Here is a 278,668-nt window from a genome sequence, read left to right on the forward strand (position 1 = left end):
ATCTTTGCTATGAAACATAAAGATGATATATCAACTATCAAAAACTTTAAGAAAACTATTTCCTTTTTGAACTCTAAATCCTCTTCTTCAAATACCATACCCTCCTATGAGTTCCAACTAACCAGTGCCTAGGACTGAAAGCACCATCTAATGCCTTCCAATATTGCTAAAACATAATCATCCATTTTAGTCCTGTAATTCTTTCAGGCCATTCAATCTCATACATTAATTCTCTCCTCAATGTATAAACAGTTAAACACAAAGCAATCAGCACAAAGTACACTCATATTGAAGCAATATTAGAAACTCATAAAATGCAGTATGCACAGAGTGAACTGAAGAGTAACTGAATCAAATTGTGCAACTTACACGAACCAAAAGCCTCTCTAAATCAAGGTGACAAATATACCAACAAAAGGTACAATGTGGTCAATAGGGTATGTCTCCCTGAGGTAGATCCCAGTTATCTTCGTCCTCATCACTCTTCTTCTGTACAGGGACTTCCTGCCCCCTGTTCTGCATAAGCGGAGGCCTCGAAAAGGTACGCCTGCTCATAACAGACATAAGCTCATTCAACAATCATTCTCAAGGCAGAGAACTAACTAACTAACCCGATTCACATTACAACTCTGTGATTCGCAAATCACCTACAACAATGGGAATGCACTATACCTACTTGAAAACACGTTTTACATTTGATTCATAACGAAACTAAACTTACGCATTTGTTCTTAATCTAGATTCTAGAGTATGCATATAAAGTTCAAATCTTGTTCTTCTCAATCTTAACTGTCGATTAAATTATGTAACTTTCGAAACCCAACAATCCCAACACATAAACAGCAAACCATTTGGGTTCCATTATGCAAGTAGTAAAATCAGTTCAAACAGAGTGAAGGCTCGGACCTTCTTTTGTTGCGCTTAGCAGCATCGCGAGTCCTGCGCTTCTTCTCATCCTGAGTGTTCTCGAAGTACCTCCTCCTCTTAACCTCCTGGATGACGCCAGCTCGCATCACCTCTCGCCGGAACCGGTTGAGCAGGCGCTCCTCGGACTCGCCCTCGTCGACGATGACTTGGACATTGTAAGCCGACTTGAAGAAGAGAGTGTTGGCATAAGCCAGAGAGGGGTTCATGACGGACTCCAATTCCGAAGAGGAAGAAGAGAAAGAGGGACCAGGTTGGGCGACAAGAGGGACGAAGGCGTCTCTGGCCTTCTGGGTTTGGGAGAGATGGAGATGGGGTGGTGGGGGTTTGGCTTGTGATGGGGGCTTTGAGGGTGTGAGGAAGGAGAGGAAGTTGCAGAGAGAGGATGAGGCAGCCATGGATTCAATTGAGTTTGGTGAAAATCGTGGACCTTCTGAGTTTTGGTGTTATCTATTGTTCCTAGCTAGTAAGATAGCATTATGTTTATACATTTGGGCCCTTTTAGTCCATTGTGAACCACTACGGGATGACAAGAGAACCCAAAACCATGACAAGGTCCTCAATCAAGGTCCAACCATGTGGTGTCACCCAAGAACTGTCCCAAGAACTATCCACATAATTCTCCAAAAAAAAAAAAAATTCAGATGCTATTTCATACCCAAGATCGTGGACTATAGCACTTTTTTTTTTTTATACAAAAAATGCATATTCTTATTTTCTCACGATAATGGTCTCACTCTCAAATCATGATTTTAAAACATTAAAGGAATTGACGGAACTCAAAAATTCCTACCTAATCATTTTTAATGATTTTCCAAAATCTGAAAACAAGTAAGTACTTATAAAAAAAAATCGACTCAAGATTTAAGTGTTCCGTTAAAAATCATGTTTTACAAACGGTGAGGTTATGGCACAAGAGAATTTTAAGAATAAAAAATGTTGACTAGATTTGGCGTGTTTCGGCATACTACGAGCAAGTGACGAGTATGAGACCACGGCTTTATTAAAAGTCAAGTAGAAAAAAAGGATAAAGCACTTCATCCACACCTAATACATTGGCGTGTTATTAGAAGTCATACGAAACACGTGATCCGTCGTCTCTACTAAAGACTTTTCAATAAAAATGGTGACCAAACTTTTGTCTCAAAATTCGATACTATGAATCTGGTCAGATACCTGATTGCAAGTTATCTTTCTGTTTTAGTAGAAACTACTATTCAGAATATCTCGAAGCTGCCATACAAGAGCTTTAAACCCCTCGAATGAAAAGCCTGGCCAGCTAGCTAGTGATACGCAGTAAATATAATGGTGTATAGAAGAGACTGTAGTTTGTTCAAGCCGACGCCTTTGCATAGCATGGGAATGATTTAATATATTGTACGGTTCGTTGCATTTGAAATTTACTCAAATAAATGATTATTACTTTATCTATCTAATCCATTTCCTTTTTTTTTTTTTCAATTAAAGTATAGAGACACTATAAATCACTTGACGTTAGTTCTTAATTATTCTCATTAATTTTCTAATCATTGCCTGATTGGCATATATATCCATGGGATTGTGGAGGCCACGTTATCTTGTATTGGTGCTCTCAGCAGAAGGCCAAATCTAACTGTTGCATTTTAAAAAACTGACATATATAAATTTCATTCGCAGTAGTAGTACGAGCTAGTCTCATGCGCCGAGGTAAGTGCTGAGGTATCATGTGTTTTCTGCATGTATGGTATGATCAAACCTTAAAAGCATATATATATATATGTTATATTTGAAACCACTACGACGCCTGCCTCCCTAAGTTTTGGTAAACCAGTCGTTTTAATCTTTGATTTAATGCCTACTAGAAGATACTATATTGCTAAATATATACAAAACCAATCACAGGAGGGGTTAGTGTAGTGTAGTGTCACAGGAGGAGTTTGATTTAATCAGAACTCGGTTTACTGGGTATATATATGCCTTTCCTTTTCGATCGTTAATATTATATCCCGAGGGCTGAAATCTGATTTGGCTTCCTGCTGCACCCGATAGCTTTCTTGTTTTTCTTGTAGTTTAAGAAAAAGGAAATGGTAAACCTATGCGATTATGACTGGGAAGCTTGATTATAATAATGCTAAGTATAAAGTTAAGTTAGAGATGAAAGGCAATTAATCCATCACACTAATCAGTGGAGAGAAAACACAAGAACTTTGATTAAAGAATTCGTTTGGGGCTAGAAAAGAACACTGAAAACTTTGATAAAAGAGGAAGTATTGATAATATCCCATGAGGATCTGCCCGCGGATCGATCCAAGAACTAAGAGTATCATGATTCATGAGTGAAGGCAATCATTTTCATTCGATTTATGTTACATGTTTATATTGATGTTCATTTTTTTCTTAAGAACGTAACTATGTAGAAAGTGTTTGATGAATTATTTTAAAGAAATTAAAAATATTTGATAAATAAAACAAACAAACTCGCGGACATCTTTATTTAGAATTAAAGATATCCAGGTTTAGAGCGTGGTAACTTCTCTAAAACTGGTGGTCATTAAACTAGTAAATAGGAACTAGTTAATTAGCTTTATCGATATTCTTGGTCAGCACAATCCGACTAGGACCGATGTAATGGCCATAGAAATAGCTACCATATTCAAGTGTTGCTCTTCTTGATCGTAGCTAATTGCAAATCTTAAATTATTATTTTGTTGCTGTTGCTCATTGATCTACGATCTAGACCAACTCTCAAGTACCCCCAAATATTATTATACAACTACAGCTGATAATAAAAAAAACTAGCTAGAAGAATGATTATGGAGAGCGCATCAGCATCATACGTATGGATACGACTAGTCCTTCCCGTGGTAAACTATGTTAATGAACAGTTACTTGGGATAATTAAAGGCAACCTTTTGGTTTCAAATCATACATACTTGGGTAAATATTGTTCTAAACTCGAGGTTTTTACTTTTCAGTTCATTTCAGTAAAGGATATATATAATAATTTCCTGGGCATTTCAAAACACAGCCCCTAATGGGGCGATGACTAATACAAAATCACTAGCCGTCTTCTTCTTGTCTCATTTTGTGGATATATTATACAGATAGTGTTCTAGAGCACGTATATATGATTACCAAAGAAAAATAGTTAATAATTATGTTGAGAAACTAATATTAAGAAAACCCACTTTGTCAGTCAAAATGGGTGTGAAATAACGTAAATATCCTTAAACTATAGTTTAATTTAAAATAGTCTTCAATATATGAGGGATATTTTGATAAAAAATAAAATATAAATGAAGATAAAAATTTAGAAAAAGTAGGAAATGATAACTTCACATCCCACATTCTACATATAACTTCTCAATCCCACTATCTACATATATAACTGTCCACATCTTACAGATAGTAATTTTTTTTCCCCTATGAAAAATAAACATAAAAATAAAAACAAAAACTATTTAACATATGCATCGCATGTGTCAATAAAAACTAGTTATCTTTTAAGGTTTCACCCCTAATATATGGGGCGATGACTAATACAAAATCACTAGCCGTCTTCTTTTTGTCTCATTTTGTGGATATATTATACAGATAGTGTTATAGAGCACATATATATGATTACCAAAGAAAAAGAGCTAATAATTATGTTGAGAAACTAACTATCTTTTAAGGTTTCACTAAAAACAAATCTTCTACAATGTGTATGGCATGATCTAATTCTTTTTTCTTTTTTTTTTGAAGAAAAAAGGAAAATTTCAAGGAAAAGCCCCTAGGCAATCAAAGTTGAGCAAATCTAGATTAAGGGCCGAAGACGCAGCAGCAAGGACTCACTTGAACCAAATCATCAGAGTAGGAAGGTTGTGGCCACAAGAGATAATAGCATATGCCAAGAAATTAACTTCCCAAAAGATATGAGAGAAGGAGATGGACTCAAAGGAAAAAGCTATCATTCTGATATCTCGGACGAGAGACTTGAGCTTCTAAGGAATTTCACAGATGCCCTTAATGCAACTAATAACAAGAAAGGAGTCACCTTCAACAAGGACATGCTTGTAGTTAAACCGAAGGGCAGCTTGAAGGCTATTCTTAAACGCCGAGCACTTAGATAAAGGGACACTTGAGCGGCCAAGATCTAAATCGTTAATTTTTTATTGACGTAATATGTAAATGTAAAACTAGTTAGCCTGCAGAGATGAGACTCCGACCACACTAACAATGCAAAACAATTCACTCGTCATGACCACTGACCAATGCAATTTTATGTATGTATAATGATGTATATCAATTTGGAAAGAACACAAGAACTTTGTAAATATGTACACATGATTGAGTCACCAAATTTCCATCCTTAATATATATTACTTTTTTCTTTGAAAGAGATTGAACAATTAAGTGTATATTGGGTTTTTTTTTTTTTTTGAAATAAGGGCTGGTGCAGCTGCTCTCAAGCTTTCATTGATGAAACCGATAAATACAGGGAGGAACATAATGCCTAAATCCCATATTACATGACACCTCAAGAAGACGTCTCGAATAATAACAGGAGGCTCCACAACTACAATGTATTCGAACATGCAGCTGATAGCAAAGAGCATCATATGGACGACTCCATTTGCTTTACAATATTGGTGGCAAATTGGAAAGTTAAAGCAGTGCCATAGAGCCAATAAAACAGCTTTCCCAATATGCTGACGACTGGAAACTCCGCCGACACGACGTTTCATCCTATTAGTAAGAGGTTGCACCTAATTCAAGATCTGCCGCCTCGCTAAGGCAGACAGGGCATACTGAGTATGCAACCTGGTACGAAGCCCACATGTCTGTGCCAAAAATTGACAGGGATTTATTGTAGAGGAACTACACCTAAACCTGATACATGAAATCAAAACTAAATAATACCTACTATAAGCCCACCAACAAGGGCCCAAGGATGGAAGACAGGTCCACCGCCCTGGAGAAGCCCACGATCCATGCCTGGCCCACGACCCATGTCCCTGATTACATGCATTTCCATGCATGTAATTATATCTAAAACACTATAAATAAGTTAATTCTCAAGTCAATTATTATGTAGTTAATCCATTTTTATTTATTTTGAAGGAAATAAACGGAGTTACAGAAATCGTGAGAAAATAGTGCGAAATTGGAGCAAATTGAGGTTTTCGATAAGGAGACGAAATTGACGATGTCTGTCAACCATAGTCAATGCCAGTAAAGGAGGAGAATCCCAATATGCCGGAGTGCCGTAGAATATATAAAAATTGAAGTTAGAAAAAGAAATGCAGCTTAATCAATTAAGATAACTAATCACGGGATTAATTACTTAATTAATTAAGCAATAGCACTAGCACAACTTAATTAAACAATAACCATAGGAATTATGACATAACGTGTGTGCATGCCTTGTCTCTTCTTCTTTGCTACTGATCACACACAAAAGCTCTACACGTGGCTCACTCCTATTCTTTGGGCTTTTATATTCTCAAATCCCATTGATTCCTTTCTCTCCTACAAACGAATCAGCCACCATTTTTCCTCTCCAGCTCTCACATGCTGCCAGCTGCCTTCCTCTTATCCCCTTCCAATCTTCTCTCTTCAAACACACACAGCTCATATATATATATATATAAGGGAAAATTTCACAAACAGTACACCAAGTAAAGGCCACTAATAATTCTTATACATAAAGTTCCAAACCAATCATTTCGGTACACGAAATCTGAAGATCGACCCACTATCAGTACACGACGTCATTGACGCCGTTAATTTGACACCAAAATGTCTATTATGCTCTCAGTTCTTTTTTTTTAATAATTTTGTTTCTGTTCTTTTTTTTTTCCTTCGTTTTTATCTCTTTCTTCTTCCTTCTTCTGGCTCCACTAAACCCACCTCTTTTTTCATGTGAGAAGAAGCCCGAGCTCACCCACTTCAGCATCCACTCTCTCCTCCTCCAACGGCGGCGGCGGCAACACCACCATGCCCACAAACAAGATCCCTGCAATATCTACTTCTCCCCAGACGCCGGAAAATCGCCGTACAAGCTACCGCCGATGGCATCGAATCTGCATGCCTTCGTTCTCCAACCTTCAGCTCGAATTGAACCAGACCACCACTAGGGCTATGATCAGCACCCCCTTGTTCACCACCCCCTTGTTCACCAAAACCCAATCGCCTCGACTTCTATCTTCGACCAGAGCTACCTCCCTCGCCGCCTCGGGCGCATGAGCACCTCAACGCCGCCATGTAAGATCATCGACGACCTCTCCTTGTTTCGGTAAGATGATCTCAAAGCCCTCTTGGTTAATTGATCAAGTTTTAGTCCAGATTGGAATGGGTTGTTAATTTTGAGTTCTTTGGTTGGTGTTCTTGAGTGCTGAACTTGGAAGAAACGATGGAATTTAGCTTCGAATGAGAGCTTTTGGTCTTGTTGTTGTTAAGTTTTTAAGGGAAAAATGAAGAACTAATAAATGCAGCAAGTTGCGGCGCGCGATTTTCAGTATTGTGGTATCGAAACGGACCTCTTCGACGAGGTTGGCTTTTTGGATTTGGGTGTGAGGAGCGAGCAAGCGAGAGAGAGAGAGAGAGGAGAACTGTTTTTCCTTCTTTTCTTTTTTTTACCAAAAAAAATGAATTAGAGTGTGAGAGTACCAAATTACCCTTTTCTGTAAGGTAATATTTAACAGCGTCATTGACGTCGTGTCTACATAGTGGGTCGGGCTCGAAAGTCCATGTACCAAAATGTTCAGTTTGGAACTTTATGTATGGAAATTATTAGTGGCCTTTACTTGATGTACTGTCTGTAAAATTTTCCCTATATATAATTATCCATATGCCCTTCTTTTGAGAAGAACAGAGAGACCTAGCCTACAAAGGAGTCGCACCACCAAAACAGAGGCAGCCCTTTGGGTTGCTCTCTTTCCCATCCTCTTCCACCATTTTCCACATTTTGTTTTAGTTTTAGTTTAGAGAATTGAAGGATTACTCACCCAAAACTTCAAGGATTCATCAAAGGCTTCTCCTTTACAAGATTCAAGACTTGGGTAATTGTGGGAGTTGTAATTCAAGACTAGTCATGCTAGCTTTTTAGCTATTTGTGACTATTTTTGTTTTCTCCTACTGTTTGTACCCACATTTTCATGGCCACTCGGACGTAGCTAATGTGCATAGTTATTGAACGATGTCTAATTACAATAAGCCGCTCAACAAGTATTTGGCCTGGTAGCTAGAAATGGTGGCCGATGAATAATTGGGCACTTCGTCTGATCCAAATCGAGTCAGACAAAGCTAGACTTTTAGTTATCGGCTGGCCCGTAGTCATCAATTTGAAGAAGAGATTTATTATCTAAAAGCCCATCGGCCAAGTGTTCAAGTCATTCTAGTCAGTTTCCAACTCGAACTCAACTTAGGAAGATAATAGTCGATTGACAGAGAAGGCCGGTAAGTGATAAAGATGAAATTTGATCAAGTTAGTAGTTCAATCGAATTGAAGTTCGTTAGCCGATGAGGAGAGTTCAATCCAAGATAGTCTACTTCAAGATTAATTACAGCCGTTGACGATGACCATCAGAGCCAAAGCAAGATAGAGTCCAGTGTCAAGTCAGCCGACAATAAGTATTGGAGCCAAATCAAGATAGAGTCACTAAGCCAAGAGGAGGCCGAATTCCACTCAACTTAAAAGAGTCAAGAGATCAGTTCAAGTCACAAAGCAGCCAATATAAATAAAAGCATCGACAAAAGACATTACACACAACTACAGAAACTCAAGCCATCAAGCTTTTCTTATTTTCGTCTTACCTTTTGCTTAGGTAGAATCTTCGTCTGTTTCCTTAGTTTATTTGCTCTGCTAGCTACAATCTCAGTTGCTTTACTTTCCTTGTAGCCCAGTATCGATTTTGAATTGTTCTCTTTGTTTTCTTTCAAACAACAGTTAATAATTTTCAGCCATTCAAGATTTCATTTTTATTGTTATTATATTTTATTTGCTCCTTATTGTCTTTATGCTTTACTTATTTGGTCATGCTATTTACTGTTTGTAGTCGCATAGTAGCTATTAATCTTGAAGATTTCATTCTTACGAGTTCACTTTTATCGTTACTTGTTATTATTTGGATCCAATTGACCTAAGCCCTGTGACCAGATAGTTCATATTTACTCATACTCTCATGACCACATCTAACTCATCCGACCTTCAGCCACCAAGTCCTTAATCTAGAGGCATCGAACCATAGCCGAGAATAAGTTCATTCATCGGCTAACAATTGCTTGATAAGTCAGATCTACATCCACTACACCTACAATTGCACACTTGGCCTTCTGGCTGTGTGCTGGCACGCTCCGCATTCTATTCATTGAGAATGACATTTGTTCCTTGATCCCTCAAATGTATAGGCCGAGGTGATTTTCAGAGGCAACACATACACTTCTCTACTATTTAAATTTTGTAATTTTGATGTCTATGATTATGGGTTGTGAGTAATTTCCTTGTTGTGGATTAGGGTTGTGTGCCCTATCCCAAATTTTGTGTAAAGGATGTTTAATTTAATGTAATGATGCAATTCTCATATGATGAATGCTTATATATATATTTGTTGGGTTAAAATGCATGTCTAGGAGCCTAGTCAACTCTAGGGTGTGTATTTTGAGCATGTCTAGGATGGAGTTAGAGGCTTGATCCCCTCTAATTCCTAAGCTAGAAACCTTCAATTTCGTATTCGAGAGGTTATAAGTATGGTGATTTACACCCGTTGTGTAATTGTGCGGGCGAGTCGCTTAGTAGTCTAATGGGTGTTGCTATTTGAACCTAGCAAATTTCTTAGTGTACCCAGCATTTTAAATATTACCATATATTTCCAATTTTACCCCTGTTTAGATAAACCCAGCAAACATTATATCCATCTCCATCTTCAAGGATGAGACCTGATAGAAAGAGTACTGATATGGAAGGAGGAGATTGCGAGGAGCATTCCCTTGATCAAAGCAGAGAAGCTCGAGAAGATTTGATGTGGGCTATCGGATCCGATTACATTCAAAAATTGCAGAAATTCCAATTAGTCAATTATTTGATTACATCTCACCCGTATCAATACAAGGAGCTTTGATCATCTTAAAACAGACTATTGTAGAAGAAATGAAGAACCTCAATTCAGGTAATTGAAGAAATGAAGAAAACCATTTCAGGTAGGGGAAAAGAAGAACTAAATTGGCTAAAGTCTCCCAATTAAAGAATTGACATTGTAGATGACTATGCAATCAATCACAAAACTTCAATTGAAACTCAAAGGCTCAAAGCAACGATAAGCAGGTATCGGGCCCAGATCCCACTTCAGCTCCTAAATGGGGATGTTGTTTCTGCTCACAATAATGAAACATGTTGTCATTGCCATTTCTCTTCTTATTCTTCATAGGATGCCTCGAATCTGACTCCAAGAGAAGGATTTATGTATGCTGGGTTTATTATAATGAGGGCAAAATTGGAAAATATAGAATTATTTTTAAATGTTGGGTCTATTAAAAAATTTGCTGGGTTCAAATAGAAACGCCCTAGTCTAATTCCTCCATCTTTAGGCCTCTTGATGTGAATTAGGGACCCTTGAACCGGCTCTAATTCATGTCAAGTGAGTTTCTACGACTCTTGAACCGGAGTCGAAATACCATGAAAGAGAATTTTGGTCCTTGAGCCTTGAACTGCCTCCAATACGACTACCGCCAAAGTAGGAGATTTGCATTTACACTAAATTAGCTTCCGACACATGAGATTTGGGTGAAGGAGCCTCCCTAACACCCGACCTTCTCATTTTTATTGTTTCCATTTCATTTTTACTTTTATTGCTTTACATTTCATTATTTTTGTTAAGTTAAAATCAACTCCCAAACATTGAACTATTCCACTCATTTGTGCATATCCACCACTAGGTTCTTAAGTTTGATTAGGCTTTGGTTGCTAAGGCTTGGTGCCTTAGATTAGTATTTTTATTCACTCTATTTTCCTTTATTTGCTTAGTAACTTATGTTCCGACTATCCAAGGATTGTGGGTTAGCTATTAATCCCCGTTGTACGATAATTTTGGGCTTAATACTTCCCTATCTTGACATGATTCGTACGCTTGCGAGAGTATATGCATAAAGTCAGTCCCTTTCAGAATTGAAGCACCGCAGCCAACGATCCTTGATGCCGTCGAATCTCTGCCAGAACCCAAGGCAGGACCACGCCAAGGTCGATCCTCACTGCCGTCGAAGGACACAGACGTCCAAGCATCGTTGTTGAATCTGTCATAAACGGCAGCATGGGCAACAACCCTTCAAAGACCACAGGCAACGGTGGATATGTTGACCCAAGTCAGTCGTGGTAGCAGATTGGTCATCGATTGCAGCAGTTGCAGACTTATAATTCCAATCAATTTCGTTGTCCCGACCTGTCCCCTGCTCCGGACCTTCACTGGCAGGCTGAGACATACTACCTACCCGTTTGACGACGACATCTTGAAGACGTGCCACCAGACGGAACATTGGAACACGACGGTTCTTTGCTTCTTCGAAACTGTTTTTCGTCTTCTCCAAATAAGCAAGAGGTTCTAAAAATCAGCCTGGGCACTTGGCGTGACCTTTCCGTTCCTATTACAGGCTGGGCGATCCTTCTGGGAGTTCGGCTCCTCGGCGGTCGCCTAGGGGCTATTAGGCGATCTCTGGGTGCTCTCCCTTTTTTTTTTTTTTTCTAAATCATGGGACAAAACAACATTCAGATTTCAACTTCGTTCAAAATCTCATACTCATCTCTCTCTCTCTCTCTCTCTCTCTCTCCCTCTCCGTCCCAGAAAACGAAATTGAAGAAGAGAAAACAAAAGTAGAAGAAGAAAGGTAGAATGAATCTTAGAAAACGAAATTAAAGAAGAGAAAAAGTAGAAGAAGAAAGGTATCATCTTTGAGGAGGTCGACTTGATTAGACTTCATGGTACCGGCTATCAACTCGGTGAGAGAGAAAGCCAGGCAGAGATACAGCCACAGAGAGAGAGGGGGGAGAGAGAGAGTTCTAAACTTCTAATACGGTGGAGATAATGTCTGTTTGTTTTTTTGGATAAAAGATAATGTTAATTTCAAATATAAAAGTACTTGAAATTTTTGTGTTTAAGATAATGTTAGTTTCAAATACAAAAGAAATACGTTAAGTTATATTTTGAGGACATAATATAAAAGGAAAAGAAGGTTTTAAAAGAAAAAAAAACAGATAAACACTTGTTTATTTATATAACTATATGTTATAAAAATAAAAATTCAATTTAAAAAAAACCGCCTAGGCCCCTGGGCGCTAAGATTTGGGCAACCACCCGACTAGCGCTTAGCGTTTTTTAGAACCTTGCGAATAAGGCGGAGCACTTCTAGAATTCAGGTTACATGCTAGAGAATGATTTTTTTTCCCCCTAGCGCCTAGCATTTTTTAGAACCTTGTGAATAAGGCGGAGCACTTCTAGAATTCAGGTTACATGCTAGAGAATGGTTTTTTTTTTTCCTTTCTTTTCAATTACAAAGAATAGTTTCTTTTAGATATCAAAACCCTAAGAGAGTATTTCTCTCAACTTAGTCTTCTACGGCGCCCTAGCTTCTTGCTATCGTTTCCTCCTCTCCATGGCCTCTATAGATGCTGTAATAGCAAGTTTTGCTGCTTCTCTTGCTCTCACTTCGGGTGGTAGCACCCCAGATCTGGGAAAGATTGGCGGTGGTCCTGTGCGCAGGTCCTCCCAATCTTTTCTACTTGGCAAACCTTTGACTCGGAAGCCGGTGGATCCCAAAGCTTTCAAAGCTCACTTTCATCGTACTTGGATGGTGGACAAGGAATTTAGGGTTCAGGAATGACATATTCTTGTTCTCTTTTGAATAGGTGTGTGATAGCAATAAGGTGCTTCGAGGTGGGGTTTGGTGTTTTGATTGAGCCCCAGTTTGTTTTGAAGAGTATGATGGCATCAAGCCTCTTCATAAAATCCATTTTAAGTATGTTTGTGTTTGGGTTAGGGTTTCAGAGATCCCTCCTTTGTATGAAGAACCTGAGAACTTCACTCTTATCGGTAATCTTTTGAGTGGTTTCTTAGATTACGATAAGAAGGAATTCAAGAAGGGATTGATTCGGATCTTGGTTACTCATGATATCTCCAAACCAGTCTTACTTGAGCGTAAAGTTTTCTTGGATGTTGGTGTCAAATCTGTGCTACAGTTTCAATTTGAGCATATGAAAGGGAGATGTTCACAATGTGGTCTGATCACACATGTTGGGATTTCGTGTGAGGAGCCGAACACTACAATTTCGGCACCTAGGGTTTTAAGCTTTCCGAGACCCTCGACCTCAGGAGGTTCATTTTCCTTCTCAGCTCAGAATAAACGTGATGTCTTCACTACTTCCTCCTTCATTCCCAGGAAGAAGAAGCCCTTTATTCACTGAGTGGAGTGACACGTTCCCACCTCTGCTTCGCCTACGAGGCCTCCCACTGTCTCGGCTTCGGATGCAAGCATTGATGAGAATGTTGTCTCAGTGGTGGAACACAGCCTAGAACAGAATCAGAGCTTGGGGATGGTGTCTGTTGGTGTGCCTGATCCTAGAATTGTTGAAGTTGCAGGTGTGATGCCGGTGGCGAAACAGGATGTGTTGGCTTCTAAGAAAAGGGATCTTAGTGGTGGCTGCAATCCCTCTCCAAATAAGTTCAAGACCATTTTAGGTGATAAGATCCTAAACTTGCCGGCTGATGCACTGGGATTAATCGAAGATGATAATGATGCGTCTGTTGTCACTCTGAAGAAGAAGATGGGTAGACCGCTTGGAAGTAAGAACAAGAGCCAACGTGCCAGCAAGAAGCCTGGTGTTGCCCCCTTGAGACTCACCTATCCTGCAGTTGGGGGTTCAGTTTCTAGCCCTAGAGATAAGGGCAAAGGAAAGCTTTAGGCTTTCCTGGTCTTCTTGCCTACTACCTGAAATTTGGTCTTCTTCTACTTTCTTCTTAGTTTTCTCTAGTTGTACACCAATTGAGGTCTCTATGCTACTAGGTTTACTATATAAAGAGAGGTTAGTATTGAGGATTTGATTTCTTGTTGTTTATGCTCAATAAGTGAGCGCATGTGTTAACAGTGAAGGTCACCTTTCTTTTGATTGGTGGCTTGTGCCATTTAGTTTTTTGGTATGAGACAGCATCTGATGTACGTGCCTTCTGGAAATGGATAAGTAATGAAATTATCTATTTTCTCAAAAAAAAAAAAAAAGGTTTCAACAATACTAGGGAAAACATATCTCACACATCCACTACCAACTTAATCAAAAAAACAAAACATTAGCAGCATATAGCAGAAAAGAATCCTTCAATAGATAACCTATTCCAAGACTACGGACATAATTCTAGTCACAATTGCATTTGCCACAAATTTTTTCTTTTGATTTTAATGTGTTTTGAGAGTTAATTCGTGAGATTCTAACAATAATGACCGATGTTATGCAATGATATTTAGAATATGAAACATTTACATCAAATAAATTAGGAAAAAGAATTTAAAATAACACATTTTAAAATAAATTCCATGTACCAAACAAAAGGCCAAATTCCACCAATATAATCGGTTCATAGCTGTACGTATTATAAGTATTTGAAGACATTAAACACCATTTGTTTTTTTGCTAAATATCGATTTCTTCCAAGTTCTTCCTTCTTGTGTACTTGGATTTGTCATTAGTGCCCTGTATCCATAATTATTCACTAAGGACTCCATTATAGAGCAACAAAAACGGAAACCAAATTCAAATCCTTGGTAAATCCTAAGATAAACGACAGCTAACTCACCTGAATTTGGCCATTTCCGCAATTTAGAAAACTCCAACTTGTTACATATACACAGGAGGAATCTATCTTTTCAAAAAAAAAAATACAGAAGGAATCTGTTCATCAACTTTGACACCCTCAACGACGCGTCGCTGGAAACAATGCATTCTGTGGTAGGAGCGTGTCCCCACGCCCTTTCAGTTGGGGTGGACCTAGAAAACCCTAGCATGCACAATATTTTATTTTCTAATCTTAAAAATTGGAAACTGACTCTGCTGGCTTTCCTAATCACCAAGAACAGAAATAGAAAAAAGGAAGCAAAAGAATAAGGAAATGCTGGTAATGGTGGTGGTGGTGCGAGTGTGGCTATACCTTTCATGGTGATGAATGATGATATTATAATTAATAAATATATATTTGTACTGTGTGGTAATATTATATTTTAGGGTATTATACTCTTTTACTTCAAGTCGAACTATTTCATTCCTGCCACATGTGCACTACTACTGTTCTGCTGCTGCTGCTGCTGCTGCTGCTGCTTCTGCTTCTACATTAATATGGTAGCTCCTCTTGTAATCTCATCATCAATCTACTCTGGGCCTTAATGGCCTCTCTTCCTTTCCTCTACCTTCTCTCTTCTCCTCCTTTGCTTCAAGTTCTTATTGGTTTTCAACTATTACCATCTCCCATCCCTAAGTTCAAGCCTTAGTTATTAAAAAAAAAGTTCAAGCCTAAAGCCTTTTTTAGACTTTGGCAGACAACCTTATTCTTCTTTGACTTCTTCTTCTCCTTCTCATCCTCCTCCTCCTCCTCCTCCTTAATTTTTGCTCTATTCTATAACCGGGGTCTTTACTTCTTTGCTTTGACTTTGACAATTTGACTCCCTGCTGGTATTCACTCTCTGTCTCTTTGTCTCTATGTTACGGTATTTCATTGACTAGGTTCTCTCGGCATTTATGGAATTCACTGTTTTTTTCCATTCTTGCTCAATTTCAGGCACCATTATTTTATAGATTGTCCTTTGAAAATTGACTGTGATACTGTTTTCGACTTACATGTTCATCTGGGTGATTATGTACCATACATGTAAGATTATCTTCTTTAGCTTTTGATATTTACCTCTGCAGAAGTTTCGTTTCTCGAGTTTCTTCTCATATAGGTAACTACTCTAGTTTTTGTTTGTATAATGACGGTCTAAGTTCTGAACTTTGATGATTCGAAGCATAAAAGTGATTGATTTGTCTCATTTTCCTAGCCGTGAAATTTCTTGGACTAGCTAAGCTAGCTCATAGAATCAGATTCCTTCCTTGAGAAAACTCTTGTCAAATTTTATTCTAAGGAAGTCCTTGTCAACCCATTAATCGCATTGTTGTCGTCTCTCTGTCTCTGTTTCTGATTTAATTATTCATTCATTCATTGCTGATGATTGATCATTTCTTGGATTTTGTCTGTTGCAGTTTTCTGAAATCAGTGTCTGAAGTTTTGAAGCTTTTTCTGATCAACAATGTCCAAAGAAAGCAGGGATTCTAACCTGGGTGATTTTGGGCTAGGTTATCATACCAGCCCTCCAGAAAAGGTTAGGAGAAGATCAAGCATGAGCAGCAGCTTTGATGGAGATTCATTTTCGTCCAAGGAGCTCATGCAGCTTGATTGTGCCTTAACCTTATCACTGGGTACTAATATAGTGCCTAAACCGAAGGATGCAGATTATTGTTACTCAATCCCTCCCCTCATTGAAGAGGTGGAGGCGTTGATCTTGGCCCGGGCTCCCAGGTCTGAGTACTGGAAGTTCTTCTTGGTGAACAAGCGCTTCTTGGCACTTTTGAAGAGTGGAGAGCTGTACAAGATCAGGAGTGAACTCGGGCTCAAAGAGCTGTCTATTTTCGTGTCCCCTTGCGGGGAGAGAAAATGGTGGGAATTCGACAGGCAGTTCAAGTCCTGCAGGAAGCTCCCTATCTTACCCGCGGATGAAACTTTCATCCGCGGTGATAGGGAATCGCTTTGTGCAGGGACTCATCTGCTAGTCTCTGGCAGAGAAATTGAGGGGCTTGTTGTGTGGAGGTATGATATGGAAGCAAACATTTGGTCAAGGGGTCCTTCCATGATCAATCCAAGGTGCTTGTTTGCTTCTGCTACATGTGGTTCCTATGGATATGTAGCCGGTGGGTTTGGAATGGTAGCAACAGGTTGGGAAGTTATGGATTTCGCCGAGAGATACATTCCGCAGACCAAATCCTGGGAGCCTCTTCCAAATATGATAAAAAAGAGAAGGTATTGCTCTGGCTGTTACATGGACAACAAGTTTTATGTGATTGGCGGGAGAGACCCTGATGGAAGAGGTCTCAGTTGCGCAGAAGCCTTTGATATGGAGAAGAAGACATGGGAACTGATCCCAGACATGTTAGAAGTAGATGATGCTCAAGACCAAGCTTTGAATAACCAATCCCCGCCTCTCGTTGCGGTTGTGAACAACGAGCTCTACTCACTCGAAACCCGCACAAACGAGCTCAAGGTGCATATGAAGAGAAGCAAATCATGGAAGAAGTTGGGAACTGTTCCGGTGAGAGCTGATACTACTCTAGGATGGGGAATAGCTTTTAAGTCGCTGGGGAATGAGTTACTTGTCATACAATCTTCACAATATGGTCCTTCTCTGCTATACACTTGCTGCCCTAATCCAAATGCTGAGGAGTTGCAGTGGGAAGCTCTTGAACATGGCAAAAACCCTACCTGCTTCATCGTCAATTGTTCTGTCATGGCAGCTTGAACTCGAACGTCGCTTACTATCTTAGGAGTGATTTCTATCTTGCCCTTTGGCAAGTGTTACTTAAATAAGGCTCGTCATGACTACAAGCCATTTGTGTTTGTTTGAGTAGCTCTTCTTTGCCGGTGTGTTTCCTCTTATTTTGCAGTGTTATCGTTATATTACTGTTAGGTCTGCCTCCAAGTTCTAATGGAGCTTTCTTTAGAACTACGCGCATCATGAAAGTAAGCAATCATTCAGTTGCTTGATGTTTGGTTCATGTAACTGAACAAATTAGGGGAACACAAAAGTACCACCAAGATATAAAGAAAGCTGATGACGAAAGGGTGTACGAATTAGTATCACGTAATGAGTATAGCATCATATACTGCTAAACTTTGCAAGCATTCGAATGGTGGTGGGTGGTGACATATAAAGCATGTTGATTTTTCTAAAAAGGCCGTCTTTTTGTGAAGGGAACTAAACAGATGGAAACTGCAATAAGCATTGAGGAAGAGGAGAGAATATCTTCAAGCCATCTAACATGTGTCAAAACTCTATTTACCCTTTCCGAGAGGCAAGGAAAATCAAAAGGAACCCTCTACTGGCAGCTAAAGCAAAGTTATCCTAGGCCCAAGCAATAATGAAAAGGCAATTGAGCTGTATTGCCATTGCCTTTCTTAAGCAAAAGATTAGGTAAATTTCAGTCAAGAAACAGGTCATACCACTGCATCATACCCAAATCTTTGCTGGTTTTTCAAGAAAACAATGCCTCCCATTTTATTGCCAGCAACGGCTACCACCGTTATATACTAATTACCGGTTGTGCTGTAAGCTTATGTGGGAGAGTGGAATTTATAACAAAGATGCATCAAAAGAACAAAAACCCCAGACTAGGATTCAAAATTTGAAAAACATTCTACGCAGGAACCGTAAAGGCTAAGAGTTTCATCCACACATGACATGAAACGAAAAGTTGATAAACAATATTCGGTGACAAAATTCTTGATCAATAAATATCTGAAAACTGAGATATTCTAGGAAATACCAAGTGGATAATATAGCAAATGACTTCTAAACTCTTTGGACCAAACATCTCAAGAAGATGCACCGCTGTGTAGGGCTTGACCTTTCCTTGATTTCCGGGGAGCCAATTGAGTGTCAGGCTGCAAGACAAGAGCAATTAGCAGATAGTTCATATGAGATAAACAATTGACATAATGTCCAACAAATTGCAGAAAGTTCTATTCTCATTTTCAAGGAGCAGTGATAACTAGAGATTCTTTTAAATTTGAATAACATGACTTCAGTAAATCTAATTTTATCTAACCGTACATAGTTGATCAAGCTCCATGTCCAAATATCGGCAAAAGGAAGATGCTCAAGTTTATGAATACAGTAACTGACTAGCATATGGACTCTTTGCTTAAAGCTTACTAAAGCCTTGAAAGAACAAGTTTCATTTAGTCGAAATGATGGTAATGATAAAAGTCTCATCTGACGACTTCTCAAATAGTAACACCATTTAAAAACATGACGGGATTTATGTACTAATCTAAAAAATGCCAGAAACAAACAGCAACTTTCAGTTCAAATTTTGCTTTTCCTTTATATTTGACCCTTAGTAACTGAACATTAAATTTGTAGATTACCTCTTTTTTCACTGCCTCTTCTTTCTCTGACAAAGTCAACTCAATATGGCAAGGAGATGACATATAAGCTGCAAAGTAACGACGAATTTTATGTAGAAGTTAATTAAGAGTCCGTCAATCATACAAAATAATTCCCACTGCTAAAGAAAATGACAGGGGAAAAGAAAACTCACGGTTGATTCTCCCATGAGCACGATATGTGCGACGCCTTTGTTTCATAGCCTGGTTGACCTGAATGTGAGAGACATAAAGCGAATCCACATCGAGCCCTTTCACCTACATAACATAACAAGGGCAAGTATCAGTTTGTGCTAAGTAAACAGAAGCATTTAGCAAAGAAGCGAAAACCAGCAAGGAGAGACATTTACCTCAGCATTGCTCTCGGCATTCTTGAGCAAATCGAGAACAAACTTGGCAGACTTAACGGGCCAGCGTCCTTGACCATTTGAATGGCGGTTCTTTGCCTGAGCAGTTCGACCAACACCACGGCAAAACCGGCGAAAGGGAATGGCTTGCTTGTGAGCTAAAACATCTTCCAAGTAACTCTTCGCCTTCGCCAATCGCAACTTCCTGATGGCCTGGGCGGTCTCTCTCGTGTTCTAACAAAATTATTAGCGAATACAAACTATCAGCAATCAAACAAATCTAACTTCTAACCACACCACAACCCAATTTCATTACAGTTCGCAACTAAAAATCTATCTTCCAACAAATGAATTTTCAAATGTAAATGCAAAACCCACCAAAAGAAAGTTCATATTTTCAGAAAGCATACCTTGAAATGAACTCTCAGATCCGAGCCTCTGGCCTTGCAGGCTGAGACAAAATGCCCAAACAATCATTAACAAAAACTTAATCAAGAACAACACTAAATTTCAATTATGCAATCAGCTCATTAAAGACTTTAAAAAAAAAAAAAAAAAAAAAAAAAACTCTTACACTTGGTGGGATTATCAGGCTCCTTGGAGTACTTCACCTACACCATCACAGTTAAAAACTACAATTCAGATTAACTGATCCAGGTTAAATATTCAAGACGAAAGCTTGCATAAGTACGTGAGCAAGATCTACCATTTTCAGTTGCTCGGCGGCAGAAGAAGAGCTTCTTCTACGTTTAGGGAAGTCCGAAATGGAGCGAAACTCGGAACAATTTTTAGGGTTTTAGTGCTCAAAAGCGAGAAGAAGCCTGGGCTGGGCTTTTGGGCTTTGAGAAAGGCCCAGTGCTGTAACAAAGAAAAAAGAAAAAAAAAGAAACGGACTTTTCGTATTATATGAGAAGGAAAAAGTAGGAGAAGAAAAAACAGGGAGCGAAATAAAAAAAACAGAGCAGAAAGAGCTGCTAGCTGACTGGTATCAGGTGGAGGGCAACCAAAACGAGCGCTTTGGGTCTGGACTGTTTCTACTGCACTGTAAGTAAGACTTGCTTTTGATTCGTTTCAGTTTCCTCAGCGGTGTGTAATTAATTGGCAATTTCTGGTTAGTATTACGATGTATAGATTCTGGGTGAAATTTGCTCTTCTTGTCTATTATTGCTATTCATTTCCCTAAAGCATACATCTTGGATCAATTATAGGCAAAACCCTCATCTAGAGTTACTGGTTTTGGTAGTTTATTGAGGCATTAGTGTTTGTTTTGAAATTTAGGGTTTTGTGGAGTGAACAGTGCTGTCCTGTGAAATTTGGGGATATTACGGATTTGGGTCTTTGGGCTTCTGCTCTGCTAGTTGCAAATGCCTATTTGAGGTTTAGTTTTGAGTAATCTACATTTGCTGGGTTTAAGCTCACAGTGAGAGTGGCTTCATTTCATTTCCTTAGCGGTCTTTGTAATTAATCAGCAATTTTTTGTTAGTATTACCATGTATAAATTCTTGGGTCAAATTCCTATTCTTGTCATTTGGCTATACTGAAAGCATGCATCTTGGATCAATTATAGACAAAATCCTCATCTAGAATTACTGGTTTTGGTACTTTATCGTGGCATTAGGGTTTGATTAGTGTTTGTTTTGAATTTAGGGTTTTGTGGAGTGAACAGTTCTCTCCTGCAAAATTTGGGGATTTTACGGATTTGGGTCTATGGGCTTCTGCTCTGCTAGTTGGAAATGGCTATTTGAGGTTTCGTTTTGACTATTCAACATCTGCTGGGTTTAAGGTCACAGTGAGAGTGGGAGAGTTTGTCTACTCTGGTTTGAGGAACAGCTTTGTGAGGCTGTGTGTGGAAAATTATTACTCAGGTTTCAGAGTTTTTGTCTAGTTAGTGGCAGCAATGTCTATGAACAATAATAACCCACCTAAGAATCTTGGAGCGTCTTCGTCGCCCTTTAGAAATTCCGGGATGGTCGCCCCATCTATGTCTGCAAACCCTTCGTTTCCGCAATCACAGGCTCAAGCACAACTTGGGGCTGGTTTTCAAGCACAATTTCAGCTCTCTCAAGCCCAGGCGATTGCGCAAGCTCAGTCAAAAGCTCAAGCACATGCACATGCACATGCGCAAGCACAGGCTCAAGCTCAAGCACATCATGCCCAGGCTCAGGCTCAAGCGGCTCACGCCCAATTCCAGGCTCAGTTACAGGCTCAGGCGATGTCCCTTAACCAGAACCAAGCAGGTTCCATGGGGAATTCACCCTCATATTCCACACCCGGAAGTGGAAGTGTGAAGCGCTTCCCTCAAAAACCTCCAGTGCGCCCTCCTGGTCTTTCTCCTCCAAACATGATCTCACCGATTAGAACCATGGACCTCTCAGCTGCTAATCGTAAAAAGAAGCAGAAGCTTCCCGACAAACAGCTACAGGACAAAGTAGCCACCATATTGCCTGAATCTGCTCTATACACCCAGCTTCTTGAGTTTGAGGCTCGTGTTGATGCTGCGCTTACAAGAAAGAAAGTTGACATCCAAGAGGCTCTGAAAAGCCCCCCTTCCATTCAGAAAACACTTCGCATTTATGTTTTTAACACTTTTGCCAATCAGGTTCGCTCAATTCCACAGAAGCCAAATGCTGAGCCCCCTACTTGGACGCTTAAGATAGTTGGAAGGATCTTGGAAGATGGGATTGACCCCGATCAGCCTGGAGTGGTCCAGAAATCAAATCCCTTTTACCCAAAGTTTTCATCTTTCTTCAAGAGAGTGACCATTTCTTTGGACCAGAGGCTGTATCCTGATAATCATATCATTAACTGGGAACATGCAAGGTCAGCTGCACCACAGGAGGGATTTGAGGTAAAGAGAAAAGGGGACAAAGAATTTACTGTGAATATACGCTTGGAAATGAATTATGCGCCTGAGAAGTTTAAGCTTTCACAACCTCTGATGGAAGTTCTTGGTATTGAGGTGGAAACTCGTCCAAGGATAATAGCTTCAATCTGGCACTATGTGAAGGCTAGGAAATTGCAGAACCCAAATGACCCCTCTTTCTTTAACTGTGATCCACCTCTTCAAAAAGTATTCGGAGAGGAAAAGATGAAATTCACTATGGTGTCCCAGAAGATATCTCAGCACTTGTTTCCCCCACAACCTATACATTTGGAGCACAAGATGAGGCTTTCTGGGAATAGTCCAGCTGGAACAGCATGTTATGATGTGTTGGTAGATGTACCTTTTCCAATTCAAAGGGAATTATCTACTCTATTGGCCAATTCGGAGAAAAACAAAGAAATTGACGCCTGTGATGAAGCGATATGTGGAGCTATCAGAAAAATCCACGAGCATCGTCGCAGGCGGGCTTTTTTCCTTGGATTTAGTCAATCACCTGTTGAATTCATCAATGCACTGATTGAATCTCAAAGCAAGGATTTAAAGCTTGTAGCTGGAGTAGCAAGCCGTAGTGCTGAGAAAGAGCGCCGGTCAGATTTCTTCCATCAACCATGGTAAGTTCTTCATCTTTTTGTCATAGTTGATCCTTGTGTTAAAAAAGCTATTATCACCTTGCTTTGGTATGCACATTAGTAGATTCATACAGATTAATATTTGCTGATCATGATTGACTGGATGTCAACCAAATTTTTTGTCCTAATTAATTAAAAAGGTAAGTAATCTTTTATTCACTCTGTCAAATGTACTTCATTGCTCCTTCTAAGGTAAAGCCATTGCTGGTTATGTTTGTGCTATATAATGCTCCAGAAGGGGTTTTATGTATTTTGTTAGATCAGTTGTCTAATTGACTTACCCCCCTTGGATTCCTGCCAGTTATTATTATGTCGCATTATTGATATGACCCGGTAAAAGTTTGTATGTTCTTTTCTGTATTTTAATTATGCCATTTATTGGTCGAAGTCTCAAAAATCACATTCAACTGGTTCGTGACCTTGAGTTGTATAACTATAATCATGTGAGCACCTGTTTACTTCAAAGAATACTAGGGTGAACTGCTTATCAAATTTTGCTTGGGTGGATACTTGCAGGGTTGAAGATGCTGTTATCCGCTATTTGAATCGGAAGCCAGTTGCAGGAAGTGATCATCCTGGAAGCACATGAGGCGACTGTTCAGCGTTCTTGTGCATGTGGTGCAATGCTTGGTATTCTTTAGCAGCAGCTAGACTGTCCAGAATATGTAGGAGATTATACAATTGGCTTTTCTTTGTAGGGTCGGCGGGATGCTGCTGCACATTATATAGGGTGTTTACTGTTTAACCATCAATTTTCCATGTACTTGATCTACTGCTGATTGCGCTTAATGTGATGTAATTTATGCTTTAGAATATTTGCTGCTTTAGAATCCATTTTACTTTCTTGTTGAATTGACATGTCTAAGTGTCTGCAAATGACTATCTGGATGTGAAATCAAATTGGCATTGGAGGGTATTTGCTGCAAAATTCTGTTTGGTCACATATCCTACCCTAGTTGATAATCATCTCATGTAGAGACACCAACTATTGAGACAGGATTATTAATGGAATTGCACCGAAGTTGGCTGAGCTGCAAATTCTTTATATTTGTGTTTGTTGTTGTATTTTGTTTCAGAGTTTTATTTTCAGTGGTGCGAGTTAATCATATTATGACTGGGAACCAACTTTCGGATTTTTTTCTACACAAAAAAAAAAAAAAGAGTCTAAAATCATTGTTTTCACTTCGGACTATTACAGAGTTTTTTAGTCAAAACTTTCTTGTCAAAATCTTTCCAAACTCAAATCATGATTTTTAAGCAATCATATAATTGACAGATCTAAAAGACCTGATTTTTTTTTTAATGATATTTCTAATTTAAAAAATTGAGAGAATTATATATATATACAGATTAGGATTTATGATCACTTTTCTATCGTGATTGGCTCATAACTCGTAGCAACTCTTAAAAATTATATTTTTACAAACAGAGGAGATTAAGACACACAAGAATTTCAAAAATAAATGATATTGACATGTTTCGCCGTGCCACGAGTGCCCCACATCACACCTCTAATATTTCCAATTTGAACTAGTGACCATTTGGGGATTATTTGGAAGCCAAATGGGCCAAAACTGAAATTAAAGCAATACAAAGGACCAAAAGTTGATTTATAACACATTACCTAAACACTCCTAAACCAAGATAAAAAGTTAAAAACCCGACCTCAGAATTTTTCGAGGACCTAGAGAGAAAAAGAGAGAGCGCGAAATGGCGGGAAAGGAGGAACCGAACTCCGGCGAAGAGGTCTGCTGGAGAAAGCAAGTCGGCGATAACGTAAACCGCCTTCAGTCCCTTCTCTTCGGAGCCGAACTCGCCGCCGAGAGAAATGACTTCTCCTCCGCTCAGATATTCTCTCTTCGTCTCCTCGGCTTTCTCGACTCACAGTCTCACTCTCAGCTCGACGGCGCTTTCGTCGGCCCTATTCGCCGCGAAGTCGTCTCCAAGCTCGGAGAGGCCCGCCTTGCCCTCACTTCTGATTCCGATCGGTACGGCTATCTCTATTTCCCTCTCGGAGCTTCGATTTTACTTCGAACCCTAGCTGTCTGTGTTTTCAATCCTCCATTTCAAACTTGATTTCTTGTTTTATAATGTGCTAGAGATTGAACATAATGTTAATTTGTTGAAGAAGTTATGGAGTAGTTGAATCAATTTTAGTTTTAATTACTGGATTGTGAGTTCATATTGAGGGCTTAAATCTGGTTATGGAATTTGCAATTTCTGTGAGTGTAGATTCGTATCGAATCGCCATTACATATGCAGGTTGAGATTTGTCGTTGAGATGTTAATCATTTGAACACCATCTGCATACAGCAAAGCTTTCGAGCAAGCGAAAAAAGATCCTGGTTTTGTTTTCAGCACAAAGGGAGATATTGACATTGGGAGGATTAAACAGTCAAAGTACTTTCAGGCTCTTCTTCAGCAGCCTAACAATGGAAAGGTTGTGAATGATTTGGTATGACTTCCCCCTGATTATGCATATAGAAAACATTTTTCGTTAATGTTATTGTGTGGTAGTATGCTTATTAGGATTTGGTGTGGTAACCAAAGTTAACTGTATGTCTTAGGGAGATCAACTGGAGAGGCGGGACAAATTGGCTAGCAAGTTATCAAAAGCTATGACACAAACTAAGTTGGCATCATTGTACAAAAACAACATTGGGACGGCAAGTAAGGACACATCCCGTAGTTCTTGGGCTCCTAAAAGTAACAGCTCTGAGGACTGCACTATTGTGGAAAAGCGTCACTCTCATCACAACCGTAACAGCAGTCATACTACCTCATCTTTTCAAAAAGTTGAAGAGGAAGAAAGAGCTCATGGGTATCCCTTAGGCCCTAAACGTGTACACAGGGAATTTAATAGCCCCATTATTGATAATATGAAGTCCCCATCAGCCAATGAAGATGCTAATGCCGATGTTTCTGGCAATGGATTTGTAACTGCCAAAGCCAAATTGGTATCTATCATATTTTTGCTAAACCTTCCTCTTTTGTTATAGGCATCTTTTAGAAGTGTTCTTTTGAATTAACTCCTTTCTGTCCATTTTTCTATGTTATTGGTATACGAATAATTGATTCATACTTTTGGCATATGAATCGTAGAGGGTAGGAACTTATCACCAGCTAATTGAAGTTGAAGCATTTCCATAGTTCATACATATTAATGATGTGGTTGTGGAACTTACTTGCCTATATTGAGACTCCGGCTGCCTTTCTCTTTAAGTTTTTGTATTTCCTTTTCTTTGCACTTTATCCACATGTAGCAATTTTGATCAGAATCTTCTTTGTTGACTAGGAAATGGATGTGAGGCAAAGGCGAGGGTTAGCTGCATCATCAAATACTTCTGTCTCTCCTCAAAGTGATAACAGTGTTGCTAATAGGGGTTTTAGCACGAGATCATATGGTGTTTCACGTCGAGGTGTCCGCGGTAATTTTATTCCTCCTGTCAGATCTAATGGGGGCAATGTTGGGAATATGACTTCAAAAATTGGTGGAAAGTCGGATGATGCATTAGATGACTCAACTAGGAGCTGGTGAGTGGTGTAACCTGATGCTGAATGCTGTTTGAAACTCTCTTACCCTATATTTGGATGATGAATTCCTAATTTATTCTTTTGTCTTTTTCAGTATGGAAATGCTCAGCGGTCCTGATGGGGAGCTCCCAGAAAAATTAAGGAACTTGGAACCTCGTCTTATTGAACATGTCAGTAATGAGATTATGGACAAGGATCCAAATGTTCGATGGAATGATATTGGTGAGATAAAGCTCCAACTGTCTTCTGCATTTACAATTCTATACATATAGCTAAAGCTGTTCTAATCCTGATTAGACGGTTGCTAATGTTTTAGCTGGCTTGGATCATGCTAAAAAGTGTGTGACGGAGATGGTTATATGGCCCCTGTTACGTCCCGACATTTTCAAAGGATGTCGTTCTCCTGGAAAGGGTCTTCTTCTCTTCGGTCCACCAGTAAGTATTGAATCTAAGGAGGGGCAGTAAAAGTATTTCTGGCAAATGAACTATCTAATACCTGCACCTGTTTCAGGGAACAGGCAAAACAATGATTGGGAAAGCCATAGCTGGAGAGGCAAAAGCAACGTTCTTCTACATCTCTGCCAGTTCATTGACGAGCAAATGGGTAAACGTTGATCTGTTTGCCTTGATTGTTAATTATTGTCTGCCATATCGTTTCTTTATTTTTTTTTTCATCTAATTTGAATTATGTCGACCAATGTGGAACTACAGATCAAAGTCTATGATCATTGTAGTTTGTGAATTTGATCCTGATTTTCCTGCAAATGTTTAAATTATGGAGAAAGATGGTATTTATTGTACTGCTTCTTCTCAAGTCCCAACTTGTTAACCAGTTTTCTCTAATGTATATGTATGTATATTTATATCCTCAAAAACATACTTAGATTTGTATGCTTAACTGGTAACTGCAGATTGGTGAGGGTGAAAAGTTAGTTCGGGCCCTTTTTGGAGTAGCCAGTTGTCGGCAGCCAGCTGTAATTTTTGTTGACGAAATCGACTCACTTCTCTCACAGGTAAGACTTGCTCTAGCTCTTGTAGTTAAACTGGACATGGTATAAGCTGTCAGTATGTATGCTTTACAGGAAAAAATAAATCTCAGGGTATTGTATATTGGTTAACTGAATGAGCACCACAGTATCTCAGTCTATAAGTCCTTATACCTTGTTTCAAATGCATTGAGCTGAGTTACGTCTGTGTGTTTGCAGCGTAAGTCAGAAGGTGAACATGAATCAAGTAGGCGACTCAAAACACAGTTTCTTATTGAAATGGAAGGCTTTGACAGTGGCAGTGAGCAAATTCTTCTAATAGGTGATTTGCTAGACCCCTTTAATCTCAGTTATCCTCTAATTTTAATGTTTTCTGTTTTATCATTTCTAGTTCAAGTTCTTTATCCTTTGATTCACTATCTTAACTCTGATTTCATTCTATCTTACAAATGTACATACATTTTCTAGGGGCAACAAATCGACCCCAAGAGCTTGATGAAGCAGCACGTAGGCGACTTACTAAGAGACTTTACATTCCGTTGCCTGCATCAGGTGCCAACTTAGCATGTTTGTTTTGACCCACATTGTTGCTATTGATTATGCGGCTAACCTGCTATTGATGTATTGAAGAAGCGAGAGCCTGGATAGTGGAGAATCTCCTGGAGAAGGATGGTCTATTCAAACTTTCAAGGGAAGATATTGATAACATATGCAAATTAACAGAAGGTACTGACCTCCTCCATTCAGTTGAGATCCAAAACCATTATAATTATCTATTGCATTTTCACAATCCGGAGTTTGTCACATTGTTTTGCAGGGTACTCAGGATCAGACATGAAAAACTTAGTGAAGGATGCCTCTATGGGTCCTCTAAGAGAAGCTCTGAGACAAGGCATAGAAATAACAAATCTTAAGAAGGAGGATATGCGCCCGGTAACTTTTCAGGTAAAAAACTAGACTTACACAGCTCACTCAGCCTCCTTGTTATTTGTCCTGCATAATTATAATTTGGTTTTGTTTTATAGGATTTTGAGAGTGCATTACATGAGGTGAGGCCCTCTGTTTCCTTGAATGAGCTTGGTACCTATGATGATTGGAACAAGCAATTTGGAAGTTTGTCCCTTTAGGAATCAATCCGTTTTGTATATTGGTGAAACAAAACAGGCATAATATGGACAATAATAGCAGTCTTTGTTTTTTCTTTCACCAAAAACAAAAAATAGGCTAATATATAGCACTCTCTTAATAGAAACTTGGACCTATCCAACCGCACTAGATTCTCACCATTTCCTCAATAGGAAAGTGGCCCATAATAAGGGAAACGCGGTGGTGAATGGTTGATAAAATTCACATGCTAGTATTTTTATGCTCATTTGTTTGCTTCCACTAAAGAAAGGACAGTGAGTCATGAGCATGTGAATTTTATCTTTCCAAACTCGAATCTACAAGATTATTAATCTTTAAACAAAACTTTGGCCATTTCCAAAAAAAAAAAAAAAAACTTTGCCCTTGATAAGTGTTTGCTCGAGCAGCTCATGATTTAAAATAATGTTTGACATTTGTGTTATTTGTGTCGGGATTGCTTTTAGGACCTTTCTAAGATATTTCTAGTGCTCATTTTATGTCACAATATACTGACATGTGAGATTACATATGTCGATTATCTCACATGTCGATTTTTCCTTAAAATGTGTGGTTATTCTTGCTCATAGTAGGCTCGTGATTTATCCGAACTTTCTTAACGTTTAAATGAGTGGCATTTGCTTAAGTAGGACTTCGGCAATTTCTTGTCGGATACCTAAGAAAAAAAGATGATGCAGATTGATTATGATTAGCGTACTAAAGACAAGATACGTACAGAATTTTGTATATGATTTTTGTACATAATCATATTCTTGTGCTACACTAGAAATGAGGCATGTAAATAATAGCATGTTACACTGTCCAACAACTGTTAAACTATTCAGAACCATTGACTCTCCTAGTTTAATCAGTTTCCCAGTCCTCATCTCAGTTAGTCCCTCTCTTGCGGACCAGAACCTTCAACCCGCCGGCCATGTGGGCCGTCAGGCGTGGCACGAAAACCGGCTCGTCGGAGTAGACCGGTCTGATTTCGAACCGTCTGAGAATGGAAGCCATCACATATTTCATCTGAGTAAAAGCCATTTCCTTCCCAAGACAAACCCTTGGACCTGCTTGAAAAATCGGCAACTTGTATGGGCATACCTTTTTCAGCTCTGATCTCGTCTCCTTGTCCGGTTCGAGAAACCACCGGTCTGGCTTGAATTCCAGCCGGTCCTTCCCCCACAGCGACTCCATTCTTCCCATTCCGTAGGGAAAATAGGTCACTCTATCTCCGGCCCGGACATGAGTGCCATCCGGCAATAAGTCATGAACTTTGGCATGTTTTGAGTCCCAAGCCACAGGTGGAAAGAGCCTCATGGATTCGAAAAGGCATGCCTTTAGTAATCTGAAATCCAATGACTCGAAATCCATCGTTCTTTGATTGTCTTCAATCTCTTTCACCAAATCTTCCTCTACAGTTTGATGGCGGGAAATCAACCAGAAGAGCCACGTCATGGCTGCTGAAGTTGTGTCCCTCCCGGCCATTATAAAGCTTATTACCATGTCCCTTGTCACCTCGTCTTCATGTCCCGCCATTATTAACCGAGTTAGCAGATCTTGATCTTTATCTATACTAGTCCCGGAACTTTGATCATGATCAAGTTTCTGCCTCCTCGTCTCTATTATGTTCATGACATAGACATGTACTTCTTCCACCGCAGCTTTAAGTTTCTGCTCCGAACCAATCCCAAGCCACCTCTTGATCTTCCATATTATGAACACAGGGGCAGCCCCACGCATTGCACAGATCTCCGACGCCGTGTCGAAAGCCCTTGCGAGTTGTGGAACAGGCAAAGAGGGATCCAAAGAGCACCTCTCAACCCCCAAAAAGACCTTGCAAATCACATTGAACGCGAATCTCCTCAGCAACTCCTGCAAGTCTACTACTTCTCCTTTCATAGCTAGTGACTCCATCAATGGCAATAAGCCCTTTTCGACTTCTTCCTCCAAGCTGTTCATGATGTACTCACGCAAAGACTTCGTGCCGAACTCGTGGCTGGCTAACTTGCGCTGCGTGAGCCAAAGCTCGCCATCCACATTGAATATTCCACATCCAAGAAAGTCTCCAAGGATTTCAGTGAAGGGTTTGCCTTTTGGGAAGTTGTTGAAGTTGGTTTTCAGCATGTATTCGACATTTTCCGGGTTGGCTGTGACTATGGTACGTCGAGCGCCGAGCCGGCTCACGACGATGGTGCTGGTGGCCGAGTCCGCAAGGAGCTCGGTGTACCAGTCCAGTAGCCGGAAGCGGTTCTTGTAAAATGAGACTAAGCAACCAATGAGAGGATGGCTTGGAGGGCCGGAAAGCTCATAGGCTTCTCGCCGGAATTTACCAAAAATCACTTGCACCAGGAAGTAGAGAATCATTGAGAGGAAGACAAAGAATAGAGGTTGTGTGAAGAGCGACATGAATAATGCTTCCATCTTAACATGAATTGAAATATGGGCAGAAGAGGGTGTTGGAAAGTCTGCTTTATTTGCTTTCAGCAAGTTGAGGCATACCTTCTTATAAGGTGTGAATTAGTAATTCTTTATTTCATTTGCTACAGTTTACAGTGTGTGAATTGGATATTTTTCTATTTGGTTGTTTTAAATTCGTACGTATAAAATATGCATCTCAATAATAAAATTAAAGCCTTGTACACACTACACAGTCGTCGGTGCACGTAAAACCAATCATGGACGAATTATTATATCCAGTTTTTCTGTGTTCTTCGAATCAGCTTGGTGAATATAATCTTATGAAATACTATGATTGTTTCTCTAGTTTGATTTTAAGAGTTTCCGTTGGGACAACCTCTCCCTCTCCTATAAAGGTATTTTCCGAATTAAAAGCGGTTGTTCTTATTAAAATTTCACAATTGAGATCCAGACAATCAGACAGTTGGTAGTTTATGATGCCTGACCTACTCCCTCAAGTGTAAGCTCATGTTTAATGCATTGGATGCCTACTATTTACATTTCAATTCAATTGATGTTGATCTGAGGATTCTTGAAGCGAAAATGTGACGCATATCAACATATTTGTCCACTCCACCCAAGTCAAGCACTTTGGCCCTCAAATTAATCATCAAACAGAAGGTGTGGTTTGTGTGTTAGATCATCAATAACATTTGTCTTTTTTACATGCATCCATGTCATGCAAAGCAAAATGGTGTCTAGAAAAGTTAAAAATGATTCATCCTTGTCATTTTGGTGAAGATCGTATAGTTAATACAATCAACATTTAAAGATGATAATTAATTTTTCTATTATGTAGAATCACATCAGTGTTAGATAAATTTTTTTATTTGCATTAAAATAACGCTAAAAGTATCTTTAGCAATGCTATCTATTTTTGAATCAAATTTTAACCAAACTAGCTCAAAAGTCATTTTGGCTAGTCACTTTAAAAATACGTCTGCATCAGTGCTCTCTATTTTACGTAGTTTTAAATTTCTATTATTTTTTAAATGAAAATCAAATAGTTTAAACGTATTTATACATTACATTAAGTAACTCAAAATGAATGTTTTAAATTATAAAGTGTCTCATCTTGCTCTTTATATTTAAGTGTGAGATAGCTAATTTAGGAGTCTGATGCAGCTGGTAAAATAGATAAAAAGCTAAACATGCTCTCTAAAATAACTAAGAAATCAAAATAGAGAGTTTACTAAAAATGCTCTAATAGCCGAGCACAGAGCGTTGAATGCTTCCCTAATACTGTACAAACATATCAAATCAACAGTCACCCCAAAATATGGTGCACGTTTTGTCCGTTGCAAATTCGATCCCGGAAATGTCGAAGACCTTGCTGTCGAAGCTAGAATAATATCCCCAAAGTACAGTGTATATCTGTAATAATGAGACGGAGGAGATCCAACAGCTGGGGCTTTCGCATCAAGTTATGAACAACTTCACGATGGGGTTAAGTTGAAAGCTGCAACACCTTTATCCAGCCAAGATTAGAGCTATGAATATATGCAGACAATAATAATGGAGAGCGTGTGGACCAGAAAATGAAAGAGATGAATATGTCGGCATCTTAGCTCTTGCCTATCTAGTTGGATATATCACATCCAAATCCACCTCTTATCTCCCCAATTAGACATGTGTCTCTAGCCACAAACGAAGATTTAAACGTGTATTTCTTATTTTCTGACAGAGACAAACACGTCTCTTTGGTTGGAGCCATCCTCCCAATTTGTTCTGAGCTTTGAACACCCGAGTGAATTCCAATTCAACAACTATTTGTTTATTGTCACCGAAAAACAACTATTTGTTTATATTTTGTATTTCAAGTTTTCAACCGAAAATAAAAACGAAATGAAGAAAATGTTAGGTTTAAAAAAAAATTAAAATAGATGATTATGCGATATTAGTACTTCGTTAGCTGTCTTTGCACAGAACGTCTACCCTCCCCATAAGAGGAAGGGACCACTACATCCGGAAACCCACCGCGCGTCCCTCTAATAAAGTTTATTGAATAAAAATGAAAAAAAATACAATGGGGGAGAGGGGGACATAGACCAAAACCCCTCCGAAAAACAAAAAAGAACAACCCGAAACAAAAACTTGTGAGCTACTAAGGACACCCAAAAATAAGAACCAACAAAAATAGTCATTTGGAAGCCAAAAAGCAACAAACCAGAAATCAATGACAGAGGCCAATGCATTTGCAAAGGTGACTTCAATTACTGAAGTGCATAGCAAACCAAGCTGCTTTATCAACTCCATGTTGCCACTGATCATTCAAAAACTGAAGCAGTAGTTGGGAAAACCCGTTAAATCACGGGAATAAGCTGCAATTGCGCAAGGAGGACACGAATCCCACCAATGATCCCCTACATTATCCACACCAAAATTTGCTAAGCAATCAGCGACATTATTATCTTCCCGAAAAAATATGTGAAACTTTTACATTCATAGTAGCAAGAGTAGCTCAACAATTAAACCAATCAGTAGTAAAACGCCATGGCACATCCACATTAAGTGATGAAAGAAAGTGAATCACTAAGGTAGAATCACTTTCAATCCAAATTGAATGCCAACCTTTCTGTGAGGCCAGTTAAATGACATGAATGACTGCACGCAACTCAGCTTCCAAAGCAGTAGTGACACCAAGCTTGCCCGCAAAACAACCAAGCACCCAACCTAAATGATCTCGGAAAATACCCCCAAAACCTGCCGAACCAGGAGAGCCACGAGCTGCACCATCTGTGTTGATCTTGATTTGATGAATAGAGGGAGCATGCCACATAACTTCAACAATTTTTAGTGCTTTAGAAGGTCGGCCACTAATACCAATCCGATGCAAAATACAAAGCTCAGTAACTGTATTCTTCATAGTACCGGTACTCAAAAAATTAATCTCATGGAGTTGCATCCGAATAGAATGAAATAATGAACTCATAAAAAAATTGAATCCTGAAAACGGAGAGCATTCCAAATAGCATAAAAACCAACTCCAATCGTTCCCCACCACAACACAGATAACTGAGAGCTATAACCATGATGTACCATATAAGAAAAGAAAGAGAAAACATCATTGAAAGTACTACAAACCTGAAACAAATCCAAAAGACTTCTCCAAATAGTAGTTGCAAAAGAACAATGGAAGAAGAGGTGCGCTGCAGTATCAACACTAAGATGATAGAGGGAGCAGATTGATGACAAATGGTGACCTCGACGTTGTCGAATATCATTAGTAAGCAGCTTTCCATGTAAGTATTTCCATAAAATTACCGAGTTCCTAGGACGAAAACCAGAATTCCAAACAAAATGAGCCCATGGAACATGGTTAGGATGTGAGCGCTTCAGATCATATGCAAGACCAACAGTTAGCCTACCATCCTTTGTAGATTTCCAAACCAACCTGTCCTCCATACCATCCTTACAAGGGAGAACAACCCTGACAATTTCATCCCAAATAGGTGCACAAATTAATTGCAAATTAGTGGGACAAGCCCAGCTACCATTATCAATGAACTCAGAAAGATTCTTGTGAAGTGCTTTAGCTACTATAGTCGGAATACTCAAATGATCAATAATAGAAGAACCCAACCAACTATGGTGCCAGAAGTCAAGCTTTGAATCATAACCAATAGTCCACTGCGAACCATTTCAAATATCATGAAAGAGAGGACGAAAACCGGGCCAAATGGAAGAATGCTTATAGTAAGTGCATGGTTGCCCCAATCCATTGAAAAACTATGGTGTAAAAATATCGAAGCCATGGAAGAAGAAGTTAAAACATCCCAAAATTTCTTCAAGAGAAATGCTTTATTAAGAATCGAGAAATTCTTGAGACCAAGCTCTCCTTCATTGATAGGAGAACAACATTTCATCCATGCAACAGTAGAATAACCACTAGTAAGCACATTCCCTGTCCAAACAAAGTTCTTTACCCACCGCCGTAAATTTGATAACACTGTCTGAGGCCAAGCATAAATAAAAAAACTATGAGATAGCATGCTGTTAATCACTGAATTAACAAGAACTACCCGACCAGCCATAGAAAGAGAGCTTCCACGCCATTGTGAGAACCGACTTTTTAACCTATCAGCAAGCCCTTGAAAGTAATGCCGCTTTGGGCGACCAGCGAAAATAGGAACCCCCAAATAAGTGAAGGGAAGCTTACCAATTGGTATGTCTAAAATGTTAGGTCATTAAAGCATGAGAGAGGAGAAAGTCTTGGATACAGGTAATATGTCGGATCTATTGATTAAATAATTAATAAAAATTATTATAAAATTGTTGAAGGAAAACCTAATTTGTGTTTAGCCCAAACTCTAGGTTACTTGACCTAGTGGTAATAGGATTTAATTAGAAGGATATAGAATCCTAATCAATGTAGAATTCCTTTCCTTGTATGATTGAGATTCTATGCATTGTAATCCTCTATATAAAGAGACCCCTATTATCAATGAGAATACACATAAATTTTCTCCCAAATTTAGTTTCTCTACAACACGTTATCAGCACGAGCCCTAACCCTGAAACCCTATAATCGTAGCCTTCAAATCCCAGAAACCTCCGCAGCTACAGTAACGTGCTACAGTACCCCCCCCCCCCCCCCCCCCCCCGCTACTGTACTTTCGCGACACCTTTCCGGCGACTTTTCTGAACAACTTTTCGGTTAGCTACAGTACTTCCGGCTGCTACAGTACTTCCAGCGACTTTTCGGTGACATTTTTCCCCGGCCATATTTTAAGGTAAACTTTTCTAAAAGTTCCTGTTTTTGAAGTTTTTCCTTCAATTTCTTTTTCTTTTCTCGGGGACTTCCAAAATCCCTTCTTCTACCCCCCTTTCTTCTTCATAGGGGAGACCAATAGCCGAACTGTGGGGGTTCGTGCTCACTCCAAGCTTGGAGCTTGTAGAGTCCTCCAAACTTAGAGTTTGTTGAGAAGTTATGATCGACCACAAACACATCATTGTTTCGATCTAATCCAATATCTCTTGGAATCTAATTTCTTGGAAGCGACTACGCTCGGAAATTCCTAATTTCTTGGAAGCGATTACGCTCAGAAATTTCATATGTTTTCGTGGTAGCCTATTTCACTCCAAAACTAACCCTAATTTCTTGTTCTCTTTCAGGATGAGTAACCTGAACAAATTGGACTTTGCTCCATTAGGAACAACTGGCTTTAGATATCACAGGTGGGTTCGTGATATCCGCCAGCATCTCAAGGCTGATAGAATCCTGGATATGATTCTCGAGCCTAGCCAGGACGTGCTAACTGTTGAGCAAGCTCAAGCTTTGGAAGCAAATAGAGCAGCCTTAGAGGCAAATAAGGTGAAGCCATCATCCTAATGACTCGTCATATGGATGATTCGCTCCAGTACGAGTATATGAATGAAGAAGACCCCAGAAGGCTGTGGGTCTCACTCGAATAAAGATTTGGCAACGTCCGTGACTCCTTGCTTCCTGACCTAGAAGTGAGATGGCATAGCCTCCGCTTCTGTGATTTCAAGTCAGTTCTTGACTATAACTCGGAAGCACTTCGCATTAAATCCTTAATGGAATTCTGTGGTAAAAAGATCACAGATGCGATGTTGATTGAGAAGACTCTCTCTACCTTCCCCGTCTCTGCATTGATGGTTGCTAAGAACTATCGAATCGATGTATATGCAAGACGGATCACAAGGTTTCATGAGCTCATTGGAGCTATAAATGTCGCTGAAAAGCATGACAATATCCTTGTGAATAACTATAATTGGAGATCCGTGGAAACAGAGCATATTCCGGAATCCAATTATAGTCGCACCTCTAAGAGAGGGCGCCAAGAGCAAAACCCTAATCTTAGGTATACTTCTGGACATTCTGATCCATATAATTGCTCTACTTGGGAAGGTAACCGCCAAAATAGGCGAACACGGAACCGAAGAGGTAAACGTGGAAAGAGAGAGGGAGGCAATGCCTCTGGCCATGTTGGTGGCGCCACAAACACTAAGAGCCATCTAAATGACGCTTTCAAAGCGCCTCAATCAATGGAGTTCGAGCAAAGAGATGTATGTTCTCGATGTGGAGTGTCTGAGCATTGGGCACACATTTGTAGAGCTCGTGAAGAACTGGTCACCGCCTACAAAGCATATTGTGAAGCAAGAGAACCTCACTATGTGGAACAAGAAGATCAAGAAGATGATCTAGAGTGAAGGGTTGAAGACTACAAATCTGGCTGGGATCAATAGATCGCCAATTCTGTTTAAGTCTTTATTTTCAAGAGATGTAGGCGATTGCCATATTCCTTTTTATTGGATTAGATTTTCTTTAATCATAGAAACAATGATGTATTTCGTTGGCTTATGAATACAATTTCGAGTTCTTTTCATTATGACTCAATTTTGATTCTGAGCATATGACTTTGTGACTACGATGGCTAGGCCATCAGTATTAATTCAAGGACATGGAATAGCCCAAGTTCCACTTGCCAAATGGCACCTTGATTACAGTTGTCACAAAAACTCTCTACGCTCTTAGGGCAAATAGTACCCTATGAATAGCCAACGAATTCCATGCGAAAATGCATGTAGAGAACGGAAATGAGTTCCTTTGCATTACCTCTAATGATTGCGAACAAAGACGCATCTTAGAGAAGTTTATGTGTCTCTCTAGTGGACTTTATGTCACTATTCGAGCTATTAAATCCAATAAAGTTATGAGAGAAGATCTCTTGGATTTAGACACATATTGGCTTTGTCAGGACATGACAGATATGATGATCCGTCTACAAAAGACTTCACATGGACATCATTTCTTTTGAGCAACATGAAGCAAGATGCCGCCATAAAAGGCGCCAACCATGGGCATAACGCCATGGTTGTTCCTCCTAGTGGCCATGACGCCATACATGCTAATTTCCATGGCTCCCACGCCATGATGGGAGATGTAGTCACACATTTTGCTTCTAATAGCGTTACAGACGCTTAGGCCTAACCAAAATCCTCATTGGTTGCTTCGAAGGCCTCTCGCTCGTTTTACAAAGCCCATTCCTTAGGGAAATTAGGACTGAGACCGTCCTATGCAAAGGATATGACAATACTCATTATGTTCTTACAAAGAATCCATAGGGATTTTGTGGATTGATTCAACCAACTTGCGGACGCTTAAATATTTCATGATGTTGGTTGACACGCTAACACGCCGGTCACGTGTTGTGTCATTGTCCACCTATAAATGCTACTTATGCTACACTCCTAGCACATATCATGTGACAACGGGCTCACTCCCCGAATCATCCTATTCAGTCAATTGGATTTGACTATGCTAGAGAGTTTACATCGAAAGACTTTCGATGGATATTGCAATGGGTTTGATGTTAGACATCACATTCCCATTTACACACCCAATTGGTCTCGCGGACACGACTACGATGGTAGTCCGAACATTGGTAATGCGCACCAATCTTCTTACATCCGCTTGGGGTGATGCAATATTGCATGCAGCTATGCTAATTCGTCTACGACCTATCGCCACTCAATGTACCTATGCGTTACAGCTAGTGACTGGGTACACGTATTTTGTACTTACGCACATTTGAGTGAGCCATTTCTGTGCCACTTGCACCGCCACAGCGCTCTATGATGGGTCCTTACAGACGAATGGGCAACTACGTTGGATTTGCGTTTCCAATAATCGTCCGCCACTTAAATGCCCTTGCTAGGCGATCTCCTTACCGCTAGATTTGCGGATGTCACTTTGATGAGACAGTCTTCCCGTCGTTAGGGGGAGATAAGAACACGTATGTTCAGCAGGAACGACAGGAATTGTCGTAGTCTGTCCCCACTATGTCTCATCTTGATCCCTGTTAAAGTGACGAGATCACACAATTATGCTGCAAACATGCCTGCAAGGAAGGACGTCCCTACGAGAGGACGTAAGCGCCACCCTACACGGAGGTAGGCATGGCGCCAATGCCAAATAGAGTGGCACTCTGGCGTTACAGGCCCTGGCCCCAGCTAGGATGCGTGGGAGGCTCGTGGGTTCGAAGGATACTTTGGCACATTCCAATCCTTTAATCATCAAGACTCAAAATCCGTCTCATGAGTATCTTCCGGGTTATGGTTATCGTTGGGGGACGCCTCAACGTCAAACCCTATTCCTGAGAATATAGAGCTCTATGAAACTTAAACTAGTGTACATGAGACGTGGGATAGAAACTCCATCAGAATTGATGATGTAGTTGCGTATTTTGTTGCGCATGAGTTTTTGAGTTAGATGATATCGAACCACGCTCCGTTGATGAATGAATGCCAACGTAGAGAGTTTTTGGCCTAAATGGAAAGATGCGATCCAGGTTAAGATGGATTCTCTAACGAAGAGGAAGGTTTTCGAGCTAGAGATGCCAACACCTCCTAACATAGAACCTGTTGACTAATGGGTCTTCGTTAGAACGCGTGATGAGAAAAAGAGATGGCAATCTCGCCTTATGGCGCAAGGCTTCTCACAAAACGCCCTGGAATCGACTACGATGAGACATATTCTCTCGTAATGGATGTCATTGCACTCCACTACCCTGTCAGTTTGGTAGTTTCCGAATAACTGAACATGCAGCTTACAAATATGGTCACTACGTATCTCTATAGGGATCTAGATACGGAATATACATGAAGGTTCATGGTGAACTTCATTTACCCAAATCAAGTGGCTCTAGACCATGGAGCGCGTTTACAATAAGGTTGAAACGCTCACTAAAGTGACTACTTGATTGGGAAGGGATATGCCCACGCGTTTCTATGACAAGTTTCAGATTCTATCGTGGTTCATGTTGGACATGATCTTCATTAGAAGCCCTTAAAGAGTTAAGGGAAACCGCTGAACACTTGAAATCTGAGTTTGAGATGAAGGATTTTGGGAGAACACGATTATGTCTCGGTTTGGAACTTGAGCATCGTGTCGATAGATGCTTAGGCATTTTGACAAGGTCAAGCCTCCAAGCACCCCATGATCGTCTGTAGTCTTGATCCTGAAAAGGATCCTCTTCGTTCGAAGGATGATGACGAAGATGCGTTAGGGGCAGAAATGCCCTAGTTAAGTACAATAGGCGCATTATTGTACTTAGCTCAATGCACAAGACCAGACATCTCATTTACCATGAACTTGTTAGTTAGATATAGCTCTGCGCCAACGCGACGCCATTGGATTGGTGTAAAAGATATCTTTCGATACTTGAGATGTATGAATGATATGGGCTTGTTCTATCCCTACAAAGAGATGATGGATTCGGACCCATCACACACCAGGTACGCCGCCAACGCTGGCCTGCGTTTTCTATCCCCATCCCAAAACGACATGTGTTTTGGAAGGTTTTGCTGATGTTGGGTATCTCTCTGACCCACACAAAGGTCGCTCCCAAACTGGTTAAGTGTTCACCATGGGAAAAGACCGTGATATCTTGGAGGTCTACAAAACAGACCGTAGTCGCTATATCTTCGAACAATGCAGAGATCATTGCTCTTCACGAAGTGGTTCGTGAATGTATATGGATTGGATCCATAATTACGCATGTTCGAACAATTGTGGTTTGAAGTCTACCACAGATGAGCCTACGAGCATTTAGGATAATGCTACTTGTTTTGAACAAATGAGGCAAGGCTACATCAAAAGCGACAACACCAAGCATAATCAGCAACAACAGACACTCCTCGAGATCAAAGTGAACTAGGTTCGATCTGAGGACAATGTGGCAGACTTGTTTACTAAGTCATTGCCCAAATCCACGTTCGAGAAACATGTGGCAAGAATTGACTTGCCAAAATTATCTGAACTCCCATGATCGTAGTCATCAGGGGGAGGTGCAGACATCAGGGGGAGATGTCTACATGTTCGTCTCGAATCGTGAAGGGTGTGTTGTGCTCTTTTTCCCCTTCGACCGAGGTTATTTTTGTCCCACTGGGTTTTTGTTACTCGGCAAGGTTTTTAATGAGGCAACGAGAGAAGCACCGCGTTTGGGCAACACAAGGGGGAGTGTTGAAGGAAAACCTAATTTGTGTTTAGCCCAAACTCTAGGTTAGTTGACCTAGTGGTAATAGGATTTAATTAGAAGGATATAGAATCCTAATCAATGTAGAATTCCTTTCCTTGTATGATTGAGATTCTATGCATTGTAATCCTCTATATAAAGAGGCCCCTATTATCAATGAGAATACACAGAAATTTTCTCCCAAATTTAGTTTCTCTACAACAAAAATGTAGCACATGATACGATTTTCTGGATTAAATTTTTTTCTCCATAAAATATTTTATTGTAAGAATGAGCTGCGTAAATGATTTTTTTTTTAGAATGGCGTAAACGATATCTTGTATGGCTAAACTCTTTTAAAGATGGATGTTTCTATTCATACTTCTAAAATTGGCATTTGAATCTCCTTGTATATAAGACCTCTAACTTACTTTTCAAATACTCAATTTTCTAAGTACACCTCCCCCCCCCCCCCCCCCCCAAAATTTTCCCTAAATGCCATTAACCCTTATAATCATCAAATTTAGGGTTCTTCAACAAAAACATTGCCGGGTGAGTTCCACTCCCATGCTTTAACTACCAAACAATAAAGAACTTTTCTTAAGAGTCTAACACAATTAAGGAGAGCTATTGCTAGCTATTGATTATAGCAATGGATTCATACCTAGGTTTTTGAAAGTCTCTACTTTGAGTAATAGGAAGATGATCGCATCTCATATTAAAACTGAGGTTTAACCTCAGGAAGGGGTAATCATAATTCATTTCAACGAGAAAGTACCCATTGTTATACTGTTTCTTTCAAAAGTCTGAACAAAGGTGTTGCATGAGGTTGAAAACACGCCATTCATCTTGATTAGGATTCTAACATGACGATAAAAAATGATGAAAAAAATGCAGATGAAAACTTAAGAACATGAGCATGCACAATGACATGCTAATGAAAAGACTAAAGATCTGGATAAAGACCAATGGCCACAACCAAGCTACCATACAATAGATACGTACAATTTTGAACATCACTTTTACTATATTGTCTGCGTATGATTTTAGGTAGGTTTTCAAAATATGATTCAAGAATAAAAAAAAATGAATATAATTACGATAATATTTGAAGTTGTCATATGTGAAATCCAAATGAGGAAAAAGAATAGATTTTTCTTCATCTTCTTCTTCTTTTTTTTGCCGGGTAAAATGAAACATGAATACATAGCTCGGTTTGTCAAAGATGGTGGAGAGGTAAGAAGAGAATTTATATTTATTATTATCATTTTTCCATGTTGCGTCTTTATTTGTCATTTTATGTGAGTTGACAAAATTAATCATTACTTCAAAAAAGTATGAGATCCAAATGCTAATTTTAGAGATATGAATAGAAGATCTCTTTAAAGATATATCCTTCTCCCATGTGTTTTGGGAAGCTATTTTCTTTAACGATGCTATCACCTTAGTTGGTCATAGTCTTCTCTCTCTGGATGTTTGGGTCCATAAACCGAACCCTGCCTCACCGACCCTTAGTCTAGATTTTCTTAATTATGGTTGCCCAATACATTTTTCTTTGTAATTTCCTTTTTCTCCTAAAAAAAAGTGTTATACAGCTAAAAATTTTGTAAAATGGAGTTTTTACTGTAAATAAAAACAAACTTGAGCTATTGTAAAATGACTAAAAAAAAAACAAAAAACATATTATGATTTTCATGCAACCGAACAATCATCTCTATTCAGCTAGTCATTATCCAAGTGTTCTAACAGGTGTCTCTTGATATGGATGACAATCTGCTCCGCATATGTGGATGACGATCTCCTCCACAAAATAGGAATCTTTGCTTCTTTTGTAGCCGACAACACCTTATGGGCTCTTCCCGCCTTTTAAACAATTCATCATGAAATCACCTTCACCGGAATATTCCACCGACCCACATCCACAAATACACTGTTGAGTCCATGATTCTCTGTTTGGTCCCGGATGAAATGTGAATAATTGAGACTTAGTTTATGACTTTATGTCTAATCATGTGCATGAACATGAATGAATGGATTAATCTATACAGTGGTATAGCTAGAAGTTTCATTTAGGAGAGTCAAAACATAAATAGTTATTATATTGAAAAAAAATAGTTTGATAACATTATTGCTCTATTTAAAATCTTTAAATAGTTGATTTATAGCTTTATAAATTATCTTATTAAATTGATTTATTGGAGAATATTAATTGTGATTTCCTCTATATTAATAGAAATTGAAAAAGAAATGTATTAAACATTAAAACCGGAAAGTAAAAAGCTTAAAATTATGCATTTAAGAGTGTCATTATAGTATTATATTATAGGGTTATGCATTTAAGAGTGTCGTTATAGTATTATATTATAGGGTGCAGCTATTTCCGACCTATCATTTTCTTTGTTCACCCTACTTACTCATTACACCCTACATTTTAATTTTAATTATTAAATTTAGTTATGTAATCCATTTCTATGTTCAAGAATATCCTTACATGACATATCCAATTAAAAGAGATTTTTTTTAATGAAAATATGGCATTTAATTTATACTAATAAAAAAACTATAATATATTAAAGATTCCTTACAAAATCATAATCTAATTTACTTCCTTTTTTTTTTCTTTCTGCTTCAATGTTTATCTATTTCAAGCTATGTCAAAAGATTAGTTAGTTAACAACTATGAGCAATGAAGAAGATATTGAGATTTTTCTTTCGTGTTTTAAATTTTTTCGTTCAATGTTCACAAAAAGTATTGCAAAGATTTTGATGTAATTAACACTAATGATTTTGTGAATTAAATAACCAATTCATGATAAAGAGGGTAACAATAAGACAAAAAATATTTGGGTGGAGAAGATTTTCAATGTTATCTAATAAGAAATTAAGTAATCTTTCTATTTAATTCATTGGTTATTTATTTATTTTTCCTTACAGATTTAGATTTTATAAAATTAATGTACTTAAAAAAATAATGTACTTAGTAGTTATTTTACACTTGAATAGTATAGTCTTTCAATAATTCATATGTTTGTAGAGTGAATTAACAAAATCCGTAGGAATTTATAAATGATGGAATCTTTAACTCCATCAATCTAAAATTTCATCAATTGCAATTTCTTTTGTTTGGTTGCATGTATTTAGGATTTGAAATGTATAATAAATTTAAAAAGTTTAAAACAAATAAAAAGATAAAATAGAAAAAAGTCCTGTTTTGGAAATAAAAATTGAATACTACAAAGGAATTCGTAAATGACACCTATTTTGGTGGAAATTGAAGTGAGGAATTTAAATAACGAATTCTTTCGTTTTTTTTCCACAGATAAATTTAAAATTTCCAATATGATAATGCCAAACGAGAGAATTGGCTTTTAAGAATTATGAATTCCTCACTTTCAATTAAATTCCATCATTTTTTCCCTCATTCAAACACACTCTAAGGGGGGTGTATTGTATATGGAATTAGTGGAAGTTTTAAAGAAATCTATGGAATTTAAAAGTCTGGGTGTATTCAATATAGACTTTTAATAGTCCATGAAAGTCTTGAGGTATTCAATTAGGATTTTTAAAGACTTCATGAATTCCACCAAAATCTAGGGGTATTCAATTAGGACTTTTAAAAATGAATAAAAGTACAGAGGTATTCAAAATATCATTCATACTTATGGAATTACAAAATCATGGATAATCATAGACTTTGTAGTGTTAACTATACATAACAAACTCCAATAATTTTCCAGCCTCCAGACCAAAGATTTCAAAAAGTCTATCAAAGTTTCCTCTTCAAAAAAAAAAAAAAGGTCTATCAAAGTTATTATCTCTACGCACGAAGAAGTTTGTCCTTCATCATCTCTCTTTCTTAATTTTTTGTCTTTTCTCTAATTTTTTATGATATCAAATTTTTTTGATACCCAACATGTTCATTGTAGTTGTTGAATGTGATTTTTGTTTTTTTTTTCAATTGTGATACTTTGAACCCTAATAGCAATAAAAATGATTTATGAAACCCTAAAACTCAAATATTGTGGTCTAACCCTAAGACCTTGAACCATACTAAATTTTATCTTATTAATTAATTATTCTCATTAATTTGAATTTATATTATGGTTAAAAAAAAGGTTGAACAATTGAATTTCAATTGATTGATTATAGATCAAGACATTGATCAATATTGCTACAATATATGTTAATCGACGAAAACGAAATTGATGAGAATAATTAACCATAAACATCAAGTGATCTATATTGTATATTTATGTTGTTGGGAGATTAGGAATGAGAACAAACTCGCTAAACAGACTAACAATCATTTATTTGAGTCCATTTCTATTAGAAGATAGTGGAGCATTGAAGAGACAACAAGTTATTATTTTGTTTTGTGTTTGGGCTGCATTTGTTTTTTTTTTTTATATATATTATGTACATCCTAGGAAATCTGTAAAAGTCATTCATAATAAAGTATATAGATTTTCATGAATCAATAAAAGTCTGTTGCTAAAATCAATGGTTTTAAGAAATTCATAACAGTCTATCGACTTTTTAAAGAGTCTGTGGACTTTTCAAAAAGTCTGTCATTTAAAAAAAGTTTGTACAAATTCAAATACAATACACCCCCCTAAGAAAATAGTAGGATGACAATAGACGCACCTTATATTATATTTTTACATAGAGAGTTCAATTAATCAAAATATGAGAACCCTTCTCGCCCCCCTCTCTCTACGAGAATCCACCGAAGTCAGGGTCGTGGGCTCGTGGCCATAAGAAATCATTCCCACAAAGACTAAGCACCAATGGTTAATATCCTTCTGATTTTGGAAGTGAGCCAAGTTGGCTCACGGTTCACATTTTGGTGAAGAAAGAGGGAATCTAGCTATAAGAGCCAAAGATATCTCGGGCATTGTTTTCTTTTATGGTTGCAGACTTGCAGATAGTAACAAGAACCGTACTGTTGTTTAGTGGTGGTTTCAAATCACACTCGCCCACAGGAGGAGTCAGAACATGTGCTAATCAATCAGGTAAGGTTAACTTATATTAGTAGGACGTTATGGCAGACATGTAAAGCCAGAGAGAAAAACAAAAAAGAAGAAGAAGAATGCAGACAGGACAGGACAGGCTTAGGTGCTCGAAAGTACTGGAAGAGAGCGATGGGGGAATGAGAGTGGTTCATCCAAACTTTGCTGCAATTGGATGTAATATTGTCTCATATATTTCAGATGCGAATTTTATTATTGATGGAGAAAATGCTTTTCTTCCTTGGTGATCATAACTGCTCAATAATTAAATTGACTCATTCCTCAAAAAAAAAAAAATAATAATAATTAAATTGACTCCTTGCTTTGTTCTATAGGATCGTACCTCTATGTCCTTGACTTCTAAGGAGACAGGAATCTAAACTTGGTGGATGAATTATAGCCATGCGATCAGAGCGTGATTAATGGCTGGTGGCCTAACGATCACCATGGCTGTAGATGATCGTTCTCAGCTTGGTTTACCCAAGTCTGGGGAAAAAAAAAAGACTCCTTGCTTTGTTCACACACTTGAGTCTTATCTCTCTTTACTCCGAAAGAAAGGTTATAACGAGGGCCAATTCTTAGGTGCGGGTAGCCGCACCACGTGTACGGTGCGGCTGCCCAATCAAATCTCAGAAATTTTTCCTTTTGTTCCGAAATTGTCCCTGATTTTTAAATGTGAAATACCCAAAATACCCCCCTGCTAGGGGTATGATTGGCCTGCCGCACCACGTGGCGGTGCGGCTGCCCCACGCAAGAATCACTCTATAACGAGACCTTCCAAGACTTTAAGTTGAAACCTTTCGCAACACTTGTCTTTTTTATTTCAAGAAAAGAACAGCAAAGACAAAAAAAAAGAGGAAACCTTTAGGAGTGACTGAAAATGACTCAAAACACAAAAGACTTCTTTAGTATTGCTCTTTGTACTTGTTCCCTGTCTAGATGACCGAAATAATCTTACTTTTCGAAAACGTTTTCAGAGATCCTTTGCCAATTATGTTCCAGCATGCTTTGTTTTCTAACTACAAAAATTATAATCCTACTTCTATTGGGAAAAAAATCCATTAAAGAAGTGATTTAATGGCATCCCTCTAAAAGGAAGTATATTAAGATTAATTTTGATGGATCAGTTCAAATGAATTGTTATAGACTTATAGTGCTGGTGGCTTTATCTTCACGAATGAAAATGGAGACCCCATTTTAGCTGCCTCTAAAAACTTGGGAAGCTCTGATGTTCTCACTACGTACTAAAGCTCTAGCCCTAAGAGTTGGACTGCATGCTGTTGTGATTCATGATTTTAAGAACCTAGAGGTTAAAAGTGATTCGAAAGTGTTGCTAGCATCCATTAATCCCCCTTGGAGGATCAAATTCACTGTCCAAGACATTAAGTCCTTAGCAAGGAAGCTGAATTCAGTTACTTTCAAGTATATCAAAAGAGAAGTAAATTTTTTAGCGGATGCTATTGAGGATATGCCACAACTGTTCGGCTTAACTATGGAGAAGCTCACTTCCTCTCTCTGCTGCAGATGCACTCCTTCCATTTTGATAATCTAGCTTAAGACATGATACAGTTGCACACGATATGATAACACGACATGAACACAAATGAAATTAGAAGGTTGTGGTTTGAGGTTTATTGATTTGGTTCCATATAAAGTTACCACGATAAGAACACAAATTTTAATGGTTCAGTATAGTGTTAATCAGTTAATACCATAAGAATCATTAGCATAAGAGTATTCTTGTAAATTTTGAGTTTCTCTATCTAATATACATTAGAAATCCCGATCCATCTCTTTAATTCATTCATTCATTGGATCCCCTTTCTCAATCTTCATGACAACAAGTCAACAACTTCAACTATCAACTTAAAAATATATATATATATATATATATATATATGTATATATTTATTGATCCGTGCTTCTTATGTTGCACTGAGTTTATAAGATATTGTAATTAAAATTTAGTTATTTTCTCAACGGGTTTTAATAGATTTAAACGGTTAACACGAAATCAAATTATTCGATTTTTATTTTGGAGGATAAAATGTTAGCTTAACGGTTTGTTATTATGTTTCACTATTAATATATGAAACAATCTTATACGACACGACCGTAACCTAGCAGACCAAGTTGAATTAGAGGGTTTTCATTGTAATTGTATTTCTCAAAAAAAACAACCTATTTCTCAAACAAGATTTCGGGGCTGATTTTGTGCAATGGGAAAGCTATTTTTAAAGTCACAAGGTATAATAGCAACTTAAACATAATCACCAACTAAATATTCGAGGCGAATACTCTTCAACAACCCTCTTAAAAGTCTTAACATCCTTAGCACACTAATAAACATTTTATTACTCGCACATGGAAAATACAAGGGCGCTAGTCAATGTATTCCAAAGAGAAAGCAGCAGCAGCAGCCATCAGATTACAACTTTCAGGTATTTAACGCATTATTTTTCTTTAGTCTTTCTCGAGTTGTTTTGGTCTACAAATTTGAGTGGCCAACTCGAACTTGTACTCTATGCCATGAAGTGTTCAGTATCCCTCTCAAGTTCCAAATGTCCTCCACTTTTTCAGGTTGTACATTTGCTGCTGAATCCACCTGCACATCAAAGATGTCGAGGACCATGAGACTTGTATGCTCAATTCACTGATTCAGTGTAAATGACTAAAATTTTATACACATTATGTATGCAGGTAAAAAGAAAATTCTGTCATTGAATGGGTATAGAATACAGCAGATATGATCAAAGGATATACAGTATTGAGTCATAACATGTCGATGAAGCAGGTATCAAGGATAAGAAGTTTCACAAGTTCAAACACGTGGTCAGAACTTGAATCTTCTAGTGCTAGAAGTCTACCAAAAGGTCATGCACAGTTTTTTGGCAACTCAACCAGAAAAACCAGTAGTTTTGCAGACCAATGCACAAGCATGTGTCAGAATTTTGAAACATGTGATTAATATCTATTGTATAGGTTCACGGATGTAAAAAATGTACCTTCATATTCATATGAATTACATTCAGGCATATATAATAAATAGCCATCCAAGGAAGTCAGCTTTTGGTTTGTCAATAATATATAATTAAGAAGTCAAGCACAAGCACATAAGCTTACCAAGGAAGGAAAATTAAATAATCAAGCATCTCGTAGAATGGTGCATGATACACGATATAGGAGGGGTAAAACAGTGGTGCATGATACACGATATAGGTGCATGATACACGATATAGGAGGGGTAAAACAGTGGTGCATGATACACGATATAGGAGGGGTAAAATAGTTAAATAACATAGGAGAATGCTTCTAAACACTGCTCCTATGGTTGTACTAATTCTTTAAACCAGCATTCATATTGACTGGGTTATGGGTCATACAGGTTGTGTCATTAGATCCCCCGGTAGCCAATGATAAATTCAAAATTACAAAAATCTTCACCACAAACTTTAGGTAAAGTTAGTTGAAAACAAGGGCCTTGTGGGTGAAAGGTCTTCTGAGCCAAGAGTCCAACCACTGGTCACACTGGCCAAACCCTTCAAATGATAAGGGTTTTACAGAAATGGGTTAGTTGATAGTCCAGGTGTATCTATAAAGTTGAGTCCAAACATTATGAACTTTGTAAGCTACAACTGTAACTTCTGATATGGGCTATTTTAGATGGTATGCGTCCTATTCACAAAATTGATGTCGAGGATTAGATATGAATTGGTGCATGTAAACTTCCTAATTCTAGGAAATTGTATCATTGTAAATAATATGTTATCAGAATCAACGAAACATACTGCTTTTGCAACAATTTGAGTGCTCTGTTGGACATCAACCAAGGCCTCAAAAAGTACCCATGCCCATTTATCACTGCATGTGGCCTCTGCAATATATGGGATGCCAGTTTTCTGATGTCTAGATGCTTCTACCCAGGTATTGCCACCATCAACAGACACATCAACTCTCTCAATGCCACGACCACCTCCTGATGCTGCATAACCACTGACTTTTACCTGTACAACCCATATTCAGAAAGGATTAAAACCAACAAGACCATTGCATGTGAAACTCAGTTCCCCACCATATCAGGTACTGTGGCAGCAAATAAATAGTCTTGAACATGATCAAGAAGGGAAGTGTGCAATGCATGAGGACTACGAAAAAAACAACCAATTACCATGGTTGCAGGATAAAAGAATGAAGGGGAAAACTGAGAATTTTGAACCTCCACAGTTTTGCAGGCAGTTAAAAAAGCTGTTTAGCAATATAAGTAATCAAATACCTATGCTATGAGAAGGTAAAGACACTTGAGAGCTTTGACCTTTACCATGCATGCTGAAAGAGAGTTATTGAATTGGAATATGAAGCTAAAACAGCAGCAATTCAGATCTCTGTATATGCCATAATGTAAAGTAAACAATAGACATATTCAATTGCATAAAGAGATGGAAAATATTGCAGTTTGCAAACAGAACCAACCTTTCCAGGCTTTATTGCATTCACATCCTCTAAAGAACAAATTACACACTGTCAATCAGCAATATCCTATGTCAGCCAAATAAAACAGTGTAATTGAGAAAATTCATGGCAATTCCGCAAAACGTGAGATCGGCTTTCCATACCTGGACAGGAAAATCCATTTGTGGCCTCCTGGTGGACCAATTAATGTTATCCCAGTTTACTGAAGGTGGAAACATTTTGTAGTCCTTTTGCATAAAGAAGCCCTGCAAGGTTGTCAGGTAAGTTTGAATCATACAAATATCTGCGATATGATAGAAAAAAGATTACTATGAATAATAAACCGAGGAATCCATTTCCAACCTGACATTCCTCTGCAATGACATTAATAGAATCAAGCCATTTAACAGAACGGGCACCTATAACACCAGGTACAACTACACGCAATGGATACCCATGATCCCTGTTTAGGGTCTTCACATGATAAGAGAATATAAAACAAAACCAATGTGAGACTGATATACTGATGCCATGTGCCAAAAAATTGATCACTAGAGGATCTACCAGGCAGAAATTAAAAGGAGATAAAGTAAAAAATTACAAGGCCGACCAAAATGCAACAGGTTCATAACCAAATACTTATGCAATAAACCAGAAACATGTGATTGATAAGCAATGCTGAACAAATGGCATAACTGTAGGATTCAACTTACCTCTCCATTCATCTCATAAGCAAGTAAAACGTCTGCTTCTGGGCTTGTGGCCTGAATCAATGGAATTGATGCCTTGTAGGGGCCTCCATTCTCCTCCTATAAGATGTAATCATTGCTCTAACTATTAGAATGAAAAAATGATTTCCTTTTGCTAACGTAAAATCTCTTTATCTACCGGAAAACATCTCAAAACCAAAGAAATGACTTCAGATATTAAGTATCCAAGCTTGTACCTTACACCTATCAACGCTTACAAACTCGACATGTTTTCCACCAGATTTAGTTGCACCTGTCAACTTTGATATTCCCACAAGTTCAAGCACATCAGCCAATTTCGCACCACCCCATACAGCTGTAATGAGCTTGAAGAAAATTTATAACAGTTAACACCTATACTAGCGAAAAGTTCTCTGACAAGACAAATGATAGATAACAGATATTCATGCAGATATAATCTAGTTGGGAAATCAAAGACCACCGTTACATAAATGCTTAATGCTAAGTTTGTGAGAAAAAAAAAAAAGAGAACAGTAAAAATTCGTTGTGGAAACAATGAAAGAGCAACAAACCATTTCCTATCGCAGAAACATCCCACCCTACTCCCTTAACAGTCCGAGTTTGGCTCATAGCTGTCCTCCTATTACCTGCACACTGATTAATCCACACCAATAAAATCCCACGGCAGTCAAATAACACAATAAATTTCTTTGAAACCAAATGCATAACAGTAAGATACCTGCAATGTAGCAGTGACATTATACTTTGGAAGCGCCCTGTGATCACACAAGAACTCAATTCTTTTACACTAAGCACATATTGATTAACAAAAATCACATAAACTATTGCACACAACTCACCTGATATCATTCAAAAACAGCTGCTTCGGATTTTCGATCAATCCGGTTATGGAAACAGAGTAGCTAAAATTTGCAGAACAAGTTAGTAACACTGAATAGGGAAGATTTTGAAAGCTGTTGATTGATTAGGTTTAAGGATTTAGAGACCTGTGGACGTCATCGACTACTGGAATAGGACCGTGGTTTCTCTTGTAGAAGAACTCCACCGGAGTGACGTAAGCGGCGCCGAGAGCTGAGCGCGGTGGCTCGGCATTGAAAGGCTCCTGTGATTTGATTCAAAGATTGAATTTCAGGAACGATTTTTTCAGAGATAAGAATCAAAGAGACTGAACTGAAGAAGAAGAAGAAGAAGGATGAGAGAGAAGACTGACCTTGGCATTGATTTTGAGGCTCGGATGTCGAGGCGGCTCCCGCGAGTAATCTGAAGGACCAGTGACGCCGGGCATTTTCGACTTTTCCGACGAGTTTTCCGATTGCCAAAGGGAGGGATAAAAGAGTAGTGAATTTGTGATGGAGTGAGCAACTAAAGCTCTTTGGGGCTAACGAGTGACAGGTGGCGGTGGCGTTTTATAGGTCACTACTTGTTTGGACTGTTGCGGGTGGCGGAGGTCCGAATTGAGTCTCAAATAGTCCAAAAACCCGAATTTTATAATGGCGGGGAACCGGGTTTGAAACCGGAGGCGCCCTCTGTTTCCCAGATTATAATGCAATTGTATATATTAATATATTATCGCTGCAAATGCCTTCATCATACTTCTGGTAATGGAGAGAGGTGAGGGTTATCAAAACTTCTACTCTCTAGCGTACATGATTTATTGATAGCACAAAGTCGGACCATCAACCGTCTTCACACACCATCGGATCATGCGTGTATGCCTAGAAGTTTCGGAGTATTATATGGTCTATGCTTACGGATGGTAGTTATCAAAACACTAGACAGCATGTCGTGTTCAACTACAAGTTGATGTCGTGTTATCGACTAAAATGTACACTAGGCTCTTGGCTTTGGCATTGATGGAGGATTGGGAAAATGGAAAAGAGGTGATGGTTAATGTGTTGAAGCATAATGTCATGAACGAAGGCGGTGTTTAGAAAGGAGAAGGAAAGCTATGGTGGAACTGGAAGATGAGAACATGTGGAGGCCTTGTGTAGATCATTTATTTAATTTTTTAACAAAATTGAAAATCGTTAAGACGTTCATAATCGTGATTTATCAGTTGTAAACATGAATAGTTCATGTTTGACAAATTTGGTTCGTCTATTTATTTGATCTAGTTCGGTACCTTAACAATTAGCAATTTGGATAAAAAAATTTGGAAGTGATCTACTCATGCATACGTAAACATCAAACGATTGATTTGCCATAATGTAATTGAAAAGCCATGGTGGAATTGGAAGATGAGAACCTGTGGAGGCCATGTGTAGATCATTTATGTAATTTTTCAACAAAATTGAAAATCGTTAAAAACGTTCATAATCATGATTTATCAGTTATGAACATGAACAGTTTAATTATGTTTGACAAATTTGGTTCGTCAATTGATTTGATCTAGTTCGGTACCTTAACAATTAGCAATTTGGATGAAATTTTTTAGAAATGATCTACTCATGCATACATAAACATCTAACGATTAATTTAATCGAAAAACTATGGTGGAACTGGAAGGTGAGAACCTGTGGAGGCCATGTGTAGATCATTTATGTAATTTTTCAACCAAATTGAAAATCGTTAAGACGTTCATAATCGTGATTTATCAGTTATGAACATAAACGGTTCATGTTTGACAATTTAGGTTTGTCAATTGATTTGATCTAGTTCGGTATCTTAACAATTAGCAATTTGGATGAAAATTTTCAGAAGTAATCTACTCATGCATACATAAACATCTAACGATTGATTTTCTGTAATATAATCAAAAAACCAAACCGTTGATTAGAAAGTTCTCAGAAGTACTACTTTGCATAATTGGAAGAAACAACAAAATCTACTTGCAATTTAACATAAGACACTCTGAGAGTATTACACCAAATGCACACAGATTTTATATCATGTTGTAAAGCATAATCTCCCATAAAGTGAATAACCTGACTCGGAGTCACGATGACAGATGTGCCAATATTCTCATTGAACGTGGGTTCTACTGCAATCATAGCTGCAACACCAAGAAAACAATGGATAAAAGAGGATTCTTAATGAGCTGGAGCAAAATTAATAGGAAACCAAAGGAGGTAGAGCAAAATGTTTGACCTGGGTGCTAGGAATGGTGGAGGCGATGCTTTGCTCTAATTCCACCAGATATTCTACGGGAATTAGGGTTTTAGTTATACTTTCAGGAGCAGGCAGAAAGAGCTTGTGATGAGGGATGACATAACCAAGTAGATACACTGCCCAATGAATTTCATTTGTTCTGTCCCCAGAACAAATGTAATTCACATCAGGCGGCGCAACAGCATTGCTAATCATTTTTTGAATTGTTTTATTTCTTGCCATCACAACTCTTCCTCCCCCAAATTTTTCATTCACTACCTTCCGGACAATTTTGAGTCCATCAGGCTGATCGGCAGCAAAGCTAATCATTTTTCGAATTGTTTTATTTCTTGCCATCACAACTATTCCTCCCCCAGATCTTTCATTCACCACTTTCCAGATAATTTTTAGTTCATCCTTATCCACCCTATATGAATTAACCAATACCACACAAGTGCATGGATCCCAGAAACCCTGAATAACGTATTGTAGTTCCCTCTCGTCCAGGTCCACTAGATATTCTACGGGAATTAGGGTTTTAGTTATAATTTCTGGAGCAGGCAGAAAGAGCTTGTAATGAGGGATGACATAACTGAGTAGATACATTGCCTTGACAGACACAAATCAAAGTAACAAGCTGAGCATTAGATATTCTACGGGAATACTTTCTGGAGCAGGCAGAAAGAGCTTGTGATGTGCGAGTGTCACCATACTGGACAAATATAAGTCCAAATTCACCCTAGAAAAATAAATACAATCATTCGCAGAAAAAAAAATTAAACAATCAAAATTCTGAAAATAAAAATAGAATACATACAGATACATAATAGAGTAGTCGCCAAATATTGCAATGAATTTCATCGTCCCTAGGAAAAATAATTTCATTGTTCCTAAGAAAAATGTAATTCACATCAGGCGGCGCAGCAACAAAGCCAATCATTTTTCGAATTATTTTATTTATTGTCATCACATCTCTAACTCCCCCAGATCTTTCATTCACTACCTTCCGGATAATTTTAGAGCAAGTTCACCCGTTGGGTCACTAGGTCACCCACTATTCACTGCTTTTTAGTGTTAATTTCACCCTCTGGGTCACGAGCACAGTGTATTTCGTGCCCTGGGTCACCATGTACAGTGTTCTGGGTCACCATGGTGACCTGCACAGTGGATTTTGTGCCCTGGGTCACGGGCATAGTGTATTTCTTGACCCAGAGAATGAAAATATATACTAAAAAGCAATGAATAGTAGGTGACCCAGTGACCCAACGGGTAAACTTACTCTTAAAAGTCCATTAGGCGGCGTGGCAGCAAAGCTAATCATTTTTTGAATTGTTTTATTTCTTGCCATCACAACTCTTCCTTTCCCGGATCTTTCATTCACTACCTTCCGGATAATTTTAGGTTCATCCTTATCCACCTTATACGGATTAAACAACATCAACAAAGTGCATGGATCCCAGAAACCTTGAATAACATATTGTAGTTCCCTCCCATCCAGGCCTCTAAGTCTCTAAATAATTTGGATTAGTGTCAATAGAACAGGCAGGGATTTGGATTAGTGTCAATAGAAAAGGCAGGGGTGAGTCTTCATAGGCCACAAGCCAATTTCAGTACATCAAAATGCTGCAAGCACTTCTCATACCAGTCGAGCTATGCATGCGACAGATCGTTCTGATACCGATATCATTCCATTGTGGAGGACATGCGAAAGAATATTATGAATGTGAATACACTATACAACAAAAGGAATATACTATACAAAATGAGTTCATCAGGGAAGTACCAAGTATTATAAACAACCTAATTCTATGTTCACTGTAAGAGGAGTATTACTATCACTTATACAAACTACATCTCTTATACTGCAAAGGATTGACAAGCCAAAGTACTCAACTTACAACTTATGACTCCATCTGCATTCTCAATCTGCAGACTTTAGTTACAGCAAGACTGTGCATACGACGCTAAGCAAAAATGCTCTTTATTTCCCAAGCTCCCTGCTGGCTGCTGCTATTTGAGGCTTCATAAATGAAACATAAAAGGAGTTTTACTAGATCTTTGTAACTCTATGAAAACATTAATGAAAAGGTAAAAGGATTTTCCACATTCTAGTAATTAGACCAAGGAGCTTCACTTAAAAACTAAGTGGAGAAAAGAGGTGACACTTTTCCACTCTGCTTTGGATCTTACTCTATCTTCCAGGTGTTGTTAAAATTTTTGATCCAGCAGTGATCTGTGTTGCTCGTTTTAGAAGAGTTCTGTACTCTTGACTTCTTGACCATGTATCAATTTCACGAGCTCGTAGTACTGGCAAAGGATGTGAAAGTTGCCTCGTTTGTGCATTTCTGCACGTTATAAGTTAAACCAATGAATTCTAAGATGTCCATTACCAACCTTTGGTGTTACGTACATGTGTTGTTTCTTACCTTATATACCAGCCTACAGGGCTTGAAGAAGCTTTGTCATAAGAGCGAGCTTGTTCCAAAAATGCATCCACATTTAGTTGATCAGCCATAGATGGGCATCCACCAGCTAGTTTCATCAACACAGAGACGACCACCTCTTGTGGGCACATCAAATGGGTATCAGGCAATCAACATAACTGATGTGAAATAGCAAGCATAGGTAAGCTATAGCTTCTGGAAGTTGTTTACCTTTGGGTCTTGAGCAACAAGAAGGGCTGCACGATCACAGGTTAGCTCTGCTGCTCGAAGCCAACGAAATAACTGCTCTTCTAAACTCTGAGCAATCATGCCACCAAGCCCTATGAATAACAAAAATATTCAAACATACAGTAGTCTGACTATTAATTTCCGGAACCTATCAAAGTGACCCTATTAAGTAACTCTCCATCAATGCATTCTAGGCATCAGGCAGACTATTTAAAGAGGGCATCATTAGACCTATAGATATCGTCGGGAAGACTGTTGGGCAATGCAAACCGTTATGGTCAACTATGACTATGAGTCTATGACAACAAACATACCATGGGCTTCAAACTCAATTAACACTGAAATATAACTGAAGTAGCCAAATTACTTCAAATAAGCTTACAAGTATCAAACACCTACCAGGTATGGTATAAGCTCCAAGGGTAAGGATATTTGCAAATGTAAGCCACACACCATGGTCGCATTTCAAATGACCCAACTCATGAGCCAAAACAGCCTAGTTTTAAGATAAACAACAGAAGTTAGTCATTTGAAAGAGAACACTGCTACAAAATCTAACAAGCATAAAATCAGTTTCACACAATATTACGAATGAAGTTGCATATTAGAGTGAACTTCCAAAAACAAAATTGATCACCAGAAAATCTTGGCTGGGAAGTTACAAAATATGGATAACAATTCAGGATGTAAGGTAAACTATAAGATCAAAGAGATTAACGACCTGCAACTCTTCTCGTGTCAAAAGCTCCACTAGACTAGTATGGATAACAACAAATGGCTTTTTACCACTTATTGCTAAAGTGTATGCATTTGGTACAGGACTTTGACGAACATATAAATCAGGAGCATCAATGTTGAGTATGTCCGCGGCTTCAACCATCAATTTATGTAGATCAGAAAGCTGATAAAACAAAAACAATTCAAAGAGTTACATTAGCAGATAGGGTCAAGTATAATACTCCATCTAGACTTCCAATAACAGAAGCTGAGAGAACGTATTGTGCTTAGCCACCTAATTAACACAGATACTATTAGAATTCACTCAATTTAGATAATGAAACAATTGAATGTGAACATAACAGTTAGTTTTGATGTTCCAATCATAGGTAAAACGTCTTCTTATCAAATCGAATGTAATAAACAATATCCGGTGGATAATCAAGAAACAAGCTTTCCACTCGCAACTCTCGCACTATACAATATTCTTCGAAACGATCCAACCATATTCAAAAGATGTTCCATTATATTGTGGTCTACTATACTCTGGACCTCTGCAATTGACTAACCTGATTTTCCGAAACAAGAAGGGACGTTCCGATATTCTCAAGAAGCATCACTTGCTCCGTAACAGATCCTGCAATAGTAATCTAAATCAAATTGAGAAAAATAAAGTCTTTGACACAATAAGCACATTCTTGTACAAGTTCAATCCATCACAAATTAGAGAGTCCTCTTACCTAGTAGAACCTTTCCAACTTCAGTTAGTCCTGGAATCGCTCTCAAAATCAACGTATTCTGCATAATAACCACACCAAAAGCTAATTCACATCTAGCTAATCAACCTAATTCTACTCAAAACCAAACAGTAACAACAGAAATTAACCGAAGTGAACAAAAATAACGGCACCTGTTTATCGAGAGGGTGGCGGAAGTCATCGGCGTCGAGGTTGTGGAAGACGACGGAGGAAGCTCTGCAACTCACGGCGAACCTGACGCAGCGAAATTTGCTGACGGTGGCGAATTGAAAGGTAGGTGAAGCAAGCCTGAAGTGATCTGAAGCTGTGGAGATGAAGCTGAGAGAGGTAGGGTTGTGGTTGAGGGAGAGAGAAGATAGGGGAACGGAAGCCATGGAAATGGAGTGACGGAGTTACAGAGCAGAGAGGCGTGTGATTTTGGGTTTAAAGCCGTTAAGCGTTTGTACGTTTGTGTCCACAGCCGTTCTTATGGTAGACGTTTGGCGCCATTTCGCTTTCCGTTGACCGGCGAACGTGATTTTAGCGGCCCAAAAGGCAAAAGGTATGGGCCCGATGTTAAACAATTGGGAATTGGGAATTGGGCCGGATGTTAAACAATGAAGGGGTGGTTTTTGGTTCAGCCCAAGTGAGCATGACAAATTTTAACGACCAGGTTGGGCTCGGGTTTGAAGTTATAAATTCTCAAGCCCGCCCCACCAGGCCCAAACTCAACCTACACCGTTTGACTGCAGGAGACAAGCTAAACGGCGTCGTCCTCTTTCTTATATGTATACCTCATCAATCATCGTCCACTTTCCTTCATCTCTGAGTCTGTGACCAACAGTGGTAGAGACGCTGCAAATTTGTCAGTCCCCGATAGACTAAAAACCATGTTAGTTCCCTTACCAGAGCTGAGCTTTAGATATGCTTCAATCCAAAATTTGCAACAGTATAGGGGCTCAGTTAACTTTACACGATTTTTCTTTCTGTGAATTTTTGGTTTTGTTTTGCGTATAAAATTCTCTGAAACAATGGAGTTTAATTAGAATTACCCATTTTTTTGTGTTGAAATTTACAAAAGGAGGAAATCGGTGAATCGTCAGTCGACGCCGGATGTTGAGGAGAATCAAGAAGACAAGGAGCCCAGTTTCCAAGAGCTCATCAACATCGAGGTTTGTTTTCGATAAATTCTTTTGAACTCAAAAAGTCTGAGATTATTTACCGTGTTTGTGGTTGAAATTACTCAGTTGATTGAGAGCGGTGAAAAGGAGCGGTTAATGGAGCTACTGAGGGAGAGGCTAATTGAGTGTGGGTGGAAGGATGAAATGAAAGCTCTTTGCAGGTAAATTTTTTTTTTCCCTGAATTTACTACTGTTCCAAATTTACTCTCTTTATGCCTTAAGCCTTAATTCGTAGACCCTATCTCATATTTTGAATCATAATCAGTGAGAATGTTAAGGATATTTATTATCAATTAGGATCTTGTGATCAATTTATATCAGCCAAGTAAGCACATTTGTTGTTGTTTGTTGAGTAATATAGATGGGGAGATATAATGGCTCGAGGAAATCATTATCTTGTCTGTGAAAGAAATAGGAATGCTGTTACTTAAGTACAGGCTCGCAAATTCCATAGGGGAGGGGTGAGTTGCACATGCTTTCTGTTTATGTGATGGTGGAAAGTCATGTGAATCCATAGGCGGTAAACTTGCCTCTGTCAAGTTAAGAAGAAACGATCCCCTGTAGTTCATATAACGACTATTTAGTCCCATATAGAGGTAGAGGCATGTGAGTGATGTGACATTCATTGCGATACATAGCTGTCGTCCACCGAGTGACTTTCTAGATCCTGCTTTACATACCTAGCATCCCTTCCCCGGTAAACTTGTCTTTGCTAGTCATACCTGTAGCCAGATCGTATTGGCAGAAAATTGCAAGAAAAGGACATGTAAAGCATTTATGCGCTCCCCAATAGTCCCAATTTTAGCAAATGCAGGATTACAAAACTGGAGAAACTTATCTACTTATGAGAAGGAAATAACAACTTTTTTCGTATTGCCAGTAAATGGCCGAAATACTAATTGCTCAGTACATCATTTTGCTGGTCACCCGACTCTAAAGCATTTTTGGATGCTTGAGCAACTGCCCCAACCCAACAAAAATAGCTAAGAAACAGCTATAGATGTATGATTATATATTATATATGTCACCAAAGTGTTTTAGTCTTTAAGCATTGCACTTGAAGGCCAGGACAGGTTTTCAGCCATGCACTATGCAGATAACTTATTTGTCAACCGTTTGTGCATTTCTTGAACAATATAATCTTTTGCTGGTAATCTACAATATTTGGCATCGTGAATTCCAGATAATTTGTTAGTCCAGTTCTTTAACTTTTTCCTTTGAGTAATTTGATTAATACAAGTAAATAGTGAAAATTTGTTTGTGTATTTTGAACTTATTTTCATGCAATCAACAATGTGTTTATCTGCTTTTATCATAGCTGGTTTGTGGGCATCTTTTCATCCATGTGTTCTTGATAATGGTAGGTCATTCATAAAGAAAAAAGGAAGGAACAATGTTACTGTGGATGACCTTGTACATGTAATCACCCCAAAGGGCAGAGGTAAGCCTTTGTTTTTTCTTTTCTCAACTTTTCCTTTTAATGGTCTGCAAGGTAGAAATTATTCAGTTTTGCACAAAACACCTACTCTTTCTTTTAACTTTCGTGTGTGGATTGCAAACAGATATCAGCTAGGAAAACATGTAATTCTTCTCTTAAAAATGCTCTATGCATATTGTGTTTCTTATACGTAATACAAAGTTGGTATAGACTTGTAGATGGTGCTATAATCATGTGAGCAAAAAGCATGGAGGTTAGAGATTAGGGTGAGAGGACTTGGGCGTCTCTTCAAAAGGCAATGGTGTGGACTAGGGAGCTCGAGAGGTATTTCTGTTGGATTTGTAATGATGTAGAGTGGGTGGTGTAAGTCACCAGCGTATTTGGCAGTCAGAACTTTGGTTTCTGTCTGAACCAGGGAATGTGGCTTTTGGAACTGTGGTGATTATGCGGCTGCACTCTTGTCGACCTGATACTAGGTCAACAAAACTATATATGGCGGTCGTAGAGCTAACAAAAGTCACTTAAATTGGGTTTCATCTCACCATGTATTTGACCTCTCAGGTGGCACTGGTATCATCGTCTAGGGTAAAATAATTGTTGGAATCACTAAAACTAGAATTATCCCCTTTGCTAAATGAATACTACCAGTGTGACTAGGCTTCAAATGGCTAAATGTTACATTCAGAATAATTTCCAGTCGAGTAATTTCCCCATTGATATCAAATGTCGAGTAATTTTCAATCATATGGATTTGAAATGCCTCACTGTAGACATTAGTTATTTCCTTTTGCAACGTATTAACAATTGTATATCTGTATCAATGCAGCCTCCATTCCTGATTCCGTAAAGGCAGAGCTGTTGCAAAGGATTCGTACGTTCCTGATGTCGGCAGCTCTTTAAAGTACCATTCATGGTCTTGTAATTGTGAAATTTTAAGAACATGATGAAGCTTTTCTGAATCAAACTCATTGGGAAACCAGTTCAGAATTGGAGAACTGCCAGAATATGTTCAATTGCTTGGAGGTTGGAGGCAACTGTTATTTCTGGGAAGTAAAGCTTCAGGCTTAAGAATTGTATCATTGGCATCATAGAAAGCAACCTAATATACATTCCCTGTAGGCTTTCATCGTGGTTTGTGATAATATACATTCTAGTACTATGCGGATCTACTGATGTGTTTTTCTTGCTCTCTTGGATTTTAGCACAACAACCCTTGATTTTCTGATTTATCTAAAATTGGTCCTTGGTCCTTTCTGTTTAGGAATGTTTGGTATGAATTGTTCCTATAGTATACACCTAAAGTATACGTTGTACTTATTCCCTGTCACCGTAAATCAAGGAATTTAGTCAACGTTTAGATTGGGAGAAAAAAATAAATTGGGGGTTGACATAATCTCTCCCAAACTCATGCCTATTAAGCATGAAAAGAGATTTTTTTTTTTCTCGTAATTAACTAAAAAGTAAATAACCTAATTGTGATTTTTCCCATGCTAATTGGTGATGATGATCGTTTTTTAAGCCCATAATTTTCCGTGGTGATCAATCAATTAATAATTTCACTAGCGAAAAATAATAATAATTTATTAGTAATTGAAATTAAAAAGGAAAAGACTGAGCCATTATAAATGCACTTTCCTTATAAATAAGTCAATATTTCCAATATATATTAGGGTTAGGTTCTCATTCTATATACGTAGGATTCTACAAGGTTAGTTCTTCCATTCTATATACGTAGGATTCTACAAGGTTAGTTCTTCCAAACCAGTATCTTTGTTCTAACTTTGTTCTTGCCTTTTTCTTCTCATATTTTTGCGGTACTCTAGTTCGTTCTTCTTTTGTAGGATTCTACCTCCTCCTTTTTCTTTTGTGTTGTTCTTCTTCTTCTCTGTCGTTGTATCTTTCCTTCTCTGCTCACCTTTGTGGCTTGATGAATTTTTATTATCGACCAAAAAACACATAGTTCGTTCTTGTTGTATAGGATTTTCTATTTGTCTAGTTAACTGTAAGAGCAGAAAAGATCTAACGCTAACGCACGCAAATATGTATGTGATTCTCTTGTCGTCCAAGAGGATCCGTGTACTCCGTCGATATTACAATAATTCAAAAGATTATCTCATGAAGTATTTCTTAGATATTAGCTTTGTTTTTTTTCGATTAGGAGTAAACAAAAACCTCAAAACCAATTAGTTGAAGGCATGAGTTCCAGACAGGAGGAAGGGAGTTGCATCCACCAGAAATTTAGATTTTAGCTTTGTTGGGGTTTGTGGTTAATTATGGAAAGAATTTATGTTGATTAGTCAACAATAAGACTACCATTATTTCTTTTACTGCATATGAATGAGTTCGTTCAGTACGTGCTGAAACCACACACAAGACCCATATGTGCAGTCCTTTTTGGATCCTACGGCTTAGTGTGAATAAAAAAATTTGCGCATATAGGACTTAAAAGAGATATAGAGCCTTGTCCTCCTTTTTGATACTTTGTGTAAAAAACTAAAAACTTTGCGCATATAGGCCTTGAGGTAAAAGAATTTATGTTGATATACTTGAGAAGCAACATGCATCAGACTATAGGATGATTCATGCTGCATGATTGTCCATTTTTTTATATTTTAATTCGCCAATAATTCATTAATGTTAGTTTTGGTTCGATCACTTATGCAATATCTTCTATGTATGTTTTCTCAGATCATGGGTCGAAGTAATACAAAGTTGCCTTTGGAACTAATAAAGAATGAGAAGTCTCGCAATGTCACTTTTCGAAAGAGGAAGAAGGGATTGATGAAGAAGACGTATGAATTGAACAAGCTTTGTGATGTGCAGTGTTCTGTTATCATTTATGAGAACAAAAACGGCCAACTGGTCCGGCCGGATACCTATCCTGAAAACCCTGAAGAGGTCAAGCAAATTATTGATAGATTTGTCTCCAAATCAGCCAAAGTAAGGAAAGTTGAAAACTTGGCTGATTTTTTCAGCAAACAAATCATGCAAGTGAAGAAAGAGACTGCCAAATTGCGCCAAAAGAACAATGAAGCTCGGTTTCCTTCATGGGATGACAGGTTAGATGACTTCTCATTAGATCAATTGCTTGCTCTTTTGAAAAAACTGGAGCACAAAATCGAAGACGTGCACAAGCATTATGATAAGCAATATGCTATTGATGACAGTATACTACAACAAACGGTGTGTGCTTCTTTATTCTTGTCTTTTAACTTGTTTATTTGATTTATTATTGTAGAAATTTCATGGTACTCGAACATAACATACTATGAATTTTTTTTCACTTTCAACGGAATTGATCTAAATTTAGAGTACGTAACATGAAACATACTAACTGATAGTTTTTAAATTTATATTGATTTGCAGGCCTTGTTTCCGAACAACAACGTAGACTATTCACAGATGGTTGCATTGAACCAATACCCTACTAGTGGTTCGATGATGTACACAAGTGATAGGGCTTTGCCTGAAGAACAAACTAATCTCCAAGGCTTGTTTCAGAACAACCTAATCAATTATCACCAGAATTACAATTACTGTTCTATCACGATGAACAACAGAAACGGTAAGACATACTGACGAATTTAAGACTAAACTCTGCATTCATTTTGATCATAAACTTAACTGGTATGTGGCTAACAACAACATGTAGGCATGCCATGGCAGAACTACAACATTCAGAGTGCTCCATCAGCATCAAACGGATCAAATTACGACGAACAAAGTACATCTATGAAGTGTGAAAATCGTCTGCAATACGGAAACATCGATGAAAATTTGACATTATGTAATCACGTCCCACCACAACAGACTGTGTATCCAATGTCCGCAAGTTATTTGTTTGATAATGCAAACCAATTCTTGCATCTCAAAGGCTAGTGGGGACGACGACGACGAATATCAGCACACTATTGGGAAACCACTAGTAGACGTACATCACCTCAACGAAATCGAATAACCTAAGAGATTTGTTGTCTTTAGAGCTTTAATTCTTTTGCTAGCTAGGGTTGCAAATTTAATTTAATTATATATTTGAGATTCAATATGATGTACGTACTGATGTTGCTTGATGTTTATGGTTTCGAATGGACCCTTTTTAAGTTTTAATAACTTTATAAACGTTTTGGACTTCTGGTGTTGCTTTTGCTTGATGTTAATATGTGCTCAACCCGTCAGGCTCAAATGCTCTTAAACGTGGATGAGTGCTATTTTGGTCAGCCTAACCATTCTTTCGGATCAAAAGCTTCATCATCTCAAGCTTATGATGGGAAAGCTTGAGAGTAATGTCTGAGAAACAATTTGTATATTTAAGACATCTAATCTTTTAATAAGTATGAGATGACCTTCGGGCTTTCTGGCATTAGGCATATTCCTAATTCCATTTGATGTTGATTTCACACCTCATACACATAACATTGCAACCAATCTCACCAACTATACATTTATATTCTATACCGGCCTATTCATTTTAATTAAGCTGGATTACAAGTAGATCTATTTAAACAACGTTTTGTCTGCAGCTCACAAGACATAACAGGGAGGGTCTTATTGATATCATTATTTGATATGTAAATATAATATTACCGGTTCTTGATCGATAATCATATATATTTTGTTTGAATTAATAATATTATTACGACAAGTTTAGTGGACATCTGACATATTCTTCTTCTAATTAAGGGACTAAGCATACAGACACCATGGCTAATTAGCTAGCTTACAAAGAAAGTTATAAGCCAGCGAATTAACTTAGGCTGCGCTCTATCACAAAGAACAATAAATAATATACCAAAAAGACTTAGGGTTAGTCAGTTCCCTCCGAGTGTTAGCTCAGCTATTAACTTTGATCTGTTTGGCGGGGGTTGTTCTAGATAGGACTGTCAACAGTCAGGTTGGGTTGGTGTCGGGTCAATGTATTTGTTGTGTCGCAAGATATAAACTCAAACCCAACTTATTTAATAATCTTTCAAAAATTTAAATCCAAATCCAACCTATTTATTAAACGGGTTACTCGTTTTCAACCCGCTTAACTCATTTAATAAATAGGTCATGTCTTGTTAGACAAAATGACTAATTTAATCGTTAACAATAGGACCCATTTAACTAAAAAAATGCATAAATTGATTAAATTTTTAGTCTCTACAAGACGAAAAATATAAATAATTATATATAATTCATAAATAATTAAATCCAATAATTAAAAAATGAAATATTTCAAACTGTCTAATCCTATGATCAAATACTCCGAATGTCCAAAATTTCAAGAAGAAACATACCACAATTGGGTTATACGGGTTCACTTTGTGTTTGCAGGTTGACCCGTGACCGACCCATTTATTAAATGGGTCATAGCGGGTTGACCTACAGCCGACCCGCGTTATTTCGTGCTGGTTTCGAGTCATGTTATTAGGTCGTGTCGGAATTGACAGCCCTAGTTCTAGAGGAGCCTCCCTTAGTCTTTTTGTATTAAAAAACAAAGACTTAGGGTTTTAACTTATTTATTAATATTGTTCAATACTTACTGTTGATCAAACAAATGACATGACTTGATATATTATTTGTCATTTATTAGCGTGTAGAATTACAATAACATAAGAACTCAAGAGTTTGAGTGTCAAACCAAAACCGGAGTGTTAAGATCTAAGTTTCAAGAGGTAAATAATGGGGATGTGGATAATATGTCAAATCTTATCACTTGCCACCTAAGATCTCATAAGAGTTGTTGACAAATTACAGCTTATACAAACTCAGTGACAGAGAGACGATAGCGGAGAAAGATTCGTTCTACCCCTTCATCAATCTGACTTATGGAGTCAATATTTGTTAGGTGAAGTTGAATGAATGTTACGAGAATTATCTGAAAACTGAAAAATTGACTAGCTAGTAAATAATAATCAATGAATCCGAAAATTGTCAACTTTCTGAAACTCTGAGTCTCACCACTTTAGTACTAATTTTGTAAAATAAAAATATCTTACATGTTTTTCAAATAAATTAACGCCGCAAACTAATGACATGAAAATGAAGCCATTAACAAATTGTAGAACTCTAATAAGAGCACCACAAACACGTGAAAACAGATAAAGCATTAACCGACGCTCTTCCTCCTCTACTTAAATTTCATGTGAACTTCTCAACTTTAAGATCCATAAAGGTTATTCAAATCTGTGACATATTCTCCCTTTGAATTCCACGCGAAAAAAAAAAACTTCCCAAACCTAAATTTTCGGTTCCATCATAAACCAGTCACGACCCCGAAGTGGCAACAGATGTGATTTCCCCAAACACGGAAGGGCATTTCGGGTAAAACGCCACGTACAAATACAAATAAATATCCAACTCTCCTCCTTCTCTGTCGTGTCTTCCGGTTTCACAGGGCAAAGCAGATAAAAGGTGAGTGCCCATCTGATCCCCAAATCTAGGGTTCCTCTAACTTCTTCAACACTGCTCTCTCTCCAACCAAATCATAGTGATTTGGGGCCTTGTTTTCGCTTCTGGAGCTACATATTCAGCTCCTGCTCGTGTTATCTGTATCTAATTTCTTTGCTAGGTACTAGGGTAAATTTTTGAAATTTGTGCCTTGTCGGTGTTTAATTTTGGTTGCTCGGCCGTTTTTCCTGTGTTGATTTGTAATGCCTGGGTTGGATCTCTGGTTTTGTGGTCTTAGTGTGTAGGCACAGCTTTCTGGGTTTTTGGGTAAGTTTTCGCAGCTGATTACGTAGTTCAAATTCTTTGGCCTTTTCGGTTTAAGGAATTTCTTCTTTCACTTGTTTGAGGAAGAAATTTTTTTTAATTTTTGTGTGTTTGATGGAAATCAAATGTATATAGTAGATTTTGAGAATTTGCTCAGTTTTCCTCCATTCTGTGAAGAAAATTGATTTTAGCGGAAGGAAAGAGAATTGGAATTTTGAGATTTGGTATGGAATTTTGACATGTTTTTAGATGCATTTTCCATTTTCTGAACTATTCTTGAAAACTTTTGGGTCAACTATAAACTCAATTATTGGAAAGACAGCTGTGTTCTTCTTTTCCTATTATGTTTGATTAGTATATGGTTAGGTGAGTAGCGTTAGCATTAATACACGGTATTATGCTGGTGCCTGGTGGAGTCTGAACATTGGGTGGTTGTCTTTCTGGGAAGATTTTACTGTTCTTAAATGGAAATGATGGTATCCTCTTACGAGGTACATCTTTTAGAATTGTGTTTCGGGGATGATTTTAAACGTCTTAAACAACAACCTTGTTGAAGAATGTACTTTTCTATTGATCGACAGTCATGTCTGTGTTGGTAGCAGGACTCCTATTCTCTTGTGCACGGATGAGATGATGTCGTGAAAGAGAATAACTATTTTGTTTTCAATCAAGGGGGAATGGTGTATTCTGGTCTTGATTTAAGTGGTGTTGGTGTTAATTGAGTTCAGCATCAAAGTAATAGATCTTAATGGGATCTTTTTATGCAATACCTTACTCAGTTATGGATCTTACCCACTTGTCTGGTCTAAATTTTTGGAATCTGCCTCTGATGCTCTATAACCAAGTTTCTTCTTGACGTTTGGTCTGTTATTTTGATCTATGTGCTTATAGAATCTCATGTACATGCTTTGTCTGATTGTGGTTATGTAACCTATGCTTCAAGTTTTTGGGTTTCACCGAATTCTGTTCTCTAAACTCTCCGGTTTGTTTTGACGTTTGTGAACACTTTTTATGGTTTTTATGTAGGATCTGACCATCGAAGCAGGTTTGCAAGATGGAGAGCATCCATACCTATTGGCAGTTGGGTGATGAGCTTCGTGGACAGTCGAAAGTTGCAGAGGATCACAAATGGTTAATGGTTGCTTCCAAATTGGCTGAGCAAACAAGGTCAAAGGGCGAGCGCATGAATAACCTTGATCTTTCAAAGGGCCCAACTGAAACAAGAGCAAGGGACAAATTTGGGTTCCAGGAAGATAACAAATTTGAAAGCCTTAACTTTAACATGTTGAACTTGGACTCGAAAGTAAATGAAAATGTGAGCAAGAGTTCCTTTAGGAATGGGATTTACAACATGAATGCAGTGTACCAGAAAAACAGTGCAAGCTTTGTGGGGAACATGACTGGTAACAAGTACAATGGCAATCACCTCAGCAACAAGGAAACCAACAACAGCGGTAATAACAACAACAACAACAACGAAACTGGGAATGTTGTTGAGAAAAGGTTCAAGACCTTGCCTGCAACTGAGACACTTCCCCGAAATGAGGTGCTTGGAGGTTACATCTTTGTATGCAACAATGACACAATGCAGGAAGATTTGAAGCGACAACTATTCGGTAATTATTATTTTCTTATCTCCTATACCGATCTCTTTCTTTTTTGTGTTTCCAAGCTGATATACTTTTAGGGATCTAAGATCTAGGTGAACCGAGCAGGACATTTTGCTGACATCATTTGTATAATGCATTTGCAGTCATTTAAAAGATTAGTTTATGTAAAGGGATGAATTTGTAAGTTCATGTTAGGGCTTAATAGGAATATCAAAAGGTTTATAATGATTAAAAAAAATAAAAAATTCTAGGAGTGTTTTATCAATAGATGAAATGATAAATGATGGTCCTTATACATTTTCCATCCAACCATGCAACTTGCCCTTGCTTCTAGAGTTCACTGGTTTTATCAGGTTGCCTTTGTTTGATATGTTCACTTAGTACCAATAAAATAGATGCAGACTGCGCTCTTAAATTATAGTAACTTTATATTCTTTTTTCCTTTTGGTAATACTATCAAGGAGTTTGTGTATATGTTGATCATTGTATCCATTTTGTAGGTTTACCTCCAAGGTACAGGGACTCTGTTCGGGCGATTACACCTGGCTTACCTCTGTTTCTCTACAACTATACAACCCACCAACTGCATGGCATTTTTGAGGTTCGTAGATAGTTTGGGCAACAAGACCACGCTTGCCGTTGTTTCTGTACTATTTCTATATGATATTCATATTTTAGTTGCAATGCCATTGGCAGCAGAATGTATACTCAGACAATCTATTATCTAAAAAGCTATTGTCTTTCCCTTGTTCCATTGGTTTTGTACAGGCATCAAGCTTTGGCGGTTCAAACATTGATCCAACTGCTTGGGAAGACAAGAAATGTAAAGGCGAGTCAAGGTTTCCTGCGCAGGTAGTTACTAGATTTGGATTGATATAGTGAAATGAAAGCGTTAATTTGATGTTTGGCATTTATCAAACATATTATTGATGACTATTTGTACTTTGTTGTAAATATTAGGTAAGGATCTGTGTTAGAAAAATCTGCAAGGCTCTGGAAGAAGATTCCTTCAGGCCAGTCTTGCATCACTATGATGGTCCAAAGTTCCGTCTTGAGTTGTCAGTTCCTGAGGTATGGTGGTAAAGTTGTTGGTTAGCATTGCCTTCCTTTAATTCAATTCTACTGGCTTTGATATGAATCTATTTTGTTACTTGTGCAGACCCTGGATCTATTGGACCTATGTGAGCAAGCCGGCTCTGCAGCATAAGCTAAATGTTGGCCAGCAATATGTGGATGTAGCAGGTTCTGTGGTGTATGTCAGCTGTGTGCTTTTTGACAGATTTTCCATGTAGCGCAAGCTTGGGGGTGAAGTCTGGTTTTTTTTATTTTGTGGAGTTAAGTAGTAGCGTGAGTGAGCCTGCTGAATAAGTGAGTGTCTCTGGAGATGCTTATTTAAGTAGTTGTACAACCTTTGTTAGCTTTTGATGATGATGAAGACAAATAGGCCGGATGTAAAAGAGAATGTCAGCTGTGTAATGTAATGATGCGTCTCTAATTTGTGCCCTATGAACTGGAGTCTGGGATGTAATCTGTCATTGGTTTGGTAAAAATGGGAGAGAATCTACCATATAATTGTGTACTGGATATGATGTCTTTGCGCTCTGATATGGCTTGCGTTTGAGATTTCTATCGATGAGCATATGTAAAATGCTTATGCTGTAATTTTGCTTCAAAGGCTGTTCTGGGATTGAAACTTATAAGTTATAGCCTTGATTGTTCCTTGGCGTGAGCTTGGCCAGCATTGCCTCCATAAGAGGTGCAGTCGTGTCTCCATTTGCACGTATACACGCGTAGTTATGCCTCAACAATTCAACTTCTTTCATTTGCTTTTTGAGATAGAATTCAGGTAAGGATTAAATTCAGTTTGCTCCCTCAAATTTTATAGTAAACATCAATTTGGTCTCTGATATTTTTTTTTAATCACAAAGATCTTTGCAATTTTAATTTTCATCACCCCAGTTTAAATTTGAAAATTGAATTCAATCATGACGTCAGAAGCTGACTTAGCACCGATAACATGACTCACAAGAAGAGCAAAACATACATTTTAACAATAAAAAGATTTAAAAAAAACTCGACAACTCGAAGATCCTCTCCCCTCTCCACCCTTAAGCTTTCAAAATTAGTCAATTTACTACCCTTCCAATCAAATTTGCTAGGCTTTCAAAATTAGTCATTTGCTATGTTAGGTTTTCAAAATTAATCAATGTTTAGACGAATAAATGGACAAATTAATATGACGAAAAGATAGCAAATCGCTTAATTTTTAAAGATGGTTGGTAAAAATAATACTTGAGGAAACAAATTGACTAATTCTGAAAACATAGAGCATCAAATAGCCATAACAAAAGTGGGAGGCCTATCCTAGCTGGTACCCATAAGATTGGTGTCACATCAGTTCCTACTGCTGAGGGCTGTGCTCTTAAAGATGGTCTCATCCAGGCTCTTTGTCATAACATCAAAAGAATTCATGTTGAGGGTGACTCACTCCTCATCATCAACTGTATTAATCGAGTTTGTGCCACACCTTGGAGAATCAGATCATTGATCTCTGACATTGTCTGGCTTGCTGCGAAATTTGAGGTCATTTCCTTCTCCCATATATTCCGCGAGGCCAATTTCGTTGCTGATGCCATCACTTCGACGAGTCATAATCTTACTAATCCCAAAATTTAGGTCGGCTCCATTCCAGATGCAGCCTCCTCCGCCCTACTTTTTAGATTCTATTAACCTTGGTTGTCAAAGGGGTTTCTTATTGTAATTCCTTTTCACCTCAAAAAAAAAAAAAAATAGCCATTATAACGTACCATAAATGTAAAAGAATAAAAGGGGAAAATAAGGTGAGGCCTTTAGCACGCGGTTTATTTCACACCAAGGCCGTCACAGCTATTTTACTGCGCTCTGCTCTCTCTGTCTCTCACGCTCTATTCCTCTCTTCTTCAAGCTCTGTGTCCCTCGGTACAGAGCAGAAACCAAAACCCTAAGGAAACCTCGACCGCCATGGATTTGCAGCACAACGACTTCGATCGGATCCTCTTCTTCGAGCACGCTCGTAAGACCGCCGAAGCTACTCACGCTAAGAACCCTTCCGATGCTGATGTTCGTATCTATCTATCTATCTATCTCTGCCTTTTCTCCATCAAAAAATTATTACCTCCTAATCACTAACTTACTTTGATTCATTCTTGTTTGCGAAGAAAAACTAGAATAAAAATTTGTACTTTTGAATGTTTGATTACTTATTTACTTAATTTTTAACTGCAGAACTTGACAAGGTGGGCTGGAGCTCTATTGGAGTTATCTCAATTTCAGAATGTGCAAGAGTCCAAAATTATGATCCAAGGTAAATATATATGAATGACTTAGTACTGTAAGTCTGTAACTAATGATAGGCATGAGCAGATGGTCGTGAATTTGTTCGATGTGTTCTTATGTGTGGCTGTGACTTTGAGAGGAATATGTTTTTTTATTGTTGATTTGTCTATTTGTTTGTGTAATAGCATTTGAATTTCGAAGGCATTTTTGTTTGGTTTGAGTGATTTGCAAGTTATTGAATCGGCAGATGCAATTTCGAAGCTGGAGGAGGTGTTGGTGCTTAAACCTAAGAAACATGATGCTCTTTGGTGCCTGGGAAATGCACATACTTCTCATGCGTTTTTGACACCGGATGAGGAAGAGGCAAAGGAATATTTTGACACTGCGGCTGAGTACTTCAAGAAAGCTGTTGCTGAGGTAATTCTCAGATAAATTGAGTATGGAAATTTTTGCTGTGCCTTCCATTGTATAGTTACTGATTTTTTTTATTTGTGTTTTGCTTGTGTAGGAACCGGGAAATGATCTCTATCGGAAATCTTTGGAAGTGTCTGCTAAGGTGATTGTCTGCTTGATCTTGTGAAAATGCTTGTTTTTTCTGTTCAAATCATGTGTTGGCATCCTTAACTGTGGTAATGTTGGGGACTTGCATACAGTACTTCAAGTCGTTTTAATTTGCAAGCAACAGGACTTTAAAAAGATACCTTTTGCAGAGTCTATCATACATTGTTTAGCATATTTGAGAAGTGATGGAAGGGTTGTTAACTTCGGAGATTGTTGTAAATCTATCCTTGGAGACTTGTTCTTCCTTTTCCATAGATATTGTTGTAGATATCTCTCTCTCTGAAGCCTAACATGTTTTTTGGTATGTTGGACTTGTAATGTAATGATATGTCCTGTGTTTATTGCACAAATTCTTATTCTGTTTTCTTTCTGGCTGCATATGATTAATCTTTAAAGTATCCATCTTAGTGGCTTGTAGCAGATCTTAATATCAGGTTTCTGCTGTAAGGAAATGATAGTAATCAGTGTCCTGTCATGGAATTCGGTTTATCTTTGAATTAATCAGCCATGACGGTTCTGCTAGTTTAGGGAATGCATGTGCCTGTATACTCCACAATTATCTCTTGTCTAGTATAGTTTCATTTGTTTCCTGGAGAATTCAGTTATACTTGATTGAAGTATCATTTATATATTACTCAACGAATTACCTGTATGTTATACTTATTGTGTGAGCTTGTTATGCTAAATAAATTTATATCCATTTATAAAGTTGTCGATTCTTGTGCTTATAGGCCCCGGAATTGCACGTGGAAATCCATAGGCATGGTTTGGGTCAGCAGGTGACGGGGGCTGCTGATGGGCCTTCTACTTCCTCTGGTACAATGGTGAGTTTTTAGTTTGTAATATCCTGAAACCCCTTTTATGTGCTGAGTTCATGGAATCGAATGTGCATAATTGTGCATGTGTGTACTGAGTTTATGGAATCAAGCCTGCAGTAGAGATGTCATCCAGTAGTTAGTTAATTGATTTTGATGAAATATGTTTCTACTTCAGTGCATTTACAGCATACTTTTTAAGTATATACGGCAGTCCTTGTATTGCTATCATTGTTTATTTCTTGATCTGTTAATGAAACATTTCTTCCTCTCCATTCTTCCTTCTACAGGCTGCAAAGAAAAAGAAGAGCAGCGATCTTAAGTATGACATATTTGGTTGGATAATCCTTGCTGTCGGAATTTTTGCTTGGGTAGGATTTGGGAAATCTAATGTACCTCCCCCGCCTCAGCAGTGAGCATAGCAATCTTGGTTGGTCACAATCTGATTCTCTGGCACTCTGGAAGGCGCTTTGGAGATTTGTCATTCATCACCCCATAGAGCTGCATGTGAAATTGACTCATATGTTGCTGACCATCCATCAGTTAACTTTTACCTTGGAAATATTCGCCAATGTAACTTTTAGATGATAGTTTTGACTTTTCTCTAGAAAAATATATTGGAGGTTGGGCAGCTTGTTTTCTAGACGTTGGTTTGTCTTTGCCGAGTCAATTCTTTGGTCTCAATTCGAATGCTCCTCACAAGCTCAGTATATTTGCTCTAATTCGCTTTAGTCCTTGCACTGCTAGTGTTTTGTGTTGTTGTTATGGCTGATTGCTCATCTTTCCCTTGTACTCATTTCGGTGTATCATGAGTACGAGTACTTACTGTCCAGTAACCTCCACTACAAGTTTGCTGTGAATGCCAATTAACAATTTTACAATTAATTAAGGGGAGGAGTTTCGCTTATTTTGCAATTTACACTTTACATTTCTTTCTTGGTGAGTTAAATTTTATATTTTCGTAAAAATTTCAATAAAAAAAAGAAGAAGAAAGAGTGGTGTTTTTTTAAGTAACGGTTTTTATTGATGCCATTATAGTGTCTCCTCCCTTGGCGCCTTCCTACCCTGGTAAAAGATATTCTTATTAATCTCCTCCCTTGGCGCCTTCGTACCCATGTAAAAGATATTATGAGCTAGTTTTGAAGTGATTTATTTCATCTATATTCCTCGAGAAGTAAATTTTGTTGCCGATGCTATCGCTAATATTGGTCATAGCTCTGATACTCCTATCACTTGATCAAATAAACTATCGCTTACTTCGTTGTCTGTCTTTAATTGATAAGTTTAAGTCCGATTGTATTAGGAGTTTTAATTTGTAATTTAATTTCTCACCTTCAAAAATAAAATAAAGAAGACGCTTACTTCGTTGTCGGTCTTTAATTGATAAGTTTAGGTCCGATTGTTTTAGGAGTTTCAATTTGTAATTTAATTTCTCACCGTCAAAAATAAAGAAGAAAGTGGTCCTATATTGTCATTTATCCACGTGGCGGTCATATCTATTTGGCAGATTGTGGCGCCACTGTAAAAACCTAGAAAGCTCTTTCATTTCTTTATTTGAGAGAAAATGGCAATGGCTTCTCGTCCAAAACTCTACGCCGGCGACTTAGCTTCATCTTTCAGCTTCTCCCGGTCTTTGCCAAACCCTAAGCTTTTCCCCTCTCCACGTGTCTACTTCGCCGCTCCGAAAAGCCGGCGGTTCCAAGTGTTGGCTTTCGCCGTCAAGCGGAGCCCTAAGCGTCTCAAATACTCCACTCCTCGCTTCACCAAGGTCCTCCCTCTCACTCACTCACTCACTCTCTCTCACTATTTGAAGTTAAAATCAAACTGGAATTGATTTGATTATATTAGGAGGATGAGTTACTGTATGTCGGAGTTGATCCATCAGGAGTTGATAGCTGGAAATTGGAGCCGGTCATTGATCTTCTGAAACAAGGAGCGGTTGGGGTCATTCCTACTGACACTGTGTGAGTCATAAACCCTAGCCTGGGTTTTATTCTACATTCTCCCAAGTTATTGCGCATTTGGTTTTGATTATTTTTCTGCATAATTGTGAATGTTTTAGGTATGCAATAGTCTGTGACCCGAGAAACCACTCAGCCATTGATCGTCTTCGTAGGTAGAAATAATGCTCTTGTTTCCTGCTGTTGTTTGATTAATTGCTGTATTGATTTACTGTTAAATGCAATATGTCTCATGTGGTTAGTGTTGTCGTATTGCAGAATCAAGAAAATCGAGTCTACAAAGGCGAGTATAGCAGCTTCCTTTCACTCATTACTTAAATATGCTTGATTAGTTCTGTTAGTTACGATTTCTGATTGCCGATTGGGGTTTTGATTTATCTTCTTTTGACTTGCTGGTGCAGCCCCTCACCATCTTGTGTCACTCGTTCCATGACATTGATCGATTTACAACAGGCTTCCCTCGTGGTGATTCCAAAGGTCATGCAAATATCTTCCGAGCTGTTAAGCAATGCTTACCTGGGCCTGTAAGTTTGTTATTTCCATGTCTTATTATTGCTTGTAGCTATAGGATTACAACATGACACTACTGTTGATAGACAGTTATTGCATATGAAGAGATGTCAGTGAAGACACTCATGTTACAGTGCACTAGGTTCCTCAAATTTAGCCTATAATTGAGCTTTTTTATGTTACAGTATACCTTCATCCTAACTGCAACCAAAGAACTACCTAAGCAGTGTATAGGGTTTGGGACGGCAATTGCCAAATACAAATCTAGGAAAAATGTGGGTGTTCGTATGCCTGCTGATGCCATCTGTCAAGCGATACTGGAGAAGATGGATACACCATTGATTTCCACAAGGTATGGCTGGTTTGTGCACTTATTTCTCCTTTATATTTTCCCTTTACATATAATATGAACAACTCCTGGAGAGTTTTGGCATGAATCAACTGAAAGTAACTCTTAAAGAGTTTTGGCACAAGTGACTCTAAGCAATATACAAGAGCTGCTCCTCTTCATTACTTGTGCAAATAACTTTTTTTCTCCACTCTAATTTCTATGATATGGCACTGAATGCTTATCTGTTGTCCAGTTGCAAGTGCCCGAAGGAAAATGAGTGGATTTTGGATCCAGTTGTTATAGCTGATACATATGGACCAGAGGTGTGGTTTGTCACATGGAGATTTTTATTGTTCATTTTTTGTTTTTGTATTTTGTATTCTGTTGTCATGGGTTAATCTCTTTCTTATAGCTCTTGAGTTGTGTTTTGAATTCATTGCAGGGCCTTGATTTTGTCATTGATGGTGGGTTAAGAGTGGCTGATCCATCAACTGTGGTTGACATGACAGTGTTTCCTCCCAAGATCATACGACAAGGAAAGGTGATAGATCATCCATGAATTACAATCTGAATGAGTTATTTCCTGCTCAAACACTGCCAGTCTACTACTCCAGGAATACTGATTATTTGTTTTTACTTTTACCATCAGTTGTTCTTGTAGCATTATCTTGATGCCAAAGAGAAATGCTTAATATTGAAATATGATTTGTGTCCTTTTACCATCTGTTGTGAGAACCATTCATATTTGGTCCATATTTTGTGTGGTTATCTGCCTGAGCAATTCCAGTCGTAGAACTCTTTGTATAAGTAGGGCTGTTCTGCAAATTACTTTTGACAAGTGTCTTTCTAAACTATAAATGCTCGGTAGTCTTGTATTAATTTTCTGATCATATCTACTTTCAGGGACCTCAATTACACTGGATGGTGGCTGAAGATGACAATGAAGATGAATATGAAGATGACAATGAACCTGCTGAGACAGTGGAAAGCTCATCTCCTCAACCACTCAGAAGATAATCATTGTTGCTAAATCCTGTGGACAACTAAGATTAGGATATATCAGATTTCTTCGCACTGGGGTTGCACCTTTTGATGCTCCTTGAGGATGACCTGTATGTTCTGTAATTTTTGTAACTAAGTGATGCAGGGAATACTTAAAACAGTGTGACTGATATAGAAAAAAGAGCCAACATTTTTTTGTTTTTTAGTTTTTGCCCTTTTGGTCAGGCTAACAGTGCCCTTTTGGTCAGGCTAACAGTGCAAGCCACTTGTCTGCACTGGCCTTTTAGCCAATGAGATTTGTAAGTAGGTCCGTCCGACCCTTCTCAGATAAATACAATGATATTCAGCTGAACTGTTGAAGGCTTGAAGCGCAATATATTTTTAATTCTTTTAGTTTTATTTTTATACAACAATTAGTTGATTGTGAGTTCTCTCGCTTATAAAATAGAGATTAATGCTACTAAATGAAATGGTCCTCCGTCGTGAAAGACTAACTGACTATTGGAATGTTGGTCTAATCATGCGGGGTCAAACCGGTTAAGGCCATGAATTTCCCATTTTTGGCTTTATTGGTCCATGTTGTATAGCAAGCTCATTGAGGCCTTTAACCGAAAAAGAAAACTGACAGGTAGTGGTAGGTTGGTGAGTGGTGGTTAATGGTGTCTGTGAATTTCATTAAAGCAGCAGTTATGAGGGTGTGATGAACAAGGCCTCTGGTAGTTGCATGAGCTTTTCTTCTGTACATAGTCTTTTGAATTTAAAGCCGTAAATGACAAATAAACACACTTCAAACATTACTACAGCCACTGCCTTTGGGACCTTGTGCCTTCCAGCAACCACACTCTTCTTTTATTTTGCTCCTCCCGTCCTAGATTTAGGACTTAAATGTGATTTTCATTCATGGCCGTCGTTGCCAGGGGTTTGTTCATCAGGTTTCTTCAGCTCTATCTGTATGCTTTCATTATAGGGTACATTCAAATCTTAGCGGAGTCAACCGTACTCATTCGCTTCGATAGAGCTCCACCGGCACGGCCAAGGTACTCTTACGCTGTTTTCCGGTACTCAGTTGTTACACTGAATGGCTCAGATGCATGCAAAGAAAGAATCTGTTTCATTCACTGTCAGGTGCGTATTGTTCATTCTTCATTTAAGGTTCGTGATTTAGCTGATCATAAGAACTTCACGATTTTTTAGTTGATTAGCTGTTTATTTAAGATAAATGTAGTGTATCCGCACGAGCTACTTCTTTCATTCACAGTGACTGTATCTGTTTATGAACAGCTTGATGCCCAAACTCTGAGTCCATGTCCAGCTAAGGACATAGTATTCAGAAACTTGACAGTCAACAGTGACCATGAATTTCTTGTCAGTGTCACAACTTCGGATGGACAAAGAAACTCATCAGCTCATTCTTGGTTCATTGGTCAGTATTTATATCTGCCAAGTAATTCTGAGGTTCCTTATCTATAGCTACTTGCTAGGCCTTGTCTTTGTAAAACACTCTTGTATGAGCTCAAATTATTTCAATTAGTATCCCTAAAACCTTCTCTTGATACACCATTGTCTTGTAATTGATCTGATAGATACAATACCGCCAACTGCAACAATTTTTAGCAGAAAGAATTATACAAGCGCTGAAAGAATAGCCATTGATATCACTTTCAGTGAAGCTTGCACCGGGAAGGGTGGCTTTAGGTGTGTAAACTCATCAAGCTGTGATGTAAGTGGACTTCTTACTTATGCTTAACCAATTCATGAAGTTGTCATTTCAAGAATATTCATGTTATTAGCATGGAAAATTGTAGACAAAAGGTAACCTTCATGCTTTCTTTGTAGGTTATAATACATGGTCCAGCCCATGTACATGCATCTTCCTTGCGCATGATTAAACCTGGCATTAGTTACAGTCTAGATGTAATTCTCTCCTTTACAAGTATGAATGGTCGCGTTGTCATCAGAATGGCAGATAAATTTTGTACAGATCAGGCTGGAAATAGCTTCACAAGGACAAATGGTTCCACTATAATCATTCACGTTGGTAAGACATAACTTACAAACTTACTTCAATCATGATATATATGTTAATTGACTCCTCTGACAGTGATGACATCTGTAATGGATGTCTTAGATAGAAGGCCAGTGCTAGCAGATTTGTGGACCTCCGTTCCTGCCTATGAGTTAGTGATGAATGGAGTCCCAAGAACTGTCCTTGCAACTAACAAATTGGAGTATGTGCAAATATTTTTGGGCTTCAGTATTCCCATTATAAACACAACAGAGCAGGTCCTAAATGCAATGATTGTCAATTCGGGTAAATTAATACCTATTCATCGCAGAAATCAAGGAAGCCGCCAGTTTAATTTCCAAGTAAGCAGAACTTACAGCTGTGGTCTGAATAGTAAATAACATTAGCTGTTGAAGGGTTTTAGGTAGAACCAGTTTCTGTATCCACCACTGTTAATTTGTGTGTGTGTGCGTGCGTGCTTGTCTAAATCATTTCACAAATATGTTTAAAATTTTTACTTTGTAGATCAGGAATATATCTAGAACTGAAATCATTGTGATTGAATTACAAGCTGGACTATTAATCGGCAGGACAGGCACTCCTGTCTCACCGGTTCCCTCAATTACATTCCTTTATGGTATGACATTCTACAGTTTATAAGCTGAAGTTGGTTCAGGGAGTCTTTTGGAAGCTTTGTGGAGCTAATTGCTTTCCTTTTCTCTCAGATTCTGTGGAGACCGGTGTAGGGCTGAGTACTGGTTCTCCAAATGTTACTAAGGACCACAGCATAAATGTAGTAGTTGAGTTTACAAAGCCGGTTTTTGGCTTTGAGGCCTCAATGGTGAATGTGGTCGGGGGTAGAATAACAAGGCAGGTGCATATTGTTACTCTTGAAACTTCTGATATTACAACATGCCTATTGCCAAAACTCCCAAAAGTAATGTGCAATGTTTCTAATTTCCTTTTGCAGGTTTAGGGCACTTTCAAGAGCTCTTTACTCCTTGAATGTACAAGCAATCACTGAGCATATGGTGTCAATTTCTGTTCCTGCAGGGAAGGTATATGATATATCAGGAAATCTTAACATGGCATCTAACCAACTTGAAGTGAAACACTGTACGTCTCATTTCTTCTCTTATTTGGTTCTCTACATCTATTCATTCCCCACATTTATTTTCTTTTAATTTAATCAGTGATGATTCATTAGTTTTTGGTCCCTGGCCAATTTGAAACTTGCCAGAGAGTTTGGCATGCAAGACTATACTCTCACTACAGTATCTACTATAAGATATCAATGAAGCTTAATAATTGACAGACTTTAGCAAAAGGATATATATTGTCACACACACATGCGCACACACAGATTCACATGTCTTCTCTGCTTGACCCTCTAGTCTGTGCAGACTCAACCCCTGCAATATCAATGGCATTGCAGTCATTTGTTAGTGCTGGTATATTAGCAACATCACTAGCAGCTGCTATTCTCTCAATTTCAACTGCACATCTTGGAGCAGTGGGAATTGCTTCTGAGAGAATCAATGTTGTTGTCTCCGATTCCTCAATGAATCTACATGTAAGATTCAAATTGTTTAATAGAAGCAAATATCCAAGTGGAAAGCTTTCTTCATGTCTTGTTTTCACCCCATCTTGTAAACTCCTTTGAAATTAGTCCAATGTATTATCTGCTTGGTCTTAAAATAGGGTCTGGTCGGACACCTTCAAGTTTTTGTCCTCTCAGACTGGTTATCAGTTAATCAACCAATTGAATATTTCGAGACAACCAAAGGTCTTTGGTGGCTCATACCTCGTCAAAAGCTTCCATGGAAGAAGGATAGTGGTTCAGTTTTGCACCACCATGTCTACTTGGCTGAAGAGAATCTTCAGAGGAAATCTATTGCCTCATCTGTAGGAGGGTCTTCACATAAAGGGGTCAACGTTCAAGTTGACTTGTATCTAGCCAATTCTTCATATATGTGCAATGAAGTACCAGTGCCCATCAAGATGGGTCCCAAGTCTGGCTGGCTTCTTGAGCAGCATAACATGCATATGACTCCTTATGGATTACCCCTTCATTCTAATGAATATTTCATGTATTTCTTGGTGAGTATCTATTTAATGCATGCTGAAACTTTTTCTCTTCAATGTAAACCTATCTACGTATGGCTAATTATTTGTCTTACAGAGAGGAGAGCCATTGTCTGCTAGCAATGTCATCAAGGGAATGGAGAATTACCTAGGGTAGCTTCACAATTACCTTTAATGCTTTGATTTTAGTATGATTTTTCAAGTACCTAGAAGTACCAAAATTCAATAGATAAGCTAATGTTATTATGCCCAACTACTTTTAACAGGTGGGAAGACCTACTGATGAACTTGTTTTGGCTTGGTATTGGAGGAGGCACTTTAGTTATCATCCATTTATTGATATTAGTTTTCCTAAGATGGAGAACTGGAACACCAGCTCATGGTTTACTGTCAGTTCCCAGATTCGAGCTCTTTCTTCTAATTCTCATGCTACCTTGTATCTCTCAGTCCTCAACTTTTGTTATAAAAGGTAAGGATTTAAGTTTTGTTCTTTTTTAACTTGGTTGTTTTGGTGATCCCTCTAGGAACTTTTGAACTGAAGACTAACTCTATATTTACAGGTGGTACAACAGGAGGAATCATTACTGGAGCTTTGTTGCTGGCTATCCCAGCAGCTTTTATAATATCAGTGTGCCTTTTTAATTTAATTGCAATCTTCTCTGCCAGTTATGTTCAGTACAAGGAAGTCAAGCATGTAGCTAGAAAAGAACCGTGGTCTACAAGGATTTGGTATTATTTTACAGGGAGTCCTAGTGCTGGAAAGTGGTTTTATAAGGAAGGGATTCCTTCATCTTTCCTTCCACGTTTCGGGATTCTCTTTGAAAGTTTGAAGGGTCCTCCATTATTTGTGTTTGTTGATCAAAATGAACCAAACAGCGTATCCAAGTGGACCGGAAGTGGCAATAGTGGTATTGGGAGGATGCGACCAGTCAGCTTGGATGGCAGCATTGAGGAAATTAAGATTCCTATAAGGGTCTTGGGATGTGCTAGATCTTCCTACATTATTGTTGATCTTTCAAGACGGGTCTGCTTGGGGATCATATGTGGAGCTTACTCATCAAGGAAATCAAACCTAAGCCTCTTTGCACTGACCATTACGCTGGTACAGTTCATTTATCTATTTACTATCAAACTGTTTGAGGACAAGTATGAAATGATAAACAGAGAGAGAGAGTAATGTTTCTGTGAGGATATAGATTCAAGTGTGTTTATTCATCTCACACAAAGAGGTATTTATAGGAAAATATTACAAGTGTGAAAGCTCAAAGAGTAACTCAATTTGATAACCTCTACATTCACAGCTGCAGCCTTCTATGGTGGCTGTGATGATGATAAAATGCCATGCTTGTTGCCCTTTGGCATAAAGCTTGTCACACAAGTCACAATACCTACATTATACACTCAAGTACCTATTTGTATACATGATATAGACATTTATACTATGACTCATGTTTTGTACATGTGAATCATATATACTACAACACTCCCCTTGGATATTTCATGTCAAATAGTATTGTTTAGGTCGTGCGCTTCGAAATTGCCTCGTTAAAAACCTTGCCAAGTAATAAAACCCTGTGGGAAAAAACAACCTTGGTCGAAGGAGAAAAAGAGCACAACGCGCGTTTGAGTGTGGAGTATGTAACTGGATACTCCCCCTGATTTAGACTCCCCCTGAAGATCGTGGGAGTTCGGATAGCCTTCTCAATCCGATACTCTTCACATGTTTCTCGAAAGGGGATTTTGGTAACGACTTAGTAAATAAGTCCGCTACATTTTCCTCTGATCGGATTTGATTTACTTCAATTTTCAGAAGTGTTTGTTGTTGCTGATTGTAGAAGAATTTTGGCGATATATGCTTGGTATTGTCCCCCTTGATGAAACCTAATTTCATTTGCTCAATACAAGCTGCATTATCTTCGTAAATGCATGTAGGTTCTTCTGTGGTGGACTTCAAACCACAGGTTCCTCGAATGTGTCTATTTACAGACCTTAGCCATATGCATTCACGCACAGCTTCATGTAGAGCAATAATCTCTGCATGATTTGAGGAAGTAGCAACAAGGGTCTGTTTCGTGGATCTCCAAGATATCGCGGTGCTTCCCATGGTAAAGACATAACCTGTTTGGGAGCGACCTTTGTGAGGGTCAGAGAGATACCCTGCATCAGCAAAGCCCATCAAAACATCATTATCATTTTGATGGAGGGGAGGAGGAGAACGTCGGCCACCATGGAAAGTGTCGCCGGCGTTCATATTGCGGAAGGTGGCTTTTTGCCATGTGGGATCTAATCCCATACTTCCGTCCTTTCTTTTCTCCCTGTAGGGATAAAACAAGCCCATATCAATCGTACCTTTTAAGTATCGAAAGATTGTCTTTATACCAATCCAATGGCGGCGTGTTGGCGAGGAACTATGTCGAGCCAACAAGTTCACTGCGAATGAGATATCCGGTCTTGTGCATTGAGCTAAGTACAATAATGCACCTATTGCACTTAGATATGGCACTTCAGCCTCTAATAAGCCTTCGTCCTCATCCTTTGGACGAAATGGATCTTTTCTGGGCTCAAGGCTACGGCTGATCATGGGAGTACTCACAGGCTTTGCTTTATCTTCATTAAAGCGCCTTAGTAATTTTTGAGTATATGCTGACTGATGGATCATAATCCCATCACTACGGTGCTCGAGTTCTATTCCGAGACAAAACCGTGTTTTCCCAAGATCTTTCATCTCAAACTCGGATTTCAAATATTTAGCAGTTTCTTTTAACTCATTTAGAGTTCCAATTAGATTCATGTCATCGACATATACTGCTATAATTGCAATTCCGGAACTTGTTCTTTTAATGAACACGCATGGGCATATTTCATTGTTAATATATCCCTTCCTAATCAAGTAGTCACTTAGACGGTTATACCACATCCGTCCGGATTGTTTCAATCCATATAGTGAGCGTCTCAATCTTATTGAAAACGCGCTCCGTGGTTTAGAGCCATTTGATTTGGGTAATTGAAGTCCATCTGGAACCTTCATATATATCTCTGAATCTAGATCCCCATAGAGATATGCTGTAACCACATCCATAAGCTGCATGTCAAGTTTTTCGGAAACTACCAAACTGACAAGGTAGCGGAACGTTATAACGTCCATTACGGGAGAATATGTCTCCTCGTAGTCGATTCCAGGGCGTTGTGAGAAACCTTGTGCCACAAGGCGGGCTTTGTATCTAACAACCTCATTTTTCTCATTACGCTTTCTAACAAAGACCCATTTATGGCCAACAGGTTTTATATTTGGTGGTGTCAGCATTATAGACCCAAATACCTGTCTCTTTGTTAGTGAATCCAATTCAGTCTGGATCGCATCTTTCCATTTAGACCAATCTGCTCTTCGTTGACATTCTTCAACGGAGCGAGGTTCGATATCATCGTATTCTATAATTCCTTTTGCAATATGATATGCAAAAGCATCATTAATAGTCATAGAATTTCTATCCATCACCCCATGTATACTAGTGTAATTCATGGAGATCTCTCTATTCTCTGGAATTGGTTCTTTTATTGGAGCGTCCTCCAATGATGTCTCTTTGACATAACCATAATCCGGAATATTTTCATGAGAGGGATTAATTGTATCGATGATTAATGGATTATTTTGTGCCAAACTCGCTTTCTTTCTTGGGCGAGAATCCATCGAACCAATGGGCCTCCCGCGCTTCCTGGCGGGAGCCATGGGTCTAGCCACTACATCACCCATATAGGGGACGTTGGCGCCATTCTCATGTATTCTTGAGATGGCATCATGTCCTCTAGTGTTAGGGACATCAATCCTTGCAGGCACATTTGCAGCAGGTATATGTGATCTTGTCACTTTAGCGATATCAGAAAACGCATCAGGCATTGATTCTGCTACGTTCTGAAGATCGAGAATCCTCCGCACTTCTATTTCAGATTGTGCTGTTCGGGGATCAAGATGAGACAGAGTGGGGACAAACCACGACAATTCCTGTCTTTTCTGTTGAACATTACTGTTCATGTCTCCCCCTAATGATGGGAAGACTGTCTCATCAAAGTGACAATCCGCAAATCTAGCGGTAAATAGATCGCCTGTCAAGGGTTCTATATAGCGGATAATGGTGGGAGAGTCATATCCAGTATAAAGACCTAATCGTCTTTGAGGACCCATTTTGGTGCGCTGTGGCGGCGCAATTGGCACATAGACTGCACACCCGAATATTCGTAAGTGTGAGACATCGGGCTCATACCCAGTGACCATCTGGGAAGCAGAAAATGGTTGGGTGGCAGTGGGCCTCAGACGAATAAGCACAGCTGCGTGCAATATTGCATAGCCCCAAGCAGAAATAGGGAGATTGGTGCGCATAACCAATGCTCGAGCAACCATTTGAAGTCTTTTAATGGCAGCTTCTGCGAGACCATTTTGGGTGTGTACATGAGGTACAGGGTGTTCAACCTCGATCCCAATGGACATGCAATAATCATCAAAAGTTTTTGATGTAAACTCTCCAGCATTGTCAAGACGAATTGACTTAATAGGATGATCAGGGTGGTGAGCCCTTAATTTAATGATCTGTGCTAGGAGTTTAGCAAATGCAGCATTTCTCGTGGATAATAGCATGACATGTGACCAGCGTGTCGATGCATCAACCAACACCATAAAATATCTAAATGGTCCGCAAGTTGGTTGAATAGGTCCACAAATATCACCTTGTATTCTTTGCAAGAATGGTATATTTTCTTTAGAGTCCTTTGCATAGGATGGTCTTGATCCTACCTTTGCTAAAGAGCAAGCCTTACAAAACGAATGATATGAAGTAGTTCTTTCGACCAATCTTTGGTTCGTACTTCTTTTCGTTTTGAAGAATGGATGTCCGTGTGAAGTTTTTAATATACGGAGCATCATATCACGACCTGGGTGACCCAAGCGGTCGTGCCAAAGTCTATATGTGTCAGAATCCCATAAATTTTCATTCATGACATGGTTGGATTCAATTACTCTGATAGTGGTTGCATATAATCCACTAGAGCGACACATAAGTTTCTCTAATACTCGTGTATTTCCGTAGTTATTAGAGGTAATGCAAAGGAACTCTTGTCCATTCTCACAATGTGTTTCCACATGAAGATCATTGGCTCTTATATCTTTAAAACTCAATAGGGTTCTTCCAGCCCTAGGAGCATATAGAGCTTCGATGATATTAATATTCGTGCCATTTGGCAACAAAAATTGAGCTGGTCCTCGACCATGAATCAATTGTGATGATCCTGCCATCGTAGTTATTGAAGATCGACTAGGCTTCATCCATAAAAATAATTGCCTGTGTCGTAATATAGTATGTGTGGTGCCACTATCAAGAAGGCATTCCATTTCTCCGGAAAACATACTGAAAAAGGAGTAAAGTTCGGAATATTAACACATGTCCATGACATTGAATGCGATACTTTATTAATAAGGAAAATAACCAATGATTACATCAAGGTTTCCAAAGTCTATTCCAAAGTACAATCAAACTTTATACAAATTGTAATTGCTCATTCCGTTTGGTAATTCCAATGAAATATGACCAGGGAAGTAGAGAGATGTTGGTGGAGCGAGGCTCGCTTAAATACCATGGTCTCAATTACTTTCCTAGACATCATATTTCATTGGGTACACCACATAAGAAAAAGTCAATACAATTGTTATTGATTAAGGCACATTTGCCCTTGGAAAATAGAAAAGGACTATTCTAATCAAAGTCTGCTGCATCCTCGTGCATTTGTTCAGCTTTGAAGTCCTCTATTGTGAGATTGACATCTTCACTATCTTCATTTTCGGCAAGGTTGGATTCTTGCTCCCTGTTTTGCCTATACTCTTTGTAGCTTGCAGCTAGTTTAGTACTTGCATGGCATTGTTTGAACCAATGCTCGATTGATCCGCATCTATGACACACGTCATTATGGTTGCCTCCTTTCATTGGAGGTGCAGTTTGTCCATGTTGTGGATATTCCCTAGGAGGGTTACTGCTACTACCACGCCTTATGATGCGACCTCCACGGCCCATATTGTTATTATATTCACCTCTCCCACGTGTGGAGTTGCCACCACGTGTGAAGTTGCCACGTGTGGAGTTACCACCACGTGTGAAGTTGCCACCACGAGTGTCCGCTTTAAAGTTGCGGTTTCTCTCTTTATTGGGGTGGTTATATGGGCCCGTACGCCTTTCTTGTCCCTTATTATTAGGGTATTGCTGCTTGCGCCCCTTTTTGGGTGCATTATAATTTGCCTCACGGACGCTCTTGGTTCCTATGGGCCTAGAATTATAATTCTTTACAAGGATGTTGTCGTACTTTTCAGATACCGACAAAATATTAATAAGCTCATTAAACCTTGTAATTCGTCCAGCATTGACTTCTGTGCGAAATTGCTTTGATATCACAATTGCTGAGACGGGAATGGTGGAGAGAGTCTTCTCAAGTAGCTCATCTTCTGTGAGAGGCTTTCCACAGAACTTCAACATAGCTTTGAGTCGAAGAGCTTCCGAATTATATTCTGCAACAGACTTAAAGTCGGAGAAGCGTATATTATTCCACTGAACCTTCAAGTCAGGGAGGAGGGTATCTTGGATATTACCAAAACGCTCTTCTAGCGCTACCCATAAGTCTCGAGCATCTCTCATTGACATATACTCTAGTCTGAGAGCTTTATCCATATGGCGCCGCATCAAGATAATAGCTTGTGCATGCTTTGTAGGTGTTCTTTGGAACACAAGGCCTGGATTAGGAGCTTGAATTATGGGCAATATCCCTCTTGAAGTGAGGTGGTTCTCAACGTCGGTTACCCAACTATAGTATTCCGAACCCGTTGAGTCAAGCATTTGAAAGTCGAGTCTAGGTGCATTCGACATCCTGAAGATAAGAGAAGATATATTAGTTTCGGAGTTCAAAACTTCCACGAAATCTAAAATCAATAATCTTTAGACCAAAACAATGATGTTTTGCGGACAATCTTAGTCCGAATATTATGAACACTCTTAGTTCATAATTACGAACGCTCTTAGTTCGTTTAGCGTGAATTTCTTGGAATTCCGCTTTTGATTGTAAGTTCCCGAGAAAAATAAAGAGAAGAAGGATAGAGTAAAAACTCAAAAACGGGAACTTTTAGTAAATATTACCTTGGAATAATATTGCCGGAAAAAGTTGTCCAAAAATTGCCGGAAAAGTTGTCGGAAAGTTGCCGGAAAGTTGTCCGAAAGTCGCCGGAAAAGTTGTCGGAAAGTCGCCGGAAAAGTCGCCGGAAAGTTGTCCGAAAGTCGCCGGAAAAGTTGTCGGAAAGTCGCCGGAAAGTTGTCCGAAAGTCGCCGGAAAAATTGTCGGAAAGTCGCCGGAAAGTTGTCGGAAAGTTGCTGGAAAAGTCGCCGGAAAGTTGTCCGAAAGTCGCCGGAAAAGTTGTCGGAAAGTCGCCGGAAAAGTCGCCGGAAAGTTGTCCGACAGATGTGTCGACAGCTGCTCGGCAGCAGCTCGGCAGCTGCTCGGCAGGTGGCTCGGCAGCTGCTGCGCAGCTGCTCGGCAGGCCTTCGGCAGATGCTGCGCAGCTGCTAGGCAGGCCTTCGGCAGGTGCTGTCGACAGGACTCGGCAGGACTCGGCAGGAGCGCTCGGCAGCTTTCGGCAGATGCGCTCGGCAGCTTTCGGCAGATGCGCTCGACAGCTTTCGGCAGATGCGCTCGACAGCTTTCGGCAGATATCGGCAGGACTCGGCAGGGCTTCGACAGCGGTTCGGCAGCGGTCCAAATTTTCCGTTGGCCGGTTCTGGCTGTTTCCGGCCGGTTCTGGAGGTTCTGAAACCGGTTCTGAGCTTCTTGAATCAAGGGCTTTGATATGAGCTAGGGTTTGGAGGTTTTTTGCAAGTTTGAAAAAATGACTTCGATCGGATTATGAACTACCTCTCCTCTTTTCAATTTCGATTCTGATTCTAGAGCAATTTCGTGCTGATAACGTGTTTGAGGACAAGTATGAAATGATAAACAGAGAGAGAGAGTAATGTTTCTGTGAGGATATAGATTCAAGTGTGTTTATTCATCTCACACAAAGAGGTATTTATAGGAAAATATTACAAGTGTGAAAGCTCAAAGAGTAACTCAATTTGATAACCTCTACATTCACAGCTGCAGCCTTCTATGGTGGCTGTGATGATGATAAAATGCCATGCTTGTTGCCCTTTGGCATAAAGCTTGTCACACAAGTCACAATACCTACATTATACACTCAAGTACCTATTTGTATACATGATATAGACATTTATACTATGACTCATGTTTTGTACATGTGAATCATATATACTACAACAATATATCAGCAGGGGAGTCCATGTGGTGGAAAGTATTTCTCTACTGTGTGAGGTTGGCATCTTTGCTCTATTTATCAGTATTAATGGCTCAAATCCAGTCAAAGCGAGAAATGCAGGGTTCTTAATGCTAGGTCTTCTCTTCCTTACCTTTGTTACCCAACTTATCAATGAGTGGTATGCTTTGATGAAGTTCATATTAAGATTCTCTCAGCCTCAAAAGAATTCGTTCAAACTTGGTTTAAAGTTTGCTGCTAAGGGCCTTATCCTCCCATTCCTTCCAAAGAAGCAGTGGCCAAGAGTCATACCTGCATCATCCCATCCGAAAACAGGTCTACCTCCAGTCCTTCCTCCAGGTCCAGATACAAAATCTGGAAGGAGAGATGTGAGAGCACCAGGCGGTAACACTATGACTGCAACTGTAGTCCCTGTACTCAGTCCTGGATCACCTGGCCCTAATGTTCTACAAATGACAGCAGGTTCCTCTACTTCCGAGACTGCACTAGGTACGCAGAGAGCAGTGGAAGCAAAACAGCTAAAGGGACTGAAATTAGAGCAGAGAAGTGATCTGATGAAACTGAGGGAGTTGGCAAGGGCAAGTTTTTCAGGGGATTCAAATTTCGAGAAAGCTAGCACCAGCTATGGTCCTAAACCCCAAGCTCCCTACTTCTACGATAGAACACCAGTGTAAAAATTCCTAGTGTGAGTTGGGCCATTTTGCTCAAGTTTGTACTCCTGCACAATGCACATAATTCTATTGCTCCTGAATCATATCAGTTCTAACTTCTAATGCTCCTGTCCAGTTCATCTAATTCAGTAACACATTTTCACATATTCGAAAAGAGCAAAATATGAATGAAGATCATTCAAAGGTGTTAAATTTCCTATTTCAACAACACAGTTTCCTTCAACAAAAGCCATGAATCTAACAATTCAATCCCACCAGCTATTCTGAGACAAAAACATACAATCTGAGATTCACGGCTTCTGAAATCAACTCTATCTAAATCCAATTCTTGATGTGAAAAAAAAACACACACAGAATATACGAACTTGTTATCAAAATCTTGCTCCAAGTTATCAAAATCTTGTTTATACCTCAGTGATAGTCATCAAAACCTTGAGGGTTGATCTGATCAGCAACATTGGCAACAAACCCATCAGTGAAACCAGCACCACCATCTTCTTGATCTCCAACCGGGTCTTCTTCTTGCCTCACCATCTGCTTCTGTGACGTCAGCAAGTGATTGACGCCATGAACAACCAGGAAGCGGCTCTGGTAGAGGTCCTGATCGGCCACCGGAACATCATTGAGCACAGGGACGTCACCCATCTTGATCACATGGATCATAAACTCTTCTTCAAAAGTCGGCAGCATCGTCCCGTCATCAAGCGCCACCAGGTCTTGCCACGTCAGCAGCCTCGGCACCACGTGCTGCCGGAAAATCTCCGAGTAATCGGAGCTGTTCCTCGCGTAGTCTTCGACGGCGTCGTCGACCGCTGCGAACACCGTCAGTGCCGTCTTCCGGTTGAACCCGATCAGCTGGGCGTCAAGAAACGCGGCCATGATCGAACAGCCTTTGGACCTCAGCAGATCCGCAACCGACCCGAACGGCCGGTGCGGCTGTCCCGAAATTCCAGCGATCGGAGCCGGCGCCGGAGCTTCTTCAGCCTCCAAGAAAGTCAAGTTAAAGAACCGATCGACGGCGTATATGATCACCGACCCGTCGTCCAGAACCGAATTCGGGTCGACCCGAACGTCGTTGACAGACGAGTAGCCTTCGACGGCCGGAGTCGAAGTCACGGTGAGTGAGTAATTCGGGAGCAGAGTCTGGATTTTGGTGCCGCGGTGGAGGTAGGGTAGGGTTTTGACGGAGAATCGTCGCGGCGAGATGTGGTACCGGAGCAGAGGCAGCGAGGGTGGGCCCGACTGGAAGAAGGCGGTGTCCGACGGAGCGAAGATGGTGGCGGTGGGAGAGTCGAAGTTGAGGCCGGCGCTGGCGGCGAGCTGGAGGGTGAGGGCCATGGAGAGGTAGCCGGAGTTGGAGAGGGTGTTTGCGGCGGTGAGGAGGGGGGTGGCGGAGGAAGCGACGGCGGAGGAAGAGAGGGAGAGGAGAATCAGAAAGAGGAGAAGCGAGGTGGCCATGGGAGAGGTTTTCATTTTTTCAGAGAGTGAGAGAATTCTAGGGTTTGGTTTGTTTGTGATTTCAGGGATTGGAGAATCTGTTAGGGGGTTTTAAGCAGAAGTAAAAAGGGCGGGAAATCAAGAAATGGGGTCGGTTGGTTTGTTAGGCGGTTACGGCTATGACGTAAGAAAAATGTGGGTTATTTCGTTTGGGCAGAAAAATGTATAGTGTTTTTTTTTTTTTTTTTAGAGGAAACAAAAAAAGTTTGGTGTTTGATAAATTTATTTATCAAATGATGCCATTTATGTTACGCTGACAGTCAGTGTGTGTTTTGAGATAGGCCTCATCAAAAAGCCCGCGGATCAAGTGGGCCGATGGAGGCCCGCCGGTCCTGAGGGCTTTTAGCCCGGCCCGGTCCGGCCCGTCAAAAAACCCGCAAAAGCCCGCCTAGGTGGGCTGAGGGCCGGCCCGTCTAAAGCCCGCAAAAACCCTGCCCGGCCCGCCAAAGGCCCGCTAGGCCCGGCCCGTAAAAGCCCGTAAAATATTTTTTATATATATATATATATATATGTAGATATGTGTGTGTGTGTGTTTATAAATATATATATACACACACCCACACATAGATATATATTTGTGTGTGTGTGTTTATATATATATATATATATATATATATGTGTGTGTGTGTGTGTGTTATATATATATAGAAAAGATATATATGCATTACCGCATAATAAATATATATATATAGATATATATTATATGTGTGTGTCTGTTTATATATATGTATATATATTTATAGAGAAATTTTAAATACACACCCCAAACTACTTAATACACATCCCTATTATTTTATATTTCAAATCAGATTTTATAGGTAGGTTAAATGACCAAAATAGACATCCATATATTAGAATAAAAATAAAAATAATCATATCTTCCTTATATTATTCTATAATTATAAACGCAATGAATTTCTATACACGACATCCTCATTTAGAACAAAAATAAAGTTAGAAACCATATAATTTAAATTTTCCTTAAATAAATTGTAATTAAATAGGGCGAGAGACCATATAATTTAGAATTTCGAAATCAATGACATTAAATGTTTTTAAAACATATCGCTTTACTCCCACTTTTTAAGTTTTTAGTTCTTTTTTTTCTTTTCTAAAAGTTATAATTAGTCAATTTATTATCTAATATAAAACAGCACAAGTATAAAACTTTGTAATTGTTAATTTGTTTAACCATCCAATGACAACTTCGTAGTCCGCCATTATAGAGGAATTACTAATACAGTTTTGGTTGAATGTTCGACTCAAAATTTTATACTAGGGTGTTTGGTGGATGAGAACTCAAATAATATAAAACCCATTTCTAAGCATCGATCTATTTGAACTTTGAAGGGAACAATAATGAATCCTTATGGATTTCCCAATAATTAACGTAAGTAATTAATATGGTCAATTATATATACTAATAAAATTAAATAGTAGCCTTAATGTAGTTAAATAATGTATTTCATGGTTTTTTTTAGTTTAAGGATATTATAGGTAATTTGGGTTGTGTATTTAGTAAAATGTTATAATGAGAAATTAAATGGTAGGTGTATTAAGTAAGGAGTGTGTATTAAGTAATTAGGGGTGTGTATTTAAAACTTCTCATATTTATATATGTGTGTGTGTGTTTATATATATATATAATTATATATATAGATATATATATATATGTGTGTGTGTGTGTTTATATATATATATATATGTGTGTGTGTGTGTGTGTGTGTGTGTGTGTGTGTGTGTTTATATATATATATATAATATATATATATATATATATGTGTGTGTGTGTGTGTTTATATATATATATATATATGTGTGTGTGTGTGGAAGTTCTTATAATTCTATTATTCTATATAGAATATGTGCATATATATATATTCTACATATCGGTTGACCAATTCGATCGGATTCGAAAATATGGTGAAATTGGCTAAATTTTGTACCACACTTATAATTTATTGTAATAAACTCATCCAACGGTCGGTTTTTCCATTTTCTTTGAATTGATATGGGTTACTCTTTGGAGTATATGATATATAAATATAAGTTTATAAAAGTAACTAAGTTTGACCTAGTTGATCGAATTCGAAACGATAACCAAATTGGCTGGATTTTCTACAACCACCATAAAACATTACAATCTCTCAATCGAGCGGTTGGTTTCTCTGAATTCATTTTCCACTTCATGATTGCTTTAGAATGAACCTAAACAATTTAAATACAATGAATATGTCATACAACTTTAGGAGGAAAATTGGTATAGACCAATGTGTTTGTAATTAAAATTAATTTTTTTTATCTTATGTCCACGCACATCTATTGATGGAATATATACAAACGTGATGTGAAAAAATAAGCACGTTTCGAGGTTGTCACGGCATCGGTCAACCAATAAAACATATAAGTGTCTACGGTTGACTAATCCGATCGGATTCTAAAATATGGTGAAATTGGCTAAATTTTTTACCACACTCATAATTTATTGTAATAAACTCATCCAACGGTCGGTTTTTCCATTTTCTTTGAATTGATATGGGTTGCTCTTTGGAGTATATGATATATAAATATAAGTTTATAAGAGTAACTAAGTTTGACCTAGTTGATCGAATTCGAAACGATAACCAAATTGGCTGGATTTTCTACAACCACCATAAAACATTACAATCTCTCAATCGAGCGGTTGGTTTCTCTGAATTCATTTTCCACTTCATGATTGCTTTAGAATGAACCTAAACAATTTAAATACAATTAATATGTCATACAACTTTAGGAGGAAAATTGGTATAGACCAATGTGTTTGTAATTAAAATTAATTTTTTTTATCTTATGTCCACGCACATCCATTGATGGAATATATACAAATGTGATGTGAAAAAATAAGCACGTTTCGAGATTGCCACGGCATCGGTCAACCAATAAAACATATAAGTGTCTACGGTTGACTAATCCGATCGGATTCGAAAATATGGTGAAATTGGCTAAATTTTTTACCACACTCATAATTTATTGTAATAAACTCATCCAACGGTCGGTTTTTTCTTTTTCTTTGAATTGATAGGGGTTGCTCTTTGGAGTGTATGATATATAAATATAGATTTATAAAAAATTAGTGTCTTTAAAAATTTATTTATCAATAAATTAGTATCTATATATAAATATAGATTTTTTTGGGTACAATATAGTTATATAGATATGTTATCTTTGGTTGTATTTGATCATTATCCATTGAATTTCCAAAGCTTGATTAAAAAAAAAATACTTGTGTCTTTAAATATTTATTTATAAATAAAGCCCGCAAGGCCCGGCCCAAAAAAGCCCGCAAGGCCAAGCCCGGCCCGGCCCGAAAAAGCCCGCAAGGCCCGCTTTATATGGATGGGCTTGGATCCTTTGATTTTTAATAAAGCCCGGCCCGGCCCGGCCCGTTGACGACCCCTATTTTGAGACAATTTCATTACAAGTTCTCTCTATTGTTTTGGCCTTGGGGCTTTACTTCGAGCTAACAAAGGGCTTGTTGTGTGTACTTATTTGTTCCATCCATTGTTACCTTTTTGATTGCTTCATATCAACAAGTTTCACACAAAAAAATGAAGTTTGCAGCAATCATTGAATTTTCTTCTTCTTTTATTTTAACCAAAATCTGAGTGAAAAGAGAGTAGTAACCTCCCCAACACTCAAATATTGATTACCTTATTTCACGAACAAAGCTGGTAACATCGTCTTCAACACTCTCAAGTGGACGTCCGCTGGTGAATGATCCCCGTGCTTTAATCGTGGGCCCGCATGCGATATCTTCCCCCTAACGGCCCTCTATACTCTCATGATCGAGTGTTTATGTTGTTGGCTCATTACAAGATATCGTTGATCGAGTGATGACGGTTTTCACTCGCATCTATCACTTGTATTAACTACTCAGGAAGTGGAGTTGACTCGAGCACATGTAAATCCTTCATAGGTTCAGAGCTACTACTCAATTGGTATGTTGCAGTTTTCCTACCAACGATGTTGGTACTGTGTCGGATTATGAGTCTCCTTAGTCTGTGTAACCATTGTTCCAATCTCATGGTACATCAGAGATTTAGTAGCTCCATTAGAAAGTTTTGGTCAAGCCCATTAGTTTGATGTTATAGATGGGTCATTAGTGGCTCTTTAATTATATTGTTCATACCACTTGTCGCACTCCCAAATGAATGAACTCATTTGATAAGCCCTTTATGTCACGCTGCTCACGCATACTAATTGATCAATATAAGATGGGCCAAAATAATCATGGGTTTGTCGATCAGCATTCTTTGGATTCGGCTGCAAGGCCCATAAATGATTTTGGGTCAAGAGGCGTGTGCTCCTCACGGACTAATGCATCCATGGACTCTAGAACAATGCTCAAGCCTGTGTCCAAGTGTGCCTGCACAATCCCACACGTGTTTCATTAACTCATAATCAGTTAATTACTTACTTAAAAAAAAATCACCTAATTACCACACTCTCACACCCTAAACCCCTTATTAGCACCCAGATTTGCACATGATTCCCACACAAACCATGTACTTAACCAGGTGCTTAGTGCTAACCACATTAATATTATCCTTACTTTAGGAAACAAAAAAAAAAAAACAATGTATTTTCTGTCGGCACCATTAAGTTGATATAGACCACTCATGGTAAAAAATAAGGGACCAATAGACCATTTAAATTCAATTTGCCTAGATTTACGAGCCAAACAGTTTTAAATCACATCAGTCCAAAATTCCCCGCAAAATAATTCCCGCCATACCATTAAACTTCAAAACCCACAAGCTTCCCTCGCAAGCTGAATCCAAATTGACCAAAACACCCTCCACCAAACACCCAAAGATACCATCCTGGCATCCTCATCCGTTTTTAGCCGCAATCGCAGGCCACACAGAAATCGGGTTCAGCGCCTATACGAATTCCCTAAAATACCCTTCATTCTCGCGCAAGCTTCCCCAATTAAAATTCAAATCACCCGCTCCTTCACGACTCCAAAAAAACCCAATTCGAATTCAAAACCCTATAAATTCGACCCAATTCTCCAACCTCTCCATATCACAGACCTCCAAAATTCTCAAAACCCTTTCTTAAATCGAATTTCAATTTCATCTTCTTCTTCTTCCCCAAAATGCCTGCAATTCCAGAAGAGCCGCTGCTGATGGCCAACCCGGACCGGTTCTGCATGTTCCCGATTCAGTACCCGGAGATCTGGGAAATGTACAAGAAGGCCGAGGCGTCGTTCTGGACCGCCGAGGAGGTCGACCTCGACCAGGACCAGCGCCACTGGGAGACCCTAACCCCGGGGGAGAAGCACTTCATCACTCACGTCCTCGCCTTCTTCGCCGCCTCCGACGGCATCGTTCTCGAGAATCTCGCCGGCCGCTTCATGAAGGAGGTACAGGTCTCGGAGGCGCGTGCCTTCTACGGCTTCCAGATCGCGATCGAGAACATCCATTCCGAGATGTACAGCCTTCTTCTCGAGACCTATATTAAAGACTCGGACGAGAAGAGCCGTCTCTTCCGGGCCATCGACACCATCCCCTGCGTCGCCAAGAAGGCCCAGTGGGCCCTGCGCTGGATCGACGGCTCCGAGACGTTCGCGGAGCGCATCGTGGCCTTTGCCTGCGTGGAGGGGATCTTCTTCTCGGGGAGCTTCTGCGCGATATTTTGGCTCAAAAAGCGCGGGTTAATGCCCGGTCTGACCTTCTCGAACGAGTTGATCTCGCGAGATGAAGGCCTCCACTGCGACTTCGCGTGCCTGCTCTACTCGCTCCTCCGGATGAAGCTCACCGAGGAGCGCGTGAAGTCAATCGTCCGCGACGCGGTTGAGATAGAGAGAGAGTTTGTGTGCGACGCGTTACCGTGCGCCTTAGTTGGAATGAACGGTGATCTGATGAGCCAGTACATCGAGTTCGTGGCTGACAGGCTGGTGGGTGCGTTGGGATACGGGAAGATCTACGATGCTCAGAACCCGTTTGATTGGATGGAGCTGATTAGTCTTCAGGGGAAGACCAATTTCTTTGAGAAGAGAGTTGGGGAGTACCAGAAGGCCTCAGTCATGAACAGCATTGGTGGAAATGGGGGCAACCATGTGTTCAAGATGGATGAGGATTTCTAAATTAGGACTTTTTTTTTTTTTTTTTTTTTTTTTTTTAGATTTACAAGTTCTGTTTTGTTCAATTTGTTATTCTGTGCCTTCAGATATATGATAAATGAAAATTTTCAATACTTTGTTCTAGTCTATTGATATTTCTGCGATGGATTTATTGATGTGTCCTAATTTTTTAAACCTCGACTTTGGTGGTGTGGAATAAGAAAAGGACAGGTTTTTCAATTTTTCATTTTGGGTTGGATTGGGGGGGGGGGGGGGGGGGGTTAAAAAGAAAAAGGGAAAAAGAAAGTCTTTTTCTCGACCTCACAAGAAAATAGGGTAAACCCTGATATTTGAAGCTTTTGAGAATACGATTATTCAAATGTCTACTGGGAGCTCTGAGATGCTGTCAAGGGAGCAATTGCTTCATCTCTTTGATCGGTTCGCCTTCCTTACCTCTCAGCCCGGTACCATTTCTCATTTCTCGCTCTGTCTCTTTGTGTTTGTTTGATTTCTTCATGTATTTTAAGATATTGCTCTACTTTTTGTGTTTGCATTTTCGGGTTTGTGTTTGGGGAGTGGAGGAATGTGGTGGGTTTGGGTTTAATCATTTTTGTTTGCAGACGTGAAGAAAAGAATTGCAGATGGGGTTGAGGATAAGCAGGTGGGTTTATTGCCCTTATATGTTATAGATTTCTGCTACTCCCTTTCATAACAGAGCTATGATGTCATTTTCAGAATGCTAGTTTACTGCTTGGTTACCTGACCTGGTTTTTTTTTTTTTACTATGCTGCATTAGGCATCTTACTTGAGACAAATACATTTCCAGGTTACTAGTATAATTCAGTTCGGTACACACAATTTAGTTGGACATTTGTGTCAATACTATGTACTCGCTACTCGATACCAAATAGAGGCGAATGACGGGTTTATTGCCAGGAATAAAACCACTAGCGTGACTAGATGGTACTTCAATGGATCTTTAGGTTCACAATAAGAATTGATGACACTGAACATAAAGTACAACTAATGAATAGAGCTTATAAAACACTATGCTGTTTGGAAGTATATGAAATGATGTTTTTCTTTTCCTAGTTGACTGTACTTATTAAGTTTTTCTTGTCTGATATACTATTACTATATGCAGGAAGCTGTAGCTGTGACCACTGCTATCCAAGAAGAGATATTTCTGGAAATGGGTATTGGTAAGTTCGTTCTTCAAATGCTAAATATATTTTCAGATTCCAACTGTTGTACTATCAAAAAGATGAACCACAGTTACCCATGCCAATAAAGATTATATATCATATTGCATTTATCTGTTCAATGTGTTGTATATGTTGATATGTATAGTTTGTATGTGTCTGATGCTTATGTTGTGATTGAAATTTAGTTATTTAGCAATTTTGCTTTTCAAAATCATGATGCTTGTAATCTATGGACTAGCAAGCCTTATACCACAATCACTGTACAGACTAATTTAGAGTAAATGTTTCCTTTTACTACAGATCCAAGGTTTGGCATATCATGCCTGGGAAAGGTGAATATAAACTATGAGCATGATCAGGATATGATGATTCGCTTCTATAAGTTCATTGCAAGGTAGTCCACTTCACTGCCTATATAAACTTATGAAGTCAACCTACTTTGAAATGCCATCCATATTTTCAGCATATAAGTTCTTTTTTCTTCAGTTTAGTTGATCCTTCAACCTAGACTGAATGTGGACAAGACCATATTATAATCAGTAATAAAAACCTGTGTATTTGTCTTATTTCCATTTGCTGTACCAATTACATGGAACATCTTTGTTCATTCTGAGGAAAGCAAAAGTTCTTTTTGGCTCCGAGTGTCATTTTCTTTGGGGGTGGGGGGGGGACTGTATAAGGTGTTATTTTACTTTTCGAGTTCTGTTAGTTATAGACATGCTGTATCTTTTCCCTTATCTATAGACATTTAAGCTGGTGTAAGTATGCTCAAGGCTAGTAAGTCTTGGCTCCAGTTTCTGAGGGTGGGGGCACTGTGTTGGGCCTAAAATAACATATTAGGTTGAACATATGAAGGCACAAATCTTACCTTAGAAGGAAGAACAAAACGAAAGGTTCTGATATTTAATTGTATGTTGCTCATGACAGGGAAGAGTTGGCCTGTGATGAAGCCGAGCTTGGAGCAGATGAGTTTGCTGAAAGGATGCAGATTCAAGAAAAAATGCAGCAGCAGGTAATATCTGATCACAATTGACAACTGTAATGGTAAAGGTGTCTGTTTCTAAATAACCAGAAGTAATTTTTTTTCAGCAACTGGAGATGCTGAAGCAAATGCGCAAATTTCCCCTAGATGATCAATCTGCAATCCTAGAAAAGGTATGCGGTTATACATATATTATCCTTTGGCTTACATTGTATTAGAAATGTGGATCTTGGATCACTGGAAGATTGGTTTTGTAACTCATATCTAGTTAGATTAAAGATTATGGAAACAAATGGAATGGACTTGAATTCAGGTGCCTCTTTGGTCTATGGTTTACAAAGTAGTGAAAACTTCACTACTACTGAACATCCGATGAAAAGCCTAGTTAGCATCATTGATGTTTTTATTGATGTGTGAATATCCACTTTTTAACTGAACTGTCGTACCATACTGTTTGGGTAATAAATTGTCGTGGATTTGGTACTTACAGTTGCGCCAGCAGATGGAAATCGCCAACTTTGAGGATGCTGCATCAGTATTGTCATGGGAGCAGATTCAGGAGATTGTTCAAAGGAGGGTATCACCTTTATTTAACCCCAAGTAGATAGATTGGGATATGCATCAGTTAACCAATGTAGCTTGTCTAGACTGGGTTATCCTGGCCCTTTATTCTTGTCGTAATTACTCATCAAATGCAGAATTGAATGGAATGAAGTTATGGAGTATGTTTTCTGTTGATTTAAATTTGATCTGTGGTTGTGTTGAATGCTTCAACAAAGAAAAGAATAAGGGTTGGAGTTGAGAATGAGAGACAATCTTAAAATGTTATAAAAAAAAAAGGTCCCACCGAGATTTGAACTCGGGTTACTGGATTCAGAGTCCAATGTCCTGACCACTAGACCATGGGACCCAATTGGTAAGCTACTCGAATAATAGTTAAGTTGAACGACAAGTGTGCATCAATTATCTAACAACCTCTTTTCTTGTTGATTAGGTGTTAATTTTAATTTCCAGGTCTGGTTGGTGTGAAATTGTTAAATACAATAATGAATATCGTATACGGTATACCAACATCCGCGACAGAATTTGTCTCGCGAAGGACATGGGAGAAGAAGATACCTTCAAACTTTTTGGCAATTTCTTGAGGTGCCCATTACATCATAATGCACTAATTATATATTGATTGATCTAGTTGGTTTTCCATCGCGATGAAAAGTAAGTGTGCTGTGTGCAGTATCTTTCATATAATTTTGCTCATTAAGTTGATTTCCAGGAAAAACCCAAAATAAATAGTTGAAACTTATCATCAACGAGAATAAAGAAACACTAGTACTGCGTGGCTATTAGATGGACACTCCATTGACTAATTGTATATACTGATCGAGTACTGATTCATCAAGTTTTACAAATATACTGCTCAATAAGTTGATTTCGAGGAAAAACCCAAAATAATAGTTGAAATTTATTATCAACGAGAATAAAGAAACACTACTTAGATGGACACTCCATTGACTAATTGTATATACTGATGGAGTACTGATTCATCAAGTTTTACAAATAGAAAAATTAAAAGAACACGCCACGTCGCCACCCTTGCCTTGGTTATAATACATCATATTACTAATGGAATTTCATGCATAGATTCCATTGCTCATCTCTATTTTATTGTACAGCCCACATTGAATTAAGCACATTCAAGCCGAAGTACCAAAATGTCGTCCCAAAATCCCAGCAATGAAACTCTTTTCATTTCTGTTTTGATCCTATTTATCCTTGTTATCTTTTGGAAGATGATATCCAAAATAGTAGTCAAGTCTCCCCCAGGGCCGTGGAAGCTGCCTATGATAGGAAACTTGCATCAGTTGGTGAGTACACTCCCACATCGTACGCTGCGAGACTTGGCCAAGCAACACGGACCCATCATGCACCTGAAAATGGGTCAGTTGGAGACCATAATTATTTCATCAGCCAAAGGAGCTCAAGAAGTGTTAAAGACTCATGAGCTCAGTTTGAGTCAGAGGCCTCAGGTTTTGGCGGTAGAAGTCATGTCCTATGGTCAATCCAGTGTCGTTTTCGCTCCTTATGGAGATTTCTGGAGAGAGCTTCGCAAGATTTCCGTGTGTGAACTCTTGAGTGCCAAACGTGTGCAGTCGTTCAGGTCTATAAGGGAAGAAGAGGTGTGGAGTCTCCTCGAATCTGTTTCGAATATGAGCCCCTCATCATCGTTCAATTTCAGCGAGAAGATCTTCGCCTTGACGTATGGGATAGTGTCGAGGGCAGCGTTTGGGAAGAGGTGCTCGGATCAAGTTCAGAAAGAGTTCACGTCTTTGGTTGAGGAAGCAATAAAACTCGCTGCAGGTTTTGACGTGCCGGATTTGTTTCCTTCACTCAAGTTTCTTGGTTACCTAACCGGAAGCATACCGGCCATGAGGAACATGCGAGACAAGCTCGGAATCATTCTCGACGGTATCATCAACGATCATATAGTTGTTGATGGTCATGATTATGATAATGAAGATTTTGTTGACGTACTTCTAAGGCTTCAGCAGTCCAACAAACTGGGGTTCGATTTCACAACCAGTAAGATTAAAGATGTCATTATGGTACGTCAATGCAGATGTTATTTTATTGTTACACACTAGTAGTATGGTACCTATAATTTTTTTTTTTGAGAATAAGAATCCTTTATTGAAAATAACTAAGATTACATAATATGGGAATGACCGGTGATGGACAAGAACTCCCCACTCTCCTCCCTAAAAACTGAACTAGTTACGGGTCCGTCATCCAGGATGACATCCATGAGCCAAAAGAGCCCAACCCCTAACCACCTATTTCGCCCAACCTCACAGGCTACAGATAACCCCGAGAAACTCGATAACACCCCATAGACAACCGCCAGAGAAACCAGCGCCCTCTTCCACACCGCGCCCCAATAAAACCAGACCACGTGCAAGGATCGCTTGTTAGCACATTGACCATAAGATAAAACCGAAATTACACCAACTCGTCCCCAGGAAAGACACCACATCCATGGCACATCAATTTGACCCAACCCTAGCTCAAACGAGTAGGGACCAACTATTGACCAAAGTAAACTAACCAATAACCAAAGTAAACTAAAAAGCAACCTAACTAAAACCAAGACTTTAACCAAAGGAAAGAAGTCGCCGCCACAGTACTCCTCACCCTTGTCGTCAGATGACCCGCCGGCAATCCACCACCGCAGCCTCATGTCTTCAATCTCCCCAAGTCGAAGGTGCCTGCTAAACCATACAGCAAACCACAGCCAATCTATCAACAAGAAATCGATGAAAGACTCACTGTGCCTTGCCTCTGCCATGCCCACCACCTTGAAAACCCAGATCCACCACAGCTGCCATCTCCGTCTAGCGACCCACCGTAGATTAGAAGTCAGCGCCATACGATCCATGGTATACCGCCGCCATGATCTGGCCTCTGACCACATACTCCACGCCGACCACCACCCGTCCGACCTCCACACCGACGATGCCATCTCAGAGAAAAGAAGAGAAGTACCAGACCTTGACCAGCAAACCAAAGAGCAGAGGAGGACCCCTGAGATCCCAAGATCCCGTCCGGCAACACCCGCCACTCGTCGATGGAGCAGGGAGCCATGGCCGACGCGGGGGCGCCGCCGGACAGGCAGATAACTTTTGTTAACTCTCTCCAACCCTAGTTCTCACTCTCTCCGAATTGCACGGGATCGCGTTTACAGTATGGTACCTATAATTATTATTATTATTATTTGGAAAATGATTTGTGGCCTCAATATTAGATGTCATGCCATGTCATCTACAAACATCACCTATTTGTTAAATCATGTCATGTAATTCTTGAGAAAAAGACAATTTTATCATTCCAAAATTTAATGACTCTAAATTATTTTGGGTTTCTTCTTAAAAAAAAAAAGCTTTCTTTCATATTTTTTCTTTTCATTACACTCATGCTTAGGTTTAAACAACAATTTTTTTTTCTTCAATCAAGAGTAGAAAAAAATTCATGTAATTCAATCAATAGATTTGCACGTACATTCGATTAATAGATTTGCATAACACATGTATATGAATTCAACCTTTGTTGGGTTATTGCAAATTTTGAAAATATAATGTGAAAAATACTTATTCATATGATTATATATATTCTTTTGTTCATTGTTTTCTCTTTATGTAGCTACGGTTTAACGTTGGACTTGGATATGAATTTATTATTTTTTGTTTGTTTTTTCCTCATATTTATATTGTAGATGTTAACTAATGGCTGTTAAAGTGAAATTTTTTCTTACCTCTTAATTTAGACATAAGTATTTCCCGAATTCAATTTTTTAATTCAATTTTTTTTTTGGATGAAATTAATCAATATTTGGAAAGAAAAGTTAACATCTATTTCTTGACACATAATTCAATATATTAATGCCATTTGGAAAGAAAAACTAAAGGAAAGAATTTAATTAAATGAAGAAAAATATTGGTCAAAGAATCTCTTAAATTAATACATAATTAATAACTGATATTGTTTTTGTCACCTAATTAAATTTATTAATGTAATTTATTCACCCCTGTTGGGTATATTAATTTACAATTTTTGCCCAACATAATTTTTTGTAAATTAATATACCCAACAACCCCCTAACATCTAAAAAGAAATGTAAAAGGGTAAAGTTGGTATTGCAATAGTATGATGTGGCAAGATATATTATGTGAAATTGAAAATAAAAATTATATTTACTTACATGACATGACACTTAGGATTTGATGTCATAAATCTTAGGCCTCATTGAGGCCCCATATCATTGCCCTTATTATTATTATTACTAGACCAAAACACACACTTTGTGTGTGGGTTTAATTTTTAAAAGAAAAAAAAAACAAAATAATCATTGGAGAAACATGGGGAGTTTTGGAATTTGTATTTTTTTTTCCTCCTCTTTTGCTGTGGAACTGTGGAAGTGGGAAAGTTATAGAGAGAGATTTTAGGGGTAAATAAATTAAAATTTTATTCTATTATTTTGTTTATTTTGTCTATTAAAATTTTATTCTATTATTTTGTTTATTATTATTATTATTATTATTATTTAACTAAAGAATCTTAGAGGATATTAGTTTTCTGAAAAATAATAACACTAAGTTTTTAAAAACCATGCATCGCCGATCCTCACATTTTAACTGCATGCAATTAAAGTGGTTTGATCCACGAAAACAGAGTGACTGATTCAAACTAATTAATTTTATGTTTTCATATAGGGATCGACCACTACAAGCTCCGACGAAAACTGTATTCATTTGACCTTGTTTAAATATTGCAAGTGTTATGTTAATTAACTTTAAGAACCGACTGTTGAAATGATGAATGCGACTGTTTTCCGTTTAGTATGCCCTTTCAAGTTTGAACTAAGCTGGCCACATGTATGCAGCCTACGCAAGTATGACTGTAAGTTGATTCAGCGCATGCATGCATGTGTTTGGTTTTGGTGAATGCAGGACTTCTTTTCTGCGGGGAGTGAGACTTCAGCTACTACCACAGAATGGGCAATGTCGGAGTTGATGAGAAACCCTGAAGTGATGAAGAAGGCCCAAGCAGAGGTGCGCCAATTGTTAGTGAACCGCCTTGAAGGAAAGAAAAGAATTGAAGAAGCAGATGTTCAAACACTGGACTACTTGAAAGCAGTGGTGAAAGAAACTCTGCGACTTCACCCTACCATTCCTTTAATCCCAAGAGAAGCAAGGGAGAGATGCGAGATCAGTGGTTACCAAGTAGCAGTTAAGACAAAAGTGATTGTGAACGAGTGGGCAATGGGAAGAGATGCAGAGAATTGGGTTGACCCCGAGTCGTTTAAGCCAGAGAGGTTCCTCCATATCCATGGTGATAAAGTTAGTTCCAACAATATCGACTTCAAAGGGAGCAACTTTGAGTTCATTCCATTTGGGGCAGGTAGGAGAATATGTCCGGGCATATCATTTGCCACTGCAATGATTGAGCTTGCTCTTGCTCAGTTGCTCTATCATTTTGATTGGAAACTCCCCAGTGGAATCAAACCGGATGAGCTTGACATGTCGGAGACTTTCGGAGTAACCTGTAGGAGAAAAAATGATCTGTACTTGATTGCGACCCCTCATTGATCATTATCACCAGTATATATGTATACAAATTATGTCTATTTTCTCATCATATATAAGACATCGATCATATAATTGAAGAAAACTAGACACAAACTTGTGGAAGGTTTTCTGATATATTGCTTCTTGAAGAAAAACAAATTACGTACAAGATTACACTATATAGACACATTGAGTAAGGAAACAGACTTCCATCACCCTTAAAACACTCAAAGAGGACTTTAACCTTAATTTAACTCTATCAACTAAACCCATAACTATGTTAACAACTCTTTCTTAACAAACTCTATCAACTAAGAGCATTTTTAGCAATGCTAGCCATTTTTTAGTCAAATTTTAGCTAAAGTAACTAAAAAGTCATTTGAGCTAGTCACTTTAGAAATACATCTATATCAGTGCTTTCTATTTTAGCTAATTTTGAATTTATATTATTTTTAAAGGAATATTAAATAGTTTAAATGTATTTATAAATTATATAAAGTAACTCAAAATGAATGTTTTAAATTATAGAGAGCCTCATATCGCTCTCTATATTTAGGAGCGAGATAGCTAAAAATTATAATTAGAGTCACTTAAGAGTCTGGTGCAGCTGCTAAAATAGATAAAAAGCTATACATGCTCTCTAAAATAGCTAAGGAACCAAAATAGAGAGTATGCTAAAGATGTTTTAAGGTAACGTGAGGTAAGGTATTAACAGAAAAAGATAATGTTAGAATCAGCGAAGTGATACAGCCATACTGCCAATAATAATAAAAAATTTATAATAGATCGATACGTGATTGTAGACGACTGGTGTAAATTACTTGATGACATAATGAATCGGTCATAGAGTTTACTTGGTGTAAATTACTTGATGACATAACGATTCATTATGTCTACAATCACAATCGGTCAATGTGTGCAGTCATTTAGATCGATAAGAGAAGAAGAGGTTTCGAATCTCATCGAGGCCATTTCCTCATCATCAAAGGGACTTACTCCCATCAAATTCAGTGACAAGAGTTTCAGTTTGACAACTGGGATAGTATCGAGGATTCGAGGGCAGCGTTTGGGGAAAAGTGCAAAGATCAGGAGGAGTTCTGTTCATTGCTTGAAGAATCGACAAAACTTGCTGGAGGCTTTGACATACCGGATTTGTTTCCTTCACTCAAATGTCTTGGTTTCGTAAATGGGAGCATACCTTCAATGAAGAAGATGCAAAAAAAGTTTGGACAGATTCTTGAGAGTATCATCAACGATCATAAGATCAAAAGTCAAGGCAATGAGATTGACAAACCAGAGGAAGATCTTGTTGACGTACTTCTCAAACTTCAGGAGTCCAAGAAGCTCGAATTCAACTTCACAACCGATCAGATCAAAGATGTCATTATGGTACGTTTATATAAATATGACGTACTGAAACATATATATTGCAGATGCTCACAAAACTTGTTCACCAAATTCTTTCTAATCAAGTTATGTGACCAGTTACGGATCCAATATTTTTTGTGTAATCAAATTATAATATGGTTCCGAAGTATGGTACACGTGGTGGTCTGTATTGATGTTATTGGCCTATATATAGTACCTATCGTTGTCGCCAGTCGTTGTTCCCTTACTGTCTTTGAGGCAATATGTGGTACACGTTCCATTATCATGAGTGAGATTGTCTGGTTACCTTTGCATGAGCCCTTATAGCCAATTTGTTGAAAACATTGAATTATAATTAGCACATCGCGACACCCCCCCCCCCCCCCCACACACACACACATATATACAAGGGAAAAACAGAACACATACACAGAGGGAGCTACTCGATAGTGTAATGTCTGCATAAACCGGCACTCCTTTGGATTGTGTGTGTTAGTGTTTCAGTTATTCATTCTAATTTGGCCATTTTGGAGCTTTATTATATATCGAATTTATGTTTTCTGGTGATCGACCAGGAGATATTCTCAGCAGGGAGTGAGACTACAGCTACCACCATAGAATGGGCAATGTCACAATTGATGAGAAATCCAACAGTAATGAGTAAGGCTCAAGCCGAGGTTCGACGAGTCTTTCAAGGAAAGCCGAAAATTGAAGAAGCAGACGTTCAAAAACTGGAATACTTGAGAGCAGTGGTAAAAGAAACACTGAGATTACACCCTCCAGCACCATTATTCCCAAGAGAATCAAGAGAAAGATGTGAAATCGGAGGATACGAAGTCCAAGCGAAAACCAAAATGATCATCAATGAATGGGCCATTGGAAGAGACCCGGAGAGTTGGGTTGAAGCGGAGTCGTTTAAGCCAGAGAGGTTCCTCCATGGTGGTTCTGATTCCAGCATGGACTTCAAAGCGTCTGACTTCAAGTTCACTCCATTTGGGGCTGGTAGAAGATCGTGTCCGGGTATTTCTTTTGGCCTTTCCATGGTTGCACTTGCTTTTTCTCATTTGCTCTATCACTTCGATTGGGAGCTGGGAAATGGGATCAAACCAGATGAGCTTGATATGACTGAGACTTTTGGGTTCACATGTAGGAGAAAGAATGAATTGTACTTGATTGCCAAGCCTCCATCATCGTTTTCCTTCGCTCAGTCTGAGACATCCTGATCGATCACTTCAAGAATATATATGTGTGATACTTAATTAGGAATATGTGAAATAGTCGCCAAATCAAGGGCATAAAACGCCTCTCAATTAGGTTTCTTCATTTGATAGAATTTCAGATAAGAAACCATATTGCATGATCATGCATTCATGCATCATGTGAACCCTTAATTTGGTGTTTTTAGTGAGTTTGAGAGTAGTTCACATAAAACGACGATTTAAAAAATTTATCATGCATCATAATATGTGATGTTTGGAGTTTTTTAATTATTAAAGTGGATGAAAAAATAAACACAACTAAAAAAATCAAATACTTTCATAGACATTGGACCATTTATAGGTTATGTCACAAAAAGCTACTAATCCGAACCTTAAAACTGATGCATTTAAAAAAAAAGAATTAATTTTGTGACCTACATATCTGTACTTTGTTACAAGAAAATGAATAAAATAACAACCTGTGTGGAAAGATTGGTCAAGCGGCCTAACATGGAACCCCTATGTCTAGCCTTCGAGTTCCAACTCCCTTAAGTTTGTGGCAGCAATTTTGAGGGGCTTTCAAATTAGCGTGCTTGCAGTAGGGGTTTAGTCTAGCTTTGCGGTATACCCTCGTGAATCTCAATCTGAATAATAACCGAGCACAATACTCGCTAAAGTAACTGCGGTAACTTGCTACCTTATCCACCATTAAAAAAATAAAAATACAGTGATTTTTTTTTTTTGGGTCTGAGAATATAGTGAAAAAGATTGAACCATAACATAAGAACTTTATGATAATAATCTGTAATTCAATATCGACCGTCCAGATATGATCGTGCTGAGGTGGAAGCCGCAGGTTAAACCTGGGCCTTTAGTTGCTAGCAGTAATACCCACCCAATCACCAGCCTCCAAGATAAGGTTGGTTTCCCCATATCTCCTCCTCCTCTTCTTCTTCTTCCTCCTCCTCCAAAGCTATAAGCTTTTGCTTCAAATTTCCTAAAAGTTCACACCCTTTTTGATTTTATGAAAAATTAATCCCCAGAAAATGGCGGTCGCGTCTATGAGTTTCAACCTAGTCGGAGCATTCAGAGGGATGGCTCTGAGCTCAAGCTCCTCAAGTTCTTCCTCTTCCTCCTCTTTCTTCAGAGGTGATTTGGGCTCCCTACAATTGGGCCCAAAGCTATCCTTGTCTACTACTACCCAACGCAGATTGCCATTGAAGATTCAAAACGCGCACAAGAAAGGAGCTGGTAGTACCAAGAACGGTCGCGATTCCAAAGGCCAAAGGCTCGGCGTCAAGATTTACGGTGACCAGGTCGCCAAGCCCGGCTCCATCATCATACGTCAGCGGGGCACCAAGGTAAAATATTCCCAAAAGATTGAGACTTTGGTTACCATGCCCATTTTAATTTGGTTGGAACAAAGTGTCGCTAGAACTGATTAGATGTAGTAGAAACCGAAATTATTGTCTTGTGATTACTTCGAAGATTAAGCATTTGAGTAGAACATCAAGAGATAATGATGTATGGTATTACCATTACATTGAGAGATTGAAACCACGAACTTGGGAGGTGTGTTTCGACGAAGCTATTCTACTATAAAGATACATGTTTTGTTAGTGTTTTAATTTAGATGTCAGTTAAGGCATTCAGGGCTGTATTTTTGGGCAATAGTATGTCTGTTCCAATAGCTCAATGCTCTTATTAGTGAATGCGATGTCCTTTGTTTGATGTAATTTTAGTTTTCGCTACCTTCCACGGACGTTGAGAGTCCTGTTTGACATTGAGATATTTTTTTTTTGCATTATTTTCAGTTCCATGCGGGGAAGAATGTGGGGCTTGGCAAGGACCATACCATTTTCTCTCTGATTGATGGGTTGGTTAAGTTTGAGAAGTATGGACCTGACAGGAAGAAGGTTTGATTTGAAGCTGTTGAACCTTACAGTTGTTGGCTTGAAAGAGTAGGTACTCTGTGCTGGTACTAACATGAATCGTCGTTGAACAATTGACAGGTGAGTGTTTACCCTCGGGAGATACAGCCTGAAAATCCCAACAGCTACAGGGTTAGGAAGAGGGAGAACTTCAAGCTACAACGCGAGAAAAAGAAAGCAAGAAAGGAAGGCTATATTCTTCAAAACAAACCACAACTGGTGCTTGCATCTGCTGATAATGGTGCAGAGACCAATCCTCTTTGTTGATTGTTGCTAATCTCGTATATGAAGTGCTATCAAAGGCAGCATAATTCTTTCCGTTTTGTATAATTTTGTGTTCAAATCACTGAGAAGTCTCAGTGTTGTACCAAGTATGCAGAGTTTAGTCCCTCTTTGATGTACTTCTCGCTTCTGTGGAAGATAAAATTCAGTAGTGCAATACAGCGGCTTTTACTTCGTTATTGAACTTCATATTCATGAGTACAAACTGTGATGCCTTGATCATTCATGGAAATTTGATTTCATAATGTTTTATCATTTGGTTTCATATTATCGAAGCCCCAGAATTCATTTTTTATGACCAACTCTCACGACAATGTACTTGTGACCTAGCAAATCATCACTAAGCTATTCAATTCTTTTGGGTCTTCCCATCAACTCTTACTAGCAAAGCCAAAACTGAACTACAAGAGAGAATAGAGCTTTCATGACTGACACTCAGCGAAACAGAGAACAGTTGATCTGGTTAATTGGGAGAGAAGAAAATCGAATGATGAACTCAACATCTCTGAATTACAAAAGAACAAGCTAAGAGAGTAGAATCTTTCTGAAAAACAAGCAATAGGTAAACTGCAAGCATCGTAATGCACTTGGCCGTAATCTTATCCCTATCTAGTGTTCGTTGATAGCTCCATCTTCTTTCTTACAAGTGCCAAATGACCTGCACCACCACAATCATTGCAGCATCAACATAATGTCAGGAAGACAGGAACTCATCTAGTTTTAATATACTCACATCTATTGATGAATCTTCAACACAATACAAAAGTAAGCCAAGGAGTTGTGATACAATGTATGAAACTACTTGGATTTCCTGCGATTATATTACCCATATCAAGATGTTAGTGATCTATGAACCTAAAAAAGATCCTTGTGTTGTTGGCATCACCCGCAACAGCCCCCCACAATAATCATAAAACGATTATCAAACACAGAACACAACTAGAATCTGAGAAAATTATGTACAGATCAATATGAAACTAATACAATCAGTCACAGACAACGTACTTCCTTGATTTGATCATGCATGCAGAGCGATCAAACTAATGACTGATCAGAGAACCTTACCTAAGCAGCTCCGACGTTGATGTTGTTGATCGGAATGAAGATGTGCTTCACAAAGAAGCCAACGAATCCCATCACCACAAACCCGATGGCCGTACGTACCGCCACCTTTGTGTGAATTCTGTTGCATGCAAAACGCACGGCATCAATCTGAGATTCTCATGTATCCCAAATACAAAACAAATCAAAAGGATCAGGACTACACATTGCATCAATGTTCAAACAGAAGCGGATCCGATTTGGATTTGAAATGGATTATTACCTTTCCGGTCGGGTTTGTGGCAGCGTTTGACCAGGCGAACGCTGTCCTTGGAGAATTCTCTCAGGGGCTCAAACACTGAATCTATGGCGTCCATTGAAATCGAGGATTTATTTGTTAAGTTATTCCGGAATTTAAGACCTCGGGGGGAAGAACACCAGGAAATGAAGAATGGGCTGAATCTTGAGGAAACAGGGGATTTTATACCGAGAATAATACCCTCTCAGTCCTATAAGACTGTCGTTTTGCTGATGTGTTCTAATTTCGACTCTGTCTTTTTTACCAAAAATTTTATAGTGAGTACCAAAATAGTTCTGAGTTTCAAAGACAGATGCCAAAATGTTAAATGTAAATGCCATTTGAAGTTACAAAAGATCGAAGGCAACAAACGAGGCACCTTGCTGAAGTTGTCAATATCCACCACATTCTTTGAAATCAGACACTCAACTAAAACAACTATTCCTCGGCTACAGCATTCAAAATCTTCCAAGACAATTCCCTATAATATTTTCCAAGTACATTTTGAGAAGCCATTATGTACTTGCACTGGAAGAAGGCAAAGAATAATAGCAATTCCCGCGTCAATTGGGTTGTGAGGGTCACAATCTCTTTGTTTGAACTTATGTGGAGTCTGGTTTTTTCTCACGTTGAACAGCTCGTGGGACAAACATCAGGCCACAAGTGGGTCGACTCCCGAAGCTGATGGATGAGGGACTGGAGTCTGAAGTGCTTAACTTGGAGACAGCAGTAACAAGATTATTGATATCTTCATTTCCCACATCCATATTAGATACAACATGCTTCTTGAGATTAGCTTGCTTCTGTTGATTCTTCTTCTGTTTTCTCGAATGATCAATGTCATCAATGGCTTCATTTTCAACTTCCATATCAGATGCATATGCCTTCTTAACATAAGCTTGCTTTCTTTGTTTCTTTTGTCTCTGTTTTTTGGAAGGAGGAGCCTTCTTGAAAAACTCAAATGAAGTGGGGAACTTATGCTTATCCACCAGATGCTTTGGAAATGTGAGGGTGTCTTTTTCTCGACCTCATAAGAAAATAGGGGAAACCCTGATATTTGAAACTTCAAGCTTTGGAGAATATTCAAATGAGTGTGCTGTCTACTGGGAGCTCGGAAATGCTGTCAAGGGAGGAATTGCTCCATCTCTTTGATCGGTTCGCCTTCCTTACCTCTCAGCCTGGTACCATTTCCCATTTCTCGCTCTGCCCCTTTGTATTTATATGATTTGTTTCTGTATTTTAAGATATTGCTCTACTTTTTGTGTTCCCATTTTCGGGTTTGTGTTTGGGGAGTGGAGGATGTGGTGGTTTTGGGATTAATCATTTTTATTTGCAACGTGAAGAAAAGAATTGCAGATGGGGTTAAGGATAAACAGGTGGGTTTATTGCCATTCTGTTAGAGATTTCTGCTACGCCCTTTCATAATAGAGCTTTACTGTTTGATGTCATTTCCAGAAGATCTGTGCTAGTTTACTGCTTGGTTACCTGAACTGGTTTTTTACTATGCTGCGTTAGGCATCTTACTTGAGGCAAATACATTTCCAGGTTAATAGAATAATAGTGGCCTAGTGTATGAATTTGTTACTAGTATAATTCAGTCCAGGAAAAAAACCACGAGCCACGAGCATTGCTAGATGATTCTTCAATGGATCTTTAGGTTCACAATAAGAATTGATGACACTGAACATAAAGTACAACTGACACTGAACATAGGTTCACAATAAGAATTGATGACACTGAACATAAAGTACTGTTAAACAAAGACAAGCGTGGCCCGTGGCCCACCATTATACCGATATTGTCCAAACTTAACCACCCGATAGGTGTTGGGTTTTAATCACAAAAGGCCTAGGTACAATTGGGTGAGATCCACCCACTTATAAGTTATATTTTATTTATCACTTTTCCAATGTGGGATCTTTCCTCTCCAACACGCCCCCTTACGTGCAACCTAGCTCTAGGTATGCATGTGAAATTAATTGACAAACCCGATTCCACATTAGAAATCGGGTCACAAGTCCCACATTAGAAACTTGACCAATCACATAACAATCCAAGGCCCACATCGGACACTTGGCAATAATCCAATCGGAAACTTCCGATGGCCAATTTAATGAACCCAAACTAGGTCCATGATTGGAGAGAAGATTGGTGAATCAATTAATGAATGAACCCATATCCAGGTCCATGTTGACGAAGCAATTGGAGAGAGACTCGCTCTGATACCATGTTAAACAGAGACAAGCGTGACTATTGGCCTACCATTGTACCGATACTGTCCCAACTTAACCATCCGATAGGTGTTGGGTTTTAATCACAAAAGGCCTCGGTACAATTGGGTGAGATCCACCCACTTATAAGTTATATTTTATTTATCACTTTTCCAATGTGAGATCTTTCTTCTCCAACAAGTACAGCTAATGAATAGAGCTAATAAAACACTATGCTGTTGGGAAGTATATGAAATGATGTTTTTCTTTTCCTTGTTGAATCTACTCATCCATTTGTTTCATTTTCTTGTCTAATATACTATTACTATATGCAGGAAGCTGTAGCTGTGACCACTGCCATCCAAGAAGAGATATTTCTGGAAATGGGTATTGGTAAGTTCGTTCTTCAGATGCTAAAATATGAATTCATAGTCCCACCGTTGTTCCTTCTTCAAAAAGATGAACGATAGGTACTCTTGCCAACAAATGTTAATTATCATACTACATTTACCTGGTCAATGTGTTGTATATGTTGATAGGTATAGCTTGTATGTGCCTGATGCTTATGTTATGATTGGAAACAAGTTATTTTGCAACTATGCTTTTCACAATCATGGTGCTAGTAATTTATGGACTAACAAGCTTTTACTATAGATCCAAGGTTTGGCTTATTGTGCCTGGGAAAGGTGAATATAAACTATGAAAATGATCAGGATATGATGATTCGCTTCTACAAGTTCATTGCAAGGTAATCCAATTCTCTGCCTTTATGTGAACTTGTGAGGTTATCCAACTTGGAAATATCATCCATATTTTCAGTGTATTAGTTCTTTGATCTCCCTTTTAGTTGACCCTTCAACCCAGAATGAGTGTGGACAGGGCCAAAGTACAATTGGGAATAAAAACTTGTGCATTTTATTTTTGTCTTATTTCCATTTGTTGTACCAATTACATTGAACATCTGTGTTCTTCTCAAGGAAAATTAAATTCTGTTTGGCTGCGAGTGTCATTTTCTTTGGGGGTGGGGGACTCTATAAGGTGTTATTTTCTTCTTGGAGTTCTGTTATCTATAGACATGTTATTTCTTTCCCTTTTCTGTAGATTTTTTAGCTGGTGTAAGGATGCTCAAGGCTAATAAGTCTTGAGCATATTAGGTTGAACATATCATATTAGGTTCTGAGGGCGGGCAGTGTTGGGCTTAAAATATCATATTAGGTTGAACATAATCTTACCTTAGAAGGAAGAACAAAACGAAAGGTTCTGATATTTAATTCTGCGTTGCTCATGACAGGGAAGAGATGGCCTGTGATGAAGCCGAGCTTGGTGCAGATGAGTTTGCTGAAAGGATGCAGCTAGATTCAAGAAAACAGATGCAGGAGCAGGTAATATCTGATCACAGTTGATAACTGTAACGGTAAAAGTGTATGTTTCTAAAGAACCATAAGTAATTCTTTTTCAGCAACTGGAGATGCTAAAGCACATGCGCAGATTTCCCCTGGATGATCAATCTGCAATCCTTGAGAAGGTATGCACGCACGCGGCTGTATCTATCCTTTGGCTTACGTTGGATTAGAAATGTGGATCTTGGATCACGGGAAGATTGGTTAGAGTAAAGATTAGGGAAACAAATGGAATGGACTTGAAATTCAGATGCCTCTATGGTCTGTGGTTGGTTTACAAAGAAGAAAACCCCCATTATGTGGAAACTTCACTACTAATGAACATCCAGTGAAAAGCCTTGTTAGCACCATTGATGTTTTTATTGATGTGTGAATATCCACTTTTTAACTGATTCTTCCAAATAATCTGTCGCACCATACCTTTTGGGTACTAAATTATCGTGGCTTTGGTACTTACAGTTGCGCCAGCCGATGGAAATTGCCGACTTTGAGGATGCTGCATCAGAATTGTCATCGGAGCAGATTCAGGAGATTGTTCGAAGGCGGGTGTCACGGGTTTATTTAACCCCAAGTATTATGCATCATTTATCCAATGTAGCTGGGTCATCCTGGCCCCTTATTCCGGTGGTGGTTGTTTGTACTTTGTTGTAGTAATTACTCATCAAATCAAAATTGAATCTGTGTATGCAGTTAAGAAGCAATCTTAAAATGTTTAAGAAAGATCCCACCGAGATTTGAACTCGGCTTACTGGATTCAGAGTCCAATGTCCTGCCCACTAGACCATGGGACCAATTGAAAGGGCCCTCTATATATATAACGAAGACTTTTTTTTTTTTTTTTTAATAAAGGACTGGTGCTGCTGCCCTTAAGCCTTGATTAATAAAACTGTTGAATACAAGGGAGGGGACATTGAGCCTAAACCCCTGATTACAATAAGCAGCTAGAATATTTTCTGAAATAATATCAGAAATCTTTACAGAAGACTTGAATTCTAACAAGCATCAACTAGCAAAAAGTGCACAAATAGCGACTCCATTTGCTTTAACATAGCAGTGACATAGCGGAAAGATAACTCGATATGTACCCCGTGTACAACATAGCATAAGTACCAGCTTTAGCACAACTTTCCTCCTATGTTGCCGCCGAAAAGTAAATCCGACGACACTTAATCTCACCCTGCCACTAGGCGGTAGCGTCTATTTGACGAAGCAAATAAGTCGCCACCGACCTAGAGCAAACAAGGCACGTAGAGTGCAAACCCAGGCACATAGCCCGATTAGGCCTACACAATATATGTAGGATTTTATTGGTTGCATAAAGCGCATCCAACCTAGACAACTGAACAAAATAAGAATTGTAAAAAATAAAATAGCTTGGGCCAGACCCAAACAGCAATAAAATATAAATATAACATTAAATAAATTTAAAACCAGAGCCCAAGCCCAGGCCCAAGAAGCACCCGGCCCAGCAAGGAATATGCAGGGTTCCAGCCAAATCCAGCTACACCACAGCCATACCAACACCGCAGACACCACAACGCCACCATCACCGCGCCTCAGTCGTGACCCAATCTCCGTCCAGAGCCCAGCCACCATAACGGTCAGATCGTCGACTAATCTAGCCCCCAGAAACCAAAGCACCGGTGAAGACATCGAACCACCAAAACCACAGAACGACGCCGTGGCCTCAACAACGCAAATCCTCCACCTCATCCCTCCAGACCGCCTGTCCCCTGCCATCCCTTGCCAAACACCACTGCCTACCCGGCCATCCAACGCACTCAACCTTAGATCCGATCGGACCGGATCGGGATTGAGTGGTTCAGTCTCAACAGCAGCCCAAACTCGACCACCACCATCCTTTCCATCCGGAAGAATCATCACCACGAAGGCCGTAGCCCGTTCGGCTGCACGCGCCACGAGCCGAAGAGGCCAGAGGCCCGTGCCGACTAGGGTATGCAGCCGGACGAGGAAGAGGTTTGACGGGGAAACCCTAGTTTGAGAGAGAAAACGATCTTGTGTTTCAAAATTTTTATCCACTTGCACTCGTACATAACGAAGACTTTTAAGGACAAGAAATCAATATATACCTATTCTGTTGAATGCACAGAAGCAGCCAAAAGGTTTGTATAACTTATCTCAGTACCAAACATAAGGAATAAATATTTATATATCAAGTCATCTACTCAAGTCTATGTTTAACATATCCTTATCTCACAACTTGAAAACGTATCCTTATCTCACAACTTGATCAATCAAAGACTTTAGTAATATATACAAGTAAGACTTAAGGAGATATCTATATATAACTCATTGTCTACTTAACTGCCAATTTTCTTTTATGCCAATGCCAGTGAAAATGACATGACTTGTCAATGTCAATGTCACATAACAAAATTTCTTTATATATAATTCTATCTCTGACGTTTTAGATATAGTTGCAAATTTTTGAATTCAGAATTTAGCTCTGTACTGTTAATTAATTAATTAGAGCTCTAAAAAGGATCATTTTTTCCCTAATCATTATTCTTTAAACTAGCGGTAGCCTAGCGGCATGGTTGGTAATCGATTGATAATGAACTGATGTAGAACGGATGACGAGAAGGATGGAAGAATAGCTCGATCAATCAAAAGGAAAACCCAGTTTGCTGCAAATTTGGCATTCGGAATCATGATTGCTATACCTTTTCAGGGATGAGTGGAAGACAGCTTTTAAGAGCAAGGATGGCTTATATGAGTGGATGGTGATGCCTTTCGGGTTGTCTAATGCACCCAGCACCTTTATGAGGCTTATGAACTAGGTTCTTCATCCTTTTATTGGTTCTTTTGTTGTGGTGTATTTTGATGATATATTGATATATAGCAGGACTAAAGAAGAACTTCTGGTGCATTTGAGGCAGGTTTTGGGAGCTTTACAAGAAAATAAACTGTACATTAACATGAAGAAGTGTACTTTCTGTAACAAACTGTTATTTCTGGGTTTTGTGGTTGGAGAAGAAGACATTCAGGTTGATGAAGAGAAGGTACGAGCTATAAGAGAATGGCCAGCTCCAAAAACAGTTTCTGAGGTGCAGAGCTTCCATGGTTTAGCTACTTTTTGCAGGAGATTTGTAATAAATTTTAGTTCCATTAATGGTCCAATTATTGATTGTTTGAAGAAAGGTAAATTCCAGTGGGGAGAAGAACAAGAGAAGAGCTTTGCTTTAATTAAGGAGAAACTTTGTACTGCATCGGTTCTTGCTCTTCCCAATTTTGACAAGGTGTTCGAGGTTGAATGTGATGCTAGTGGCGTGGGAGTAGGTGTTGTGTTGTCACAGGCGAAGAGGCCAGTAGCATTCTTTAGTGAAAATTGAGTGAAGCTCGTCAGAAGTGGAGTACTTATGATCAAGAATTTTATGCAGTGTTCTGGGCATTGAAACAATAGGAGCACTATCTAATTTAGAGAGAATTTATATAGTTCACTGATCATCAGGCCCTGAAGTACCTTAATAGTCAGAAAACTGTGAACAAGATGTATGCAAGGTGGGTGAGTTTTCTGCAGAAATTTCCTTTTGTGATTCAGTATAAATCTGATACTCTTAATAGAGTGGCAGATGCTTTGAGTAGGAGGGCTTCCTTATTGGTCACTTTAGCTCAAGAGATTGTGGGTTTTGATCTCTTGAAGGAATTGTATGAGGAAGATGGTGATTTTAAGGAGATTTGAGCCAAATGCAGTAGCAATCATGCAGTTGTAGATTTCTATGTAAATGATGGTTATTTATTCAAGGGAAATCGGCTATATATCCCTAGTTCATCATTGAGGGAGAAACTGATCAGAGATCTGCATAGGGGTGGGGGGTTTGAGTGGACACTTGGGCCGAGACAAAACTATTGCTAGCCTTGAGGAAAGGTATTTTTGGCCACAATTGAAGAAGGATGTAGGAGCTATTGTAAGGAAGTGCTACACCTGCCAGGTTTCTAAGGGTCAGTCCCAAAATACTGGTCTTTATTTACCTTTACCTGTTCTTGAAGATATTTGGCAGGATCTTGCTATGAACTTTGTGTTGGGATTACCCCGTACCCAAAGGGGTGTGGATTCCGTGTTTGTGGTAGTTGACAAGTTCTCCTAGATGGTGCACTTTATAGCTTGTAGGAAGACTACTGATGCTTCCAATATAGCCAAATTATTTTTTAGGGAGGTGGTTCGTTTGCATGGAGTGCCCAAGTCCATTACTTCTAATAGAGACACAAAGTTTCTTAGTCACTTTTGGATTACTTTGTGGAGGATGTTTGGAATAGTTTTGAATCGTAGTAGCACAGCTCATCCTCAAATTGATGGGTAGACAGAGGTTACTAACAGAACTTTAGGCAACATGGTTAGGAGTGTTTGTTGAGATAGGCCCAAACAATGGGATTATGCTTTGCCACAGAAGGAGTTTGCTTATAACAATGTTGTGCATAGTGCAAAAGGGAAGTCACCATTCTCATTAGTTTATACTATTGTTCCTCAACATGTGGTTGTTTTGGTGAAGCTTCCTAAGGTTCTTGGTGTTAGTGCTGCTATTGAGGGCATGGCTAGAGATGTGCAGGCTGTTAGAGAAGAAGTTAACGTCAAGTTGGAAGAAACTAATGCTAAGTATAAAGCTGCAGCTGACAAGCATCGAAGAGTTAAAGTGTTCCAAGAGGGAGATGATGTGATGGTGTTTATGAGGAAGGAGAGGTTCCCTGTTGGTACCTACAACAAGCTGAAGCCAACAAAATATGGTCCTTTTAAGGTGCTAAAGAAGATCAACGACAATGCTTATGTTGTTGCACTTCCTAATTCCACGGGCATTTTTAACACCTTTAGTGTTGCTGATCTGCATGAGTTTTGTGGAAAAGAGGTTCTTTATCCTGAAGAGAACTCGAGGTTAAGTTCTGTAATAACCTCAATTTTCAATCAAAGCAAAACTTGGTGGTCCACTAGAAGTGTAGAACAAGAAGACAAAAGAATAAAGTTCGAGTGTTCAATTAGGTGTGTGTGGAGCAGCATGCCGTACCAAGCAGAGAGCAAGGATTAATCAATTGCCACTTACTATAATTAAATTGTCGTATTTTTCTAGTTTTGGCACTATAGTAGTGGCGATTACTTTTAATAAAAATTGTGTGGCGTGTTCCGTGTTTTGAACGACAGTGGGAATTAGTGCTTCTGCTTTGTTTCTTTTATATTGTATGCGAATTGGTGGAAAGTGGTAGGCAAGCACTGAAAAGTCTCTCTCTCTCCCTTTCGCGCGTCCGAGCCTAGAAGAAAACAGAGCAAGCTTTGCCTACCAAGCTCTCCCTCCTTAGGCCACCTCACGACATCAGAACACCTCCCTTAGCTTCGCCTCGACCTTGCGGAGCAACACGGCCGGAAGCGGCGGCGGAGGAACCGGCTCCATTTGAGCCTATTTGGAGTCGATCTCGATATCTCGAGCTACAGGCCACTAATTCTCTTGATCTTTGGCTCATTAGACTCGCCTCAACTTTCTGAACAAGCACCAAGAAGGACCGGACCTGGGTAGATCGATTTCACGTTCGTCAAAGCTCAACCCTTTTAGATCGAAAAACAACCTTTCGATCTGGATATCTCGAGTTACAGACCACCATTCCTTGTGATTCTTGGCCTGGTGAACTCGCCTTGAGTTTCTGAACAAGTATCCGGAAGGGATCAAGGCGAGTGGTGGAAGTTTTTACGTCAAACTGGAGCTCGCCGATTTCTGCAAATTTTCCGGCCACCTCGACTGGTTCTAGGTAATTTCAACCCTTCCAATCATTTCCAGCTTACATGCTAGTTAGGAAAGTTGTTAAGCTTGATGATATGAAGAAGAGCAGCTCGGTCCCGACACCATTGGTGGTGGTCGGCGGCGGCTCTGCCATTAACTCCGGCTGCCCTTTCTGGCCACCTCTGGGGGTCACAAGAATAGTTTCTATGCATTTTTAGATTCTATACTTCAATACGATCATTTTGATATATTATACGCAATTTTTGGATAGCGTATGATTAAGTTATGAATTTTTACGTTTCGATCGATTTCGATCGTTCGATTTGTGATCTATGAAGATCGGACAGTCCGATGGACTTGTAGTTTTGATATGTTGATCGTATGACTATCCCGATGATTTTTTGTGGTCATGGGCAAAGATCCAACCGTTGGATCTTTGTATAATTGTGAAATGGTGATTTGAAAGACGATTCGTGAGAATCCGACCGTCGGATTTTCGTATAAGTTTGTGGAGATGTTTGTAAGGGGGATTCAAGAAGATCCGGCCGTTGGATGTTCGTGATAATTTAGGAGGATGATCCTAATGGCGATCTGTGAGGTTCCCACCGTTGGATCGTCATTTAAGTATGTTTATGAGTTGTTGGCTAAGTTAAGATCATATTGGATTAGGTGATCGACGGATTGAATTGGCGGACGATTCGTGAAATTGTTGTTTGAGCTGTTAAGAAGACGCAGCTGGATTAGAGGTGAGTAAATCGCACATGGTTCATTTATGAACCGAAATTCAGTGATTTATATTCAATTGTGAATTTCTGGAAATTGTTTTAAGAAAATAAATATTTGTTTTAAATTATATGGACTTGTTCAACTACGGTCCATAGGTAAGTGAAATGTATTTAAACTATAAAATGAATTTCTTGATTCTTGTTGTTGTGAACTATAGTTGGTATTAGTGGTTATTCTTGTGTGGGTGACTAAGTATATATATATTTACGTGGAATATGTATTGGATGGTGTGACATTGGGTGAAGTATTGATTTGATTAATTGATTTATCATTTCGAGCATTACTCTTTCGAAGATATAATTTATCATATATGTTTGAGTTGAATATGATAAAGAGTAATTGAGTAAAGTGCGATAGTTGAGTTGTTGAGATGAATTAAAAGTTGGAGTTGAGTGTGTTTATCGTGTTGATGATTAAGGCAGGTATTATCATAAGATTGAACCTTGACCAAGGTGACAGGTTATGATTCAGTTAGAGCTCTAGACTGTTTGCCTTTGTACTGTTTGGGGGATAACTTGGGTTATCATAAGCCCTTGAGTACATTATACTGCTAGGGGGATAACTTGAGTTATCGTATGCCCTTAAGTATAACATGCTGCATGGGGGATTAAAATACGGATCGTATGCCCATGAGTATATATATATTAGAGAGAGAAAGTTTAGTTGTGTTGTGGTGGTTATATTGCGAGATGTGAGTTGATTGATGCTTGAAGTGACGGTTGTGCACTTCAATTTTTATGATAAGAAATGCTTGAGTTGAAATTGTTAAATTAAATCGTGCAATTCTTAATTTTACTCATACGGGCTTTCAAAAGTTTACCGGGTTTGTGTTGTTGTAATCCCGGTACACTATTCAAACGGTGTAGCGGGTAATCCTATAGGATAGGAGAATCAGGAAGGTGATCGAGCTGCGTAGAGTAGCTGCATTTGTGTTATTCTGAATTTCTTTTGTGAGGTGTGTTATGCTCATTTAGAGCTTTACAATTTTACTTGTGAGAGTGAATTGTAATAATGAACTCGAGGTTTTCGAGATTTTATATTCAAGTGGCGAGTGGTGTGTTTGTTCTGAGAAAAAAATTCAGAAACGTTATTTTGTAATTGTTATTATTCATGTTTCGGATTTAAATTGGTTATTCAAAATTTGGGGCGTGACAAGTTTTTCGGACGTGGAGGAGATTGATGTAGAACGGACGGCGAGAAGGATCGAAGAACAGCTCAATTAATCAAAATTAAGGAAAATCCGGTTTGCTGCAAATTTGGCATTCGGTGTTCAAATCATGATTGCTATACCTTTTTGGAAAGGGAACAATGTCAGGAGCAAAACACATAGCTTTGCTACGATGTGTGGGCTTTTTTGGGCTTTCAGGATCGTTTTGGGCCTCAAAACTACGATTTACTATTTTTCAGAATTTTTGGTTTTCTAGTTTGTTAATTGTTTTAACCCATGAACTTTAGAGATTCATTATTAGTCGCCATATGGTTTCTTTTCCCATATATAAGCAACCTTAAACGGCTGCAGAATCTATCTTTTGTAAAATTATCAATCAAATTGAGATTTTCTCATTTATCTCTGATAGACTCCAGAATTCTTATTTAAATTTATTACTTATAAACTTAGAATTACTTTTCCAACCCCGTCATGAACTTCCACATATTTAAAATTCAACTTAAAAACAAAGAGCAAACTCCCAAACAGAATAAATAAAAAAATAACACCCAAACCTTTCTGCTGTGCTCAACTTGAGTTCTTGACTAATAATGAATAGTAACCAATCTCCCATTCTTCTCACATATTGTACTAAAATAATAATGCAAGTTGGAGAGGATCCGGATCCAAGTTAATTAAATATTACAAGAATAGTCATTAGTCATCTCACATGCATGCATTAGATTAAAAAATTAACACGCAAACCTTTCGGCCGTGCTCATCTTGAGTTTTTGATTAAGAGTAACTCCAACAGTTTCTCTATAATTTCTGTATTATAAGGAAGCAAAAGTCAAAGGTTTAGCCTCTTTTTCTTCTCCAACTTCAACATATTCCCTATTTTACAACAATCTCTAAAATCTCCATATTCTTCTTTAAAATTTTAGAGTTTGCTGTAAATATAGAGAATGAACTCTTTCCTCATTTTCCTTAAAATAAGGATAGTTATAGAGAATCTGTTGGAGCAAAAGAGGCTTATTTTTCTCTAAAGTAGAGAAAAATTAAAATATAGGAAATCTGTTAGGGGTTGCTCCAATAATGAATAGTAACCAATCTCCCATTCGTCTCACATATTATACTAAAATAATAATGTAAGAGCAACTCCAATAGCTTCCCTATAATTTCTGTATTATAGAGAAGCAAAAGTCAAAGCTTTAGTCTCTTTTTCTTCTCTAACTCCAACAGATTCCCTATTTTACAACAATCTCTAAAATCTCCATATTCTTCCTTAAAATTTTAGAGTTTGCTTTAAATATAGGGAATTTGGTTTTCTCTTTCCTCACTTTCCCTAAAATAGGGATAGTTATAGGGAATCTGTGGGAGCAAAAGAGACTTATTTTTCCCTAAAGTAGAGAAAAATTAAAATATAAGGAATCTGTTGGAGTTGCTCTAAGTTGGAGAGGATCCGGATCTAAGTTAATTAAATATTACAAGAATAGTCATTAGTCGTCTCACATGCATGCATTAGATTAATTGCTTAAGTTCATTATTTCAATACTCGATTCGAAAACCTGTATTTGAGCTGATCGATCCCAGAAGCTAAAACAGATTCAAAATATTCCACCTTAAGTTGATCATGGCTTCTCCAATGTCCTTACTAATGCTCCAAATACCGTACTTCCCTCTCTTCACTTCTCTCTTGATCCTGGTCATTTCGTGGAAGAAATACAAAGCCAGATCAGGCTCTAATCCAAAGTCTCCACCAGGGCCATGGAAGCTGCCTATTATCGGAAACTTGCATCAGTTGGCTGCTGGTAATCCACTACCACATCATGCATTGAGAGACTTGGCCAAGAAACATGGACCTATTATGCACCTAAAACTGGGTCAGGTGGAGGCTACTGTAATTTCTTCCTCCAAAGCTGCAGAAGAGGTCTTGAAGACACATGAGCTCACTTTTGCTCAGAGGCCTTTGGTTTTGGCTGTGGAAGTCCTGTCCTTTGCTCAATCAAGCATTGTGTTTTCTCCTTATGGTGATTACTGGAGACAGATGCGCAAGGTTTGTGTTCTCAAACTCTTCAACACTAAACGTGTACAGTCTTTCAGATCTATCAGAGAAGAAGAGGTTTTGAATTTCATCGAATCCATTCATTCTACATCATCAAAGGGACTTACTCCCATCAACTTCAGTGAGAAGATCTCCAGCTTGACAAATGGGATAGTGTCGAGGGCAGCGCTTGGTCAAAAGTGCAAAGATGAAAAGGAGTTTACTTCATTGCTCGAGGAAGCTACACAACTTGCTGCAGGCTTTGATATACCTGACTTGTTTCCTTCTCTCAGGTTTCTTGGTTATGTTACTGGGACAATACCTAAGATGAAGAAGATGCGAAACAAGCTTGGAAAGATTCTTGAGAGGATCATCAATGATCACAAGATCAAAAGTCAAGGCAGTGAGGTTAACAAGCCGGAGGAAGATTTTGTTGACGTACTTCTAAAACTTCAGGAGTCCAAGGAGCTTGAAGTAACAACCGATCAGATCAAAGATGTAATTATGGTAAGTTTATATCACTTGCACAGTTGCATATAATCATAAAATTTGTTTACCAAATTATGTTGATCAAATGATTTGATCAGTATTAATTGGCAGAGTCAATATTTTATTTTTCTCGATTAAAGCTCACACCCAAGCTTGCTATTTTTGTGCGTTCCTATAGTTTTGACTTGTTTGAGAGAATTTCTCGAAAACATTGCCTTACTGATATAGTACAACTCAAACCCCAACTTGCTTTATTTCCCTAGTACTCAAATAATTGGCTACTAAATATACACACATGAGCACGTGTTTAGGATGTGTTAGTGTTTGAATTAATTTTTCCCTTTTGGTTAGTTTGGAGCTCATCCATTTAGTTTTTGGTGATCAGGACGTATTCTCTGCAGGTAGTGAGACTACAGCCACGGCCATCGAATGGGCAATGTCGGAGTTGATGAGAAACCCTAGAGTCATGAACAAGGCCCAGGCTGAGATACGAAAACTCCTCCAAGGAAAGCCGAAAATTGAAGAAGCTGCAGACGTCATTCAAAACCTGGATTACTTGAAAGCAGTTGTGAAAGAAACTCTGAGGTTGCACCCCCCAGCCCCCTTGCTGCCTAGAGAATCAAGAGAAAGATGCGAAATCAGTGGATACGAATTGCCAGAGAAAGCCAAAGTGATCATCAACGAATGGGCTATCGGAAGAGATCCGGAGAGTTGGGTTGATGCGGAGTCGTTTAAGCCAGAGAGGTTCCTGCATGGGTCTGAGTCAAATGTTGACTTTAAAGGTTTCGACTTTCAGTTCATTCCTTTTGGGGCAGGGAGAAGAATATGTCCGGGGATGTCATTTGGAGTACCAATAATTGAAGTTGTTCTTTCTCAATTGCTCTACCATTTTGATTGGGAGCTGGGGAATGGGATCAAAGCAGAAGAACTTGACATGTCTGAGACTTTCGGGATATCATGTAGGAGAAAGCATGATCTATACGTGATTGCCACCCCTCATCCTTTTCCTTCACTCAATGAGACATTGTGATCACTGAGACTATCTTAATGTGTATTACTTATTCTTCTTTTGGTTGCTTAACTTGTGTTTATGGAATTCGGAAATAAGAAACTATGACCCCGTTTTGGCACACCTGATTGGACTTTTTGTATAGTATATACCAACTATGCAGCCAATCACTTCACAAGGGCTTCTGCTAAATCAATTTACCTTTTCACTGTTGATTAATGGGGTCCTAACTCTGTAGATATCTCCACTAACATGGCTCATTCTCTATGTCACCAAGCATAAGCAACACATTCTTAGTGGCCACACAAGCCATGGTGGGGCCCAACATGTCATAGCTCGACATACAACCTACCATGTGGTAGTCGGAAGCGGCCAAGACCTCACCGGGAAGCAACCTTCCCGGCCTTACCAAGTTACCTTCACAACATACTTTCTAAGACTAGAATAGTAGTTTTGCATCCCACATTGAAGAAAATGTAAAAGAGAGAGGGTTCCCTTATCTATAAAAGAGACCCCTCCTCTCACTTAAACTCTCTCTCTCTAAAGCTAACTGGAGTCTTCGGTTTTAACATTAACAAACTCCTAATTTAATTTCCATTTCATCATCGGTGACATATTTGAACTTAATAAAATAAGTATTTCACAAACAATTAGTTGGTGGTTGTGTGTATAGAGCCATAGAGGGATAATATTTCAACATTCAGTCATGCATGCATGAAAAATTGTTGAATAGTGGGGCAATTAAATAACCAAAATCTAAATAAAACGGTCCAGGTACACATGAATGTGACGTGATCGATAAATATCTAGTGGCAAAACGGTCCAGGTACACATGGTTATCCCTTACCTAGTAATTACCATTTTAAGATAACCAAATAAAAAAACTAATTGAGCAAAACATGTAAGATATAAATATGCAACACCAAAGACTTATCAATTATAAAAACGAAAGAAATCAAAATGTTCAAGCATTTCCATTCACGATATCAACCCTAATCCTAGAAATACATAAAATAATAGTTTTCCTTATTAATCAATTAATTAGGTTTACCAAAACGTGCTGGCAACTGGCCGGATGATACTAAATTATTAATTGATCAGGTTGAAGGTGCTGCCTATACCTCACAGATAGAAAAATGAACACGCTAGCCTTGCTGCCAGTGCCCATCTTGACTAATCAACTGAGTTGATCACCACCTCAATTGTAAATTAATAATCGATTTCATTCAATGTATTAGTTGAATGACGTATTTCATTATTCAAGAACTATATATACTAGTTAAGTTATTCAACCTGGCCAGAAGCTATACATTCCTAGTATATATCCTCTTTTGATTCAACAGCTTAATTTGAGTGCATAAATAATATCGATTATAGATCTCCAATGTCCCTCTTAATGCTCCAAATACCCTACTTTCCTCTCTTTACTTCTCTCTTGATCCTGGTTATTGTTTGGAAAAAATCCAAAGCCAGATCAGGCCCTAGGAAGTCTCCACCAGGGCCATGGAAGCTGCCCATTATCGGAAACTTGCATCAGTTGGCTACTGGTAATCCTCTACCACATCATGCATTGAGAGACTTGGCCAAGAAACATGGACCTATTATGCACCTAAAACTGGGTCAGTTGGAGCTTATAATAATATCTTCCTCCAAAGCGGCACAAGAGGTTTTGAAGACACATGAGCTCACTTTTGCTCAGAGGCCTCTAGTTTTGGCAGTAGAAGTCATGTCCTTTGGTCAAGCAAGCATTGTCTTTGCTCCTTATGGTGATTTCTGGAGAGAGCTGCGAAAACTTTGTGTTCTCGAACTCTTCAGTGCTAAGCGTGTGCAATCTTTTAGATCGATAAGAGAAGAAGAGGTATCAAATCTCATCGAATCCATTTCTACATCATCAAACGGACCTACTCCGATCAACTTAAGTGAGAAGATCTCCAGCTTGACAAATGGAATAGTATCGAGGGCAGCGTTTGGAAAAAAGTGCAAAGATGAGAAAGAGTTTACTTCATTGCTTGAGGCAGCAATAAAACTGGCTGCAGGCTTTGACATACCTGACTTGTTTCCTTCACTAAAATTTCTTGGTTTCGTCACCGGGACGATACCTGCGATGAAGAAGATGAGGAACAAGCTTGGAAAGATCCTTGAGAGCATCATCAACGATCATAAGATCAAAATTCAAGGCAATGAGATTAACAACCCGGAAGAAGATATTGTTGACGTACTTCTAAAACTTCAAGAATCCAAGGAGCTTGAATTCACAACCGATCAGATCAAAGATGTAATTATGGTAAGTTTATATCAATTGCAGCACTTTCATATACAGTACTCATAAAAATATATCACTAATCAAATTCGGATGTTTTGACCGATGGTGGCAGAACGCAGAATTTACTTTCCTCGGTTAGAGCTCGCACCATACGGAGCGTGCTATTTTTGTTAATTACCATTGTTTTAACTTCTAACACATTGCCTTATTCTATGTACTTGGAGATAATTTGGAGAATTATCTCGAACACCTTGCGTTAACTACACTCAGAGTACATCTTACGCGTGTAAAAATCAGGTGTAGTCATTATTACACATCTTACTCCACATATCCAAAGAAAAAGGCAAAAACACACGCATGAGGCTACTTAGTACGCACTTTACTCGCACTACAAGAAAAAAAACATGTTTAACAACATGCAATTCAAATTGTCAATCATTTTCAACAACGCTCGGCACATGTTGTAGATGTCAGAGTCATTAAAAGTCCAAGAGTTCTTAACATCGCGCTTTGCACGTTGTTGAAAAGAGGTGAAGCAAGTTGTTGTAATTATTCAACAATGAGCTTTGCACGTTGTCATAAATTTTCGACAGCGTTTTAAGTGCGTGTTGTAAGTTTTAACAACACTCTCAGTATGTTGTCTTTAGTTTTCGATAGCATATATACATGATATGTTGTCATATTACTGAATAAGTTGTTATAACATTTCACTATATATTATTACACCCAATTTGTTGGGCTATAGTTTCCTGTACGTCTATAAACTTTCACCATTACTTAAACACATTCACATGTCAATATTAGTACACTATAACCATGTATGAAAAATATTCATTTCATTCAGAGTGCCACATTCTCTTATACATATATTCAAATTTTTACAAAACATGCATGGCAAAGTACCAAATTCTTTGCTCATCATCATTGAAAAAACATGCATGGTACTTCAACTTCCTGACCTACGTAAATACTCTAGTAAAGCAAAAGGTACCTGCTACTTTAACTACTAATTAAGGAAGCATTTTAATCTAGTTTTTGAGCCATGCAAGAGTGCCACCTACAGCTTCACCAAGTTGTTTGGCATCCATGGTTGCTCTGTACACTTCCATAGTTTGATACTCATCAAACACCACATCAACCCAAACCTTCCAACACTCTCTTCCAAGAGGCACACAATGAACTTTTGTACTTGGGTTTGTTGAAGAGATCTTTCATTCGGCCACCACTTCATCTTCTTCATAATTGTTCCAATTCAAAAGTGCACATCGTCTATTTTCAAGATCATTGCTTGGAGCATTAATTGGTCGACTTAATTGTTGTGACTACAAATATAAGAAATTAAGAGAATCAAATATTGGTCTAAACATCTAACTAGAAGTTGTTTCACCTAAAATTCGTACATCTAATCAATTATAACAGAGATTACATACCTAAGAAGTAGTTGCATGTGCAGCTATCATTTTCTCTAAGTTTTATTTGTTCTGTTGAGAAGGTCCCTGTATAACATTTAGTTTTTTTTTTTTTTTTAGCAAACCTCGTCAAGGCGAGGTAAAAATATTATAAGAAAAAGAACATCTAGTACATCAAGACGGTGCAAGGGGAAGACAACAAACTTGCCCCTCAAATTCAAGACATGCCTCGTGAAGAACAACTAAAGCACTACAAACTAGCTAAAACGAAAATTAGTAAGACCTAAACGGTCTCGAGCACAAAAAGAAAGTGCAAATTGAGGAATAGAATCCCACCAAATCATCTCAGACAAAGCATCGCCAAAATTAGCTAAAGCATCAGCAACTTGATTACCCTCTCTATAAATGTGTGAAGAACGAAAGTGCATATGAGAAATCCAATGAAGACAGTTACCCCACTCCACTCGAAGTTGCCAAGGCACCATATGAGGAGAGCGAAGGAATGTGAGAACAAGAGATGAATCAACTTCTAGCCAAACATGCTTCCAGTCCCAAACCCAAGCCAACTCAATAGCTTTGATTACCGCCATTACTTCAGCTGCAACAGAGCTTGGGATATCTAAACTGGAGGAGAAAGCACCAAGAACCTCACCCTTGTAGTCACGAAAAACTCCACCATAACCCGCACTCGGTGAGTTCATTTTCCATGCTCCATCCGTATTAATTTTAACCCAACCAATTAAAGGAGGATGCCAATTTACCTCTATGATACGGGGAGCAGGACGAGGTTTACAAGGAACCCCAAAGCGCTTAACTACAGAAAGATCTTGAATAGAGTTGAACATGCATCCAGTGGCTATGCGGCCGGAAGTATTTACGACACATTAGATTATGCTTCTTCATTCCCAATAAATTTGTTAAGCACAATGCTGAATGACTTGAAAATAATGTGGTCTTATTGGTGGCAGGTACTTCATTTTTCTAACAGAACTACTTTCTTTTGGTCACTGTATGCACAACTATTTGAGTATTGGCGACTACACATGAGCACGTGTCAGATGTTTAGTACGTACACATGAGCACGTGTTAGATGTTAAGTGTTGGAACTAATCCCTTTTGGTCACTTTGGGGCTCATCCATTTAGTTTTTGGTGATCACCAGGATATATTCTCTGCAGGTAGTGAGACTACAGCTACTACCATCGAATGGGCAATGTCGGAGTTGATGAAAAACCCTAGCGTAATGAACAAGGCCCATGCTGAGCTGCGAAAACTCCTCGAAGGAAAGCCAAAAATTGAAGAAGTAGACGTTCAAAACCTGGATTACTTGAAAGCAGTTGTGAAAGAAACTCTGAGACTGCACCCTCCAGGCACATTACTACCAAGAGAATCAAGAGAAAGTTGCGAAATCGGCGGATACGCATTCCCAGCCAAAACGAAAGTGCTCATCAACGAGTGGGCAATTGGAAGAGATCCGGAGTGTTGGATTGATGCAGAGTCGTTTAAGCCAGAGAGGTTTATGCATGGTTCTAAATCAAATGTTGACTTTAAAGGTTTCGATTTTGAGTTCATTCCCTTTGGAGCTGGGAGAAGAATATGTCCGGGGATGTCATTTGGAGTTTCAATCATTGAAGTTGCTCTTTCTCAATTGCTTTACCATTTTGATTGGGAGTTGGGGAATGGGATTAAACCAGATGAACTTGACATGTCCGAGGCCTTCGGGATAACATGTAGGAGAAAGCATGATCTGTACGTGATTGCTACGCCTCATCGTTTTCCTGCACTCCATAATGAGACTATTTGATCACTGACACTATAATATGTATACTATATATGTGTATTACGTACGTACTCTCGCCAAATGAAGTATCTAATGACTTCAATTAGCTTTTAGTTTCTTCATTTGGTGGCTATGTGTTTGGACAAAGGGACTATAGGGAATAATAAACTACCTTATATTGCATGATCATGATGGATACTCCGTGAGGAATTATGAGCATACTTGATGGAACCGAAATAAATATGACACTGCTTGTAAGATATTCAAACGTATGAAATTGTCTTTAAAATATTTTATCAAGCACGTTTGCTCTTCAAATTCATATATGATGACATTACTACATAGAATTGGGTTACTTTAGCCACTTAATTAATATCCCTAGTACTAAGAAATTCATAGTCTAGTTAGACTAAACAAGAGAAAAGTTGCTAGAAATATTGGGTATATGCAGACTAATATATTGGGAACTGATGAGTCTGTTTCAATACGCAAGATGGCATCATTCATAGACTCTCTCTCTTTTTTCCTTCTGTTCTTGTTTCACTTCACTCAGAACCAATGCACATAATAGCTAATCAAGTGGGTTTCAATGAAATTTGATAGGGAATTAATTTGATTTTCTGAAAGATAAAAAAAAAAAAAAAAAAAAAAAAGAGAGACAGAGAGAGACCAAACTTAACTGATGAGGAAACATTGATTATGAATGAGAACCCATGGTATGCCTTTGGTCATTCATAATCAATCTCTTCTCAATGTTTGTTACTAGCTGCCTCACGTCATCTTGCAATGGGTCGTTCATACCCAAGTATTAATTGATGAATTTTACAAGGAACAAACCCATTAGTGGAACACCTAGCCTCAGAAATCGAACCCAAAGATTGAATCCCAACCAATTTTGTCCCATCAATTCAATCACAACCAATCCCAAAAGGAAATTTAGTTCCACGTGGGGAAGAATGTGGGGCTTGGCAGGGACCATACCATTTTCTCTTTGATAGATGGCTTGGTTAAGTTTGAGAAGTATGGACCTGACAGGAAGAAGGTTTGATCTGAAGCTGTTGAACCTCACAGTTGTTGGCTTGAAAGAGTAGGTACTCTGTGCAGACTGTGCTAGTACTAACATGAATCGTCGTTGAACAATTGACGGGTGAGTGTTTACCCTCGGGAGATACAGCCTGAAAATCCCAACAGCTACAGGGTTAGGAAGAGGGAGAACTTCAAGCTACAACGCGAGAAAAAGAAAGCAAGAAAGGAAGGCTATATTCTTCAAAACAAACCACAATGGTGCTTGCATCTGCTGATAATGGTGCAGAGACCAATCCACTTTGTTGATTGTTGCTCATCTCGTATCTGAAGTGCCATCAAAGGCAGCATAAGTCTTTCCGTTTTGTATAATTTTGTGTTCAAATCACTGAGAAGTCTCAAGTGTTGCACCAAGTATGCAGATTTTAGTCCCTTTCTGACGTTCTTCTCACTTCTGTGGAAGATGAAATTCATTAGTGCGATGTTCGACAGCGGCTTGAACTTCATATTCATGAGTACTAACTGTGAAGCTTTGATCGTTCATGGAAACTTGGTTTCATAATGTTTTATCATTTGTTTTCATATTATCGAAGCCCCAGACTTCATTGCTCATGACCAACTCTCACCACAATGTACTTGTGACCTAGCAAATCATCCCTAAGCTTTTCTGTTCTTTTAGGTCTTCCCATCAACTCTTAGAACTAGCAAAGCCAAAACTGAAATACAGCTTTCATGACTGACACTACGCGAAACAGAGAATAGAGTTGATTTGTTTAATTGTAAGAGAAGAAAATCGAATGCTGAACTCATCTCTGAATTACAAAAGAACAAGCTAAGAGAGTAGAATCTTTCTGAAAAACAAACAATAGGTAAGCTGTAAGCATCATAATGCACTTGGCAGTAGATCTTATCCCTATTTAGTGTTCCTTGATAGCCCCATCTTCTGTCTTACAAGTGCCAAATGACCTGCACCACCACAATCATTGCAGCATCAACATAATGTCAGGAAGACAGGAACTCAATCTTGTTTTAATATACTCACATGTATTGATGAATCCTCAACACCATACAAAAGTAAACCAAGGAGTTGTGCTACAATGTATGAAACTACTTGGATTTCCTGTCATTATATTTCCCTTATCAAGATGTTGGTGATCTATGAACCTAAAAAAGATCCTTTTGTTATTGGCATCACCCGAAACAGCCCCCCACAATAATCATAAACGATTATCAAACACAGAAAACAACTAGAATCTGAAAAAATTATGTACAGTACAGATCTATATGAAACTAATACAATCAGTCAGAGACAACTTCCTTGATAATTGTTTGATCATGCATGCAGAGCGATCAAACTAATGACTGATCAGAGGACCTTACCTAAGCAGCTCCGACGATGATGTTGTTGATCGGAATGAAGATGAGCTTCACAAAGAAGCCAACGAATCCCATCACCACGAACCCGATGGCCGTCCGTACCGCCACCTTTGTGAATTCTGTTGCATGCAATACGCACCGCATCAATCTAAGATTCTCATGTATCCCAAATACAAAACAATCAAAAGGATTAGGACTACAGATTGCGTCAATGTTCAAACAGATGCGGATCCGATTTGGATTTGAAATGGATTATTACCTTTCCGGTCGGGTTTGTGGCAGCGTTTAACCAGGCGAACGCTGTCCTTGGAGAATTCTCTCAGAGGCTCAAACACTGAATCTATGGCGTCCATTTTTCTTTTCCAGGAAATCGAGGATTTATTTGTTAAGTTATTCTGGAATTTAAGGCCTCGGGGGGAAGAACACCAGGAAATGAAGAATGAGCTGAATCTTGAGGAAACAGGGGATTTTATACCGACAATAATACCCTTTCAGTCCTATTAAACGACTGTCGTTTTGCTGATGTGCTCTAATTTCGACTGTTTTTATTTTTTTAACCGAAAATTTTATAGTGAGTACCAAAATAGTTCTGAGTTTCAAAGACAGATGTCAAAATGTTGAATGTAAATGCCATTTGAAGTTGCAAAAGATCGAAGGCAACACACGAGGCACCTTTGCTTAAGTTGTCAATAACCACCACATTAGTGTTCCCAACACATTCTTTGAAATCAGGCACTCAACTAAAACAACTATTCCTCGGCTACAGCATTCAAAATCTTCCAAGACAATTCCCTATAATATTTTCCAAGTACATTTTGAGAAGCGATTGTGTACTTGCACCGGAAGAAGGCAAAGAATAATAGCAATTCCCGCGTCAATTGGGTTGTGAGGGTCACAATTTCTTTGTTGAACTTATGTGGAGTCTGGTTTTTTCTCACGTTGAACAGCTCGTGGGACAAACGTCAGGCCACGAGTGGGTCGACGACCAAAGCTGATGGATGAGGGACTGGAGTCTGAAGTGCTTAACTTGGAGACAGCAGTAACAAGATTATTGATATCTTCATTTCCCACATCCATATTAGATACATCAGGCTTCTTGAGATTAGCTTGCTTCTGTTGATTCTTCTTCTTCTGTTTTCTTGAATGATCAATGTCATCAATGACTTCATTTTCCACTTCCATATCAGATGCATCTGCCCTCTTAACATAAGCTTGCTTTCTTTGTTTCTTCTGCCTCTGTTTTTTGGAAGGAGGAGCCTTCTTGAAAAACTCAAATGAAGTGGGGAACTTATGCTTATCCACCAGATGCTGTTGCCGGCTTTTATAGGTCTTCAATTTCAAATCACAGCCTTCTACAAGGCATTCATACTGTTACAGATAGACATACAAACCAAATCAATGGACTTAAACCAGTAAGGAAGTTCAATAACAAGATGGAGAAACATTTCATCCCTTGGAGTCATTATCTCTCAAAACTTAACAACCAGAAAGCACATGTACAGGGCAGAAATGTTGGATATATCTAATAAAAGCTAGAGTTTTGAGAAATATCAGATCAATTCTGCATGCTTAAGTATAACCTCAGATTCTACATACTTGTCTGATTAGAAATTTGAAGAGTAACAATGTCAAGTAAGGATGGTAAATTTTTATAAAGTATTGCCATTGAAGATATAAATTTGATCCCAGTTTAGCAGCCAGATATGTAAGAAAGAAACAGAAAAAGCTTGAAATGACTTTCTACGGTCATGTTTGTGCTTTGTTTTTCCTCCACACAAAAACCTAACATTTTAAATTGGCGACCATTCTATAAGTTGAAAGAGGGAACTGTCACAAAGACTAGCGGAGACAGAAGCACATCATCACATATCTAGGGGGAAAACAAAAATGTATCACATCATCATTCCTCAGACAATACCAACATACAACGACATAAACAGGAAATACCATGGGATCACCACGTGCGACTTTGGCCTGAAAGAAAGAACTGTGTGCTTCAGATACATGAATGCTGAGCAGCCGGGACGTTGGATAGACTCTAGAGCACACAGAGCAAGATGCAGTGTGACGAGCATTGTAATGATCTTCAAAGTCCTCCAAGCAAGTCAGTTTAGCTCCACAACCAACAATGGGACAGAAAACACCCCTACATAGAGAAACATCAAATTATCCCCTCAAAGCTTTCATCTAATTAAAGTCCACAGGTTAACCACCGTATAAAACTCTTAATGCTACTTATAAATACCTGCCTTCCTCATCCACGAAATTCCGAAGCTCCCGCTTTTCATCTTCAGTCAAATCCAGTGCAAGCTACACACGATATTACAGTAATTTTATTAAACCCAATAACAACCAAATCACCACATCACAAGTTCAAACTCATTTCAGCCAAATGTGCTAGAAAAAATTTGAAATTCCAAATGCCATTGACGCTTAAAAGTTAAGACCTAGCTCTTCCGACTCAAGATTGGAACTTTTCTTCAAATAACACCAGAATTCGCCAGATGTAGATCAATTGAGAGGTTCAGAGGACACCAGAAACTGAGAAATGAAAGATTAGAAGAAGAAGAACCTGTTTGACGAGCAATTCCCTTTCGAGGTTGCCAGATGCAAAGAAGGGAGATTCAGGACCAAACTTTCGACGGAGGGCTTTCCAGTACGGAAACCCTAATTCTAATTCCATCGCCATGGCCTTTTCTTCTAGCTAACTGCTACTCCGAGAGAGTGAGAGAGATGATCGAGGACGTGTGTGCTCAAACTGAAATGAACCTTTTGCGGTTTCGATATTTGGGTTATTTTTTATTTGGGCATTTTCAGTTGGGTAAATTGATTTGGGCTTGTCGTACATAAGGGAAAAAAAGAAAAGAAAAAAAAGAAAGGGTGATTCTCTTTCGACGGTAAAAGTAAAACCATCAAAGGCTATAAACAGTCTCTACCGACACAGCAAAAACCTGAAAGAATGTACAAAGCATTAACATTTGAAGCCGAAACGGGAACAGGATAGTTCCAACTGGAAGTTGTCGTAGCTACCGTGTCCAAAATCAGCTACCGCATTAGCTATAAAATTTGCCTCTACCAGGCGTCTTTGCGTGAAATGTGATTGAATTGAGTAGTTAGCCGAGCAATATCTTGGAGGAGCTTGCTGATTTGTCAAGAATGAAATGACTGGCGGACCGAGGTAGGGGCAAGAGGGGGCTGACGCGCCCACTCAAATTTTGTTTGTTTATGTATTTAATTGATATAATATAATATTGTGTCTTCTCTTTATCACACATGCCCCCACTTAATCTAATACTTTAACAATTATATACATATATAATTGTTAAAGTTGTCATGAATTGGAGTGAAACGTGAGCTAACCAAGAGAATGTGTAATTAAATAAAGAAAAAAACAGAAATATTTAACGCTGAGAGAAACATAAAAGCATAATACCCCCAAAACATGACCTGATGACCACTTGATTAACCCAAGTTCCCATGTTTCACTACGCCCCAAAAAAAAAAATTATCTATTTTTTCTACGCCCCCATAGAAAAAAAAATGCTGGGTCCGCCACTGGAGTGATTCAATGTTGTAAATATTAAAAATATGTGGCTATCAACGTAAATTCTCATCTTTTATATCTTTATGATGTAAACCTAACTCCTATATAATTAGGTCAATGAGAATGAATAATACACACTTCTACCTCCTATATTTTGTTTCTCTATTCTATCTCTCTTATTCTCTAGTTTATATCAACACTCTTTTGCTCTTATTTCTTTTTGTCCTTAAACTCCATAATGATCTGCAAGCCTATGGTGCAACATAGTTGCCTATGACCAAGACTAATGATCTATGAGTTTTTCTCTCATTCTCAACAAATTGTTTCATATATAACATAGATATCTTATACTATCGCATAATAGATATATGTGTTTTATGTTTATCATTTTTGTTTTTATTGCATATGATCGAACATCAATTTTTTTTTATGCGATCATACAATTTAAATATATTTGTATGTATATTTTATATAGTGTAATTGTTGAGATTTATGTTTCATATTCGACTTTGAGAACCATTGTTCTAATAGTCAAGACTTGAGTCTGCTGACCAAGTAGTCTTAGACTTATGGCTTTATGGTCATCACACGAATATTTTTTTCATGTTTTCCCTATGGGATCCATTGTTCATATTTATGAACACTTCGAAACCTCTGTTTCGTATATGAATTTTCTATCATTTTTTCGTAGAACATACTGTTTTAATACTTATGGGTCCTGATATATCTCGTCTTTTCTCTTTGTAGAAATATGACACATCTGACAAACTTGGACTCTGATCCTTTTGAAATTTCTTGCAAGAACTATTTGATGCCGAAATTCACCTTATAGCTAACAACCTGCTATAAGGTGAAAAACCCGCTTGAGCTTTGGCAAGCATTGGCTGATCAATTTACTCACCAGAAAATCATTGTTCTACCTAGAGCATGATATGAATGGATGCATTTGTGCCTTCAGAACTTTAACTTTGTCACTGATTTTCAATCTGCTATGCATCGGATTACCTCTCAACTAAAATTATGGGGAGAATGGAAAACATGTTGAAGACATGATCAATGGCAGTGCTCTTGACACCGATTAATTTTAAGCCTATGTTTTGACACCGATTAAACGTAATTATGTTTCATTATCTTTATCTGTTTAATCACATTTATTATGTTTTAAGTTACCTTTATTACAACTCTTTCATAACTGAATGTGTCATGATTATTTGTTGTAATAGTTACAATTAGATTTTTTCTATTGAAACCTCCAAATTTACTCACTTGACCTATATGCTTTTTACACCTCTTATTAAATTTTCAAATACTAAATTTACTGACTAAACTTCCTCAAATAACCTCACTCATATAATTTGCAAACAAATTATTATATTTAAAATAAAAAATTTAGTCATTTCAATGATTTAATCACTTTATAAATCTTAACTATATATATATATATATATATATTTGAATCAAGGGAATAACTTTATAGATAGAAACTCAATAGAGCTAGCTTACAATAAAATTGTAACACATCCAAATGACAATTGTGGAGTGTTGTTACATTTCGAGAAATTGGAATTAGCCTAAAGCCAGAGCGGCCATTACATACCCTTCTGCTGCCATCTACAGACAGAACAAGAAGATGTGGTAGTACCCACAGTGGTACATAGAGATAGGTCCACTTATTCGACATTTCATACTCAGACTGAATAGTTTGAATCCTCTCTCAGTACTACTCCAGAAGATTTAATAGTACCACTTATGTCAAGGGAAACATATTTTGTTGGATCAAGATTCCGGGATCCCAAATGCGGAACCCTAGGAGATTGGAACTCATCAATTTGGCCCACAAGAAAGCCCAACTCCAGCCCATATTCGCTAGTGGAGCCCACATCCAATACCTCAACCATTTCCTGGTCCAGACTTAAGCCCAAAACCAATTTTGGACTGCTTTGGCCCAAACATAATCAGACCCCCAACTCAACATGGGTCTCGGCGTCCCACCCAAGCTAGGCACCCAACCCGGTTTGGTGTCGCCACCGTCACCTGTGTGCCACACTACGCCGCGCAGGTAAACCGGGTCTATAGGAATCCGACTACCCTAGTACGGAAGGTGAATTGCATCGCTCTTGCAAGTTGGAGTCGGCCCGCCACTGCGTCTGAAAGTCAGATTGCCCCCACCTTGTTCCAGGAACAGAACCGATCCTTTGTCTCATCCACCAACCAACAAAAGCCAATCTCCTTCAACCCTGCATGCCCGTTGTCAGGCTCTTTCAACCGTCCCCTGCGTGGTCGGATCCGACCCTGATTAGCAGGGCAGCCCATCATCGCAAGCATGTAATGGAAATCTGTACCACCCATCGACACCTCCCAACACCAGGAGAAAGAGCCTATCGCTGCAACCAATCGCTCGAGCTTTCACCAAGTCAGAGTACAAATTTGCAGTCCCCCCTTTGTATTGCACAATACTTGTTATCGGACGCAAAGCAGTTGCATTCTTTGGAGATCAGCGCACGGGCTCCGCCTGTATAGGCCGGTTCTCGATGCCATTTGGGCAGCGTACCTTCTTCCCCTCTCTAGGCGAAAAGGCAGAGCCGCTTAGTTGTACGGTTGGCGCAAGGGAGCGCCATTGGAAGCCTAGCAAGCGGCGGCTAAGGCAGAGCATTTTTTTTATTGATAATCCCTACTAAATATACATTTCTTAATCAAACTTGAGATTCAAAAATTAATGTCTAATCAATAAGAAAATGCCATGAACTATTATGTTTTTTTTTTTTCTATTTTAGCTGTGCAAAAAAAAAATCATTTGTTTTTTAATGAATTTTGTTTTGTTTGTATATTTTGTACCACGTGATTAATTATTTAAATATTTTTAGTTTTTTTTTTGTAAATATAATAGATTGACTTAGATTTAGGTCATAAATCGTAAGAGAATTTATTTTGTTTTCCCTCACCAATATGCGTTCAACATATATATCATACATTTTTATGTCACATGATCTTAATCATATTTTTAATTCTTATTAAATATATATGAATGTTTTAATGAGTATGTAGTGAAATTAGAAAATGAAAATAGATAAGAAAAATAATAAGGAATACAATCTAATATTATTGAATTGGAAAGTCTACATAAAATAAATATAATATTTTTTTGTTATAATTATTGTCCTTAATAGTAATTTTATAGTAGGTTATATATGTCATTTAATAATTCATAATAGAGTGAGGTCAAGTGACTAGGGATGGCAATGGGGAGGCTAGGGTAAGGGGATTAAATTACCATTCTCATACCCGACTTCATTCTTCATCCCCATACCCTCCCCAATCCCCTAATAAGATACTGGGGATTCCCCGTCCCCGTCCCCGTACCCGCCCCAATCCCCATTAACAATATTACCAATTTATTATATAAAAATTTATACAAATAATTATGAATTGTAAAATATGAAGTTAAAATTGAACATCAAAATAAAATAATTTTCTATTTCAATCAAGGAAAATTAACATGTTGAATTGTTGATAAAGATCTTTTATTAAAAGAATCTTCCTTTTTTTTGAACATATTTATTAACAGAATTTAAATATTGACAAAAAGATGAAGTTTACATAAATATTTATTTATAAATAATATCAAAAAAATATATATAATAAATATATATATATATATGTATTTCGTATAATTCTTATTGGGTGGGTATGGGGATGGGGATCAAAATACCATCCTCGCCCTGTACCCGATTTCAGAATTCGAATACTGAGGATCCACATCCCCATTACCCGAATTTCTCCCCATTAGGGTCGAATACCCTATGGGTACCCTACCCGATAGAGATTTTTGTCATCCCTACAAGTAAGCAGATTTGGGGGTCCCAATAGAAAACTCTCTTACAATTACCATGGGTTTTTTTGGATGAGAGCCAAATATCCTAACCAACTAGACTACAACGAATTTTTTATTTTTTTGTTATAATGTCATATTAATGCACGTATCCATTATTGACTCTAAATGACTACCTCTCTATTTTGGCATATGGTACTCACGGATTGGTATCAACAATATTAATTACATTTCCAACATAATTGAGGTATGTATTTTCATAAGTTTGACGACTTCAATTTGATTTCCTCTTATTATCTGATCTGATAATTTGATATAAAATTGTCAATTTATAATGAGATCGAAACTACATGTTTCTTGATCTAATTATATGAGGACTTAAAATTTTTCCACTGATTATTATACAATCAAATAGATCGAAACCTCTTGTTTCTTGATCTCCAATTATGTTAGGACTTTTGTCCCTTCTCTTTATGAGTACATGTGAACATCTATTCACTCCACTTTTAGAACAAGTTTCTAATTGTGAAGACTCCAGCTAGCCAATGCTTTCCGTAAAATATGAAATTTGATGAGGTTATGATCTTCCATTGTATTATTATTGGAGTATACGCTTATACTCATATAGACCACTGTCCAAACTCGAAATTCGAGTATATCATTTTTGTATTTGTTCTCATTGTCAAACAATAATATGAACCACGTGTTCATCAATAAATTCAATTTCAACTCTGAATGTTCATGATAAACATAATGACAAACATATTTATCTTGCATATAATACAATTATGGACATGATCCATTACAATTCCTGATAATTTTTCACAATTCAGGCTTCAGAAAGCTAAGGTAACAATCATCTCAAGAGCTGCAGATCTTGATTGATGACTCTAACTGAGATTGTATTAAGTTACCTATATGAAATATCATTGCATATTTTGGTGATGAAATTTTCACCTAATTTAAGTTGTATTAATCAACTGCAAGTATACTAATGTATACTGTATCATGAACTAAAATTTTCATTGAGCCAAATAAAGTTATTTTGGCATGACCAATGTGTCATTATTTTATGTACTATGTCATATAGACTTATCTACATACTTTACATTGTTGTACAATATAACAATAATTGCAAAACTTCATAACAAGGAAATTATAATTTATCGCATACTTGCGAGTTGTCACTTTAATGAGACAATCCTCCCACCATTAGGGAGAGAAATATCATTTATGAAAAATGATATGAATTGGTGCATGATACTTATCCACCATGTCTCTTTTTGTTTTTAGAAAAAGCCTCAATCAATGATGAGAAGTTGAGAAAGTGACACTCATTTACTACAAGTTTTTGACCTACAATTTGGTTTGGGCTCCCCCCCTCCCCCCCCCCCCCCCCCCCCAAATGGAAATCATAAAATCTAATATTTTTGCACGCATATTTTGAGAATTGTCAAGCTAGATAGTCTTCCTGCCTTTAGGGGGAGGAAACACTATTGTAACTGCGTGAATTTATGTGGAATATATCCATCAAGTCCAATGTTTTAAGCTCCTTATAGGGGAAGATTGTACAAGCCCTATAACACTCTTCATGAGGTTATACAAAGATCCACATCCTCTAACTAAGTTGTTTTGGACAGACAATACTTGCCCTGAAAAAAGGCATGAGTGCTCGATATCAATAAGGCTTATTAGAGCTAATGCATGCTTATATTATGAATGTGTGAGAGATCTCTAATTGATAATCATTGATGATATCTCATCTATAGTAGATACTAAACGTCATCAAGGGCTGTGTACTACTATGTTTCATTATGTCGACAAACTATACTATTGACCATATTGGAAATAGGCAATTCCAATGAATTTGATTATTGGAAACGTGATGAAATATTTAGACCTTATAACTTCTAAATTACAAGAGGGTGTTCATTCCAGTGAAGTGGAATCACAATGACACAAATATCACTTTATAAAGGCATGAGATTATCATTCTTCTCTAAATGACAACTTTTCTATAAGTACAATGTTACATATAACTGTTATATTGATGAGAGGCTTATAACAGGTTGTCATAGTTATTATGAAGATCTTATGGGAGAAAATCCCCAAATCCTACATGTCATTATAAGCCTAGTGCTTAATCAAATCCTTGATGCATGGATTCATATTGCTAAAGGCAAGCCTATGAATGAATGAATGAGCTGAAAGCTCACTTATGGAATCAAAAGTCTAAAATTCATATATACTCATTCATTTTCGGTCAGAATGACTTATTACCTCAATGAGTACTATGAACAAACTAAGAAATCGAATTCGAATCATGCTCACAGTGTTGAAACATATTCTAACTTTCACGAAGTAATTGGAGGGGGGAGAGAGAGAGTCTGAGAGGAGAGAGTTAATTAATAGGGGTAATACTATCAAACACTGTTGGATTGGGTAAATGGGGTTAAAAAACTCTTAGTGGAGTAAGTGGGCAATTTTTAGGCTAAAATTGCGTAAGTGGTCACGACCCCTATATATAGTGTTTAAAATATGCGGATATCCTTGATAGACCCACTTTTCAATCACATATTCACATCTTAACCGTTCAATTTTTAGGTATATGTAAGTAGATCATCTCTGCAAATTTTCAGCCAAATTGATAATCATTAAGACATTCAGAACTGCGATTTACAATTATGAATGCGAACGGTTCAGGTTGAACAGATTCGGTTTGTTCATTAATTTAATCTAGTTTGATATCTTAATGATCATTAATTTGGCTGAAAATTTGCATAAGTGATCTATACATTAGGACCTAAGAACTGAATGGTCGAGATGTGAATATGCGATCGAAAAGTGAGTCATATCAAAGAAATACGCATATTTTAATATATAGGGAGATCCTTAGGCTTAGTTTGGTATTGCAGTTGGAATACTCTGCTTTAAAATAACTCAATTGTAGAAATAATCCACTGTCAAAAATATTAGTGTGTGTTTGGTAAATCACATATTTATAAGTGTTGAGGTGAAAAAAAGTACTGCAAGAGTGTTTGGTAAAGTTAATGTTAAAAGCATAAAATTTCTAAAATGGAGATCGATCATTTTACTTATTTTTCAATTTTGATACACATGCCTATATCAAGGATATAATAATTGTGGGTAATCTTAATCGTATGGTACAATAGATTAACCCCAATTATGGGAAACCTCATTTCTGGGTAAACCCACTCCTATACTTTAATGGAAGAAGCATAGAAAATCATACCAAAAGAATTGAGGTGATGATTACTTTATTAGGCCTGTGAGGACTGGAGTGAACAAAAACAAGAAACATTTCACAAATTCATGACTAATTTTAAGAAATAAATTGGCAAAAACCTAGATTTGAAGAAAGAGGGAAAGTATGAACATTAGGGCTGTCAATGGGTCGTGTCGGATTGGGTTCGTGTCGGGTCAAGGTATATGTCGTGTCACAAGAGACAAACCCAAACCCAACCCATTTATTAATCGTGTCGAAAATTTAAACTCAAACCCAACCTATTTATTAAACGGGTTACCCGTTTCCAACCCGCTTAACCCATTTAATAAATAGGTCGTGTCGTGTTGGACAAAATGACCCATTTAAGGGTTAACACTGCTACCCATTTAACTAAAAACATGCATAAATTGATTAAATTCACTAAAAATTTCATAAGACGAAGAATATAAATAATTATATATAATTCATAAATAATTAAATCCAATAATGATGAAGCAAAATATTTCAAATTTTCCAATCCTAGGATCAAATACTCCCAACGTCCAAAATTTCAAGAAGAAGTATAACATAATCGGGTTATACGGGTTCACTTCGTGTTGGCGGGTTGACCCGTGGCCGACCCGTTTATTAAATGGGTCATGATGGGTTGACTCGTTGCCGACTCGCTTTTTAATCGTGCGGGTTCAACCCGCTTTATTTAGTGCCGGTTTCGAGTCGTGTTATCGGGTCGTGTCGAAATTGACAGCCCTAATGAACATGAGCAAATTGATTATTAATATGGCACCATATGCGAGACCTACTTGCTCTCTGCCATTCTTACCGACTGCTCTATCAAAGGAGAAGTGAAAAGTTGTGAAGAGAGAACAATGAAGGCGAGGGGGTGAGGAGTTGAAAAGAGAGCAAGAACACGCATGAAACCCAGAAGAAGAGAACGGTAAATTCTGAGGTCAATTTTTGAATTCAGTAGGGATGTTTCTGGAATTTCATCAAGGTACTGGTTATTGGATTCACGTTCACAAAACGGTGATATGAAAAAGCAGGTCCTCCGCTGCTTTTGATTTCTGCTGTTTCCGGCTGCAATTGTTAAAGAAACGCAGATTTAAAATACTTACCAAACAGGCTATGAGTCATAAATGGTGAGAAAAAGCAGGATTTTGCCCAAAAACTCAATCCCAAACAGAGCCTTAGTAGAGAAGCACTGATATATCACACACACACACACACACACACATCATAAATATGATATGTGTGTGTGTGTGTGTTCACAAATTTTAAAAGAATGCACCGGATTTTATTGTTGGATCGAAACATCCTTGAAAAAATCTACAAAATAAATTGGTCGTCGATACCCGAAAAAATTTTAATCACTTGCTTTCCTAATGAACGAACGCGCCTTGAAGATAGTGACTTGAAAATGGTGGGTTTCTCCTTTTCCAAGTGTCGAGGATCTATTCATTTTGTCATTGAGCCTAAAAGTGTCCAAAAAGGATCAAACTTACTAGACCACCATCTTATAGCAAACCGAGCCCAAATAAGAGAAACAAAAGGAAAACCAAGCCCTAACAAAATCTTTTCTTCTTCATCTTGTTCGACACTCCCATGTCGTCGACCGCGATAACTGAACTGCGGATAAAGTATAAACCCTAACCAAAGCCAAAGCATCATCCATTCCCAGGTCACCTAAGGATCCAATCTGACCCGGATATCTACAAACAGAAAAAAAATATTCTTTTGTAGTAATTTAGTTCTTCGCCTATATGCATCTACAAATTAAATTGTATTGAATTCATTGGTTTTCGATTTCTACTGTTTAGACCATTTTCCTTTTCATTAGAGGATTAGGTGAAAATTGATTCAACCAATCTTCGGGCTATGCTTTGGCTTTTGACCCTTCCAAATCACCTCATTACAAGGTGGTCTTCCTCTGGTTCATCAATGATAGTCCATGGGGCTCGTGCAGGTACCATCACATGGAGATATATTCGTCTGAGACTAAAAGTTGGTGGCTTCTCAATTCTTCTTTCGAGACTCAAGCTCGAGTCTGCTACAAAGAGGGGGTATACTGCAATGGTGCATGTAGTTCACTACTGGGTAGGCCTGTTTTCTGAGATGGCATATTATCACAAAGAAGAAGAGCGTGTTGGATGTGTAGATGTGTAGATAATTAATGTAATTTTGCCTTTGACAGTGGGAAATGGAAATAGAATACCACCCTTAACTAGGTAATTCTATTCAGGCTTTAAGAGGGAGTCAATTTCCAGTCAAATCTCATTTTTTATTTCCTTTCCTATCTCTAATTACAACCAAACGGCACATCTAAATGCAAAATGAAATTAATTCTCATTCCATACCAGGATTTCCTGTCATCCAAACGGGGCCTAAAAGAATTTAAGTAAGGCAATTCTCACAATTTGTGAAATCAATTTTCGTTTTTATAATATTTGCTTAACTGAACAGAACGTTCGACTATTCCAATATTTGGCTTATAGCAAGAGACGCTATCCCTTTCAAAAAAGAAAGTGACACATGGTTTGGGGTTTATTTCTTCGGTCAAATTGATTTGGACCTTTTTGTTTTTTCTTTTTCTATTGAACAAAGATTCGGGCATTTTCTTGTCCAAAAGAAAAGATCGGTTATTTTCTCATTTAAAATTTCTTTTCCTTTTAAAAATAAAATAAAGTATATGTGTGTGTGTGTGTGTGCGCGCGCGCACGCGTGTGTGTATGTATGACTCTTTCACTAAGAGATCTCTTTTTTTGGTCATTTTAAGGTATCCTTTGTGGGACTCATTTTTCATTCACATTTCGGTATCTCGATTGTTTAGTTTGTACCTCCCAATGTGTAGATCATTTATGCAAATTTTTAGCCAAATTGGTTAAAACATTCATAATCGTAATTTACGTTTCTAAACATGAACGGGTTAAGTGTGACAGATTTGGTTCATCTTTAGATTTGATCTAGTTTGGTACCTTAACGATTATCAATTTGGCTAAAAATTTGCAGCAGTGATATACTCATAGGGACTTAAAAATGAAACTGTCGAAATGCTGATATGTGATCGAAAAGTGAGTCCCACAAGACAAAAAAAAAAAGGGAATCCCTTACTAGAAGGGTATAAATTAATGACCTTTTAGAGTGTGTAATCTGTTAGGAGTATTCGTCCAACAACTTGATGTGCAATTAGAGTGTGTAATTTGATATGTGATTGAAAAGTGGGTTCCATAACCAACAATTATATTTCATATCATCCAACAATTGTAGATGTAGGAATTCACAGTGTCTACATAAACATGAATGTATTTAAACATCAATGAGAATGAAAGAATATACAAGTTTCATATTAACTTTCTATCTTCCTGTTTTACAATATGATCAGTTATAGCTTTTCTATCATGGTATCAAGAGCCGTTGCCTAGTAGCACAATAGCACTCTTACAATCTTTCTCTGTTTCATTCTCCAAAATCTTAACTTTATACCCTCCACTCTATCAAATTCAAATTCTTACTTTCATTCCCTCTCAAATTTCCCACCTCTACCATCAATTTATCAAGAACCACTGCCTAGCAGCACTCTTACAAGCTTTTTCTGTTTCATTCTCCAAAATCTCAACTTTCTACCCTTAACTCTATCAAATTCAAATTCTTACTTTCATTCCCTCTCAGATTTCCCATCTCTACCCTATACCTTTCTCTACTGCACGAATACTACCTCATTATCATGGCAGATGCACCCAATACCAACACCTGACCAAGCTTTCTCCCAAAGTCACAACCCAACTACTAAACCCATTATGGGACGTTCAACTTCCACACTCTACGATCCAGCCTGGATCCAACTTCCACACTCTAGTCATGGGACATCCCAGAACTAATCTAAAAAAAAAAACGTTTCATCCAAAAAAAGAACAAACAAGTAGTTTTTCCCAGAATATCCCTTCATAAGCACATTATTCAAATGATGGTAATAAAAAAAATAAAAAAAATTAGAGTCATACTGAGATATCACTTCATCAGAATCAAAAGCCACCCGGTTGTCTTGGATTTTGCTTCGCTTCCTTCTGTGTACCTCTTCGTCTTCTTCGGGAGTGTGGACGTCCTCTTCTTTCTGTAGACGTCCCAGAACTACTACAAAAAACAACATTTCATCCAAAAAAAGAACAAACAAGTAGTTTTTCCCAGAATATCCCTTCATAAGCACATTATTCAAATGATGGTAATAAAAAAAAAATTAGAGTCATACTAAGATATCACTTCATCAGGATCAAAAGCCTAGAGAATAAGGTTTGATATGCTGCAGCTAATCATGTGGGAGTTTCTGGGTTTGGAAAAACAGAAGCAGGAGATCTACGGATCGTCATGGTGGCCAGGATGGGACTCTCTTTCTCAACCAGGACTTACCGAGGTGAAAACGACCAACGTGGCCAAGAAGAGATCAAGACAAACCAGCTGATGGTTGGGGAGAGAGGCAGCCTTTTCATCAACAAGAACCATTCGATCCTTCTCAAGAGCTGTCACGGTTCAACTACTCAGAGAACCTGGGTGGGTGCATTTACTGGGGAGGTGCAACTAAGGGAGGCTTCATAAGATTCTGCATCCTAACCGAAGAGGTTAGCTGCTTTGATTAGTCCATGGCTACCCGTCATCGAAAAGTCATCATTAGCCATGGGTTTATTGGGGAACTCGTAGCGACAATGGTCCTGCGGGAGGGGTTCATAGCTGTACTCAGGGTCTTGTCTCGTAGAGGTCCAGAATGGATCGATATTTCTAGCATTATCTTACCTGCCAGAGGATCCAAATCAGCCTCGTATTTGCCATGCATTATCGTTTTACCAAGACAGGATCGATCAACGCCTCTGACTAATTTTGCTAAGAAGCCATATAACTGTAATCCGAATGAGGCTGAAACTGCAACTTGTTGCCAAGGAAGAGCTCTTCAACAGAAGCAGCCACATTTTTACATCACCTCTTCCATAAGCAAGATACACATACAAAATGTCACATTCGACAAGACTCACTGAACTCTCGAATAGGACAAAGAAGTCCACAGAAGGAAGTGAAGCCAGATCGACAACCAGGTGACTTTTGATCCGGATGAAATCATATCATAATATGACTCTAATCTCCTCCCTTTATCATGTGAATAATGTGCTTATATTCTGGGAAAAACTACTTCTTTTATTCTAGAGAATGAAACAGAGAAATACAATTGTTGGGTTCCTTTGGTTCTGTGATGCTTTGTTTAGGTGTTGTCAGGGTTGTTAGTAAATCAGTGGACACATTCTCCTCTACTTTGAATCTTCTTATTTTTGTTAATGAAAGTTTGTCCCTTGTATGTATATATATAAAAGAAAGAACATCGGATAGAGATACAGTATAGACATATTAGCTACATTACAGACATATTTCTTAGTTCATAGAAATCGGATACTTAGTTCTCGTTTTCTGTTGCAGGGGATTTGAGCAGTGAGGGCGTTGAGAAGATTGCAGAGTGCATAGTTGTCCACTTCAGCAGCTGCTGTAGGATCAAATTGTCATCTTGGCGGAGGCAGCTGTTAATAGGAGTTTACGTAGTACAGTCATTTCATTTCAGTTTTTTGGATTTTATTTCACTTCACCAGCCACCGTAGGATCAGTTCCTTCTTGTCGGAGCACTCATCATTTTTTAGGTTTTTTTTTCTCCTCTTGTTGATTAGGAGAAGTCCTGGTTCAAGAAAGTCCAGAAGGATTCCTCTTAGCTTTGTACCCATGTTAGATGAAGTGCTCTTGATTAGCTAAAGAAAATTTCGTTCTTTGTTCATTTTTGGCAAGTAATAGATTGCAATACAGGATTTCTAAACACTGAAGGCAATGGTATTTTTTTAGAATTCTGGTTTTCCTACTTTGCTTTATTTCCCGGCACTAAATTATGATTAGTACTTTTGTAAGCATTCATACTAAGGACACTGATAAGTTAGACATAGGAGTCTAGGACCAATGTTTTCAAAGGCGTCGCCGAGGCAAGCCTGGGAGTGCTCCCTTGTGAGGCTACCGGAAAAAGCCTCGCCGGTTCAAACTCGGACGTGCCGCTGGAAAAACGGCCGCCCAGGCGACGGAGCATAGCTTTTTGCGGAGGCAGCGCCTCAGACCAGATCATGAGGAAGAAGAAGACGTGAGGGATTTTCTTTTTCTTTTTCTTTCCGTCAAAACGACATCGTTTTGATTAATTTTTTCTTCTTTTGGAACGACATCGTTTGGCTTCTAGATTTGTTTAACCTTCCTAACCCAAAACGAGTCGCCATATGCAAAGAACATAGAGAACTCTGCGTTGTGCCTCCTACCTTCGATCCGTCAAACTGATGGCTTAATCGATTTGGAGAGTGAGAATCTGTTGGATTATTGATAAGAGCAAAAAAGAGGGGTATGTTTTGGTGCATTGCTTTGCTGGTTTCTTTAGAAGGTACACATTGCAATCTCAATAGTTTTTTTTTCGTATTCAAGTCTTGGTTTGATTGAGGATTCAAGTCTTGGTCCCATCTCAATTCTATTTAGCTTGATTGCGATATTAGTATGAGTTTTTCTATTAGAACCTCCAAATTTACTCACTTGACCTCTATGCTTTTTATACCTCTTATCAAATTTTCAAATACTAAATTTACTCACTAAACCTCACTAAACTTCCTCAAATAACCTCACTCATATAATTTGCAAACAAATTATCATCTTTAAAATAAAAAATTTAATCATTTCAATAATTTAATCACTCTATAAATCTTAACTAAATATGCATTTCTTAATCAATCTTGAGTTTCAAAAATTAATGTCTAATCAATAAGAAAATGCCATGAACTATTATGTTTTTTTTTAAAAAATTTTTTTGTCTATTTTAGCTGTGCAAAAAAAAAAATGAAGAAATCATTTGTTTTTATTCTCAAAAAAAAAAAAATCATTCATTTTTTAATGTTTATTTTTTTTTTCTGTATTTTTTGTACCACATAATTAATTATTTAAATATTTTAAGTTTTTTTTTTGGGCAAATATAATGGATTGACTTAGATTTAGGTGATAAATCATAAGAGGATTTATTTTGTTTTCCCTCACCAATATGCGTTTAACATATATATCATACATTTTTATATCACATGATCTTAATCATATTTTTAATTCTTATTAAATATATATAAATGCTTTAATGAGTACTAGCCCTTTAATATGTGCTCCACACATGTCATTTGATTTTTATTTTTTATTATTTTTTTAAATTAAAAAAGTTACAACAATTTTTCTTCTAATTTTGTGGAACCTTCTCCTTTTTTCATGGGATGTATTGCAATTTTTTTCAAATATGATATAGTCTATTGACTATCTTATCCACATATAGAAATAATTTGTTTATTAATATTTTTATAATGTGAGGGCATGTATGGTACTTTAAAAATTTAACCATTATCTAAAGAATTGGCTTAATTATATAAGATGTAGTGAAATTGGAAAATGAAAATAGATAAGGAAAATAATAAGGAATACTATCTAATATTATTGAATTGGAAAGTCTACATAATATAAATATAATATTTTTTGGGTATAATCATTGTCCTTAATAGTCATTTAAAAGTAGATTATATATGTCATTTAATAATTCATAATAGAGTGAGGTCAAGTGAGCAGATTTGGAGGTCCCAATAGAAACTCTCTATCAGTATCCATTGATTAGTATATGACAACTTTGTTTAGCTCCTTTCTTTTCTTTTCTTTTTTCGTATTCAACTCTTGGTTTGTTTAGTTTTCATTGGAGAAGTTCTAGACTAAAGCTAGATCGATACTAGTATATGACAACTATACTAAATAGATGAAGGACTAAATTCTATTTACTACCCTGTACTTTCAAGGGTTCATCCGTTCAGTCCCTGCACTTTTAATTCAATCAGAAAAGTCCTTGCACTCTCCAATCTCATCAAATCGATCCAATCCATCAATTTTCAAGGGAAATTTCCAAACGACCCATTTGCATTCACAACACTAATGCATCGGCGGGCTGTCTAGCGATGGGTAGTTTAGAAATTTTCCCTGTGAGAAGGTCCCATGTCAGCATTTTAACAGCGAAAATTGACGGAATAGTGACGGATTGGATCGATTTGATGAAATTGGAGAGTGCAATGACTTTTCTGATTAAATTAGAAGTGTAGGGACTAAACTGATGAACCCTTGAAAGTACAATGTAGTAAGCGTAATTTAATTCATAGATGAAACTAGGACTTCAATTATGAAGATGTCATAATGTGGTGTTGTAATTATTGGTGCTGCACAATCAATTGCTAATATTATTTTTGTTGTTGTTTGTGTTTGATGTGGTTGGTATTTAGATTAGCCATGAGTGAGAAAGGGGAAGATGGAAGAGACAAAAAAGCATGGAAGTATACAAAAAAAATTGGAAGGGGAGAGATACTTTAGAATCATATTTTTAAGTATATTTATATTATTTATAAATGTAATGTATTATTATAATTATTAAGGGAAAGGCGATCTCCTCAATGCCTTGAGGCACTCGCCTCGCGAGGCACTAATAAGATGCCTTCGCCTTCGCTTTTGAAAACATTGTCTAGGACTACAACATCTTGGGCAGCAAGTGCCAGAATGTCAGCACAAGAGACAACACCAGGGCATTGTGCTTCGACTGCTTGCTTATCCTTCACTACGGTGTCAAATCCATCTCTGGAAAAAGAAAGATTATCTGAATAATCCTTCTCTGCACCCCCATTTGGTGAAGCAAGTCTGACACGATCGATAAATATCAAGTCGCTACTAGTAGTTACCATTTTAAGATGACAAGAAAAAACTAAATGAGCAAAACATGTAAGATATAAATATGCAAAATCAAAGACTTTTTAAGGAAAGAAATCAACATATTCAAGCAGTTTCATTCACGATATCAACCCTTATCCTAGAAATACATACAGTAATAGTTGATGTTACAGAAGCAACCAAAATGTGTTGGCAACTGGTTGGATGATACTAATTAGTAATTGATCAGGTTGAAGGTGCTGCCTATAACTCACAGATAGAAAAATGAACATGCTAGCCTTACTGCCGGTGCCCATCTTGACTAATCAACGGAGTCGATCACCAAATTAATAATCTATACATATTAGTTGAATGACGTATTTCGTTATTCAATTGGAAGATATCCAAAGCCAGATCAGGCCCTAGGAAGTCTCCACCAGGGCCATGGAACCTGCCTATTATCGAAAGCTACTGGTAATCCACTACCACATCATGCATTGAGAGACTTAGCCAAGAAAGATGGACTATCTTTTTTTTTGGTCAATGAAAAATATGTATTAGATGGTCCAACTGGTACATCCAAATACAAGAGGTACAAAAAACCCCAGCATCAAGAGGCACATAGGCCCAGCGTAAACAAAATACAACCCATAATGGGTGTGGCCAAATTACAAGTCAGAAGCCCAAAGGTAAAAGAAAGAAACCCTAAACTTTCTAACAGCCACCACATCTTCATCAGCCTCATAGTCTTCCTACCGCAGTAATCAAGTTGTTGCTTGATGTCAATTCGCCACCGTAGCATCAGATCGTATCGCCTTCTCCACCGGTTGTGACACACGCCAGGCTCAAGAATGCCCAATAGAAACCGAGTAACCGAAGAGGGAGTGATTACCGAGGTAATCTGGGCACCCTCTGTTGAGATAACAAAAATCGTGAAAGTTTGTTTAGAGATGGTGGAGCATGGAGCCGATCTGAAAGCTAAATTGGTCAAACCTGTCAAACAAAAACAATAACAAAGGAGGAGGAAGACCTGTGCTAAAAAATTCATGAAGAGTTTATGTGAGATAGGATTTGGGTTGTGGTGAGGAGTGAAGAGGTGGAGAGGTGATGTGGTTGGTGAGAGTGAGAGCTCGCCCAGTCGTGGCAAAGCTCATGATGGCAGTAGCAAGTGATGGGTAGATAGAGAAACTGAAGGAAATAGAGGGAAGCGAAAGAGAAGGAAAATGAAGGAAAAGGGCAGATCTGGTCAAGAAAAAAGCTGGGTGGATGGAGTGGAGATGGAGATAAAACTGGTGGTGGTGGAAACGGACGTGATGGTGAAACTCTCAAAATGATGGCTGATTTGAGAAAATTTCTAGAGAGAAGGAGGACCTCTCTCTCTCTAGAAAAATGGACTTATTATGCACCTAAAACTGGGTCAATGACTGGTTTTGTGAAAATGACTGAAATAAAAAATAAATAAATGTTCGATAACAAAATAAATTAAGATGATCGGTTGATTGAATCAATAACAATAAGAAATGGGCCTTGGCAATCGATTCTGTTGGTACCATCCAATGGAATCCAATGCAATTAATTGTTTACTTATTGAATTTTAGTAAATTCAAAAGTTCAATCAAAACCTATTTCCAAAATATCAAGTGGATGAATAAAAATTGTGTGCAAGTCTTTTATTTACATATCATTATAGACAATATCTTCCATATTATTGTTTATTTACTTACTATTTTTTTCTATCTCATCGTCTTTTATTTATGATTCCAGCATATCGATTTACGCTTATTCTATTATTTTTAGCCTATTCTTTTTTTCATGTTTATGAATTAATTCTGCCTATTTTTACATTTAGGATTTACATGTACAACATATATCTGTTTGAGCCCAAAAGTAATTTTGGCAAGGTCCCTTTAGGAGACTTAGCATAGCTGGCCGATACTTGCGGCCCAAAATTAAGTCTACTTGGGTTTGGGTTATAGCTTTATCCATTCCGAGATCCATAAGGAAAAATGAGCCCTTATTGGAATCAAGTAGCGGAGATTGAATAGGAAACTTCAATCGATAATCCTTCTATGGTAAGGAACAGTCGAAACTCTAGGGTATAAAGACCAGGTTTCAAGGACGAAACACCAACAACTCTTCAATCAATCAATCTCAACGATTATCAAAGCCTCTCCGGAGTAAACCTATCTGTAACTTAGTTGCAAACCAGTGAAGCAAGGATAACGCCCTCGCAACCCAGCGAAGCTAAAGATACGCTTTAGCAAAACCCGTGCTTTCTCCAAACTTCCCAGTGATTGCTCTGCTCAACCTACAACTTTGAGTATTGATTCGGTGACGCAAAGAGATCACAACACAAACCCTTATTCGTAAGGCAAGAAGTCCTTTTCCGGAAGGCATTGAAAAGAACCTGGTGACGAGGTTTGTGCTCTCCTCGTCCACAACGTTTGAGAAGAAGTCAAGTCAAGGGACTCCCCCGACGACTGCACCCCACGGTGCTGGCACGCTTATGCACACTCAAAAGAGACTGTTTGCAACCAGACTGGTTTTGGAGCCAAACAATATCACTAAGGGGTCTAAGTTTTCACCCCTAGCTCCCGAACCTAAACAAAACACCAAAGGAACGCAAATGTATAAAAGTTAGAATGAAAGCAAAGGACACATAGATCTAAAGCAAGCAGCTTTCTAGTCATTAAGCATACAAATAACATACTAGGCCATCAAAGTTCATCAGGATAGAAACTGACCGGATTGTCTTGGATTTTGATGACACTTGTGCAGCTTTTCATCATAATTAAGCAGTTTGGTGCTCTACTAGCTTTATTGATAATTTTGATATGTATTTCCTCCATCAATCCAATATTCCAATTTCACCACTTCTTTCTGTTGACAAGTGGAAAAATTAATTCCCTGTTCAATCACTGATATAAAACAATTTCACACCAATAATTTTTTCTTTCACGAGAGAATGATGACATATAAATTCATTCATTTGGTGTGCACATGATCTAATTTTTATTGCAAGCCTTACTGTTAAGAAAAAACGTAATTGATCATTTGAGATATCAGAAAGGTTGGCAGCTTCTGGAACATGAAACGGTCGATCGCACCCTATTTAGTGATCGATGGTTGGTCTGGAATAAAAAAATAAAAAATAAAAAAGGCAGAAAAAAATAAAAAAGAAAAGGAAAAAAAGAGTCTAATTTTAGGTTTTAGTTTTCATTGAGTTTTAAGAGTCTTCAAACACTATGATGAGCATAAACTTTTACGGAATTATATTATGGTCACAAAAGGATTGCAAGCATGTGTTAGATTCTTGATTTCAAATAATTGTTAATAGATTTTGATGATTATTGTGCTTGACTTATACACATTGATGGTTGGATTAATGTGATACTTGAGAATAGATTGATGCATGCATGCTAGGACCGGTTAATTTTAACTTGAACCCTTGTGAGTTTTGAGCCTGTATATTGTGCTATTTCTTTTCTGAGTGCTTAGTATAGATCATCTTATTTTCTTATTGAGGATTTTGCATGATCTCATCTTTTATTCACCTTAGTTGAGACTCGGATTCAATGTGCATATGTATATAAGGACAAATGCTAGAACTTGCCCCAAAGACTCTTGAAGCGTATGGTTGTATTGCATGATGGATGAGAATTGAAGGGATAAAGGCACTAGGAAATTAACCACCATAGCCAAATATTTAAACATGTGCCCCTTATGCACATAAGTTGTGCGACCCCTTAGTTAACCCCCTTGAGCCCACATTAAGCCTTTTCTTTCATCATCCACAAATTCCTAACCTTAAAGCTTAGTATAGATTTATCCTTACCATATCCTAAGAAATTAGTGGAACAATTTTTGCGATATACATATACGTTCAAGGTACTTTTGTAAGCAAGTATAGGGGAATTCATTGTAACATTGGTCAAGAAGAAAGAGAAGAAAAAAAATATGTGTATATATATACATGGCTATCGAAAAAAAAAAACAGAAAAAAAAAAACAGAGAGAGTTAATAGCCGAAAGAAAGAAAAAAGAAGTGCATGTTCGAAGAAAAAGAAAAATCAAAAGAACCGAAAAGAAAAATACTTCCTTGGATTCAATACATCTATGTTGTAGGATTCAATACATCTATGTTGTAATTGTTGAGGTTTAGAACGAAGCAAATGCCCAAAAAGATGATATCCGGCCTTAAAAATAATATGTTCAATTCATTCTTGCTTCATGTGTTTGAAGGTTGATTACCTTGAGGAGTTTCAAGATTATTTTTTCTCTTATGTTCTTCTAGTGCTCCATTAGGTTCTTTAGAATCTTTATTATTTCTCATACGGTTCTTCTTTCAACCTAAACCCTTGGCCCGGCCCATTACACCCCTGAATAAAGACCTTTTGATCTTTGAAGTTGTGCATTCGATCAGTGGAGACTTGTCTGGAGGGGTGAGCATATTGTGTCATTGGCCTTCATTCGAGTTTTAAAATTCCAATCATGGGACCATAATAAAAAGAATATATATTTCAGAAGCTTTTCTTTCTTATTATCGTATGTGAGCTATTTGTTTGCCTTTATACATCACTCCTCTCACATATAACTTGAGTGAAAATTATGCTTATGCATCAAGTCAGAAAATCAAGACAGAAAAGAAATTGAGAGCATTTTTCTGAGAAATTGAGTTGACACTTGTTTGACCCATGAGAAAGTTGGTTCTCCTATGTTGTGTTGTTTTGATTATCTTTGCATTATAACTTGAGCATGATGGTTATCAAAATAAATTAGTTTTTAAGTGAGGTTGTGAATTCTGACATGTAATTGCTTGAATTTTGTTGACCATACATGTGGGCATTGTAAGTTCTTTGAGATGTTTGGAAGATATTAGGTCCGTGTCTTTTGTTCTAGTTAGTTCTTTGTTTGCTAGGGACTACCAATTCAAAGCCTAAGTGTGGGGTTATTTGATAGGAGCATAATTATGCGGCAATATTATTGTTAATTCACATATTTACTTTGTTAGTTTAACTTATTTTCTGTTTAGTTTAGTTGTTTTTATGTTTATTAGGTTTTTTGAAGCAAAGAAGGAATTAGAGGCAAAAGGAAGGAGATATGTGCAATTTATGGAGAATCTTGGACTCTTAATTAATCAAGGAAGGTCAAGGCAACGTTGGAGCTCGATAAAGATATTCAGCAAATTAATTCACTTGACAGCTCTTATTGGATAGAATGATGACAACAAATCCTAGACCAATCAGAACATTCACAAGGGAGCTTTCCGTTGAAGCCAAGGAGTTAGAATCCTAAAAGGAATGAAGAAAAGTGCTACAAACAGAATAAAAACTCTCCTCAGACATTCAAGAAACCCACCATCTCACATACAAAGAAGCACAGAAGTACAAGAGCTCAAGAAGAAGATCCGCAACATCTCCAGACACATTTAGAGATTGATCGCTGATCCATAATTTCAGATTTTTCTGCCTTGTTGTCTTCTATTTCAGTGAACTACTTTGCTTTCTTGTTTAAAACTATGTGTAACTAAATTCAAGAGTTAGGGGGCAGTTGAAGACCCTAGACATGATCCATAACATGCTTTGACATTCAATTTGTTTTTCAATTAGTAAAGTTGAGGTTTTGTTTACCATGTTTCTTGATCATTGATGAATTCTATATTTGTGTGCTTTGGAGGCCTACTTAGTGTGCATGTTAGGGCTCTAATACTTTGATTGTTTAATGCCTGAATCAATAGTTGGATTCCTCAAATTATCTAGAGAAGTAATTGGTAGTTTTCACAAGCAAGTAAACAAAACCCTAGCTTTAGCAAGATGCTAAGTTATCTACGATCGATGCCTAGTGATTGCTCAAATTCTTTTCAAAATTAATAATCGAATAAACGTACAAAGTAAATCTAATAAACGTACATTTAGGTTGCATTGCTTGAGAATAGTGTAGGTGTAGAGCACTTCCTACCTAACGTACAAAGTAAAAAATGGTAATAGATTGTGCTCAAGCGTACCGAGCCAATTGACCCTTCTCGATCACCCCTAGCTACGTCGATACCACTTTAAGAATATGATGCTAATTAGTATGTAATTAGACTCAGCTAATTATACATGGATGGAGGATCTTGGCTCGACCTTTGACCTTTATATAATATAAACACTGGAATGCTAATGACCAATACCTAATACCCTAGAACAGCCAATATAGACTGTAGTGTGTGGTTACTACCTACTACATACTCCTACTAGAACATTGATTAAACTCTTTGGACTTGGACGCCTGGACCAAGTAAGCGTGACTACGTCTTATGCATATAATCAACTTATCTCTAACAAATTATATGGTCCTCATTATTAATACGTCTATATATCTTCATCTATATATGATAGAAGTAGTCATAAATGTACCACGTACGAGGGAAGAAGAGAAGAGAGCTAGTAATCAGTGAAGTATGGAGGTGTGGAGAGGGTTACTGTTAATAGTGGTTACGGTGATGATGATGATTGATATGCAGGGAAGAGGATCAGAAGCACAATTAGTTGAAAATTTTTACAGCTCTAGTTGTCCAAACGTTGAATCCATAGTGAAGCAGGCAGTTTCTACAAAATTCAGCCAAACCTTCACGACAATTCCGGCTACTCTACGACTCTTTTTTCATGACTGCTTTGTGGAGGTAATTAGTTGTAGTTGCTTATATAATTCATGTGTTAAAAATCCATGTCATGTATATATGTAACAAATCAATGAATAATCCTTCCTTTTCTTGGTTGATCAATTTTTAAACAGGGATGCGATGCCTCGGTCATGATATCATCACCAAATGGGGATGCAGAGAAGGACTCGTCGGATAATCTTTCATTGGCTGGAGATGGGTTTGACACCGTCATCAAGGCTAAGCAAGCCGTCGAAGCGCAATGCCCTGCCGTCGTTTCTTGTGCTGACATTCTGGCTCTTGCTACCCGCGACGTTGTAGTTCTTGTAAGTCATCATATACTCATACCTTCTAGATCGACTTTTTCTTTTTTTGTACATTTCTAATAAATTGATTGATTGACTTCACAATCTTCGAATGCTTGATTAATTATGTGAATTCATTGTTTACATGTGTAGGGTGGAGGTCCGGACTTCAACGTAGAATTGGGACGTCGAGATGGACTAGTCTCCAAAGCCTCACGGGTCGCCGGAAACTTGCCGGAACCATCATTTGATCTTAAACAACTCAACACTATGTTTGCCAAACACAACCTAACCCAAACCGACGTCATTGCATTATCCGGAGCACATACTCTAGGGTTTTCACACTGCAACCGCTTCGCCAACCGCTTGTATTCATTCTCGTCATCCTCCGTCGTTGACCCGTCGTTGGATCCCGACTACGCCAAGCAGCTGATGTCAGCCTGCCCTCAGGATGTGGACCCCAGCATAGCCATCGACATGGACCCTCAAACCCCACGAACGTTTGACCAGGGCCGGCCCTGGGTATAGGCCCAGCAGGCCTGTGCCTATAGCCCCCAAATTTCATGGGCCCCCGAAATAAAACCAAGTTTTATATATATTTATATATGTAAAAAAAAAAATGTCATATATGCCCATATCGATGTCTTATCGTTTTATACTTCTTCTCTTGTTCTTACCTCACCTCCATAATCCAAATTCTCAATTCTCAAAACCTAGCAGCTAATTCATCATCAGATCATTGATTCATCGTCGCCAATAATCATCATCATCTGCAATTATTCTTTTATTTTCTTGTTCTTTGTAATGTTTTATTAATTTTTCTGAATTTCTGGCAAATTTGAGAATTGGGAAGAAGGAAATAGCGAGTGATTTTAACCTTTTGATACTAATTAACACAGCAATTTCTTTAGGCAAGCCTTTAAGTATTCTTTTCAAATTCAAATATTTTTCAATGAATCAATGATTAAGATTTTAGGGTCTGTTTTCTTTATTTTTCTTCTTATTCGATTCGTCTGAACTCTGAACTAATAGTGATTATAACTAATTATGAATTAAGTGTATCTTTGTTATTTGTTAATGGAATAATGGTAGACTGGTACTAGTGCCATAGTGGTATCAGGATGCAAGCTAGAATTTTTTTTTTTTTATACATAAACCACAGAGCTATACTCTATTATGCAGAGATGCGAAAAAAATCCAAATACAGAAGATAGCAAGTTTTGTTGCCTTTGCTACCTTTTGCTCCTGAAATACTGACAATATATATTCAGAAAGTAAAACTAAGACATGAAGGGTCGATCAAACTGACAAACTTTTATAAAAGTAGAGGAATCTTAGTGGTGGAGTTGGTTTAATGGATTATGAAGGCAGAATGTATTAGTGAGGACTTTAGTAGTTTAGTTGCAAGTGACTATACTACTAAATTGTATTCTTATAGAAACCTGTAAGCCTATTAAAAAGCTGTAAACTTAGTAACTTACTTAATTTTAAAGTGGGAAAAAAAATTGTGAATATATTTGAAGGTGGGGAGCCCCATTTTTTTTTCCGCCTAGAGCCCCTGAAAACTCAGGGCCGGCCCTGCGTTTGACAACGCGTATTACCAGAACTTGGTTGCCGGAAAGGGCTTGTTTACCTCGGACGAGGTTCTTTTCTCGGACTCGGCGTCTCAGTCTACTGTCGTGGACTTTGCTAACAGCCCCGGTGAGTTTAGTGGAGCCTTCATCACTGCCATGAGGAAGCTCGGCAGGATCGACGTTAAGACTGGTGGTCAAGGGGAGATTAGGACGGATTGCACAGCCTTCAATTCATGATCTCTATTTCATGAAGCAATAAAGTTATGCAACGCTAGCTAACTAGGATTGATTCATCTATATTGTATAAAATAAATGAAAGGAGAATCGTAATTTTTGGTCACTACGTTTTGAATTATGTAGTTTTCATCATTTTGACAGTAATTTGAGTATATAATTATGATCTATATTCATTTTCAAGATCATCATGACATCGATTTGTTGATTATTTATTTATTTACCACAGTACGTACAATATTAGCCCGGCGGCTTAGACCAGTTCCTCGATCGATGAGATTGAGTCTGGGATAGTGTATGGAAATACCTAGCTAGGCTAATCCTATTATCTCAGGAGAGTCCAATATAAATTAATAACGATTTTTTAGAATGTGTAGTCTGTTAGTATTATTCATGCAATCGATCGAGTGCAACTCGATGATTAGTATCATTTTTCTTTTGTAGAATATAATCTATTATGGACGTATGATGATCTTTAGAGAATTGAGGTCATTGGTAAGTGGCAAAAAAGAGATACTTGCATATGATAGAAAGCATCTTTTATTGATCATTGAAACAACATGATCAATAAGAATATTGTCACACTTAGTTCACTTGGATTAAAACATAATCATGCTTGTATGACAATCTTACAGGTGAAGTTTCAATTGTATGACTGCAAAGAATCGAGAAAAGAATATGGGAATTGATTTCTTTGATCTTAAATTGATTGATGACTCGATCACTTTGAAAACCAACTAGGATTATAAACAAATTTAGTAATGGTAGACGGTAGATCATACATGCACCTTTCATTGACTTCACATACAAACCATTCTTGAAACAATGAATGGTAGTAATATAACCATGGTTATATTATCTTAAAGTTGTTGCTAATAATACTTGTTGAGCAGGCATATAAATACTATAAGAAGAAGTCTTTTGTTTAACATAGTAATACTTCTTCCCCACACGCCATTAAATTTTTGAACAATATATGAACATCTCCTTAATTAGATTTGTATCTTTGCGTTTGGAGATAGGATTAACTGATTAAGGGGATTTGTTACTTGGTCGTTTTCATGTCAAACCAGCAAGTAATGACCAAAGATGAGTTGTATATAGGGTAGGCTAAGCGTTCCTATTTATCAAAAAGATGTAAGAATCACTATAAGACAAAGTAAGAGCTATAACAATTCATAGTAATGACAGCAAATTAAAATTGTTATAAAAGGAGTCTTTGCATATATGTTACTGGGATATACACGTACGCATATGACTCTAGCTAACTCTCAACTCTACACGATAGTGACCACCCAACGCCCTACAACAACAGCGCTATAGGCTTAGGGTGTGGTACAAACTACTAAAACATTGATCAAAGTCTCGGACTCTACTCAGACGCTTGGACCAAGTATGAATGCTTGACTAGCTATGTCAATCTTTTAACAGATATGGTAAGTTTGAAGAGTCACCACAGCCATTGTCTTCCTCAATTCCCTTGTATATATTAGTAACAGATAGCAGTGTGTCACGAGTACTGGCAGAGAGAGAGATAGAGGAGAGAAGGATATAGAAAAATGGAGGTATGGAGAGGCTTGTTGGTGATTTCGGGTTTGGTTTTGATGATGATTGATATGCAGGGGAGGGGATCAGAAGCACGTTTAGCAGAAAACTTCTACAGCTCTAGTTGTCCAAATGTTGAATTCATAGTGAAGCAAGCCGTCTCTACGAAACTCAGCCAAAACCCTCCAACAATTCCGGGTACTCTGCGACTGTTTTTCCATGACTGCTTTATTGAGGTAGGAAAATTTGCTAGCTGTGTTCGAATATATTTACATAGAAGCATTTCATTAACTTTGTTACCTTTAATTGGACACTTCTTGCACAATGTGCTCATTTAACACATTTATTGGTTGCAGGGATGCGATGCCTCGATAATGATTGCTTCATCAAATGGGGATGCAGAGAAGGATTATTCAGATAATCTTTCTTTGGCCGGAGATGGATTTGACACCGTAGTCAAGGCTAAGCAAGCAGTCGAAGCACAATGCCCTGGCATCGTCTCTTGTGCCGACATTTTGGCACTGGCTGCCCGAGATGTTGTAGTCCTAGTAAGTCTAATTATCAGTGTCTTTAGTGTGAAAGCTTACGAAAAATGTACTAATCATAATTTTGTGCAGGCCGGAGGCCCTACGTTTAATGTAGAATTGGGGCGTCGAGATGGACTGATCTCGAAAGCCTCTCGGGTCCCTGGCAATTTGCCTGAATCATTTTTTAACCTGAAGCAACTCAACACCATGTTTGCCAAACACAACCTTTCCCAAACTGATGTTATTGCACTGTCGGGAGCGCATACACTAGGCTTTTCGCACTGCAGCCGCTTTGCAAGCCGTTTGTACTCATTTTCAAACTCATCTGCCGTTGACCCTTCTTTGGATCCAGGCTACGCCAAGCAGCTGATGTCAACTTGCCCGCGAGATGTGGGCACCAGCATACCTGTCAACCTGGACCCAACTCCACAAACATTTGACAATGCTTATTACCAGAACTTGGTTGCAAGGAAGGGCTTGTTGACTTCAGATGAGGTTCTGTTCTCTGACTCTGCTTCTAAGCCTACTGTCATAGATTTTGCCAACAACCCTGGTAACTTCAATGGAGCCTTCATCGCCGCAATGAGGAAGCTTGGCAGGGTCGGTGTGAAGACTGGTAATGAAGGCGAGATAAGGAAAGACTGCGCTGCGTTCAATCATGATCATGGTGATAGCTAGCTGGGATCAATCCATCTGGGAATAATGAAATTACAAAAAGCACCAGCTTCATATAGTGAAAATGATCAAATAATAGTCTTCAAAGTGGAAGGGATCATATTCATCATTCACGGTCATGTTATATATCAAAACATAAGGCTATTAACTTCACCGAACTCTGTCTCCATAGTTACAAACTTACAACAATCTCAGCGTGAACTGTGTCTCTAAGAACTTAAACGCAAACTACTCATACAACTATTCTCTGGTCAACACCAGCAAGAATATCATTACAACAACTGTAGAGGAAACTGTAACTATCTGAGGAACTAAAACAAACAAAAGAAATTTTCAGGCAAAATAACAGGCGATTATTTTTTTCTATTCATTCATGGAGAACAAAGGACACAGTTGACTATGAAATACAAAAAAAATTTCAAAGACAATCGGATCTCCAAATTCAATACAATAATAATCTTACATTCTGTCTTCCAATGAAACATTATAACACTCGAATGATAATCGTACACAACTACAAGCAGCATTGACTAAGACCCCAAAGGGAACTAAAAAATTTGGTGTCTGTTTCTGACCCTCGGTAGTTCTGGTGAGTGTTGGCCTCCATCATGCTTGATATATGTTGATGAGCCATGAAAAATTCTTAGTATACAAACATCAAAACAATTTGGATGAAATACTCCAGTTTGAAGGTGCCATTGAGAAATCCAGGAACTTCTGGATGAGATCATCCAATTATGAAAGCCCAGATGAACGGGACTTTCCATAGAGATTGGTATATACAATCTTAGTCCTACGTACCAGAATCATGCTCAAAAGAAATGCAATAACACAGAATACGGACATTATTACCGAAGTTAAGAAGAAGCATATCGCACCATGACACTTCGGTGCATCCTGTCCAGGAATCCCTTGGAAAATTGATCCTGGAATCTGATGCACGAGATGAGGCTGATGAGCTTGCTTCTCTGCTTCACGGTCATATATACTGCTAGCAATCAGACCAGAAAAGACTAAACTACCAGCAGGGTTTGCCAGTGTGAGGAAATTGTATAAAGCCCCAAACTTTTTCAAGCCAAACAATTCAGAGGCAGCAGCTGGCACAATTGCCCAATGAGCCCCATAGCCTAGCCCAATCAAGATGGTAGCAATGTGCATTGCCCCAGGCCATCCAAAAGCAATGAAGAGATGCCCAACTGCCATTATGAGTTGTGCCACAGCCATTGCTACCGGTCTTGGATAAGCGTAGTCCCTATTGAACAAGAGTGATTGATCAGAAACCAAATCTGTATAAATAAGTTAAAATCCAGATGTGAATGTGATCAGTTTATACCTCACAATAATCTCAGAGAAGTAACCACCGCCAACACGACCAAGAAAGTTCCAAATGCTGATCATTGATACAAATATATGTGTATTATCATAACCTAGAGACTGGCTCATCTGACCAAGATTATCAATCACTGTCAAACCAGATCCAGAACCCAAGAGAAGTGAGAAAAAAATAAGCCAGAAGTCTGCTTTGATCAAAGCTTGTGTCAAGGTGAAGTCTTCCCCTCTACGTGGACCCCTCCTCCTCTTGACCCTGACTGCTCCTTCTGCAGCCGCTTGGAATAGTTTTGTTTGCAATTGGGCGATTCGTTTTTGCCTTTCCAATGCTGGAAGCAAGTCAACTTCTTTAGGCTTCTCATCTTCCACCTCACTGAATATTACCTCATTAGCATCTGCTTCAGATTTGCCTGCTTCTTGTTTCAGTGTAGCAGACAGAAGTGCCTCCTCTTCTGGAATTCTTGGCTCTGGGTTGAAGAAACTCAATGAAATAGGAATCACAATGGGAACCAAGAGGAGGACAAACAAAACCACAGTAAAAATAATGATCACAGAGTGGCTCAAATCAACTAGATCTTCAACTAGCATGACCCCCATCAAGTAAGCAGCCAACAGGAGGCACACACTGTAGATAAATGTGAAGCTCATGTCATCAGTTGGCCGGACTTGTTTGTGACCTCCAACTGGTCTGACAATAAACATTAAAGCGATAATGACCATTGCTGGACCAACTGCAACCATGAAAATCAGAGATGCATGATCTGGGGAATGCATTATCGCATATATCTGAGTCAAAATTGCGCCACCCAACCCAGCAAAGCCCTTTAGAATTCCAACCACAGGACCCCGACTTTTTGGGAAGTTTTGTACACAAGAAACAAGAGCAGCTGTATTGAAGTAGGTTTCACCATTTGTTCCCACAAATATGAGAATGCACATCTGCAAGTTGTAATCGAAAAAAATTAAACCAAGCAAGATGACAGTAAGTGCGAGTAAATGATTTTCATATCTATTAAAAGAACACATGGGCACCACTTTGCATTGCCTCCTATCGTTTTGTTTACTGTGAACTACTGTTTGTAATATTCATGATCAGCACTTTCTATTGAATGTTCTCATGGATAAGGTTGACTGATGCAGAGGATCTTTAAAAAGAAAACTACAGAGAACTATTGAGCTCCATTTGAAAGGACCAATTATCTTCTGGCATAGAATTAGCACATTTTGTTATTAAAACATCAGTGCCACAAGCAATTCTATACCTTGGCAGTGAGTACAAATCGAAAGTTATAGAGAAATCAAATAAAGGAAAGAAGAATTAATCAAGTAGAATACATAATCAAGAATCCAAATTTAATTTCAAATGTGCCTGGATCTTATGCAAAGTAGAAAAGAATTGCAGAAATGCTGACAGCTGGACCCTGCTTTCTAAACCAAATCAACAAATTCTCTCCAGGATCCAAACACACCCTTGAAAAGATCTACATATTCGATTCTGCAAGTTCAATGTTTTGCATGTGAACACTTAAAAAGTAGCGAATGTCAAAGTTCAAGGCAAAAGGTTCTTCCTTTATCCTAAACCCAAAATAGCATATTGACTTCCTCACAAACTAATCAAACAAAAAGGCTTGATCCTCAAGTATGAAACTACTCAACTATTCAAGAAACAAGATCAAATCCTCAAATACCAAAAGAAAGAACAATTACTTAAAGAAAAGAAGTAAAGTCAGAGACTTTAGAATACTCACAGCCCAGAGAGGCAAAGGAGGAGCTCTACCAGTGACAATAAGCCAAACCCAGCCATAGCCTACAAAATTCTTCAAAGCGCCAATAAGCAAAGCAGCCCACAAAGGCAAAACCTCACACAAGGTCCCAGCCAAAAACCCAACACTGTCCCCGAGGTCCTTAGCCACACCAAGCCTGGCAATCTGCCTCTGATTATAGTTCAACGAGCTCTTGATCACCGGTGATATGCTCCCAAACAAGTACCCAATTCCCGCACAGGATTGCACCCACATTGCCGCCACAAAAACCAGCCATCTGTTGCTCAGAAACGACTTCAACTTCTCCATCGGAACTGCACCCAAGATTGAAAAATCTCTGTTGGGTTTATTGGGTCTGTGTTTTTGGAAGTCGGGAGTGGTTTGTTTCTGACACAAGTTTTGATCTTTTTGTTTTGGTTTTGTTGTCTTGCGTATTATGAAGCAGAAGATATACACGAGTACTGGTGAGTAACGCAAGGCAGGCTGGTGATGATGGTGATGTGCTGGATTGGGTCACCGATTCTGAACCAGTGACAGGTTATATAAATCTTCTAAATAAAGCCGCATTTAGTTGTTTTCGATATTTACAGAATAGGGGACTGTGGGTCTATACACGTAGAACTACAAGAGAAAATTGCAGTGACCATGGTCGTTTCTGTTTCCATGTCCATAATTGTTTTTCAAAATTAAAGCTTTTTCTTTGAAAAAAAATAAAAATAAAGCTTCTTTTATCGAAATAATTCAGTTTGTTGTTAGATTAGCTCACTGTATTGATTGTGACTAATCTAAAGATTTTTAGTTCTGGAGTTTCAATATTCTAAAGTTATATGCTATTATTTTGTGTTTTATCACTCTAATCCTAATTTTTGAACAATAATTGGTAAAAATCTAATGAATTAAGTGGGGAGGTTTCAAATCCAGCTCAGTGTGATTGGCTATGCTTCTCTATCTTCTAATCTTGGACTGGTGCCACTAATTTTGCTTCCCAAAAGTTCTGTCATTCCTATCTTTTATCTAAATCTAATGGTGTCACATTTTATGTTTTGGCATCTTTATTAGTATCAAACCTTAATGAAAGAATAACAGAACATAACAGTAATTGAGTTCATTATATAATTGAAGGTATTAGTTTGTCGTTTAAGCATTTAGTGCATAAAATAAGCCATGAGGAACATGAGGTCGGTGGCCTTTACCTTGTATAAAATTGGAAAATGGCCCGGGAAAGAAGAAAGACATGGATCGTAGATGTCGTCCACCCAATAATGATACCAACAACAATGTGGTTCAGGTCTCCCCCACCTATTTTTCCAGTGTGCAAAATTCATATTCTGCTTTGCTGGTTAAATTGACTTTCTATTGTGTTGTCCTTCTCCTCCATAATAAAAAATGGCACACCCACGTTTTTCTAAAGAGACCAAATGATGGGATAGCAGCCCTATCACATTGCAGGAGAGACGTATTATATTAGCTATCCACCATCAAAAAATAATAATAATAATTATATTCTTTCTAGCCATTATGTCATCGAAGTCGATATGTCCGAGTGGTTAAGGAGACAGACTTGAAATCTGTTGGGCTTCGCCCGCGCAGGTTCGAACCCTGCTGTCGACGTTTATCTTTTTGTCTTCAATTTTATATTTTACTTTTTCAGAACCAAGTATTGGGCTTTCTATTTCAATGAAAGCTGTGGAAGACTTATTGGTTTCTTGGGCTTTTATGCTTAGTTAGATCTCTTCTACTTTTTCAGAACCAAGTATTGAGCTTTCTATTTCAATGAAAGCTGTGGAAGACTTATCTGTACTGTGGTTAATTTCTTGGGCTTTTATGCTTAGTTAGAACTCTTGGAAGACTTATTTGTACTGTGGTTTGTTTGGGCTTTTTATGCTTGGTCGAGCACTTGAGCTCTCAATCAATTGAAGCGTCTTTCACTAATTGATTTCCCGTGAACAAATGGTTCTTGTGCATCTTATGTATGTGAAAAGACAGTGATGGAGATGGATGGGAAAGAAAGAGATTTTTAGCACTGGATGAAAAGCAAGGAAGCTAAAGAGGCCTATCAAAGAACAGGAAGTTGTTATATCTACAATGCCTTGGCTAGTAATGGAAGGAAACAACTTTCATACCATGAATCACAATTTACAAAAGGGTGTTTCTTACTTTCTTTTTCACTAGCGCCAATGGAATAGCCAAGCCATTGGTTTAGTGGGAAGCTTCCTCATGATCAGGGACGGAGCTACTCAAGGGCCTGCAGGGGCCATGGCACCCCTTAACTTTTTTACTTCATATGTAATTGTTGCTTGTAATCTAGTTGACTTGAGTTTCTACACATACAATTATTAATATTGGCACCCCCCAGTTCTCCACGTGATTGGCTTCACATGAAAAAGTAATTGGTCTCACCAATTTTTTGATTGGTTAGTTTGGAATAATAGTAAATAATAAAAAAATAATTTAATTTAGAAGCAGAAGCATGGCTAGAAGTTAGTTGGAGCACGCCTGTTGCACCTTGGTATTTGGAGAACGCCTCCCTAGAGCACGCCTTGTTTAATCTAATCATTTTAATATTTTTTAAATATTTTTTTTAATATTTTTTTTATCCATCTTACATTGGCCCCCCTCATTTGTGATCTCTGGCTCCGTCCCTGCTCATGATGCATGTGAATAAGAATAGCTTGATTCTATAACCTTCACCTTTTCCTAGTCATCAATCCCTTGTCTCTTCCTCCCCAAAGGCAATTAGTACCCAACTTTCTGTAACCTTCACCTTTCATATTTCTTTGTCCATACCAACCAGTCCTTATCTCCCTCATTGGCTATTATAGAACAAATTGGCAGATCAGATCAGATCACAAATCTGTTAAGCCACATTTGAAATTTGAGAGAGAAGTAGTGCAGGAAGGCGAGGATTGGAGATGTCGGATTGGGGGCCAGTTTTCATAGCAGTGGTGCTGTTCATTCTGTTAACTCCAGGGCTGCTGATTCAGATACCTGGGAAAAGCCGGTTCGTCGAGTTTGGCAATTTTCAGACTAGTGGAGTATCAATTCTGAAAAGCCGGTTCGAACCCTGCTGTCGACGTTTATCTTTTTGTCTTCAATTTTATATTTTACTTTTTCAGAACCAAGTATTGGGCTTTCTATTTCAATGAAAGCTGTGGAAGACTTATTGGTTTCTTGGGCTTTTATGCTTAGTTAGATCTCTTCTACTTTTTCAGAACCAAGTATTGAGCTTTCTATTTCAATGAAAGCTGTGGAAGACTTATCTGTACTGTGGTTTCTTGGGCTTTTATGCTTAGTTAGAACTCTTGGAAGACTTATTTGTACTGTGGTTTGTTTGGGCTTTTTATGCTTGGTCGAGCACTTGAGCTCTCAATCAATTGAAGCGTCTTTCACTAATTGATTTCCCGTGAACAAATGGTTCTTGTGCATCTTATGTATGTGAAAAGACAGTGATGGAGATGGATGGGAAAGAAAGAGATTTTTAGCACTGGATGAAAAGCAAGGAAGCTAAAGAGGCCTATCAAAGAACAGGAAGTTGTTATATCTACAATGCCTTGGCTAGTAATGGAAGGAAACAACTTTCATACCATGAATCACAATTTACAAAAGGGTGTTTCTTACTTTCTTTTTCACTAGCGCCAATGGAATAGCCAAGCCATTGGTTTAGTGGGAAGCTTCCTCATGATGCATGTGAATAAGAATAGCTTGATTCTATAACCTTCACCTTTTCCTAGTCATCAATCCCTTGTCTCTTCCTCCCCAAAGGCAATTAGTACCCAACTTTCTGTAACCTTCACCTTTCATATTTCTTTGTCCATACCAACCAGTCCTTATCTCCCTCATTGGCTATTATAGAACAAATTGGCAGATCAGATCAGATCACAAATCTGTTAAGCCACATTTGAAATTTGAGAGAGAAGTAGTGCAGGAAGGCGAGGATTGGAGATGTCGGATTGGGGGCCAGTTTTCATAGCAGTGGTGCTGTTCATTCTGTTAACTCCAGGGCTGCTGATTCAGATACCTGGGAAAAGCCGGTTCGTCGAGTTTGGCAATTTTCAGACTAGTGGAGTATCAATTCTGGTTCATTCCATCATCTACTTTACTCTCATCTGTATCTTCTTGTTGGCTATTGGAGTCCACATGTATGTTGGTTCTTAAACTACTCAAATGTGTACCAGTACCAAATTGTGAACTCAGGATTTGATTGTCTCATTTACAAAAATACACATGTTAAGTTGATGTGTCATGTACTTTATGTTGTTTCTCAATGATTTTTACTGCTAATAACTGGATTTTGTCCCCCTTCTTTCTGAGTTCTAGATTGCTCATGGATTAGAGGTATTGATTCTAACATCATATTCAGATATTGAGGTACAGATTTTAGATTTCTCTCAGTTCAGATTGGCCATTGCTTTGTTAGTTTTGCCGGACTTGGGGGTATGGAATTTCATGTACAAAAAAGTCATCTTTATATCAAAATAGATAGCATGAGCAATTAGTATTTGTATTTGTTACCATGCATCTTTCTTTCTGGTCTAGTAATTAACAAATTCAAATTTTGTGGATTGGTAATTTGAACATGCATGTTTAAATCAGTAGCAGATTTTGGTGTCTGCTTCAATTACTAATGACTGTAGAATATAACAGTTTGTACCAGAAATCTTTTCAAATCCTAACTGATCCAGTAGTGGAAAAAGCACAAAGCTTCATTAGACCCTCGATCCCTTTTGCCCATGTTCTTGCTTCCAAACTAAATACTTGTTTTTTAGATACCCTTTTGCCTATATGCAATTCCAGTTGCTAGCCATAATAAAACTGTTCACAACTACATATGCAGATAGATTAGCACATAACAGAAATCTTCATTTTTTTACAAAGTAGAATTCATGAAGGTATACAATACATAGATAGTTGTGGTACCACTGCATAACGTACTAGTAAATGAATAATAAGAGTAACACAGAACAACTAAATCAGTCTAACCCTTAAAGCACTTACAAGCTGGTTTCTTGGATAACTTGATGTGCTTCCTAAGCATAGATGTGAATGTCGAGAACAACAAGAAACAGAATCATGAGCAAACCATAGATTACAGTGTGCAAGAACATGGAGGCGACGCTCGTCTTCATGTTCATGAATGCGAAGGGACGCTCCTTCCCAGGCATTTGAAACACCAATCCTGGTGACAAAAATGCAAACAGCGCCGAAGCTATCAGAAGAGCAGCATAGTCTTTCATCCTAAATGAAGTCCTCTCAGTTTGATCAGCTAGCTCCTTACTCTGCTCAGCAGAAGAATAAGAACAGAGAAGGGGCATATAAAAAAGGGCTTTGGATGCCGCAACTTGGAGTTAAGCCCTTAAAAGAGGGAATAAGAATCCCATAACTAAAGCTAGTAGTAGTATAGAAACAACAGGAATTTTCAACCATCCACTCCACTTTACCCCCTTTTTAAAAATCTTAGGGGGATGTATTGTAGTTGGATTTTAGTGAATTTTTTTTAAGTGATAGATTTCAATAGATTTTATGAGTTTATTGATTTGTAAAGACTTTTCAATAGATTTGTAAAAAAATTTAGGATTTTATATAAATAGATTCGTATAGACTTTTTCTGATTTGTATAAACTTTTTGCTAGAATTTATGGATTTTGATGGAGTGTTTTTGTTGGCCCAAGACCAAAAGAGTGAAAAAAAAAACAAACAAAAACAAAAACAAAAAGAAACAGAAAAGGAAATCGAGACGAGATGGAGAGTGAAAGCAGATAGTGTGTACCCAGCATCGAGCTCCCAAGCAAAACTTCCCAATTCGATTCTAGCAGTGGCCAAATCGAAATCCCTTTTGGTTTGGGATGAGGCAAACGATATCCGTGAAGGTCCTTATCCATTCAAACTATCTCGCATTACTAGATATTATGTAGTGATAAAACCTTTGGTTGTTTTCTTGAAGATCTTTGCTCCTCAATTTTCTAGTATGTGAATTTAACTCAGATGCCAGGTTTTTGATTTGGCAATCTTGGGTGCTATATATTTATATTCTGTTATCAATAGTTTTCTTCTTGATCAGAATTGTACTACCAATGTGAGAGTCTACAACTGCAGGTCTTACCACTTGAAGGGGTAAATAACCTTGTCCTAGAAAGTATAGTTTCGGAAGATTTTCTCAAGAATTTTGCAAAGATGTTGTTGCACTATTCCCCTTTTCTTTTTGAATGGGATACTTAGGAATTTATGACTGTTAAACTGACAATTTACTAGTGGAACCATACTGTTTTCCCTAGCAATAGAATGAGGTTGAAACTCTAATCCTGTCTTGTATTACCACTCCCGTAAAAAGAAGGGGTGGACAATGAAAATCACAAGCTGATAGCCCATCCCCTGGTGTTAGACAGGTTACAAAGGCTAGACGACCAAAATTGCATGTCAAGAAGAGCAGTGGAATTGTCAAAGCATATGAACAAAATCTTGAAGATGAGCATGTAATTAATGGAATCAATCTTCTGGGATCGGTATTATTTTCACACCAACAAGAATTCGACTTAAGTCAACCTAGAGCTTATGGCACAATTCATAGATGATCAAAATATGGATACATACAATAGCAATATGTATAGGAGCAAAGAAAAGGATTGAAACGAGAGAAAGGAGATCCAAGTTTCAAGAAAAAACGAGAGAGAAAAGAAACCCTAGAAAAGAGAAAAGAGGTTTCACGTACCTACGTCAAGCTGCTTTGAAAAAAGAATACTGTGGAAATCTTTGGTGGAGAAGTTGGATTTGTTTGGAGCTTTGGTATTTATACCTGAGGCTCTGCAATCCACAAGAGTTCACTACTTTGTAAATTCTATAAAATTCGTAGATTTTTTGAATACCTTCAGATTTTTATGGAATTAAAATCTCCCTTTACAAATCCAAATTGAATACCCTAATACTTACAACAACTCTTTAAAAGTATTATTAAATCATAATTGAATACCCATAGATTTTTCAAGTCCAAAAAAGTCTTTAAAACACCTTAGAAATCTAAATACAATACACCCCCTTAATCTCTTGGCATTGGCTTTGTTGGATTGTTGGATAAGGGAAGAGGATCATTTTGTATTGTTTTCAAGGCCATAATCATCATCATCATGACTCTTATATATAAGAACTGCATTATTATGTTGTTGGCAATCACTAACAGCTCCATTAGCACTCAAGCGTTATCTGTTAAATGCTTCAATCACCGTCCTTTTCAGAAATTAAGGGATGGCAACAACTTGACCCTATTAAACTTTCTTTGGGGGGTCATTTGTTTCATCCAAGATTAGTCAAAGAGTTAAAGAATAAAAAAGAAAAAAAGAAGCTTTGAAGTGGGGCGCTTATTCCTTTATTCTTGACCCAATTGCATGGTTCCATTCTGCAACGCAAAGCAGACAAACAAAACCTTCACTAGCTTCCACACCGTTCCACCTTGGTCTGCTTCCACACTAGAGAATCCCAAGTGTCGCTCACAAATCCTGATAAACACACAAAACTAAAGCCTTTCACTTCTGTCTTCATCCCCATTTTGTCACTAAAGCTACCATCTTTAGATCTCATTCAGACTACCCAGTTTTGATTTGAAGCTCTTAACTTTGAAGGAAATGGCGGACTGGGGCCCAGTACTGATTGGGGTTGTGCTGTTTATTCTGCTCCAACCGGGACTCCTCTTCTCGTTGCCGGGAAACGGCAAGCAGGTCGAGTTTGGGAGCATGAAGACCAACGGCAAAGCCATAGCTGTGCACACACTCATTTTTTTTGCGCTCTATGCCGTTCTCATCTTGGCCGTACACGTCCACATCTACACCGGTTGATGATCCGGTACTCTCCCCCAGCTTTGGATCTGTGTGTCTCTGTATCTCTTTAGCCTTTTCTAAGACTTTGTTGTTGTAACTCTTAGTTTTGAAATGAAGCACATAAAAAGCACAGATCTTTTGTTTTTAGATTTGAAAGATTGATGCAGCTCTGGCATAATGTTAAATGTTTGAGAACCCTTTTTCTGTGATCGTTTTCTCTATGTTCTCTGGTCGAATGTAATCCAATAGGGTTTTAGGAGAGTTTTAAGACCTACGAGCTCAACCTCCTTTACTGAAATAGTGGAACTAAAGAAGGTAAAAGAGCCAAAGAGGTTGGGAAAGTCTGTCTGTTGAACTCAAAGCTTGTGATTAAGGGCTCAAACTCGAAGTGCTAGGTGTACTAAAAGCTTCAACTTGAAACCACTTTTGCCACATTGGGTCAGGACTAGAAACCTAGAATGAATAAGTCCATCTAGAATGACTAAGTTTAGTAGTTTACTGTCCACATCTATCATGATATTTTTTTATTTGATATTATAATATAATGTGGTCTGAATTCGGAATTAGATGCCAATTTAGAGGAGAGATGTATTGACGTTCTCTTGCAAGTGGTCAATGATCTGGGAATCATTTCTTTAGTTATTGTTTTAGGTAGATGGTGATGAAAATCTATGGCTGTTCATATACCAAATTCCAGTGGTGGACTTGTCTGTGTAGTGTGAAGCGTGAAGTGTGTGTTAATACTTGATACTTCACACTATGTGGTTAGGAAACAGAGATTTGTATAGATATTTCCCTTTACGTTTTAAACAGATGCTTGGATGGCCAAGCTTCGAGTTAAAAAGGCAAGGCACAGACTTAGATTTACTACAATCTTGAATCTTTGATTCGAGTTAAAATGGTAAGGCACAGACTTAGATTTACTGCAATTTCGAATCTTTGATAATGGTCTTCTTTGTATCTGATACTAAACAACGTAGAGATAGCGGAAGACTCAATAAGATAAACCAGAGTCTGGAGAGAATAATAGGGAACAACCTTGTGATATAGAGCCTGGGGAGATGTAAGGCATAACTATTTTCATTTCATAAAGATGCTTCACAATGTGTCAGTGTCAAGTTGAAGTAAAATAAACCAACGAGGTAGCAGTAAAACATTAAACAAGGAGCGCAAAACAAATAAGAAGTTCGCTTAGAAGAAAACTTTACAATGAATTAGACTGAGAATTGAAAATGATTTGAATTAGTTGATATGTATGTGAATACCAATTGCAATGATCAAGATAGTAAGTATGCAGAAGTATATGATGGCATGAACCAGGATAGCAATCCCGCTTGTCATCATGTTTCCGAACTCCATCACCCTCGTCCTTGCCGGTAATTGGAATAGCAGCCCCGGCGACAAGAGAATGAACAAGACCACCGCAACAACGACCGGCCCCCAATCAGCACTCATCATTCCCTCTGCTCTCGCTCCGCTTACAAAATCAAGGTATGGAAACTTGTGAAATGGATAGATAGGTCTGTTATGATGTCTCCTATTATGTAGAAGAAAGCTTAGTTTCTTAGTGAAGAAGAGACAAGGATGCTAAACTTACTAAGAAAGAAGACCTCAGGATTAAAGGAGAGGAAAGGTATTAGGAGAAGGTGGTGGGTTTACTTTATGGGGATGAAAGCAATAAAACAAAGGTGTTTGCTTTCATAAGCTTCCATTAAGTGTTTGTTAGAAGGGTGCTTTTCTTCTCGCTTTAGAGATTGATGTAAGGTGGAGTCTTCTTTCCAGAGAGATCTGTAAAATAATGTTGCAACAGATGAACTGTAAAGTCGTGGTTAATCTATGCATGTTTAGAATGCTTACCTTGTTTGGTTTGCCTTTCAACAGGAAAGAAAAGCTAAAAGGGCACTACACCAAGGATGTAGGTACTACCAAAAGATGAAAATACATTTAACTGTTACTTTCTTTGAATAATGTAGAAACATGTCTGCTATTTGAATTGACTAAGGTCAACAATGGATAAGCGACCCTGATTCTTTTGCTTAATTAGATGACCAAGTAGTAGGAGTCTGGACCAAACTAGGACAAAGGATCGGGCCCTGCGCTAGTTGATTGGCCCTGAAACAAGGTCCAAGTTGATATTAGAGCCATCAGAAAATCCAAACAAAAGAGGGATTAGAGATGCCGTCCAATGGGGATTGTTGTATCCATCAGAGTAGCGTTGTAATCCAAGGTATCCTCGGCCGTCTGAAGATTTCTAAGTTCTAACTTTTAGTTTGGTCGTGGAGTATGCATTCTCTTTTGTCTTTTCTATAGTTTGACTCGCTCTATCCCCAAACCCTTCTCTTTTTATTGTGCTTCCTTTCTCTCATTTCTATGCTTTCAGTGCTAGCACGGTGGCACCGCTACTAGTGCTACACATCTTTTCAACTTTTAGAGTAGTCGTAAAAATGGCGGATTGGGGGCCGGTGTTGATAGCGGTGGTGCTGTTCGTACTGTTAACTCCAGGATTGCTGTTCCAGCTACCCGGGAACAGCCGAGTGGTGGAGTTTAACAACATGCAGACGAGTGGAGTTTCCATTTTGGTGCACACCATCATTTACTTTGCACTCATCACCGTCTTTCTCATAGCTATTGGTGTTCACATCTACACCGGCGGCGGCGGCTAGCTGCTTCAGCCATCCGATTCCACTGCCCGCTGCTTCCATGTCTGTTGCAGATTGCATCTGGAGTCTTTTATATACATGTATACTTTAAATAAAATTTATGGAGTCTATGTTGATTAAAACTGTGATGGGTGATTACGCTTATAATTCAAAAGCACGAAAATTATTGGCCACAAAGAATGTCTCTTTCTCTAAACTCTAAAGCACAATGAATGATAGATAATTAGATATCTATGGCAAATTGCATAGCCGACAAATTCTGCATGTTAGTTTAGAATGTTTTACTTATAGACAAAGTAACAAATATTATAATTGGGTCGCATGTTTGTTGGAACGTTGGTATATAACTAATGGAATGTTTAGGGTATCTCCATTGCCAGATAAAATTATCTCGTCAATATCAGTCAATACTCTTACATAAGGTCCAAAACGCACAAGCATACAGCATTATTGGTCATACCTAAACAAGAAAAACCCAGCACAGGGCTTTGACACATCCCATCAATTCATTACATTGTTTGCAGATCGATTCCCCTTGCTATTTTCTCCTTTCTCGCTTCGGAATTCAGGGCTTTGAGTTTTTTGTATTGTGTGTAATTATGGATTCCTTTCGGCCTTTGAGGCATCAAGCATCCTAGGTTGTAAACATTTGCAAATTCACAGATATATCTATTGATATTTCTTTTTTCTCAAAAGTAGATATATATATATATATATATACACACACACACACACACACAAGGGTTCGAAAGAGGACGTCCGTGAAATTATAAAAATGCAGACGAACGTTCTTAGCCGTTGATTGGCTTAAATGAAAAGGAATGGCCCAGATGAGAAGCTTCCAATAACAATCGCGTCAAATAGTCTTGCACTTCAAACCCGACTACTCCCAACGATAAACCAAAGTTTTCTCTGGTTTTCCAGCCAAAATCCATATCTTCCAATCCATGTCTTCTCACAATAAACTCATCTCAGGTTGCAACAATCGTGCAATCGAAGCTTTCTTTTTTCCTCTTTCTCATGAAAATTGTAGTTCTCTTATGGTCCCGACCTCTCTTGGAGTTTTCGCACCAAAAGTTGGAGACTTGGAAGCAGAGGAGCACATCTGGAGTATGGGTTCTCTCTTTTTTCTGATTTGTTTGATTTCCAATTACAAAATTTAGGGTTTTACCATATTTGGGGCGTTTCTTCTTTTTGTTTCTGGGTTTCTTCTTTCTTTCTTTTGTCGATGTTATGGTGTTTTCATTTATTGTCATATGTATCTTTTTTAGTTTTAGGCAGCAATGAAAAGCATTCATGGGTAATTAGCATATTGACATTGGTTGAATTTCTATCTTTTCTTTTCATCGGTATTGCTTACTGATAAAAGTAAGTTGGGTGTATGTGTGCTTTTCAGTTTCAATTAAATGGAGTCGAAGGATGATCATATTTATATTCCTCAAGTAAAGGCAGAGTTGATGCCTATATTGCACCAAGAGTTTGAAACAATAGATGATGTTACTGCTTTCTACAATAGATATGCAAAAGAAGTAGGGTTTAGTATCAGAAGTCATTCTATTGCAACCAACAAAGATAATACCCAACTTATGAGGAAGGAGTACGTCTGTTATAAGCAAGGAACTTCCAAAGTTCAAGGAGAAAAACGTAAGAGATGATTACCAAAAGTGGGTTGTAAAGCAAGAATTGCAGCTGTGAGAAAGAAGAAGTCTAGGAGATATGCAATCTTTGTATTTGTCAAGGGTCATAACCACCCATTAACAAGCCCACCTAGAGTGCATTTGTTGAGATCTCACCGTCGTGTTTCAAAAGTTAACACAGTTCTATCACAGCAACTAAGCTTGGTAAATGTTCAGAAACATACACAGTTTGAATTCTTTGGTGTTCAGGCAGGTGGCATTGAGAATATTGGTTGTACACAGCGTGATCTGTATAATTATGGAAGAACTTGTCGTGTTGTCGTGACGCGAAAAAGGGGCATGATGGAGATCTATTGTACATGCATTTTCAAAATGAGAAAGAAAAAGATCCTTCTTTTGTCTATACAATGGAGTCAAATGAGGAAAACAGAGTAACAATGTGCTTTTGGGCTGACTCAATTTCAAGACGAGCTTACAGCTTTTATGGAGATGTCGTTATCTTTGATACTACATACAACACAAATCAGTATGGAATGATTTTGCACCATTCAATGGTGTTAATAGTCATGGGCAGACAATCATCTTTGCTTGTGCATTCTTAAATGATGAGACATCCGATTCTTTTGTTTGGTTATTCAAGGAACTTCTAAATGCTATGCCAGGAAATGCACCAGAAAATGCCCCCAAAATGATTATTACTGACCAAGATCCTGCTATGACTAAAGCCATTTCAGAAGCACTCCCACAAACATTTCATAGATATTGCAGTTAGCACATTCTAAATAAATTTTTTGAAAAGCTAGATGCTATTAAATATCGGGATTACTGATTACTACCAAGACTTTCATAGCTGCATATGGAATTCAAGTAGTAAAGAGGAGTTTGACTCAAGATGGATTGAAATTACTGAGAAGAGTGGGTTGAGTGATAACAAGTGGTTGGAGTCAATATATGAAATTCGTTCGTCAAGGATACCCGCACATGTAAATCATGTTTTCTCAGCAGGAATGTCAAGTAGTCAAAGAGCAGAGAGTCAACATTTTTTCTTCAAAAATTATGTTTCTAATCAGAATCCGTTGGTGGAATTTATGGTTCAGTTTAAGAAGGGACTTCTTCACCAACGCCATTATGAGTTAGAGGAGGATCATATTAATATTGATGAGAAGCCAAAAACTATCATGTCCCTTGACATAGAAGATCATATGGCTAAGGTTTATACATGTAAGCTATTTTATGAAGTTCAAGAACAATTGAAAGAGAGCTTCAAATATAAACTAGAACTTCTAAGAGAAAATGCCACTCATTGCGTGTTTAAGGTTATGCGAAAGAACATTGATACTTGTAAATCTCGTGAATTGACTTATGAAAAAGCTTTTGATTTTGCATCATGTAGCTGTAGAAAGTTTGAGAGTGAAGGGCTTCCATGTCGGCATGTTTTGTCATATTTGATTAAAATCCAAGATGTTGATAAATTGCCTATTCAGTACAGCTTGAAGAGATGGACTAAAGCTGCAAGACAGAGTTTTGTGTTAGATTCTGATGGAATGGAGGTAAAAGATAAAAAAGCTTTACTTGCAAGGAGAACTAAACTATTCCAGCATGCTACAGATGCAATTGATAAGGCAATGGTGAGTAATGAGGCTAGTCAGCTCTTTATGGAATGCTTGGATGCGTTCTTGGAGAATATTAAAACATTGTTTGGTAATGAAAGTGGACAAAGTGTAGTAGTTTTGGAGACCAAGATTGATGCTATTCAGCATATTTTTAATGAACCAAATCAAGTGAGGGCCAAAAGGTGTGGGAAAAGGTTGAAAAAAAGAAAAGAGAAGAGGAAAGTTAAGGTAAAGGAGAGTCAAGGTAGGCAATGCCATGGATGTGGACTATTAGGTCAGTCACATGACAAAAGAAATTGTCTAACACTGCATGGAAAGTAAGAATTTATAGTTAACTGTGTTTGAGATTTTTGTTTATGTCAACAATTTTATAGCTTGATATATACCCAACTTTATTTTTGCTTACTTTATGTAGACCTGCTATTAACAAAGAAGGGGAGTCAAGTTCCAGCAGTATGGATGAGGATGGTTGTTCATCAACAGGTGAACTCTAAGGTAAGCTTTGAGTTTTTTGAGTTTGAAGATTTGGGATTTTTCTGATTTTGCATCAGTCAACTACCACTATTGCTTTAATGATTTAGCTTTTGTATGGATTATAGGTTGATCAATGTTTTGGAATACATAGAATTCATTTCAAGATTATATGGTGGCAGAGTCTTGTTGATAGTCAATTTCAAGATTCAGGAACTTATATATCTGCATATTAGCATACTACTATGAAAAGAGTAGCATAATTTAGCTCAAGTTGGTCAAAAACAGGAGTGTTGCCTCTAAGTAGCTTTGGAAGCCATATTCTCAAAAGTTTCTTCTTGCATCTGTTACTTACTGTGAATTGATTTGTTGACTCACAGTTTTCTTTCTTTTTGTGTAGTTTAGTTTTCCACTGATGAAAGAAGTTTGTATCTTTTTGTAGTAAAATATCATGAGGTCAAAAGATATCCAATATTTTTTTTGCAGATATTGATACTTTGCAGATATTGAATGGGGGCTATTTTGAGTTTGGCTAGTCCCAAATCTAGGACAAATGATTATCATGAGGATGCTCAGAATGATGCCTGTAAGTGGCACAGAATGTCTTCATGTACTTATGAGGAGAACCAAAGACTAATTCCCAATCTTTCCCAGTATATATGATTGTTTACAGGATATTTTCTCATATTGGAATTAACTTGTCAGACAAATGCAATTTCCAGGTTCCTATAGAGGTTATTGTATGTAATGGTTTCAATTGTGAATGGCTAGTTGGATACTTGGAAGATTGGTTAAAAAATAGGCTCATTGAAATTTTGTACATGAGTAATCTTGTTTTGTTTAAGAATGCCAAGCTTCAGTATGAACTGATATTCAAATATTATTGATTGCCATTGGTATATTACTTGTTGTTGAGAACTATATAACCAGCTCTTGCTTAACTTATAATGATACTCATAGAGTTTTGGCACCTGAAAGTGAGTTGATGTACATGAAGATGGAATAAAAGGGAGGATATGACAATAACTTGAATATATGACTAAAAAAAGGAAAACAAATTACAGGGCATGATCTTTTCATTTTGTTTCCAATAAATGTTTGCTGCCAGTGGTGCCTGCTGATAGCAGAAATAACAAATTGCAGGAAAACAACAACCACAAGTCCACAGCCAAGAAAACAAAATACACCCAAAGTAAACAAGATTCATGTACAGATATCATTAATTCTATAATACAAATAAAATACAAAACAAAATGAACCTTTCTCTAGAATAGCAAAACCAAAGCTCTGTGTTCTGAGACAATGCATAGAACAATGCACACAACAACCACAGATCTGTGTTCTCAGAAAATGCACATTACATTGACAAAGTCTATACAGTAGAGCTCACCTTACTACTAAAAGTATTACACAAATAAACCTAGATTCTTAATCCACATCCAATACATTATGCGAAGACCAATCCACCACATCTAGATAGAAACCGTCTTGCATCCAAAACCTGAAGAATCAAGCACACCATAACTTGTCTTGTTCCAAATCCTTGGGTTTTTTTGGATTGTCCTTGATGACTTGTTTATTAGAGATAGGAACATAGCCTTCAGGGGGGGGGGGTGTACTTCAACCAGTCAAACATTTTGGTGTACTTTTTTACAGCATCATCATTCTCTGACTCGTCTGAATAATCTCCAGCATAATCTCTTATCTAAATAGGAGAAAGAACCATCATATAGGTTGTCAAAGTTTCAAATTCACATAATTAACATGGAGCTATGAAGAACAGAAACATTGACATGTCATTAACACTCACCAAATATAGATAAGCAAAAGGAATAAGCAATCGACTTGCAATTTCCCATATAACAAAAAGCTGCTAGATATCAGATGTATTTATGAATTCGTTCAATAGTTTTAAACTTTAGCTAGCGATCTTGATTCATACACATAGCAGCAACAAAAACCAAGGAGAACAGATACATCAACAGATTCGCTAACTAGTTATAGAAAGGAAAAATCTCAATTATGGCATCTCGCATAAAAAGATTAAAAAAAAAACCCTAATATCAATAGATTCGCTAACTAGTTATAGAAAGGAAAAATCTCAATTATGGCATCTCGCATAAAAAGATCCAAACAAAAAAAAAAACCCCTAAATTTTGTAATTGGAAATCAAAAGTATCAGAAAAGAGAGAACCTATACTTGAGAAAAACTCTAGATGACTGTATGTGCTTCCAAGCCAATTTTTGGGCGAAAACTCCAAGGGAGGTCGATACCATCGGAGGATTGCAATTTTTGTGAGAGAAAGAAAAAGAACGAAGCTTGGGTTATGACAATCGTGCAACTTGAGGTGAGTTTCAAACATCAATGGTGGGAAGACATGGATTTTGGGTAGAGAACTGGAGACGGTGACTCTGGTTTTGTCGTTGAGGGTGAGACTGAGGAGTTGGGTTGCCGTACCAGATCTATTTGACGCGATTGTTATTGGAAGCTTCTCATCTGAGCCATTCCTTTTCATTTAAGCCAATCAACTGCTGAGAACCATTCGTCCACATTTTTATAATTTCACAGACGTCCTCTTTCGAACCCTTCTGTGTGTGTGTGTGTGTTTCCTAATAAATGCAATATACTATTAATATTTCTCCTATATATCTGTTGATATATCCTAATATTTGAGTGTCAATATATTTGTGATCCCCGATTTTTTTAAACCTTGTTGTTATGCATGTAAACTCAATGCATCAAACATTTCTTTTATTATACATTTTACTTGCTAAACACTGCTAGCATTGCACTAGAGAGAAAATGAGAACGCAGAGGTTACTGGCTACATATTACATTAGGCCATCTCCAATTGCTGTGGTCTAAAATAGACTACGGTATAAATTTTTAGACCTTCAAAAAATACTATTCATCTTAAAGTAAAGTCTATAATTTTCCCAACTCCAATTGTTTGAAGACTAAATTATAAATTAGGATGACTTCATTTTAATTATAAAAAAAAAAATCTAAATTATACACTCTCGTGTATTTTATTGTTTTTAATTTGTATACTTCAAAATTATAAGTTTATTGGTTATATTACATATAGGGGTGGGCGAAAATAACCGAAAAACCGGAAAGAACTGATCCGGACCTACTGGTCCGGGCCGGGTTTTGCACTCAAAATAACTACATTCGGTCTGGTTCGGTCCCATTATGAAGTGTTACCGGTCCGGTCCCGGTCCTTAACTTCCACTGACTTCATGGACCGGAAAACCTGAAGATGTGTATATATCCTCCATTTATTGGATAGTTTTTAGGGTCTATGTTATTAGTATAGACATGACCATACGTGATTCATCCTAAATGCTCTAAATCAGTTATGTCGACTTGTCGTACTCTCGATCTCAACTCTCCCTACTCCACCAGTCCGCCTCTCCGCCTTGAGCCCTCGATCGAAGGCCAGTCTTCCGGAGTTCCGGCCACTAATCAACCAAAGCGACGACATAGGCGGTAGACCTCTCCTCGGCTCCCAATTCTGACTCCGATTTCGAAGAAGACCTCGAGCTGTTCCGCAAAATCAAGCCTCCGATGTCAAGCGATCAAGCCTCTTTCGCTGAAACTATGAAAGCTTGAAGCCTTCTGTCTCCAATCAGGAGGAGGAGGGCTACCAGACTCTGCTCGCCGTTCGGAAGTCGAGAACGGTAATCTCCTCTCTACTTCTTGAATTCTTCAGTAGTTCAGTTCTTCACTTCTTCGAGTTTTCTCCGTCTGCTATCGGATTGATTTTCAATTTTGTATTTGTCCAACTCTTGTTTCAATTTTCTCCGTCATAACTTTCATTGATTGATAATTGATTGCAATACCCAGCTTGAAACTTGGATTGCTGTTGAAACTTGTAACTTAAAAGCATTGCTGTTGCAATTGCTGACTTTATGCTTGATAGATTGAGTACTTCTGTTTCAGACTTGATGGCAACCTCATCTGCAAAATGCAGCACGGCTGCAACTGTTGCCAGGAACCGAAAGCCCGGCCAAACCGGACAGTTTACTCTCGGTCCGGGTTTATCAGGTCCCTATTTTCAGAAAATCGAAGCCCGGCCCGAAGTATACTTGTCGGTCCCGGTCCCAGTCCAGATAAAAACAGTGTCGGTCTGGGACCGTGCCCAACCCTAATTACATAGGCTTGCTCACCTTGCTAGTGTTGATTGGTTAGATGATGTTTGGTTATATGAGACTTTTGCTATTATTCAGGATGTACTCTACAAGGATTATTGTCATTGTTCTAATGTAGCACGGAGTTCAGGTTTTATGTCCCCTAGTTGCAAAATATTATTTCAATAAATGAAACCGGGCGTGGGGCTGAGCCTCCCAGTTAGGCTGGGTTCCAAACCCCCTTTTCAAAAAAAAAAAAAAATATATATATATATATATATATATTTGAGACAAAAATATAATTTTAATGAGTAGATTGAAGAAATTTTACAATATTGTTATTTGGCTCTATTAAATTATTGCAATGAATAAAAACAGTAAAACATTATTGTAATGGTCCTTTTTGTATTATCTTTGTTGTTTTTTGGTTCTCTGGCTTGGTTCGTATGTTCCATAGTTATGTTTGCTTGATATACCATATCACAGGGCCCTTCTAATGTGGGATCCCCTTTTTTTTTAAGGGATCGATCATTAGACATACTTTTCGATCATATATTCACATCTTAACCGTTCAGTTTTTAGGTATATATGAGTAAATCATCTTTGCAAATTTTCAGCCAAATTGATAATCATTAAGGCATTCATAACTGCGATTTACAATTATGAACACGAACGGTTCAAGTTGGACAGATGCGGCTTCCATTGATTTAATATAGTTCGATACCTTAACGATCATGAAATTGACTGAAAATTTACAAAAATAATCTATACATTAGGACCCAAAAATTGACCGGTCGAGATGCTGAAATAAGATCGAAAAGTGAGCCCTTATGGGAATCCCTTAAAATGACCCAAAAAAAGATCTCTTAATAGAAGGGCCCTCTACATATCACTAATCAAATAATAATTATTATAATAAATTATCTCTGTTTAAATAAATCCAGTATATGTGTTTGAACCAAACTCTAAGTTACTTGACCTAGTTGTAATAGAGTTATGAATTAGAGATATTCTCAGAGATATTCATAGATATCTGATTAATTGTACGATAATTTTTCCTTGTACAACTCAGATTCTATGTCTTGTAATCCTATAAAGAGACTCCTATTATTAGTGAAAGCACCACTCAATTCTCTCCCAATTTCAGTTTTCCTTAAACAATCTCCAATTTATTTCATAAAATTAAAAATTAAAAGAAAAAAACACGAAAGAGGCATTGCAAAGCCAACAGTTCTATTTGTAAATCAACCAATAGACTTTTAACCCTCAATTTTGATTTTTGTTATAGACCCAACTTCTGGAGATGGGTTTTGGAAATCAAGGGTTTTTTAATAATTTAGACTTTAAACTGTCCATGGGAGATGGCCTTACATAACAAACATACTCTTCTACATACAAAATACAACTGTGGCTGAAACGGTGCGGTTTGTCCTTGCGTCTGTCAAGACTACTACTATAGCTACAAGTGTCATTACGTTGAGGTGGGAAGTATCTGCTTCTGCCACGTCGCAGGCATATGTCCCAGCTACAATACACACATATAAACAAACAAAACAAACGAGTACTAGGAAGTCGATCTAAAACAAATTAAGCACGGGATGTTTGGTGTGGGCACAACTGCTGCGCTCATCTGCTTCTCCTTCTCGTTCTCCTTCCATTTCCTCATCAACGTGATTATCATTAGCAGCAGCAATCGCAGTTGGCTGTTCCTGCTGGTTCGCCTTCTCCACCATCAGTGCTGCAATCTGAAGCCCCACCAAAAAAGGGTGCGTTTAGAGAGAGAAGATTAATATGACCAAATACTCAATTCTCAGTACACCAGTAGTCCAGTACTTGCAGTATAGACATATTAGTGAGTTTATTTAGTTGTGCTCCAGTTTCTTTGCTAAATTTTTGCTAGCCTATCTCATACATATGCATTAAAATTTGTGTTCCAGTAGTAGTAATTAGCAATTGGAATTTACCTCCTTTTCCATGAGATCCTTCTCTTCTCCCAGCTTCTTTCCCTGTTCTTGCATTACAGCCACCAGCAAATACATGTTAGACAATCTTGTATTTATTCATGTACTATTAATAACAAAACCTCATCCAGAAATCAAACACAACATCCCCCCCCCCCCCCCCCCCCAAAAAAAAAAAACTACACCCAAATACGCTGAAAAGTGAAAATTGACACAAGTGGTTGTGTGATGACTGCCTATGGCCAGGCAGCGCAATATGATGTGGGCAATCAGGTGTTGGGCTTTATAAACAGTAGTACTTTTTATTCCTCTTCCGATATGAGGTCCTGACAATTTCTGTTTATCTAAAAAACTCCTCCCTGCTGGTTTTGACAGCTACAGCTGAAGACTATTGTGTCCATCGATTAATAAATAAGATCTCCAACAAGGTTAAAAGATACTGTTGCAAACAAACATAATGTTGCACACTTTCTTGTAGGACTTTCAATATATAGAACCAACCCCCTTCAATTTTCACCTGAACTTTTACTAGTCATCTTCAGTATAACCAAATTGAGCCTCCATCTAACTAATGAGAAGACTCTTCAAACTCACTTTCCGTCTTACTTGAATACATAAGGAGGCAGCTAGCAAGGAAGAAATTACCCATATAAAGATTGATTATACGAAGTTTGATGTTACAAAACTGGCAGAGAAATGGCCATACCTTCTCAATGAGAGCTGTTATTGTTTCCATCATGAGCTGCATCTGCACCATTTATGTAAATACTAATCACTTGAGACAAATCCAGTAACTCACACTTGCAATACAAGAGAGACTTATGAATTCATAACACACTATTCTGGTCTTGAAGAGTAAAATAGAGACGGAGAGAGAACCCAAAATATACAGACAAAATAGAACAAAGGCCATGTACATCATATCCAGATTGCAGATGAGGAGTAAAACATAAGATCAGCTTTGAAAACTTAAAACACTATTATAACACATACTATGTAGATTGTCATGGTTCAAGGTTTAAAAGTTACACTAGCTTTGAAATTTAACCTTTCTGTCATAAGTTTACATAAAATGCAGAATGTCAGTTGAAGAGTAAAAAGTAACATTACTACATTAGCTTAGGTATTTAGCCTCTCATAAATTCACATACTACTGCTGTTAAATTGAAAAAACAAGTTACAGGGATGAACCATATATTTATTTTTTGTGCAATCTGAACTGCACCAAAAACTATTAAGAAGTTTGTAAATATCATCATGAAATTCAACAAAGAATCAGAAATATTAAACCACCTTAATATTCATCGTTAAAAAACCAAAGTGGAATATAGCTGTCTAACTGTTTGGTTGTCTAGATCATGTCAATTGCTTGTTCTTACCTTCCCAAAATCATGTAACTGTACTGATAGTATATCTACAGGATCTTAATTCTTGTTATTAGTCAGATTTTGTATATATTACTGAATCTTTTCTTCCTTTTTTCTTTGTGAACAAAAAAAAAAGAAGAAGAAAAAGTTTATCTATATAACTGATATACACACAGAAATTCTTCTACTTCTACAATAAACAATAGAACAAACTTGACACTGAAATCTATCGACCTGAGGACATAAACCGAACAGAACAGTATTATATTGTAAACAATTAAAACAACCTTTCTTGATCTTGTTTGTCTTAATATAGCATCCAGTTGCTTCTCAAGTTGAGTGAGCTCTGTCACATCCAGATTTTCAATGTTCTGTGCTTCTAGTTCACTGCAAACACAGAATTACCAAATCCCAATCAGTGCAATCAGGCACATGGATCATCCAAACGTATAATTAACTACTGCCTGTTCATAACAAGCTCAGTTACCTTTGAATCATTTTCAGGGATTTCTTAGTGCATGTGCCATTACCAGTCAATTCCAAATTATGTTTCTGCAGGCAGAAATCAACACATTCAAGTGTAAGAACTAACCCGAGACGGTGTGATAAAGGAATGAAAACTTCTTACCACACAACCTAAAGTGAAATACACATATTTTCAATTTAACCCAACTAGCACAGAGCAACTCCAACAATGTAGCTGACAAGGTATTGACTAGATTCTGATCGGATCAGAACCATGCCTCATGATCAGAAGAAGAGGTAGCTGGACAAGGAAAGGACCCATCTACAAACTTGAAGAGTTTGTTACCATGAAGATAGGATTCAATTTGGTGAGACCAAAGCACAAAATTATCATCATTCAGTTTGACAGCGACAAAATGATAGATAGGTGTAGTGGGAACTGATGGCATGGATACAGATGAAGGTGCAGCGGAGGATGTCATGGCGGCTGTTTCATGAAATTTGGAAATTGGGAAGAGAACACAGTGGGCTAAGGCTAAGAATTTGGGGATTGAGTGTTTTGAGTTTCTGTGTTTGTTGATAGGAAGGGGAAGAGGAAGAGGCTGAGCAATTGGCTCAGAGCCTGGGTTTGATTAGCAGCAATTTGAAGATTGCAAGAAAAAGAAGAAGAGCTAGAGCCAGAGAAGAATCTCTGCTCTGATACCATAGAAGGTTATAGAATTTGCTGTGTATTCTTCTCATTGAGAGGTAAGCATTATATACACAAAGGATTACTAAACTACGAGTATTCAGATCCTTAGTCTAAGCTATTTAGTTCTTTGGCCTAAGCAATCACAATGAATTAGCTATTTAGATTCTTAGTCTAGGACTCCAGGCAATTACATAATGAAGAGGAAGTCAAGATCGAGCAATTAGCAGGGAAAACATTGAACAAAGGATTTTCACTAGCTAAATGGTGAAGAAGTGAAATATTGGTAGCTAATGACCACCCAACTAGCACTTGTAGAGCATCTCCAACAGTGATGGTCTTCATTAGCTAAATGGTGAAATATGGCTAGATAGTTGTAGAACTACCAACTTATAGAGTTCTACTTTAGCAGTGTTTTCAACTTTTACAAGAAGTCGAAATTGAAAAAATGGAAAAAAGAACAAAAAATCAACAAAGAAACATTTTAGCTTCGCCTCACGTCCCTAGCTATGGCCGTCAGTTTTGCTAAAAGTGAAATTTTTCTTTACTGTAGGTAGTCTTCTTGTTTTTTTTTTCCCCTCTTTCTTTTTCTTCAAAATAAAATTCAATGGGGGATGAGTCGCGTTTAGGCTATTTACCTGTTTGTTGAAAAAAGGTAATCTTTTAGAGCCATAAATTGCTTCAAAACTAGCAAATTATGAACTTTGGCTGGCATCTCAATTTTGACTAGTCTGTTGGAGATACTCTTGTTAGTTTCTATTTTATAGTCATTCATTTGTCAACTCTTTTTGTTATAATGTTCATTAGTCTAGAATCTTTACTACAGAATTACAGATTTATAGTACAGCTATATAGTTGACCGCTTAGGCATTATCAGTTTCTTATATCTGTTTCTGTGTACAGTATAAGGTTCCTAGCTGACAATGATAAAACAAGCAAAAATTCTCCATTTTCTTCAGAAACGTAAGCCTTTTGGCCCCACTTTCTTTTCTTTCTTTTCTTTTTTCTGTCTCTAACAAGCCTACTTTTCATTTCAGTTGTAAAGAGATAATGAACACTATTTGTATTGTAAAGTACAAGATTTTATATGCAATACTATGGCTATGCGAAAGTTGTGCAAGGCTAAAACGCTGACTAACCTTGGCATTCTTGGGAGCAGCAACTTCTTCCTCATTATGTATCTGGTAACGCTCAAGAACATTTCCTAGACTGAAGCAGAAGAGAAGTTTGTTAGAAGTACAGAAATGAAAAATGTGGCCACCTATGATAGGCTCGTACTGATTAGTGTTATTTTATGACTGTATTTATCTGAAGCATACATGAAAAGGAAGTGGAATTTTAAGTCATACAAACATATACTGCTATTTTGTGAAAATTTTATCAAACATACAAAAGCAATACAATCTAGTTTAGTTCTAAACTTCTAAATAAACACTCAGTGGGAAAAGAAAGATGTTCTATCAGCTCCTATAGAGAGAGTAAAATGTTTCTTCCTATACCAATTAACTGGGGTGATTATTTTTTTGGTTTTCTTCTTGCCTAATAAGCATTCTTCCTTGCTAGTGTCAAACTGAGTTCGACCTGTAAAGAAGAATAACTCTCTACTTAAACATGAGTAGTCAGCATTGCCTGATAAGAAGTTAAAAGATAGAAGTTTAGGCCAAAGTGGAAGTCAGATCCTTAAATTATACATGCATACAGTTACAGAATTACTAACTTGAGGGAGCAAAAGTCTCAGTCGTCCTGGTCGAGTAATGCAGGGATGATATTTCAATGCATGGGAATGCAGGAATTTAATATTTGGCTTTATATGAGAAAAGAATGGAGACAAGATTTATTTGAAAGTGACTCTTGGCAAGCCATAAAGCCTATGATGTGATATGGAAATCATATGATCCAGCTTCTATCATATACTAAAAAATAGACTCCTTTTTTAAGATATGGATTTTCATGCATGACTCTATTGTGCAAATTAAGGCCAGCCAACTCATGGACCATCCTGTCCCCACAAGCATGCTCTTAGAGAGATTCTTAGATAGGGCAGCTGTACCACATGGTGGTAGAGCTGGCCAATCAGGATCTTACAATGGGATGTTTTGGGTATATTGCTTTATTAAAAGAGAGCTAGTTCATGCAAAGTTTTTTTCTTAATTTTGATTGGCTGCCCTACCACGTTTGATTGACTGCCCCACTGCCACGTGGTAGGGCAGTCCTTACCTAAGAATTTGCCTTGTTCTTATCTTAATTGTGACACTGAGAATCACAATGCAAAAGAGAGTTTAGAGTAGCATCGAGTAAGTTCTATCCCACATACAGTTATAATGGTGTTGGAGCTTGACTTTAGGACTACATGACCTTGCGGTACTTGTGCACAAGTGCAAGGGATTTACAATGCCGATATGTACTTCTATCCACAGGATGGACAGTTGGATAACATCAAGTATACTTTTTTGTTACTAAAAAAAGGTTGACTACAAATATCAAAGGCTGAGATCACCTAATAAGTGTTTGGTCACTTACAATGTCGGGACACAAAAGAATTTTCGGTACAAAATATGGTTGATTGATGCTTAAGTTAACTAAGACCGTATAAGTTTGACGCTATCTTAAAAACTATCTTATGCCTTACGAGATAGCGTCAACCTTATAATTGAGAAGGTTTTCGACTTTACATATTAATCTATAACATATCTTCAATCTTTAAATTTAGCCACTTTTTCAATAATTTACGCCTTGTAAATGGATAAAGTGAATTTCACACCCGTAAATGGTTAAGTTGCACAACTAGTACAAAGATTAGGTCGCTTCTAAAAAAACTCGCCTATTAGATAAGTGATATTCTTTCTTCTTGAGGAGGTTTACACATGACTCAAACTGAGCCACTATAATAATATCTACCTTTTTGAGTTTCGAACTAATCTCAATGTCCAAATAGGTAGGTAGACTCAAAATCTCAAACATTTCATGGGGCTCTAATACTTGTGTCAGTTGTGTGGGAAAATTGACCGACAGATAAAACTATCTAGCTTCTTGGACACTCATATTTTGCAATCCTCCCCAACTGGCGAGTATGGTAAAACGGTAAAAGACATCTTCTGAGGGATGTGTGTGAAAACTTATTACGACCAAAAACTTTCACAACAATGAAGTGTTTGATTATGTCGTATCAATTTTTCTTTACAGACGAGATTTCCTAAATATGAAAAATATAAGCTTAAATATACTCTGGACAGTGCTCCCTCTGGACAGTGCTGCCTCTCTATATATTATCCTCAACATAAAGATGGGCTTTCCAATAACTCAGCCTCGTAGTTCATATGAGATATTGGTCATCGTCGCATAGTCAATACATGACATATGCTTCAAAAAGAAAGGTGAGAATCCCACCTGTCTTTGTACAACTCTCTCCCTTATAAATTCCTTATAAAACAGTACAATTGCCTCTTTCTCAGGGTTTATGGTACTTCCCCTGCAACTAGGTTTATCTACGGTTTCGGGATTACCCTCTTGAAACTAAAGAAATCTCTTTCATTTGGAACACAACTATATTCTTTTGCTCGCACAAAAAAAAAAATCTATATATTATGCATCCTAGGCATTCATCTGATTCCCAATTATGTCTACTCGATTCACTTTGCTGGTGTTTTCTAGTTGGTGAGACTAGATGAACCGAGTGTCTTTCTCCTATCACTTTTTTTTAATTCTAATTTCCTATGAGAAAAAATAATGCAACTTCCTAACAATACTAATTTCTCCATTAGCTACTCAGTTCTTTGTTTCTTTTTCTTTTCTTTTCTTTCTGTGTCCTTTTTGTAGTCTGATGTCAGTAAACGGTGACCTTGTGCCTCTTGCTACTCTTAAATTTAATTCTTCTTATTTTGATTCAAATTGTCTGACTTTAGGAAATTTAGACATACCTCCGCACTTCATAATTTTGAACAAAATCTTCTGTTTCTTCTGCAATAAGAATTTGACACAAAAATTCTTGTATCATATAGTGGCGAATGTGCAGTATTCTGTAAATTGCCCGAGCTTCAAAAAAAAAAAAAAAAAAAAAAATTGACCATGGTGTAATCGGATATTCAATCTAATAAAGAACTAAATAAACACATTCCTTAGATACATTTATTACCGTTCAAGTCTAAAATGGTTAAAACGTCAAAATGGCTTGGTAAATATTGTATTTATTATATAACATGTCAAGTCAAGGCAATGATTGACTCTAATGGTACACACGGTGGTCCGAGTTAATATTATCAGTATAATATGTACTTATTGCTGATTGATTCCCTTAATTTGATTTTTTTTTTATCCCCTACAATAGTTCATACCAAATTCGAGTGATCTTATTGCTCTAGACCACCACATGACGATGATAGTCTGGGACTATAGAATAATTATTTCCAATAATGCTTATGCAAACTCCAAGAATAGAAGACTCACACGTCAACATTAAGTCAAGTCAAAGTCAGGTAAACCATGCTATGTCATACAAGCTTAATGTCTTACATGATAATAAATTATTCGAAGGAGATAACTCTAATCTCTCATCTTTGATTCGGCTATTTCGCAACTAATCGAGAGATTTCCATAACTCTGCCACTAACTTCAAGTTTCAAAAGTAGTTACTCAACTCCAATGGGTATATATCCTAGTGTGGTTACTGTTTGACAATTGGGTATAGATAATGCTCTCTTAGGTCTCGTTTAGTTCACCGATTTGAGGGATTGGGAAAAGAAAATTATTCATTTCCTGTGTTTGATAAGCATAAGGAAATGAACAAGTTCTCCAAATGAAAGGAAAAAAATGGGTGAAAGTGAATCCTCCCATACCCGCAAGGGACTCATTGCCACCCACTCTTTCCATGTATTAATTACTCATTTGTGTTGTTTCTTTGCATTAATTACAAACTTTTCAAAACAAGTTTTCTGATGTTACAAAGACCGAAACAAAAAGGTGCATGGTAATTTTAATCTCCATTCTCATAAAAACACAAAGGAATTACTTTCCTTTTTGCAAAGCAAACAAAGCATAAGTGGGAAGTCAAGCTCTAAACCTTATGAGTAAGAGTTTAGGGTTAAGAGGGAGCTCTTGCTGAGGTGTAGATTCCACAAAAGAAGGGTTGGATTGTGGCAAATCTCATGTAGAGATTTAGGGTTAAGTCACTTAATGAAGTGAAAGTTTTCCCTCACTTAACCCTAAAATCCACACCTTAGCTTGAGATTGCCAAGTTTAGGGTTAAGAGGAAGCTCAAGCTGAGGTGTAGGAAGGTTAAACCCTAAACCTCATGTAAACTCTATTCTCAAAGGGAAGCCTCCACCCTCAATGAATTGGGTACTATGTGAGACAAAAGGGTTGTAAGACTCTCCATTCTCATCCAAACCGAACTAGTCCAGATATAGTGAGCATGTTTATACTATATATATTAAGCATAAACACCAGAAGAACATTTCAAATCAGCAAATTGGATCCCGCTGCCGACTTATCGGGAAACACTCCGAAGCCATCGCGGCAAGGTGAACCTAATTGCCCGCGGCCATGCCTACCAGAGTTGCCCACAGTGGTCGACATGGCATAACCATATACTTATCTTCCTATAGTGGAGAGACTAACATTCCCACATTGAAAACCAAGGGAACACAACTCCTAACATCTACTACATAAGGACTCACATGCTTCCAAATCAAGTAAGTCCAATACTATACTCTTCTGTACCGTTATTTTGTCAACATCCAGCATTGATACTGATTTAGGCATCGAAGAGTTATAGACAGAGATTCCTCTGACTTATTCCCATTTTTGACAGATATTGGGACTCAGAGGACATGACTTATCAGTGACTACATAACTATTAGTGATTCTCAGACTTTCACTCGCCTTGGTGGAACCACAGAAAAACATTTGGCCCTAGAATGAGGGTCTCAGGTGAACATCACCACGGCTCACCAATATGACGGAAGGCAACGATAGCGTCAACGGTATTAACACATCTAGGGAGATGGAAAAACGAACTCTCGACTTCCTCTCCCCAAGCAGCTACGGTTCTATTGTGGCCACCGACTCATCTGAAAGGCTTGTTAACGACCCAGTGGCAGCGATCGAACTCAAAGTGAGACATTGAAAGAACAGGCCGTTCTGGAGCACGTCGCGACACTTGCTGCCCAAAATCAGCTCGCCGAGATTGAAGCAGAGAATCACATGCTCTAGGCAACATTCCAGCAGCGGTTAGACAGTAATTCTACACTGGAACGTGCAATTCAATTCACTGTCCTTTCCACACAGCCTATTTACTACCTCCATACACCAGCGACAAAACCATTTTTGCAGTCGCCAACAAAGCCTTCAGCAGATGACAACTAAATCTATGAGCACCACTAAAGTCCTCTAAGAAAAGCTCGCTAGATGAAACTCATATCGGTAGTGATTTGTAGAACTCCACTAGACCATAACATAGAAAACAGTAGTCAAACACAATGCACCTTGTCAAAGGCTGCTACCTACGCTTCCCACAGCCCAGGCGGGCGTGATATCTTTCCATGAATGACGCTCGGTGTCATCAACTGAAGTTGAAACACAATATGACCAACCAAAAATGGGTCGTTACTGCTGCCCATATCTTTAGTAGAGCTATACCGCCATTGCAGATGAGTGCGCGCGTGCACTAAAGGCTCCTCAGAGCGACTTGATGACATCGAATACAGGTAAACGCGACACCATGCGCCATTGTTGAAGTCACTCCTCCCTGCACTGACCTCTAGCTAGGGTTTAAGCGGGAGCAATTGCTTATTAGACTAATAGCATACTTATATAATGAATGTATTGTCATGTTTTATTTGGTCTTTCTCAAAATAAACACAATATAACTACCAAAAATTTCATACGCGGTGAAATTGAAAAGAACTCCAATTTAAATCTCTGAATTCGACGGTTTGGACTTGAATCTAACTGTTAGTTGTTTTTCATCTGTATCAATACAGAATTTACTATGCTCTAGTATGCCATCTTCGATCTTCACTCTTCATAGGTATGATCATTTTAACCGATTGGTTTTATAGATTTAGTTATTTTTCCCTCTTTTTAGCCAAGGAATAATAGACTTTTCTATCAAAAAGGTCAAAACACAATGAACTAGAGAGCTCTGTCCTTTTTTTTTTTCTTTTTTCCGTGAAGGAAACGGTAGCTAGATTCACTTTTTTTATTTCCAACTTATGACCTACTTGGATGGCAAATTTGACCTGATGATCAAGACCATGCAAACATGCTTTTCCCAAACCCATGCATTAGATTTTGATGTTCTTTTTGTTTCCGGGTTTTCTTCAGATTCGAGAGTAGTTTTAGATGCTTGCTGGAGAAGCATCTACTTGGGTGTTTTCCTAGGAGGTGAATGTATATGTTTCAATGAAATAATCTGTTTCTAAGAAATCTGTTTCTGATTCTTCTTTCCTATCGCTCTCATTATATGTTAGTAACATGGAGTTAGAAATAATTACTCAAACTCATATATTTTAGTATCAATATTTGACACACTTTAGATACTGCTAACGGTTTATTAAAAATGAGACACATATCAGTGTCCATCGGTTTCGGCCAGCCATGCATTGATGCCTCCTCTCCTAAGCTCGGGGCCTCGGGTAAATAACCATCCTTTCTAAAAAGAGGGAAAAAAAGAAGGAAAGAAAGAAAGAAAGAAAGGGAATATTGGTAAGCACTATATTCGCCACCTTCACTATCTCATAGAAAGTCTAACCTACACAGTCTATCGTCCCAACTTCATTCCCCCACCCCCAAGGCCACCGCTCGAGATCGATATGGATGTTCTAGCTATATATGTGTCGTAATCTGCCAACACTATACACTGACATGCAACATCATTAAAGAAGGCGACGGTTTCTGCTACTTAACCAAAAAGCCACAAAAGAAGATACATCTTATATTCCACCAAAGAAAAGTGATCGAAGTGCATGCATATATAATAAAAAAATCATTAATTATTTAGAATACATTCGTATAGATGATCATCTTGGACATGAAGTACACAAAAGCCTCGATAGCTCTATAGCTAAAATGGTTCATGCTCTATCAACGGTAATTGACGAGAGAGCTAGCTCCAGTATCTCTGATTTATTCCACAAACATAGCAGCAGAACATGACGATAATCTAGCCAGCTGCAGAATATGAAGAAATTCTAGGCAGCAGCTGATCATTATATCATCGAAATTAAGCTGCCTAGCTATTAGATAGATAATGCAAAAAAAATTTGAGGAAAAAAAAAAACAATCCGATTTAATTAAGATTTCATGTATATCTTGTAAATCAACGGTTGACCAACGTACAGTATATAAGAGATACATACAATAGCAGGCAACGCTGGTTGGCCAACTAGCTAGCTCGATCTTAGTGACTAGATATTTGTTGCATAGAATATAGAAAAGTATTAACCAAGCGGTTGAAAGTAAAAAGGGAAACATAGCAATACTCGCTGGCCGAGAAATTAAGAAAGAGAGATCGGACGGCGTACCTATCGCCGCTACAGAACTCGTAGAGCCTCCCTTTGGCGGAGAAGATGATGAGCCCAACCTCGACGCCGCACAGCACGGAGAGCTCGCGAGCCTTCTTCATCAGCCCAGTCCTTCTCTTGGAGAAAGTCACTTGGCGCCTGATCTTGTCCTCGATTCGCTTCAGTTGCACCTTCCCTCTACCCATTTCCGCTGCTTGGGCGAATCGTAATTAGTCGAAAACCCTAACCTAGTGACAGTGAGTTTAGAGGAGGCGAGAATCTGAGAGAAATAAGATCAGAGAGGGGGGGTTTTGTAAGCGGAATCGCCACCGGGAACTCGGTCGTGATATGGACGGCTGGGGCGGTCAGTCGGTGACTCTGAGCTGGATATTACGGACACTGCTCTCTCTTTGTTTAACCCCTTCCCTATTTTCGTGTCTGGAATATACGGTGCATTTCTCTCACCGCCACGTGTGCTCATCATACTACTCAATCCCCCTCCTCCCTAATGAAGACAAAGAAATTAACAGCGCCCATCGGTTGAAATGACCTCTCTATCTCTCACCTCCCTCTCCCTCTGTTGCAAAATCGAAGAGAGAGAAAGGAAAAAAGAGGAAAGTCTTTGGAGTAATAATCTAACGGGTACACACTAATTAAAGAAATTTTACTGATACGCGATGATGATGGATTGGGATATGTCTCGTAAGATATTTTTCGGGTTGCCACGTCAGCAGTAAGTATTACTGGCAGGTGTGAGTTGGGTTAGTGGATGAGGAAGCCCAAAAAGAGGTTTTGGTATCATTGGATTGGAATAGAAATATATATATATATTATATATATTATATATATAAAATGCAGCACTCTGTACTGGTTTGGTTTTATTCTTATTTTTTTAGCAAAAACCTAATAATTCTCGTTTTTGCTATAAATAGCATCATTTCCTCTGAGTGCGCAGCTGTGCTTACGGTTTAATGTAGAATTTGGGGGACCCAGGAGATGCCTTAAGTGGGGGGTGATTGTGTACGTGTCAAGATTGTTTTCCTTTTCTCTTGCTTTTTGAGTTAGAACTTAGAAGTTGGAGCTTTGATGTCCCATCGTCGGTCCAAAAAAATGTCCCACGTCTGTCTTTCCCGTAATGGTAAAAAAAAAAAAATTTGCAAGTTTTATCCTCTTCTCAAAATTTGGCGGTCGAGGTCGAGAACTAGTAGGTGGTTGATCTCTGGCCTCTCACGTGAGAGAAGTGACTGTTTTGTCCTTCCCATCCATCCCCCGAGACCTTGTGGACTGTGGAGAGAGATTTTGATACGATCATCCATCGCCACAATATATTTTCCTGCTTTATCACGCGTCCAGATAGTCTCTGGGTCCACTCACAATGGGCCACGAGTACCACAGGCTTTCTTTCGTTTATGGATCGGATCAAATCGAACCAGGTCGGCTCAGCTGACCAAAGGCCCAGTTTCCTACAAGACACACCGTGCTTACCTTGACACCTTTCCCTCATCTCTGTTCACACTTTAACACGTCACACGAAGAATTCCAAAGAGACACGTTATGAGTCATTAGTTGCGGTCCGTAGTTCGATGGGCTAAGCAAATCCTCAGCCCATGGGCTGTCCCAACCGGTTGGATCTTGCATGTGGCGACCAAGTTGCCATAAAAGGCTGCTTGAAAGCCGGCTCTCAACGGAGAGTATTTTGATTGGGAAAAAATGCACAAACAGTGTCTGGACTCAAGGAGGACTGTCAAAGTGATATTCGAACTTTGAAAAGTATCAATGTGGATACATGAACTTATATTTTCTTGTTAACGTGATACCTATGTCAAATTTCTGTTCCAGCACCGTCAAGTCTAACCACGTGTGACGCACGTGACACCTAAAATAAGGACAAAAAATACTTTTTACTCCATCAAACCCTAAATATTGAAAATTAAAAATAAAAATTGAATAAACTTCTTTTTTGGTTACAAAAAATTGAATAAATTATTATAATGAAAATAAAAGTTGAATTCTTGAACAACAAAACCGCTGGCACGATCCCCCCTCCTCCGCCCCCACAGCCTCAATGTTCTCCTCCTCGGCCATCACCGTCACGACAGTAACAACAACAGCAGTAGCATGAATGAGCAAAATACGAGAGCCCAGATCTGTTCAAAATACCCACTCGTAAATTTGGGTCGGACTATTGCCCAACTAACCTTTGAGTAGTTACGCCACTAGATGGTAATTGAAGACTTGCGAATCGAGGAGAAAGTCTCTCTCCTCTCTCTCCCTCTCGCAATTTACAACAACGGAGCCCGATATGGAATTAATCCTCCATCCATAATTTTGAAATCTGAAGATTAAAGACAAGCTTTGATCTTGAGTTTGCTTACCTAGTTCAGATCAGAACAACATACGAAGCAAATTAAGCAAAGATTAAAGTTAAAATCAATTGTTCATCTTTCCTTTATCTGAGTTTCTCTTACAACTTCCAAGTTAGAGCAAACCCATTGATGACATGAACCCAACCAAAGAAAACCCATTATGTGTTTCATGAGTCAAAACTCAACAAGAAGAAGCTATGAACCCTTGGCATGAACAAACTCACTCTATGCTTCATAAGCCCAACTAAGCAGAACAGATTCAAAAAAGAAAAAAGAACAAAGGGATTCAGAGAATTTATTTTCTTGAAGACCAACTTTTTCTTTCAAGAAACCAAACAAGCAATTGATAGGAAACCAAACAAACAATTATAAACCACACAAACTACACATATGCCAATCACTGTGATCAAGTTTTGATGATGAAGGAGACTCAACATCTTAATATCAGCCAAAAAATTGATGACCTCGTAGAAAAAATTTCTTTAAAAAATCTAAGCAACTTTCATCCCTCAAACTTTACCACCACCGCCGCCACAACCCAACCTAGTTCCGACTCGGACCAAACCAATTGCCTCAACCCCTACCGAAAACCAACGGCGACTTCATCTCACTATCCTGCAGATCCCCATGGGCTCATTCGTGCTTCGTAGTACCAGCCTTGATCCTCCGTGGTGATCTTAGTAAGATCCCGTTGGCTTTTGCTCATCACGAGTGGGTATTTTGAACAGATCTGGGCTCTCGTATGGGTTGGTACTAACGTATTTTGCTCATCCCCGCCGATGCCGACGACGACTTAGCCGCCACCATTCTCGTTCTGTCCTTCGACCCCTTCGTATACACCATTGATCAGAAACTCAAGACCCGCCAACCCTCCACTCTCAAATCACAGCTCCAATCCCACCCCACCATCCTCTCCATCGTTCCCGACATGCAACATCCACACCACCCGCATCTACAACTTCATCGGTCTCGCCGACAGCTTCTGTCTCTGGCCTAACATCGACACCGGAAAACAAACTTTTCAATTTCCCAAACACCAGCCCAATTCAATTTCAAAGAAACAAGCTTTCAAAAGTCCTCGTTCAATCACCTCTCATTTCTATTAGGGTTTTGAGAAACTGATCAGTCTCTAATGGAGCTGATTTAGGCTCTAAAATCTTCTCCTTTTCTTCAATCTTCACCAAATGCTGTACTGGGTTTCGATTTTCACATAAGATAATGGAAAAGATAGCCACAGATTTAAGGGCAGTGTGGTCAACCTTGAATGCAAGCTCTCGATCAAAGGCAATTGCAAGCCAAAGAATTAAGAGTGGAATCGGAGGGAAGAAGAAATTTGTTTAACTCTCTCTCTCTCTCTCTCTCTCTCTCTCTCTCTCTCTTATTTATAAAATCCATTTAAATTAATTATTTTATTTATATTAAATCATAAATCAGATAAAAAAGCAATTTGAGGGGCACATCAGTCATTTAGCTCTTTTTTTCAGCGTCACGTGCATCACACGTGGTCAACTTAACGGCACTGTGACGGAAAGTTGATATAGGTACTACGTTGATAAGAAAATATAAGTCTAGGTATCACATTGATACGTTTTAAAGTTCATGTATCACTTTGACAGTTTTCTTTAAATCCAGACACTGTTGGTGCATTTTTCCCTATTTTGATTCTATCTCACTTAAAATTTTGCATCAATGTAGAAACTTGATAACGAGAAGAGAGAACAATTGGTGGGACATCGTTGTTAGTGTACACGCCTATCCAGCTACGCCTCAATGCTAATAAGGGGTGTCAGCCTCGTCAGCGCACGATGCGTGCGGTCGAATGGGCTGTGGTGTCGTTAAGCATATCAATCGCTCGGAAGTAGGATTGGCTTTGTTTCGACTCTCTCAGTGGAAGGAGGTGGCAGCATCTAGAACTGAGGCGTGGCTAAAGGCTGGGATGGGTGGGGACCTATTTTTCTGATGGGTTGGAGCGGCGTTGTGGGTTGGTCAGTGGAGGGTGGGTCGGGACCGAGGGCCTGATCTAGGCTGGATGTTGGGTTTGGGCTCAATTCTTGGGCCCTACCCTAGTTGCTTTTTTTCTTTATACTCATTATTTATTTATGTTGTTTAGTTTGGTAGCACTTTTTGCGAGTAATAAGTCTCTACATTTGTTGTGTTGGCTTAGTCAGGCTATGTGTAGTCAGGCTATGTGTCTGTGTATGCACTCAAAGTTCCTTGTCTACTCTAGGTAGGCGGCGAGTTCCTTACTTCGTTAAATGATTGCTATCGCCTAGAGGCAGGGTGAAGCTAAGTGTTGTCAGATTTATCCTCCGGCAACATAATATGAAAGCTATGCTTTTGGTAATTATGTTAATCGAGTTACATATTGAGTTATCTTTTCATTATATGTCACCGTTATGTTAAAGATATAGTAATAGACTAGTTCATGGTCGAATTCTAATATTATTTCTATTTAGTAGGTAGAGAAAAAGAAACTCACACTACTCTATCTTTGTAATAGGAATGAAAAGTGCAAATTTTTATGCTCAAGGTAATGAAAAAAGACTAAGGTAGTTTAAACATGATTCCTAATAAAAAGGTAGGAAAAAAAAAATCATTGCAGCTTGCCTTTCCCCTTAAGAAATTACCTTTGTACTAGGTATCAAAATTGCAAACATATCTATGCACAAGGTAATGAAAAAAGAGCAACTTAGTTTTAACATTGTTCCTAATCTAAAGGTACAGACAAAAAGAACCATAGCAACTTGCCTTTCCCTTAAGATATGAAAAATGTATCTCCCTTTCTAGTATGCCTTTCCTTTGTACGATTTATCTTAAGGTGCAAAGGTAGAGATATAATGTAGAATATTACCTCTTTAGATGGATCAAAACCTTCTTATGAATACCCATCTAGAATATCTATTTGATTGTATAATGAAGTTGAACAACATGACAATTCTATAATAAAGGTGTAGAAACAGGAAGAAAGTGATCAAAATAAAGGAGAAGAAAAGAGACAAGATATAGGGTGTAGAAAAATGATGGTAAGATATGATCATTTTATATAAGTTATAATTTTTTTTAATGATGATGCATCAATTAAGGGTTTTGTTGTGCTTATGACATATTATAATTAGGGTTAAATATTGTTTACTTCTTGTACTTTTGTCCGAAAAACACTTCAGTCTCTCGCTTTTTAATTTCACACGTTTACTTCTTCATCTTTCAATTTTTGACCAATAGGTCCATTTGTCTAATTTTGACATTAAATCAAGGGTAAAAATGTCTTTTTTCTCTCTTCATCCAAAATTTAATGAAAATGTCTTTTTTTCTTTTTCTACTTTATCTCTTCTTCTCTCTCCATAAACAAATTCCCTTCTTCTTTTTTTTGCCTGATCCCACTCCAAGTACTCCGACCCAACTCTCCGGCCCACAACCTCATCTTCCAACTCCGGCGTCTTCGTTAGCATGTTCTGAAACGTCTCCTTCTTGCTATTCCCCTTAAACGGCGTCGTCCCTTAGAGGCACTCGTGGGTGAGAATCCCTACGGCCCACCAGTCAACGGTGAACTCGTGACCCTCGCCGCTGACGACCTCGGGGGACAGGTACTCCTCAGTGCCGAAGAACTAGTTGCCCGCTCACCGTTGTCTGAGAAGCTCGGCTTGCACTCCTGACGGGGTTGACCAGGGCAGACTTGGCCTTCTTCAACCCGGCCTTGTTGTTCTCGTTGATAATGCTGATCCAGCGCGTGAGGTTCCTGCGGTGTTTGCAGTGGATCTCCGGTTGTAGAGGTGCTTGAGGCTTCTGGAAAGGTCGAAGTCCGTGAGGGTCACGTGACCTGACTGTTGGATTAGCATGTTCTCCGGCTTCAAATCCTGGTAAGCCATCCCCAGGCTGTGGAGGTGCTCCAACGCACAGACAATCTTCCCTAGATAGAAACGGATCACCGTTTGGGAGAAAACGCGGTAGTTTTGGCAGTAGCAGAGGACGTTGAGGTCGCCGCAGGAATGGGAAATCGCTTCTTCTCTGCTTGATTCTTGCTTGATAGCAGAGCTTCAAGGCCAAGAACAAGTATGCCAATCTTTCATATTCCAAGCCCAACCCCAAGTGAGTCCGATCTGCATGTGTGTTCTATTTGAGTAGTCAAGTTTTGATCTAAGTTAGAAGTTAGGTGTTTTGATCAATTTTTGTTCGTTGATTTTGGAAGTGTAATTTGAAGTTTTTCTGATGGCCTATGTCGAAAAGAGTATAGGAAGCAGAGATTGAGAAGAGTATGGACTAAGGTTTTGCAGGTCTCCATTAGAGAAGAGGGAGATTTTCATTTCGGATATGGTTTTGGACGGCGGAGCAGTGGCATTGGTGATTAGGAATGAGCAAACGGGGAATTCCCCCGCTCCCGCGCCCAAATTCCCCTGGGCTCCTGTTCCCCGTCTGGGGATATTATCATATGGGGGATTCCCCGCCCTGCCCCCCCGGGTAATGGGTTCCCCACCCCCGCCCCCGCACCCCACATTGGTATTTTTTTTTTTTTTCTATTTTCTATCTTTTCAGTTTTTTTTCCTTTTCTTTTTTGACAAAAAATAAATTTTTTATTCTTTTTATTTTCATCATTGTTTTGGTCGATTGAGTATTTCAAATGCTTGAGACAGTGTTTAAGAAATAAATTGTTTGTTTAGTCACGAGGAAGCAATATGTTTAAAACAAATATTTATTTCTATAAAACAATTTTCACAACCTGGCGATTAAATATAAAGTAATAAAATCCCGCTGCGTCTTCTCTCTTATTTCTATAAATCCCGCTGCGTCTTCTCTTTTTTTTTTGGCAAAAATCCGGCTGCGTCTTCTCAAACAGCCAAAATCACAAATCACAATTATACGACAATCCAACGGTCTGATCCTCAAGGATCGCCTAGAGGATCATCTTTACTAATTTATACGATGATCCAACGGTCAGATCCTCACGGATCGCCCTTAGGATCATCCTCTCAAAACTATATGAAGATCCAACGGTTGGATCGTCCCGGATCGCCCTTAGAATCATCCTCACAAAATTATACGACGATCCAACGGTTGGATCCTCAAGGATCGCCTAGATGATCGTCTTTTCACAATTATACTATGATCCAACGGTCAGATGCTCACGGATCGCCCTTAGGATCATCCTCTCAAAATTATACAAAGATCCAACGGTTGGATCGTCCCAGATCACCCTTAGAATCATCCTGACAAAATTATACGACCATCCAACGGTTGGATCCTCAAGGATCACCTAGAGGATCGTCTTTTCACAATTATACTATGATCCAACGGTCAGATCCTCACGGATCGCCCTTAGGATCATCCTCACAAAATTATACAAAGATCCAATAGTTGGATCGTCCCGGATCGCCTTTAGAATCATCCTCATAAAATTATACGACAATCCAACCGTCGGATCCTCCCGAATCGCTTTGAAGTTGTATTCTGGATGGGAAAGATAAATACCCCGTATAAGTTTTCTGTTTTTTTTTTTTAGAATAAGAAAATTATAAAAATGCCCTATATGTTGATTGAAAAATAATAGTGCTCAATTAAAAAAAAAGAAAAAAAAAAGAGATAAACGGGGACCCCGCATGGGTAATGGGAAACCCCGCCCCCGCCCCCGCTTGACAAATGCGGGGAAAACCCGCGGGTACCCCACCCCCACCCCTGTTTGCTCATTCCTATTGGTGATGGTGGTGGGGATTGGGGCATGGAGCTGTTTGGCCTTGAATTAGGATTTGATGGTACTGGGTTTTTGCAGGGTTTGGATGGAGCTCATGGATTGTAGATGATTGGGCCATGGAGCTCCGTCTCCTCTCAAGTTTTTGTCAATGGGAGAGAGAAGCATTTGACAATGGGTTTTTGTTTATTTGAAGGAGAAGAGGAAGGTTGTTGAGGAGATCGACGGAGGCGTTGTGCTGATTGCTGAGGTTTCTGCAGGGGAGAGGGAAGAAGAGAAAAAGAAAAAAGAGAAAAGAATAAAATTTAAATAAAAAAAGTGAGGGTATAATGGACATTTTTTCACAGAATGACGGCCACATCAGCAAGTTAACAGAGAGTTTGGACGGAGACTAACGGAATGGACCTATTGGTCCAAAATTTGAGAGTAAAAGTTATTCGGGTAAAAGTTCAATGAGTAAACAGTGTTTAACCCTTATAATTAGTATGGTTTTTATGAATACCAAATTGATTGAAAAACAACATTAACTCTCAATTTATTGAATCATAAATTATTGATTGTTTTGAGTAATATTATTATGGATAAATTAGGTATGTGAAAAAATAGAAGTTGACTCATCATGCTAATATAGGAAAGTAAGCTGATGTGGATGCTTAATCATTGAACCGCAATTAACAAAATTTTTCGTCCGGATGTCATGATTTTTAGACTTAAAAGTAATTAACTAAAAAAAAAAATTATGAATTGGCCTTTTAAAATCCAGCTTCACATAAAATTTGATATACTCTGTTTACTAATAATATATAACTGCGGAAACATTGTGATTTATGAACCAATTAATTAATTAAATTTTTTTTTTCGGAAAAAGGCTGAACGAATAATATTAATCAATCAATATAGATACAATAAGAAGCTACCAATTAATCTCTGTACGTTAGATATCCAAAAGTTATATATATAATGTCCGTGACATGAAAAAGTAGTTTTGGTACGTCATTGTGTATCGTCATCACTTCTCATACTTCTACCTCTCTTTCTAATCCTATAAATTAATTGTAGTTAACATAAAGGGTTTAGGCTCAATATCCCCCCATTTGTATTCGACAGTTTCATTAATCAAGACTTGAGGGTAGCTGCACCAGCCCTTTATTTAAAAAAAAAAACATCACTTCATGTGAGCATCAGTATAGCTGGAAAAAGCTTGCCTTCTAAGTTTCACCAAGCATACCTTATATATGTTCCCCATCTTGCAATTAGCTAATTGGATCATGTCAACTTTGGGTTGCAGAAAAGTGCCATGATCGTGATAACTGATAAAAAGTGTGGTGCACCACTAGCTGGTTGTCCATTTCCATCAATAAAGGAGTGTGTGTGTGTGTATATATATATATATATATATATATATATATTTTTTTTTTAGGTAGGGCCATAACTGTTGCCTTTAAGCCTTAACTATTAATGAAACCAACCACGTGGCGTGGTGTGCTGGTCGAGCGGCCTAGTCTGGAACCCTTAGGTCTAGCGTTCGATTCCCAGCTAGCTTCATCCCGTGGCCAGCAGATTTGAGGGACATTTGTTTGTTAACACGAGGGTTCGTGCGTCTGCGGTGCAGTGATTAGTCTGACAAAGCTGGGATACACTGCATGAGGGTGCGTGTGTGGCTCTATTGACGTCTTCCCCTTAAAAAAAAAACTATTAATGAAACCATAGAATACACTGGAAGGGACATAATACCTAAATCTCAAATTACAATAAGCCTTAAGAGAATGTTCCGAAATAATATCAGAAGTCTCTACTAATCATGTGTATTCTAACACACACTAATTAGCAAAGAGTGCACAACTGGCTACTCTATTTGCTTTACAATTTTGGCGACATACGGGAAAGATAAAGCTCATGAGGAGCCATAATACACTAATAATATCAACTTTCCCACTATGTTGTCACCGAAAAATAAATCCGGTGACACTTGGTTTCATCCTGTCACTAGGAGGCTACGATTATTTGACGATGTTAGAAACTTATCACCGTCCTACGCCAGACACTACACTAAAGGTGCACGAACAGGAACGGCGTCTACCTCGCCCTACTAACCTAGAGTAGGACATTATTAAGGGCATAAAGCCACCTAAAGCTAAAAGGAAAATAATAAGCATAAAAGCAAAAACATAAAAAATGGGCCTAGGAAGAAACTCTTGGCTCGAGAACCGTAAGGCCCAACTGAAGGCTCACACGCAGTCAGTCACGGCCCGAAATGTTCTCGCCATCGCACCTCTATCAGAACCCCCTCCACTCCTACCTCCTGGCTGCCAAATCCCGACACCCAACCACCCAAATGCATATCAGAGATGCCCCGAAAACGATGACAAAATTTTCATTTTTCTATCTGTACGTATTCAAATTAGTTTCTCTTCATTTTATATGTTATTCAAAATTTTGATTAAGGGACGTTACAAAAGTTAATTAGTTTCTTTGATAACAAGGTGCGAGGCAAATTTGAGTTAATTAGTTATAAGTCCAAAAATCATGACCTGTTTTGATTGTAATCCGGACGAAAAGTTTTGTTAATTGCGGTCCAGTGACTAAGCATCCACGTCAGCTTACTTTCCTATATTAGTATGATGAGTCAACTTCTACTTTTTCACATACCAAATTTGCCCATAACAATATTACTCAAAACAATCAATAATTTATGCATCAATAAATTGAGAGTAATGTTATTTTTCAATCAATTTGGTATTCATAAAAACCATATCAATTATAATATGTCATCAGCAAAACAAAACCCTTAATTGATGCATCGTCATTAAGAAAAATTATAACTTATATAAAATGATCATACCTTAGTATCATTTTTCTACACCCTATATCTTGTCTCTTTTCTTCTTCTTTATTCTGATCACTTTGTTCTTATTTCTACACCTGTATTATAGAATTGTCATGTTGTTCAACTTCATTATACAATCAAATAGATATTCTAGATGGGTATTCATAAGAAGGTTTCGATCCATCTAAAGAGGTAATATTTTACATTGTATCTCAACCTTTGCATAAATTTTACAAAGGAAAGAGATTCTAGAAAGGGAGATACATTGTTCATATCTTAAGGAAAATGCAAGTTTCTATAGTTCTTTTTTTCCGTACCTTTAGATTAGGAACAATGTCAAAAACTAAGTTTCTCTTTTTTCATTACCTTGTGCATAGATATGTTTGCAATTTTGATACCTAGTACAATGGTAATTTCTTAAAGGGAAAGGCAATCTGCAATGATTCTTCTTCTTCTTCTTTTTTTCCCTACCTTTTTATTAGAAACCATGTTTAAACTACCTTAGTCTTTTTTCATTACCTTGTGCATAAAAATTTGCATTTTTCATATCTATTACAAAGGTAGAGTAGTGTTGGTTTCTTTTTCTCTACCTATTAAATAGGAATAATGTTAAAACTCGATCATTGACTACTCTATTACTATATCTCTAGGTATTGTTGTGTCAATAATGCTACTTAGTTTGTTTTATTTTTTCTTTTTTGACTATGATATACTGATATAGATACACTACATTGTTTAAGAATTTATTGACCTTTCATGTAGGTACATGATATGTTTACATAGATTTAAATGCCATATTATTTATTGTAATTACCTTGAATAGATTTTAGGAATTTGAAATTCAAAATTTGAATATTTAAATTGAAAAATAAAAGTCCCCAAATTATGAGTTTTGATTAGTTTCCTTTATTTACCTTGAAGGGCAAAATGGACAACGAAAAAAGTGGTTGGACTGTAATTAAAAATAAAAAAGTGGTCGGATTACAATGAAAATTGATGTAGCAAATTGGACCTTGATTTAAATACCTCTATATTTTACTCTCAGAGTTATTTACGCAAAGTTCTTACATTAAATATAGAAAAATTTAATTTGAGAAGTTGAGAATTTAATTTGTGAATATATACATACATATTGTCGGAGATATTAATATATAGGGCTAAATACTGTTTAGTCCCTGAACTTTTGCTGAAAATGCACTTCAGTCCCTCGTCTTTTAATTTGACATGTTTACTCCATGTTCTTTCATTTTTACACCTAAGAGGTCAATTCCATTAGACTCCGTTAAATAGTACCGTTAACTCCCTATTTTAAAAATAAAATTACTATTATAGCCCTGACTTTCTCTTTCTTTAATTTTTTAATTGTTTTTATTCTTCTCTCTTATTTTTTTCTTGTGATTTGCACCAATAAAATTACTAATTTTTTTAATTATTTTTATTCTTCTCTTTTATTTTTGCTTTCTTTAATTTTTGTTACTTTTCTGTTTTATTTTTATTTTTTTCATTTGCACCAATAAATTACAAATGTTTTTAATTGTTTTTGTTCTTCTCTTTATTTTTTTTATTCTTCTCTTTTAAGGATAAAAATTACTGGAAGATCACCTGGACTAAACTAAAGAAAGTACTAGGAGAGGTTTTCGGGCTTGGGTTCTCTGGTAGGGTTTCTCAAACTTTTCTTCCTCTCAGCACTCTGCCTCCTCACCATGGTTGATCACGTCACCGCTCGTCTCGTTGCCGCCTTGGCCATCTCGGAGGACAGCCTGACGTCCTTTGGCCCGGCTGGCGCTGCTGCTGTGTCTTCCAACCATTTTGCTGTGGGTAAATTGCTCTCTGTTACTGCTAAACGTCGCGCCGATCCCAAGGCTTTTATGGGCACCATGACCTCTATCTGGGGGCTTGGTAATCGTTTGTCTGTCAGGGCACACCAAAACCGGTATGTGTTTCAATTCTCTCACTTGGAAGACAGATCAAGGATTGTGGATGGTGGTCCGTGGTTCTTTGGTAAGTGGGCGCTTGCTATGGCGGAGTTCGATGGCCTGAAGAGTGTCGCTGCTGTCCCTCTCCTCTCTGTGCCGATTTGGGTTGAGATTATGGGCCTCCCTCCTGCTCTTATCACTAAGGGATTAGTGGCGTTAGGGGAGGTGTAGTACCTCGATAGGCCGGGGATTCGAAAGGGTACGGCGAGGGTTCGGATTCGACATGTCTTGTCAACGCCGGTGCTTCAGGTATTCCCTCCTTCCACTTTTGATTTCACGTCTGGAGCTTCTGCTAATGTGAGATTCAAATATGAACGTCTCGTTGGATTCTGTCGTGTCTGTGGGATGATGGAGCACCCACGATCTGGTTGTACTGGAGCCCTAGAGGCGGTGGTGGTCTTAGTCGGCCATAACCCTAACCCTAACTCGGCTAGGGTTTCATCACCTGCTAGTCAGCAAGCTCTAAGCCTTGTTGAGGTGTTGGCTCAATCTTCACATTCCTGGTATTTTTGGATCGGCCTTCGCTGCACATTTGGCCAAGGTTCCAGCTCCAGTAACTGTACTTATCATGAAGCCTATACAGGTTGATGATAAGGCCGATAATCCCATTACAGGGAAGAAGAGATCTGCAGCGGTGGCTTTAGTACAATATTCAAAGCGCAAGAGAGCAGATGTTGTGCCCCCTCCAACTACTTCGGTTGTGTTGGATTTTGAACCAGAACTAGCTCTGAAGAATACCAATGGCATCATTCTAGTGTCCCCTACTAAGAAGGCAAAGGTTGGGCGCCCTCCGAGTCGGAAGAACAACCCTAAACCTGCTAGTTTGAAGCCCAGGAAGCTGACAACTAAGGAATCCAAACCTCGGCGGAAGAGGAACTTCAAGGCAATTGTACTCTCTCCTTCATTTGGAGAAGGTCAGATGGAAGCGGTCCCTGCAGCAACTCCAAAACAAAATGTGGAGGAGATACGGTCCTCCAGCAAAGCTTTTGAGTCGAAGGAAAGCACTCTCAAGAGTGCCCTAGAGTGGGTGTTTTTGGGAACATGAATAAATTGGGATGACTTCTTGACTGTTTGTTGGAGGTCATCCTAGTAGTGTCGGATTTTTCTGCAGCATTTGAGCTTCATCTCATGGTTACATTATGTTTGTGTAGTCTAGGGTCTTTAGATTACTCATTCATGGCTCTCTTCTGTCGTTGCCCAGAGTCCGGGTGAGTCATACTTGTAATATTACCTACTTTACTATTAATGGACTGACACCCCACGCGTTCAAAAAAAAAAAAAAAGGATAAAAATTACTATTATATTCCATCCCTTGTTTCTTCTGTTATGACTAATTTTATTGGGTATTTGGATGAGCTAGAGAAGAAAAAAAATAATCATAACCAGGTCTATTCCATTACACTCCATTAAATTGTGCTGTTAACTCTCCATTTTAAGGATAAAATTACTATTATAGCCCTGACTTTCTTTTTCTTTAATCATTTTAAATGGTTTTTATTCTTCTCTTTTATTTTTTTTCTTCTGATTCACACCAATCCCTTTATAAAGGTCGTACTAAAAATTTTGACTATTTTTTTCTTGTCCGGCTCACCTAAACACGCAATAAAATTAGTCATAACAAAAGAAATAAGGGAGGGAATATAATTTTTATCCTTAAAAGAGAAGAATAAAAACAATAAATAAAATTAAAGAGAAGAATAAAAATAATTAAAAAATTAGGAATTTTATTAGTGTGAATTAGAAGAAAAAAAATAAAAAAGAAGAATAAAAACAATTTAAAAATTTTAGTAATTTTATTGGTGCGAACTAGAAGAAAAAAAATATAAGAGAAGAATAAAAAAATAAAAAAAATAAAGAAACCAAAAATAAAAGAGAAGAATAAAAACAATAAAAAAAATTAGTAATTGTTGGTGCGAATCAGAAAAAAAAATAAAAGAGAAGAATAAAAATAATTAAAAAAATTAAAGAAAGAGAAAGTCATGGCTATAATAGTAATTTTATTCTTAAAATAGGGAGTTAACGGCACAATTTAACAGAGTCTAACGGAATGGACTTATTGGGTGAAAAACTGAAAGCACAGGGAGTAAACATGTCAAATTAAAAGGCGAGGGACTGAAGTGTTTTTTCAGCAAAAGTTCAAAGACTAAACAGTATTTAGCCCTAATATATATAGGTAGGAACGTAGGATATCCTACATCCCTCAGAGGTGGAGAATACAAATTTATAGGATTCTATTCACTTTAGTAAGAAAGCAAAAGAACAGGAAACAAAAATATTAATAATTAGGAATCTAGCTATAATGCTGCACTAGATTTTTCATTACTTCCATAAACTCTTGCAAGAATAATTTCAGCATATATATATATATATATATATATAGTTATATATAGCCAATGGTTTTCCTCATAGTGTTTGCTTGATAAATAATTATATACTAATTTACTGAACTTAAGAGAAATCGATCACCAAATTACACAACAGTACTATGAAATTAAAGAATTATATGCTAGTTAATCAAGGCAACCATGCATGACTTGAAGATGGATGCGTGAATGTAGACTGCTGTAGTAATACAATAGCATAGCTTACTGATGCATACCCGTAACTCTGCAAGTCCTTAGTTTAAACATCGATCATACCATAAATTTATAATTAACAAATTATGAAAATTAAGCACGTCTCTTAATCCGATCTCTACGTACACGTACAAAACAAATCTTTTTTCCTGGACATATTTATGTTCGGGGATGACTTATTATGAGATCGAAGAACTGTTCGATCGTAGATAGATACTAATACTAGCTAGCCAGAGCCTTTCTAGGTAGATGTAGTACTTGAAATATGGGTCATCAGTATGTTAATTGTTACGTTCAAGCTTGAAACGTTCTTGAACTGATGAAATATAGGTTGCCGCCTTCATATCAACCATCTCATCACCAGCAAGGTTATGATCGAGCTGCTGCTGCTGCTGCTGCTGCTTGCGATCTGCAGGAGAAGGTGGTACTATGAAGGTAATCTTCTGTTTAGGTTGAGCCTGAACCTGAGTTGCAATGACATGATAGTCCTTGCGGTTGTGGACCAGAAACCCTACCGAAGATGGTAAAGGATAGGCCTGGCTCGGCTGAACCTTGCTGCTCATCATGTATTGCATGCTAGACTGCTTGCTAGTTGTACTAGTAGTTGTAGTAGTTGAGGTTGAGGAAGGTTTGGAAACACGATAGAATGGCGTCAACTTCCCCTTCATGAACCCTCTGCGCTTGCGATTCGACTCCATCGGATCGACCTGATGAAGCTTAAACTGAATTTCTAGTATGAAGCGTGCTGGTCTGAAATGGAAATGGGCAAGTTCGTATCTTTTAGTGCAACTGAGGGGTCTATATATAGCTAGCGTACAGTTTGGCCATGATCAGTCGTGACATATATGGGGCAGTCCTCTAGCTTTTGTATTTTTAATAATTAATTTTACAAGCTAAGGTTGAAACGGGATATTGCAGATAGACCTCTTCGAGATCATTCTCATTCAGGTTGGGTCGTGGTCCCTCATCCTCTGGTAGATATCTCGAAGCATAATCTCTTTTAAGTCTTCGGTCTTTGTGTATATATGTGATCCATATATATTTATTCTATCCATCATTAAGCAAATTAACCTTAATCTTTTGCTTATTAGATATGGATATGGTTTCATGGATTATAGACTTCCAGAATTAGCTATATATACTTAATACATGTCTTTCACATGATTATTAGTGGTAAATTATAATATCACCTACATATAATATTAATTATACTGTGATTAATTTTATTCTACTTAATTAGATATATTTTTAGCTAGTAAAGAATTGAACCTTCTTGCCTAACGCACTAGCTAGCTAGCTAATAGAGTACGATCTGTTTCCTTTGATATTAACGAATGAGATGCTAATGAAAGAGAATTAAGCAACAATTATGTTGAATAAAAAAAAAAAAGCAAGCACCAATTATGATTAATTCCCCAATTCCATGCCACATGCACTACCCTATATATTATCAAAGAGAAATTTTAAATACACACCCCAAACTACTTAATACACATTCCTATTATTTTATATTTCAAATAAGATTTTATAGGTAGGTTAAATGACCAAAATAGACATTTATGTATTAAAAGAAAAATAATAATAATAATCATATGTTCCTTATATTATTCTATAATTATAAACACAATGAATTTCTATACATGGCATCCTCATTTTAAACAAGAATAAAATTAGAAACCATCTAATTTAAATTTTTCTTAAATGAATTGTAATTAAATGGGGTGAGATACCATGTAATTTAGAATTTCGAAATCAATAGCATTAAATGTTTTTAAAACATATCGCTTTACTCCCACTTTTTAGTTCTTTTTTTTTTCTATCTAAAAGTGATGATTAGACAATTTCTTATCTAATATAAAACATCACATGTATAAAACTTTGTAATTGTTAATGTGTTTGACCATGCAATGACAACTTCGTAGTTCCGCTATTGTGGAGAAACTACTGATACAGTTTTGGTTGAATGTTCGACTCAAAATTTTATACTTGATCAATATGGTGTTTGGTGGATGAGAACTCAAATAATACAAAACCTATTTCTAAGCATCTATTTGAACTTTGAAGGGAACAATAATGAATCCTTATGAATTTCACAATAACTAACATAAGTAATTAATATGGTCAATTATATATACTAATCAAATGTTAAATAATAGTGTATTTCATGGTTTTTAAGTTTAAGGATATTTTAGGTAATTTGGGTTGTGTATTTAGCAAAATGTTAGAATGAGAAATTAAATGGTAAGTGTATTGAGTAAGGAGTGTGTATTAAGTGATTAGGGGTGTGTATTTAAAACTAAGATAATATGATATGAACCTAAATAAAGAGAACATTATTTCCATAATGCATTTTCTTTTCAACCATAAGCTAGATTTCAACCATAAGCTATATAAGAACGTGTGATTCCCCAAGTATTTGGCCGGGCTTTCATATCTTCTTTCTTTTCGTTGCTTGATCGTTTTTTTCTTCAAGCATAAAATACGTCTTTAAAAAGATAATAGTTTTCAAGTATAGAAACGTCACGCAAGTACTGCTCATCTTTTTAGAGAGATCGAGAAAGCTAGAGAGAATATATATACGCAAGTACTTCATGCTTCTTAACTAGTACGTACTTGTTTTATGTGCACTTGCATAGTTGCATATATGCATGAGGCATATTCTCATCCCTTCGCTAGCCACCTCTTCATCAGTCTTGAGTCTTGACTAATTAAATCATGGAATACATTTTTCTTTTTCTAATTACCACTTGATCATTGTTAAAAACCAGCTCAAATATCGAATCGATCTGACATGGTATTTTAATTGATGTTTGATTTCAGGGTGCTAGATACTAGCTACAGCAAAGCATATTTAAAAGTAAAAATACAAATAAAATGTCCGATCGAAACTTGCAGCTGGCTATAGGTGGAGGCATCTATTTGATAGATAAGAACAGTGTCTTTTTCAGAGTACACTAGTACGACTCAGTCTGTTATATATCCCATTCGAACACTTTAGTGATCAAATACGAATAATATTTATGTATCAGAAAATGCAAAGTCGGAGATCGATCAGCTCATCAGCACAAACATGAACCATTTATGAATCAAGATCGATGTTCTAGATGCACAAACGTACGTAGTTAGGGGCAGAGCTTCTCGCCTCCACTACTTACCTAAAACCCTAGCTACCTCTGTCCATGTTTATAACCTCGGGCAGATGTTGACCAGGTGTTGAAGCATTAGTATATATGTATATTTAGCAGTCATCATTCGGAGGTCGGTAGATAGAGATCAAGGCAGATCGAATTCAGAGAAGCATCTGATCTTTACGAGTACTTTTGAATGATGGATGAAGCTGCGGTTAAGGATACTTTCAAGTTGCAGGTTGGATAGGTTTGCTTTAGTTATACTCAGACATGTGCTAGACACTAGTTCTACTACACTCAGAATCACTAGCTAAGCTGGCTATAGAAAGCGAGATAAAGTTCCGTGCCAAATTCGTTGTCGAACTGTCACGGATAAGATATTCTACCTGCTGAAGCTGATATATACAACTATACACACAAGTGGCCTCCGGTACCAATTCTATCAGTGGGCTACACGTACTACTACAAAAAGTTAATCACAAAACGAAATAGAAATCACATGTTGTGTGTTTAAGTAAATTTTATTGTACAACGATATTAGTGATATTCTGTTGTGTGAATGTCAACAAAGTGATAACTTTTTTCTCGGAACTACCTTGCACAACACAATTAAGTATTGTCCGTTGTCTCAGTCTTCTAAAATTTAACTCCAGCTTTCCCTCCACTCTGAAGTCTTTGTTGCCTCTTGAAACACTGAAATTAGATGACTAGGTACAACGGTATAAGATTTTTCCGTTGTATGATTGAAAAACTAAGAACCAAATTTTGAGGAAGCTTGCTTGAATGACTTCCACAAAATATACCTAGTGCAAGCTATAAAGATTGTACAACAGTTTTAAAAAATTTTGTTGTGCGAACTTGGAACATAGGCACCAATATTTTGAGCCAAAATGCTATGGCGCCATGCTTCCCTCCATGATTCCACATTTTGATTTTATGCGGTGCACTCATACAACAGTTGGTGAGATTTTTGTTGTGTGAGTGACTTGGGAATTTTTTTTGCTAGGTTTAATGCATACATTGTGTCCAAAAGAAAAAAAAAGAAAGGGTTTTTGTCCATTTACCCCATTTCTAGATATTTTTTTCCCACTTATCCCATTAACTTTTTTTAATTCTCTCTTACCCAAAACACTCTAAGGAGGTATTTCCTAATACCCCGTTAAGATTTTTTTTTTGTTTTTTAATTTTTTTAATACCATTTTACCCTCACCCCTTTGTTACTTAGAGAGAGAAAAAAAAATGGAAGAGAGAGAAACCATAGGAGATTTCACCGGAGCCTGGTCACCGGCCTCCAGCCTCTAGAATTCGGTCGCCGGTAGCCTGAATTTGGTCACCTGCAACCGTAATCCGGCCAACTTTCGCAGGATTCCTGCCCCAGCCGCCGCCCATCAGACTTTTCTGAAACTTCACCGGAAATGTTTATTGCCCCCAATAGAGAGGCAGTAGATGTCTATTGCCCCCTAATAGAAGTCTATTGCCCCCCAATAAAGAAGGGCAGTAGATGTCTATTGTCCCCCAATAGCCGTTTCGATCGTTGAAATAGGAACTAATCTCCCTAAAATTAAACAAATAAAATTTTGATTAAAGAAAAAAAAAGGGATTACATCAATTCAAAACGTCTATTGCCCCCCAATAGACATCTATTGCCTCACAATAGACATTTAATAAACCTCTATTGTCTCCCAATGGAACTCTTTTTTTTCATTTTTCAGTCCTTCTGGGTGTTCTGCCCCCATTTTACCAAAAAAAAAAACAAACAAACGAATGACATTTCTTACAATGGATTTTTATTAAACTAGAATGACATTTCAGGTCTATTTCAAGTCCTTCATAAATGCAGTTGTCTAATAAACCCAAAGAAATTCGAACTGGTCACTTATTGATTCACAAATGATCCAATAAAAATCATGCAACTCTTATAAAAAAGTGAACCATAACTTTTCATGTGAAAGGACCATTCGACCATTCAAAACAAAGAAAAAAGGATGACCATTCCAAGCTACTGGTGTTAAGTCAAAGCGGACCTGGGAATGTTCCACTCTCCCTCTGCTTGTTCCACTTCTCAACCCATTCACCTGGGCATATTTGGAAAATCTTTCACATTCACCAGATTCTTCACCATTTAGCAGTCAAGCACATACGAAACTCAATGTATCGCGTGACACAGTGCTGTTTTGATTTGACGGGGAGGGGTTTCCAACTGTCGTACATATCCAACACGACAGCGTGGAGAGCACGATGACTGGAAATCTCATAGGTCACTGGGACATCGAGGCCATATCCGATCTATGGCCAGAAATCGAAGCCATATCCAATCTATTGTCTGACGCTTCAGATGTCATTGCCGGAAGCCTACTTCAGCTGCTACGACATTGACGAGTCGCCGATCGATCGTAGTTTTCAATGTGGTTCTTGTACTACTCTGCAAAAGATCGAAGAAGGAAGGAAGAAGCAAATCACGATAGCTAGCACTTGCACTGAGAATTGAATTGAATGAGATCCAGAGCAGAAAGATATAGTCTATGAAAGAGAGAGAGAGAGAGAGAGAGATTTTCATATCGGATGAGAGAGAGAAGAGAGAGATCGATGGCATATGGGGTAGTTTATTAATTTGGCTGAGGGTAAAATTATCTTTTTACATTAAATTGGGTAGTTGAGAATAAAAATATGTTGCTGGGGTAACTGGGATAATTTTAGATGATTTTGGTGCTTTTGGTCAAGAACCCAAAAAGAAAAGAAAAAAGAAAACAAAGCCTTCCTCTTGACACACAAGCTCTCCCGACCCTCGGCACTATCTCTCCACCGTAAACGAAATCTCAGTCCTAAATCTTTTACAAACCCTCTCTCAGTCATAAATCGATCTCTTACAAACACTCTCTCAGTCCTAAATCTCTTACAAACCCTCTCTCAGTCCACTCTCACACTCTATCGCGGCTGATTTGGGTCTATCTCACTTGACAAAAGGTTTGTGATTGGGGGTTTTGGGTTGTCATTGGATTTTGATTTCATTGTTCTAAGGTTTCTTTCCGAAGGGGAACACATTAAGCTGGATTCAAATTCGATTTGAATTTTGATTTTGTTGTTCTAGGATTTCGTTGGAACCGAGGTCGATTTTCTTCAGTATTATGAGGATGTTGTCACCAAGTGGCACTAATGTTTCTGCGGACAATTAAGGTACTTATATTTGCTAATTGAGCACTTAGATACAGGTCACTCTTTATATTTGATTCTGGGTTTTCTGGGTTCCCCCTAATTATTCTCTCAAATACTCGGCTATGCACTCCGAGCTCCGGACCTCAAGCGTTCAATGAGTTGAGGAAGCTGGAGATGTTCTTCAAGGACAAGATTAGGCATGGCGTTTCGATCATTGATTTGTACGAGCTTACAGGAAGCTGGCAACATCGTACCGAGATTCTAAGTCAAAATCCCTCTACTTTTTCTTTAGTTCATAATGAGCAACACTGTTGAAATCAGGAAAAGAGGTTGTTGTTTTATTCATAACCATATATCAAGATATCTTCATCTAGGTCATATAGATTGCTTCATAATCATATTACATGCCTATCTTTTGATTTCCAAGAAACGACTGATATTTCAATGGCATTGAAAAATGAAGGTATTAGTTCCTTCCTTTTAGACTTTGCTGGAAATGGGTAAGGCTGTGGCAACAAATGGGTATATGAATCTGACTCTGGTTGAGGCATCTGAGTCTGAAAATGGACCCATTTGCAATGTCTATGAGATTTTGCAGGTGCACTAGTTGGTTCAAGAGACTAACACAGATGATGGTGAGTTTGGTTTTGACTGCAATCTAGTGTTGGTTAACATTTTGTTTCACTTGGCACATTTTTAGTGGAAGGGATTTTCGAGGTGAGGAGTGAGTTGCTGGAGAATAATCAGATGAATGAAGTTTGGGAAGGGTGGACTGCAGACCCATGTCTTCTAGTTCCCTGGAATGGCATAGGTTCTGAAACGGTTAATGGTGTCACCGTCATTACCAAACTATAAGTTTTTTTTATTTCCCTTTCTTTTCAAAATTATGTGTATTAAAGGTGAGGATATGGCTTTTGTATTGAATTGTGCAGTTTCAGTGTTGTGGGAAGATTTAGTTGCAAAGTTTGCATATTTATTGGTTACATTCATTAAAAGTTGATACTTTATTGGCCCGATCACAGGTGGACGTCGACGTAGTAGCAGCTTCCAGGCTGCGACAGCGGCCCGTGGCTTGCAGGAGGGAGGTCGGAGGCATCCCGGACCGTTATGGGCAGCGATCGAGATTGCACGTTCTAGGTAGCTGCCGGACCAGCAACTGCAAGCTTCTGGGCAACGCCCCAACCTCGTCACCGGTGACTCCACCCGACTGCAAACCGACTTCTCAGACCCCTAGTGCCCCTCCGGCAATCCCCGCCGCTCCGTCGAAGCTTGATCAAGGACGGAGGAGTGACGTCCGCAGTTTTTCTAGGTTTGCGGACGTCCGCTCTCGAACAGCTATATATATATAAATATTTGGTTTTCTCCTGCATCTCTATTGCATTCTCATACCATAAGCTGTGGTGAGTACATGTCCCTCTACGTTGTGCTTATTATAATGTGTAGGGTTAATATGAATGTTGAATCCTTTACAAGCTTATTGGGTTGAGTGTTGTAAATGATGAATTTTGTACTAGTTATGTATAATTGTATTGCTCCGTTTGTCATACATTTTGTTTATTATCATAGAGTAATCAATAAGAGTAGGTAAGGTCTAAGTGTAATGCATGTCAATTATCTGCGTTAAATTTCGAGCAAAAAAGAGGGGTTTGATTACACGCATTTATATACTTGTAATTGTATATAAAATACTAGAACTAAGCTAATCCTCGAGTTAATTATTATGTAATTAATCTATTTTTATTTATTTTGTAGAAAATAAGCTGAGTTGCCGAAACGAGATAATATGATCCGAAATTGGAACAAAATGGAGTTTCCGACAAAAGGACGAACTAGTCAATGTGAGTCAACTATAGTCAACGTCATCAAGGGAATGGAATCTAATTGCCTCCGATAGTATTTGCGGAAATGCATTGAGAAATGAGAAGAAAGAAGAAAAGACAAGACAAGACAAAAAAAAACGAAAAGGAAAAGGAAAAAAATTCAGCCGATGTTGACGTCATGATGACGCCAGCATCAGCCTTTTTCTCCCTTCTTCCCCTCCCCATGTGCACTCTTCACCATTTCTCTTTCCTTTTTTTTTTTTTTTTTTTCTTTCCTTTCCATTTTCCTTTCTTTCCTATCACTTGTTGACACGTGTCCCCTACCTCTCTCTTCTTCCAACCCTACAACTGCACACTGATATATATATATATATATATATATATATATATATATTCCTCTTCCTCTCTTCAACAGTGCCGCAACACACCCATTGCCACAATTTCATATTTACTCTCTTATTCCTCTCACCCATCACCACTCACTCTCTCCTTTTCTCTAATTTTCATCCTTTTGGGACTCACTCAAGGTCTCAAGGGAATCATCATCAAGAGTACCACACCTTAATTTGGGTAGTTGGGTGAAGAAATTGTTTGATTCATGCTAGCTCATAGTTAGAAGTGACCAAGCCAACTCTCCCTTTTCTTTCTTATTATCTATTTCATAATTTTTTATATACTTTTGTTGATGGATTCTTGTATGGGTAGTGAGTAGTTCAAATTGGGAGTTAGGGTTGTGAAGCCCTAACTCATCTTGTATAAATATTGATGTTTAACTTTTAATAAATGCAATTTACATTGTGTATGCTTTAAATCTGAATTTATTAGTCCTTAGAAGCATGTTTCTAGGCTTTGTCACCATTTGAAATTATGTTGTGGGCAATTGTGATGAATAGATTGATAAATTGACAACTTATTGGTCTTGTTGCATCTAGGATTTAAGTGTGGTAACAATTAGCTACTTTAATTGTAGCTAAGCTTGCTTGGGTCTCTATTATCTTGCTCTCTAGGCCTCTAATTTTGGATATTGAGGCCTTGACCGGCGTAATGCCCAAATTAGAGAGTTGATTGTGGCCCTAACCGGCATAATCGATACACTGAAATGATAATTAGTTTAGTAGCCTTGACCGATACTAGATACAGGACTTAACACATATAGGAAATGCATGCACTTCTAAACAAAATTTTACCTTCCATTGTGCATAACTCATTTGGGCTACAAGTTAGTGGTTTTGATTAGGCTTAGTGTGAGCTAAGCCGAGCATTGCCAAGGCTCGGTGCCTTGTGAATATTATTTTGCCTTATTTTATTTTTGTTTTTCATTGCATGCTTTTAAGTTATTCTAGTGCCAGTTATCTCGGTTAGGTCCAACACCAAATCCACTAGGTATGATAAACTAATGTCCAAATACTTCCCTTACTTGACACGATTAGTACGCTTGCGAGAGTATATGCATCAAGTCAGATATAGAATAGGCTGGAAAGGAAGTTTTTAATTTCTTCTTCTCTTTGTATTATTATGGAAGACATGTTTGAATGTTTTTCTTTTATTTACCCTTTTTTGTTTGCTAGACTTCATAAACAAAGCCATTAAAAGTTATTTCCAACATTCTTTTGTTCAGATGCCTTGGTTGATAAATAATTGGTCAGTGTTTGATCTGCATGATTCAAGGAAGTACTGGAAGATGAAAAAAGTCTTAATGGTTGGTAATGTCTTCAGTAATGTTGCTTCAAAATATGATACAATAAACGATTTGATGAGTGCAGGATTACACAAGGATAAGTTAGCCTCTTGAAGATTTATTCTTGTGCTTGTATATCAATAAACAATCTGCATGATGGCACTTTCCCCATTGCTTTACATCAATATTTTCCACTTTTCATATTGGTTAGGGCAATTCTAAGTTTTGGTTAGTAATTATTTGGTATATGTATTTCAAGTAGAGCATATTATTAGAGAAGAGAATATGATGGCAGCTCAGGAGATCATCGAGCTATTTGCTGAGCTTATTTCGTTTCAAAGATTGAGGTCTAAGATTGGGTTTTGATTTTGTTTCTTGCAGTTCTGTTTGGTTTTTGTTGCTTGCGGTTTTGTGCTTTGGTCATGTTCTTTTTTATTTTATTTTTTTAATACAAAAATGTGATGCTAACAGTAGTAAAGGCATCAGCTGCTGCAACTGTCCTTGCCATCTAAGCTGGGTGTGGATTCAGGCCTAAGATTCCATGTAGGAGATGAATCTAGAGCTAATGCTGCACAAGATAATGAACTTATCCATTAGAATCCTGAAGCATATGCTGCACAAGATGGAAATTGGATTGCTCCTATTGCAGCATTACTTGTGGGTGAGGATCAAACGCAATCTTGTACAGCTTATGAAATTGAAAAGCTTAGTTCAATGAAATGTTAATGCTTATAACGTTGTATATGGTGAATCGATTGGAGTTTGTTTGATGTATCAAAGTTACTTTTAGCATTAATATAAAATTATTGTTGATTGGTAATAATCTCTAGCATTGATTTTGTACAATTTCATCTAGCATTGATCTCATACAACACAATACAAAATAATGTGTTGTATGACTATAAAGAGTTCAAAATTAAAGCTCTTCTCCTACAATAGTCTTTGGTTATTAGCCAGTTTGATTACAATCACACCACAGTTAACCAAATATAGTAGTTGTGTGAATTAACAACCAATAACAAAACAAAACAAATTAAGTTCTGTTGTCTAAGATACATAACACACAACAGAAGTAAAATCATCTCTGTTGTTGAAGTGAATCAACATACAAGGGAGATAATTTCACTTTGGTTGTGTCTTACTTATCTCAGACAACAAAGAAACAATTATAGCTATTGTGTGTTATTAATCTCAGACAACAAAGAATGAGTTATATCTGTTGTGTGTTATGAATCTTAAACAACAGCAAAATTTCTTTTTCTGTTGTCTGAATGTGCCGAGACATCCTCGCTCATGCCATGCCAGGCACATGCCTGCGCAGAATTCACACAACAGAAATAACTACTCTGTTGAACCAACTATTATCAAACAACGGTGGAATCACTATTATGTGATATTTCAACCACACAACACTCACTTAAACCACGGTGGACTTCTTCATCAGACAACAAAAATTCACCGTTGTCTGATACTCTTTTTGTAACAGTGCTAGTTTGTTGCATTGGTATGAAGATCTTTCAATTTCCATTTAATAGAAAAATAAAAGAGGAATTAATTATATATACCTCATTCTAAAGCATTAAATATTACAATGCGAACTAATTAACCCCAATATATATATGACCTACAACCTATCAAGTCGATCTCTTTCTCTGAAGTGTGCAATTTGGTTGAATGTACGTACGTACATGGATGTCCCTTAATTAGCAAGCTCGCTATGGCTTCCTCTTCGATTCTTTGACTATTAAAGTTTTTTCTGTTATGATGCATAGAGTGATCAAATATTTTCATCATCCAAGAGTGTAGTCGAAATGATGTAGGACGAGAATGAGCCTGGTTTAGCCGGAAAACTAGAAAAATAAAGAAGCGGCGTGGAATCAAGAAGAGTGATTGGAAAATAGGTAATTCTCGCATAATGAGGTTACTAGCCACTGCAATATCCAAGAAAATTTGGTTTTAGACTTTTCGAGTTTCTCATGCGAAAAGTCAGGTTCTGGATTGTGAATCAGATTGGAGTAAAATTTGGCCAGAATGTCCGTTTGAGACACATGATACATTTCCACAATGGGAACGACGAGATCTTTAGTGAGCCCTAACGGATTTAGGCTAAAATATGTCGTTTGTAAAAGTAAAATGATAATTCGAATTGGTCTACTCATTTCATTTCATAGTCCCTTTATATAGGGGGAGAATTACAACCGAAATATCAATTACAATGATAACATTAAATGCTGATTGATCCGTAATTGTGCTGATTGATGGTAATCGCTGATTCCTTGATTCCCTCTCCGTCAATCACTTTGACGAAGGCACATAATGTGTTTTTCCTTTAACACTCCCCCTTGTGCCAAGTCAAAGACGAAATGGTGCATGAGTTGTTGCCTCACTAAAAACATTGCCAAATAACAATAAAAACCATGTGGGATAAAAAAAATACACCTTGGTCGAAAGAAAAGAGCACAACGTACCTTTTACATTTGAGTATGACATTTGTGTGTTAGACTCCCCCTGACGTTTACACCTCCCCCTGATACTTATATTAATCAAGGGATCTTAGAAAGTCTTCGCATTCCTATGTTTTTCACGTTTCTCAAATGTGGCCGTAGGCAATGATTTGGTTAAGAAATCTACCACATTCTCCTCAGACCTTACTTGATTCACTTGAATCTTGAGGAGGCCCTGTTGTTGCTTATTGTAGAAAAACTTTGGCCATATGTGTTTTGTATTATCACCCTTGATATATCCTAGCTTCATCTGTTCAATGCAAGCTGCATTATCTTCATAAATGCAAGTAGGCTCTTCAGTGGTAGAACTCAAACCAGTAGTCCCTCGAATATGTGTAATGATAGCTCTGAACCATATACACTCACGAATCTCCTCATGTAGAGCAATGATCTCTGAGTGGTTTGAGGAGGTAGTGATAGGAGCATTTTAATGCGGTATTTTAATAGTTAATTCCTCACATTTTGCTTAGTTATTCCTTAACGAATCGATTTTTAACTTAATTTCTAATTTTAGGTACATTGGAGTAGATGAAGAAGAAATGAGTGTTACGTCCATAATTACCTAGAAATGATGGAGAAGAATGAAAATGCACTAAAAAGTCAACCTTGAATATTTTCTTACTCCGGCTAGGAGAATCAGAGCCAAGCAAGGAAGAAGGAGCGGCCACCTGACCAAATGAACTCGAAATGAGCTGAAACTCTCCAGATCCATTCTAGACACCCAAATGATCATTTCTTATGAAGAGTATCAGAGAAAAATATGAGTGGAAGGCCTTCAAACAATCAGCCCAATTTTCTACAGAAGCAAAACCGGAAAACTGGACCTGTAAGAGGTCCAGCAGCATTTCCGGCCCAACCACATGGAATAAAGCTCTGAAAATTTGTCAGGATGATCTACACTCATAGTGGAACATTTTTTATGAAGAAGTCGAAGACTCATTCTGAAGTTTTGATGGAGAAATAATTGAAGGAATAAAGGGGAAGAAACTGACCTGAAAACAGCTCAACACCACATATTCATGTTTCCCACCCATATGAAGAAAGCATTTCTTTTTCCTTGGATACATTTTTTCTACTCTAAAACATCATCATCACTTCCACATTTCTTCACCTTCATGCTTTGCTTTCATCATTACCTCATCTTTTACATATTTTACAAACCACTTTCATACTCCACTTTCATTATTTTTCTTCATCTCATCATTTCACTCTTCTTTTTCTTCCCTATTTAAACACATTCTCCTCTCACTCTCAATCACAAATTCCTTCATCCATTCCATCTTCTTTGTCTCTCCATTTCCTTTTCATTTTTCTCTCAATTCTCTAGTTGCAAAGTTCTGCGTTTTCAAGCAAGGAGAGGAAGAAGAAGAAGGAGCCGTGAAGATCATATCCTCCATCATCCACCTTGAAGGCTTGCTTCCAAGATTCAAGATCCAACCATCTAGCTCTCCATCTCCATCTCCCCTCACGGTGTAATTCATTCTTTTTCCTTGTAATGATCTTTTGTTTTCCTTGTTTGAATTCATATGAACTTGTTTCTAGTTAACAATAATGTTTAGGGTAAAGTTTAAACCCAACTTCTATGTTTAAATAAAGTTTTCGAATTCCATAATTGTGATTCTAAGTTGCTTATGTGAGTTTGTTCGATTGAATTTGCTTGATAGAAAACTTTTATATGTTTATCTTATTTGGGTCGACACTTATAGGATTTGCATGTAATTGGTGCTAGGTTTAAGAACATGAAATCGACTTTTCGTTTTGTGTAACTTGAATCAAAAGTAGTAAAGGTTCTGGACAAGAATCGAATTTAATTGAAGAGGATTGCAATTAGGTGGACTTTTCCATAACTAAGTTGTACACTTGAGTTGATAGCCTTTCTCTATGTCTAATGCGTTGAACATGTCATGATTGACTAGCTTTCTAGGGCTTGATTGCATGTTTGATAGGATTAATCTAGGTGCTTTCGCTTAGGTTAATTAGCATTGAAAAGTAAAATATGGGAAATCATTTGCTTTCGAATGTTTCACATGATCAACTCCTCTCTCATGACATTTAAAATCAACTATAGGAATTGTAATTGGATTTCTTGCATATAGATGTGATTTTGATCTTTGTTCCTTGCGTTCCACCCTTGTATATATGTGTTTACGTTTTCTTTATTTTATTTATTTTAATTTTAATTTTAAGAATCCTAATCCCCCCCTTATTTGTGTTTACTTGTATATATTTATTCTTTATTTTATTTTTGTAAATAATACTTTATTATTTTAATTCTTTATTTGTTTATTCAATTGTATATATTTATTCTTTATTTTATTTTTGTAAATAATACTTTTCTTTATTTGTTACACAATTACATGTGTACCCTCAATCCCCGGAATAGAACGATCCCTATTTGCTTATACTACTAACGATAATTTCAGGGTTAAATTGCGCGCTTCCCAAGAGCGCGTCAATTTTTGGCGCCGTTGCCGGGGATTGAAAAATCACTTGCTAAATTGTGTCATTTATTGTATATATTTGTTGTATATAAATTGTTTGAAACTTAGTTTAAATTAACTAGAATATTATTTATATTATTGAACATGAATTTTAATTGTAGGTTGTAAATTGAGAGGAATAGGTGAAGTCTCTTTTGTTAATATTGGCCTAAACCTCTTATTGGTACCTAGCTCAGGTCCCTTAAGGTTGAGGGCGGCCTTTAATAATACTTGTTGAACTGTCTTCACACTTATGAACTTTTTCATCTTAGTAAGAAAGCCTATGTGAAATGGTGTCTAGGAAGGAGACAACGTTCATGACGGGTTTTTGAATCCAGAAGTGCTTGCAAATGGGCCTAAACCACTATGTGGGAGTAGCTCATACCAAAATGGATTTTTCCTCTCGTGTTCGTCCTCCCCCACCTGGCCATTTCAGTAAGGTTGCCCAAACGATTTGAAAGGGAGTTTGTGTCTAGGCGACTATACTTGGGCCGCACGTTCACTTGATTTACCGCTTGGAATTTGATTCGATATCAATAATGTTTATAACAAAAAAAATACTTGTGAATACTCTATACGTGTAAATTATTTTGTTGTTTCACACTTTAAACTTGTAAAAATACTTTTCACGTTTTATACTCACTTGAGTACTTAACTTGTGTCTTATGTACAATATACTTGTTAATTATACTTGTAGTTTGTAATTAATAGTTATACTTGTTTTTATTTTATTTCTTTGTTAATTATAGTTACTAACTTTATTTAATATAGGTACCGTCTGGCTGCAAGACGTAAAATACAAGCGCTACTTGGGAGGCAACCCAATTCAGAATATAATCAGATTTGCTTTCTCTTTCCCTATTTCTTTTTATTTTTCATTTTTTTTCTCTATTGTTTTTATTTTAGGATTTGTTTTCGTAAATGTCTTCTATCTATGCTTACTTATTTCATTGCATGCTTTTAATTGATTACATTGAAGATAATGCAATATTTAAGTGTGGGGGAAGAGATTTATATTTTTGTCTTTCATTTTGAGTCCTATATATATATATTTGTCTTTTATTTTTGAGTCCTATAAATATTTTTGTCTTTCATTTTGAGTCCTATATATATATTTTTATCTTTTATTTTTGAGTCCTATATATTAAAAAAAAAAACTGCATTTATTCAGTCTTATTAAATTCAGCTATTTACAAAAAGAAAAAAAATTTAAAAAAAAATTAAAAAAAATAAAAAAAAAATATATATAATAAATATAAAATAAAAAAAAATTATACACTATACTAAGCCATATCTGCATCTCCGTAGGAGTTGAGGCTGAGCTCAAGGGAAATGCGAGAGCCACTCGCCCGCATACCGCTCCTCCAAAGGAGTAAATGGAGGTACAAGTCTAGGCTGAGAGACTTTAAACATTAAGCGCTGCATGGGAGGCAACCCATTTCAACCGTATCTGTGGAGGAGCCATCAAACGCAGATTTGCTTTCTTGAACTCTTCCTTCTATTTTATTTTCATGAATTTTAAGTTGTTTTAGGTTTCGTTGTGTTAACTTTCTCTTCTATGCTTGATTTATGCTTTGTATGCTTTATATTTGTTATACATTGAGGACAATGCATGAATTAAGTATGGGGGACGGATTATTGCTTTATTGTGTATTTAGTAGTTAGTAAAAAAAAAAAAAATGTTTATAACAAAAGAAAATGTTGTGATACACTAAGATATATTAGATTAAACATAGTCTTGAAAAAGGGTAGTTGTTTCAGTCCCATTGCACATCGAGACTCTCTGTTCCCGTACCTAAGTGTTGAAATTAAATTAAATTGTAAAAAAAAAAAAAATGTTGGTTTTAGAGTGTTTTTGTTTGTTTGAGTCTTAGGATGCTCCTAACGTCTAGGATGAACATGTCTCCGAATTCATGGCTGAAGGTTTTCACAATCAAAATAGGACTTAATTGAATTCTGTGGTTAATCGACATTGTGATGCTTGTATGAAGATTTGAGATAGGATTGTAACTTGGTTCATTAAGCATGCTAGGATTAAGTCTGATTCATTTGACCCAAGTGAGCTGTTGAGCTAAAATACTTTCTTTTTGAGTGCTTACTGATAATTTCAGAATTTCATGGCTGTATTTGCAAAACCTCATCATTCTTTGGAAATCCAATGATCATGTGCCATAGATTTTAATGGACTAGAGAGTACTAGAACTCGGCTGTTGTGACTGTCAAAACTTGTATGCCATAATATGCACTGATCCTGGATAGGATAGAAGGCATTAGGGTAACCACCATAGCCAAACAAGCATGTGTCCCCAATTGTGCCCGTCGTGGGACTCCTTAGAATGAACCCCTTTGAGCCTACGTTGAAAACCTTTGTTTCATCACCCTCACTACCCTACCATGAGCTTAGTACAGGATATCTCTACCCTGGTCTTAAGGACTTAGTAGAGCATGACATAGTATGTAGGGGTGACGATGAAAGACAAGTATGGGGTGGGAAAAATCCAAGAAAAAAAAATTTTGCCTTGAAAAAAAAAAAAAGAAAGAAAGAAAGAAAAGCGGCAAATGAGAAGAAAAATTGAAAAGAAAACTCTTGGGAAAATGTTGAAGTGTGGTTTTGGACTTGCAAATTTGTAGAAGGCTCAAAGTTGAAAATTATGCCTTTGTCCATTCCCATGTTGGTTAGAGTGAAGGTTTGGCCCAAAACAATGATATTTGGTCTACAATAATGATGACATAAGGTGGTCCTTATATGCTCTGCTAGGTCCTTAGGATTTTTTGTATCCTTAATCTTCATTTCAAAAACCCTAGCTTAGCCTCATTACAACCTGTTTTAAGTGCTGACTTGATCCTTGAGATGGGCAGTCTTTGGTTAGTGGAGTCAGTTACGCAGTCGAGATTATGGTAGGTCCATTTGTGCACTTAGTCATTTCATGAGGTCTTTAAAAATTCTTCACAAAATGTGTTTATTGATGAATATGCAAGCTGTTTGTTGCCTTACAATTTGTTCTCTTGCATATACTTGAGTGTGAAACTTTTAAGCATAGCCATTTATGAGAGAAAAATCGAGAGTATGCCCTGTGAGTTTGGATTGGACTTGTTCGAAACATGCTATCATTCACTGTATAACTTAAGTTCTCCATATCTTGCTTAGTCATACGAATGTCACAGGTTTATTAACCATGGAATTATCTTTGTGATTTTGATTAAGTGTTTAACGTGAAAGCCATGAGTTTGGAGTCTCTGAGACAACAGTTAGGAGCAATAGAGTCATTTACTTGCTTTTTGTCAAGTCTTTGTTCTGTTTTGGATTTTTGTTTTGTTTTGTTTTGCTAAGGGACTAGCAAAAGCTAAGTGTGGGGGAATTTGATAGGAGCATTTTAATGCGGTATTTTAATAGTTAATTCCTCACATTTTGCTTAGTTATTCCTTAACGAATCGATTTTTAACTTAATTTCTAATTTTAGGTACATTGGAGTAGATGAAGAAGAAATGAGTGTTACGTCCATAATTACCTAGAAATGATGGAGAAGAATGAAAATGCACTAAAAAGTCAACCTTGAATATTTTCTTACTCCGGCTAGGAGAATCAGAGCCAAGCAAGGAAGAAGGAGCGGCCACCTGACCAAATGAACTCGAAATGAGCTGAAACTCTCCAGATCCATTCTAGACACCCCAAATGATCATTTCTTATGAAGAGTATCAGAGAAAAATATGAGTGGAAGGCCTTCAAACAATCAGCCCAATTTTCTACAGAAGCAAAACCGGAAAACTGGACCTGTAAGAGGTCCAGCAGCATTTCCGGCCCAACCACATGGAATAAAGCTCTGAAAATTTGTCAGGATGATCTACACTCATAGTGGAACATTTTTTATGAAGAAGTCGAAGACTCATTCTGAAGTTTTGATGGAGAAATAATTGAAGGAATAAAGGGGAAGAAACTGACCTGAAAACAGCTCAACACCACATATTCATGTTTCCCACCCATATGAAGAAAGCATTTCTTTTTCCTTGGATACATTTTTTCTACTCTAAAACATCATCATCACTTCCACATTTCTTCACCTTCATGCTTTGCTTTCATCATTACCTCATCTTTTACATATTTTACAAACCACTTTCATACTCCACTTTCATTATTTTTCTTCATCTCATCATTTCACTCTTCTTTTTCTTCCCTATTTAAACACATTCTCCTCTCACTCTCAATCACAAATTCCTTCATCCATTCCATCTTCTTTGTCTCTCCATTTCCTTTTCATTTTTCTCTCAATTCTCTAGTTGCAAAGTTCTGCGTTTTCAAGCAAGGAGAGGAAGAAGAAGAAGGAGCCGTGAAGATCATATCCTCCATCATCCACCTTGAAGGCTTGCTTCCAAGATTCAAGATCCAACCATCTAGCTCTCCATCTCCATCTCCCCTCACGGTGTAATTCATTCTTTTTCCTTGTAATGATCTTTTGTTTTCCTTGTTTGAATTCATATGAACTTGTTTCTAGTTAACAATAATGTTTAGGGTAAAGTTTAAACCCAACTTCTATGTTTAAATAAAGTTTTCGAATTCCATAATTGTGATTCTAAGTTGCTTATGTGAGTTTGTTCGATTGAATTTGCTTGATAGAAAACTTTTATATGTTTATCTTATTTGGGTCGACACTTATAGGATTTGCATGTAATTGGTGCTAGGTTTAAGAACATGAAATCGACTTTTCGTTTTGTGTAACTTGAATCAAAAGTAGTAAAGGTTCTGGACAAGAATCGAATTTAATTGAAGAGGATTGCAATTAGGTGGACTTTTCCATAACTAAGTTGTACACTTGAGTTGATAGCCTTTCTCTATGTCTAATGCGTTGAACATGTCATGATTGACTAGCTTTCTAGGGCTTGATTGCATGTTTGATAGGATTAATCTAGGTGCTTTCGCTTAGGTTAATTAGCATTGAAAAGTAAAATATGGGAAATCATTTGCTTTCGAATGTTTCACATGATCAACTCCTCTCTCATGACATTTAAAATCAACTATAGGAATTGTAATTGGATTTCTTGCATATAGATGTGATTTTGATCTTTGTTCCTTGCGTTCCACCCTTGTATATATGTGTTTACGTTTTCTTTATTTTATTTATTTTAATTTTAATTTTAAGAATCCTAATCCCCCCCTTATTTGTGTTTACTTGTATATATTTATTCTTTATTTTATTTTTGTAAATAATACTTTATTATTTTAATTCTTTATTTGTTTATTCAATTGTATATATTTATTCTTTATTTTATTTTTGTAAATAATACTTTTCTTTATTTGTTACACAATTACATGTGTACCCTCAATCCCCGGAATAGAACGATCCCTATTTGCTTATACTACTAACGATAATTTCAGGGTTAAATTGCGCGCTTCCCAAGAGCGCGTCAGGTAGCCACAAGGATTTGCTTGGTTGATCTGCAAAATATCGTCGTGTTCCCCGTGATAAATACATAACCAGTTTGGGAACGACCTTTATGTGGGTCACAGAGGTACCCAACATCAGCAAAACTAACCAAAACATCATTTGCGGTTTCGGTATAGGGAGTGGCGCTTTCGCCATCAACATTTCATTTAGGGATTGCAGTCCCTCTTCTCTCTCTATAGGGAAAGAACAGTCTCAAGTCAATGGTTCCTTTTAGGTATCAGAAAATGTTCTTGATACCATTCCAGCGACGATGCGTTGGCGCTGAGCTAAATCTAGCTAACAAGTTCATTGAGAATGTAATGTCTAGTCGAGTACATTGGGCTAAGTACAATAATGCGCCTATTGCACTTAGATAAGGAATTTCAGCTCCTAACACCTCTTCGTCATCTTCCTTTGGACGAAATGGATCTTTCGTTGCATCTAAACTTCGACCGATCATGGGAGTGCTAGCAGGATGTGCTTTGTCCATGTTAAATCGCCTGACTTTTGGACATAAGCAGATTGGAGGATTAGTATTCCACAAACTCGGTGTTCTAGTTCAAGGCCTAGACGGAATTAAGTTTTTCCAAGATCCTTCATCTCAAATTCGGATTTCAAGTAGCTCGCGATTTCTCTTATTTCATCAAGAGTACCTATTATGTTCATATCATCGACATATACAGCTACAATTGCAAATCCGGAACTTATTTTCTTTATGAATACGCAGGGGCACAATTCATCGTTCTTATATCCCTTCACAATCAAGTAGTCACTTAGACGGGTATACCACATCCGTCCGAATTGTTTCAATCAATAAAGTGAGCGTTTCATCCTAATTGCAAATGCACTCCGTGGTTTAGAGTCACTTGATTTGGGTAATGTAAGGCCATCAGGCACTTTCATATATATATATATATATATATATATATATATCGATGAATCTAGATCCCTATAGAGATATGCAATAACCACATCCATGAGCTGCATTAATAGTCCTTCAAAAACTACTAAGCTAACTAAGTAGCGGACACATTATAACGTCCATTACGAAAGAGTATGTCTCCTCGTAGTCAATTCCAGGGGTTGTGAGAAACTTTGCGCCACAAGGCGAGCGTTGTACCTCAGGACTTCATTATTCTCATTACGCTTTCTGACAAATACCCATTTATGTCCTACAGGATTTACACTTGGTGGGGTTAGCACTAGCGGACCAAATACCTGTCTCTTTGTCAGAGAATCTAATTCTACCTGGATTGCTCCAATCTCCTCTTTGTTGACATTCTGCAACATAGCGTGATTCGATATCATCGTGCTCTATGATTTCTTGAGCAACAGTGTATGCAAATACATCATCAATGTGTATGGAAGATCTTTCTATCAACTCATACGCACTCTCATAATCCATTAAGATTTCTTTGTTCTCTGGAATCATTTCAAACATCGGAGCGTCCTCCAGTATTGATTCATGGACATAACTATAATCAGAGACAATCTCATGAGAAGGATTCTCTACATTGATGATTAATTGATCGGTTTGTGCCTTACTCGCCCTCTTCTTCCTTGGGTGAGTGTCAATCGAACCAAGTGGCCTCCCCCTCTTCCTTTGGGGAGCCACAACCTCAACCACACCTCCACTAAGTGGGGTTCCAGCACCTCTATCTGCGGCGTTGTGCCCTTTGTTGGGGACTTCTAACCTTACAGGCACGTTTGCAGCTGGTATATATAATCTCGTCACTTTTGCGATATCAGTAAACGTATCAGGCATCAAATCTGCTACGTTCTGAAGATCGATTATTCTTTTTACTTCACTTTCACATTGTGAAGCACGGGAATCAAAATGAGATAGAGTGGAGACAAACCACGACAATTCCCGTCGTTCCCTTGGAAAATCCTTTTTCCTATCTCCCTCTAACGATGGAAAGACTGTCTTATCAAAGTGACAATCCACAAATCTAGCGGTAAAGAGATCGCCTGTCAAGAGTTCCAAATAGCGGATAATTTTTGGGAATTTGTATCCAACATAAATACTTAATAGTCTCTAGGGACCCATTTTGGTGCGTTGTGGGGGCGCAATAGGCACATATACTGCACCAACTGGTACGCAGAAAATGGTTGGCTAACATTGGGTCTGAAACGAAGAAGTAAAGTTGCGTGCAATATTGCATAACCCTATACAGATAGCAGGTTGGTGCGCATAACCAATGCCCTAGCCACCATATGTAGCCTTTTGATGGTGGCTTCTGCGAGACCATTTTTGTGTATGCACATGGGGTACAAGATGCTCTACATCCATCCCAATAGACATTCAATAATCATCATATGCTTTTGATGTAAACTCTCCAGCATTATCAAGCCTGATAAACTTGATAGGGTGATCAGGGTGGTGTGCCCTTAAAAGTATAATCTGTGCTAGGAGTTTTGCAAATGCAGCATTTCTTGTGGACAATAAAGCAACATGTGACCAGCTTGTCGAAGCATCCACCAGAACCATAAAGTACTTAAATGGTCCGCATTCTGGATGGATAGGTCTACAGATATCTCCTTATATTCTTTGTAAGAATGAAATGTTTTATTTTGTATCTTTAGCATAGGAAGGTCTCGATCCTATTTTTGCTAAAGAGCAGGCTTTGCAAAAAAGAGTTATGTGCCTTTGAAATAGTCAATGAGACATAATGGAAGAGAGGTAGTGCTTCTGGTGCTTCAGAAGGCAATGACTGCATTTGAGCAATACTAGGACCAACATCTTACAGTGTGACGGATTTTTCTCCCATTTTATTTTCCACTCGAAAAAAGGGATGTCTGTGTGAGTTCTTTAAAATACGGATCATCATGTCAAGACTAGGGTGCCCTAGGCGGTCATGTCAAAGTCTGTATGAGTCAGTGTCTCATGTTTCATTGTTGGTGACAGCATAGGATTCAAAAATCCGCATCATAGTGAGGTACAGTCCACTAGATTGACTCATAAGTTTCTCTAAAATGTGTTTCCTTCCACATTGATTAGAGGTAATATAAAGGTATTCAGTTCCATTCTCACAGTGTGTTTTTACATGATAACCGTTGGCACGAATATCTTTGAAACTTAACAAGGTTCGATTATCTCTTGGTGCATACAGAGCGTCTTTGACTTGAAATATATCTCATATTCTTTAGGGCATTTCTATTTTAGTAGAATGATAATCTTTTCATTCTAATAATTTTTTCTCTAGATGTATTACTTTACATCTTTATAATGCTATTTCGAACCATGTAAATCTGAATAGTAAATAAAAGTCGAACAAATTCAGTGCTTTAGAATAAAATTTGAAATTTATTAATAAACCAACAATAATCAAATCAAGGTCTTGTTCAGAAATCTAATTTATCAACTTTTTCCTGTTTGACTGAAGGTTCTTCGGTGCCCTTTGCACCTTGTTTCTGTGACCACTAGGGCCAGCACCACCATCTCTGCGCCATACACTGGGAGGGCCTCCACGGCCCATACCACGACCCCCACGTCCCTTGCCAAGTGGTGCATTGTTGCCACGTGGGTAGGGATTAGCACGTCCAACCCCCTTTGCATTGGGGTTCTTTCCACCTTTCACTTTGCCATAATTAGTCTCGGGAATTTTCTTTGTCCCAATGGGCCTAGCATTGTTGCTCAAAAGAACCTCATCATGCCTCTCAGCCACTTGCAATAGGTTGATCAGCTTATTGAAGGTTGTGAATCTTTTGTTGTCATACTCCAGCCTATACTGGTTCGCTAGTATAATTGCTGAAGTAGGAAAAGTGGAAAGAGTCTTCTGGATCATATCATCTTCTGTGAGTTCCTTTCCACAGAAATTGAGATGTGCCTTGAGGTGTAACATGTCTTTGTTGAAGTCATTGACCCTTTTGTAGTCAAGCAAGCAAATTTCATTCCACTGAACGGTCAGTTTTGGGAGCAAGGTGTCATGAATGTTCCCAAAACGTCCCTTAAGGGTATCCCACATTTCTTTGGGTGTCTTCAACTGAAGGTACTCCTAGCGTAGGCTAGGATCAATATGTCGCCTCAAAAACATTAAGGCATTTGCTTTCACCTTGTCAAACGGTCCATCGTCTTTGGGGTTAGTGGGAGTTTTGATGGTGGCAGTGTAGTCTTTTGCCACAAAGGCAGTTTCTACATCGGAAACCCAATGGTGGTACTCAAATCCTTCGAAGTCCAAAATGTCAAATTCAGGTCGAGTTGGATCAGCCATCTACATAAACAAGAGAGAAGATATAAATTACACAGTCATAAAGACATCCACGTAAATTATTTTCCAAAAACCAAGATTCGTAATGATTACATTTTTTTCGATGCTACGTGAACATGCTTTATCACTGTAAGTATGTATTTATAATGCGCATGAATTTTCATTATCATGGCAAAACGCAATTTCTGTATAGCATTCTAAATAATGAATAATCATAGCACATAATTGTTTGAACTCAAAATGAATATTTTTCCTGACGAAGGGGACTCGAAGAGAACTGGGCCAATATCCGTGGCCCACGCCTATATTTGTCCGACAAGCTCGGAATATATTGTTTAGAGGCTAAATAAAGCCTACTTGGAGACCAAGTAATATTAAGGCAAATCGTGATCTTATCTGTTTACTATTAATAATCAAGATATTTGATAATTAATAGTGGTTTACTTGGTTACGAAGACGGATCATAGGGAAATATCTTTGCATTAAAGATGGCTTCATGGTTTTGTTTGGCTAGGATTCTAATGGACATATTTGACATAAGATCAACAAGAGGAGTCCTGGTTACGTGCAGGGATGGTCCATGCAATTAAGTCCTATGGTGGACCAATTAAGCAAGGAATCAAACCTACATATATTGCAATTAAAGGTGGCATGGACATGGACCATGCCATTAAGGATTCAATTATGGCAATTATGGTTTCCCATGCAATCAAGCAATTAAGGTGGACGTGGAGCATGCAATCATGCTTGATTGCAATCCTCAAGGAATCTAGTTATATATATATATAAATATATATATATATATAAATATATATATATATATATATATATAATTGCATTGCACGTGCATGGCAGAAGATCAATTAAGGAAATATCATCCTTAATTGCATGGAGATACGAGTGCTCGCGAAGTCGCGAAGATATATTTGCATGCAGTTAAAGGAGTCCCCGCGATATATTTGCAATTGATATGTACATATCCTACTGCTCGCATCCAACGATTACATCCAGGACTCCAAGAGGCAATTAACATTGCCTAAAAGATTGCTACGACAAAATCAATCTTTTATTACTTACGATAGTTATCAAAACTATTAAGTATTTTGATTTGATTCAAGGCCAATAACTGTGGCCTAAAATATAATATTTCATTCATATTTGGAACGTGAATCTACGAGCAGCCTATATATAGAGGCAAAAGACGATATACGAAGACAACTCTCTTCAATTAATCTCTACGATTATCAAAGCCTCCCCGGAGCAACCTCTCTTACCGGTGACCACGTTCCAGTCCCAATCTCCTCGAGAGCCGACTTTCAGCTCCACCAAACCAACCCGGCAACCGTGCTTCCAATCCTAGTCTCTCCAAGAGCCGACTGTTAGTGCTACTGCCACCGATACTACCAGCGAAGCAAGGGTAACGGCCTCGTAACCCAGCGAAGCTAAAGTTACGCTTTAGTAAAACCTGTGCTTTCTCCAACTTCCCAGTGATTGCTCTGCTTAGTCTACAACACTAAGTATCGATTCGGTGACGCAACCAAAGCCCTTATCCGTAAGGCAAGAAGTCATTTCTCTGAAGGCAAGAAAAGAGCCTTGTGACGAGGTTGGTGCTCTCATCGTCCACAACGCTTGATCAAGAAGTCAGGTCAAGGGACGCCCCGACGACTGCACCCCACGGTGCTGGCACGCTCGCGCATTCAAAAGAGACAGTTTGCACCCATACTGAAATTCCGTGTCAAACAGTAATAAAGAATAAAACATTGCATATATAAAAATAAATTACATGGCATGCTCAAAATTCACAAATATACAACAAAATATATGCTACACATAATGATAGCAATAATATATCTTGCGTAAAAAAAAAATCACGAAACATGCTTAAAATTTATAATAAAAACGTAAGCAATAAAATATAAAGTATGCTTAAACATAATTATAAATCATGCTTAAAAATAATCATATAAAACATAAATAACAAGGCATGCTTGAAATGATCAAAATTATCTAACTAAACATGCTCAATAACAAAATATAATAAAGACATAAACAATAAGGTATAAAGCATGCTTAAAAATAGAAAATATAAATAAAATAACAATTGCATAAATAATATATAACAAGATATATATGGCATGTTCAAAATAAAGTATAAACTATAGCATAATTAAAACATGCTTAAACATAATTATGTAAAACATAAATAACAAAACATGCTTAAAAGAATCAAAATTATCTAACTAAACATGCTCAAAATTATAAATAATGAAATATACCATAGTATGAAAATAAATAAAAGAGAACATACTTGGTTTCAAGAAAATAAAACAATCATAGCGCACGCGCGTGTTGATGCAGGAATGTGTAACTATATTTTTGGGTTTGAGAAAATGGAGAGGATCCTCTCCTGAGCTAGATTTCTAGCTGAGCTTCCTGACCTTTTCATCTTATTCCGCCAAGTGTCCAAAAACACATCCAACAACTCCTATTTTATATTGTACTTATTTAATCTTTTGCAGCTTAATCCAACGGCTGTAACAGGACCAAAACATTCTCATTCTCTTACTGCCTGCTCTCTCTCTCTCTCTCTTCTTCTTCTTCGTCTTAATCAACTGCAGTCCTCCACCTATCTCTTTCTTCATGATTATTCTTTCTTTCTTTTTCTCTTCCTTGCCTTCAATTTCATACGGACCCAAAAAATAAAAACAATCATTCAGATCTCAGGAACTTTGGTAACTGAGATTGAACCTCAGTAAAATCTCAAGCTTGGTTAAAACCGGTGCCTGGGTCTTACCCAAATCTCATTCTGATTTGATTTGTTTCTGTTTCTGAGATAAGAAACCATTTTCTGGGTAAAATCTGAGATTGAACCTCAGGCCCTCATCAAAATCAAATCAAAGCTTTGGTAAAACTATAATCGTTCAGTTCAATCCATTAGCATTCACTGTTGACATTCACTCTTTTCTCTTCTTACTCAAGTACCCAGACCAAATTAAGGTTGTATTTTCAATTAAATATCAACCGGAATCTCTAAGAAATAGAAGATGAAAATTGAATCTTTTGAGAAATAGAAGATGAAAATTGAATCTTTTGAGGTTTTTCTTTCGAGACCTGGGTTATCTACTTTGTTTTTTATTTGATTCTCCAAGTGGCTATAAATGAGAATTTGAAGCTAGAGCAGATGCAACAGCATAGAGTTTGATGAGGCTTCAAGGCATAGCAGATGAAAGAGAGAAAGAGAGAAAGAGAGAGAGAACATGTGCCTCAAATTGGGTTCTGGGAAAATAAGATCGATTTTCAAGAGGGAGAGGAGATAAGGTATGGTCATGAATAGATATGAGCCATTAGATGTGTTTTTGGACACGTGGCGGAATAAGATGAAAAGGTCAGGAAGCTCAGCTAGAAAACTAGCTCAGGAGAGGATCATCTCCCTTGAGAAAAATGGGCTGCTTCCTCTTGCAGGGGCCATAAAACCTTGTTTTTTTTTTGGTCTGTTCTGGGCCATAGAGGCATGCGTTGGTCTTTTTTTTCTTGGCTGGGCCGCAAGGCCTGTTTTTTTTGTTTGGGTAGCAGGGCCTAAACTTGTAAATGGACCGGGTTTGGATCGGATCGACCTAAATCCAAATCCGTTTACTAAAAGAAAAAACTCGATCCAAACCTGCTCCGTTAACCCGGCGGATCATTGATAGCTTGATCCAAACCCGTATCTGCTGGATTAACGGATACCCGATCGGCTAATCCGATCCGTTTATAACTTCAAATATTTTTGAATTTCTATTGTTCTACACCGTTCTTAACTTTTTGGTCAACTAAACAAGCAAACCTTTATTGATAAATGAAAAAGCTTCTTGGAATCTTGGCATTCTTGACATGTTTTGTTGATAATGTATCTTGAATCTTGGGAGATGTCCATTTTTAGACATCTTTTTTTGATAATGCCGTTTATGCTTAGATTCCTACAAAAACATTGTATTAAAAATTTGTAATATTTTATATTTTATATATTTTTTAAAATAATATTTTATTATTACGAAAACGGGTTGGATCATTAACTGATCGGATCAACCTAAACCCGTATTTGATCCGTTAAATAAACGGGTTAACGGATTCGGATCATTAACGGATCAACGGATCAAAATGTTCGATCCAAACCCGTCCAATAGCCACGGATCTGGATCGGGTCCGGATCAAAATCCGACCCATTTACAGGTCTAGCAGGGCCTGCTGCCTTTTTTTTTTTTTTTTAAATTTGAATTGGGCCGGGTCAACCCCCTTGTTTTTTTTTCTTTCTTCTTTTTTCATCATCTTCTTCTTCTTTCGTCTGTCCTTTTTTTTTTTTTTTTCTTTTTTTTTCAGGGCTGTTGCTGTTGGGCCAGCAGGGCGGGGCTGGATAGGAGGCACTGTGACACGATGGCTGGATCAGAGGAGCGGCGGCGCGAAGATTGGATCGGAGGCCGGTGAGTGGGCTGCGCAGCTACTGCAGGCGAGTAGGCCGCGCGGGGCTAGGCCGGTGCAGCAACGAGATGGAAGGTGCTGGGGCTGCTGGGCGCAGGTCTGCAGCGAGGTCTGCATGGGCTTTGGGACTCACGCTGGAGGTTGGTCTGTCATGCGAGGACGTGCGTTGGATGCCGGTAGGGAGCAGCGCTGTTGTAAGCGTTGGACCACTGGGGGATGCCACTTGCAGGTGGTTTGGGGTGGAGGCCCATGTGGGCTGGTGGCAAAAGGAAAAAGGCCTGAATTTTTATTTTATTTTATTTTTTTGTTTAGGTTGGCTGCAAAGAAATTTTTTTTTTTAGGGGTTTTTTTTTTCTTGAATCTTGGCTATTTGCTCTGAGCGTGCTGATAACGTGTAAAAGTAAAATGACAATTGAAATTGGTCTACTCATTTCATTTCATAGTCCCTTTATATATGGAGAGAATTACAACGGAAATATCAATTACAATGATGACATTAAATACTGATTGGTCTGTAATGGTGCTGATTGATGGTAATCGCTGATTCCTTGATTCCCTCTCGTCAATCACTTTGACGAAGGTACATAATGTGTTTTTCCTTTAACATCGTTTTAATTATCCGATTCGAGATTTAATATTTTTAGGTTAGTTTTACATTTGTTTTAGAATTATTTTATTTTAGGTTTTTAGTTTCCTTTTGAATTTGGATTCTTTAGGATTTTTTGTTAGATTATGATTTTAGGTCTTGGATACCTATATAAGCACCATCATGTTTTGTATTAGGATCAGTTTATGATATCAAATTTAATAAAATCTAGAGCTTTTTCTCTATTTCTCTGGTAGACTCCATAACTATGTCTTTTAAGGTTTATCGCTTGTAAACCCCGTTACTTCCTACTGCGACAGGTGGTATCATAGCAGGTCTTTCCTGTCTCTCTTATTTACCTCTATTATCTATGGGTGACGAACGTACTGCCCCAGTAACAAGAGCGGATTTGGATGCCCTTACTGCTAAGATGATCGCTCAAATGGCAGAATTTGGTGGGTTGTTGGAAGGAAGGAACAACAACAATTATAACAGAGGCTGGGAAGGGCAACGTGTTAGGGCTCCACATGGTGGTGGTGGTGATGTTGATTATGATTCCCAAGATCTCAGAACCAATGTTGATATTTGACGTAATCGGAAGTAACGGGGCTTACAAGTGATAAACCCTAAAATGCATAGTTCTGGAGTCCACAAAAAAATAGAGAAAAATCTCTAGATTTTATTAAATTTGATATCCTAAACTTAAAAAAAAAAAAAAAAAGGATCAAAGGATTTCACTCCTATCCCCATGGTAATTCGAACCCAGGACCTGGATCTTAGGTAGTGGGTGCTCTAACTACTGAGCTAACACCACTTCGTCATATCATAAACTGATCCTAATACAAAACATGATGGTGCTTATATAGGCATCCAATACCTAAAATCATAATCTAACAAGAAATCCTAAAGAATCCAAATTTAAAAGGAAACTAAAAACCTAAAATAAAAGAATTCTAAAACAAATGTTAAACTATCCTAAAAATATTAAATTCCGAATCGCATAATTAAAACAACATATTTTGGCCTAAATCTGTTAGGGCTCACTAAAGATCTCGTCGTTCCCATTTTGGAAAGGTATCATACGTCTCAAACGGACATTCTGGCCAAATTTTACTCCAATCTGATTCACAATCCAGAACCTAACTTTTCGCACGAGAAACCCGAAAAGTCCAAAACTAAATTTTCTTGGATATTGCAGTGGCTAGTAATCTCATTATGCTTAATTACCTATTTTCCAATCACTCTTCTTGATTCCACGCCGCTTCTTTATTTTTCTAGTTTTCCGGCTAAACCAGGCTCATTCTCATCCTATATCATTCTCCTCCACTATGAAAGAACTGGACCTTGAGTTCCGTTTGAATAAAGGACAAGTATAGATAGCCAAAAGACCCGAGAAAAAAATTAGACAATTGAACCTGTGGATTATTGGCCGGATCTTCTGCATATTCTGATGGCACGATCATGAACCCAACACCATAGATGAGTCTGTCATATGCATTTTGGCTTTCATAGGCAACCTTAGTAGATTCTTCTTGGCTCTCAAGTTTGTATTCTTGAATGACATCGGGTTCTGAATGATTTATTTCAGGCTCCAAGACTTCATCATTACAAATAACCATGTCTTCATGAGCAATTTCATCTTTAACCTCTTCTTGGTCATCATGGATAATGTCTTGTGGAGCTTCTTCCATTAGAAATTCTTCTAGCTTTTCTTCAGATAAACTATTAGTCTCAATGGGCAAAAAAAAACTCCTTGGACTTTAACTTCTACTCGAAAACCTTAGGAGAGTAATTCTTGATTGAAAAATCTCTAGATATAAATTTTTCACTAAGAATACCTTTCATCTTCCGCCATATCCGAACAAGTTTTTTTCCTTGTCTCTGACAAGAACTCTACAACTGATCCCACCAATAAGCAGCATCTTTCTTCAGCTTCCGAGAAACCATCTTAACTTGCTTATTCTCCAGGACATCCATTAGATTGAAGAACCTTTCAACCTCAAGAAGCCAATTCATGAATTCCTCCGCGCTCATATGACCAGAAAAGTAAGGAAAATTGATGTAGGACGAGATTATAGCCAATTTCAACAAAAAATATCGAAAAGAAAGAAGTGTCTTCATATTAAAAAGAATAATTTGAATATTGGAAATTGGTATTCAAATAGGCTTCTTAATGATGAAATTAATCATAAATTACTATTTTAGATATATCAGGATTCTCGAGCAAAATCTTGATTGGGATTCCAAGGGTAATATTATTTAGTATCTAGGATTCTATTTCCAATTTTTATTCAATCAGGTTTAATTAGGTTTCCTAGTTTTAGTCTACAATCTAGTTGTATTAGGTTATGCTATGTGTCCTATATAAGGCACCTCTTAGATTATAATTTTCATTCAAGTTATCAATAAAAAAAAAACCAAATATTAGATAAGTTTCTCTATGTTTCTTACGGCTGTGCCCGTAATTGCTAGTGGATTCTAGCTCATCTCATATGACTTTCGACTCTTGACGGAGCCTCTTACTATTGTATTCACGCTTCCCGCATCATGAAACGCTCGGAGTCCTTGTGGGGTTTTTATGTTTTGTTAGAATTTCATTGATCGAGTATTTATTAGTCCAATCTTAGTTTTTTTTCCGTTTTGACGAAATAGTATTAATGCTTACCTTATATATCATGACACGGCATATAGGGATCTCTTTCTCACTTTTGTTTCCAAGTCGTTGAGCCGTTGTGGTATTACATTATTGCCTTATTGGAAAGTGATTATCATATCACAAAGAGAGAGAAAAGCTTTTTTGAGAATCTTTTGTGATATGAGTTGTGAATAAATTGAACTTGAATAGTTTCAAATCATGCATTATAAAGAGATTATATAGTTTATTCAAAAAAAAAAATTTATATAGTTAAACCAATTAAGTCTCGATGTATGTAAAATAAGAAATATTAACTTGAATTAAAGTTTACGAAACTTTGGTAATATTAATACAAAGCATTTGAAATATGATATGGTAGATTGATGCTTCCAGAATGCATTAACACTAAACTTGGTGCAATACTGCAATGTATTAGAATTCTTCAATCCATAGTTGATACATTAGCTTCTTCTTTTTTTGGGTCAGAAGCACGTACACCCTAAGTTCCACTAATTGTGAAGTGATGAAGAAGTATGAACGTGACTTTAAAGGGGCCGGGGCGGGAGATGCTCTGCACCTCCATTCAAAGGCCATGATAATTGGGCCTATTAGTACTTTTTGACGGATCAAAGACCGAAACAAAGGCCCACTGTCATAGCCAAAAGTGAACAATCACTTTTGCAAGATCTAAAGGATATACTAATGAAAAGCTCCAGAAATCAATTCTAAGGAGGGAGAGAGAGGCAGATATTGGCACGGCTCAATCAGATTAAAGGGACTCAACTGAGCATCGAGAACTTTGATTTGATTGAGCCATTCCAACATCATCCATATCGTACCACTTCTAATTCAAGAACAACAGCAACCACATCGATGAAATAAGCAGTAAATAAAAGAAAATCATACAGTAATAGTCTGATGTGCGGATGCATGACTTCATCTGCCTTCCCTGAACCCTAAACCCTAAAATCAGAAGCCTTTCTGTAGTGCATGGTCGAGAGGAATAGGTTGAAATAGAGCACTGAGGAGTGTTGGGGTAGAGAATGGTTTTGAAGTTTGAAATGCTTGCTACTTATATAGGGAAGGGCGAGAGCGAATGCTGAGCAGAAAAGAGTGCCTAAAGTACATGTCATAGCCTGATTTTCATCTTTCTATACCTATAATTATGGACAGCTATGTCAGGGGGTCAATCAGGTAGTTATTAGCTATTGGTTAGTTCACCTACAAAAGAAAGGAAAAAGAAAAGTTGCTTGCATGGCCGGTGTGGCAGAACTAATTAACATGGATTATTAGTAGCTACCAACAAACAATGTTTTAATAGATTCTTGCCACTTTTCAATAGATTAAGGAAAGTAGTTATGGATTAATCATCATGTCACTTTCAGGTATAAGCACAAGATTCTGTGGCCAATTAGGTTGCTTAAAATGTTGCCTGATTTAAGTAATCAGCTGACCAAGTTCTTTTTACAGAACTAGCTAGGTGCTACTCATGCAGGCTATCTGGCTATCCAACATTTTAAGCAATTTCTTTGAAGTCTGAGTTTTCTGATATTAAAATCTGTTGTGAACTGTCAAGGCCGAGCTCAGCTCTTATATCACATACATGCCAAAATGTAGTTTTCTTTGGTCACCTTTCTCTGTTCAATCAGAAAATAACTTTTTTACATTAATAAAAAGGTTCACTGAGTAATTATTAATTACTTTGTTCATCAAAACGCAAATACAAGCATGAATAGTGTTCAGAAGTCAGAACAACCAGCTGGTATCTGGGAGGAAAGAAATCAATACAATAAGAACTGCATTTGACAGACTTGCCAAAATATTAAAAGCTTGGGGAGGTCTGAATAATTAGTTGACTATCTCCCAGCAGATAATTTATTCAAGATATAAAAACACGATTCATATAAACAAAATATTACTCCAATAAAATTGGAAGCATTTGAGCCCCAGTGTCCAACAAGCCATCAGGATCAGGCCTCAGAAAATACTTGTCCTCCACATGATTATTTGAGCAATATGATGGGAATTCAGAGAAACTCTTCATTTGGAGTTGCTGATGACCTGAATCAGTATTGATGACCACATTGGACTGAACCAAGTGGCTTAGACTGTTGTTCACCATACTTTGTGTTGGATTTGATGATGACAGAAGATAGAGAGCACAACTCGAATCAATGCCTCGAGTTGTACCATCAAAAGAAACTGCAGGACCAGCAGCAGCCCTTGTGCTATGCGGTAAGGCTGCAGCAGCAGTTAATGTTGGACACGGCTCTTGCATAAAAGCTTGAGGGGTTGCTGCTTGCTTAAAAGTTGCAATTTTAGGGTCATTGGTCTGCAAGAAAATGAACTGTTTATCAGCTCCTCCATTGTTAGTGAAGGAATTGGGAGGAATTTGTTGGTGTTCAACTGCGTGCAACCGCTGGTGACGATTGTAAAGCACGGGTTGATGAACTGCTGTACTTTTGGCCTCGAAAGGCCACAGACTTCTAGCATTGGTGGTTGCACATAGCTGTGGAGTTCCAAAGTGCAAGATTCTGGGGCCTATATTTTAGTTGAAAAGGCATATCAGTCCCATAATCTCAGGCCAAAATCAATATAAAGAACCAAAGAAAATAAGAAAAGGAGAATTAATATATGTTAAGATGATGATCTAGATTAGCATGTAACTGAATGCTACCAATGCACCAAAATTTGCCTGTTCACCAACTTGAATTTAAAAACTGCATTCTAGTAAAGTTTGAGAAAAAGTTTTATTTCCACTGGTTCTTCTCTGAGCAAGTCTGACATATTGGTTGATAGTTTGACAACTTAAATAGTCAGGCAAGCTCTCTCTTTTTCCTTTTTTTGGGGCTAGAAATTACACAATCATGTAGTACTGATGGACAAGCCCAAACAGTAGAAACATAGCCAAGGAAAATTAATTTGCATCTGTGCTCCATCAAAACTAGGCAAGCTCTCTAACATTGTGGTCCCCAATAATTTGGTGAGGGGTCAATAATGAACTCTGTGATCAAATCAATCTCATTCTAACCAAGACTTGCTAACAACAACTCCACTCCTTCTGAATATATGAAATCAAAGGCGGTAACAGAAGCATATATTGCTAGTCCTAAAAGTCAATTACCCTGCTTGAATGTGTAGCATACCTTTGTAATTGGAGAGGAAGCTCTTGGAAGTAAAGTAGAAGGATTCTGGTTTAGGTTTCCTCCGGCGCTGGTTGTGTCCATTGAGACGTTTTCTGCAGCTTCTCTTCACCTCATCAAACTCCACCAGAGAATGGAATCTGTACAATCAACACTCAATGAAATCAATATCAGTTGTGCCATACTCAAAAAGAAAGAACACACAGTATCTACATCAGACTGATTGAAAATTTTCAGATTGACATAAACTTCTAATGACTTGAACGAAAAATATTAAAGGATTTTACTAATAGCACTAATGAACTTAACCAAGTACTGATGGACTGAACTACAAGAAGTACTGCATTAAACAAATTAAAAGTACTAATTGGATCAACTAAACTCGATCCATTTCACTAGAGTATTACTGGAATCCACACCTAATACTTCAATCACAAAAGAAAGAGCAAATATGTATATTGAAGTATTGAACTGAAATTGTAATTGAACCTTGTAAAACTAATTGTCCATCAAAACTCATCAAAACTAAGCATGCTTAGCTAAATTGACCATATGAATGATACATATATGAAAAATGTACCTGCTGCACTGCTGGCAGAATCGCTTCTGTTGACCTCTGATCACCACAATTGGGGTCTTGGAGTGGAGCTCGCAGACTCTATGCCGGCGATGATACTCCCTGCAGCCACTCAGGTCTGCCTTGCAACCATCAACCAAGCATGTCGACTTAGACGATGATGATACTTTGAGTTTCTGATGATGATCAACTCTTCTGGTTGTCGACAAAGGTGATGATGATACTAAAACCGAGGGCTTTATTGCAATTGGAGCCACAACTTCAGCACTAGTGCTGCCAAGCTTCAAATCCACTAAACTGAAGGATGATAATTCACCTCCTCTGCTACTAGTACTACTTGAACCAACCAAAGCAGCAAGGTCATTTTCCTCTTTCTGCTGATCCAACTGGTCATCATCATTTGAATCCCAAGCAAAGTCCTTGAAGTCCCACTCCATGACTCCTCCCTCCTTGAGTAGTTGTAGGCTAGTAGCAGCAGCAATTAGCAATAGAAGGAAATTAAAACACAGGAGGATGCTCCAAGAAATTGGTCTGGGGATAACTAGCAGTTCAGCACAACTGTTCCCTCCAAAAGAAGGAAGGTCAAAAGATTCACATTGTCCAAAGTGCAAACCCAAGTTGGAATATCAATGAGTAGCAGATCAACTAATTTAATCTAATCTAATGACCCACTATCTTTAAAAAAAAAAATTAGTTAATTAATTAAAACTTGGCTAATCATCTGAAAAAGAAAATGAACCACACTGTAGAGCACTAGATAGAGAGCAGAAAAATCCAGCAAGGTAGGAATAGGACCAGTGGACCACCTGAGGTTGAGGGTGAGAGTTTTGTCCAGTTTTTGATTCTGTTTTTCTGTTTGTCCATAATTTCTTAGGGCCCAAGATTGAACCTCTTATAATTTAGTGAACTATTGATTAGGTGATGGGAGTGCAAAATTATATGCATAATTAAACAGAGAATGTTTAATAATATCTCTTCAAACAGTATAATTATTTTGTTAATGATCAACAATTCAACATGGTGGACAAGTAGTCAAGAGTCAAGACAGCAGTAAAGAAAAGAAGAGGTCCCAGAAGGTAGTATAGTTATACGCTTCATATTATCTTATCATACAATTTTTTTTTGGTCTAACACAATAATGAAATGAATGTTTCACCATCTGATTCTGGTCCATCCATGAGCGTGACAGGACTTTAGCTCCATTTGATTTCTAAAAATGAGAGATGATTAAACCCAAATATAGCATACAAAAATGTTAATCTACCTGGCTGGGGCTGAGATTTATATAGTTAATTGAAGATAAGCATGATCAGTATTTTAATAGCACTAAACTAATGATGATGAAAGCCATCACTGCACACGCGACTGGTTTTTAATGGAATTGGGGGGGCACTAGTTCTTTGCTCTCATTCGTTATTCATGATTCACGCTTTGTGAAATTCTTTAGTGTAAATTAGACGACGACCACTCAGATTAAGTATTCAGTTATACTTGTGTCAACCGAAATATAAGAAAAGAAAAGCAACAACAAAAAAAAAAAAGGGATGTATAGCTGTTGAAATGAGCGTAACCAAAAAAAAGAAAAAAAGAAATGAGCATACGATGGGGTTCAAATGGGAACAAATAGTGAAAGAGTGATGGGCACAAAGAACAAGCATACACGCAACCACAGAAAGATTTTTAAGTGATTTGGTGGGAGAAGACAACAAAGGCTTTCACTTTGTTCAACTATTCATTTATTCTTAATTTGAAGCACTTATGCAAAAGAGGCAGATCAGGTTTATGGGTCATATTACTGGGTTTGGATCACTGTATCCAGTTAGAATAGCCTCTGTGATTGCGACTTTTGTCCGCCCCTTAATCTTCTAAGCCCAATTATATATTTTTTAGACCAAGGAAAAAAACCCAGTATTTTTTTCATCTGTAAAATTGAGCAAATCGATCGTGTTATTATTCTACATATAATAAAGCCTGTGGCACTGTTCACAATTAGAGAGTGAAATGACGCTTTTGCCCTTGCTTTTTTCCCTCATTACAGGTTACCATTGTTATCCGAATTAGTTAGAGACAAGCTATGGTACTTCTGGGTATCTCATACACTCATTTACAACTATTTAAACAAAAAATTACAATTATTTGAACCAAAATTACAACATTGAGAACAAAAGTTACCATATTCATTTACACTATTTACATATAATTAAACAAAAATTACAACATTAACAACGAATTTGTTCAAAAGCTTGTAACAATATCGTAAGAGGTGTTATTACCATTATTAGAACTAAGATTACAACATTGACAACTAATTTGTTCAAAAACTTGTAACAATGTCGTAAGAGGTGTAATTATCATTATTAGAACTAAGATTGCACAAAATATGACTCAACATTACCACTCTGACAACAAATTTGTTGTCACTTTTGTAAATGTGGGTATGAGATACCCACAAGTACACTAGAATTTTCCAATTGGTTGTTGGTGTCTTTGTTTTTTTTTTTTTTAATAATTGATATAATGCGCATGTAAAGAAGGTCATTACGTACCCACCCGCTGACACATAACAATGGTCAGAACAAGGATTCGTGGAGAAACCACAGTGCTACATAAGATAGGCCAATTATATTTGAATTTATCGCTCACTTATTAAAAACAAGCTTATAACTATGCCAGACATTTACATAGTTTATAGGCTAAACAACATAAAGAAAACCTATTTCTCCTTGCCCTTTAAACTAGGGCACGGAGGCTTACCTGAATACAGAACACTCAGTACATCTTCAGCAGGAACTTTCTTTGCTTTAGGAGGATTTTTATTTTTGGCTCTCAAAGGCCGGCCATTCTTCTTCTTTCCACCAGGAAGCTCTATTTGTACATGTTTTGGCATCATTACCTCAGTAGGCACCAACATTCCACTTGGTGTCTCGACTAAACCCATAGATTTTGCACTAAACTTGATAGGGAATTCTGGCATTTTAACCTTCTTAGAGGGAGCAATAGGGCTCGTCTTGCCTTTCAATAAATCAGACATCAAAAATTGAAGCTTTTTTGGAGAAGGGAAGGGCCGATCTCTCTTTGCTTACTGCTCGGTGTCCACAGGTACCAAAGCCAACGCATTGTCTTCATTGGTCGGTCGTTTTTCTGCACTACAAATAACAATAAGTTTGCGTACCTTACTTGTCTCAGCTCCTCCAAATAGAGACCTTCCCACATGCTGAAGAATTAGGGTTGTGAGACCTTGAAAGTGAAACATTCCATCCTTGAACTGATTTCCCTGAAACTCTAAAAGGAGCCATTGAGCTCTAGCTTTCTTGCTGCCGATGGTAGAGCAGCTATGACCGTTGGCACTACAGCTTCAACATTGCATGCATCCCCATCATGAAACACACAATGGCGTGTCTTGCATTTGCTCACAAGATTTTCAAAGAAGAAGTGAACCTCTTGTTCAACTCTTTTGGCAAACTTTAGGATCTTTTGCATGAAGAAAGGTTTTGAAATTGCATGTGAAACCCTAAACCTAATCTCTCCAGTTGCATCAAAGAGCTTTTGATCCAAATCAAGGAATTTACCTGCTACAGAAGCAACGTTTGCAATAGTGTTCCTCTACTCATATGCCGGCGACATATTTGTGATGCGAACCCAGAAAAATAAATCCTCCATCTCTACAGATTGCAGATACGACACTCCATCATATGGCTGCAGAACAACCAAAGCACGATTGAAACTCCACGGGCCACCCATTAAGACCTTGTTTCTATCTTCTCAAATATCAAAAGAGAAAAGAAATCGATCAGGAGCACGCTGCTGAACATTGAAACCCTTATTTAGTATCCAAATTCGACGAAAATACCATTTCAAGTCTGTAGCATTTGTTGGCTTCATTGTCAGAGGTCTTGCCAAAAGATATGACTGGGAGTTTCATTATGCTCCCCCATCAGACATGGTCGAGATATCCACCACCTCATTGGTAGAGATAGCCAGCGAGGTAGCAAAACTTTTGGAGTTTTGGTAATTGAATCGATGTTTGACATAGTGTAGTAGGAGAGGATCTGTAGTTTGTGCGGTAGGGTTAAGACTGATGCCAAGAGGAATCGAGAAGCAATGGAAGAAAAACAACGACAAAAGGAGGTTGGCACAGAGGTTGAATCTGGAGCTGCAGTCACGCTTTGACTACTCCTCGACAGGTAAAGACTTGAGCTATCATTTCATGGGTATGTAATTGTTTTGCATGAAAAAGGAATACAAAAGCTATCATTGTCCCTAAAGACAAGGGATTGATCTATTCTTGTAAATCCGAATTGTATGCATGGTTTCACTCAAAGTTTAGTCACTTACAAGTCATCTTTATTGGTGGATTGACTGATGGCTTTCTGGCAGTAGAGTATGTAATAATTTTGAAATTAGGATTTGTTCCTCTGGTATGTAATAGAGTTACTTATGCAACTAACTGGTTTTATGTTGATTGAGTAATCCATACAACAGAGAAATATTAAGCCCTAATTGGAGGGCTCATGCCAATTAATAAGCCAATCATGCACATCATGATCATTTACTAAAGGGTAGGGTCCGGCTATTTCCTCTCTACTAATTCCTTAGTTCACCGTACATATGAATTTTTACTCATACATGTACAATTTTACCCTCACATATTAAGTATTTATAACAATAAAAACAAAAATGACAAAAAAACTGGAAAATAAAAAGAAAGAAGATACCAACAGGTAATTCACTACCTTTGGCATCAACCCACTTTCCCTTAATCGGCGGCAAGATCTGATCAAGTAGTTGCATTTGAATCCGACCCCAATATTCTATTGGAACTAAATTCACATTCAAAGGTGAAGATGTATAGATCTGTTTCTTTACCAAAGTTCAATCAGAATATGGCATCAAAATTGAAATTTCATCAGTTTGATCCTAATCCTCCTCTTCTTCATAAGTTTAAAACCACAATTCATTAGTTTCTTGTTTGGAAAAGAGTGAGGAAGGAAACCAGTGAAGAGAATGGAGAAGAATAATCACCAAGAAGATACAATAAAAAAAATGGGATGAAGAGACTAAGAAAGAGGAAGAGACAACAATGGTGCGCTGTTGCGCCATGGTAGTACATACGTTTCCGGTTTTTTTTTATTTCCTTATGGTTTTATATTTTTTTTGTTTTTATTTTAATGTTGTAAATTTATCAATGTTAAATTTGATGTGGGCAAAAGTGGAAATATAGGATCAAAATTTCATCAGTAGGGTGTAAAGAGGAATTGGTAGGGTGGAAATAGCAGCACCCTTTACTAAATAATAAGTTTTGTCTCGCGAACAATCAAGCCTTAAACTGTACGAAAATCAACATTTCTCTTTGTCGGATCACTGGCCACATTAAACCCTAAATATCATCCACAATAATTCATTCAATCGATATAGAAACGTTGACCAAAAAAAAAAATCCAATACAAAAACAAAGACAAATAACTAGTTTCTTTTGTAAAACATAAAAAATAAAAAATAAAAGGATTAAATACTGTTTAGTTTTTGAGTTTTTGACCATAAAACACTTAAGTCTCTGACCTTCTAATTTCACATGTTTAGTCTCTGTACTTCAAAATTTCAGACCAATAGGTCCTTGCAGTCTTAAAGTCACGGTAAAATGTCTATTATGCCCTCAGTTCTTTTTTTTTATAATAATTTTATTTCTTTCTCTTTTTTTTTTATTTATTCTTTTTTTTTCAAAAAGAAAGAAAGAAAGGGAAAAAAAAACAGAAAGAAAGACAGGGGAAAAAAATTTCATTTTCCAAAAAAATAAATAATTAATTAATTTAAAAAAAGAACTGAGGGCATAATAGACATTTCGCTGCAACTTTTAGACGGCAAGGACTTATTGGTCTGAAATTTTGAAGTATAGGGACTAAACGTGTGAAATTAGAAAGTCAGGGACTGAAGTGTTTTATGGTTAAAAGCTCAAGGACTAAACAATATTTAGTCCAAAATAAAATGAGAGAGAGAGAGAGTTTAGACGCAGAGAATGGGATGTGAGAAAATGAAGTGATTCTATTCATCTCACAATGAGGTTTATATAAGAGTACCTCAGGTTTACAAATTGTACTTACTTAACGATTACATCAATCACTCGTCTGATTACAATCAATCAATCGCTAATTATATTCTGTTAATCACCAATCAATCTTAATCGGAATATATCACGCAACATTAATTGCTATTACATGAATAGCCACATTAATATTTACAACACTCCCTCTTGGATATTCTATGTCAATAGTGTTGCCCCTGCTATGTGCTTCTAAGTTGCCTCGTCAAAAACTTTGCCAAGTAATAAAAATCTTGTGGGAAAAAACAACCTTGGTCGAAGGAGAAAAGGAGCACAATGCGCTTGAGTGTGGATTAGCAGTATCACAGCTTTAGAGATAGGTGGAGTCTTCTTATCAGCACCATAAGTAGGTAGTATGTCTACAATAGGGATGCATTAGAGTTGCTACACCAAAACCTTGCCCGGTAAACCCAGTGGGAGAAATCCGTGGTCGAAGGGAAAAGATGAGCAAATGCATATAAGTCAAATGAAAGCATCTTCAGGATGTAGTATAAGTGGGGTGACCATGCTAGATGTGCCTCGTCAAAACCTTACCAGGTAACAAAACCCTGTGGGACAAAATAACCCTGAATGAAGGACAAAAAAAGTACACGATGGTCAAGTGGGTATACTTCGGGATACTCCCCCTGAAAATTATATATTAGGAAATTCAAATAATTTACTTAGACCAATACCTTGTACATGCTTCTGGAATGTAGACTTTGGTAGTGACTTAGTAAAGAGGTCTGCACAATTGTCTTCAGATCTGTTGACACCCAAATTTCCACGAGTTCAAATTCTATGAGTCATAAGCAAAGAGGGGAAGTCATCAACCTCGTAACCTAATTGGGCCTTCAAGCAAGCCCATTTCACGTCAAAAGGAAGCTCTCTATTTAGCAAGCGATACGAGAAGCCCAAATTCTCAAACGATTGACATGCATTTTCAAAATGAGCCAGCACACTTATTTACCATGCTATACGCGTAGACCCAAGCTACATTTGTGGCTCATACGGCAGGATATGGTGTGGAAGGTAACGGATCATGCGAGGCCCATCGTTATGATAAGGCCCGTCGGCAATTTTGGACTTGGGAACCAAAATTCACGCTTCGAGGGCCAATATCTTAACATGGGCTAGTAGAGAGATGAAAGCAAGCCCAACAACACTTAGAGCCCACTAGAGTCATTCCTTACCCAAAGCCCACTACATTAGAACCCGTAGCCCAAAAAGACGTTGGAAGTCGTCTTCTCCAAATCAGGAATGTCGTTCCGTCGAGTTGCTGCTGGGATTACTACTCCATCCTTTTCGGGTAAGAACCCCAAGTCTACACGAAAGCTTCCCAACTCTCATCCTCCAAAATCCTGCCCCAATTTCCGATAATACTTAGGTGTTTGTGATCACAATTTACAATAGCACAAATCAAGGGATTATGACCTCTCGAAAATCACGGCAGCATGAAATCTGGGATTTCCATCGCCACCCAATACCTGCACCACCGTTCTTTACCCACATGGCCGAAGTACGCTTTCACTCTTTTGATTTCATAGGGAAAACAAGAGCTGAAGGTTTTAGAATGATCCCATCAAAATTAAGAGTACTCTTTCAAAGCCTCTGGTTCTTGGTGCAAACCCTCCCCCTCTATCGCCTCTATAAAGGGCGAGTTCGTCGCCGTAGAAAGCCAAGCCACAACAGCCCAGAAGCAACAAGCAAGAGACCAAGCTTTGTCTCTAAACCCCTGTTCTTCCCAACCAACCTTAACCCAAAACCCAGAACCATGTTGTTGCCGGAACTCTCTCTCTCTGCTAAACTCTCATGCATCTAGCTCCCACACCTTTCCTGCATATAAGCCTTGCTCTTATGAACTCAAGTCTAATTCGTTGCCAAGTAGCTGCTGTTATCATCAGGCCAAGTAGCTGCTGTTATCGTCAGGCCAAGTAGCTGCTGTTATCATCAAGCCAAATCGCTGCTGTTATCATCAAGCCAAATAGCTGCCGTTATTATCTAACCCCAATCGCTATTGTTATCTTCTAGCTAAATAGCTACCGTTACCATCCAGCTAGTCACAACAAAATTGTTCCTGGGTCACACCTTCGATCGATTTTGGGCCTGGTCTTCGCTCTATCAAGAGGGCTATCGCTGCTAGAAATCCAAAGCACAAACTTGCCCAGATCAAATATGCTTAACTTCAATCTTTTGATGCTCATGTTGTTGCTGATTGAAAGAGAACTTCAGTGCAATATGTTTGGTGTTGTCTCCTTTGATGAAACTCGTCTTTATCTGCTCTATGTAAGCAGCATTATCCTCGTAGATAATGGTGGTTCATCAGTGGTGGAATGTAGTCCACATGTGCTTCGAACATGCTTTGTAACGGCTCTTAGCAATATACATTCACATACTGCTTCGTGAAAAGCTAGTATCTCAGCATGATTTGAAGAGGTAGCAACAAGTGTCTATTTCGTAGACCTCCAATAAATTGCAGTATTCCCAATAGTAAATACATAACTAGTTTGGAACGTGCCTTGTGCGGGTCTGATAGATAATCTATAGGATTAATTTCAGTTTACTCCCCTGAGGTTTGGAGGTGTCATCATTTCACACCCTCTACTTTTAATTTTGAATTTTTATCCCCTAAACTTTTCAATTTCAATCAGCCATGTCCAATTTCTATTATTCAGTCCAAATTAGACGTTAAGTTTGACTTTTGAGGGCTAAAATGGTCATTTCAACATAAAAAATTTAAAAATTTTAAATTTTTTTTTTTCTTCTTCTGTTTTTTTGTTTTTTTCTTTTCTGTTTCTTCGTTTTTTTTTTTTTGTCTTCAACCTATACACCACAAGTTATAAACTTATAATAGGTTTATAAAAACAAAAAAATACTCTAGGTGGTTGAAAGTTGCTCGCTGGTCTACGATATTTGTGATATATCTTTGATAAAGTGAAGAATTTTAGGATATATCCCCAATAAAGTGAATAAATATTTGTAAAAAATAATTTTACACTTTATCTGTATATCCCCAATAAAGTAAAGAAATACCTGTGTAAAATCATTTTTGGTCTACGATATTTGTGATATATCTCCAATAAATTGAAGAATTTTATGATATATCTCCAATAAAGTGAAGAAATATCTGTAAAAAATGATTTTACACTTTATCTGTAAATATCTGTATATCCCCAATAAAGTGAAGAAATATTTGTGTAAAATCATTTTTTACAGATATTTATTTACAGATAAAGTGTAAAATTATTTTTTACAGATATTTCTTCACTTTATTGGGGATATATCCTAAATTCTTCACTTTATCGGAGATATGCCACAAATATCGTAGACCAGTGAGTGACTTTCAACTACTTAGAGTATTTTTTTGTTTTCATAAACCTATTATAACTTGTGGTGTATAGGTTGAAGACAAAATAAAATAAATAAATAAATAAAACGAAGAAACAGAAAAAAAAAAAAAAAAAAAATTATGTTGAAATGACCATTTTAGCCTTCAAAAGTCAAACTTAACGTCCAATTTGGACGGAATAGTAGAAATTGGACACGGCTGATTGAAATTGGAAAGTTTAGGGGGTAAAAATTCAAAATTGAAAGTACAGGAGGTGAAATGATGACACCCCCAAACCTTAGGGGGTAAACTGAAATTAATCCTAATCTATATCAATATATCCAACAAGGCGAGCATCATTCTTAGGATCAAGGGGGTTTTATCCATTCCTTGATGTGTAGGGATAGAATAAGCACATATCCGTCGTACCTCGAAGGTAGCGAAAAATATCTTTTATGCCATTCCAGTGGCGACGTGTTGGCGCAAAGTTATATCTAGCTAACAAGTTCACATCGAATGAGATGTCCTATCTAGGGCATTAAGCCAAGTATAATAATGCGCCTATTGCACTTAGATATGAGACTTCTGGCACCAATATCTCTTTGTTATCATCTGCAGGACGATACAGTTCTTTCTAGACTTCGGACGACCATGGGTGTGCTTGCTTTTATCCTCATTAAAGCGTCTTAACATCTTCTAGATGTAATTTGGTTGATGGACCAAAATTTCATCTGCACTGTCCTCGGGCTTTAGGTTGAGACAATAATTTATTTTCCCAAGGCCTTTCATCTCAAATTCCAACTTCACGTGCTTTGCGGTTTCCTTGATTTCTTCAGGAGTATCAATCCAATTCATGTCTTTGACATAGACCATCATAATTGCAAACTCGGAACTTGTTTCCTTAATAAACACGCATGGGCATAGTTTATTATTCATATATCTCATCCCGATCAAATATTCACTTAGACGGTTATACCACCTCCGTCTAGATTTTTTCAATCTATAAAGTGAACCCCTCAAAACTAATGGAGAGCGTGTTTCGTGGTCTAGAACTATTTGCATCAGGTATCATAAGTCCTTCAGGAACTTTCATGTATATCTCTGTATTATGATCCCCATATAGATAAGTTGCGATCACATTCATAAGCTGCATATTCAGTTTTTCAGAAACTACCAAACTAAGAAGGTAGCAGAACGTTATGACAACCATTATGGGAGAATACGCCTCCTCGTAATCAATCACAGGGCGTTGAGAAAATTCTTGCACCACTAGACGAGCCTTGTGTATCACAATCTCGTTTTTCTTATTACGCTTCCTTACAAATACCCATTTCAATTCTACAGGTTTAACATGGGGAGGTGTAGGAACAACAGGTCCAAAACACCTTTGTCTTTGTTAAGGAATCTAATTTGACCTGGTTTGCTTATTTCATTTTTTAGCCAGTCATCTCTTCGTTGATATTGATCAACAAAGCAAGGTTTGAGGTTATCGCTTATTACAATTTCGGTGGCCACCGTAAATACTAATATATCATCGATGATAATCTCAATCAGATTCCAAATCTTACTAAATTTACAGAGATTTCTCTATTCTCCGGAGTGGGTTCAAATGTTGGAGCGTCCCCCAATTCAGATTTATCTCATGAGATGAATCAGTTTGAGATTACGATGTCAAGAGGATTCGTTTGTGCCAAGTTTATTCTCTTCTGGGGATAAGAATCCTTCGAACCTAATGGTCTACCTCGCTTCTGGGCAGGGACATATAACTGGTTAGCCCCCATGGTCGTACCTTGTCCATCTGGGACTACACATCCTACAGGGACTCCTATCCTTGCAGACACATTTGCAGCAGGTATATATGATCTTATCACTTTTGCTAGATCAGAGAAAGTGTCTGGTATATTGTATTCTTATAATCTATAGATCTAGAATTGTCTGCACTTCACTATTGTCATGCGGTTTAGGGATCAAGATGAGATATTGTGGGACCATTCCATGTTAATTCACGCCGCTCATCAGGAACGGTCATGTTTTTATCTCCCCCTAATGAAGGGAAGACTGTCTCATTAAAGTGACAATCCGCAAATCTAGTGGTAAAGAGATCGCCTGTCAAGGGCTCTAAAGAGCACATAATGGATGATATTCATAATCGACATACATGCCCATCCTTTGTTGATGACCCAATTTTGTACGTTGTGACGGCACAATTGGCACTTGGACTGCATACTCAAATGCGCGTAAGTGCGAAACATCAGGTTCGTACCCAGTCACTAGCTGTAACTTTGAGTAAGGCTGGTAGCAGTGAGCCTCAACAGGACCAATATAGCTGCATGCAAGATTGCATAGCCCCATGCAAAAACTAGAAGCTTGGGTGTGAACATAGGGAACTATATGTTCAGCATCAATCCTAAGGGATATGCAATAATCATCGAAAGACTTCGATGTATATTCTCCAGTATTATCAAGTCTTATAGACTTTATGAGATAATTCGAGTAGTGAACCCTCAATTTCATGATCTGGGTGAGAGTTTAGCAAAAGCAGCGTTTTCTTATGGACAGTAGTATAACATGTGATCACTTTGTCGATACATCAACCAAAACTATTAATATTTAACTCGTTCACATGGTGGTTGGATATGTCCACAAATTTCCCTTGCATTCTGTGCAAAAAGTGGTGGTGTATATACTAGTCTTTGCATATGATGGTCTCGTATTAAATATTCTTAACGAGTACGGCATAGTGTGTCATTATATACAAGACCCTTATTCAGAAGGGGATGCACCTGTGATGAGTTGAGGATACGGTGCATCATACTTTGATCTGTGTATCCCAAACGGTCATGCCATAGCAAATAGTTGCTTGAATTAGTTAGCTTCTAGCTAACATATTTCAATTTCTCCAATGTACTCTTCTGGCCACACACTTGGAGGTTATGCAAAGATATTACACTTATTTTTCTCAGTGGTTTCAATGTGATAACCGTTGGTTCAAATATTCTTAATATTCAATAACATTCTTCTGGAACGTGGAGATTATAAGGCCTCATTAATGGTAGGTTCAGTACCATTGGACAACATACAGTGGGTTTTGCTATAACCCTCTATCAGGTTGGATTGGCCTGATACAGTTGTCACAGAGGTATGAATAGACATAAGTTTGAAAAATATCTCTGATCTGGGAGTATGGTGTACCTAATAGCACTTTTAACCAAACAACAAACTTCCCCATAAGACATGCCTATTCATAAATTTAATAATGGATCACATGTATGAATAAGTTTATTGAATTAAATATATTCGAACAGAACCATATTTCCATAATCCAAAATAAATGAAAACATAAATCACCAAAATCCGAAGATGTTTCATTCATTAAGATGAAATAGATATAGCACAAGAGGCCAACTATACCCATGTCTTCGAGTCCTAATCCTCGGTATGTTCAGTAACTGCCTGAAAATCCATGATCTCTAGTGTGGAATCGATAGAAAATGACCATTCAATAAAGTTTGTATTTCGAGTTCTGCGACCGGCGCAATACTCATTTATTGCTTCGGCTATAGCACAGCAGGTGCGGGACCAACAGTCAATTTCTCCACAACGATAACAAAGATCATGCTGATTTTGGTGGCGGTGGGCCGAACCAATGTTCCTTTCCACTTTTGCTTGTTGGGCAATGACATTATAACATGGGGTCATGTTTTGGGCCGGTTATATGGGCCATTTATGGGCCCACCTCTCTTTCCTTGTCTCGAAATATCAAAACTTTTTGTCTCTTCCACGGCACAATTTCTCCTTTCGCGATTAGGTTTGCGATGAGTAACATCATTTGCTTCAAGCAAAAGTATTGCTTAGGTACCGATGGGCTTGGCTTGATCATTTCTCAACATGAGGTTGTTGTTCATTTCAGTGAGCAACAAGATAGTGATCAATTCTGAGAATTAGTAAAGTGCCTCTCCTTGTATTGTTTTGGGCAGATGGGGTTGTTCAATATCTTGCTAATCATGTCTTGCTTCAGGCAAGAAAGCATGCCAACTTTAGATAATTTCTTCCAGAAACATTCAATTGCTAAAATTTGATATTAAAGAACAAATAAACGTGGTAAGTGCTTTTTGGAAAAATCCATGAGCACCAAATGGGAACTTCGAGTTCTTATAACATGATATGACAAATTAGATTAAACATGTAAAATCTACTGGTTTTATCATGTGTGGTGAATTTATGAAAGAAACTTCAAGTTTCTTAAATGCAATTATCGAAACTACAAATTCGATTTATGTATGAAGTACTGGTTCATTTAGAACTTCTAGTTCATTAGGTACCTGCATTTTCTACACAAATATTCTAGTGCGAAAATTTAGACAAGTAACATAAAAATATTGAATAAAGCAAATTGTAATAATAGCTCACAAATTGGATAAATAGAAATCATAAATCAATTGAGATATTAATTGCATGCTAGTAATATAACAGATTAATTATCACACAATTATGTGAATAAATGCTTCTGGCAATTAATTACATATATTAGATATGGTGAATCTATTTACAATATCAAATCATTTTTCCTTTTATTTTTGATTCTCCTGGACCAAAGAATGAGTGGGCTTGATTGTTAGTCAAATAGCCACATTTAAGTATAAGGGCCAAGTTATAGTGTAGGGGATTATGAGTAGGGGATATGGTACCCAAGGGATTGGAAAACTCACTCTAGCTAAGGAAAACCTAAAGGGTGCTAGATGAATATGCAAATGTACAAGTCATAAACAAGAGCTCACAAGTAAACTAAAGTTTATGGTGAATATATGCAAGATGGTGTAATGGTTTGATTTTTGGCTTTGAAAATGGTTTCGAATTAAATTAACACAAAATGAAACTTGAAATGTAAACTAGGCTATGTTAAACTAGATGTGATAAAATGGATGGAAGTTAGTGCTTTAGGTTGTTCACCATAGCCTCCCTTGCATGCATTGATGTTCAAACTATAAGTAATGCAATCTCAAATATCCAATTACCCTCTTAGCATCCGGATAAGACTACTAAGGCCTAAACTCCTTTTATTTTATCAATTTCCACCGGATAAGTGCGAAACTAACTACCCAAGAACAAGTTACATTACCGGATAAGTATCAATTCCTTGCTCCTAGATGCATAAAGATTTGAGTTTAGATAATCAAGCAAGCAAACCAATCCTAGATCTAGGTGATTTAACTCACTACCCTCACATACACACCTAGTGTGTTATCATGTTTTCAATGTCTAAAGCTAGCTATTCTCTAAACATTGTTCATGTAATGACAAATACAAAGTATTCAAATTAGCTAGATTCAAATACAAGCATTCATTTCTTAAATTAGCTGTGAAGATGATCATGGAGAATGCATCAAATAAGACTCAAACATCAATTCATTACAAGTTTGGCTAGGGCTTTCAACCCTAGCCCCAACAAACTAACTACTCACTCATAATCAAATACATAAGCTTCAACATGTTTATGAACATCAAACTAAAAAGTAGGGATAGAGAAGGGACTAGTGATAATCAAGTTGAGGATGGTGTAGATGAACTCATGTGATGCTAGACTCCTCTCCTTCTTCTTCAAAGGTTGATGATGGAATATGAGATGTAGAGATGATCAAGTGGTGAAATAGTGGAGTAGTGAAGCTTTTTGTCTATGAAATGGAATGGGTAGATGGAAAATATGATGAAGGTTGTGATGGTGGTAATGGAGGTTTTATGAAGGAGATGAAGAGAGAAAGAAGATGTTATGGATTCAGGAATTGGTCTTTGAGAGTGAGAAGAGAAGGTGTTTATATAGGGAAGAAAAAGAAGAGTCAAATATGAGTGGCAGAAAAATAATGAAAGTAGAGTATGGAAGGGTTTGTAAAATATGGAAAAGATGGAGTAATGATGAAATAAAAGCAAAGCATGAAGGTGCAGAAACATGGAAGGGATGATGATCTATTAAAGATATTGGAGTAGAAAAATATATTCAAGGAAAAAGAGAAAAGCATCTAGCTTTCTTCATGTGGGTAGGGTACATGAACATGATGAATGTTGAACTGGTTTTAGGTCAGTTTATGTCCCTTTATTCCTTCAATTATTTCTCCACCAAAACTTCAGAATGGGCCTCCGATTTCTTCATATCAAATGTTTTCCTATGAGTGTAGATCATCCTGGTAGAATTTCATAGTTAAATTCACTGTGGTTGGCCCGTAAATGCTTCTGAAAAACCTACAGGTCAGGTTTTCCCGTTTTCATCTTTCAGAACATTAGACTAACTGTTTGAAGGCTTTCCACTCAAAACTAGCTCTGGAACTCTTCATAAGAAATGATCCTTGGGATGTCTAGAATGAAACTAGAGAGTTTCAACTCATTCGGATTTCTTTTGGTCGAACGGCTACCCTCATTTCTTGTCTAGCTCACTTTCTCCTAGCCGGAGTAAGAAAATATTCTAATGTTGACTTTTTAGTGCATTTCCATTCTTCTCCATCATTTCCTAGCATGATAAGGAAAACAAAATAAATATATATAAATAAACACAAAGGTTAAGCAAAAGTACAAGATTAGGGAAATAATGAAATTGGATTAATCAACATTAAATTTGGACTTTAGAACAAGTAATTTCCATGTTTTATGGCACAAATATATATGTATATGAATTATGATCCAACATTGATAGTGAAGCCTACGGGGCTTAGTTTGCAAGCTCGTGACCCACGCTTTCATGCACTAGTCAAAGAGTGTGTGAGACCTGCTGGGCTACTAGGTCCTGCTGAGGGAGAGTGGGCCTGTTGGGCTCAAGCTGGTCTGCCAAGACATGAAAAGTTATTACTCAACCCTTTTGGTAACTCCAATTGAATACGACCAGGTAAGAAAATATGAGGTTTAGGTGGAGCGAGACTCACTTAAGTACACAGCCTCATCTGAACCTTATCTAGACATCGCATCCAAATGGATGAGCCTATTTTGAGAAGATTCATAACTTTTGTTATTGCAACATGTGCCGACCTTCTGTTCTAGCCTTTGCAATTTGGGTCTGAGCTTCTAGCTCGGATTTGTTGTTGTGACTTTGGACTTGATTTTGAGCTTCTGACTCAGCCTCATTTAATGTTCACAATTATAACATAATCAAATTCAATATATGTTATTAAATCATAACGTAAATAAATTAATACAGCGGTTATGTACCTAAGGAAATTGGTTCAAATCCCATTAATGCTTCTGGCATTTCGTATAGGTAATAAATTGGGTAAATGCTTCTGGCATTGTAGTAATATTAAATAGGAATCATACATGTCAATGTGTCATGATGTATGTCAATCAAATCTAAAAAAAATATGAACAAATATATATGACAGATATATATGTATCAACCAAATAAATTAATAAAGTAAATTTGGGGGTTCATGCATCATGGTGATTGTTCATATTCAATCAATAGGCTCAATAAGCATGAATATAAAATTAGATTTTGAAGTACAGTCCCTGACCTTCTAATTTCACACGTTTAGTCCCTGTACTTCAAAATTTCAGACCAATAGGTCATTGTCGTCTTAAAGTCGCGGTAAAATATCTATTATGCCCTCAGTTCTTTTTTTTTAAAATAAATTTATTCCTTTCTCTCTTTTTTTATTTATTCTTTTTTATTATTTTATTAATTTTTTTTTCAAACAGAAAGAAAGAAAGGGGAAAAAAATTTTCATTTTCCAAAAAAATAATAATTAATTAATTAAAAAAAGAACTGAGGGCATAATAGACATTTCGCTGCAACTTTTAGACCGCAAGGACTTATTGGTTTGAAATTTTGAAGTACATGGACTAAACATGTGAAATTACAATGTCATGGACTGAAGTGTTTTATGGTTAAAATCTCAAGGTCTAAACAATATTTAGTCCAAAAAAAAAAATACTTGCTGAAGAACAGACGAATCTTCAGTTTATATGTGCAGAACTGAGAAGGTTGTCTTCTCAGCCAATCCAAGAGCTTGTTTGTGATACAGATCCTAAACCAGATTGAACGATGATCCGCCTCTTCTCCGCAACTAAGGAGTTATTCGCCTCTTCTCTTGAATGAATAATGAAACAGCTCTTCTTCGCAACTCGCAATCTGAATCCTAGAGCTTTTCGTGTTGATAACGTGTTGTAAAACAGAAAAGAAAAAAAAATTAAGAGAGAGAGAGAGTTTAAACGCAGAGAATGGGATGTGAGAATATGAAGTGATTCTATTCATCTGACAATGAGGTTTATATAGAAGTACCTCAGGTTTACAAAATATAACTATTTAACGATTACATCAATCACTCGTCTGATTACAATCAATCAATCAATCGCTAATTATATTTTGTTAATCACCAATCAATCTTAATCGGAGTATATCACGCAACACTAATTGCTATTACATGAATAGCCACATTAATATTTACAACAGTTTCATAATATAAAGGGAAGAAAAGAGGCATCGGCAAAATCAAATCCAACTTTTAAATAAGCAAGAACGAAGTTGTGTACATGGACAGACGTGATCATACGACTGAAGTTGCTGAACTTAACTTACGCTAAATCAAACCAAGGCATTACTTTGCACTGCGTGGGAACAGAAAAATGCCGAGGAGATGATGAATAATCTAAGAAATTCAGAATTCTAGCACAAAGAACTTGAGAAACTCCTGCTTCCATTGCGTTAAGCAAACACTATATTGATGCCAATAGCATCGAGCGAGGCTGACTTGAGAAAGGCATGCATGTCTAAACTCTAAAGAATAATATAAAACATGCCCACTTAATTGGTTTACTACTTCATTGAAATCAAACATCTGCTGAAAAAAAAAATCAAACATATCTACTACTCTCTGCTACATATTAATTTCCATTTCAGGTGGCAGAGGCTAGCACAAAACCTAGCTCGATCAATTCCTTCAGATGGAGAAGCCAGATAAAAGGGAGTAGCTAGCTAGCTAGCTTGTGTAATTTGTAAGTTGCATCTGAGTCAAGATGTGTTCGAAATTGTCGGAATTAGGCTTGTCGATTGGATGAGTGTGCATCCCTTCGTAAGTGGTCACCACAATGCCTTCATCCTTGCTTAAACGTTGCACTTGCTTCTTAACATTGCACCCTTCATACGTACATCGATAGTAGCTTCTGCAAGGTTTTCTTAATTAACATGCATGCATCCTTGATACACTTTTACAGTTAAGTACTTGTACATATACATAGACACAAATTCAAGCATGTGAATGCATGCATGGAATCATTTATCTGAACTATTGTTAGCTAAATTGCATGTAGAAGAACAATAAGATTTATAAGGGCACGTAGGTACATATCCTTAATTAAGTACGTAAACTACCGGATATGACCAAATACTATACCTAATTTATGAAAATACAACCACTTATGATTTTGGTTATAAGGTTAATTATACGAAATCCTTTTAGTAGTACTTCGAATTCTAACCCATCTGAAAATAACCAATAAAAGAAAATCAATGTTTAAGATAAGAAATACAGTGTGAAAGGGAGAAAACGTGAAATCGAAAAATGATGAAAAAATAGTGTATAAAAGGATTTGAAAGAAATCATCTTTTTTGTTTTCTTAATTTTCTTCGAGAATACATTTTCAGCTACCTATATGTCATTTGATATTGTTCAATACTAGCTTTTCCTAGTCACCTAGTGGAAAATTAAGTAGGATCTTGCTTTTTCAGCAAATAAATCCACACGTGCTTAATTATCATGATAAGGAGGAAGCTAATTCGGATCTACATCTACCATCTACTATATACAAAACAAATCAAATATGGTGATAGAGTGGCATTAATTCGTGGATCAAAAACACCTATCGAGGAAATAAATGAAAAACAAAAGAAGATCAAACCAAAGTCATCATAATTAAGGATCGATGATGATCCGGCATATTTAATTAATTGAAGAAAACAAAATATTGAAGCTACGTACCTGGGGAATTTGTTGGCTTTGACTGCTTTTTGGCCATATTTTCTCCAGCGATAGCCATCGTCAAGTATATCAACCTGGCTCCTCGTCTGAAAAGCATACTTAGGCTTTCTCGTCTTCTTCTTCACCTTACCCGAGTTGTCGGCCGCCGGCGGACTATGATCATGATTCGCAGCACGATCATCAGAATAACGGTCGTCATCGTCTTTAACAACAAGTTGTCTCCCATTAGTTACTTGGTTTTCTGTTCCCGTCGACCCCAAAAAGCCGTGAGTAGAACTGCTACTTTCACCGCCAAAGTTAGTAGTACCGCTGCTACTGTAAAGTAGTACTTGAGGGTTTCCCATATTAGGTGATGATAAAGCCGCCATTGACGATGGAGAAGCAGCTGATGATCCGGGGAAGAACATTTGGTAGGTGTCCATGTTTCAATTACTTATATAAGCTGTATATCTGGTAGGACTAAACTTGCAGAAGAAGAAGAAGAAGAGGCGGCTAAGGTAATGAGCCAGCGATGACCAGGACTTCTATATATGTAGGGTTTCACCAGGGCGAAATAAAGGAGTAAAAGTAGAAAATGATATGGATCGAGATATATTATATATACATAAATGCAGAGCAAGATCGATAGGTGTCGTAAACGGCACGAAGATTGTTCAAAGATGAAGAGGAATTAAGTAGCTAGCTTAATTAGCTTTATTATTTTTTACTTTTTACTTTTGTGGATCATGTGATTAGAAAGAAAGAAAGGGAAAAAAAAAAAAGAGGAGCGAGGTGGCTAGAATCGATATGTTGGAATGATGGAGGCGGCTCCATGACTCTATCTGCAGTTTCTGCTGTACAGATTAGGGAGTCAGCACCTAGCAAGATGCACTAACCAATTTAATTAAAAAAATGTTTAATTATTGATAACAGTGTATATTATAGTGGAATTGTCAATTGTGGAAGCGTACCATGTCGGTTCATGAAATAAGATTGGCGATTTTCACACTTCTCTTATCTACATTTTTCACTTAATAACACTTTCATATTTTTTATATGTGCTTGAAACAATGCAAAATGTGACGCATATTGAAAATTAGAGTACGTGAAACTCGATTACTCTTCATTCTTAAATGGTACATTTTGTATTGTTTAGATTAGGGATGGTAATGGGAGGGTAGGGTAAAAGGATTAAATTATCATCTCTATATCCGACTTCATTCCCCATCCCCCTTACCTGCCCCAATCCCCGTAATAAGAAATTGGGGATTCCCCGTTCCAATCTCCATTGGGGATTAAGTCCTCGTACCCGCCCCAATCCCCTTTAACTATATTACTAATTTATTATATAAAAATTCATACAAATAATTATAGATGGTAAAGTATAATGTTAAAATCAAACATAAAAATAAAATAATATATTTATTTCAATAAAACAAAAATAAATACAAGTCTTGCTTAAAAAAGAACAATAAAAGTCTGCATTTGACAAAAAAAATTTCACAAGCAACTGCTTAGTGTAACCTAACAACTTGCTCATTCACTCCAACGAGGTGAAGTGAATAATATCAAAAATATATTGACAGAATTTAAATATTGACAAAAAGATAAAGTTTACATAAATATTTATTTTTAAATAAGATTAAAAATATATAATAAATATATTTCAGATAATTCTTATTGGGTGGGTATGGGGTTGGGGATCAAAATACCATCACTGCCCCATTGGGTGATTTCAGAATTCAAATAATGCAGATCCCCGTCCCCATTACCAGATTTCCCCCGAATTTCTCCCCGTTAGGGTCGAATACCCGATGAGGATTATTGTCATCCCTAGTTTAGATTGTTCTGTTTTGACAATTTGACATAATTAATTAGATAGTCAAGTTCAACTTAACTAGTAAACAAATACAAATTGAGTTTATCGTTGCGTATTTGGTGGTCTCAGTATTGATTTGAGTCAAGTTCGGGCTCCTTTTTCTGTCTCAGTTTCAAATCATTTCAATATTCAGTCATTACACAATATATGATATCACACTTGTACATGAAATGCAACCCTTAATAATTTAGAGAGTAGTGGTTCTTGACGAGAGGTGTAAGATCAACATTACCTTTTATATATATATTGATTTTCCACTTCTTCTTTTTTATTCTTTCTTATCCTCGTACCAAAAAAAATAAAAAAAAGTTAGGAGTCCATATTCCTGAATTAGCCAGCTGCCATTGTTGAACCATGACTTTGCCACATAATCCGCCAAATTTTGAAAGATCTGTTGAAAGTTGAAACTTGAAACCGGGGAAACTTCGCAGACAGTACGTAGTTTCAAAATCATTGTTAAATCTTGTGAACTAGCTTAGATTTTGAATTTTCCAACACCAGAAATCGAATTGTGTAGATTAAGGTTTGGACAGTTGGTCGTTTGCACAAAATTGGCTAAACCTTTTCTCTCTCTATATATATATATATATAGAGAGAGAGAGTATATTGTAAATTTTTTATTATAATTTAACGATGTTCTTCTCTTAAATGATAGTATATCCAGTTTTGTACGGATTCAATCAACGTTGCCTATTGAAAAAACTGTTTGCTACCATGGTTATAACTTATAAGCACCAAAATCGGTACCACCCTCCTCTGCTACCGATAACTGGCCGTCCGTCCTGCAGCAGCGAAGAGAGGCAGAAAGAATAGTATTGATGCAGGGAAGAAGCATCCAGCAGCACTACAGTAGATATGATAATAACTACTAAGCTTATCAATCTGCCAATGTCATTCTAAGCCCCGGCTGACTCCTGGGCGCAACATTGGACTTACGGTCTTTGGTATGGTTTTGTTCAGATAAATCGTAGTTTTGCAAGGCATTGGTAAGCTTAGTGTGCAATATGTTAATACTCTACTTGCCCATAAGTCAACTTACCTAGTACTTACCTACGTACTTTTTGTTGAACTAAATACTGCAATTTGAAAAATATGTCATTCGGTTTTGGCAAGGGAATTCGACAAATTAGTGATACAAATGTAAACCATTTGATCACTTTCGAAGTTCGAAAATTGACAAAGTGAAAGACGAAAGATGCAGTCATTTGTAGCAATGAAAGGTCCTTACTCCTAACATAAACAGATGTGGTGTCAAATCAACAGACCATCAAAGTGTTATTTCATGCTAAAGTTATGCCACACATACTGAAAATTGGCAAGACTGTAGTCCATCTTTGAAATTTTGCATCTCAGTATAAGATAGCTATCAGTTTCACTCCCATCTTTTCTAAAAGGCAATTGAATTTTGTGATTCATAAGGAACAGACCTAATAATGGCCACTGAGTTAACCTATCAACAAACCTAATGAGCTAGTAATGGCTAGGAGGATATAACGGGGGCAAGAATCACATATAAGAACGCATCCGAGGCCTCATGAGAGACTGTGCCCCATCGACAAATATAGTTGTGCCAGTCATGTACCTTGAACCATCACTGACTAAATATATGACAGTTGAAGCGACATCATTTGTAACATCAAGCCATCTTTCCAGTGGAACTGCATCCTTCACCAGCTTCTTTGCTCTATCTATTCCCACAGACATGGGAAATTCATCTTCCACATGCAAACCACGTGCAATTGCATTGACCCTGATCTTGTATTTTCCAATCTCCAATGCCGATGACTGAAAGAACAGCAGGAGGGAGGAGGTTGTTATAGTTAGAAGATCAAAATAAGAGAAAATAGAATGTGGAACATATACAATAGATGTAGATGCACTATACTAGAAATTGTAAAGACAAGCAACAAGCAGCTCAAAATATACTAAAAGCTGTACAAATATGCAACAGAGGTTCACTAAAATGAAGTTATCACTTTAAAAGTACCATCATAACACAGTCAACACTAAAGAAACGTGCAATGCTTATGCTTTAGGTAACGTGCAATGCTTATGCTTTAGGTGTCCAAGTTAATTTATAATATACCAAAGAGCAAAGCTTTCGAAGATCATCACAACAAAGCAAGACCTAACAGTAACTATGACTGGTATGGGGAATGAAAGCAGGAGTTAATGTACTTAATCAAGTGGAAGATGATCAATTCACTACTCCAGAAATTTATGCTTCATGCTTATTTGCCTAGTATGATCAACAGGACATGAGAAACTTACGAGGTGTTTCTGATAACCAATAATGTAACGTAATTATTTCTTTTTTCTTACACTGATGTAAAGTCAAGGTTGCTAGTAAACTAAGAGAGAATCAAGAGTACTGTATAGAATAAATAAGAGTGCACATTGGTGTTTTGCTTGAATACATATTCCTGACATTAACAAAATTCATTTGCAAGACTGAAATACTCAAAATATATATGCAGTAGCTGTGTTCTGTGACTGTACATGCAATTAACATACCCTTACTAACTGCTGCAGTGCTGCTGAACATGCACCATAGGCGGCAGCTCCTGTATAAAGCCCTCTTTCAGCTCCAACAATCGAGGTCAACAATATGATGGAACCTCCTGACTTATGATCTCGCATTCTTCTGCCAACGGCCTTTACCAGAAACCAAGCAGACATGAAATTTATCTTCATTATTTTCTTAAACTCATCTTCAGATAATTGCAAATGCTCTTGCATCTCTCCTGTGCCAAATAAACCATAAATGATAAATCTGCTTGCTCCCAACTTCATTCCAACTAAACCACACCAATCTTAATCTCAGCACATAGAAATGCTCAAAACTGAATGGGAAGTAAAAAATGACACAAAAATCCATAGAAGAAGAAGGCCTTTACATTTCAATTTACAAGATCGTTTCCAAGAGGCATCATTTTTAGTGCTGAATGTAAACACGTATGCAAGAGGGGAAACTGATTGACCTTGTTGTCAATCAATTCAATTCTACATAGGCATTTTTTTTCTCTTCTGCAAAACTGTGGTTTCTCCAAGTTTTGTCTTTTCGTAAACAAACCTTGAAACAACTCATTTGACAATCATGGTGGTGTAAATAACAATTCAAACAACAAAAATTAAATACACTAAACAAATGGAAGCATGTTCAGCTCTGACAACCACCATCTAAATAACTCTATTGAATAACATAAGCCCAGAAAGTGATAGGTAGATATTGAGGGGAACTGCAGCAGTCAAAAGTTCAAAGACAACTGATACTAGGCAGTACATAAAAGTGTGTGTGGGTTAAAGTTAAAGGTCATATCTTTAACCCACCCCGAATCTAGGTACAAGAATTCTGTCACAACCTGATAAAATTTTGGGACAATTTGAGCACAGAATTACCAACAGGGCCAAAACTGAGATAGAATGGTGTACCTTCATAGGCATAGCAATGCACAAAGGCATCCAAATTACCCAAGATTTCACAAGCCTTATCCACAGCCTCATCAAAAACTCCTTCTCTCTCCTCCTCCATGCCCACACCAACCACCTCTACAGACACCACACCTTCCAGTGATCCCCTTATTTTCTCTGCAACACTCCTCAAAGAGCTCTCTTTGCCCATCAAAACCAACCTAATTACCAAAAAGACTTAACACATTTCGTAAACCCATTTGTGTGCGTAATCATAAAATGCGCCCGGAATAACCAAAACCCAGATTCAGAATTCCACATTGGAGATGGGTAAAACTAAAAAGCAAGGAGCTTGAGAAACTGACTGACCTGCAACCGCGTTGGGCCAATTGTAAGGCTATGTTGGATGAAATTTCATCCCCATTGCAGGTGAGCAGGACTTTCTTTGCAGCAGGACTCCCCATTTCTGCGTAATCAAACAACCAAGAACGTGTCCAGGCTCTTATATAATAAGCCCAAAGCTGTACTTGTGACACAAAGAAACTAAATATAAAAAAAGAAGAGGTGGCGGTGGTTGTTGTTTGCTTCTTCTTGGTGAAAAAAGAGTCTCTTTTGTCGATCGATGACATCAAAGGCGAGCTAGGTAAACTTGGAATTGTGAATTAGTTGATGAATTACCACCATATAAGGTTGTCAGGTTGTGTTCATATTATGGAGACCAGAGGACCCATTTCGTATTACAACGTGGGGACAACAGAAGCCTCCCACCACACTCATGCAAGGTGTTTCACATACAACAAACTGTCGCCGTGGAGATCCTAGAAGCCACTTATCCATACACTCGATCGGTGTCCGTACAACAAATTATCGTATCCAATATCGATATCGTTCACCTGATCACTTGAAATACACTCATTTAATTTAATATGCCCCGTCGATTCTTCCGTGTAACCGACGGTATAAGTGACGATAATCTTAACTCTTGATATTTATAATTTTTTTTTAATAACAAAAAAGTGCACGTTTTGATATAATTCAATCATTCATTCATATTAATGTAAGTGTATTTCGGTGCTCTAAATCCTCCCCTAATGTCAGCTTAATTATAACAACCGTTTATGATTCACAGTTTTTAACACATGAATCTACACTATAGTGTAGTTGATAGTGGCGTGAATGCAATGTACGTAAGAAATCATGTGTATTTTTCGTGTATTTATAACCGTTTCAGATACTACTAATTCTACTGAACAAAAAATAAAATGAAAAGTTCAAACTTAATCTCTACGTGGTAAATAAGAAAGTTGAAGGACCCCCCAAAGTGGGCATCTAGCATCTAGTGGCAAGTAAAGTTCGCGGTGTTTGATGATGAGTGTGGTAGTTGAGACCAAACAGGGTTTGTACGCAAGAATATCGAAGTGGAAGTTGCAATCAAACTTTTGGTGAAGGCCGTTGAAAGTCTTGAAGAATGGATGATGGCTCTTTGTTCTTCATTTTGACCCTACGACCAGGGGGAGGGGGATAGTTTCCCTCCAGCTTAGTTTCAGTCAACTTCAAACTAGTAAATTACAAGGTAATTTTCGATGAGTGCGTTGACTTGGGATTCAAAGATGCTGATTCCATGCATATGTCACATGTAGATTACATAGTTAAATCACTATTTTACGAGAAGGGAATGAGACCGAAGCTTGGGTAGTCTATTATTAATAACTCAACCACATGTGTGCATCGTGATAACATATTCTAAGTCTAATCATTTAAATTATTTCACGAACACTTAACACAAAGTCTTTATTAAAACTATGTAGTTAACATTATATCTTGTATTATATTTACTAATTAACATGTCTCTCTCTTTAGAAATCTATTAAATATATTGAAAT

At 37.8% G+C, this 278,668-nt stretch overlaps 38 protein-coding genes and 4 non-coding genes across 58 annotated transcripts; 22 read left to right on the forward strand and 20 right to left on the reverse strand.

Annotated features, from left to right (window-relative positions):
• Positions 1-253: 253 nt before the first annotated feature.
• LOC112190985 (30S ribosomal protein S21, chloroplastic) lies at positions 254-1,383 on the reverse strand. The gene is made up of 2 exons (XM_024330508.2): positions 907-1,383; positions 254-547 (listed from the first exon to the last, which is right to left on the reverse strand). Exons 1-2 carry the CDS (start codon positions 1,320-1,322, stop codon positions 430-432), a joined length of 534 nt encoding a protein of 177 aa, XP_024186276.1. The 5' UTR covers positions 1,323-1,383; the 3' UTR covers positions 254-429.
• Positions 1,384-15,196: 13,813 nt separating this feature from the next.
• LOC112185434 (F-box/kelch-repeat protein At3g27150) lies at positions 15,197-17,593 on the forward strand. 5 transcript variants are annotated; one of them, XM_024323684.2, is made up of 3 exons: positions 15,279-15,586; positions 15,693-15,855; positions 16,154-17,593. In XM_024323684.2, exon 3 carries the CDS (start codon positions 16,201-16,203, stop codon positions 17,461-17,463), a length of 1,263 nt encoding a protein of 420 aa, XP_024179452.1. In that variant the 5' UTR covers positions 15,279-15,586; positions 15,693-15,855; positions 16,154-16,200; the 3' UTR covers positions 17,464-17,593. The 5 variants fall into 5 exon arrangements, with proteins under 5 accessions (XP_040369949.1, XP_024179452.1, XP_024179455.1 ...); XM_024323687.2 differs by having other exon boundaries at positions 15,693-15,782; XM_040514015.1 differs by lacking the exons at positions 15,279-15,586; positions 15,693-15,855 and adding an exon at positions 15,197-15,256.
• Positions 17,594-18,316: 723 nt separating this feature from the next.
• Positions 18,317-20,246, reverse strand: LOC112185435 (60S ribosomal protein L17-2). Its single transcript, XM_024323688.2, has 7 exons — positions 20,163-20,246; positions 20,031-20,067; positions 19,867-19,907; positions 19,460-19,690; positions 19,265-19,367; positions 19,092-19,159; positions 18,317-18,605 (listed from the first exon to the last, which is right to left on the reverse strand). Exons 1-7 carry the CDS (start codon positions 20,163-20,165, stop codon positions 18,537-18,539), a joined length of 552 nt encoding a protein of 183 aa, XP_024179456.1. The 5' UTR covers positions 20,166-20,246; the 3' UTR covers positions 18,317-18,536.
• Positions 20,247-20,352: 106 nt separating this feature from the next.
• Positions 20,353-23,897, forward strand: LOC112185433 (SWI/SNF complex component SNF12 homolog). The gene is made up of 3 exons (XM_024323682.2): positions 20,353-20,500; positions 21,104-22,951; positions 23,486-23,897. The coding sequence occupies exons 2-3, from the start codon at positions 21,354-21,356 to the stop codon at positions 23,556-23,558; spliced, it is 1,671 nt and encodes a 556-aa protein (XP_024179450.1). The 5' UTR covers positions 20,353-20,500; positions 21,104-21,353; the 3' UTR covers positions 23,559-23,897.
• Positions 23,898-24,626: 729 nt separating this feature from the next.
• On the forward strand, positions 24,627-28,741 carry LOC112188216 (ATPase family AAA domain-containing protein FIGL1). The gene is made up of 13 exons (XM_024327298.2): positions 24,627-24,957; positions 25,283-25,424; positions 25,537-25,926; positions 26,265-26,503; positions 26,598-26,725; positions 26,820-26,938; positions 27,015-27,107; positions 27,415-27,516; positions 27,709-27,811; positions 27,958-28,041; positions 28,120-28,215; positions 28,307-28,434; positions 28,515-28,741. Exons 1-13 carry the CDS (start codon positions 24,680-24,682, stop codon positions 28,614-28,616), a joined length of 2,004 nt encoding a protein of 667 aa, XP_024183066.1. The 5' UTR covers positions 24,627-24,679; the 3' UTR covers positions 28,617-28,741.
• A 543-nt stretch (positions 28,742-29,284) lies between these two features.
• On the reverse strand, positions 29,285-31,224 carry LOC112188217 (cytochrome P450 94B3). The gene has a single exon (XM_024327299.2). It carries the CDS (start codon positions 31,033-31,035, stop codon positions 29,500-29,502), a length of 1,536 nt encoding a protein of 511 aa, XP_024183067.1. The 5' UTR covers positions 31,036-31,224; the 3' UTR covers positions 29,285-29,499.
• A 17,046-nt stretch (positions 31,225-48,270) lies between these two features.
• LOC112190595 (sulfite oxidase) lies at positions 48,271-52,767 on the reverse strand. 5 transcript variants are annotated; one of them, XM_024330040.2, is made up of 12 exons: positions 52,451-52,760; positions 52,227-52,342; positions 52,080-52,142; positions 51,959-51,995; positions 51,792-51,873; positions 51,456-51,574; positions 51,223-51,318; positions 50,873-50,983; positions 50,674-50,775; positions 50,531-50,578; positions 49,849-50,064; positions 48,290-48,665 (listed from the first exon to the last, which is right to left on the reverse strand). In XM_024330040.2, exons 1-12 carry the CDS (start codon positions 52,523-52,525, stop codon positions 48,549-48,551), a joined length of 1,182 nt encoding a protein of 393 aa, XP_024185808.1. In that variant the 5' UTR covers positions 52,526-52,760; the 3' UTR covers positions 48,290-48,548. The 5 variants fall into 5 exon arrangements, with proteins under 5 accessions (XP_024185809.1, XP_024185810.1, XP_024185811.1 ...); XM_024330041.2 differs by lacking the exon at positions 50,531-50,578 and having other exon boundaries at positions 48,271-48,665; positions 52,451-52,764; XM_024330042.2 differs by lacking the exon at positions 50,873-50,983 and having other exon boundaries at positions 48,271-48,665; positions 52,451-52,763.
• A 1,286-nt stretch (positions 52,768-54,053) lies between these two features.
• LOC121051961 lies at positions 54,054-55,853 on the reverse strand. The gene is made up of 2 exons (XM_040515666.1): positions 54,328-55,853; positions 54,054-54,232 (listed from the first exon to the last, which is right to left on the reverse strand). The coding sequence occupies exons 1-2, from the start codon at positions 54,931-54,933 to the stop codon at positions 54,227-54,229; spliced, it is 612 nt and encodes a 203-aa protein (XP_040371600.1). The 5' UTR covers positions 54,934-55,853; the 3' UTR covers positions 54,054-54,226.
• A 209-nt stretch (positions 55,854-56,062) lies between these two features.
• On the reverse strand, positions 56,063-58,918 carry LOC112188980 (protease HtpX homolog). 3 transcript variants are annotated; one of them, XM_024328230.2, is made up of 9 exons: positions 58,627-58,918; positions 58,457-58,514; positions 58,286-58,353; positions 57,721-57,900; positions 57,399-57,495; positions 56,982-57,091; positions 56,754-56,887; positions 56,518-56,672; positions 56,063-56,347 (listed from the first exon to the last, which is right to left on the reverse strand). In XM_024328230.2, the coding sequence occupies exons 1-8, from the start codon at positions 58,846-58,848 to the stop codon at positions 56,519-56,521; spliced, it is 1,023 nt and encodes a 340-aa protein (XP_024183998.1). In that variant the 5' UTR covers positions 58,849-58,918; the 3' UTR covers positions 56,063-56,347; position 56,518. The 3 variants fall into 3 exon arrangements, 2 of the variants coding, with proteins under 2 accessions (XP_024183998.1, XP_024183997.1); XM_024328229.2 differs by having other exon boundaries at positions 56,063-56,672; XR_002931672.2 differs by lacking the exon at positions 56,063-56,347 and having other exon boundaries at positions 56,644-56,672; positions 56,754-56,859.
• Positions 58,919-59,244: 326 nt separating this feature from the next.
• LOC112188214 (transcription and mRNA export factor ENY2) lies at positions 59,245-62,332 on the forward strand. The gene is made up of 5 exons (XM_024327293.2): positions 59,245-59,345; positions 59,535-59,625; positions 59,701-59,795; positions 60,999-61,075; positions 61,899-62,332. Coding segments are annotated over exons 1-5 (339 nt in total). The 5' UTR covers positions 59,245-59,343; the 3' UTR covers positions 61,973-62,332.
• A 428-nt stretch (positions 62,333-62,760) lies between these two features.
• Positions 62,761-65,150, forward strand: LOC112184658 (agamous-like MADS-box protein AGL11). Its single transcript, XM_024322907.2, has 4 exons — positions 62,761-62,780; positions 63,761-64,255; positions 64,439-64,637; positions 64,725-65,150. The coding sequence occupies exons 2-4, from the start codon at positions 63,764-63,766 to the stop codon at positions 64,949-64,951; spliced, it is 918 nt and encodes a 305-aa protein (XP_024178675.2). The 5' UTR covers positions 62,761-62,780; positions 63,761-63,763; the 3' UTR covers positions 64,952-65,150.
• A 2,161-nt stretch (positions 65,151-67,311) lies between these two features.
• On the forward strand, positions 67,312-70,980 carry LOC112190780 (B2 protein). 4 transcript variants are annotated; one of them, XM_024330255.2, is made up of 6 exons: positions 67,312-67,465; positions 68,792-69,381; positions 69,876-69,976; positions 70,144-70,227; positions 70,336-70,446; positions 70,535-70,980. In XM_024330255.2, exons 2-6 carry the CDS (start codon positions 68,820-68,822, stop codon positions 70,580-70,582), a joined length of 906 nt encoding a protein of 301 aa, XP_024186023.1. In that variant the 5' UTR covers positions 67,312-67,465; positions 68,792-68,819; the 3' UTR covers positions 70,583-70,980. The 4 variants fall into 4 exon arrangements, with proteins under 4 accessions (XP_024186023.1, XP_024186024.1, XP_040370467.1 ...); XM_024330256.2 differs by lacking the exon at positions 67,312-67,465 and adding an exon at positions 67,655-67,768; XM_040514533.1 differs by lacking the exon at positions 67,312-67,465 and adding an exon at positions 67,965-67,989.
• A 1,257-nt stretch (positions 70,981-72,237) lies between these two features.
• Positions 72,238-74,788, forward strand: LOC112190781 (mitochondrial import receptor subunit TOM20). The gene is made up of 6 exons (XM_024330258.2): positions 72,238-72,474; positions 72,640-72,718; positions 72,938-73,107; positions 73,199-73,246; positions 73,983-74,075; positions 74,357-74,788. Exons 1-6 carry the CDS (start codon positions 72,376-72,378, stop codon positions 74,480-74,482), a joined length of 615 nt encoding a protein of 204 aa, XP_024186026.1. The 5' UTR covers positions 72,238-72,375; the 3' UTR covers positions 74,483-74,788.
• An 811-nt stretch (positions 74,789-75,599) lies between these two features.
• LOC112190779 (uncharacterized protein YciO) lies at positions 75,600-78,222 on the forward strand. Its single transcript, XM_024330254.2, has 9 exons — positions 75,600-75,834; positions 75,915-76,030; positions 76,129-76,182; positions 76,286-76,310; positions 76,429-76,551; positions 76,723-76,889; positions 77,122-77,191; positions 77,311-77,409; positions 77,772-78,222. Exons 1-9 carry the CDS (start codon positions 75,631-75,633, stop codon positions 77,883-77,885), a joined length of 972 nt encoding a protein of 323 aa, XP_024186022.1. The 5' UTR covers positions 75,600-75,630; the 3' UTR covers positions 77,886-78,222.
• A 195-nt stretch (positions 78,223-78,417) lies between these two features.
• Positions 78,418-91,079, forward strand: LOC112190778. 2 transcript variants are annotated; one of them, XM_040515083.1, is made up of 14 exons: positions 78,418-78,995; positions 79,152-79,293; positions 79,454-79,590; positions 79,707-79,908; positions 79,999-80,237; positions 80,401-80,512; positions 80,601-80,745; positions 80,846-80,991; positions 81,279-81,448; positions 81,577-81,975; positions 82,058-82,113; positions 82,227-82,429; positions 82,521-83,094; positions 90,300-91,079. In XM_040515083.1, exons 1-14 carry the CDS (start codon positions 78,771-78,773, stop codon positions 90,985-90,987), a joined length of 3,438 nt encoding a protein of 1,145 aa, XP_040371017.1. In that variant the 5' UTR covers positions 78,418-78,770; the 3' UTR covers positions 90,988-91,079. The 2 variants fall into 2 exon arrangements, with proteins under 2 accessions (XP_040371017.1, XP_040371016.1); XM_040515082.1 differs by having other exon boundaries at positions 82,521-83,090; positions 90,296-91,079.
• Positions 91,007-92,442, reverse strand: LOC112185331 (putative fasciclin-like arabinogalactan protein 20). The gene is made up of 2 exons (XM_024323570.2): positions 91,395-92,442; positions 91,007-91,091 (listed from the first exon to the last, which is right to left on the reverse strand). Exon 1 carries the CDS (start codon positions 92,440-92,442, stop codon positions 91,396-91,398), a length of 1,047 nt encoding a protein of 348 aa, XP_024179338.1. The 3' UTR covers positions 91,007-91,091; position 91,395.
• Positions 92,443-97,489: 5,047 nt separating this feature from the next.
• On the forward strand, positions 97,490-98,773 carry LOC112186305 (ribonucleoside-diphosphate reductase small chain). Its single transcript, XM_024324664.2, has one exon. It carries the CDS (start codon positions 97,622-97,624, stop codon positions 98,609-98,611), a length of 990 nt encoding a protein of 329 aa, XP_024180432.1. The 5' UTR covers positions 97,490-97,621; the 3' UTR covers positions 98,612-98,773.
• A 96-nt stretch (positions 98,774-98,869) lies between these two features.
• On the forward strand, positions 98,870-101,518 carry LOC112186309. The gene is made up of 7 exons (XM_024324667.2): positions 98,870-99,051; positions 99,208-99,248; positions 99,732-99,789; positions 100,093-100,186; positions 100,720-100,804; positions 100,882-100,947; positions 101,265-101,518. The coding sequence occupies exons 1-7, from the start codon at positions 98,967-98,969 to the stop codon at positions 101,376-101,378; spliced, it is 543 nt and encodes a 180-aa protein (XP_024180435.1). The 5' UTR covers positions 98,870-98,966; the 3' UTR covers positions 101,379-101,518.
• Positions 101,519-101,612: 94 nt separating this feature from the next.
• TRNAQ-CUG lies at positions 101,613-101,684 on the reverse strand. Its single transcript has one exon. It is a non-coding gene; the product is annotated as a tRNA-Gln (tRNA).
• Positions 101,685-102,430: 746 nt separating this feature from the next.
• Positions 102,431-107,007, forward strand: LOC112186307 (desmethyl-deoxy-podophyllotoxin synthase). The gene is made up of 2 exons (XM_024324665.2): positions 102,431-103,377; positions 106,276-107,007. The coding sequence occupies exons 1-2, from the start codon at positions 102,487-102,489 to the stop codon at positions 106,912-106,914; spliced, it is 1,530 nt and encodes a 509-aa protein (XP_024180433.1). The 5' UTR covers positions 102,431-102,486; the 3' UTR covers positions 106,915-107,007.
• Positions 107,008-108,162: 1,155 nt separating this feature from the next.
• On the forward strand, positions 108,163-109,558 carry LOC112186310 (desmethyl-deoxy-podophyllotoxin synthase). The gene is made up of 2 exons (XM_024324669.2): positions 108,163-108,282; positions 108,837-109,558. Exons 1-2 carry the CDS (start codon positions 108,280-108,282, stop codon positions 109,482-109,484), a joined length of 651 nt encoding a protein of 216 aa, XP_024180437.2. The 5' UTR covers positions 108,163-108,279; the 3' UTR covers positions 109,485-109,558.
• An 814-nt stretch (positions 109,559-110,372) lies between these two features.
• On the forward strand, positions 110,373-111,874 carry LOC112186308 (50S ribosomal protein L27, chloroplastic). Its single transcript, XM_024324666.2, has 3 exons — positions 110,373-110,821; positions 111,275-111,376; positions 111,473-111,874. Exons 1-3 carry the CDS (start codon positions 110,507-110,509, stop codon positions 111,656-111,658), a joined length of 603 nt encoding a protein of 200 aa, XP_024180434.1. The 5' UTR covers positions 110,373-110,506; the 3' UTR covers positions 111,659-111,874.
• Positions 111,875-112,102: 228 nt separating this feature from the next.
• Positions 112,103-113,149, reverse strand: LOC112186311. The gene is made up of 3 exons (XR_005806542.1): positions 112,998-113,149; positions 112,739-112,856; positions 112,103-112,331 (listed from the first exon to the last, which is right to left on the reverse strand). It is a non-coding gene; the product is annotated as an uncharacterized LOC112186311 (transcript).
• A 950-nt stretch (positions 113,150-114,099) lies between these two features.
• Positions 114,100-117,273, forward strand: LOC112186312. The gene is made up of 7 exons (XM_040513659.1): positions 114,100-114,193; positions 114,348-114,388; positions 115,558-115,615; positions 115,877-115,970; positions 116,514-116,604; positions 116,682-116,747; positions 117,082-117,273. Exons 1-7 carry the CDS (start codon positions 114,100-114,102, stop codon positions 117,271-117,273), a joined length of 636 nt encoding a protein of 211 aa, XP_040369593.1.
• Positions 117,274-117,341: 68 nt separating this feature from the next.
• On the reverse strand, positions 117,342-117,413 carry TRNAQ-CUG. The gene has a single exon. It is a non-coding gene; the product is annotated as a tRNA-Gln (tRNA).
• Positions 117,414-125,808: 8,395 nt separating this feature from the next.
• LOC112189199 (desmethyl-deoxy-podophyllotoxin synthase) lies at positions 125,809-127,943 on the forward strand. The gene is made up of 2 exons (XM_024328473.2): positions 125,809-126,829; positions 127,197-127,943. The coding sequence occupies exons 1-2, from the start codon at positions 125,912-125,914 to the stop codon at positions 127,839-127,841; spliced, it is 1,563 nt and encodes a 520-aa protein (XP_024184241.1). The 5' UTR covers positions 125,809-125,911; the 3' UTR covers positions 127,842-127,943.
• Positions 127,944-129,107: 1,164 nt separating this feature from the next.
• LOC112189200 (desmethyl-deoxy-podophyllotoxin synthase) lies at positions 129,108-133,531 on the forward strand. Its single transcript, XM_024328474.2, has 2 exons — positions 129,108-130,104; positions 132,654-133,531. The coding sequence occupies exons 1-2, from the start codon at positions 129,205-129,207 to the stop codon at positions 133,293-133,295; spliced, it is 1,542 nt and encodes a 513-aa protein (XP_024184242.1). The 5' UTR covers positions 129,108-129,204; the 3' UTR covers positions 133,296-133,531.
• Positions 133,532-135,011: 1,480 nt separating this feature from the next.
• LOC112183329 (protein transport protein Sec61 subunit gamma-1) lies at positions 135,012-136,122 on the reverse strand. Its single transcript, XM_024321674.2, has 3 exons — positions 135,931-136,122; positions 135,675-135,790; positions 135,012-135,260 (listed from the first exon to the last, which is right to left on the reverse strand). Exons 1-2 carry the CDS (start codon positions 136,022-136,024, stop codon positions 135,675-135,677), a joined length of 210 nt encoding a protein of 69 aa, XP_024177442.1. The 5' UTR covers positions 136,025-136,122; the 3' UTR covers positions 135,012-135,260.
• Positions 136,123-136,311: 189 nt separating this feature from the next.
• On the reverse strand, positions 136,312-138,635 carry LOC112183328 (zinc finger protein 511). The gene is made up of 4 exons (XM_024321673.2): positions 138,244-138,635; positions 137,917-137,981; positions 137,619-137,817; positions 136,312-137,039 (listed from the first exon to the last, which is right to left on the reverse strand). The coding sequence occupies exons 1-4, from the start codon at positions 138,358-138,360 to the stop codon at positions 136,584-136,586; spliced, it is 837 nt and encodes a 278-aa protein (XP_024177441.1). The 5' UTR covers positions 138,361-138,635; the 3' UTR covers positions 136,312-136,583.
• A 22,795-nt stretch (positions 138,636-161,430) lies between these two features.
• Positions 161,431-163,995, forward strand: LOC112189007 (peroxidase 55). Of its 2 annotated transcripts, none has more exons than XM_024328263.2 (4): positions 161,431-161,711; positions 161,825-162,016; positions 162,149-162,502; positions 163,585-163,995. In XM_024328263.2, exons 1-4 carry the CDS (start codon positions 161,490-161,492, stop codon positions 163,804-163,806), a joined length of 990 nt encoding a protein of 329 aa, XP_024184031.1. In that variant the 5' UTR covers positions 161,431-161,489; the 3' UTR covers positions 163,807-163,995. The 2 variants fall into 2 exon arrangements, with proteins under 2 accessions (XP_024184031.1, XP_040371127.1); XM_040515193.1 differs by having other exon boundaries at positions 162,149-162,494; positions 163,577-163,995.
• Positions 163,996-165,188: 1,193 nt separating this feature from the next.
• Positions 165,189-166,703, forward strand: LOC112187396 (peroxidase 55). The gene is made up of 3 exons (XM_024326159.2): positions 165,189-165,584; positions 165,705-165,896; positions 165,966-166,703. Exons 1-3 carry the CDS (start codon positions 165,363-165,365, stop codon positions 166,551-166,553), a joined length of 1,002 nt encoding a protein of 333 aa, XP_024181927.1. The 5' UTR covers positions 165,189-165,362; the 3' UTR covers positions 166,554-166,703.
• Positions 166,704-166,880: 177 nt separating this feature from the next.
• On the reverse strand, positions 166,881-170,179 carry LOC112187395 (protein NUCLEAR FUSION DEFECTIVE 4). Its single transcript, XM_024326158.2, has 3 exons — positions 169,628-170,179; positions 167,884-168,818; positions 166,881-167,802 (listed from the first exon to the last, which is right to left on the reverse strand). Exons 1-3 carry the CDS (start codon positions 169,949-169,951, stop codon positions 167,286-167,288), a joined length of 1,776 nt encoding a protein of 591 aa, XP_024181926.1. The 5' UTR covers positions 169,952-170,179; the 3' UTR covers positions 166,881-167,285.
• Positions 170,180-171,171: 992 nt separating this feature from the next.
• TRNAS-UGA lies at positions 171,172-171,253 on the forward strand. The gene has a single exon. It is a non-coding gene; the product is annotated as a tRNA-Ser (tRNA).
• Positions 171,254-172,827: 1,574 nt separating this feature from the next.
• LOC112187151 lies at positions 172,828-174,007 on the forward strand. Its single transcript, XM_024325814.2, has one exon. It carries the CDS (start codon positions 173,585-173,587, stop codon positions 173,795-173,797), a length of 213 nt encoding a protein of 70 aa, XP_024181582.1. The 5' UTR covers positions 172,828-173,584; the 3' UTR covers positions 173,798-174,007.
• Positions 174,008-174,489: 482 nt separating this feature from the next.
• LOC112187148 lies at positions 174,490-175,027 on the reverse strand. Its single transcript, XM_024325811.2, has one exon. The coding sequence runs from the start codon at positions 174,952-174,954 to the stop codon at positions 174,670-174,672; it is 285 nt and encodes a 94-aa protein (XP_024181579.1). The 5' UTR covers positions 174,955-175,027; the 3' UTR covers positions 174,490-174,669.
• Positions 175,028-178,612: 3,585 nt separating this feature from the next.
• On the reverse strand, positions 178,613-179,034 carry LOC112187150. Its single transcript, XM_024325813.2, has one exon. The coding sequence runs from the start codon at positions 178,903-178,905 to the stop codon at positions 178,690-178,692; it is 216 nt and encodes a 71-aa protein (XP_024181581.1). The 5' UTR covers positions 178,906-179,034; the 3' UTR covers positions 178,613-178,689.
• On the forward strand, positions 178,749-180,229 carry LOC112187149. Its single transcript, XM_040514647.1, has one exon. It carries the CDS (start codon positions 179,892-179,894, stop codon positions 180,108-180,110), a length of 219 nt encoding a protein of 72 aa, XP_040370581.1. The 5' UTR covers positions 178,749-179,891; the 3' UTR covers positions 180,111-180,229.
• Positions 180,230-189,386: 9,157 nt separating this feature from the next.
• Positions 189,387-201,147, reverse strand: LOC112188504 (truncated transcription factor CAULIFLOWER A). 2 transcript variants are annotated; one of them, XM_024327626.2, is made up of 7 exons: positions 200,963-201,147; positions 193,583-193,652; positions 191,778-191,842; positions 191,578-191,677; positions 190,630-190,671; positions 189,927-189,968; positions 189,387-189,707 (listed from the first exon to the last, which is right to left on the reverse strand). In XM_024327626.2, the coding sequence occupies exons 1-7, from the start codon at positions 201,145-201,147 to the stop codon at positions 189,540-189,542; spliced, it is 672 nt and encodes a 223-aa protein (XP_024183394.1). In that variant the 3' UTR covers positions 189,387-189,539. The 2 variants fall into 2 exon arrangements, with proteins under 2 accessions (XP_024183394.1, XP_040369821.1); XM_040513887.1 differs by lacking the exons at positions 193,583-193,652; positions 200,963-201,147 and adding an exon at positions 192,034-192,566.
• A 15,260-nt stretch (positions 201,148-216,407) lies between these two features.
• LOC112189949 lies at positions 216,408-217,174 on the reverse strand. The gene has a single exon (XM_024329348.2). The coding sequence runs from the start codon at positions 217,062-217,064 to the stop codon at positions 216,648-216,650; it is 417 nt and encodes a 138-aa protein (XP_024185116.1). The 5' UTR covers positions 217,065-217,174; the 3' UTR covers positions 216,408-216,647.
• A 32,949-nt stretch (positions 217,175-250,123) lies between these two features.
• Positions 250,124-252,808, reverse strand: LOC112190547 (squamosa promoter-binding-like protein 16). The gene is made up of 3 exons (XM_024329982.2): positions 252,160-252,808; positions 251,583-251,719; positions 250,124-250,977 (listed from the first exon to the last, which is right to left on the reverse strand). The coding sequence occupies exons 1-3, from the start codon at positions 252,591-252,593 to the stop codon at positions 250,352-250,354; spliced, it is 1,197 nt and encodes a 398-aa protein (XP_024185750.1). The 5' UTR covers positions 252,594-252,808; the 3' UTR covers positions 250,124-250,351.
• A 17,213-nt stretch (positions 252,809-270,021) lies between these two features.
• Positions 270,022-272,070, reverse strand: LOC112187321 (probable WRKY transcription factor 45). The gene is made up of 2 exons (XM_024326070.2): positions 271,517-272,070; positions 270,022-270,701 (listed from the first exon to the last, which is right to left on the reverse strand). Exons 1-2 carry the CDS (start codon positions 271,936-271,938, stop codon positions 270,518-270,520), a joined length of 606 nt encoding a protein of 201 aa, XP_024181838.1. The 5' UTR covers positions 271,939-272,070; the 3' UTR covers positions 270,022-270,517.
• A 2,550-nt stretch (positions 272,071-274,620) lies between these two features.
• On the reverse strand, positions 274,621-277,482 carry LOC112185041 (3-oxoacyl-[acyl-carrier-protein] reductase FabG). The gene is made up of 4 exons (XM_024323251.2): positions 277,155-277,482; positions 276,807-277,006; positions 275,889-276,118; positions 274,621-275,159 (listed from the first exon to the last, which is right to left on the reverse strand). The coding sequence occupies exons 1-4, from the start codon at positions 277,412-277,414 to the stop codon at positions 274,881-274,883; spliced, it is 969 nt and encodes a 322-aa protein (XP_024179019.1). The 5' UTR covers positions 277,415-277,482; the 3' UTR covers positions 274,621-274,880.
• Positions 277,483-278,668: the final 1,186 nt, after the last annotated feature.

The sequence above is a fragment of the Rosa chinensis genome, chromosome 2, assembly GCF_002994745.2.
Source record: "Rosa chinensis cultivar Old Blush chromosome 2, RchiOBHm-V2, whole genome shotgun sequence".
Taxonomy (NCBI): Eukaryota; Viridiplantae; Streptophyta; class Magnoliopsida; order Rosales; family Rosaceae; genus Rosa; species Rosa chinensis.

Bases quoted from the DNA above. Each gene is read 5' to 3' on its own strand.
- LOC112185331 (XM_024323570.2), bottom strand. From the start codon at position 92,442: ATGGCCACCTCGCTTCTCCTCTTTCTGATTCTCCTCTCCCTCTCTTCC.
- LOC121051961 (XM_040515666.1), bottom strand. From the start codon at position 54,933: ATGTATCTACTCAGTTATGTCATCCCTCATTACAAGCTCTTTCTGCCT.
- LOC112189199 (XM_024328473.2), top strand. From the start codon at position 125,912: ATGGCTTCTCCAATGTCCTTACTAATGCTCCAAATACCGTACTTCCCT. The intron at 126,830-127,196 runs GTAAGTTTATAT...TTTGGTGATCAG, and splicing joins AGATCAAAGATGTAATTATG to GACGTATTCTCTGCAGGTAG.
- LOC112189007 (XM_024328263.2), top strand. From the start codon at position 161,490: ATGGAGGTGTGGAGAGGGTTACTGTTAATAGTGGTTACGGTGATGATG. The intron at 161,712-161,824 runs GTAATTAGTTGT...ATTTTTAAACAG, and splicing joins TTCATGACTGCTTTGTGGAG to GGATGCGATGCCTCGGTCAT. The intron at 162,503-163,584 runs CAGGGCCGGCCC...CCTGCGTTTGAC, and splicing joins AAACCCCACGAACGTTTGAC to AACGCGTATTACCAGAACTT.
- LOC112185435 (XM_024323688.2), bottom strand. The intron at 19,908-20,030 runs GTAAGAGTTTTT...ATTTTGTCTCAG, and splicing joins GCCTGATAATCCCACCAAGT to CCTGCAAGGCCAGAGGCTCG. The intron at 19,160-19,264 runs GTGAGTTTTCTT...GTTACTTTGCAG, and splicing joins TGCTCATGGGAGAATCAACC to CTTATATGTCATCTCCTTGC.
- LOC112187150 (XM_024325813.2), bottom strand. From the start codon at position 178,905: ATGATGAGTGCTGATTGGGGGCCGGTCGTTGTTGCGGTGGTCTTGTTC.
- LOC112187148 (XM_024325811.2), bottom strand. From the start codon at position 174,954: ATGCCCCTTCTCTGTTCTTATTCTTCTGCTGAGCAGAGTAAGGAGCTA.
- LOC112186312 (XM_040513659.1), top strand. From the start codon at position 114,100: ATGAGTGTGCTGTCTACTGGGAGCTCGGAAATGCTGTCAAGGGAGGAA. The intron at 114,389-115,557 runs GTGGGTTTATTG...TACTATATGCAG, and splicing joins ATGGGGTTAAGGATAAACAG to GAAGCTGTAGCTGTGACCAC. The intron at 116,605-116,681 runs GTAATATCTGAT...ATTCTTTTTCAG, and splicing joins GAAAACAGATGCAGGAGCAG to CAACTGGAGATGCTAAAGCA.
- LOC112187151 (XM_024325814.2), top strand. From the start codon at position 173,585: ATGTCGGATTGGGGGCCAGTTTTCATAGCAGTGGTGCTGTTCATTCTG.
- LOC112187395 (XM_024326158.2), bottom strand. From the start codon at position 169,951: ATGGAGAAGTTGAAGTCGTTTCTGAGCAACAGATGGCTGGTTTTTGTG. The intron at 168,819-169,627 runs GTGAGTATTCTA...TACAACTTGCAG, and splicing joins CTCCTTTGCCTCTCTGGGCT to ATGTGCATTCTCATATTTGT. The intron at 167,803-167,883 runs GTATAAACTGAT...CTTGTTCAATAG, and splicing joins TTCTCTGAGATTATTGTGAG to GGACTACGCTTATCCAAGAC.
- LOC112185041 (XM_024323251.2), bottom strand. From the start codon at position 277,414: ATGTCATCGATCGACAAAAGAGACTCTTTTTTCACCAAGAAGAAGCAA. The intron at 276,119-276,806 runs GTACACCATTCT...TATTTGGCACAG, and splicing joins GCATTGCTATGCCTATGAAG to GAGAGATGCAAGAGCATTTG. The intron at 275,160-275,888 runs GTATGTTAATTG...CTGTTCTTTCAG, and splicing joins CACTGCAGCAGTTAGTAAGG to TCATCGGCATTGGAGATTGG.
- LOC112190781 (XM_024330258.2), top strand. From the start codon at position 72,376: ATGGATTTGCAGCACAACGACTTCGATCGGATCCTCTTCTTCGAGCAC. The intron at 72,475-72,639 runs GTTCGTATCTAT...TTTTAACTGCAG, and splicing joins AGAACCCTTCCGATGCTGAT to AACTTGACAAGGTGGGCTGG. The intron at 73,247-73,982 runs GTGATTGTCTGC...TTGTGCTTATAG, and splicing joins CTTTGGAAGTGTCTGCTAAG to GCCCCGGAATTGCACGTGGA.
- LOC112190985 (XM_024330508.2), bottom strand. From the start codon at position 1,322: ATGGCTGCCTCATCCTCTCTCTGCAACTTCCTCTCCTTCCTCACACCC. The intron at 548-906 runs GTCCGAGCCTTC...TGTTATGAGCAG, and splicing joins GCTAAGCGCAACAAAAGAAG to GCGTACCTTTTCGAGGCCTC.
- LOC112185434 (XM_040514015.1), top strand. From the start codon at position 16,201: ATGTCCAAAGAAAGCAGGGATTCTAACCTGGGTGATTTTGGGCTAGGT.
- LOC112190595 (XM_024330040.2), bottom strand. From the start codon at position 52,525: ATGCCCGGCGTCACTGGTCCTTCAGATTACTCGCGGGAGCCGCCTCGA. The intron at 50,065-50,530 runs GTTGGTTCTGTT...TGGGTTGTACAG, and splicing joins ATGCAATAAAGCCTGGAAAG to GTAAAAGTCAGTGGTTATGC. The intron at 48,666-49,848 runs GTATGTTTCGTT...TTTGATGTGCAG, and splicing joins CTCAAATTGTTGCAAAAGCA to GTGGATTCAGCAGCAAATGT.
- LOC112190779 (XM_024330254.2), top strand. From the start codon at position 75,631: ATGGCAATGGCTTCTCGTCCAAAACTCTACGCCGGCGACTTAGCTTCA. The intron at 75,835-75,914 runs GTCCTCCCTCTC...TGATTATATTAG, and splicing joins CCACTCCTCGCTTCACCAAG to GAGGATGAGTTACTGTATGT. The intron at 76,031-76,128 runs GTGAGTCATAAA...TGAATGTTTTAG, and splicing joins GTCATTCCTACTGACACTGT to GTATGCAATAGTCTGTGACC.
- LOC112189200 (XM_024328474.2), top strand. From the start codon at position 129,205: ATGTCCCTCTTAATGCTCCAAATACCCTACTTTCCTCTCTTTACTTCT. The intron at 130,105-132,653 runs GTAAGTTTATAT...GGTGATCACCAG, and splicing joins AGATCAAAGATGTAATTATG to GATATATTCTCTGCAGGTAG.
- LOC112188217 (XM_024327299.2), bottom strand. From the start codon at position 31,035: ATGGAAGCATTATTCATGTCGCTCTTCACACAACCTCTATTCTTTGTC.
- LOC112186308 (XM_024324666.2), top strand. From the start codon at position 110,507: ATGGCGGTCGCGTCTATGAGTTTCAACCTAGTCGGAGCATTCAGAGGG. The intron at 110,822-111,274 runs GTAAAATATTCC...CATTATTTTCAG, and splicing joins TACGTCAGCGGGGCACCAAG to TTCCATGCGGGGAAGAATGT. The intron at 111,377-111,472 runs GTTTGATTTGAA...AACAATTGACAG, and splicing joins ATGGACCTGACAGGAAGAAG to GTGAGTGTTTACCCTCGGGA.
- LOC112183329 (XM_024321674.2), bottom strand. From the start codon at position 136,024: ATGGACGCCATAGATTCAGTGTTTGAGCCTCTGAGAGAATTCTCCAAG. The intron at 135,791-135,930 runs GTAATAATCCAT...TGCATGCAACAG, and splicing joins CCACAAACCCGACCGGAAAG to AATTCACAAAGGTGGCGGTA.
- LOC112190547 (XM_024329982.2), bottom strand. From the start codon at position 252,593: ATGGAGTGGGACTTCAAGGACTTTGCTTGGGATTCAAATGATGATGAC. The intron at 251,720-252,159 runs GTACATTTTTCA...TTGATTGTACAG, and splicing joins TTCTGCCAGCAGTGCAGCAG to ATTCCATTCTCTGGTGGAGT. The intron at 250,978-251,582 runs GTATGCTACACA...ACTAAAATATAG, and splicing joins CTTCCTCTCCAATTACAAAG to GCCCCAGAATCTTGCACTTT.
- LOC112186305 (XM_024324664.2), top strand. From the start codon at position 97,622: ATGCCTGCAATTCCAGAAGAGCCGCTGCTGATGGCCAACCCGGACCGG.
- LOC112187396 (XM_024326159.2), top strand. From the start codon at position 165,363: ATGGAGGTATGGAGAGGCTTGTTGGTGATTTCGGGTTTGGTTTTGATG. The intron at 165,585-165,704 runs GTAGGAAAATTT...TATTGGTTGCAG, and splicing joins TCCATGACTGCTTTATTGAG to GGATGCGATGCCTCGATAAT. The intron at 165,897-165,965 runs GTAAGTCTAATT...AATTTTGTGCAG, and splicing joins CCCGAGATGTTGTAGTCCTA to GCCGGAGGCCCTACGTTTAA.
- LOC112188504 (XM_024327626.2), bottom strand. From the start codon at position 201,147: ATGGGTAGAGGGAAGGTGCAACTGAAGCGAATCGAGGACAAGATCAGG. The intron at 190,672-191,577 runs GTTGTTTTAATT...TAAATGGTGCAG, and splicing joins GACAAACAAGATCAAGAAAG to ATGCAGCTCATGATGGAAAC. The intron at 189,708-189,926 runs GTAAATTCCAAT...GTGGGGCTTCAG, and splicing joins AGGATCTCATGGAAAAGGAG to ATTGCAGCACTGATGGTGGA.
- LOC112187149 (XM_040514647.1), top strand. From the start codon at position 179,892: ATGGCGGATTGGGGGCCGGTGTTGATAGCGGTGGTGCTGTTCGTACTG.
- LOC112184658 (XM_024322907.2), top strand. From the start codon at position 63,764: ATGGGTCGAAGTAATACAAAGTTGCCTTTGGAACTAATAAAGAATGAG. The intron at 64,256-64,438 runs GTGTGTGCTTCT...ATTGATTTGCAG, and splicing joins ACAGTATACTACAACAAACG to GCCTTGTTTCCGAACAACAA. The intron at 64,638-64,724 runs GTAAGACATACT...AACAACATGTAG, and splicing joins CACGATGAACAACAGAAACG to GCATGCCATGGCAGAACTAC.
- LOC112188980 (XM_024328230.2), bottom strand. From the start codon at position 58,848: ATGGCTTCCGTTCCCCTATCTTCTCTCTCCCTCAACCACAACCCTACC. The intron at 58,515-58,626 runs GTGCCGTTATTT...GTTATTATGCAG, and splicing joins GCCACCCTCTCGATAAACAG to AATACGTTGATTTTGAGAGC. The intron at 58,354-58,456 runs GTAAGAGGACTC...TTACTATTGCAG, and splicing joins AGTTGGAAAGGTTCTACTAG to GATCTGTTACGGAGCAAGTG.
- LOC112185433 (XM_024323682.2), top strand. From the start codon at position 21,354: ATGTCTATGAACAATAATAACCCACCTAAGAATCTTGGAGCGTCTTCG. The intron at 22,952-23,485 runs GTAAGTTCTTCA...GGATACTTGCAG, and splicing joins GATTTCTTCCATCAACCATG to GGTTGAAGATGCTGTTATCC.
- LOC112190778 (XM_040515083.1), top strand. From the start codon at position 78,771: ATGGCCGTCGTTGCCAGGGGTTTGTTCATCAGGTTTCTTCAGCTCTAT. The intron at 79,909-79,998 runs GTAAGACATAAC...TGGATGTCTTAG, and splicing joins CACTATAATCATTCACGTTG to ATAGAAGGCCAGTGCTAGCA. The intron at 82,114-82,226 runs GTAGCTTCACAA...TACTTTTAACAG, and splicing joins GGAATGGAGAATTACCTAGG to GTGGGAAGACCTACTGATGA.
- LOC112189949 (XM_024329348.2), bottom strand. From the start codon at position 217,064: ATGGAGTCGAATCGCAAGCGCAGAGGGTTCATGAAGGGGAAGTTGACG.
- LOC112187321 (XM_024326070.2), bottom strand. From the start codon at position 271,938: ATGGACACCTACCAAATGTTCTTCCCCGGATCATCAGCTGCTTCTCCA. The intron at 270,702-271,516 runs GTACGTAGCTTC...AAAACCTTGCAG, and splicing joins AAAGCCAACAAATTCCCCAG to AAGCTACTATCGATGTACGT.
- LOC112188214 (XM_024327293.2), top strand. The intron at 59,796-60,998 runs GTAAATTTTTTT...TGATAATGGTAG, and splicing joins GAAATGAAAGCTCTTTGCAG to GTCATTCATAAAGAAAAAAG. The intron at 61,076-61,898 runs GTAAGCCTTTGT...GTATCAATGCAG, and splicing joins AATCACCCCAAAGGGCAGAG to CCTCCATTCCTGATTCCGTA.
- LOC112190780 (XM_024330255.2), top strand. From the start codon at position 68,820: ATGGAGAGCATCCATACCTATTGGCAGTTGGGTGATGAGCTTCGTGGA. The intron at 69,382-69,875 runs GTAATTATTATT...TCCATTTTGTAG, and splicing joins TTTGAAGCGACAACTATTCG to GTTTACCTCCAAGGTACAGG. The intron at 70,228-70,335 runs GTAGTTACTAGA...TGTAAATATTAG, and splicing joins AGTCAAGGTTTCCTGCGCAG to GTAAGGATCTGTGTTAGAAA.
- LOC112186307 (XM_024324665.2), top strand. From the start codon at position 102,487: ATGTCGTCCCAAAATCCCAGCAATGAAACTCTTTTCATTTCTGTTTTG. The intron at 103,378-106,275 runs GTACGTCAATGC...TGGTGAATGCAG, and splicing joins AGATTAAAGATGTCATTATG to GACTTCTTTTCTGCGGGGAG.
- LOC112186309 (XM_024324667.2), top strand. From the start codon at position 98,967: ATGTCTACTGGGAGCTCTGAGATGCTGTCAAGGGAGCAATTGCTTCAT. The intron at 99,052-99,207 runs GTACCATTTCTC...TTTTGTTTGCAG, and splicing joins CTTCCTTACCTCTCAGCCCG to ACGTGAAGAAAAGAATTGCA. The intron at 99,249-99,731 runs GTGGGTTTATTG...TACTATATGCAG, and splicing joins ATGGGGTTGAGGATAAGCAG to GAAGCTGTAGCTGTGACCAC.
- LOC112188216 (XM_024327298.2), top strand. From the start codon at position 24,680: ATGGCGGGAAAGGAGGAACCGAACTCCGGCGAAGAGGTCTGCTGGAGA. The intron at 26,504-26,597 runs GTGAGTGGTGTA...TGTCTTTTTCAG, and splicing joins GATGACTCAACTAGGAGCTG to TATGGAAATGCTCAGCGGTC. The intron at 26,726-26,819 runs GTGAGATAAAGC...CTAATGTTTTAG, and splicing joins TGTTCGATGGAATGATATTG to CTGGCTTGGATCATGCTAAA.
- LOC112183328 (XM_024321673.2), bottom strand. From the start codon at position 138,360: ATGGCGATGGAATTAGAATTAGGGTTTCCGTACTGGAAAGCCCTCCGT. The intron at 137,982-138,243 runs GTTCTTCTTCTT...TATCGTGTGTAG, and splicing joins GGGAATTGCTCGTCAAACAG to CTTGCACTGGATTTGACTGA. The intron at 137,040-137,618 runs GTATTTCCTGTT...TATCTGTAACAG, and splicing joins TCGCACGTGGTGATCCCATG to TATGAATGCCTTGTAGAAGG.